Raw genomic sequence first — 288,358 nt, forward strand, 5'->3', positions numbered from 1 at the left:
TAGGCTGGTCTCGAATCTTCTCACTCATTGCTTGGACCAGCTGGCACCCCTTGGGTGTACCCCCAGCAATCCTCCTGCCTCAGCCTGCCGAAGTGCTGGGATTACAGGCATGAGCCACCACGCCTGGCCTTGAATGTATTGAACTTATTCTTCCATGTATCCCCGGCATGCACCCACTTTCTGTGAATGGGAGAGTTGTCTGGCCATGGCTCACTGGCCTGTGGGTTAGCAGGACCCATTTGGCTGCTTCTCAGAGGCTCATCCAACCAGAGTTGCATCTTCATTCAGGGAAGATGACCTTCTCCAAAAGGGCCCCTCTCCAGACCCTACAATCACAGGTATGCCTCTGTGTGGAAACCACATAAATGCACTCATCTTTCCTCCACAAAACTGAAATTCCTGACACCCTCCACTCCCCACCAACTGGGCAGGGTGGTTTTGTTTTTTTCCAAGAAGCAAATATTCTAGAAGTCAGAGAGAGTGGGGCCCGGAGTCAGGCAGCCTGGACTCTCATCTCAGATCTGCTTGTGAAGGAATGTCTGTGGGCAGGTTGTTCAGCCTCCCCAAGCATCAGCGGCCTCCCATGTAAAGCAAAGGATAATAATAGCCCCTATTTCAGCAGGTTGCCATGAGAATAAAATGAGGTAATACAGGGAGGCAGGTATCCCAATACTCAGCATATAGTAAGTGCTCACTAAATCCTACCTACCATCGTTGTAATGACTGTGGTTATTATGACAGTCTCCAGGCAGCCCTAAAGTGGCCATAGGTCCGAGAGCCCCACAGGGCACCTCCTGGTTGATTCCCCAAATCCACTTCTCCATCACCCTCACTGACCTTCTTCCACTGTGAGGCCTCCTGCCTCCCACAAGACCTGCCTGCTGTCTCACCTCTTCGTAGCTCACCTCTCTTCTCTACCCCAAAGCTGGCTTTGAGGGATGCTGGCTGCACAGTCCTTGCCACAGTATGCACAAGATAACATGGGGCCTGGCACGAAAGAACCTGAGTTAGAGTCCTTGCTCGGCTGCTGCCTGTAAGGAGGCATGGCTGTATCCTTCAAGTAAATCGGGATGGACCGGAGACGGGTACCAAGTCTGAGACCCCACCAACGAAGATGGTCTCACCCATCGGGCAGGGCCCAGGGCCTAAGGTGTGTGACCATGACTCCTTGCTGCAGATGGAAGTAGCAGCTAGTGTCCAGCAGGCAGAAGGATGTGTCCTGGGACCGGGGAGTGGAACCGGGCACAGGCAGGCAGCCTCTGTCCATCTCCAGGACCAGGTTCAAGGGACACACAATGGGAGCAGGACCTCAGATTGAGAGAACTGAGGCTGGAGCCCAGACATACAACCTGGGTGGGAAGAGTTTCTGTGATGTCTTGTTTTTGTGGAAAAGTCTTGGACGCACACACTGGTAGCTGAAGGTTCACCATCTGCGGAATCCACATGGGGATAGTCTATGAGCACAGGTGATGATGAGCCCAATGCTGGGATTTGCTGTAGCGACCCACCCGGGCCCTGAGCCCTGGGTCAGCCTGGAGGGGCTGAATCCCTCCCTGCTAAAGCCGCTGTGTGGGGAGGGGCTGTTGTGTTCCTGGGGCTTCCTGCCTGAAGATGGGTGTGGGCCAGTCGGAACAGAGCCTGCAGCTGGCTCCGCACTCCCAGAGCCAAGAGGCGGGCATGGGAAATAGGCTCACAGAATACTCACTGTATACTAAGAGATATTTGTCTCCTGAGCCCACTTTTACTCTTCTAGAAGGCGGGAATGGCGATGATTTCCAATATATAAGTTCATAGGCATGTTACGAAGTGAATACAAGGAGTGGTTTGCAAACAGCTAAACTAATGTTCTTATAGTGTTATTAATTATCCCTAGGGTAAGTACACAAACCCTTTTCATGTTAAGGATTTTACAAGAATCACTACAATCTAAAGATAATACAACAAATTGGGAAAGTGGCAAAGGTTTCTGAAATCAGAAAAGGCTTCCGAGCAAGAACAGCATTGATTATTACTCCAGCCATGGTGGGGATGAGTGCCTGCATGGGGGAAAAGGGGGCAGAATTATTTTGGCTCTAAATTGGCAACAAAACAGGGCTTTTAGTTCTTCTGAACCAGATGATTGCTGGCCCCAGGGCTTGGCTACTGTTCAGGGATGGGGTCTCAGCAGTGGTCAGTCAGAACCACAGCCTGAGACCTCCCTGTCCTGAGCCAACCCTAGGACGTCTGGGGAAGGCCTTCGGCCAACATGGGCAAGGTCAATGGTGGAGCAAGGGAGCTGGGCTCGACACCACCCTTGGGGTTAAATGAGCTGAGGCAGGGAAAACAGCATCAAGCCAGCACTTCTCATACGTTGAAGAGATTTTTGTGATGTTGCAGTTATTTTCATATCTCCCCATGCCTTTCACCCTCTCAACAAGTCTGCCTAATTATTATCCTTTTTATTATTATTATTATTATTATTATTATTATTTGCAACAGTTTCACTCTGTCGCCCAGGCTGGAATGCAGTGGTACGATCTTGGCTTACTGCAACCTCCACCTCCCGGGTTCAAGCAATTCTCACACCTCAGCCTCCTGAGTAGCTGGGATTATAGGCATCCACCACCATGGCTGGCTAATTTTTGTATTTTTAGTAGAGATGGGGTTTCGCCATGTTGGCCAGGCTGCTCTCAAACTCCTGATCAGGTGATTCGCCTGCCTTGGCCTCCCAAAGTGCTGGGATTCCAGGCGTAAGCCACCGTGCCCAGCCCTATTATCTCATTTTTAACTGAGGAGACAAATAAGACTCAGACAGAGTGATTGGCCTAAGAGCACACAGCAAGCTAATGGCCAAGTTGGGATGAGAACCTCTCCCCGTGGTGTTTGGAAGGACAGAGTCCCGGGACCAGGGCAGGAACAGACCTGGGCTGCAGTTAGGAACTCAATGGAGTTCAATGGACCAGGGCCTGGCAGGTCCGCACCCAAAGGCAAATGGAAAATGTCTTACTGGATTAATACAGCATCTGGTGGTGGCAGGTGGGAGATATGTCCTTTCTTTTTTATAGTTTTCTGTATTGATCTGGAACTTTGTATAAGCAAGCTTTCCATTTACAATCAGACAAAATAATCAGATTACACTCCAGGGGTCAAGGGGCTGGAGATCCCACCCACACGTGGCCAAGGTAGGGCCCTTCACCCACAAGCAGCTGCCCTTGTGGGCAGGTCTCCGGTCTCACCATACCAGAGCCCCCTGGAACGCTCTTTTCCTGAGATGACTTCCAACCTCCAGTTCTCTCAGCTCAATCTCCCTCTTGGCAGTCATGGCTGCCCTCCCTCATTCCTCGAGGGTTTTCCAGCAATCCTTTGCACACAGTTCCTTGGCAGAAGATTGGGAGATCACATGGCTGAGTGACGGTGTTTTCTGACTCATGGAATGGAAAGAAACACTACACACAAAAGCAGCACACAGGGCCTCTGTTGCGAGCTGGGCTAACTACTCAGTGTGGGGGAAGTGATTCATCCGAGACTGCCTGGCGAATGCACATGCTCTCAGGGCAAGGGCAGCGCAGCACTGGGCTTCTCAGGCCAGGCCCCTCCCAGGCAGACCAATGAGCCCAGCAGCACTGCCCGTAAGGGTCCGGGGCTGCCATGAGCTGACCGAGAGGTATCTGAGGAGGTTGCAGACAGTGGCTGGAGATGGGAGGTGAAAAAGTTAGAAGATCCAGGTTGGCAAAATTTAAGGAAGAAAGTAGTCAGAGAGGTGTGAGCAGAATAGGTTCAAACTCTCCTGCAGACCAGGACACAGGCTCTGACTTCTCCACACCACACCCCAGGCCCACCAGGTACAGCAAACACATGCTCGCCTTCGTTGGAAAGTTTCTAATAAAACATTGATTTATGTATTATTATTTTATTTATGTATTTATTTGAGACGGAGTCTCACTCTGTCACTAGGCTGGAGTGCAGTGGTATGATTTTGGCTCACTGCCACCTCTGTCTCCCAGGTTCAAGCGATTCCCCTGCCTCAGCCTCCCGAGTAGCTGGGACTACAGGCATGCACCATCACACCCGGCTAATTTTTTTGTGTGTTTTAGTAGAGACGGGATTTCACCATGTTGGCCGGGATGGTCTGGATCTCCTGACTTCGTCATCCACCCGCGTTGGCCTCCCAAAGCGCTGGGATTACAGGCATGAGCCACCACATCCAGCCCATTGATTTATTTTTAATACAAAGGCCAGGCACTATCTAAGTCCTTGACTTGTGCTATCCCACTTGATCATCCTAACATCCCCATGAGAACATCAGTGAACCCATTTTGCAGATGAGAAAATTCTATCCAAAAACACAAAATAACTTGCCCAAGGTCACATAGCTACTAAAGAAAATCCTAACCCAAATCATCCGGCTCCAGAGTCTGTACTTTAAACAGAATGCCTCTCCACAATGCCACCTAGAGGGCTCCTACTGTGGGCCAGACACTGTCCTTCACATACCTTACTGATTTCATCCTCACAGAGACAATGCAATCAAAGTATTATTGCCCCATTTTATTTTTTATTATTATTTTATTTTAATTTTTGTTTGTTTATTTGTTTTTGAGTCAGAGTCTCACTCTGTCACCCAGGCTGGAGTGCAATGGTGCCATCTCAGTTCTCTGCAACCTCTACCTCCCTGGTTCAAGAGATTCTCCTGCCTCAGCCTCCTGAGTAGCTGGGACTATAGGTGCCCACCACCACACCCGACTAATTTTTTTGCATTTTTTAGTAGAGACAGGGTTTCACCATGTTGGCCAGGCTGGTCTCAAACTCCTGACCTCAGGTGATTCACTTGCCTCAGCCTCCCAAAGTGTTGGGATTACAGGTATGAGCCACCATGCCCGGCCATCCCATTTTAAAGATAAGAAAACTGAAATTCAGGCTGGGCGCAGTGGCTTATGCCTGTAATCCCAGCACTTTGGGAGGCCAAGGCAGGTGGATCACCTGAGGTTAGGAGTTCAAGACCAGCCTGACCAACGTGGCGAAACACCATCTCTACTAAAAATACAAAAATTATCTGGGCCTAGAGGCACACGCCTCCAGTAATCCTAGCTACTTGGGAGGCTGAGGTAGAAAAATCACTTGAACCTGGGAGGTGGAGGTTGCAGTGAGCCGACATCGTGCCACTGCACTCCAGCCTGGGCAACAGAGTGAGACTCAAGAAAGAAAAGAAAAGAAAAGGAAAAGGAAAAGGAAAAGAGAAAAGAAAAGGAGAAAACTGAAGTTCCAAGAGGTTAGGCATGTTGCGCAAAGCCAAAGCCACACAGCTAGTAAGTGGTGATGGGGAGACTCACCCAACTCAGGTAAAGTCCGTGATCTTCACCACAGCATCTGTGTTCTTGTCACTTTCTGGGACGGTGCTTCTCTCTTCTGAGTCCTCCACCCCCTCAACTGTGGTTTGGATTGGTTGGAGTTCGACTGAGTAGTAATGGCCACTTGGTTGGTTTCCATGGCCTGGCATGTGCTATAGCTGTAGGAGAGGGTTGCCTGTATCCGTGAGAACAAGGAATCAGGAGAGAACTCAGCCACTGCCACACCCCAGTCCTTTAGGAGGCAGTCAGGCTGCTGACAAAGGGACCTCACGCTCCTCCCACGCATTGCCTGGACCAGCTGGCAGCCCACGGGGGTGGCTTCAGGCAGCCTCCCCAGCAAGGAGGAGAGGGATGGAGGGCTGGCTGGAGGAGCACATGGGGAGCACTCCTCAAACACTTCCTAGAGGTCATGGAGCCAGTGCCAGAACCAGTTCTTATTAACCCAGAAGAAGAGACTTCTGGCAGGGGAGAGATGCCTCGGGACAGCATGGTGGTCTTTCAAGTCACTTTCTGCTGCACAGTCCTCACTCCAGCTTTCTCACCAATCCTCCGCCTACACCAAAAGATCATCTCTGGGTTCAGGTCACCCACCCAACTCCACTGATGGATTTAGGCTCATTTAATTCAAACTCGACTCCATTTCAGCCAGAACCAGGCATCTCCAGAAAGGTAACTTTGCAGCAAACAAAAATGTATGAAACCAAATAATGCAACCCACAGGAAGAGAGCTGGCTTGAGATTACCTGCTGCTTGGGTTATCTCAGTCACTGATGCCCACATTGGTGGAAAATTAACCCCTGAGTATGTGATTTGGACTGTCACCTGGCAATGCATGTTAACAGGCACGCCTACAGGTAGAATGACACTTCAGCACAAGTCCTTGGCTTTCCCAAGTTAGGACTTCTTTTACTGGGCCTGGTTTCAGAAGGGGCCAGAAGCTGTTGTTGAGCAGGGAGGAGAACTTTCATTTTCTTTGTACATTTGTTGTTTGCATTTTTTTCCCCTGCCAGCACGTATGACTTGTATAATGCAAAGATATTTTAAAGACGCCTGACAGAGACAGCAGCTCTGGGTGCGTGTGTGGCCTGCAGCTCGCTGATCTCCAAACCCCTGTCGGCAAGGCTGTCAGGCCTTCTGTAGGGAGGATGGGGGAAAAAGTAGCCTAAGAAGGAACTGCACATACGCAACTCCCTCCTGAGACCTGCAAACCCGTTCTTTTGCATTCCTTTGCAGGTCACCCTAATTGCTACATCCAGCTCCTGATCTGCCATCTGCTTCTTTTCCATCTCTTGTGGGGCATTTCCCAGCCCACCACTAATGTGAGCTCCTCCTGAGTCAAAGGTTCCCCTCTTGCAGGCCTCCTGCTCAGCTGACATCCTGGACCAGGCAGGCCACCCTCATTCCACTTCCCCTGGGAAGACACCTGGGTCTGGCGCCTGCCCTGGATTAGGGCTGGTAAATTAGTTCATCCAGGACTAGAAGAACGGAAACAAACAGACTCATGTCTTGGGGCTGACTCTGAAAGGTCCAACGTTATGCCCAACAGAAAAGCTCACCTTCCTCCAAAGTTCCTGGAGCCATCTCAGGACACCCAGGGCAGCCTATTCCATTCCTGACAAAACCCTAGACGCCCACACACTGCCCAGGTTGGTGGGTCTGGCCATGCTACTGTTTGGATGTGGGTTGTCCCCACCAAAACCCATGTTGAAATTTGATCACCAGTGTGGTGGTGTAGTAGGAGGTATTTCTGTCACGGGGCAGATCCTTTGTGAATAGATTCATTGGTGCATTTTGGCTCTCAAGAGAATAGATTAGTTCCTGAAAGCAGGGTTGCTAAAAAGAGTCTTGCTTCCTCAGTTTCTCTCTCTTGCTTCCTCTCACTCCATGTGATCTCTGTACACACACTCACTCCCCTTTCTTTTCCCCATGAGTTGAAGCAGCCTGAGTCTTTCACCAATGCAGCTGCCCAATCTTGAGTCTTCCAGCCACCAGAATTGTGAGCCAAATAAGCCTCTTCCAAATAAGTCTCTGTTTTGTTTGTTTGTTTGTTTATTTGTTTTGGAGACAGAGTCTCACTCTGTTGCCCAGGCTGGAATGCAATGGTGCAATCTCAGTTCACTGCAACTTCGCTTCCCAGGTTCAAGCGATTCTCCTGCCTCAGCCTCCCAAGTAACTGGGACTACAGGCACGTGCCACCATGTCCGGCTGATTTTTTGTATTTTAGTAGAGACGGGGTTTCACCGTGTTGCCCAGGCTGGTCACAAACTCCTGAGCTCAGGCAATCTGCCCACCTTCGTCTCCCAAAGTGCTGGGATTACAGGCATGAGCCACCGCGCTCAGCCTCTTTTTTTTTTTTTATAAATTGCCCAGCCTCAGGAGTTCTGTTATAGCAATACAAAACGGACCAAGACAGGCCAGGACCTCCCAAGCGAACCCTGCCCATGACTAAGTTGTAACTCTCCCATTCTTCTCAAGCTCAGCCCAGAAGCACCAGGCCAAGGACTGCCCCAAATACCCCAGGAGAGCCCTGGCCCTCCTCCTCAGCTGGGGACTGTGACAAGAGCCACAGCAGCACCTTGCATGTCAACAGCATTCAACAGCTTTCAGAGCACACTGGCAGCTTCAGAGTATATAACCCAGTGAGGAAGGAGAAGCAGGGGTGTCACCCCCATCTACACAGTGAGTAAACTGGGCCCCGTGGCTGGTGAGTGGGAGCTAGACTCGAGCCCGTGACTTTGGACTCCTAGGTGAAGGCTCTTTCCTTCAGAAAGTGGCACTTCCTGGTGTATGTCATGCATCTGGGATCCCCAGCCCCTGGGTCTGAGGCCAGGGAAGCGCCAGGGTCCCAATTCTCCACACTTTTCTGGTGTGGCCCCTGTGAGCACTTGCAGCCTTGAGCTAGCCCTGAGCACTGCCTTCTCTAACTAGCGACAAGCAGAGGCTCAAGGCGGGATTCCTGCAGAGACATGGCCACTGGTGTCCCAGCTTCCAGAAGGCGAGCATGGGCTCCTCCCTCCAACCCTCCAGCCCCTGGTTGACAGCTATGAATATGGCAGGAATAGAAGAAGGCTGTAGGTTTAGGATAGAGTGAAAGTTTTCTAAGCTTTGAGGCCACAGAAGTACATTTTTCCAGTTCAACTAAGCACAACAGCCTAAATAAAATTGGAGGAGCTGCTTGACTGATGTAGATTTGGGGCTGGGCCCTGCCTCCCACACCCCAACAAGGCACCCCCTCACTCCCCAGGCCCTGCAGTCACCTGCAAGGAATCCCTAGACCACGTCATTGCATAGTTTGAAAACCATCCCAAAGTCCTCCTGGCCGAGAGCTCCCTGCCTTGGGGGAGCCGTGTTTTGTTTAGGTTCAGCAGCTCCTCTCTGCCAATCAGAGTCCTTGAAACCCCATTTGGGGTGACCTCCTTGGGCAAGCCAGGCCGCAGTGGGAGAATGACAGAAAGTCAGGGGGTGCAGAGAGGGGTAGCTCGCTAATTGTTCTCTCCCATAAATCCTGCCTGAGGCCCAAGGTGTCCCTTCAGCCATGACTTCAGGACAGTCAGTCAGGACCATAGATCAAAGGTCCAGAGGGAGGAAAAGAAATGATGCTTGCCCCTAGGAAGCTCCGATGATGATGGAGAGTATGCACAGGCACAGGCACGCACGCACACACACACCAGTTCAAACAAGAAATCCCACAGAAGCAAGCCCAGAACCCAGAACCCGCAGGGCAACAAGCCTCCGAGTGGGCTGCTGACGCAAAGGCAGGGGCTGAGCCGGGTGAGGCAATTGGAGAAAAGTCTTCAAGGAAGAAGCATAAGGTAAGAAAAAAAAAAATGCCTGAGGCCGCCCCAGCTACCAGGAAGGCAGGTGCTACACATGGCCGGGGCCAGAGCATGCCAGGCAGAGCGTGCCCTGTGCCGGAAGTGAGGTGGAGCACTTTCCGGGAGGTGTCCAAGATGATCCCGGTTGGGATGTGTGAGGGGCAGCAGTGGGAGACAGGGCAACTAGGCAGAAGGGACCACAAGCCAAGGCATTTATCTGGGGGAGAAATCCACTTGCACCCAGCCCCTGGTATGTAGCAAATGTAAATGAAATGATGTTTGAATGGGGGAAAGCAGAGAGGGAGGGAGGGAGTGGATCCTTTAGCCAGATAATCCTTGTCCTTGAGGGAGGGAAGGAGGAAATTAAACCATTATCAATGAGGATTTATTTTTTGCTGAATGACTTTACTGAATAAGCTGTTTGGAGCTTGTAAAGATTAAACCCTTTAAAAGAGACAGAAGGGAGAATTCTAGAGAGAGAGTTCAGGGAGTTTCCGTTTTGGTGTCAGTTCCCTGCAGCTTCTGAGTAAACACCTCACCCTCCCCAGAGGATAACCATAACCCAGTGACAAGGGCTTCCCAGATGAGCCACCCCTTTCCTCCCACACAGGTAGCTGGGGGCCCAGGAAACTGGAAAGGTAATCTGACAGGAATCTGAGCTTCCTAAGAGGACAGGCCGCAGATGTCTCCAGAGGCACTGACTGTCAGAGCTGGCATGCATAGAGCAGCTCAGAATCCCCTTTCCCCAGCTCAGCTCTGGGGCCTTCTTACCCTCACACCTCCTTCCTCCCCTCACACCTCCTTCCTCCGCAGGGCTGGGAAGGCCCTGGTCCTCCTGGGAGCCAGTCCTCAGCACTGCCTGGCCGGGACCCATGACCTCCTTTGAGCTTCCTGGAGAAAGAATGTTCCCTATGAACTCTACTTTCAGAACAGGCTGGATCAGGTAGAGGATGAGGAATGAAGTCAAACTTGGGGTGTTCCTAAGGGCAAGAAGGCTGCACTGTGCCTTACAGAGAGCGTCCGTGGGTTAGGTAAGCTTCGATCAGGCATGAGTTACAACCCAACGTTCATGAGCCAACAATAGAGAGTAAATGAGGTGTCTTTACATGGAAACACACAAAGCAAGGTTAGGTATTGATGAGTAGTCAGTATCTTCTGGGCCCCAAACCACAGGCTGTGCCTCATGCTCCTTCTGAGCCACTCTCCATCCTCACTGCAGCTGGACCTGTGGGGACAGGGCAAACAAGAGTGTCTGAGGCAGGCGCAGGGTGTTCAGCCACCTGTCAGCTCTGGGTGGGAGAGGGCATCCCGACGATAGTGTCCAGCTCCAGTGGCAAGAGTTAGCAAGGCCGTGAAGAGTTTGGCCTCAGCTTCAGGTCTTGTGTGGATCCAGATTTGCAACCTGGGAAACTCCTACAGAGCTGCCCTGAGGCTGGGGCTCCTCTGCCCGTGCCATGACTTTAGACGATGTGCACGGCCAAGTAGGGCAGCAGGTGGAGAGAGGCTTGTGGCTGCAGAAACCTTCCTTTCTTCGGCCCCTCCTCACATACTCCTATCCACTCCCCACCGCCCTGCCCCAGATGCCTGTAACCCCTCCCCACTGAAACCCTGACTTTGGCTTCCACCCCATCTTCCACTGCCTGTCCAGTACTCCTGCCCTCACCTTTCCCTAGAGATTCCTGGAGGAACCCCTCAGTCCCAGGACCGCAGGAGAAGTAGAGGGCGCCCCTCCTTCTCACAGCCTGAGCCTGAGCCCTGCGGGGGAGGCTTGCTGGGGTGGCTTCAGGTGTCGTGGGTCCCACAATGCCTCACTGACACGTGAACCAGGTATGACTGGGCCTCTGTGACCCAAGCTGAGGACTAACCCACCACTCATAACACGGTTTCTATGGGAAAACCAAGCTCTGAATTTTGAATCATCAACCCACTGAGTGTGGAAGTCCAAGATCTATGGTGATTTGCGTGCTGATGCAAGGGCAGAAGTCACAGCCCAGAGCCCGCAGCGGCTGCACCACTGGGTCCCCAGTCCTCGATGGCACCAGCCAACCTGCTCTCTCAACCCTCCACAGCAGCTCAGGCCCCGACTCCACGGCTCCCCTGCACCATCCTCATGCCCGGTGAACTCCTGCTGCCAGTTGCTGTGAGACCCAGCACACCGCTGGGCCAACAGCTTGCAAAATGCGGCCCATGCTCACCATTCATTGATTCTATACATACAAATTCACCTACTTGCAAAATTGTATCTGTGACCCCAAAATCAATACTGGCTGCACTTTCGGGGTCATTCTCAGAAACACACAGAGTGGGGAAGAATGAGGGCTGCTCAACACGCACATTCCCAGTGGGGATGGAACAAGGCCCACTCAGCCTAGTGGCTTCAGCTCCCACAATGCAAACAAGTGTCTTTTTTGCAGGCTATTTGGTACCACATTTTTCATGTTTTTGTGCTTTGTGTTGGTGATTTCACTGTTTAAAATGTCCCCTAAACATATTCAAAGCAACCTGGATGAGACTGGAGACTATTATTCTAAGTGAAGTAGCTCAGGAATGGAAAACCAAACATTGTATGTTCTCACTCATAAGTGGGAGCTAAGCTATGAGGATGCAAAGGCATAAGAATGACACAATGGACTTTGGGGACTCAGGGGGAAAGGGCAGGAAGGGAATGAGGGATAAAAGACTACAAATTGGGTTCAGTGTACCCTTCCCAGGTGATGAGTGCACCAAAATCTCACAAATCACCACTAAAGAATTTACTCATGTAATCAAATGCCACCTGTTCCCCAATAACCTATGAAAAAAAAATTTTAATGTCCGCCAAGCAGAGTGCTGGTGTTTGTTCTTAAGCACAAAAAGGCTGTGATGTCCCTTACAGAGAAAACACGTGTATCAGACAAGCTTCTTTCAGACACAAGTTATGGTGCTGTTGGCCATGAGTTCAGTGTCAATGAATCAACAGTAGAGAGTAAAGAAGGTGTCCTTAGTAGAAACATACATAAAACAAGGCTATGTATTGGTTGTAACCAGAGGCAGGCAGGAATCTAACCCTGTGTTTCCCCTAGGAGCAAAGGTTCAGTATCTGCTCATTTAATGTTCACAGAGACTTCATAAAACATAACTACCATGAAGAATAAGAATTGACTTTACAGATACCTGTGCACCTGAGCCCACCTGGATTTAGTGAGTGAGAATTCCCTGGGCTTAGGCCCTGGCACTTGAGTTTTTCAAAGTTTCACAGGCAATTCTGATGCTGGGCCTACATGGGAACCACCACAGTCCAATGTCAGAACAGCCTGCGGGTCCCTGGACAGAGCCAGGTGACAATCTCAAAGCATAGCTTTTGGCCAAAACCGTGAGGTGGGGAGTAACACAATGTTGTGTGGTGAGCATAGGGCTGACTCAGTGTGAGGGATCTGGAGACTCTGAGTGACCTCAGGCAAGTCATCCAACATTCAGTCATCCAACACTCAGTTTCCCCATCCACAACATGAGGATAACAACACCTGTGCACAGTGGGGTGTTTGCGTAGGGTAGATTCAAACACGTCTTATGGGCTGGGACCCCAGGAGTACACTGGTGTGAGAGACTAAGGATGAGAAATAACTCATCCCAAGAGAAAGACCAGAGGTCTTGGTCCAAGAGTGATGAGCACCTCGCCGGGGAGGTCCAAGAGGAGGGACAACTTGGAGGACCACTTGGTGCTGGTCACTCAGGTCAGCCTCTAGCCTGATCCTTGAAGCCTTGAGCCTAAGGAGTCTACAGGGAAGGCTGCTCGCTCAAGAATCTTGGTGAGACCCAGGAAGCACACGGCCATGCAGCGTCAGAACTGACATGTGGCCGAGGGCAGGTGCACGCGTCTCCCCTCCAAGGAGAGTGCCATGCACCACAGCAGTCTGGGACACTCTGTGGGGGAGGAAATCTTCACAGGCAGCATCCCTCCCTCCCCCTGTGATGTGGCACCTTCTCGAGCTTTGGAGGCACTGAGGGCAGCTGCGGCAGATCACCCCAGATGGCTGGAGTTGAGCAGGTGAGGAGTGAGCTCAGCTGGGATGCTTGCTGGAACAAGCCCAAAAGGGAGACCTGGAGACCCTGCTGAGAGACTGGGACAAGTGCAAAGCCTGAGAAAGGCTGTAGTTCCTGTTTATGCGACCGGTTTCTACCCCAGACATGTATGGCTGGGGAGTGGGGGTCAGAATCAGCCACCTGTCAGCTCTAAGTGGCTCATTTCCACCTGATGCCTTTAATAACTGCACTGATCGCTATTGAAGAGTTTTAAAATGGTGCAGAGAGGGCCACACATCGGGGCATTTTGTATCAGTCCTTTCGGACACACCCCTGGCAGAAAAGGCAGAATTGACAGCAGGCTCCGAACTCCCACTGGTGGGCCTGGGTCCCACTGCCTCCCTCTACAAACCAGAACCAGGTGGGACCTATGGGTCTGCAAAGCACTGACAAATTCCCCCAGTGAGGCAGAAGAGGTGTGCCCAGGGCGTCACGGTTCTCTCAGAAGCCTGATCTGTGCTGTATGCCAGCCATTGTTTACCCTCCTAGCCTGCCTTTCTGTCAATACTTATATTTTGCACAATGCTTCTTTGTTTGCTTTGGGTTGAGAAACTGTATTTTTTTTTTCTTATTCACAATAGCCAAGATAGGGAAACAACCCAAATGTCCATCAACAGATGAATAGATAAAGAAAATGTGACAAATACATACAATGGAATATTATTCAGCCTTAAAAAAGAAGGAAATCCTGCCAATTGCAACAGCATGAGGAACCAAGAGGGTATTATACTAAGTGAAAAAAGCCAGACACGGAACGACAAATACTGCATGATTCCACTTAAATGGGTATCTAAAATAGTCAGACTCATAGAAGCAGAGAATAGAAGGGCAGTTTCCAGGGGTTGGGGGAAGGGGAAATGGAGAAATGTTGCTCAATGGGTATAAAGTTTAGTTATACGAGATGAGTAAGTTCTAGAGGTCTGCTGTACAACATGGGGCCTGTAGTTAACGATACAGAATTGCACCCTTTAAAATATGTTAAGAGGATAGATCTCATGTTTAATGTTCCTACTACCAAAAACAAACAAACCAAAATACAAAAGAACACAAGAAAATTTTTGGAGGTGGTTTTTAGTAACTAAATTTTGGTGATGCTATCACAGGTGTATGCATATGTCCAAACTCATCAAGATGTACTCTTTATATGTATGCGATTTTTTGTGTGTCTATTATACTTCACTAAAGCTTTAAAAATGATCAAAACAAAACGAAACTGTGTTCCCGCACACACACACACCACCCCCATACAAACACGGAAGAGTAGGCAAAAAGACAATCTATAATGGCAGGGAACTGCTCTGATCCTACCTGGTGGACCACCTGCTTTGTGGAAGTTTTCACATCTAGTGTTCGTTATTCTTTCTTCTGAGACTGTCCTCCTGGCCCCTACCCTCCTCCTCCTCAGCTGCGCCCCCATCAGCCAGAGCTACTCAATCAGTCCTCAAGGGCCATACATGTGTGCAGGGCTCCCAGCACTTCCTGCCACATAGCAGGTCCTCTGTGGATGTTGGGTTCCTTGTTCTTTCTTTTCTTTTCTTTCTTGGGTTCACCTTGCAAAGGGAAACCAGTCAAAGACTCCGTCAAGTTACTTCAGGGAAAAGAGATTTTCTCCGTGAGAAAGACACTAATGGGGAAGGAAACAGAAACCCACTCTATCCGAGGCAGCCACCAACGGCCCCAAGGTCTCCCACTCAAGTTTCTCTCCTTCCTCAGCCCAGCTTCTCCATCAGTTCTGCTCACACTTGAGGAGGCGCATGGAGAAGGCCATGGCCTCTCCTCCTGGGAGTATTTTGAGGCCAGGCCAGGTCACAGGTAAGGTGCAGATCAGCAGGGAGGCAGAGTGGGAGTCGTGTGCTAAGATGACTGGAACTGAGATGGCACCTGTCCTTTACCCTGAGATGTGGAGGCCCGCACATGGAAGAGCTGAGAACAGAATTACTCGCCTCTCCAAGGATAAGCCAGCCCTTCTTTATCAGAGTAGAGCAGTTACGAACCACCGAGGGGTTACACAACTGCTTTTGATCTCCCCAGGGCTCATAAGGGCACAAAAGGCCCCCATAGTCCAGGAAATTCATGTTAGGGGTTGGGATCCCTTAACACTAATGTCAGAGAATGCTAAGAAGGTATCATGGAGGAAGCACTACCACCCCAAGGGCGAGGCAGCAAAGGGGTGCATTTGCAATGATTAAAACTTAGAGACAGGAGCATCTTGTGGGGCTGGAACCAGACATCTGGTGAGGAAGGGGGTGCCTGCCGGCTGGTGCTGGCCTCTGAGTTTGGGTTGATGAAGTTAGTTCTACAAGTGTTAGAAAGATTGTAAACTGAATCTAGCTGCTGCTATGGTAAGGAACTGCTGCTGCCAGGGTGAAGAAGTACTACCGAAGCCGCTTACAAGAACAGAAGCAAACAAGAAATAGAAGGCTTCCCTCCAGCCTCCCAGTACCCCTTCTAGCGCCCCCTCCTGGCTGAATCCGATAGGAAGCTGCCGCCAAAGCCAAAAGTGGTTTGCCAAGTCCCGGCCCTCCAACAGAGAAGAGAAGAAAGACTAGTGTGACCAGGAGCTGAAGCCTGAGCCTGCTCCCATGCACGTGTGTGTGTGCGCACACATGCCTGTGCTCACAGGTATACACCTACACCTGGATCACAAGCGCCCTCCCCACAGATTTCATTGTGGGTCCTATGCCTTGGGTGTCACACGAAGTCAGCAAACCTCAAGGCCCTGACTGCAGAGACTTTACTGATTCTCAAACTCCAGACTCAAACATCACCCATCATCGCCCCACCCCCAAACAGCCACCAGTTTGAGTCCTTTCTGTAAAAAGGAAGCTCAGAGTTCTCCATCTCTAGAGAGATACCTGGGCTCTCAGGGAGAAAATGTCAACAGCAACCACCCCATGCCCAGGAGGGGACTCCAGCAGAGGCCCGGGGAAAAGCAAGCTCTGCACCAAACCGCCCAACACGTAGTGAACACAACAGAGCTCATTTACCAACAAGAGGCACACACTAAAAACATTCTTCTGGTCTCTGTTTAATCCCAGCTCATTCTGTCTTATTAGGTCCCTCTGCTGTCCTGTTGTTTTCCACCACTGTGCATTTCTGTGTCTTTCAGAGCATGTGTCACAGTGTGCGTTTTTTTTCATCATGCGCTGACTGCCTATCTCCTCCTCTATATTGCGAACTCACAAGAGTGGGGCCATGCCAGCTTCTTCCACCTTTATAGACTCAAGGCCTGGCACATCATAAGACTCAAGTGTTTGTCAAGTGAATCTATTAAAAAATAGAAAATGGCTCTAGAGGCATTGAGATCAATGGACAGGTGATGGATCTGTAGATAGGGGTGTATGTGACATAACGAACTCTGAGGAATGTTGTGGAAGGCAATTGCTCTCCTGTCCTACAAACCATCTCCAGATCAAGAGGACAGCAGGCAGGATGACTGCTCTGCCATCATGGTGTTTCTGCTGTGCTGTAGCCCTGTTCAGCCCTGTACACTCGTGGAGATTAGGGCCTGAACCCAGGCTTCTCAACTCATCCCAACTCCACCTCTGCTTCTTGGAAGGCATGGGGCTCATTGAGTGTTAGAGCTGGTGGGACCCCATAGATTACAAAAGTGGCGCCACATCACCATCACCCGGGGAACATTTAAAGACATCAGTGTCTGGACATTACCACTAGTTTCCAATTCTTTGAGGTCCACAGTACAGTGTAGCATAGTGGATGCCCAGAAACATGAACTCAAGTCCTAACTCTGCCACACACTGTATGATCTTGGCCAAGTTACTTGACTTCTCTCTACCTTGATTTCTGTAAAGTGGAGATGACAGCAGTATCAATCTCATAGGCTTGTTGTGAGGATCAAAGTCAACAATGTATGTGAAGCTCTTGGTGCAATGTCTGGCTCAGAGTAAATACTGAATAAATGTAGCTATTATTGAAATTATTATCTCACAGCTACTTAGCGGCTGGCGTGGGACGAGCCTCCTGATCCTGGATCCAGTGTTCTTTCCGACACGTCACTCTGAATGTGCACACAGCCTGAGGTCAGACTCGGCAAGGCAAACATATAGTTGCTATCCCTGGAATCCTTTAATTAAACCATATGGAATAGAGAACTGCCCCTGAGAACCAAGAGCAGATCTGACCCCGGGAAGCAGAGAGCTGGAGAACACAGGAGTTTGGCAGTGCAGCTTTCAGGTCCTTTGGGAAGCCATTTGGCTGCCTGTGTTAGCATTTCATTATGGAAATACTGGGAACCAAAAATAGAAGTTCTTGAGGGAGCTTAATCCTCTGGGCTTTACAAAACAGCTGCTGGAGAGTTCCAGGAATTGACCACCAGGGGGCACTGTCGTCCCATGCAGGCAGCTGCTGGTGGGTCGGACCAGGACAGAAGTTTCCGAGAAAAACCCAACACCCTTCCGCAAGCTCCTACCCCAGCCTGCCTTGCTCAGGACTCTGTGGCTGGGATCCCTGTAGATCTCCACAGCTCCTGGTCCTAGAGAAACCACTTTGCAACTCAGCCCACTGCTCTCCTCTTTGGGGACCCTTAAGAGCAGAGCAAGTTCCTACATTTACTTAATCCTTCCTCCCCCCTCACCCCAAAACCAGGACCTAGGGCAGTGCTGGACATATAATAAGCAAGAAATAATGCGTCTTCTTTGTTGATTAATGGATATGTGAAATCAGGTGTGATTGATAAATTATGGGACATATCAAATAACAAAATTTCAATAAATTGAGCTGTAAAGGTCTAGTTTGCCTTTATTAGCAATTCATGAACTGGGCAGCATCCAATCTACAAAATAAAAAGGAACTCCCATGAACTGAGCTAAGGGCTGAGCTTTACAGGCAGAAAAGACTGAAGAAAGTCAAAACAAGGAATAAGATGCAGTTTGGCCGCTTCAAAGTTACTTTCCTTATTGAGGATCTGGTTAGCTTAATGGGATATGACTATCAACTCTCTCCTGATTTCTCAGAAGCTCAGATCTTACAAGTAAACAGCTTCGTTTTTGGTTTCGTGGTGTGGAACCTTAGCATGAGTGACTCCATTTTGAATGGGTCTGTTGGAGCCTAATGCAAGAGGTCAATCCAAATAATGACCTCCCATACATTTTATTTAACAGAAGGAAACTGCTTGATCTTTGAAGGAATGGCAGAGAGAATGCAGTGGTATGAATCAGACAGAGGTTATGAATGACAGTTAAGGGGAGGGTCATGGATAAATGGGAAAGGGGAAGAAGTGAGAGGGCTCAGGTAGGAAGGCAACAGATGTATTTCAGGGATCCTGAGTAGTAAGAGATTCCTCAATGTGGAGGCCAAATCCAGAAATATGGGGGAGATTAGACAAAGGAGTCCCAGCCACAACTCGCATGGCCTCCAGGTGGGCATCACCAGCCACCACAGCCACTATTACCTCTCATATCTTTGGGGTGGCTTGCAGCTGCCACCAGCAGGTTCTGAGCTCCCACAGATGGGCCTGGGTCCCACGACCTCTCTCTGGGTGATGCCATGGGGCTTAGTACCCTGAGCCTGTATCACACATCCTTAGTCCAAGAGAACCTCTCTCAAATGACAGCAGATCTTGTTCACCACAGAATTCTGTGAAGACTGGAGCACAAGAAATACTTGTTAAAGGATTAAATTATGTGTTTAAAAAAAAACAACAACAACAAGGCCAGGCACAGTGGCACATGCCTATAATCCCAGCACTTTGGCAGGCTGAGGCAGGAGGATTACTTGAGGCCAGGAGTTCAAGACCACCCTGGCCAACATAGTGAAACCCTGTCTTTACTAAAAATACAAAAATTAGCCGGGTGCGGTGGCAGATGCCTGTAATCCCAGCAACTTGGGAGGCTGAGGTAGTAGAATTGCTGGAACCCAGGAGGCGGAGGTTGCAGATTGTGCCATTGCACTCTAGCCTGGGAAACAGAGAGACAGACAGACACACACACACACACACACATATATACACACACACAGAAGTAGAGTCTCTCTCCACAGGACCTCCAGGTACCTTCCCTTGCTATGATTTTAGAATATCTGCCACCAGCTCAGCATGCCACATCCTAATTCCAATGGCCCTGGGGTGGGGCTCCCTGGAACTCTCGATCTTCAGGCGCAACATGGCAGAATGGAAAGTGCCCAGGCTGGAAGGAAGATTTGCCTTGGAATCTCAGCTCCAGCTCCTCTCCTCTCAGTTGTCAGAGGTGTAGTTTCCATTGCAAGTTACTTATGCTTCCTAAGACCCAAGCAAATGTTAGTACCTCCTTGAAGAGAATCAAATTAAGCCGCAAACATGGCATGCCAGCACCTGGCTCATGCTAGCCCAGTGCCACCATTGCAATGACCATCAGCACCGACTTAGATGAAAGGGAGGGGTCGGGGCAGTGAGGCAGGAAGTAGGCTTCAGTTGGGAGAGGCAAGGACAGGGTAGAGGTAACCACAGCCAAGGGGAGGCAGCGAAACTCAATATTCCAGGAGGTTGGGGGATGGCAGGGGAGCAAAAACCTTGCTCATGCACAGGGAAAAGACAGCAGTAGCCTGGCTGATCAGGCTACTCTGAAATAGCTGCACCCACCAGCCACCCACTGGAGACCTGAGGCTTCTGCTCCCTGACACCTCAGGGTCACACTCACTCCAGGTTCTGCCTCCAGCCCCGCTTAGTGTCTCAGCTGCTGGATTTTCCCTCAGGATCTCCTAGAGCCTGGCTTCCTGTGGACAGTTTGCAGCCAGCTTGGCAATGCTTTCCAAGCACCCTCCCAGCCTGTGCTCCCAACTCTCACCCCACAGTTTTAGCATGCAGAAGCCCCACGCCCTCTAATAATCCCAGAGAGGAGGTGGTGGTGACAATATCCGAGCCTTGGGCAGCACCTAGAGTCAACCTTGGTGGAGGGGTAAACTTGCAAGAGCCAGGCCACGAGCCCGGCTGGAGGGCAGGGAAGCTGAAGACCTGGGCAGAGACCAAACTGTCACGAAGGGGCTTGGTCAGCCCAGCACAAGGGGTCCACACAGGCACACATGATATTAGACCCTGGCAGCAAGGCTGAGTCTCCCGCTGGCAGCTTCTGAAGCCCTCTGACTACCCAGATAAGGTACTGGACACGGCAGGGCAGCCAGAAGAGGCCCTTGGTGACCCTACAGAGAGGGCACAGGGGCAGCAGCCCAAGAACTGATGGGGCAGATGGTCTGGCTGATGGAGCAGCTCCTCCAGTCCGTTATTTCCCTTTGGGCTTCAGAGCAGGTGGTCTCCAGGAAGCCATGAGACTAGGCGAGGCAGCTCAGAGGGCACGCTGGCCAGCCAAGATTCGGTGAGTGAGCAGTGAGGGCGGGGTTTGTTTTCCTCCCAGCCTCGAGGCTTTCCTGGACCGCCCACCGTGGTTACCATTTGCTGTGGTGGTTGCCAGGGGAACCACTTACTATTTTTATATATTCCCCAGATGATGAGGCTGCAGAAATGTTCAGGCAAAGTTGGTCCAGGAGTAATCCTGGAAGCGATGCCCAAGCAGGCTCTGCTGGAAACTTGGCTGGAGAGTGGGAAGCCACTCTGATGTTTCAGGAATCAGATGTGCATCCCTGAGTAAGGGGTGAAGGAGGGTTGCAAGGAAGGCATGTGCCCTGGATGAGGGAGCACCAATCCATTGACTCATTCATTCATTCACCACTTGTCCATTTGCCCATCCATTCACTTTATCTCACATCAAAGGTGCTGGGCTTGTGCTACATGATATAGCAGTGAATAGGGCAAGTGTGTCCTAGCCTGGTGGGGAGGAAAACACAAAGTAAATACAATTACAGTTCACTGGGATCTGATACCAAAGGGGCATGTCAGGTACTGTGTGCCCACCTTGGCAGAGAGGGGTCTGAGAAAGCTTCCTCAAGGAAGTAATATCTAAGCCAAGATAGGGTTTTACATGCAATGAGAGCAAGTAGAAAGAACATTCCAGGCAGAGGAACAACAGCATGTGCAAAGGCCCAGGGGAGACTGTGAATACAGCACGTTCTGGAACAAAAGCCACTTAACTTCTGGAGTCAGGGCTAGGGCCCAACCCAGTGGGAGGAGCAAAGCTGTAGAGACCCAAACCATCAGTGGGTTGGGGGTGAGACAAACTGCATCACAGTGGTACCCCCAGGCACACCTGCTATTCGGCCTCTGGCAGCAAGACTGCAGTCCCGGCAAGGCCCCTGGGGGAGAGGAGCAGGCTTCCCCGTTGCCCTTGGGACTCTGGGAGAATCTATAGGGCATCAGGGAAGCCTGAGACTCTGAAGCTATACAAGGGAGGAGCTGGGTTAATGCTCTCAATTCTGGGCTGGGCGGGATGTGTCCAGGCATGAGGAAGAGAGGGGGCACTGTAGCTGCTTATCCGGACTTCTTCCAAACTCCAGCCTGTTGTCAAGACCCTGGACACGTGCCTAAATGCTTTCTGCTCACTTACGTCCCTGCCTCTGCTGGGAAGTCCAAGATGCTCATTATTGTAGGAGGTGGGAGGTGGGATGGAGTAGAAGAGGAAGAAACAGAGAGAGGCTGATCCCGCAGGTGTCAGCAGCCTGCTGGGCATGTTACACACACAACTGCATCAAATTCTAGCACCAGCAAGGGAAATGAATATTTTAGCCTCATTGTAAAGATTGGGAAACTGAGGCTTAGAGAAGCTAAATTACTTCACCATGATCATACAGGTACTAAGTGATGAAACCAGGATTCAAACGTAGATCAGTCTGACTCTAAAACCTGTCTCTGTCCACAAGGCAAATGTGATTTACTGCATGCACACCTGCTACTTGACCTCAGCACTGCAGATTCAAAGATTAGATACAGTCTCTTTTGTGAGAATCAAAGAGATAACATGGGAAGTAACCATGGTGGATTGTATTTTCCCAAAATGGCCCCCCGCCCCCTGACCTTAGGTGGGACTTTGTGCTTTCCTGCCTTGGTGAATAGAAATGTTGCTGCCTGACTGCAGAGGCTGAGGAGGGACAGTCCTGCCGCCATGCTGTGAGAAGTTACCCATGGAGAGGAGTAGAACTTCCGGCAGCCAGCATCACTCACCAGAAATGTGTGAACCCTCATCATTCCATCTGACACCTGCCACAGACATCAGGGGCAGAAAGGCTATGCCCACTGCACCCTCTCAGTCTCCGGCACACAAAATCTCTGAGCATCATGAGTGGCTCCATCCTGAGTGATGTCATCATAGTGATGCCACTGAGTTCTGGGGCAAATGGTTACACAGCTGGAATGAGAACTTTGTAAGCTGTAAAGTGCTATACACGTGTAAAACGTTATTAGTAAACCTGAGTTTGGCACAACAGGATTGTATCAGTATCTGAGGAAGTAATCTTGTGTCTCAGGCTGAGTTCTTCCCAAAAGCAGAAACTGCAACAAAGGTTTGTGTGCAGGAACACACATTTAGGAAGTGATCCATGGGCTCAGGCATAGGGGACTGGGAAGAATGAAACTGGGAAGGAGGCTCAGCCAGTCCAAGGCTGTGTTGTTGAGCTGACACCACTGTGGGCAGCTGAGGCTCAATATCACTGGAGGCCTTCTGAGGAACCTGTAGAATGAGCCTCAGGGCTATGGGGAGACTGTGTCTACCCATCCGCTATCAGCTGTAGGTTGTCCCCAGAGGATGTTAATTCCTTGCACCTGCCGGTTTGCAGCTGTCCCAGAACAGCTTGAGCAGCTCTGCCTGGCAGGGAAGCCCAGGGAAGAAAGCTAAATCAGGCACTGAGAGATTACAGCTGGACTGACAGGCTGTGAAATGGAGCATAAAAGATGACCAACACAATGTGGCATTAAATAATTCTTCAGGCAATGATTGCATTTGATGTCCTGGACAGAGGCTCACAGGGATAACTTCTGCCTGGTCGGTACTTTGCCTACTGGCCTGCTCAGGCCTCTCTGGTCAAGCCTGTGCAATTCCAGGCCTGCCTGAGCAAGGCCCTAGTGTGGCCCTAGTGTGCTGGAAGCCACCATCCATCAGAAGGGCCAGCTGCCTTCTCTGGGCCCTGTGGGTGATCTCTGGTCATCACAGTGATCCGGGGGAGGGCCTGGAGTCAGGGCATTCGCTGCCTCTCAGGGGCCAGGCTCCAGCCACAGATTTCCAGCTTCGGCCCCTCACAGCAGCATCTCGGGAGGCTGGCAGTGCCCAGTGGACCATGCTTTTTGGAGATTGGGGCTTGAAAAGCAGCCTTCTGAAGGAAGTCAATGTAGAGGATGAGTTTGCTTTGTTCAGACCCTTGGGTAGTGGTGGTGAGGAAACCCCCTGGAGCAGGTACCTAAAGTAGGGGGTGAGCATCTTGGGTCCAGGATAGGGCTGAGGCCTGGGCCAGACCTTAGATCAGGCAGACTCTGCACAGCCTCCACCTCTAGGGACCCGGTCTGCCGGTTAGACCCCTCTGCCCTGCTCTTCTTTGGGATAGTCAACTCCATCACTCACCCTCTGGGGCATTTAATTCTTAGCAGTCTTTGTTTGTTTGTTTGAGACACAGTCTCATTCTGTTGCCTAGGCTGGAGCGCAGTGGTACAATCTCAGTTCACTGCAACCTCCGGCTCCCGGGTTCAGGTGATTCTCATGCCTCAGTCTCCCAAGTAGCTGGGATTACAGGCACGTGCCACCATGGCTGGCTAATTTTTTGTTGTTGTTTTGTTTTTTGTTTTTGAGAAGGAGTCTCGCTCTGTGGCCCAGGCTGGAGTGCAGTGGTGTGATCTCGGCTCACTGCAAGCTCCGCCTTCCAGGTTCACACCATTCTCCTGCCTCAGCCTCCCAAGTAGCTGGGACTACAGGCACCCACCACCACACCCAGCTAATTTTTTGTATTTTTAGTAGAGATGGGGTTTCACTGTGTTAGCCAGGATGGTCTCGATCTCCTGACCTCGTGATCCACCCGCCTCGGCCTCCCAAAGTGCTGGGATTATAGGTGTGAGCCACCACGCCCGGCCTAATTTTGCATTTTTTAGTAGAGACAGGGTTTTGCCATGTTGGCTAGGCTGGTCTCGAACTCCTGACTTCAGGTGATCTGCCTGCCTCGGCCTCCCAAAGTGCTGGAATTACAGGTGTGAGCCACTGCGCCTGGCCCTTAGCAGTCTTATTTCAATAGTTTGAAATACAGAAACGGGCTCCACACAGCAAAACCTTGTTTCCTTTCTTCCTGTTACATGGCATGGGGACTGGCCCCCAGTCATCTGCAAGGGGGAAGGCTCTGTGCCCCAGGCCCCGGGAGCTCAGAGAGGGAAGGGTGCTTGGATCAGCATTCTGGGTTCAAGGAAACACGTTTCTTCTGAGAGGTCAGGGAGGGGTTATATCTCAGCAGAAGGAATTTAAATGTAGAGAACTTCACAAATTACACCAATATCAACAACACTCCAATGCACCGAGCACCTACTGCAGACAAGGCATTGAGCTTCCAGTTGGAGATGCTAAATTGGAACTTGTCAGGACTGGCTAAGAACCTAGCCCCCTGCGCTCTCCCGATGTGCTCCCTCCTTCTTCATCCCAGGGTGGCACGTGGTCGCCCTGGAGCCCCCCAGCTGGGAGGAGGCTTTGACTCTGCTGCTGGTGCCGGTCAGTCCTCAGGTTTGCCCAGGACAGAGTGGTTTTGTTTTCCGGGATGCAGGACTTTCTGTGCTAAAACCAGGAAATTCCCATGCAAATCAGAAAGTTTGGTCACTGTAGGAGAGTGTGCTGGGCCTGCAAGATGCCCCTGTTTGAAGGAGACAGGCTCACAAACAGGTAATCACAGCAAAGCAGGTGAGTGTAGGCTAAGGGGATCACACAGGAGGGGGAAGGCTTCCTGGTACACGTGCACCTAGGCTGAGTCTTAAAAGGAGGGTATGAGCCTTCAGAGAAAAGAAACCATTATAGACATAGGAGCAGAAGGTGCATGAGGCAGAGACTTCAGGCCTCCCAGGATCTGTGCGAGACTTTCTTTAGGTCCTGCAGACCTCAATGATGCAGATTCTAAGGTTGATCTGTGCCCCCTCCCCTGGGGTTGCACCCACCCTTTCTGGAGCCCACACAGGCTGCTGATTTCTTGCACATGGTCCTGGCTGGCTGGCAGCCTTTGATGCGCACTCGGGGAACTGGGCAGGGTTATCCTGGGAAAGGTGGTGAGCCTGAGACCATGAGGGAAAACTGCCTTCATGGGGGCAGAGTTCGGGAGTGGGCCAAACAGTGGTGTTGGAAAATTCCCAGAGCCTGAATTTGGAGACCTTGACCCACTGCAGAAATCTGTGTCTAAGGAGTGGAATTCTACCCACCGTCCCGCCCCCATATTACACGGTGATGTAGGGAGTGGTGGGCACGCAAGTAAAAGAAGTCATCTCTTGACTGTTCCCAAGGACTTGTACACTATTTGTATTTATTTGTACATCCTGTTTTGGGGCCAAATGTCCTGATAGAGACAACTTTAGCTTCTAGAATTCTAGGCCAAAAAGTCTTATCTGATAAGATCCAGGCACGTTACTCTTGGATGGCCATCAAGCTCCCACCTTCTTGAGTGCGACCCAGAGGTTTACCATTGGACTTCCCAGCCCTGAAACACGTTAAAGGTCAAACCTTGTCCTCAAAGTCTCTGAGTTCTCCTTGTGATGATTGATAAGGCAATAAGGTGGTGTCTCAAAGTGTGCCTGGGCCCGTTTGTATCGCAACTTCCTGAGCGGCTCACTACAAGCACTATTCCAGGCCATGTTCTAGAAATACTGAATCGTAAGCGCTGGGGGTGGGGCCCAGGAATCAACATTTTGTACAATCACCTTAACAGATTATTCTGCTTAATGTGAAAATTCTCTCTTGGGGGCAGTTGCTATTTATTTTAACAAAATACAAGTTTTATGTCAAGGAAATTCATCTCCACTGTAAAATGTCCAGGATCCATCTAACACAGCATTTCCCAGCCTCAGTATGAATGAAATTTCGAACCAGATAATGCTTTGTCAGGTGCATTACAGAATGTTGACCAGCATCCCTGGCCTTGAGATGCCAGTAGCATCCTGCCGTCATGACAACCAAAAATTAAAAAAAAAAAAAAAAGGTTGCCAGACATCACCCAATGTCCCCAGAGGGAAAAATCCGCCCCCTCTAACTAAAGGGGCTTCCTCCTAAAATCTGACGTCAGTCCAGCGTAAAGAATATGCCTCCCCATTCTTGGAATGACCTCTACCAGGCTCTGCCCACACTGACCCCAGTCCTCTTCACCAGTCTCCAGCTGCACATGCGCTGAAGCCAGTTCCCACCCTCACTCCAGCCGGGTTTCCTGCCTCCCTTCCCATCGCCCACCCTCCCACCTCACCACTCTCCTTTCCTGCCCCATCGCCAAAATGCCCCACCATCCAGCCTCGTAGGACTATGGAAGAACAACACAGCCCACCCACTTACGTGGGGTGCTGACGGGGCTCCAAGGAAATGGCCTCTGGGGAAGAATTCTCCTTTTGTAAAAATGGGATGTTTATTTTTGTTTTGATTATGAAGTGAACATGGTCACAGTTGAAAATCTGGCAAGTTCAGAAAAGTATAAAGGTCGCTCAAAATCCCACTGCCCAGCCAGCTGACACTGACGTCTAGGAGGTGTCCCACTTTGGCTCTTATTGACTCCTGGTGTGTGGACAGGGGTCCCCAGGTAGACAGAACCCCTGACCAAGGACAACAGGAGGCATTTGCTCTTCCAGGGTAAGCATCTGTTTTATTCGGATCTGTGTGGCTCAGGGGCTCCAGGCAGCCCGTTTTGCAGGAGATTCAGCACCTAGTGTCTTCCTGCCTCATTCTTCCAAGAACCTGCTCCTGCAGGTGGAACATCAGAACTCATCCTTGATGTCGAAATGGGGCTGGTCTTCAGGCTTGAAGTCCAGGTTAGGGCTGCCATCCTCATTGAGAATTCTCCGGGCTGTGTAGCCAACGATGGGGTATTTGGCTTTGTACACTTTGGTGAAGACCTCATCCAGGGCCTCTAGTTCCTTGGCCGTGAGACCCGTCTTGGGGAGAAAAGCACAAGACAGACAGGAGATGGGGTAAGTGGATGGTGTGGGGCACTGGCCTTTCTCCATCCCTGCCTTGCCTCCCACATCCCTAATGCAAGAGAAAAGATATCTCAACAAACCAAATAATGGGCAAATGGCTTAAGAGACACTGCTGTGTGGGGCGGGTGCGAGGGTATAACATACGGGGAGCAATGCTTCATCACACTTTGCAGTTTGACTGATGCAAGGATGCAAGATTCCAGAGAGCACCATGACCATGCTGGGGTGGGGCAGGACGTGCCCTGCTGCATCTGCATCCCCTTCCCCCACTTAATCCTCCCTCTCTCTACACTCCTCCCATTATACATTTGGCACCTTCCCCTTTCTTAAGTTCTTCATTCATTTTTGTAATATTGTTACATCCATTTTGTTATAAGTTTGGCTCATCTCAATTTATCTCAATGTCAGTTTGATGTTGAGCACTGCTGGGGGAAATTCCAGCCTTACTGTTGGGATTATTTAGACCTTGAATAGGTTTTAAAAAAAAATTTTTTTTTTTTCTTTGAGATGAAGTCTCACTCTGTTGCCCAGCCTGGAGCACAGTGGCACGATCTCAACTCACTGCAAACTCTGCCTCCTGGATTCGAGCAATTCTCCTGCCTCAGCCTCCCAAGTAGCTGGGATTACAGGCATGCGCCACCACACTCAGCTAATTTTTGTATTTTTAGTAGAGACGGGGTTTCTCCATGTTGGCCTAGCTGGTCTCAAACTCCTGACCTCAGGTGATCCACCCACCTCGGCCTTCCAAAGTGCTGGGATTACAGGCATGATCCACCACTCCCGGCCTAAAAAACGTTTTAATGTTACCTTCTCCTTCGCAGAAATATGAGCATAGAGGGAGACCTTTCTTCCCAATCTAGTTCATCCACAAAGCTACCAAGTATGGCCTGGGGAATGGGTCTCAGAGACTAACAGCAAGACCGTAAGGGGCTGAGGGGACGGGGTGGCAGGTACAGATCATAAGGAGCATTAGGTTGCCAAAGCAGGTTGGGGCCAAATTGTGATGATCACTGAGTTGAATCACAAGTTTGTAAGAGTTTGGACTTAACTCTAGGCAACAGACAGCCACGGAAGGTTTCTGAGTCAAGGTGACATGGCAGGATAATCTATTTCAAGAAAATGCCTGGCCACCACACCAAGCGGACCACAGGGGTAAATAAGCCAGTTAGGAAGCCTTGCTTCTGCCCAGAGGTAAAAAAAAAAAAAAAAAGAAAGAAAGAAAGAAAAAAAGAAAAAGAGAAAAAGGCATGGACAAGGAGGTAGAGCATTTTAACAAAGGCTTATAATCTGGCTCACAGTGTCATGGGTGAGGTCTGCAGGATCCAAGGACATCTTGGCTACCCCTCTAGTGGAGTCTTTCCCGGTCAAGGCATTGTAAGGGGCTCCTCGTCCATAAAACTCTGTAGTGGGGAGGAAGGAAGAGACGTGAGTGTCGGTTTACATGCAGAGTAACCAGGAGCCTGCACGTGGGGGGGCTCCCAAGGCCCCCACCCAATCCTAAAAAAGGCTCCAGGCTCACGGAGAGGCCAAACAATGGCGACATAAAGTCCAGTAAGCCACCCCAGCCATCAGGTTGGATTCCATTCATTCTAAATGTGAAATAAGTCACACATGCAGGCTGAGCAGGGATTTTCAGAAAATACAAAATGAGAATAGTCCCCCTAAAATTTTTTTTTTGACAGGGTCTCACTCTTATCCAGGCTGGAGTACAGTGGCACGATCTTAGCTCACTGCAATCTCCACCTCCCAGGTTCAAGCGATTCTCCCACCTCAGCCTCCAGAGTAGCTGGGACTACAGGCATGCACCGCCATGCCCAGCTAATTTGTGTATTTTTTGAAGAGATGGGGTTTCACCATGTTGCCCAGACTAGTCTTGAACTCCTGAGCTCACATGATCCACCCACCTTGGTCTCCCAAAGCACTGGGATTACAAGCATGAGCCACTGTGCCCAGCTCCCCTCTCGCTCTTTTTTTTTTTTTTTAACCTAAGTGTTAATACTGAGAAGATAGTCTCTTAAAAATATAAGAGACGCAGGCTGGGCGTGGTGGCTCACACCTGTAATCCCAGCACTTTGAGAAGCCAAGATGGGCAGATCATTTGAGGTCAGGAGTTCAAAACCAGCCTGGCCAACATGGTGAAACCCCAGCTCTACTAAAAATACAAAAAATTAGCTGGGCATGGTGCTATACACCTGTAATCCCAATAACTCGACAGGCAGAGGCAGGAGAACTGCTTGAACCTGGCAGGTGGAGGAGGTCGCATCACTGCACTCTAACCTGGGCGACAGAACGAGACTCTGTCTCCAAAAAAAAAATTAAAGATGCAAACAAGAAAAATGTTCCTTCTTCTTAAATGTTGGTGGAAGCCAAATCTATTTCCATTCAGCAGTGTTTGTTATCAAATAATAGATGAACCAATATAAAACTACCTCCAAGATATAATTACACTATATCTGCCATATAGTTACACTAAATGGCACTAAAATGTTCTGTAATGTACTATAATGCCAACTCTTTACTAAAGAACACTTCTCTCATTGCTTCAACTAGGGTAAATCATCAAGTTTGAATTTAATTCTACAGGCAATGGAAAGCCATGGAAGGCTTTTGAGTAATATCATTATCAGGGGAAAAAACCCCTACTGAAGTAAAACACTGACAAAGATTAACTCAATCTGCTCATTTAAAATGGAAGGAAGGCCAGGCGTGGTGGCTCACGCCTGTAATACTAGCACTTCGGCAGGCCGAAGTGGGTGGATCACGAGGTCAGGAGTTCAAGATCAGCCTCGCCAAGATGGTGAAACCCCATCTCTACTAAAAATATTAAAAAATTAGCCGGGCCGGGCGCGGTGGCTCAAGCCTGTAATCCCAGCACTTAGGGAGGCCGAGACGGGCGGATCACGAGGTCAGGAGATCGAGACCATCCTGGCTAACACGGTGAAACCCCGTCTCTACTAAAAATACAAAAAACTAGCCGGGCGAGGTGGCGGGCGCCTGTAGTCCCAGCTACTCCGGAGGCTGAGGCAGGAGAATGGCGTGAACCTGGGAGGCGGAGCTTGCAGTGAGCTGAGATCCGGCCACTGCACTCCAGCCTGGGCTACAGAGCAAGACTCCGTCTCAAAAAAAAAAAAAAAAAAATTAGCCGGGGGGTGGTGGTGAGTGCCTGTAATCCCAGCTACTCAGAAGGCTGAGGCAGAGAATTGTTTGAACCCAAGAGGCGGAGTTTGCAGTGAGCCAAGATCGTGCCACCACACTCCAGCCTGGGTGACAGAGTGAAACTGCATCTCAAAATTAAATTAAATAATTAAAAATAAAAAAAATAAAATGGAATGAAACAGACTTACCTAATGTTCCCTCCCTTTCCTCACACCTCCAAGTGCTGCTCACTCTGGCTTCTGTGCTCCCTGGAAATGAAGATTCAAAATGCCACACCACTTACCCTTTCCGGAGGTGACATCAAACACCACTCCCTTCACTGCCAAGTAGATGGGCTGATCTTCCTAGAAAGCAGGGGAGAAGCTGTGAAGAGGAGGGGAAGAGCCGGCTCTTCCAGTGCAACGTAGTTAAATCTTCTCCCATCACAAGCTGAGCAAAGAGCAGTGGGTCAAGTCCCAGTGGCCTTCTGTTAAGCCTGGTCCTTGGCAAGCTTGCCACCTGCCTGGGCAGCGTCATGCCCATGCACAGAAATTTGGAAAAGTCATAAAGTCTCATGACAAGAATGTGGCAATCCTCTCCTTTATAAAGAAAATCAGAGGCCAGGCACAGTGACTCCCACCTGTAATCCCAGCACTGTGGGAGACCAAGGCGGATGGATCACCCGAGGTCAGGAGTTCAAGACCAGCCTGGCCAACATGGCAAAACCCTATCTCTACTAAAAATACAAAAATTAGCTGGGCATGGTGGCACATGCCTGTAATCCCAGCTGCTCAGGAGTCTGAGGCTGGAGAATTGCATGAACCCTGGAGCCAGAGGTCATAGTGAACCAAGATCATGCCACTGCACTCTAGCCTGGGCAACACAGTGAGACTCCGTCTCAAAAAAAAAAGAAAATCAGGAACTGAAGCAACTTCATGGAGATGAAAATTCAAAAGAATAGTAAATGATGAATTACTTATCAGTCTAAATTTCCTTTCCTCTTCATCAATAGTCATACATTGATGTAACTGATACGAGCAATCTATTTTATATTTTGCTTCTTATAGGTACTATTCCTTTATATAAACATTCCCACCAAAATGACTGTCACTTAAACAGCTCCATGGGGCCCCATCTTTTTTTTTTTGAGACAGAGTTTCGCTCTTATTGCCCAGGCTGGAGTGCAATGGCACGATGTCAGCTCACTGCAACCTCCGCCTTCAGGGTTCAAGAGATTCTCCTGACTCAGTCTCTTGAGTAGCTGGGATTACAGGTACCTGCCACCACACCCGGCTAATTTTTTGTCTTTTTAGTAGAGACAGGGTTTTACCATGTTGGCCAGGCTGCCCTCGAACTCCTGACCTCAGGTGATCCACCCACCTCGGCCTCCCAAAGTGCTGGGATTACAGGCATGAGCCACTGCACCCAGCAATCTCCTTTTTTTTTTTTTTTAGCAATAAAAGCTTTATCTCCTCCTTAAACTACTTACTTGAAGGTGTAAGTGCTAAGAGGAAGTCATATTAAAGGGGAAGAAAAGAATGTTTAGTGTTTTTGAGGCCTCAGAGTGACATAGATGCCTCACACACATGCCACACAGAGGAATGGCCTTATCAGTAAACAGAGCATGCTGTGGTGGTGAGTTCTGACCCGGTATAGATGGACATCCAAGGATAGCACAGTCCCCAGGGACAGACTCTCAGGCCCAGGAAATGGCAACTGAGAAGGTGGAGGGTGGGTGGAAGGCTTGGGAGTATAAATGCAGATGCAGGAATAGAAGTGACACAGAGACAGCCAGGCACGGTGGCTCCCAGCACTTTGGGAGGCTGAAGTGGGCAGATCACTTAAGGTTAGGAGTTTGAGACCAGCCTGGCCAACATGGTGAAAACCTGTCTCTACTAAAAATACAAAAATTAGCCGGGTGTGGTGGTGGGTGCCTGTAATCCCAGTTACTGGGGAGGCAGAATTGCTTGAACCCAGAAGGAGGTTGCAGTGAGCCAAGATCACACTACTGCACTCCAGCCTTGATGACAGAGCAAGACTCTGTCTCTAAACACACACACACACACACACACACACACACACACAAAACAAACAAAATCAGCCACTGCACTGCAGTCTGGGTGACAGAGTGAGACTTCGTCTCAAAAACTAAACGTAACTAAAATAACCTTGTGAGGCAGGTATTACTATACCCATTTTATAGGTGAAGAAACTGAGGCTTAGAGTTTACATAACCTATCAAAGGTTTCTCTGCTGGTAAATAAAAAGTCAGGATTCAGACTCACACCTGTCTGACTCTAAGCCTTTGCCCTTCCTCGGGCAATTTTTCCTTATTGAAAACTTGAATGCCAATCTCTGGCCTGCAATTTGTAGACAGTGAAACCCTGCTATCATAACAGGTGTGTGACAGGGCAAAAGCTAGCGGTGAACATGTGCAAGTGAGATCTCTACCTATCAGGGCAATTTTGACAAGAGCTGAAGAAAACAAGGTCCAAAGAAAGGCACTCTGGAACACACTACCTTTTTTTCCCTATTTTCATTTTTGTTCAACACACTCACTCTGTAACCTGTTATCTACACGAGAGGTCCTCAAAATCACCTCCTCTGTACAACCCTTACTAGAATTACTGGGAGAATGAAGTTTTAAAGAAGCACCAAGGAGATGCTGTCCAGATTTTTTTTCTTTTTTAAAATAGAGACAAGGTCTCACTATGCTGCCCAGGCTGGTCTCCAACTCCTGGGCTTCAGTGATCTTCCCAGCTCGGCCTCCCAAACGGCTGGTACTACAGATGTGAACCACCACACCCCGCCCAGATTTGTAGCAAGCATTCGAAGAGGACTAATATATACCAAAGATTTTTCTATTCCCGTATGTGAATGATTTAGGGAGCCATGCTATGGGATCACTCTGAGGCCCTACGATGCCTAAAAGGAAAGAACTGGCTCTTGGTGTGGTAGATCCAGAACACAGTGTGGTTCTGTGAAAGATACCAGCAGCTAGGACACCCATGCTTCACGGATTTCCCATCTGAAGCTGCCACTGGAGAACCACACAAACCCCTGCATGGGTGTCTGAGCTCTCTCACCTTGAACCACACAGCGGGATGTGTGACTGATAGAGGTGGGTCTGCCTTGGCTCTCATCCAAGAAAGAAGGTTTTATATACAGTAGAAACAAGTCACTCATTGCTAGATGTTTCAGAAAGACTTGTTACACAGTCTTGTTATACAATCCACAATCCCATAGCAGAAACTCTTCGGGATCAGATATGTTTTCAATATGAGAATCTGTCAGATTTTAGAAAGGTGTTATGGGGAACATACCACATATTAAGCAATACATCTAGGGAGGTACAAGGAAACACCCATAATCAAATATGTTAGTATTTCTCCAGTGAAACATGAACATTCACACTAAATGGGATAAAGACTAACGTAGACTCATAGCAGCTCCAACAAGGTTCTCTCACCAAGTGATTTCAGATCAAGTTGGGTTTTGCTGTCAAATGACTTGTGAAAAACAAAAATGTCTAGGTTTCAGAACTTATTAGATTTCTGTAGTGCATGAAAGGACTGCGGACCTGTTATAATGACTCTTGCTTGTATCTTTAAAAAGATAATAAAACTAATAGTAGCTAACATTTATTAAGGCTTACAGTGCTAAGCCCTATTCCAGGCCTATGCTAAGCCTGTGCACACCACCATCTCATTTAATGCGGCATTCACAAAACACCTGCTTAGAGGAGGAACTCTTTTATTTATTTATTTTTTTGGTAGAGGTGAGGTCTCGCTATGTTGCCCAGGCTGGTCTCAAACTCCTGGCCTCATGCAATCCTCCTGCCTTGACCTCCCTAAGTAAATGCTGGGATTACAGGTGTGAGTCACCACACTCAGCCAAGTAGGAACTCTTATTATAACCATTGTGATTATTTATTTTATGTGTCAATTTGCATAGGTTACTGTACCCAGTTATTCAATCAAATACTCACCTAGATATTACTGTGCAGGTATTTAGAAGTGTTGAACATCTACAATCAATTGGCTTTATATAAGGAGATTATCCAAGATGATCTGGGTGGTCCTAATCCCATAGTTGAAAGATCTTAACAAGGCTGGGTGCAGTGGCTCACCCCTGTAATCCCAGCACTTTGGGAGGCTGAGGTGGGTGGATCACAAGGTCAGTTCAAGACCAGCCTGGCCAAGATGGTGAAACCCTGTCTCTACTAAAAATACCAAAAAGTAGCCGGGCGTGGTGGTGGGCGCCTGTAATCCCAGCTACTCGGGACGCTGAGGCAGAGAAATGCCTGAACATGGGAGGTGGAGGTTGCAGTGAACTGAGATCACACCACTGCACTCCAGCCTGGGAGACAGAGCGAGATTCTGTCTCAAAAAAAAAAAACAAAAAAAAAAAAACAAAGACCTGTGGGCTACAGCATCTGCTCCTGCCTGAGGGCTTCCAGCCTGCCCCTTCTGATAGCCTGCCCTATATATTTCCAACTTGTCCAGCCAGCCCCCGCGATCGTGTAAACTAATCCTTATGATAAACCATTTCTCTATCTATATATAGTTGACCCTTGAACAACACAGGGTTTGAACTGCATGGGTCCACTTATATGTGGATTTTCTTCCACCTCTGCCACCCCTGAGATAGCAACACCAACCACTCCTCTTCCTTCTCAGGATGCAGACCTTTATAATGATCCACTTTCACTTAATAGTAAATATATTTTCTCTTCTTTATGATTTTCCTAAGAACATTTTCTTTTCTCTAGCTTAGATTACTGTAAGAATACAGTATATAATACATATACAAAATATGTGGTAATCGACTCTATTCTTGGGTCTTGTGGTCAACAGTAGGCTATTAGTAGTTAAGTTTTGAGCCAGGCATGGAGGCTCACCCCTGTATTCCCAGCACTTTGGGAAACTCAGGTGGAAGAGTTGCTTGAGCCCAGTAGTTCGACACCAGCCTGGGCAACACAGGAAGACCCCATCTCTACAGAAAATTAAAAAGATAGCTGGGTGTGGTGGTGCATACCTGTAATGCCAGTAACTGGGGAGGCTTAGGTAGGAGGACTGCTTGAGCCCAGGAGGAGGCTGTAGTGAGCTGTGTTCCTGCCACTGCACTCCAAGCTTAGCAACAGAGTGAGACCCTATCTCAAAACAAAAAAAAAAAGAAAAGAAAAAAGAAAAAAAATTGTAGTTTTGGGGGTAGTCAAAAGTTATACATGGCTGGGTGCACACCTGTAATACTAGCTACTTGGGAGGCTGCAGCAGGAGGATCGCTTGGGCCAAGAGTGCCAGGCTGTAGTGCACCATGACTGTGCCTGTGAAAAGCCACTCACTCCAGTCTGGGCAACATAGCAAGACCCTGCCTCCAAAAGAAAAAGTTATATGCAGATTTTTGACTGCATGGGTGTCGGTACCCCAAACTCCTGTATTGCTCAAGGATCATCTGTACAGATATAGATATCCAAATGGTTCTGTTCCCTAGTGAAACCTTGACTAATGCAGGTATCTTACAGATGAACAAAGTAGAGACTCAGAGAGGTTTAGTAATTTGCCCCAAATCACACAGCAGAACAGGGACTCAAAACCAGGTATGATCCAATGTATTATACAAATTGTGACACTTCTGAGTCAAAGGGGGTGTTATTAATACTTATCCCTGGATAACAGGCATAGACTAGAACAATCTAGGTCAAACAACAGCTCAGCATAGCTTGAACCCACTGCACTCAACTGCCTCTCTCGTCCCTACTCCCCTCCTCTCTCTGGCTCCTTCCTTCCACCTACAGATATCCTCAGGCTCCACTCCCAAAACAATTGTTTCCTAACCCTGTTTCCATCTCAAGGTCCTCTCTCTGTTTCCCTCAGTTAAATTTCAATCTATAACATCAACATCAAAAAACCAAGGGTCTTTTCTCAGTCCTCATCTTGCAGTTCTGGCACTCTTGCTGGAACCTCAGTGGTGAACTCTCTCTTTCCTTAGATTTTGTGCCAGCGGTCCCAAAGATCATCGGGTCAGTTGGAGAGTCCCTAGAAGGAAGATTCCAAGAACTCAGCATATAGTTCTACTCACAGCTGGCAAGGAAAAACACAGAGGTAGAATCTAGGGGAATCTATGTGTAGGTTTCCTATGCTCTCTCCCTCCCATGAGAAAGAGCACACTCTTCCCCCAGCAACAAAACTTGACAACGTGTGCCATTCTTCTGGCAGAACATTCTTCTGCTAGAGATGCCCATTAGACTCAGCACCCGAGGTTTTCAATGGGGGCTGGTCACATAGGGCATACTCTGCCTAGCATATACAGTGTTCAATACTAACCTCAATACTAACCTCACCATCTGTATATACAGCCTAGGCGAGTGAGCCCACCCTTATTGGGTGAGAAATCCAGACACCAGACAAGTCCTACCCTTGCAAGCAGGATTTTCTAAGGAGAGCAGGCCTGTCATGTTAACTTTTTTCTGCACAGATGCCTGGACTCCGAACCATCTGGTTCCCTCTGCTAACGGCAAAAAGGCATCCCTTAACATCCTCACATCCCAGCCATGTCTCCCAGTCCATATAAGGCCAATTAACTCAGGAATTAGGGATACCAGGCCAGAGGGTTTTGAAAAACATCAGGCCCCTTCCAGCTCTACCACTAACAGGTGGCAGGCCTCAGTTTCCTTATGTGTAAAAGCAGGAGATGGGTTCCTGCCAGCTCTGAAATGCTATGGTACTATGACCTCACCCCAATGCTGTTCCCCCGCTCCGCATTTAATATCAGCACCCCAGTGGTCCTTGTCATGAGCAGCATCTTGCTGTCACACGACACAGCCATCGCACCAGTCCCAACCAACCCAGGTGGACAGGTGGTTGTGAGTTTTCTGGACGCCTCTAGACTATCGATTGACGTGTGTGGGTGTCTGTGTGTGTGTGGGTGGGTGTGTGTGTGGCGGGGGGGGGGTCTCTAACCTCCAGTTCACCCTCTACACTCGCTTTCAGCTTTGGGTGAGCCCCAGGGGCACAGGCATAAAAGTGGGTTTGAGGAGTCCGATGCAGAGGAGGTCTGGGATACAGGAGCAGGAAAAGGAAGTGCAGGCAAAGACTGGCTTATCCCAGGACCTGTCCCAATTCCTGCCTAACCCAGGGAGCAGACTTTGCTTCCCTCCCTCCGTCCCCCGCCACTCCCCACTATGCATGGGCACAGTAAGCACCTCAGCTGATGCTAACATGAAAACCAGAAAGTTCTGAGGTCTGTACGCAGATCATCAACGAAAAGGCGGCTAGAGGGGGAATCTCCCGGGGACCGAGGGGGAAGCTCAGGGTGGGGTATGCGGGCAAAGCGGGGCGCTCCGACTGTTCAGGACTCGCCCTCAACCCTCAGCCATCCGTCCCGGCCTAGATATAGGAGGCCCAGCGGCCCGGGCAGAGCGCAGAGCCGGGGCTCCGGAAGGGGGCGCCCGCCGCGGGCCGCGCGTCCCCCATGCTTCCTGGGCCGCGGGCGCCTCCTGGGTCCCAGCTCGGCTCGCCGCAGACCGGATGCGACCCCGGGTCCCTCGGCCCGTGCCGCCCCGCCTACCTCCTCCCCGCCATAGCGGGCCAGCTCCTCCTCGGTAAAAAGCCGCACTGGGGGCCCCCGCTCGGCAGGGCGCGGAGTCTGCCCAGCCCGGGCTGTGGGCAGTCCCGGGGCCAGCGCTAGGACCAGGGCCAGCGCTGCCAGCGGCCGCAGCCGCCGCCCCGGCGCGGGGCCCGCCATGGTGAGCGCGCAGCGCTTGCCAAGGCCAGCCAGGGCGGCGGGGTCTCAGCACGCGCGCCCCGCGGCCGGGAGTCCCAGCACGCACGCCCAGCGGCCCAGAGTCCCGCCCCGCGCCCAGAGCCGGCCAGAGGGCGGGGAACCGAGAACCGACGCTCTCCGCGCGCCTCCTGCGCCTCGGGGTGGGGCTGGCAGGGCTATTCGGGCGGCGCAGCTGGAAACCTGGGAACTAGGATTGTAATCCTGAACTCCTAAATCCAAACTGCAGACTGGAAGTTACCAAAAAATGTCACAGTAGTTCCTTGATCAGATACAAAGATGACAGAGCCCGACATACCAGGACCTGGAAAGCTGTATTTCTAAAATAAGACCCCTGCTTTTATTTTTGGCTGACTTTTTTTCTTCCTACTTGTGTTTAAGTTTCTGGTTCCCAAGAAGATCTTTGCAAAGGGTAGGGTGCTGTCACCGATATGCCCTGAAATAATAAGAGCTAACATTTGTGCCAAACTTTGCTCATTACTTTATGCAACAAATATTTTTTGAGTACCTCCATGTACCAGGTCACTGGGGACTCATCGCTGAAGAAGACAGATCCATGCCCACGTGGAGCTTACATTGTGTGGGCAGATAGACAATAAGATTCTAAGTATTATGTTAGATGGTGGTGAATACTAGGGAGAAAAAGCAGGGCAAAGAGATAGGGAGCACTGGGATGGCCATTTTATTTTATTGTTATGTATTTATTTATTTTTGAGATGGAGTCTGTCACCTAGGCTGGAGTGCAGTGGCACCATCTTGACTCACTGCAACCTCCACCTCCTGGGTTCAAGTGATTCTCCTGCATCAGCCTCCAGAGTAGTTGGGATTACAGGCACCCACCACCATGCCCAGTTAATTTTTTTTTTTTTTAATTTTTAGTCAAGATAGGGTTTCACTATATGCTGGCCAGACTGGTCTTGAACTCCTGACCTCAAGTGAACCATCCACCTCATCTTCCCAAAGTGCTGGGATTACAGGCTTGAGCAACGGTGCCCACTTATGGGATGGGCATTTTAAGTAGGCAGGTTAGGGAAGGCCTCACTGAGAACATGGTATTTGCCTAAAAATCTACAGGAGATGAAGGAGGCGGTCTAGAGGGAAGAGCACTTTGGTCAAAGTAACAAGCTCATAAATGTGGAGGAATGAGGATACCTGGCTTGCTGGAGGATCAAGGGAAGGTAAGAGGGGTAGATGAAGTCAGGAAGGAAGTGGGTAAGGGAGTGGGGGTGGATCTTGGAGGCCTCACAGGTTATTTTCCAGACGGGCTTTTACTCTGAGTAAATGGAATAGAGGAATTAACAGAAAAGGGGTCTCATTCCAGACCCAAGAGCAGGTTCTTAGATGTCCGCAGCAAAGAATCAGGGCAAGTTGCAGAGTATAATAGTTAAAGTAGTTTATTAGAAACTATTCCGTTTCTAATAATAGTACTACTCCATTTCTGAATAGTATCCTTGCTTGCAAGTAGTACTAAGCAAGTACTGCTTATATAGGAGCACCCCGGCCTTCAATGTAATGCTTGCTTTTATAGGGCTACAACTAGTGTACTTTATTACAAAGGCCTATGATCAGCTTGTGACAGACTATTAGTATTGTTATTCTCTTGTGTAACTATTGATTTCAGGGAAAATTTATGGGTGTACTGTTATCTTTAGAGTGAAACTCATTTTTTTTTTTTTTTTTTGAGACAGAGTCTGGCTCTATCACCCAGGCTGGAGTGCAGTGACGCGATCTCCGCTCACTGCAAACTCCGCCGCCTCCCGGGTTCATGCCATTCTCCTGCCTCAGCCTCCCTAGAAGCTGGGACTACAGGTGCCCGCCACCATGCCTGGCTAATTTTTTTGTATTTTTAGTAGAGATGGGGTTTCATCGTATTTGCCAGAATGGTCTCGATCTCCCAACCTCGTGATCCGCCTGCCTCGGCCTCCCAAAGTGCTGGGATTACAGGCCTGAGCCACAGGCCCGGCCTAGAGTGAAACTCATTTTTAAACTAAGAATGCCTTTTTTCCATTATCTCATTTCCTCAACCATAAACATCTTGTGAAGAGTGGCTATCTTCCTGGGAAAGTCACCCAGCAGATCTGGCTTTATCTGACCTTTATTCAAGATGGAGTCACTCTGGTTAGGACACTTCTGACATAATTCCCTCCTCCTTTTTACAAGGAGACCCTTAATCCTAAGGGGCGTAGGAGGACAGAAATCCATCTTTAGTAACTTCTTCAAGCTGAACAGAAGTGATAATGAAAGGAATGAGGCACATCCCCCATATATCTCCCAACTTCCTGAGCTCAGCACAAACACATTCCTCCAGATTTCTTTCAAACTTCAGAAAAACATCACCTGGGAGATCTCCAATAAGGAATGCTAAATGTATAATGTTAACCAATTGTAATGCAGTAACCGAGAGAACTACCTTGTTCCCTGTAACTTTACATATCCTGTTTACATCGGGCTATAAAAAGCAAGCACTCGCATTGTTCAGGGCCCACTTGTATGCTGTAAAATGGAGGGACCAAGTTCGAACTTGTAGTAAAGATCCTTGCCCCTTGGCTTTGACTCTGGACTCTGGTGGTCTTCTTTGGGGAACAAACGGTCTGGGTATAACATCAATATTCCTGCCTAACCATTAGGATCCCTTTGCCTAAAGTAGAGAGCTAGCCAGTCAGAAAGCATCTGTATAGTGAGTACCAATCCTACATAATTCTAAGTCCTGGAAAAAGGTGAAATCTAGAAAATTAATGTGTTGAATTTAAAGAAGCATTGAGTAAGCATAACTTTTATTCCTACATAAAAAGTACAATGCAATATATTTCACAGCACAAAACAGAATGGATAGAATTATCCCAAGCATGCTAAACAAAAAAAGTTTCCCAAGGACTACGCAGCTGTTAGAACCAAGCTGATACAGGGTCAACTGACAGCGTGTCAATGGCAGAGATGTGGGTGTCTAAGTCTTTTGTGGCCTGAGTAATATTATGTGAATAGTCTGGAATATATACGTAGCATTCTGTTTTGATTATAGTACAAGTTCCCCCTTTGAGCTGCTGTTAACATGTCCAGAGCCATAGGTTCATAAGGCTATCTGTCTAATTTGAAATGTTTCTTCAGTCAAGAGGGTAAGGGCATGGGGTATATTATTGAAAACTGCAGCTGTGTTTAGCTACGACTTTGACTTGAAGCTCCGTGTCAATTGTGGCTGCCTGTGGGGAGAAGATAGTGTCAGGCCTCTGAGCCGAAGCTCAGCCATTGTAACCCCTGTGACCTGCACATATATGTCCAGATGGCCTTCAGGAGCCAAGAAGTCTGGAGTAGCCAAAAAAACACAAAAGAAGTTAAACAGCCAGCTCCTGCCTTAACTGATTGACCAATCTTACAACATTCCACAGTTGGGAACAAGCCCCCCAAAATCCGCCCATAAATTGGCCCCAAAACTGGCCATAAACAAAATATCTGCAGCACTATGACATGTCCATAATGGCCCTAATGCCCAAGCTGGAAGGTTGTGGGTTTACAGGAATGAGGGCAAGGAACACCTGGCCCGCCCAGGGTGGAAAACTGCTTAAAGGCATTCTTAAGCCACAAACAATAGCATGAGCAATGTGTGTCTGAAGGGTGTGTTCCTGCTGCAGTTAACTAGCCCAACCTATTCATTTAATTCGGCCCATCCCTTCGTTTCCCATAAGGAATGCTTTTAGTTATTTTGATATCTATAGAAACAATGCTAATGACTGGTTTGCTGTTAATAAATATGTGGGTAAATCTGTGTTCAGGGCTCTCAGCTCTGAAGGCTGTGAGACCCCTGATTTTCCACTTCACACCTCTATATTTCTGTGTGTGTGTCTTTAATTCCTCTAGCGCCGCTGGGTTAGGGTCTCCCCAACCGAGCTGGTCTCGGCAAGTGACGCCCAACGTGGGACCTTGAATCCAGGCCGAAGGGTCGCCGGAGCCACAGTTGGAACGGAAAACTAGCTGGAGGACACCCGAGTACTCTTAAAGTAATCCCCGTGGTGAGTAAGAAGGGGAGCTCAGAAGCATCAGGATAACAGTGGAACAGGTTTGGGTTCTGGTTCGTTTCACCTTTGAACTTTTTAACACTGATAATGAAGAGGAACAAGAGTATAGCAAAGTAGCAGAAGAGATTACAGAGCATGTTTGTTTACCAGCTGAAGCTAAAGTGGCAAAGGAAGGAGAGGTTCATCCCTACCCTTCTGCACTCCCTCATTATTATTTTGAAGAAAATGACCCCCCAGATCTTTTTTTCCCAGAGGACACAGGGCAAAAAGTAGTTGCCCTAGTGACTGTTTGAGCAGCACCTTGAGCAACTGCTCTTAGTTCTATTCAGGCAGCAATTCAGCAAGCTAGACAAGAGGGTGATTTAGAGGCCTGGCAGTTCCCTATTAGAATACAACCCCCAGATCAAGAGGGAAATATTATAGCTACATTTGAGCCTTTTCCTTTTAAATTACTCAAAGAATTAAAACAAGCAATAAATCAGTATGAACCAGGTTCTCCTTTCATAATGGGACTGTTAAAGGATGTTACTGTTTCCAGTCAGATGATTCCTACTGACTGGGATGCTCTTACTCGAGCTTATCTAACTCCTGCTCAGTTCTTACAGTTTAAAACTTGGTGGGCAGATGAAGCTTCCATTCAGGCTGCTTGCAATGCCCAGGACCAACCTCAAATTAATATAACTGCAGACCATCTTTTGGGGGTTGGTGGCTGGGCTGGTTTAGATGCACAACTGGTCATGCAGGATGATACCATAGAACAGCTTAGGGGGGTGTGCATTAGGGCTTGGGAAAAAATCACTTCAGGTGGAGAACAATACCCTTCCTTTAGTGCTATAAAAACAGGACCCAGAGAACCATACGTTGATTTTATAGCTCGGTTACAGGAGTCTCTTAAAAAGATGATTGCAGATTCAGCTGCTCAGGATACAGTGTTGCAGTTATTAGCTTTTGACAATGCTAATTCCGATTGCCAGGTTGCTCTGCAACCTATCAGAGGGAAAGCACATTTAGTTGATTATATCAAGGCCTGTGATGGTATTGGAGGTAATCTGCATAAAGCTACTTTGTTGGCACAGGCAATGGCAGGACTGACAGTGGGTAAAGGAAATACTCCGTTTCCTGGAGCTTGTTTTAACTGTGGGAAGCATGGTCATACTAAAAAAGAACATAGAAAAAAATTAGCAAGTCAGGCCACCAGATAGGGGAAAAAAGAAAACTGTTGAGCCTGAGATATGTCCAAAATGTAAAAAAGGAAAACACTGGGCTAGTCAATGTCACTCTAAGTTTGATAAAGATGGGAACCCGATTTTGGGAAATGCCATGAGGGGCCTGTCCCGGGCCCTGTTCTTAACCAAGGCATTTCCAGCTAAGGCCATTCCCTCACCCCTGTACAACGTCTGTCCTCTGCCACAGCCTGTAGTGCCACAGTAGATTTATGCTGCACAAAAGCTGTGAGCCTTCTGCCTGGGGAACCCCCGCAAAAGGTCCCAATAGGAGTCTGTGGACCCTTGCCAGCAGGGACAATAGGGTTACTTTTAGGAAGGTCTAGTGTAAGTTGAAAAGGCTTACAAATACATACAGGAGTCATTGATTCAGATTACAATGGGGAAATTCAAATTGTTATATCTACTTCTGTTCCCTGGAAAGCAGAGCCAGGAGAGCACATAGCACAGCTCCTGATTGTGCCATATGTGGGAATGGGAAGAAGTGAAATTAAATGAACAGGAGGATTTGGAAGCACAAATAAACAAGGCAAAGCAGCTTATTGGGTAAATCAAATTACTGATAAACATCCTACCTGTGAAATAACTATTCAAGAAAAGAAATTTTAAGGTTTGGTAGATATGGGAGCAGACATTTCAATAATTTATCTGCAGCACTGGCCGTTCACATGGCCAATTCAATCCGCTCAATTCAACATAGTTGGAGTTGCTAAAGCCACTGAAACATATCAGAGTAGTTACATTTTGCATTGTGAGGGGCCTGATGGACAACCTGGGACTATTCAACCAATTATAACTTCTGTACCTATACATTTATGAGGAAGAGATTTATTATAACAATGGGGAGCACAAGTTCCAATTCCAGAACAATTATATAGCCCTCAAAATCAACATAGAATACATGAAATGGGGCGTGTCCCAAGGACTAGAAAAAAATTTGCAAGGTTTGAAAGAACCGCTTCAAGTGGAAAAACAAAGTTCCCACCAAAGATTAGGAAATAATTTTTGATGGCAGCCACTGTTAAGCCTCCAGAACCTATTCCTTTAAAATGGTTAACAGATAAGCCAAGTTGGATAGAACAATGGCCGCTAAGTAAAGAAAAACTGGAGTCTTTAGAGAAATTAGTTGCTGAACAATTAGAAAATGGGCACATAGCTCCAACATTTTCTCCTTGGAATTCTCCAGTTTTTGTAATTAAGAAAAAAATCGGTAAATGCAGAATGTTAACTGACTTAACAGCCATCTATTCAATTATACAATCTATGGGAGCATTACAGCGAGGATTGCCTTCTCCTACTATAATTCCAAAAAAATGGCCTTTAATTGTCATAGATTTAAAAGACTGTTTCTTTACTATCCCTTTAGCTGAGCAAGACTGTGAACGGTTTGCATTTACAATTCCTGCTGTAAACAACCTGCAGCTGCTAAGCATTATCGTTGGAAAGTGTTGCCACAGGGCATGTCAAACAGCCCAACAATTTGCCAGAGGTTTGTAGGGCAAGCAGTTGAACCTACTCGTAAAAAATTTTCACAGTGTTACATTGTTCACTATATGGGTAATATACTTTGTGCTGCCCCCACTCGAGAAATATTATTCCAAAGTTATGATCACTTGCAAAATTTGATTTCTCATGCTGGTTTAATTATAGCTCCTGTCAAAATTCAGACTACTACTCCCTACTCCTACTTGGGGACCTTAGTAAATGACACTACCACCATGCCACAGAAAGTAGCCATATGTAGGGATAAATTAAAAACATTAAATGATTTTCAAAAATTACTGGGGATATTAATTGGATATGACCTGCTCTAGGCATTCTTACCTATGCCATGAGTAACCTGTTTTCTATCCTTAGAGGAAATCCTAGTCTCACTAGCCCTCGGAGATTAACAAAAGAGGCTGAGGCAGAGTTACAACTGATTGAAAAGCAAGTCCATAAAGCTCAGATAAATAGAATAGGTCCAGAGAAGACTCTAGATTTGCTAACTTTTTCAACTCAGCATTCACCTACTGGTGTTATTGTCCAAGAAAAGGGCTTAGTAGAGTGTCTTTTTCTTCCACATATTACTTCACAGACTCTAACTCCTTATTTAGATCAAATCGCTACTATGATAGGGATTGGGAGAGCTTGGATTGTTAAATTACATGAACATGATCCCGGAAAAATTATTGTCCCTCTCATGAGCGCACAAATACAGCAAGCATTTATAAATAGTCTTACTTGGCAAACCCATTTAGCTGACTTTGTGGGTATTCTCAATAATGGTTTTCCTAAAACGAAGCTATTTCAGTTTTTGAAATTAACTAATTGTATTCTCCCTAAAATAACTAAATTTAAACCAATTGAAGGTGCTGAGAATGTTTTTACAGATAAGTCTAGTAATGGTAAAGCTTCTTATTTTGGCTCAAAAAGTAAAGCTTTCCAGACATCCTATACTTCAGCTCAAAAAGCAGAGCTTGTAGCAGTGATTGAGGTATTGACTGCTTTTTATATGCCTATTAATGTGATTTCTGATTCTTCATACGTGGTTCATTCCACACAGTTAATTGAAAATGCTCAGTTATGATTTCATACAGAAGAACAATTGATGACAAAAACAAAAAAGGAGGAGAAATAGGGATTATAGGACAGCCCATACACAATTGAATCTAGCATTATTTGGTGACAAGATCCAATAACGAAAAGGTCCAATAATTAAAAAAAAAATCAAGAAATAGGTAAAATAATAACTTGGGGTAGAGGTTTTGCTTGTATTTTTCCAGGCCAAAATCGACAGCCGATTTGGATACCATCCAGACATCTAAAACCTTATTATGAGCAGATGCCGAGGAAGAGACTCTGGGAGCATCCCGAGGACCCCCCAGTTGCAGCCATGTTGAGACTAACACTGAGGGGGACCCCAACTGTCATGAGCAATACACGTCGAACACAGCCACCCACCTGGGACAGATCAAGAAGCTATCACAGATGGCAGAAGAAAACCTAAGGAAAGCCAGACAACCAGTCACAATGACCGTGAGCGTTCCTTCAATAAGGGCTGGTAATAATGCCTGGATGCAATCACTCTGACACAGTTACACATGCTTTCTGATCTCAGTATTTACCATAATAAATCTGCTCCTATAATTGAGGCATACTGCCCTTAAAAATCTGTTTTGTAAACAGGATTGGACCCAGTTGGAAAAAATGAACATACTTGTTTAGGAAGATTGCATCGCAGAACAGGCAGACTTGCTGCACAATGATTCCTATGGAATCATTGTTAATTTGTTCCCTAAGGGGATGTTTAGCTTGAATTGCACCTTTCAGTCTGCATGCCACGGTCACACTATGTTCAGATGATCTGAACAAAATGGTCAGATGGTAGAAATGATAAGAAGTACGGCAAAAGTTCCTATTATCTGGAACCATGGCGATATAGTGGTACCTCAACTTCAAATGATATGGCCCGCTCTAGGAGCTTAACATAAGGATTTGTGGAAACTATTAAATGCTCTTAGTAAGATCAAAATTTGGGAAAGAGTAAAAAAGCATCTAGAAGGACACTCTACAAACTTGTTTTTGGATATAGCAAAATTAAAAGAACAAATATTTAAAGCATCCCAGGCACACCTGACCTTAATGCCAGGAACTGGAGTACTTAAAGGAGCTGCAGACAAATTAGCAGCTAGTAACCCGTTAAAATGGATAAAAACACTTGGAAGCGCTGTGATTTCCATGATGATGGTGCTTTTAATCTGTGTTGTTTGTCTTTGTATAATCTGCAGATGTGGATAAAGTAGCTCACCATGACAAAGCTGCCCTTGCTTTTATCTCGTTGCAAATCAAAGAAGGGAGACATGTTGGGAGCAAGCCCCCCAAAACCCGGCCACAAACTGGCCCCAAAACTGGCCATAAACAAAATATCTGCAGCACTATGACATGTCCATAATGGCTCTAACGCCCAAGCTGGAAGGTTGTGGGTTTACAGGAATGAGGGCAAGGAACACCTGGCCCGCCCAGGGTGGAAAACTGCTTAAAGGCATTCTTAAGCCACAAACAATAGCATGAGCAATGTGTGTCTTAAGGGCATGTTCCTGCTGCAGTTAAGTAGCCCAACCTATTCATTTAATTCGGCCCATCCCTTCGTTTCCCATAAGGGATACTTTTAGTTAATTTAATATCTATAGAAACAATGCTAATGACTGGTTTGCTGTTAATAAATATGTGGGTAAATCTGTGTTCAGGGCTCTCAGCTCTGAAGGCTGTGAGACCCCTGATTTTCCACTTCACACCTCTATATTTCTGTGTGTGTGTCTTTAATTCCTCTAGCGCCGCTGGGTTAGGGTCTCCCCAGCCCAGCTCAGCATTCCACCATTATGACTTGTTCCTGCCCTGCCCCAGCTGATCAATCAACCTTGTGACATTCTTCTTCTGGACAATGAATCTTATGATCCCACCATGCACCTTGTGACCCCCTCCTCTGCTAACAATAGATAACCACTTCTAACTGTAACATTCCACTGCCTACCTCAGTCCTATAAAGCTGCCCCTCTCCTATCTCCCTTCGCTGACTCTCTTTTCAAATTCAGCCCACTTGTACCCAAGTGAATAAACAGCCTTGTGGCTCACACAAAGCCTGTTTAGGTGGTCTTCTATACGGACACACATGACAGATAGCCAATGGGTAAAACAACCAAGAAGTCTGCTTTTGTCACTTATGATTAGCTCTTACAGTTTCCCAGTTAGATGGGAGAGATTATAATCTAGTGAGGATACATCCTGGGAGATGAGGATGACCCTATGTACATCTTCCAGTTCAATTATAAGGCATGTATGGCCAGCCATGTGACCCACATGCCCATAACCAACCCCAAGGAGAAATATAAGCATCTAGCCATAAAGACTCATCTTGCCATCCCATCCACTTTTGGCTAGTTACAAGAAGTGTGCAATTATAGTGTTGGGGTAGTAACCATTCCATATTACAGGTTTCAGTGTGGTGATTACTGCTATTGTCTTTCAAAGCATAGGGGCACTCTGCCTAATACCTGAACTTATACAGCTGTCATTCATTCATCATGTACAGTATAACCTAAAGTCAGAGTGGAGTTTAATTTTCTGATCAAACTAAAAAGAGGCTTCTTTTGTTGGAACCTAGTTTTTAGATTCCTTCCTGGGCAGGGGTCGTCGCGAGAGACCACTCGACACGGAAGTCACAGCGGAGAGATTTATTGCTAGCGCGCTAGGGTCCTATGTCCGAAGTTGGCCACAGGACCCCGAATGCCTAGTACAGACAGTTTATAAAGGCAAAAACCACAGAAACTCACAAAGCTTGAGGCGCAAGATGATTGGAGCAGGTTATGGCCTGAGCAGGGTGTCTTACTCTGATTAGTTGGTTTGAACCTGGTTTGAACCCGCGCGGGGTATTTCCCGGACTTGTCCTTCTGTTTGAGTTCCAGGAATTTGGGTGGGTGTTTTAGATAGCCACACGGACATCGGGCGGGTGCTTTAGATGGCCACCTGGTCATTGGGCGGGTGCTTTAGATGGCCACCTGGTCATTGGGCGGGTGCTTTTAGATGGCCACCTGGTGTGGCTTTTCTAAACTTCTAAGTTTCTAAGTCTCTAAGTCTCTAAGCTTCTAAGTCTATAAGTTTCTAAGTCTAAAAGTCTAAAGGTTTCTAAGTTTCTAAGTCTATAGGTCTCTAAGTTTCTAAAGGTTTCTAAGTTTTTAAGTCTATAAGTTTCTAAGTTTTTGTGGCCTATTTTCACTTTGTTTCACGGTGGGAAGGGAAAGGGCTGGGTCCTGTTTTTCAGTAGAAGGGAAAAAGGGTTGTCCATTTACCCCAATCATAATAATTTCCCCATATGCTCATAGTGGCTGGCAGGATGTGCCAGGGTAGCCTGAGGTGGAGGAGGCATTAATTCTGTGCATACCCAGCAATCAGTTTTGTTGTGTAGGGAGGCTAAAGTTTGTGCCCATTTGGCAAAGAGATTGCTTCTTAGCTGGTTCCAATACGTGTGCAGAATTAAGATGTTAATCCACATCTTTAAGTTATTCATCCTTCTTGTTTCTCCTGAGCAGGCACCAGAGATCAGTGGCTGGTACACAGGAATAAGTGAGATCAGTCTCTTATGTTCCGGCAGCCTGTGGGACTTCATAAGAAATGGGTTAAATTCGAGATGAATGAACCCAGCTGCTTATTCCTTGAAGTTTAATTGCAGTTGGGGTACTAAGGAGTACTTGGTAGGGTATTTTGTACAAGTACTTTGGGGAAAGTTGATCTAATGGAGACCCTTCCTTCCAAGTTTTTAATAGAACCCAGTTTCCTGGCTGAATTATAACATGATCTTCTTTCTTAGTTGGGGGAGAAAGTCTCTGATTTCCATATTCAAGAGCTTTTTGCAACTGACCTAAGTTAATAACATAGTTCTGTAATTTGAAAGTATCTATATCGACTGGGTGCAGTGGCTCATTCCTGTAATCCCAGCACTTTGGGAGGCTGAAGGGGGCGGATCATGAGGTCAGCAGTTCAAGACCAGCGTGGCCAACATGGTGAAACCCCATCTCTACTAAAAATACAAAAATTAGCCAGTCATGGTGGTGGACCCCTGTAATCCCAGCTATTCCAGAGGTGAGGCAGGAGAATTGCTTGAACTCGGGAGGCAGAGGTTGCAGTGAGCCGAGACCGCGCCATTGCACTCCAGCCTGGGCAACAGAGTGAGACTCCATCTCAAAAAAAAAAAAAAAAAAAAAAAAAGTATCTATATCTACTAGGAAATCTGCAGTTAAGAAAGGACTTCCATACATTTTTTCAAAAGAGCTGAGCTACAAGTTTCCCTTAGGGGCAGCCAAAACTAACAACAAGGCCACGGGCAATAGAGACAAATAGGTTTCTGATGTTTCCTGGCATAACTTGGCAAGAGTTCTCTTTGAAGTTTGATTGGCCCTTTCTACTTTTCCTGCAAACTGGCTTCCATGCTGAATAAAGGTGATACTGAATTCCTAGAGCCAATGATATATTTTGGGTTCTTGTTGCTGTGAAAAATGGGCCATTGTCACTCTGTAAGTTTTTAGGCAGCCCAAACCTAGGGATTATTTCCTTTAATAAAAATTTAGAAATGTCAGTTGCCTTTTCAGACCAAGTAGGAAAACCTTCAATCCAACAAGTAAAGGTTTCAATGAATACTAATAAATATTTTAATCCTTCCCATGGGGGTATTTGAGTGTAGTCTATTTGCCAGTCTTCACCTGGGTATGTCCCCCTGTGCTGAACAGGCTTTGCTAAAGGAGGAGGTAAAGGTTGATTATTTGGGTTATTTTGGACACATAGTTCATAGGCCCAAGTCCCTTGTTTTACTGTTTTAAGAAGGTCTTTTCCTATAAAAAGACAAGACATCAATTGAAATAGGGAATATCTTCCCAAATGAGTAGAGTCATGCACATGTTTAACCACTTTGCATTGATCAGCCTTTGTACATATAGCCTGTCATTTTCATTAATTAGCCATCTGAAAGGGTTTCAAGTTAATCCATGGGTTTTAGCTCATTCCTGTTCTCCTTTAGTATACTCTGGCTTTATCATCACCAGGGCAGGGGGTACCAACATGCCCACAAAGTTGATTGGCTCCCTTAATGCAGCTGCCTTGGGTATAGCACCTGCAAAAGAATTTCCTTTTATTATAGTGGAGTCTCCTTTCTGATGCTCCCTGCAGTGACTCACAGCAACTTCCTTTGACAGCAGGACAGAATCTAGTAGATTTAAAATTTCCAAGTGGTATTTTTATATGGGAACCCTTAGCAGCAGTTAGGAATCTCCGTTCCTTCCAAATGATAACATGAGCGTGAAGACCAGAAAGGCATACTTGGAGTCAGTGTAAATGTTCATTCTGAAATCATTTCCCAATTGAAGGGCTATGGTAGGAGCCACTAACTGCTTCTTTTTTTTTTTTTTTTTTTTAGAGATGGGGTCTCACTCTGTCACCCAGGCTGGAGTACAATGGTGCAAACTTGGCTCACTGCAACCTCTGTCTCCTGGGTTCAAATGATTCTCCTTCCTCAACCTCCCGAGTAGCTGGGATTACAGGTGCCCACCACCATGCCAAGCTAATTTTTGTATCTTTAGTAGAGACTGGGTTTCATCATGTTGGCCAGGCTGGTTTCAAACTCCTGACCTCAGGTGATTCACTGACCTCGGCCTCCCAAAGTGCTAGGATTACAGGTGTGAGCCACCACACCCAGCCAATTAACTCCTTTTTGAGCTGAGCTGGAAGCTGTTAGAGCCTGGGCTTTGTTTACCTCATGCTGACTGGCAACAACCTACCTGGCTCTTCAGTTTCCCTGATACATAAAACTGCTCCCATTTGTAAACCATTCTATTCAGGATTACCTAGTGGCTCATCTTTTAAGTCTGCCCAGCTGGAATAAATTTGTTCCATAACTTGCATGCAAGAATGATCTAGAGGGTCCATAGCCTCAGGCAGATAAGTAGCCAGGTTTAAGGTTTGGCATCCTTTAAGAGTAATAACAGGAGTGTCTAAACAATAAAGCCTGATACTTTAATAAGCATATCTTGGTTATCTATAGGTATCCTTTGGCTTCTAGAAACTCTTATACTTGGTGTGGTGTCAAAACTTCCAGATCTTGCCATAAAGTTAGCTTCATCTACCAGAAAAGCAGTTGCTGCAACTGCTCTGAGACATCTGGGCCATCCTGAAGCCACATGGTATAATTGCTTAGAAAAGTATGCCACCAGTTAAGGGATATCTCCTAGTTTCTGGACAAGAATGCATAGGGTTGTTTATTGTTTTTCAGCCACTTAAAGGAAGACTGGTTTGTCAAGACTGGGGATTCCTAAGGCTGGAGATGTACTCTTAGAGAGTATTAAAAGCATGTTTATAATTGTTACCCCATTCAGAAGGATCTGAGTCTGCTCCTCATAGAGCCTCATCTAAAGGCTTGGCCATATGCCCAAATCCGGATACCCGTAAATGGCAGAATCCTGCCATCCCTAGGAAAGCCCGTAATTGTTTTCTAGTTTGGTGTTCTGGAACACCCAAAATAGCTTCTTTTTGTACCAGGGCTATTGCCCTGGTGCCAGGAGTTAAGACATATCCCTAATACTTAACTTTTTGAGTTGAAATCTGGGCCTTGGCTGGGCATAATAGCTCACACCTGTAATCTCAACATTCTGGGAGGCTGAGGTGGATCACTTGATTGAGCTCAGGAGTTCAAGACCAGCTTGGGCAACATGGCAAAAGTGTCTCTAAAAAAATTTAAAAAAAAAATTATCTGGGTGTAGTGTGTGCATCTGTGGTCCCAGCTACTCGGGAGGCTGAGGTGGGAGGACTGCTTGACCCCAGGAGATGGAGGTTGCAGTGAGCTGAGGTCACACCACTGCACTCCAGCCTGGGTGACAGAGCCAAACCCTGTCTCAAAAAAAGTAAAAAAAAAAAAAAGAAATCTGGACCTTGTACAGCAAGAGTCTATATACCCATTAGTTCTCAGAAAATTTAACAATGTAATGGTGTTATTGTCTGAGTCCCTTTTGGTTGGGCTAGCAATAAGCAGATCATTAAGTACTGAATAATGGTGCCCTTATCCAATCACAACATTTTAAATTCTTTTAGCCAGTGCATTTCCAAATAAATGAGAGGTATCTCCAAACCCCTAGGGAAGAACTGTCCAAGTTAATTGAGAAACTAAATGACTATGTGGGCCAGTCCATTCAAAAGCAAAGATGGATTACAAGTCAGGGTGCACCAAAATACAGAAAAAGGCTTCCTTAGGATCTAAGATTGTAAACAAATCAGCATCCCCAGGGACCTGGGATAACAGCCTATAAAGATTGCATACTATAGGTTGTATGAGAACAACAACCTCATTGACAACAAGGAGGTCTTGAACAAATCTATAGTCTCCACTTATCTTTTTAACTAACAAGATTGGAGTATTACAGGGAGACTCAGAGTCTCAGCAAACCAAATTACAGAAACGTATTTATTAGTGGCTGGATTCCTCTTTATGCCTCTGGTCTCAGAGGGTATTGTCTTTTCCCGGGAATATGAGACACCAGGTTTAAGTTAAATACAAACTGGAGGGGTATTTAATGCCCTCCCCAGAAGTTAAATGTCCCAAACCATAGGATCTATTTGGGAGGTTACTACAACATGCAAGCTAGCTGAATCTCTATTAATTTTTCTCCATTGTTGTGGAGAGAAGTAAAAGCAATTCCTCATCCACCTTGTAATTTCTGAAAGAGACTACAGTTTGAAGCTGAGTTAATAAATTTCTTCCCAACAGAGAGGCAGGGTATTCAGGCATTAAAAGAAAAGCATACGAAGTTGTGAGCCAAGATTGTGCCACTGCACTTCAGCCTGGTGACAGAGTGAGACTCCATCTCAAAAAAAAAAAAAAAAAAAGACAAGAAAAGCATATGAAAAAAATAGTCCCTGAAGAGCAGCTTAGAGGATGCTAAAACAGCACCTATGAGCTTGTCCATTTATCCCTGTGACCATACAGTCTCGGGATGATAAAACCTCCTCATAATGCGTCAAAACAGAGCAAGCAGCCCCTGTATAGAAAAGGAAATTAATATTCTTACCTGCCGCTTCAAGGGTTACCCCAGGATCCTCCAGATATATGGTTTTGTTGCCCAATGAGAGCTGTAGTGGAAGGTCTTGAGCCCCGTCACTCTTGGTCTTCAGCACCTAAACCAAGGATGTCTGAGCAAACCCAAGAGTGAGTGGTGCGCATTCGCTCTTCCCAATGGCCAGTTTTCTTACAGCAAGCACATTAATTTATATTCAAGTTGTGGTGATCTGGAAGCCCAGATTGGGGCTTTCTGCCTTCCAGCTTCCCTTGCCAAGGCTGAGAAGTGTAAGGGCAACCCCCATGTGGGTGGCAAACTGAAGGCCACAGCTAAGAGCTGTCCCTTTTGAGAAACTGTCTTAAGTTTTTCTCCTTTCTCTGTGTTGTCCTTGTTATTAAAAACCATAAATGCCATGTCCCAAAACTGGTTCATAGTAGTCTGGGTACCCAAGGTTGCTTTTTGCAGTTTCCAGTGGATATCAAGAGCAGACTGAATTATAAAATGTACCCCCAATCAGGTTTGCCCTTTTGAAGTGGGATGAGTATATTTCCTAATTACCTCAATTGTCCCTGAAACAAAGCCAGATTCTCATCGTTACCTTGGGTAACTTCCTTCACGTTATCATAATTAACAGGTTTTTTTCATACATGTGTTTATCCCTTCTAATAAACAAGTGATCATGTGATCTCTCCTCTCTGTCTTCACTATTCCTTTGATCATTCCATCCTGGATTTTGATCAGAAACTGCAATACCCCAGGCCCTGTAGATAGTACGATTAGAATTGTGGGATAGCATTTCATTTGTGTGTGTCCTAGCTATTCCCAAAATCCATTGCTTTTCTTCCACTGTACAGCAGGTGAATAACAAAATATGCAAATCCTGCCAGGCTAAATTATGTCAGAGTTAGTTTCTCAAATTCATCTATAAATTTTCCTGGGTCTTCAGAGAAACAACCAAATTTTTCTTTGCATAATGCCAAATCAGACATAGAAAAAGGGACACATACCCTTATAGTGCCCTATTCCCATTTGCCACTTTTCTAAGCAAAGATTTTCCTTTGAAAGTTGCTAAGAGGCTCCACTATGGGCAGTACTGGTGGGGCTGGGTTCCTCAGGGAGTAACGGGTACACAATAGGACTGAGCCTCTCAGAAGGAGGTAGATGTAAAATAGGGCTAGAGGGTAAGGAGGAGGAGATGAAGAGGCCTCAATAGAACTACTAGAAGGGCTAGAAGGGACAGGGGCAGATACACCTGAAGCATTGGAACTGACCGAGGCTTACACTGAAAGATCACCTAGAATATCTAATTATTTTTCCTCTTTTATTTTCATTAAACATGCACATACTTGTTGTAAAGTTTTAGCCTAAGCAATAAAAATGCTTGAACGTATGGTATTTCACTCCATTTTCCCCCCTGCTTGCAAAACAAATCAAGTTGAAGTATACTATTAAAGGCTGTAGTTCCATTAGGTGGCTATTTTTCTTGACTTTCCAAATAACATTATTATTATTTGGAATAATAACATTATTATTTGGCCCTATTAGGGCCAAACAATATTACATAAAAATAAAAATTTCTTTTTCTTAAGCCCACCTAATTTAAAATGGTCCCAGTGCTCTAATATGTTACCCTAGTGGCGAACTTTTTAGGATTCAGGCTGTGTTACCCATGAGGGGAGCAGGTAAAGGCGGAAGTAGAGATCATCATGAATGAGATTGTACTGCCACTGGCCGAGCTCCGCTAAAAAGGATGAAAGAGCTTTCAGAGCCAAATGAGCAAGGGAAAATGATCCTGTGGTCACTTTCTCTTTTTTTTTAATGAAAATAGAGACAAGGTGTTGCTGTGTAGCCCAGGCTGCTCTTGAACTCCTGAGCTCAAATGATCCTCCTGCTTTGGCCTCCTAAAGTGCTAGGATTACAGGTGTGAGTCACTACACCCAGCCCCTGTGGTCACTTTAATTCAGCTATTCATATTACCCAAATAATGAGTTGAGCCATTTGCACTAGAGAGACCACAATAGGGGACTTGACAAAAGAAATGTCTCACTAAGCAAGGGAAATGACACAGACCCAGAAAGGAATGTCCAGGCTCAGGACAGTGATGGCAAACAGGAGGAGACTTACATGGTCTTGCTGTCTGTAACCAAGAAGTAAAAGTCATCTGATTAATGAGCAGATGAAGAGGAACTGCTAAAACCGAATCTCCAAGTCCCTATCCTAGAGCTGTTTGTCTACAGGGGACTGGCATAACTGCTGCCTGGCTCAGTCATATTACCCTGGAATTTTTCATTTAAAATGTGTAAGTACTGGCTGGGTGCGGTGGCTCATGCCTGTAATCCCAGCACTTTGGGAGGCCGAGGTGGGTGGATCACTTGAGGTCAGGAGTTCAAGACCAGCCTGACCAACATGCCAAAACCCTGTCTCTACTAAAAATACAAAAATTAACCAGGCATGGTGGCACACACCTATAGTCTCAGCTACTCGGGAGGCTGAGGCATGAGAATCGCTTGAACCTGGGGGACGGAGGTTGCAGTAAGCTGAGATCACACCACTGCACTCTAGTCTGGGCGACAGAGCAAGACTTTGTCTCAAAAAAAAAAAAAAAAAAAAAAATTGGAAGTACCAAGTTTCAATTAATCTTTTGAGAGAAGGGGAGGCAATAAATAATCCATGTAAATGGGCTACATATAGGGAAAGTAAATCTTGCAGAACTGTTCATCCCCAATGTATCTTAACAGTATGCCGGAGCAGACAGGCAAAGAGCCGAAAATCCGAAGGCAAATGAGGAAAGTAAAAGTAAAAAAAATATCACGACTGGTCAAGTGAGGCCTCTGAAAAGCAGCAGTAAAACACAGCAGTAAAGCATAGACAGCAAGCAGGAAACTGGCAGGTAGCAGCCTTTAATAAGCAGCCACGTGTTTGCAAGGAGGGCTAATCTAAAGGGAGTAATGGTTAATATCCCGTCACGCTGAATCCATATCCAGCTATGAGGATGTGGAGGGCCTCCAACCCTTCCTAGTTGGACCTGTAACTCAGTTTTAGACAGGTGCCCCTGTCCTTTACCAGTATAAAAACATATTCCGGCCGGGCGTGGTGGCTCACACCTGTAATCCCAGCACTTTGGGAGGCTGAGGTGGGCGGATCACAAGGTCAGGAGATTGAGACCTTCCTGGCTAACACGGTGAAACCCCGACTCTACTAAAAATACAAAAAAAATTAGCCGGGCGTCGTGGTGGGCGTCTGTAGTCCCAGCTACCCGGGAGGCTGAGGCAGGAGAATGGCCTGAACCCGGGAGGCAGAGCTTGCAGTGAGCCAAGATCTCGCCACTGCACTCCAGCCTGGGTGACAGAGCAAGACTCAGTCTCAAAAAAAAAAAAAAAATATATATATATATATATATGTGTGTATATATATTCCATCAATCACCCAAAGTTGGCCAATTGGTGCTGCACAGCATATTTCCTCTGGGTTGGTGGGGGTGTCTCACCTCATTAAGGTTCCGGTGGAGATGCAATGGGAAAAATGTTACCAGAAAAGGGGTCTCATCCAAGACCCCGAGAGCAGGTTCTTGGCTCTTGCAGGGAAATAATTCAGGGCAAGTCACAGAGTATAGTAAAGTTTAAATAGTTTATTAGAAACCACTCTATTACAGAGTAGGGCATGCTCAGAAAGCAAGAGGGGGAACGCCTGTACCTTAATGTAATGCTAGCTTATATAGGATATGAGGGCTAAGAATAGTGTACTTTATTATAGAGTCCTATGACCAGCTTGTGACAGGATATTAGTATTCATATTCTCTTGTGTAACTATTGATTTCATCGAGAATTTATGAGTGTACTGTTAATAGTATCATTAGAGTAAAACCCATTTTTAAACTAAGAATGCCTTTTTCTGTTAACTTGTTTCCTCAACCTTAGACATCTTTAACTTCCTGAGAAAGTCACTCAGCAGTTTTTGTTTTCTTTTTTGTTTTTCTTTTCTGGCCTTTATTCAAGATGGAGTCATTCTGGTTAGGACACCTGTGACAGAATAAGTTTAGATGTTAATGGAACAACTCTGGCTGAAGCTGCGAGGCTACTGCAATAATCCAGGTGGGAGATGATGGCTGCTTGGACCAGGGTGGTGCCTGGGGAGGTGGTGAGAAGTGGTTGATTGTGGATATGTTCTGAAGATGTGGCTGATAGAATTTGCTGACAGATGAGACTTGGGATGTGAGAAACAGAGAGGAGTCAAAGGTAAGTTCAAGGTTGTTGGCTTGAGTAACTAGAAAGATAGAATTGCCATTTATTGACATAGGAGCAGATTTTGGAGGAGAAGATCAAGATCAATCTGGGGCTTGTTCAGTTTGTGATGTGTGTTAGACATCTAACTGAACATATCAAATTGGCAATTAAATATACAAGTCTAGAATGAGGGGAGACTTCTGGGCTGGAGATAGAAATTTTGGAATTCACTGGCATAGATGTGGTATGTAAAGCCACGGGAATGGATGAGATCGCCAAGGGAAGTGCATGTGGACGGAGGGGACTGAGCTCCTAACATTTGGTGGTTGGTAGAACTGGCAAAGGAGACCAGAGAAGGGCTCACTATGTGCCAGGTACAGGTTTCAGCACTTCAATGTTTATAAGCTCATTTAATCCTCACTTTAACTCTGGGACATAACCATTACTATGTCAGGGGACTTCAAGTACCTCGCCTAGCTCTCACAGTAGGTAACAGAGCCAAGTCAAGCACAGGCCATGTGTCCTACACCCTGCCCTAATCATCAGGCTATCCTTCCTCCCAGCAACTATACCAAAGGTTTATATTTTTACTTATTTAACAAGATGGGCTTCTAGTGCAGAGTAACTTAAACAGGATCTATGTCCATTAACTTTATCTCAATTTTCGCATTAGTAACATGCCAGCCTGCCTCTTTCATAGGACTGTGTTAAAACTAACAATGGTAGTGGACTTGTGAAGCTCAAAGTGCAGTACCTACATTACACTGTGTCACAAGATCTCTGGGATGGAGGAGGCCTTTGAAAACCCCCGAATAGAATATCATCCCCTTCCTGATGCATGTCACGATAACATCCCTATCATACCTTGTGCTGCTTCTCTGCTTGGGCCCTTTCTCTTTCCACAGTTCTGTTTGTAAGGAACATCTTTAAGCCAAAAGACCCTTCTAATTTCTACTGCTCCCATATAGCTCCCCACTTCCTGAGATGCTGAGGATGTCTATACATGAATAACATGCTCATCTGCCCTTGGATTTCTCCAGGCACCACTCTGATTGTCGTTTTCTACTTGAACCGAGACATATTTTTCCAAAGCACTTGGAATCAGTTAGTCACCGGCAAGAAAAATGGAAAGTATTCTTTTTAAAAATATTTTATTTTATTTTAAGTTCCGGGATACATGTGCAGAATGTTCAGGTTTGTTACATAGGTAAACGTGTGCCATGGTGGTTTGCTGCATCAACCCATCACCTAGGTATTAAGCCCCGCATGCATTAGCTATTTATCCTGATGCTCTCCCTCACAAAATAGAAACTATTCTGAACAGAACAGAATGGCTGAATACAGGGAGCCAGTTACACAGGTGATGAAAGAAGTTGAGACAATAACCCTGAGGCAACCCAGAGAGTATCAACAGCAGTAGTCACCATTCCAGCCAATGGAAGGGTAACAGTGGCGTTTATTTATTTTTATTTATTTATCTTTCTTGAGATGGCGTTTTGCTCTTATTACCCAGGCTGGAGTGCAGTGGCGTGATCTCGGCTCACTGCAACCTCCGCCTCCCAGGTTCAAATGAGTCTCCTGCCTCAGCCTCCCAAGTAGCTGGGATTACAGGCATGCGCCACCACGCCCAGCTAATCTTTGTATTTTTAGTAGAGACAGGGTTTCTCCATGTTGGTCAGGCTGGCTTCAAACTCCCGACCTCAGGTGATCCGCCCACCTCAGCCTCCCAAAGTGCTGGGATTACAGGCATGAGCTACCACGCTGGGCAACAGTGGTGTTTATTAGAGTCTACGGGCCTGGGTTAACCTGGCTGAAGCTAGGACCACAAAAAGCCTTTGTATCAGAGGCTGGAGCCATGGAAGGGAAACTGCAAGAGGCAGAGAACAGGGAAAGAAAAGCCCCAGCTTCTCCCTTGCCCTGACTCCTGAAAGTGCCTCCTGCTAAGGTACAGATGTAAATGATTGCCAGCCATTATTCTAGAGGTCACAAGACATTGCAACTTCCCCAATTACTCCTGCAGATAACATCACTATTGTAGAAACTCAGTTTGGCTTTTTGAAATGTCTTTTCAGGTTTTTTGCATGTCTGACACTGATGGCTCCACCTGGACCCACCAGTCACTCCTGTGGCCCCACCCAGCAGTGAGTAAGCTCACTGGAAGACCATTTCCCACACCCCTATGATTGCGACCCCAGCCAATCAGTAGCAAGCACCCGTGGCCTAGCCACCCGTACCCCATCCCACAAACTACCTTTGAAAACCCCTGGCCCCCAAATGCTCGAGGAGATTGATTTGTGTAATAACTCTGTCTCCCTGTGGCCTCAGTCAAACTCTTTCTTTACTGCAATGCCATAGTCTCAGTGAATTGATATTGTCTATACAGCAGGCAGGAAGAACCCATCAGGTGGTTACACTACATGACCCCAGTTGTCCTCTCCACTGACACTGCCTTCTGCTTGTGCTTCAGCCTAGAGCCTGTGTGTCGTACCTGTGCCTTCTGCCTGTACCCACACAGACTATCATGTGCTGGTCCCTTCTTGTCATTCAGGTCTCAACTCAAAAGTAACTGCCATCAGGAGGCCTCTCTTGACATCCCCCAGATATATTAGCATCCTACCACCCTGGCCCATGCCTTCTATCTTTTTATAAGGACGAGTCATATTGGATTGAGAGATCACCTTACTCCAATATGACCTCCTCCTAATTACATCTGCAATGACCCTATTTCCATCTAAGGTCACATTCTGAGATACTGAGGTCTAGGTCTTCAACATATTTTGGGGAGACACAAGTCAATTATAACAGGAATCTTTAGGGTATAGATGATAATTCAAGCCATGAGGCTAGAGGTGACCACTTCACTAGCCCCTACGGAGTTCACAGAAAGGAGATGGAAAACTAGCTTTGGGGCTGGGCATGGTGGCTCTCGCCTATAACTCCCCCAGCACTTTGGGAGGCTGAGGCAGACAGATCACTTGAGGTCAGGAGTCCGAGACCAGCCTGGCCAACATGATGAAACCCTGTCTGTACTAAAAATACAAAAATTAGCCAGGTGTGGTGGCAGGTACCTGTAATCCCAGCAATTTGGAAGGCTGAGGCAGGAGAATCACTTGAGCCCAGGAGGCAGAGGTTGCAGTGAGCCAAGATCGCCACACTGCACTCCACCCTGGGTGACAGAGCGAGACCCCATCTAAAAAAAATCAAAACAACAACAACAATAACAAACTTAGCTTTGGGAAAGGCCACCCTATAGAGTTGAGATGAGGAGAAGCCAGCAGAGAGGCTGAGAAGGAGCAGTAACTGTAACTGTAATAGGCCTGTTGCCTGATGTGTGCAGCAAGTCAATATGCCAAGACAGGGGGTTGCAGTAGAAAAAGAGGCTTACTAATAGGGCCTCCAATCAAGGAGATGGAGGGAAACCTCAAATCCTCTCTCAAGGAGTTTGGGGCTTTTCTAAGGGTTTTTAAGGAGTAGGCTGAAGTATGGAGACTGCTGATTGGTCAAAGAGAGCAGGACGAAATCATGGGACAGAGAAAGAAGCAGCTGTATTCTCATGCTGATTCCATTCCTCTGTTGGTGTCTTCAAACTGGTTGGTGTCAGCTGTTTCACTGGAATTTGTGATCTGAAAAACATCTTAAGCAATTTTTTTTTTTTTTTTTTTTTTTTTTTGAGACAGAATTTTGCTCTCGTCGCCCAGGCTGGAGTGCAATGGCATGATCTTGGCTCACTGCAACCTCCGCCTCCCAGGTTCAAGCGATTTTCCTGCCTCAGCCTCCTGAGTAGGGAGGCTAGGGAGGCTGGGATTATAGGTGCCTGCCACCATGCCTGGCTATTTTTGTATTTTTCGTAGAGATGAAGTTTTACCATGTTGGCCAGGTTGGTCTTGAACTCCTGACCTCAGGCAATCTGCTCGCCTCGGCCTCCCAAAGTGTTGGGATTACAGGCATAAGCCACTGTGTCCAGCCTTAAACAATTCTTAAACAAAAGCCTTATGATTCTAACGTCAGAAATCCTATCTATAGGAACAGTGGAGATGCAAATGGTCAGTATCTAGTGCCACATGACTTTTGGTTACAAGGAAGTGGGTCAAAATACAGCCTGATTAATGCTTAATTATAACTCTATTTCTCTGCAGAATTCATGTTAACCCTGTGAGGAGGGCTTCAAAGTGAGGTAGGAGCAGGCTGGGAGTGTGTGGTGTCCTGGAAGCCAGGGAGGAACATGTATCAAGGAGGAGGGAGGATTAACCAAGTCCACTGTGGCTGATAAATCAAGAAAGAGAATGGGAAAATGGCCATCTGATGTGACAACACTGAGGTCACTTGTGACCTTGACAAGCACTGTTCCAGTGGAGTGGAGGGGAGTAAAGCCTGACTGGTGTGTGCTCATGAAGGAATGGGAGAGAGGACCTGGGGGAAGCAATGACAGAACACTATTTACATTTTTATGGTCTGTCTCTTCACACTTGCGTGAAAGAGCCACAAAAGCCAGGACCCAAGGGTATCTTATCCATTTCTGTATCCCAGTGCCCAGCACATTGTATTTGTTTTTTTTTGTTTTGTTTTGTTTTTTTTTTTTGAGTGGAGTCTCACTCTGAGGCCCAGGCTGGAGTGCAGTGGCCAGATCTCAGCTCACTGCAAGCTCCGCCAACCGGGTTCACGCCATTCTCCTGCCTCAGCCTCCCGAGTAGCTGGGACTACAGGCGCCCGCCACCTCGCCCGGCTAGTTTTTTGTATTTTTTAGTAGAGACGGGGTTTCACCGTGTCAGCCAGGATGGTCTCGATCTCCTGACCTCGTGATCCACCCGTCTCGGCCTCCCAAAGTGCTGGGATTACAGGCTTGAGCCACCGCGCCCGGCCACATTGTATTTGTTAAGCCATATTTTATAGTTTATTAACCAGTATCTCCTTCAAATGTGGGAGCCCATAATCTTTCGATTTGGTCACACCAACAAAGACTAGAGAGGAATGATAGGGTTGGAATAGAATTCTCTGGTTCTTTCCAGCCCTAATATTCTATGATTGTGTGAACTTGTTCTATCAAGTACCATTGTAATTAATAGAGTAAGCAATTTAATTAGCGGTCTGCTGTTGTTAATTTGTTTGGTAAGCAACTGTTAAATGAAATGACTGGAATCAGTGTTCCATTCATAAATTTAACAAACGTTTGTCCAGTGCCTACAATGTGTTAGGCACTGTATATATTGTCCCATATAACAGATGTAAGAGCAGAAGGCCTGGGATGGGGTGAGTGGTCAGGAGAGGTGATGGGGACCTCCCACTGCTAATTCTGCAGGAGGTCCAGCGTTCTTTGATGTGGCTGGTGCTAGTCTGCTTATCACTGAGGAGAGAAGAGGCTCCCAGTGGCCTGAGTGGAGGGGTTACCAAGCTGCAGCTGCAAGGGACACAGAGCAGCATTCACCAAGGCACAACAAGCAGCCTCTATCTGCTTCAGGACTGAGGAGCTGAGGGCCCCCACACAACAGCTGTTTCAGGCAGTGGGAGGAGAGGAAGATGTGGTCTTCAGGTCCACCCTGCCACAGGACCAACACCAGATTTTATGCAACATCTAGGGCTTGAGGCTTCTTCTGTGGCTGAACAGCGTGTTTGGGCTTTCTCTGCACGATCCTTTCTTTCTGCTTTCATAGGCCTTGTCAGGCAGGGCAGGGTTTAGCAGTTGCATTCTAAGGCGAGGAGAGGAGGGCTCAGAGCATTGCAAGACTTAAGAGGGTCGGAGCCAGGACAAGAACCTAGGGGTACTCCTGGCCCTGGAATAACGGAGAGAACATGGGCTCCGCAGTCTACCCCTGGATGAAATACTCTTCATTTGATTACCGCTCCACCAGCATCCTTTCTGAAACAAAGTACCTCAGTTTCCTCATTTGTAAAATAGGGAGAAAAATGTCCTCCTTACAGGGTTCCTTGCAGAATCAAGGGCATAATGTGAGTGAGAGCGCTTTGTAACTAACAGACAAAGTGCTCTCCAGACATTTGTTACGGTTTTAAACCGCCAGGCAAAGCTTCCTCTTGCAGTTACAGATTAGGGGCTCCTACTCATCTGACTTTGTTCCACTTTCCACTCCTCTTCTCCGTCCCTCCCCTTCCAACAAAGAGAGGAAGTGAGAGACGCAGAGGCACGCGTCTGAGGACCAGTTTAGCTGGCCCCAGGGTCACATGCAAGATTTGCCGCCCCACGGGGTGAGAGCCGGTGTGAGGGACGCCCCCGTCCAGAACTACATTTCCCATCAACCCTTTCGCGGCTCCCGGGCGGCAGCGACCAGGCGCATGCGCCGAGTACTGCCACGCCTGGTCTCTGGGACACCCCTCCGGACCGGTTTCGCCTAGCTGTGCCGGTAGGTCCAGGTGCAGCGGCCGCAGTGCTGCCTCCCGGCGCCGCGGGCTGTGGCGGTCTCAGGTGTGCCGAAGCTCTGGTCTGTGCCATGATCCGGCAGGAGCACTCCACATCCTACCAGGAGGTACGAGGTTGTGAGAGACGGAAGGGAAGTTTGAGGCGGAGGAGCAGGGTCCCGGGGGTCTGGGCGGATGCGGGCCGGGGTTGTCGGGGCTGCGCGGCAGAGGGCTCTTCCGAGGGACGGGCGGGTGCGTCGAGGGAGGGCTCCGGTGGTGCAGAGGAGCGGCCCAGGGGCAGGAAGGAAGCGGGGCGGCGGAGCGGGCGCCCAGCCTCCTCCATATGCTGCGGGTCTCATGGCCGAAGTCTAGAGTCGAGTCCCCGGCGCCGCGACCTGTAACCAGCAGGTGAATGATTGAAGCTACCTGAGGCCCAGCCTTCCGCGCTCCGGGGCGGAGCGGCAGCCCCGTGGCCCCGAGAAACCCGGCGTTCTTTGCAACAAGTGGAGCGCCCGCGTCCTCCTCCCAGCGAGAGCTGATGCGCGGTCGGCATCGTCGGCATCCTCCCCCTCCAAACCTAAGGCCTCGCGGTCCCCGCAGCTGGTGACAGGATTGATTACCTGTTTTTTGGTGACCGCCTAACTTTGAAAAAGTGCCTTCATGGACTTTGCTGGTTCTCGCTCTTCTTCTCTCTCCCTCCAGCCTCACCTCCTCCCACGACTTTATCACTTTCCAGTTCTTTGTCTCTACCCTGTCCTGCGCTGCAGGCTGTGCGTCCAGCGCTTCCTCCAGGCAAGCCCTGCCTCCTGACTTCTCCAGCTGTGTTAGCGAAACTGCTCTCCTCCTCCTCCTCCACTTCTCGGGCCCCGAACCTTGGTCATCTTTGGGACCCGTCCTCTTCTGTGCCCCTCCACCGTGCCCCCTCAGTGGCCAAGGTCAGGCAGTTCCAGATCGGTCCTCCTCCAGTTTGTGTCCTTGTGTTTGCTGTAACCTCTGAGTGTGATACTGTGTTACCATCGCTCCCTTCAGTCTCTTATACTCTCCAGATTTACCTTGAGGCCCTGCCTTGACCTCGGAGCATTCCTTTTTTCTCAGACCTGACGCTGCCCTTCGTCTGCCCAGAAGAGTCCAGACTTCTCGGCAAGCTCCCAAAGCTCTGTACAGCACAGCAGCCATGTCTCCCATTACCTTTGCCACCTCCTTACCCACCTAGGGTCTGGCCACAGTGGAAACTCAGTTTTAAAATGTGCTTCTGCCTCTGTGCATGCACTCACTCCATTTCTTCGTCAACCCTCCGCCAAGCTCCATTCGGTAAAATGCCCCCAGAAGTCAAGGGCTACCGCAAGTTCCATGTGCTTCATAGGGGTCCACTTTCCAGACCCGTCTGGCATTTCTGTCTGTCCTTCTCATACGAACCTGCTGCCTTCAGTCTTAGTCAATAGTTACTGCTGTACATGTCTCCCTTTGTAAAAGACTGTGATTCACAGAAGGGCTCTGTGCACTATATAAAGCAGGTGACTTAGCCCTACAGTGGAGGGAGAAGCCAAGTTGAAGGTAGATAAGATCTACCTAAGGCTTGCCATTTTTTAGTGTAGGATCTTGGCTGGAACCTGGCCTTGGACAAATTTCTATATTTCTCCTCCCATCCCCTTTATTCCATCTGTTTTCTTTGTCTGAAAGGAGTCTGAGGGATTTTAACCAGTGCTGTGGATTCCATGGCCCCTAGATTCTGTACCCTGAACAGCGGGGGAATCCTGGGGAAAGAGATGTGTCTGAAAGTTTTTAGGTTTATAGGGTGTGGAGCACAGTGGATAAATTAGGGGTTTCAAGTCACAAAGCCCATGTTCGTGTCCTGGCTGTGCCTCTTGCCATTTGTGTGACTTTTATTGAGTCACATAATTTTCTGAGCCTCAGTTTCTTTGTCTGAAAGATGAAGATAATAAAAGTCTCTACCTCCCGGGGTTGTTTGGGGATTAGATAAGTTGGTGTGGAAAGTGCTTGGCTCAGTGTCTGGCAGATAGTGACCCCACAGTGAATGATAGCTCTTGTTAACAGGGTGTGGGCAGCTCCCGCGTCTAGGGTGCTTTGGGGGTCCTGGCTTAGCAGGAACATGTGCCTCACTATCCACACATAGCCGGCCTAGCAGGGCTTATAAAATGTTTATTAAAATATAGTCACTTATCCCGCTTGGATGGCCAAGGCCCAGGGTAGACACAGTTTCTCTTTGGAGGCATTTTCAAGGTGGAAGGCACTGGAAGGGTGCCCTCCCCTTGCCTTCTTCAGAGGCCTGTTCTGTGGTGCCTGTCTCTCCCTTCTTCAGAGAAAGGGGCCACCCAGAGAATGGCCGGCATCTTTCTTGCCTGAACCGTTCTGTGAGTGTACCTAGCTCTGAGTAGGTTTATTTGCTGAGACGGGATTTTTCCCTAGGGAGGGTGGGATATACTGAGAATTTGGCCAGGGGCAGATAAGGATGCAGGCTCATTATGGCTGTGGCTAGTCAAGAAGGGAACTCAGTGGGAGTGTGTTAGCACCTGGGTCAGGGTCGACCTGGGTGAGGCTTGGATCAGGGAACTTTGAGACTTCCCAGGACTAACATCCTCCTCTCCCTTTGGCCAGTGAGACCTCTGGGACCTCTTTATCTGTGCTCCCACTAGTGGCTTATATCTCTTGGTGCCTTCACCAGCCTCCCTGTCCTTTCCCACTGGTTGCTTTTCTTTCTTTTTTTTGAGATGGAGTTTCACTCTTGTCACCCAGGCCGGAGTGCAATGGCGTAATCTTGGCTCACTGCAACCTCCGCCTCCTAGGTTCAAGAGATTCTCCTGCTTCAGCCTCCCAAGTAGCTGGGACTACAGGTGTGTGCTATCATGCCCAGCTAATTTTTATATTTTTAGTAGAGATGGGGTTTCACCATGTTGACCAGGCTGGTCTCGAACTCTTGACCTAGGCGATCTGCCCACTTTGGCCTCCCAAAGTGCTGGAATTACAGGCATGAGCCACCGTGTCAGGCCCCGCACCCGGCCTTTTCTTTTGTGCTTGGAGTGCTTTAAACTGGAGATTTTGCCTGATTCTAAGGGGCAGGAATGGAGTCGTGGAGAGGGAGATAGAAGAATCGATGCATAAGAGCTGTTTTTCACTTGTCTCTTGGAGGTGAGTTTTTAATGAAAATGTCTTGAAACCTTAAACACTGATGCGGTGAACCTGAGAAAATGCTTGGGAAAACTGTCCCCGCTCCCTCCCAATTTAGGGATGGCTTCTCTTCTAAGCTCTGGTCTTGACCTCTCTTGCCCTCCTCCTTAATCCTTCAGAGACTTGTTGATTATCATGGTATCCTTTCCATCCTTCTACCCTTCTCAGTGGTATAATTGTCCCCATTTGACAGGTGAGACCACTGATGAAGTGAGGTTGAGATTGCTGGCTACCAGGCTGCTGATTGTAATTAGCACCTGTCCCTGTGATGGAGTGCCTGCCTGCCCTTCCTGCTGTGTGTTGCCATTTGCAGCCCAAGTCGGTGGACTTCAGCCAGAGTGCCACAGAGAGCTCTGACACCACCTTCACTGTTCCCTCTTTTCTCTCAGCAGACTCTAAGCCGCATTTCCTCTTCCTTTGGGAAGTGGTTAAGACCGTGGGCTTTGGAACTAGACCAACTTGGATTTGACTCCTAGCTGTGTCTTTCCCTGGCTTTATGGCCATGGGAAATATTGTGAGTTGAATTGTGCTTCCTTAAATAAGATATGTTGAAGTCCTGACCCCAGATACCTCAGATTGTGACCTTGTTTGGAAATGAGGTCATTGCAGGTGTAATTAGTGAAGATGAGGTCATACAGGAGTAGGGTGGGCTCCTAATCCAACATGGCTGGTGTCCTTAAAGACGATGACCATGTGAAGACACAGAGAGAGCACACTTTGTAAAGATGGCAACGGAGAGTGGAGACTGGATGCCTCCACATGCCAACGAACTCCAAGGATTGCTGGCTGTCACCAGAAGCCAGGAGAGAGGCATGGAACAGATTCCCTCACCACTCGCAGAAGGAGCCAACCCTGCCGACACCTTGATTTCAGACTTCTAGCCTCCAGAACTGTGAGAGAAGACATGTCTGCTGTTTTCAGCTGTTTGGTTTGTGGTACTTGGCTACGGTAGTCCTAGGAACATAGAGGGCAGAAAGTTTCTTGAGCTTTCTGAGCTTCAGTGTCCTCATCTGTAAAATTGCTGTAACGCATTCTACATCATGTGGCTTTTGGTGACGATAAGTGAGAAGCAACTTCTGCTTTCTTATTCTAGTCTAGAAAAGCAAGGCTGACATAGCTGACCCGTCTTTTCTCTCTTTGCTTCTCCCTTTAGCTGAGTGAGGAGTTGGACCAGGTGGTTGAGAACTCAGAGCTGGCAGACGAGCAGGACAAGGAGACGGTCAAAGTCCAAGGTCCAGGTGTCTTACCAGGTGAGTGGGTTTGGTGCTTTGCTGTGCTGTTGCTGTAGCCTGATTCCCCAGTCCAGGCACCTTGCCAACTGTGGGAGAGAAGGACCCCCCTTCCCTGCACCCTGGTGTCAGGTCTCAAGTATTGCCCTAGTTTTAAAGCCATACATATTTAACCAGCCTTGGAACAGAGGATATGTCTAGGCTGGTATCTGCTCTTAACTCCAATTTGAGCCACTTCCTGAGGCCAGGTCATTGCGTACAATGGCAAATGCTTTGGATCGCTGCTCTTCTGTTCCTCTTTCCCTGGAAGCTGCTAGCAGGTGAGCCTCTAATATCCAGGTCAAAGAAGATCTAATAGGCACCCCCTTTCAAATACAAGGCCTATCCAGTAATGCTGCTCAGTTGGGTAAGCAGGGTCCCATCAGTCAGTTGGCATCTTATGGAGCCCTATGGCAATGTTTGACACTGCTGACTACTTCTTCCTCCCAGATACACGCGACTGCCTTAGCTTCTGTGATGCAGCACTTCTCAGGCCACTCCTTCCAGGCTCCATTGCGGTCACTCTCCAGCTCTTGGGCATGAAATGTTGGTTGCAGGCCCCTTTTTCTCACTCTCATACGCAGTTCCACCCAGGCCTGCTCCCCTGCTTTAGCTACTGCTTGCTCACACACGACTCCCATATTTACATCTCCAGCCCAGAGATTACCTACAAACTCCAAATTTATATATCTTGTATTTCCAACTGCCCATGTGATAGTTCTGCTTGGATCTCCCAAAGTTTCCCTCAACTCCACATGTCCAAAATTGACTTCATGATCTTCTCAGTCCCAGCTTGGTCCTCTTCCAGTATTTCCTGTTTGCAGGAATGGTACTACCACTTACGCAGCTGAACTTCAGAGCAGTTCTCCATTCCTTCCTTCCCCTCATCCCCTTTTTCTCTGGCCCTCAGCCATGCTGATCTTTTTTTATTTTAGGCCTCATTCCCTCTCACCATAGGGCCTTTTTGTTGTTTTATTTCTCTGCCTGGAATTCACTTTCCTTCATCACATTGTTACTGCCTAATCATTCTTCAGCTTTCAGCTCACTTATTTTTTTCTACAGCGCCTTCTCTAACTTTCTGGCTAGATTACCTTCCACCCTCCAGCACTGTCTCATAGTCCATGCGCCTCTCCTTTCCAGCTATTGCTGTTGGAATGGTGTGTTTCTTTGTCTGGCTAATGTCTGTCTGTTCTACTACAGCAGTCCCCAACTGTTTGGCACCAGGGACCGGTCTGTGGAAGACAATTTTTCCACAGATGGAGGTTGGGGGATGGCTTCAGGATGAAACTGTTCCTCAGATTATCAGGCATAGTTAGATTTTCATAAGGAGTGTACAACCTAGATCCCTTGTATGTGCAATTCACAACAGGGTTTGCACTCCTATGAGAATCTAATGCTGCAGCTGATCTGACAGGAGGTGGAGCTCAGGCGGTAATCCTCACTCACTGCTCACCTCCTACGGTATTGGCCCAGTTCCTAACAGGCCATAGACCCATATTGATCTGTGGCCTAGGATTTCACTAGAATGAAACTCCCTGAGGGCAGAGACCAGTCTGTTTTGCTCACCACCCTAGCCTTGACCACACCATAAAAATTTGTTGAGTGAATGAATGAAGCCCCAGCCTGACTTCAGCTTCTTGGGTGGATCCCATCTGTTTGTGGGAGAGGGGAACAAGACAGGAACTAATGTGATTCTGCCTGCTCCTTAGAGAAGACTGCATGGAAGGGACTGGGCACGGTGGCTCATGCCTGTAATCCCAGCACTTTGCGAGGCTGAGGCAGGTGGATCACCTGAAGTCAGGAGTTCGAGACCAGCCTGGCCAACATGGTGAAACCCTCTCTCTACTAAAAAATACAAAAATTAGCCAGGTGTGGTGGCACGTGCCTGTAATCTCAGCTACTTGGGAGGCTGAGGCAGGAGAATCACTTGAATCCAGGAGGCAGAGGTTGCAGTGAGATGAGATCATGCCACTGTACTCTAGCCTGGGTGACAAGAGTGAGACTCTGCCCAAAAAAAAAAAAAAAAAAAAAAAAAGACTGCCTGGAAGGAAGGAGGCTGAAATGGCAGCTAACATTTCCTGACTGCTTCCCCTGTGCCAGGATCTGTCCTACCCCATTTGCCCCATTTAATTCTCACATAAACCCTGTGAGGTGGTTATCCTCCTTTTACACATGAGGCCCCCAACCTCAGGGAGGTTGAGTAAAGCATGGGGAGGTCATATAGCTGGTAAACACAGACTGAATCAAACTCTGCCCGACCCAGTGGTGTTTTCTTTTTTTTTGATACGGAGTCTCACTCTGTCACCCAGGCTGGAGTGCAGTGGCGCAATCTCGGCTCACTGCGACCTCTGCTTCCCAGGTTCAAGTGATTCTCCTGCCTCAGCCTCCCGAGTAGCTGGGATTGCAGACGTGTGCCATCACACCCGGCTACTTTTTTATTTTTAGTAGAGATGGGGTTTCACCATGTTGGCCAGGCTGGTCTCAAACTCCTTACCTCAGGTGATCTGCCCACCTCGGCCTCCCGAAGTGCTGGGATTACAGGCGTGAGCCGCTGCGCCTGGCCTACATCAGTGGCTTATAAAAACTATTTTAAGTAGTGGTAATCCCAAAACTTTGGGAGGCCAAGATGGGAGGATCTCTTGAGGCCAGGAGTTTGAGACTAGCCTTAGCAACAAAATGAGATCCTGCCTCTACCAAAGAGACAAAAACCGAAAACACTCAAACAAAACAATATTTTAAGCATTCTTTTATTAAAGCCCAATATGTAAAAGATAGTGGCGTGGCTAACCCTGCCTCTGACATGAGGCATTGCCTCTAAAGCCCTAAGGCTCCTAGGAGAACAACTTGAAAGACCTGTATATTAGTTTTCCATTGTTTCTATAACAAATTACCACAAACATAGTGGCTTAAAAAAGCACAAATTTACTATCTTAACAGTTCTGGAGGTCAGGAGTCCAAAATGGATCTCACTGGGCTAAAATTAAGCTGTCTTGGCAGGCCTGAATTCCTTTCCAGGGGCTTGAGGAGAGAACCTGGTCTTTGCCTTTTCTAGCTTCTGGAGGCCTCCTGCATTCCTTGGCTTGTGGCCCCTTCCTGCAGCTTCAAAACCAGCAGTGGCTGGTTGAATCTTTCTCACATCACTTCACTCTGACACTGACCTTCCTGCCTCCCTTTCCCATGTTTAAAGGGCCTTTGTGATCACATCGGACCCACCCAGGTAACCCAGGATAATCTCCCTGCTTTAAAGTCAGCTGATTAACAACCTTAGTCCCATTTTCTGCCTTAATTCCCCTTTTCCATGCAACTTGACATATTTACAGGTTCTAAGGATTAACACTTGGACATCTTTGGGAGCCTTTATTCTGCCTACCACACCATGCACTACCCTGTTGCCCCCAACCAGAAGTGCATAGATGGAGGTAGGAGGAAGAAGAGGAAGGGGACCAGACTTGGAAAGATGAGGCTCGCTTTGTGTTTCCTTTCATAGAGAAGTGCCCAGGTAAATCAGGAGGTGGCCCTAATGACCTTGGACCTTAGCAGCCTCTCTTTTGCCTCAGATTCCTGAGGCTGCAAAGCTGGGGGTCAATCAGAATAGGAAGCCAGGCCTCAGGCAGAGCAAATTTTGGGAATCATTTTCATGATTATTATTAAGTAAGTCTGTTATGTTGACCTGTGACTAGCAATCTTGGATATTACAACTGTAAATGTTTGGGAAGTTCAACTGGCAAGAGCATTCCCACTTGCTTTGGGGGAACCAGATGAGCTAGGCTCATCTCCTTTCTAAATCACAGAAGATCCAGATCTCAGGAGTCTTATTTGTCTGGGTCGGTAGTGAGTTGGCTCAAATTTGATGGACTGATACAAAAGTCTCAGAGCTCATTTCTTGCCTCTGAGTCTTTTTTTTTTTTTTTTTTTTTTTTTTTTTTTTGAGACAGTCTTGCTGTGTCAACCAGGCTGCAATGCAGTGGCATGATCTTGGCTCACTGCACCCACCACCTCCTGAGTTCAAGCATTCCTCATGCCTCAGCCTCTCGAGTAGCTGGATTATAGGCACTTGCAATCATTTCTGGATAATTTTTGTATTTTTAATAGAAACGGGGTTTTGCCATATTGGCCAGGCTGGTCTCGAACTCCTGACCTCAAGTGATCCGCCCTCCTCAGCTTCCCAAAGTGCTGGGATTACAGGCGTGAGCCACCGTGCTCGGCCCCTTTGAGTCTTCTAATAATAATAATAATAATAATAATAATGATGGTAACGATGATAGTGGTTGCCATTTTGGGAGTGCTTTCATGTACTAGGCCTGTGTAGGGCTTTTTTTTTGAGATGCTACCTTGCTTTGTGGGCTGGGCTACCGTGCAGTGGTGTGATCATGGCTCATTTCAGCCTCCCAAGTAGTTGGGACTATAGGTTGTGCCACCATACCTGGCTAATTTTTAAATTTTTTTTTTAGAGACAGGGTCATTCAGTGTTGCCCAGGCTGGTCTCAAACTCCTGGGCTCAAGTGATCCTTCTACCTTGACCTCGCAAAGTGCTGAAATCACAGGTGTGAGCCACCGCTTCGAGCCCGTAGGACTTTTTATATACACTTTATCCTGTAATCTTCATGGCCACTCTGTGAGGTGAATGGTTAGTCCTAGTTTATAGATGAGGAACCCAAAGCACAGACGTTAAGGAACATGCTCAAAGCTCATAAGTGGCAGGGCTCAAATCTGCACTCAGGGCTACCTCCGAAGGTGTCTTGACTCTGGCTCAGTTGTTCCTAGAGGACAGCTTTCCTGCTCCAAATTCTCCCCTCCCTGTAGCAGATCACTTCAGGACTGCTTCACTTGTTATGCCAAGTGCTAACACCACAAAGAGGGTGAGTAAGTTCCTCCAGGAGCTCAGACATATAGAGACACAAGGCCGGTTACCAAAGGAAGAACTTGTCCCTCCTTCTGAGCCTTCCTTGACTTCCCTGATGAGGTCCCTTTCTCCCTGTGATATGCTTTCCTTTGTAACAGTTAACACAGTTGATAGGTCACATTTATTGAGTTTAATTATTCAGTTGTTATCCACCCCTTGGCAGTGCCCCACAAGTTCTGTGAGGCACACAGATTTTGTCTTCTCCTCCTTTACTGTTACTGCAGTGCCTAGTGTGGAGTGTAGTGGTAGTGTGGAAGTATGACTCCGTAGAACTCAGACTTCTATGGAGTATGAGTACTGTAGGTACTCAGTGCTTATTTGTCCTATGGGGGAGAGCAGTGGGGATTTAGAGCAGGACAGCATCTCATCTAGGAGCAAGTGAGCCAACTGGAATGAATGAATGAGGGCCAAAGAAATGGTAGAGTCAGATGCTTCAGAATGAATGAAGTGGCCTGGCCCTGTGGCTCACACCTGAAGGGGCTCACGCTGTGGCTCATCCTAGCATTTTGGGAGGCCAAAGCGAGCGGAACACCTGAGATCAGGAGTTCGAGACTGGCCTGGCCAATGTGGCGAAACCACGTCTCTACTAAAAATATCAAAACTAGCTGGGCATGGTGGCGGATGCCTGTAATCCCAACTACTTGGGAGGCTGAGGCAGAAGAATTGCTTGAAGCCAGGAAGGTGGAGGTTGCAGTGAGCCGAGATTGTGCCATTGCACTCCAGCCTGGGTGATAGAGCAAGACTCCATCTCAAAAAAAAAAAAAAAATACAAAAATTAGCCAGGAATGGTGCACGCCTGTAGTCCCAGCTACTTGGGGGGGAAAAAAAAAAAATGAAGGAAGACTGGCTGGTTTGTGAAGGTGGGATTACTCTGAAGGAAAGGTAACACGTAGGTGAAAAAGAAGAGACTGGCTAGGGAAGGGAGATTACATGAGCAACTGTATAGAGATGGGAATAAAATAGGACATGTTGGAGATCATGAATAGCATGGTGTGGTTGGGGCAGAGGGCTGGTGAGCGAAGTAGAGGGAGGTGAGGTAGGAAAGAGACTTGGTCAGATTGTGGAGGGGTCTGAGTGTCAGGGTCTGTACATTATCTAGTAGGGAGCAGGGAGTATTTAAAAGGATTGGAACAGGACAGTAAGAGGAGTAAAGTGGGGATTCAGGAGATGAATGTGGCTGGATTAAGGCAAAGGGAGACAACCATGCTGCGGCAAAGGCTGATGTGAGAGGCTGCTTTGCTGTAGCGGAGGGGGAGAAGGAAGAATCAAAGAGCATTCTTAATTTTGAAGCCAGGCGGATGGGAGAGTGATACTGCATAGAGATGAAGCCTAGAGAGGCAAATGGCTCAGAAAAGAAGATGGCCAGGTGTGGTGGCACGCCTGTAATCCTAGCACTTTGGGAGGCTGAGACGGGTGAATCATTTGAGGCCAGGAGTTCAAGACCAGCCTGGGCAATATGGCAAAACCCTGTCTCTACAAAAAACACAAAAATTAGCTGGGCATGATGGCATGTACCTATAATCCCAGCTAACTGGGAGGCTGAGGTGGGAGAATCGCTTGAGCCCAGGAGGCAGAGGTTGCAATGAGCTGAGATTGCACTGCTGCACATCAGCCTGGGCAACAGAGTGAGATCCTGTCTCAAAAAAAAAGCCTGTCTGTTGTTGGCATACAGTCAGTTGAAGTCCAGATGGCCCAGAGGCAATGACAGATGCAGGATGGACAGGAGAAAAGGGAGGGCTGGAGTTGTGCGACCTGGAGAAATCCCATGGGGGCAAGGTCACAGGAACAGATGGAAAATGAGCAGGGGGGCTATGAAGACTGAGCCTCACAAACATCCCCATTTGGGGGACAAAAGAGGAGCTAGGGCTGGAAAAGGAATTGAATGGAGGGCCTGGAGGTAGGAGCTACAAGAAAGGAGGACAGTGCAGCAGAGGTTCAAGTTAAGCACCCAAACATGCGGGGTTGTAAATCAGTTTTATTCTCTGGAATACATAATTCCATACCATAATGCACTAAAAGCTTTAGTCTATTCATTTCCTGTCTATCAAGTGAATCAGAACCAATTAGTATTCTGTTCAAAGGGAGAAACGACATCAGACATGCTAATAGAATAAGCACTTTCTTACCTCAGAGATGTAATCAAACTGAGGAAAACCCTTGGTTAATTAGTCATTACAATCAGTTCTCCATGGAAACAACTGTATATAATGGGATAGACAAAAAATTCATACATTGGACCTTATCAAAATGAAAACCTTAGCTGGGCATGGTGGATCACACCTGCAATTCCAGCACTTTGGGAGGTCAAGGCGGGTGGATCACCAGAGGTCAGGATTTTGAGACCAGCCTGACCAACATAGTGAAACTCTGCCTCTGCTAAAAATACAAAGTCAGCCAGGTGTGGTGGCCCATGCCCGTAATTCCAGCTACTCAGAAGGCTGAGGCAGGAGAATTGCTTGAATCTAGGAGGCAGAGGTTCTAGTGAGCCGAGATTGTACTGTTGCACTCCAGCCTGGGTGACAGAGTGAGACTCCATTCCCCTCCCCCACAAAAGAAGACCTTTTGTGTATCAAAGGACACTATCAAGAAAGTGAAAAGACAACCCACAGAATGGGAAAAAGTATTTGCAAATCGTATATCTGATAAGGGACTGATATTTAGAACATATAAAGAACGCCTACAATTCAACAATAGAGACAAATAAAACTCAGTTTAAAAACGGGCAAAGAATCTGAATAGACATTTCTCTGGAGAAGATATACAAATGACTGAGAAGGACATGAAATAATGCCAACATCATTAGTCATCAGGGAAATGCAGCTCTAAATCACGATGAGATACCACTTCACACCCACTAGGATGGTTATAATTTTTAAAAATGGATAATAAGTTTTGGCAAGGATGTAGAGAGATTGGAACCCCCATACGTTGCTGGTGGGAATATAAAGTGGTGCAGCTGCTATGGAAAATAGTCTGGCAGTTCCTCAAAAGGTTAACTACAGAGTTACCATATGGGCCAGCAATTCCACTCCTAGGTGTATATTCATGAGAAATGAAAACTTACGTCCACATGAAAACTTAAATCTCCCAAAAACGTGGACCTGAATGTTCATAGAAGCTTTATTTGTAATAGCCAAAAAGTGAAATATGCCAAATGACTATCAGCTGATGAATAGATAAGTAAAATGGTACATTCACACAATAGAATATTATTTGGCAATAAAAGAATGAGGAACTGGCTGGGCTCGGTGGCTCACACCTGTAATCCCAGCACTTTGGGAGGCCAAGGCGGGTGGATCACTTGAGGTCAGGAGTTCAAGACCAGCCTGGCCAACATGGTGAAACCCCGTCTCTATCAAAAATATGAAAAATTAGCCAGATGTGGTGGTGCATACCTGTAATCCCAGTTACTCAGGAGGCTGAGGCAGGAGAATCACTGGAACCCGGAAGGTAGAGGTTGCAGTGAGCCAAGATGGTGCCACTGCACTCCAGTCTGAGTGACAGAGGGAGACTCCATCTCAAAAAAAAAAAAAAAAAAAAAAAAGAATGAGGAACTGATGCATGCTGTAACTTGGATGAATTATTTTTTTGAGACAAGATTCTTTGTTGCCGAGGCTGGAGGGCAGTGGTGCCATCTCGGCTCATTGCAACCTCCGCCTCCTGGGTTCAAGTGATTCTCCGGCCTCAGCCTCCCAAATGGCTGGGATTACAGGCATGTGCTACTATGACCAGCTAATTTTTGTATTTTTAGTAGAGACGGGTTTTGCCATGTTGGCCAGACTGGTCTTGAACTCCTGACCTCAGATGATCCTCCCACCTCAGCTTCTCAAAGTGTTGGGATTACAGGCGTGAGCCACCACGCCTGCCTATATCTTGAAAACATTATATTAAGTGAGAGAAGTCAGACATAGCCACATATATGATGCCCTTTATGTGAAATGTCCAGAACAGGCAAATCCATAGGGACAGAAATTAAATTAGTGGTTGCCAGAAAAGGGGAAGTAACCACTCTCAGGTATGGAGTTTCTTTTTGGGTAATTAAAATTTTCTGCATATAGTAGTGGTGGTTATACATCTTGTGAATATACTAAAAACTGCTGAATATATTTACTTTAAAAGGGTAAATTGTATGGTATGTAAATTATATCTAAAAAAGAAAGAAAATTGATTACACTAAACAACAGAAAAAAAAGGTAGGCAGAAAATTCAGAATGCCTCTTAGCTCAGTGCTCCCTGCAAGGTGGAGTTTCACAGGATTACAGCAGACAGCCAAGCCCCTTTCCTCTGAATAGAGGTTCCATGATATTTTCAAGAACTGAATTGCCCATCACAGATCCCCTTAGTGGATAAACTTGCATTCTGGGACAAGTTGGGGTTTTTGAAGGAATTCTGTCATGGGTTTTACAAAGCATATAAACTACCTTTCCCTGGAACATCTTGTGCATTATTTTTGTCTTCCTACTACCCTGAGTTTGCATTCATTTAAAGAATGTGTACTTTTAAAGCACATTCATCCAGTTTGCCACAAAAAGCCAGTGTTCAGTTTTCTCACTACAGAGTGCGTGGGACATTTTATCAAATAACCAGCACCTTTTTTTTTTTATGATAAAGTATAATGGTGTCTAGTTTTAGAATTGGAGTGTTACTTATAGCAAGTGTGGAGGATAAGTAAATAGTTTTACAGTTTTTATTTAGATCACACTCCTATTTGTGGATCAAGAAGAGGCCTGTAAAGAAGCTAAACTTGGCTTCTGTGAGTAAAACAGAAGAGAAGACTTTTGGTCAATGTTCCCATGAGAGTAATTTGTTCCAAGTACCTCTACCAGATGAATTGCAGTGATGCAATTGGCATGTGACCTTTTTGTTTTATTCCTATTTTTAGAATTTTCAAGGACATGTAGGGAGAACTTCATCTCTTTCCCTAACCAAGGCCATCATGAAGGCAAAACATTTCAAATCATGTTTATCTGGCTTAATGCAGAGTGGGTACACCTGTCCACAAATACCGGTTATTGTTCCTTTTTATTATATTGTTCAGTCTGGATGTAGTATAGAGTTTGTCTTAGAAGTTTTCCGGGCCAGGCGCCGTGACTCACCCCTGTAATCCCAGCACTTTGGGAGGCTGAGGCAGGCAGATCACCTGAGGTCAGGAGTTCGAGACCAGCCTGGCTAACATGGTGAAACCCTGTTTCTACTAAAAATACAAAAAATTAGTTGGATGTGGTGGCGCATACCTGTAATCCCAGCTACTCGGGAGGTTGAGGCAGGAGAATCGCTGGAACCCAGGAGGCGGAGGTTGCAGTGAGCCGAGATTGCACCATTGCATTTCAGCTTGGGCAACAAGAGTGAAACTCCATCTCAAACAAAACAAAACAAAACAAAAAAAAAGCAAAAAAAAAGTTTTCCAGGTCAGGTACAGTGGCTCATGCCTGTAATCCTGGCATTTTAAGAGGCTGAGGTGGGTAAATTGCTTGAGTCCAGGAGTTCTAGACCAGCCTGGGTGACATGATGAAACCCCATCTCTACAATAAATACAAAAATTAGCTGAGTATGGTGGCACGTACCTGTAGTCCCAGCGACTCAGGAGGCTGAGATGGGAGGATTGATTGAGCCTGGGAGGTGGAGGTTGCAGTGAACCAAAATCATGCCATTGTACTCCAGCCTGAGTGACAGAGCCAGACCCCACTTGAGTCCAGGAGTTCAAGGCTGCAGTGAGCTATGATCATACCAGTGCACTCCAGCCTGAGTGACAGAGTGAGACCCTGTCTCTTAAAAAAAAAGAGAAAAAGTATTTCAGACTTCTCTACTTGTTACGAAGTTATATTATTTCAATTACATCTTTTATTATTGATGACTGTAATTTTAAATATTATTGCTCACAGTTGTGTAGGGAAAGAGCATTGGGCTAGGAGCCAGGACTCTAAGACTCTCTCATTCTGATTGTGCCAGTTACTGGCTGTGGGATCTGGATTGTTGTACCAAGAGTAGAGTTGGGCCAGATGGCCTTTTAGGTCCCTATCAACTCTTAAAAATTAGATTCAGATGTTATGCAACAAATCAGTCACTTCAGAGTTCCTTCAGTTTTATCTTGTGATCTTTTCAAACCCCATTAGAATGTAGTCGGCTGGTACTCATTGCCACTGCAGTTATGAGCAGCTCATGACAGTGGATATATTTTCACCCACCAGGTTTTGAAGGATACCCATGGTCCCATTTGGACCATGGGAGTTGGTTCTACCTTCCAAGCTAAATAGCTATGGGTAGGTTCCTGTGCATAGATCCTGTGGCCCTGCAGCCCAGCTACAGCTGACTGCTCAGGGGTCAGCACCCAACAAAGGGAGGCCATCTATAGGCTGGGCATGAAGGAGGTCAGTGTCTTGTGAGGTATCTGGTGGAACACCCTATACAGGATACTCTCTGGGGGAGAATTTGAATGCAAGACTCATGGAGGACTTAGTAAAGTGGAGCAGGGTCATGAGAGAAACATGTAAAGAAGGCAGAGAGCAAAGGCATGAAAGAGCAGAAATTGACACAGTGTCTATTAGCAATAGGTAGAGGCAAAAGTGTAATCAAACACAAAAGAAGCTGAGATGAGAAAGAATTGCTTTAATTCCTTTTGGACAACTAGAGCTGCTGTGGACCTTGGTGGCTTAGCTCTCAGCTATCCATTGGGTTTCCTGGGCTCTCACTTATCCTTGTACCTGTAGAGTAAAAGTCCACTGCCCACAGTAACTTATTCCTTAAAACCTAAAGGGGCCTCACAGACAGTTCTGGAAATTGGCATTCCTGTGTAAAGTAAAAACTTTCTAAAGTATTTTGCCAAAAAACAGCAAGGAACATTCATTGGTTTATAGTTTCACGTGCTTGATTGCACTAATGTTCTCTGACGGATTGAGTTAGCATGGCAAGACTTAGTTCATCTATTATTTGGGTTATTTATTCATTTGACAAACATGGAAACATTACATGCCTGCTATGTGAAAGACACTACATTCTGCCCTGCCTCCGTTTTATTTTCAGCGTATATCTTTTCAGATTTATTTTTCAAAAGAGATTATAGTTCTATGATCTTTATTTTTGCTATTTTCATAATTGAGCACTTCATTGTTTGAAGGGTAGTGGGTACATTCTCTTTCTTTGGTACCAATAATTGTTACCATTGAGCAGGCACTATGTAATGCATTTTGCAACATTCTCTCATTTACTTCTCTCAAAAATCCTGTAAAATGGAAATGATAAAAATGTAAGGCTTTAAGAGCACTGAGTAACTTGTCTAGGATCATGGAGTAGTTAGTAGCAAAGCTGCAGCTGGAGCTCAAAACTCTGACTCTAAAGCTCATGCTCTTAACCACTGCACAGTATATCTGCTCTTTCAGTCAGAAAATAAATGAATAATGGAAACCAAATTATTTCTTCCTTAAAATTCTCCTTGTGGTTTAGGTGCAGAACTAACATGACCTCCTCCACAGAGTCTTTGCTGATAACTGCCCCTCTCCCTGTGCTTCCCATTCTTCCTCCAGTTGAAGGAAACCTAATGTTTTATACCATTACATCTTTCTGAATTCTGTAGCACTTGGATCAGAGACCATCAGTCCTTCATTTGGTATCTCCCTGAAGCACCTAGTACAAAATCTTGCATGTAGAGTTGGTGCTTGATCTTGTATAAGTAAAGAATGAATTATTTCCTTGTCTTTACCAATCCAGGAGACTTGGATGGTTCTGTGCTGCGCCTGCTTTTGTGCTTTAAATAAAGTAAAATGAAATAATTATGAGCAGATACTCTTTTGTGTCTTTGTATTTGAAATCTGCTATCAAAGCATATGGTTGGGTTTTGTTGTTAATCCAGACTGACAGTCTCTGCTTTTTAATTGGATGGTTTAGTCCATTTACATTTGATGTAATTATTGATATGGCTGGATTTGACTACCATTTTGCTGTTTTCTGTTTGTCTTGCTGGGTTTTTTTGTTTGTTTCTCTGTTTTTTCTTTATTGCAAGTTATAAACCTTACAATATTGTTGAGTAGTTTCTGCTATAGGCAGTCTTAACCTTTTTTAAAGTAGCTTTTTGTTTTACTCACTTATTTAACATTTTCCTGCTCTTTACATCTGAGAGTTACCATCTAAGTGTCAATTTCTTTTAGCTTTCAGAATTATTGTTAGCATGCATTGTAGTGCAGGTCTGCTAGTGATGCATTCTCTCAGCCATTGTGTTTCAAAATATCTTTATTTCATCTTCATTTTTGAAGTTTTGCTGGTTAGAGAATTATACTGGTAGACGAAAAACTTTTTTTCTTTCAGCATTTGAAGATGTTCTGTTGTCTTCTGGCCTCCATTATTTCTGTTCAGAAATTGGTTGTCGTTAGTATCAGTGCACTATATGTAATATATATCTATGTATAGATATATAGATATATATTTTTTCCCTTACTGCCTTCAAGATTTTTCTCTTTTCTTTACATTAGCAGTTTGACTATGATTTGCCTCAGCAATTTTTTTTTTTATTATTTTTTTAAATTATCCTGGTTGGCATTTATTGAGCTTCTTGGATCTGTAAGTTGATGTCTTTTTACGGTTTTGGGCCATTGTTTTTTTCAGAATTTTTTTTTTTTTAGATAGAGTTTTGCTCTTGTTTCCCAGGCTGGAGTGCAATGGTGTGATCTCAACTCACTGCAACCTCCGCCTCCCACGTTCAAGCGATTCTCCTGCCTCAGCCTCCCAAGTAGCTGGGATTACAGGTGCATGCCACCATGCCCAGCTAATTTTTATATTTTTAGTAGAGACAGGGTTTCACCACGTTGACCAGGATGGTTTCGATCTCTTGACCTTGTGATCCACCTGCCTCAGCCTCCCACAGTGCTGGGATTACAGGGGTGAGCCACCGTGCCTGGCCTCAGATATTTTTTGTGACCTATTTTCTGTCTCCAGTTACATGTCATTACACTGCCAGATACTGTAACAGTTATCCAGGCTCCATTTGTTTTTTTTTTTTTTCCCTTCAATATTTTCTTCAGATTGGATAGTTTCTGTTGATTTAACTTCAAGTTCGCTGACTCTTTTTCTGTCATCTTTTGCTATTAAAATATACAGTGAACTTTTTACTTTATTTCTTGTCAGATCTGGAATTTCCATCTGGTTTTTAAATTTAATGAAACATTTTTACAGTGGTTAGATACACATAATGTAAAACTCATCATCTTACCCATTAAAATGTATATAGCTCAGTGATATTAAGCACATTCATATTGCTGTGCAACCATCACCACCATACATCTCCACAATGCTTTTTCATCCTGCAAAACTGAAATTCTATGTATTTGGCTGTTGTTATTAGTTTCTGTTTCTCTATTGATCTTGTCTTTATTCCTTATTCAGATATTTTCCTTTAAGTGCCATAAAGTTCCTCTCTGCTAAATTGCAACACTGGGTCATCTTGGTGTTGGTTTCTATAGATTGCTTTTTTCTTGAGTACAGGTCACATTTTCTTGTATCTTAGAATGTCTAGTGATTTTTGATTGAACACTGGACATTATGAATGATGTAGAGATTCTGGATTCTGTTATGATCTTCAGAAGGGTATTTTTTTTTCTTGGCATATAGTTAGTATGGCAAGATTTAAGCTCAGCTCTAAACTCCTATCTCCACTGCATTAGCCGTAGTTGAAATCTCCATGCAGTTCTTTCAATTTCCAGTTGTTACTTTTTGCTGGCCCCCTTGGGTTCTCCAGCCAAGGATCTGAACATATATTTAGTTGCCGATTTGGGAGTTTCACCCCCTACGTGGCTCCCTCCCTTTCAAGGTTTAGTCTGAACGTTCTGGCTGCCCTTCCAGCCCTGAACTTTGTCCCTGTCACTCTGAACCATGCCTTATAGGGATTGGCATGTATTCTTAGGCAAAAAGCTACAGATGTATAAATCTCACCAAGTAGAGTTGTTCTTTTTCAAGGGTAGCCTCTCTTTCAATTTCTGCCTGCTTTTGATCATTCTCCTAGTGCCTTCAAATAATTTAAAATATGTTGTCCAAAGTTTATAATTGTTTTCTGTGGAAGGGTGATGTGACACTGCTACTCTGTCACTGTTGGAAGCCAGATGCCAAGCAGATACCTTTTGGGGCCTATGTTCAGACGCTTCCCTTGTTCTCAGCCTTGTGCAAACCTGGGCTGTGGAGGAAATAGGGCTTCTTCTCAGGGAGCTCCATTTTCAGCTGAGGAGCAGAGAGGGCACGGGGAACCCTGTGGGAGTATCTTAGTCAGCTCGGACTGCTGTAACAAAATGCCACAGATGAGTGGCATAAACAATAGAAATTTATTTCTCACAGTTCTGGAAGCGAGAAGTCCAATATCAAGGTGCCAGCAGGGTTGATTTCTGGTGAGGCCTCTCTCTTTGGCTTGCAGACAGCTGCCTTCTCATTGTGTCCTCATATGAACTTTTTTCCTGTGTGCTTGTGCTCCTAGTGTCTCCTCCTCTTATAAGGATTCTGGTCCTATTGGATCAGGCCTCATCCTTATGGCCACATTTAACCTTAATTATATCCATGAAGGCCCTGTCTCTAAGTATAGTCACACTGAGGGTTAGGGCTTCAACCTGAATTTGAGGGTATACAGTTTTGCCCATAACAGAGATTAATCTAGCTTCTAGTCTCAGGATTTTGTGAGGGAGGTAGGGGAGACAGAGTTGTGTTGTACCAATGGCATCAGGACGTGTTTAATCAGTCACCATGTAAATGCAGAATGTTCCAGGCATAGCATGAAGGGCTAAGGATTCAGTTATGGATAAGACTGGCCCCATCCCTGCCCTCATGAAACTCACAGCCTAGGGGGAGAAAAGATGTATAGACATGACATTGCAGAGTGATGAAGTAGGGGACATTCAGGAAGAGGTGCCCAAATAAAGGTTAGGGGTCAGGAGAGGCTTTTTCAAGAAAATGTCTTTCTTTCTTTCTTTTTTTTTTTTTTTTTGAGACAGAGTTTCACTCTTGTTGCCCAGGCTAGAGTGCAATGGCACGATCTTGGCTCACTGCAACCTCCGCCTCCTGGGTTCAAGCGATTCTACTACCTCAGCCTCTTGAGTAGCTGGGATTACAGGCATGTGCCACCATGCTCAGCTAATTTTGTATTTTTAGTAGAGACGGGGTTTCACCGTGTTGGTCAGGTTGGTCTCGAACTCCTGACCTCAGGTGATCCACCCGCCTCGGCCTCCAAAGTGTTGGGATTACAGGCGTGAGCCATTGCGCCTGGCCTATCAAATGTCTTTCTAAATTAAAATGCTTCTGTGGAAGGATAGCATGACCAAGCTACTCTGTCACTGTTGGAAGCCAGATGCCAAGCAAAAAGCTTTCGGGGCTTAGGATGAGTGAGGTGTCAGCTGTGGAAGAAAAGAAAATCAAGCAGAGGGAATGGTAAATGTGAGAGGCTCCCGGGTTGAGCAGGGCATGCCAGAAGAACAGAAAGTCGATGAGGAGAGGTGGAGCTGGAGCTGGGAGAATTGGGGAAGTGGAGTGGTGAGGGATAAGGCCAGAGAGGTAGGCTGTTGGATTGTAACTGCCTATCTCTCTAGAGAGTAAACTCCTTTTTTCTGTTCTGTTTGTTTTTTGCTTGTTCTTTTAAAATTTTTATTATTTTTTTATCTTTTATCTTTTTTCTTTTGAGAGTAAACTCCTTAAAGACAATGAATAAGTCTCCTTCAGCTTGGTGTCCTCTGCCTGGCAGAGAAGCTGTGTAGTAAATGTTTACAGGTGCCCTTTGTTAGGATTTGTGGGGTGAGGTGGAAAGGTTGGGCGTGCAGGTGACCTCACCTCCTTGGTGAGGTAGGCAAGGGCCTGGAGGTTGCTGACCATCTCTGGCTGTACCTTGTCCCTGTGTCCTGGGTCACGTGGTGTTTTGTTGTTGTCAGGCCTGGACAGCGAGTCTGCCTCCAGCAGCATCCGCTTCAGCAAGGCCTGCCTGAAGAACGTCTTCTCGGTCCTGCTCATCTTCATCTACCTGCTGCTCATGGCTGTGGCCGTCTTCCTGGTCTACCAGACCATCACAGACTTTCGTGAGAAACTCAAGCACCCTGTCATGTCTGTGTCTTACAAGGAAGTGGATCGCTATGATGCCCCAGGTAGAGCCTGCCCCTGGGCCAGGCATCCGGGCCCCAGATCTAGGGTGTCGGCTGGCAGATACTCCCTGAGCTGCCATTGTATTTGTGGCACTATGGGCAGGGCAGAGGAGTCCAACCAAGCATAGTCTAGGTATAGCGTCTACACCCAAAGAGCTGCTGTTGGGAGTGTGGTACGTGCTGAGGAGAGAAATGAACAGAGCCTAGAGTAGCTATTGCAGGCTACTAGAGGGGTCAGGGAAAGCTTGGCAGAGAGGTAGGATTTGAGCTGGGCCTTGAAAAGCACATAGATGGGAAGAGAGTGTCTTTGGGATGGGGATCAGCAGAGCGAGGGGGTGTCTAGGGAGGCAGAGGGCTTCTCTGGAGAGGATGAGACTAACTTGGCTGGGGCCAGAGGGCAGGGATGAGGAGAAGCAGGAATCAAGGCTGGACTGTGGGGTGGGGAGGGTGATAGGGGAGGTGAGACCATTCAAGGTAGACAGGAACCCTGCCTGGAGAGGGACTCCCAGGCCACACTGGGTATACCTGTCCCACTGGGGTGTCTGGTCCCTGAGTGGGAGTCTGCTCTGCTACAGAGCAGGCTGTCTGCTCTGGGCTACAGGCTGGCACTGGATGCTCTGGGGGCTGTAGAGTAAATGAGGAGACATGAGCTGTGTGACTTTGGCCCTGTCTACCCAGTGTGTGCCACCTGCTCTGTCCACAGATGCCCCTGAGTGACCTGCGGGAGGGCCTGCTCACATGACAGAGTCAGAGTCCAGGTGCCCTCTCTCTGGGGCTTCCTGCCAGCCTCCAGCAGAGTCAGTTGTGCTGGTCATGGCTCCTCTGCCCATCTCTTCCTGTCTTGTGTTTGTCCCTCTTCTCTGTGTGTCTGCTTGAGTCTTCTTTATCTGTAGGTTTTACTTTCTCTGTCTGGTCTCTTAGTCTCTCTGAAGTCTGTCTCTGATACCGTGTGCTGCCGTCTTAGCATTGCCGCCCTTGAGGCTGGACAGCTACTGTCCGTAGAGGTGCCTGGGCTGGGAAGAGGGAGGGACTCTTGGGATGTGACTCGCACACTTGGGGCTCCCAGTCTAAGAGACAAAATGAGTTCCGAGGAATTCCACAGCTTAGAGCCTCCCAGCGATTCTGCAGGTGGGTGTTGGCCCAGAGGGATGGCACAGCGGAGCTGAGTCAAGAGACACTCCCTCGGAGGGTGTGGAGTGCGGCTCTGAGGGGGACCGGGTTTTGATGTGGGCATCAGGGTATTTGTGGCACTATGGGCAGGGCAGAGGAGTCCAACCAAGCATAGTCTAGGTATAGCGTCTACACCCAAAGAGCTGCTGTTGGGAGTGTGGTACGTGCTGAGGAGAGAAATGAACAGAGCCTAGAGTAGCTATTGCAGGCTACTAGAGGGGTCAGGGAAAGCTTGGCAGAGAGGTAGGATTTGAGCTGGGCCTTGAAAAGCACATAGATGGGAAGAGAGTGTCTTTGGGATGGGGATCAGCAGAGGAGGGGGGTGTCTAGGGAGGCAGAGGGCTTCTCTGGAGAGGATGAGACTAACTTGGCTGGGGCCAGAGGGCAGGGATGAGGAGAAGCAGGAGTCAATCCTGGCTGGATCCCAGGTTGGCCAGGGGCTTACTGAGGAGGGGCTTGTGCCCTCTGCTAGAGCGGGGCTTTCTGATGCCAGGGGATGTGGCTCCTTACCCTCTGAAACCCTTTTCTTCTCCCTTCCTTGTAGTCATCCAGGGAGTCCAGAGCATAGGTTGTTGGTAGATGTGAGATGATTTCAGGGATGTGGTCAGGACTGTGATTTCTGACACTTGCTTTTCCTGTTTGTGCCCCCAGGTATTGCCCTGTATCCCGGTCAGGCCCAGTTGCTCAGCTGTAAGCACCATTATGAGGTCATTCCTCCTCTGACAAGCCCTGGCCAGCCGGGGTGACATGAATTGCACCACCCAGAGGATCAACTACACGGACCCCTTCTCCAATCAGACTGTGGTAATTCCTGTCTGCCTGAGCTGGGTCTGGGCAGCTGCTCCGTTAGCCCCGCACCCCTTCTCCCACTCACTCAGTGTGGGGCCTTGGTCCCCAAGTAGACATGCGGCTGTGCCACGTGGACACTTGGCTGTGGTTGGCTCGTTTGCATTCAGGGAGGACAGTGAGGCCTCCAGCCTTTGCTGAGTAATGCTCAGGGATTCCTGACAGTGCGGTGAGACCCTGTCCCCGATGGAAGAATGACAGGGCTAAAGGGTGGGGCTGGTGGGATATAGCAAAGTGGGTCCCATACCTGACCGCTTGACAGAATTGCCAGAATACTTTTTGAAAATACAAATTTCCAGGTTCCATGTGAAGCCAACTGAATTATAATTCCTTAGGTGAGGCCTGGGAATCCGTAGTTTGAAATAAATATGCCAGCATAAAGGAGTGCCAGTATGGGGACAACAACTCCTGGGCCCTGGGCTGGCCGTGTTGTCATGTGCAACAGCACGGCTGGGAAGGATGACTAAGGGATGGGATTCGGAGTGCCCTGGAGGAATGGCACCGCACAGGGTTTCAAAGGCAGGGTAGGCGTTTTGTATTGATTTACATCTCATCTCCTTGCTTCAGAAAGGATTGAAAGGGGCTACAATTAAGTTTTCCAGATGAAATTGGGAAGGAAAGGTTTTCTAGGCAGAGGAAATTGCATCATGACCTAAAGGGAAGAGACGACATGTTGTACTTGTGCCTCTGGGCACAATTGCAGTTGGTGGGGAGATGTTTCATAGGGTCAGGAGCCCTGGAAGACTGATGGCTGATGAAGCTGTGGACAGAGTAATGGCCAGATGAGAAAAGAACATGTATCGTGCTGTAGCGCCACACTTGCTCCCTTGGGTAACAGGGAACTGTTAGTGGGTTTTAAGATGAAAGAATCGCACTAATATTTTTTTGTTAGTACGTGTGCGCTAGTCCCCCTCCTAAAATTCTGCCGAAATGATTCTGTAAGGAACGAGATAAAACAGACTAGAACATCAATAATAGCTTTGCACATAAAGAAAGGGTATCACCAGTGGACCAGACATTTTGAGGAACTGGTATAAAGTATAAAAAACAGCTTGGGCCAGATTGGTGGAGCAAACAAAATAGAGAAAAACCCCTAACCCAAAACAGATGCAGGAGAGACCTGCTGGAGAGGTACAAGCTTTCCTGCCAAACCCCCAGCTTGGAATCAGCACTGTTAGAAAGCAGGGTAGTCATCACTGGACTGCCTGTTGGCTGGGCCAGACACACCCTATACCCTCCCCAGGTATGCAGAGCCGCTGGGGATGGTTGCTTCTGGGTAAAAGACCCTGGAACCATTCTCTACAGAAGCTAAGGGAAGATTCTTTGCTTAGGCATAGGAAACAGCAGACTTCTACAATGGAAAAGGAGAAAGAACTAACGGAAATGACTCTTTCCAGAGTAAAACACACTGGCATACTCAGTGTGCTTCCACAGAGCATACTTAGCTTTCCCATGCAAGGGAGAGGCCTATTAGAGAAACAGAAGTTTACTACTTTGGAAGAAATCAAAACCCAGACCTATACTAGTCAACCTAATCCTTCATTCATAAATAAGAATGGAGAATTAATGGTCACTAGACATTTGCATGAAACCAATGACAGAAAAAGACCAAGATGAACAAATAGAATGGACTCTAGAATAGGGAAATGGAAGCTAATTAAAACAAAAAGGAAAACAACTTTTAAACAATTCCAATGTGGAGTTATATGTATAATAGAAGCTCTCTGTCTGGATTCCCAACTCCCTTCATCCCTCTGTAAAACACGCTAATGAACACTCGTGGCTGCTTCCGGCCCACCAAGTGCCTGTTCTCTGGATGCCCTCTTCTCCTCCCCCAGTTGAAGGGTACGCTTACGAGGAGTTAGTGAGGGTCAATTCCAAACCCGTGTAGGCCAGTTGCACTTGTTACAATAGTTGCATGATTTGACTAAATAGTGTAAAAACCCTTGAAATAAGGGCACAAAGAGAGAGTTGTTTTTATGGAAATGAAGTTGAATACAGCTACTAGCCCCCGGCTCTGAGTGATGGTTCGTCTCCTCCATCAATTCCTTGAAGTCCACAAGCTATAAACAGAGAAGTTATCTCCTCCCTATCCACCAAGTTTCCTACCCAAACCAGCATATAGCAGTGGAGGAAGAACACGATGAGAGCAGTAGAGCTCCCGTTTGTAAAAGGACGAAGGGGAAGGGCCCGCAGCTCTGCTCTGCAGCAGTGCTGGAACCCTGCGGGGTGGGACCGGTGAGATGCCTTCTTGGCGTGAAGTAAGCTCCTTGGTTTGAACCTGTTGCTGCCCTCAGAAAGAGACTCCTATGTGCTCTGGCCTTGTCCCTGGAACTTCTGCCTTGGTGGTAATGCTCTGTGGCCATATCTGAAGTGGATATTAGAAAATACGCCCTCCCTGGTGGCTGCACAGCTTGTGCCACTCACTTCCTGATTGTGTGAGCGGCTTTAGGGCTAAACAATCACAAACTGGGAGGGTGGCTTCTTACCCGCCTCCTCCTCCCATTGCCTTTGTTTGCAGTGAGATTTCAGAAACATGTAGGCTTCTGGCTGTTCGCATCTAATCAAGTCCATGTGAAAGTGACCCTAGTTGAGGGTCTCATCCTGTTATATTTGTAAAATCTTCGGAATTTTGTGATTTTCTGGTGCTTTCTTTCATTCTCTCAATTTAATGGTAGTTATTTTTTACCAAATGCTCTGTCCGGCACAATAAGGTTTGCCACCTTTCCAGCCTGCAGGATCCTTATCTATTTCCTTACTGCCCGCCATTTTCCCACCGCCCAAATGTTTGGCTGATGCCTCATTTTTAGATTTTTTTGTAACCATGAAACATTCCAGTGTCAGTTAACAAATTGTGTATTAGTCAGAGTATAAGCTAAGCTACCGAATAAAAACAAAACCTGCAAATACGGTGGCTGAGATGAGGGAGAAGTCTCCTCCTCTCTTTGAGAACAGTCCTGGCATGCAGGCTGTGTGGCATAGTGGCCAGTGCTGCCTCATAGGATGGTCCAGCCATGACTTTTGTCTTGTCACTGTGCTGTCCCCTGGGCATTGTTCTGGTCCATGTGGGCAGTGTGTGTGTGTGTGTGTGTGTGTGCGCGCGCGCGCACATGCCCAAGCCTGGGAAGGTGAGAAGTGGAGGGCAAGCAGTTCCCTTTTTAGGAAATGGCATGGAGTTGAATGAGTCCCCTTTTCTTCCACACGTTAGGAACTTCATCACATGGCTACATTTGAGGGCAGAGATGAGGCTCCAGCAGGGGGAGTGGATTCTGCTGAAACCTGTGTTGGGAAAGCCGTTCTAGTACTAAAGGAAGAAATGGATAATAGAAACCAGGGACAGTGCTCTCTGTTGCATACTGAAAACGAAATGGCACAGAAAGGTTGAAAAATAAGTAAGATGGACAAAGCTGTCTTTGGAAAATGCAACGAAGACCAGAAGTGGCAATATTAATAGTCAGTGTGGAATTCCATATAAGTTGATGTAAAAGACATTTTTTTCTAAAGTTAATCTACAAATTCAGTTTCCATCACAGTTAAAAGTCCCAATGGATATTTTTTGTGGAACTAAGCAAGCTAGTTTTAAAGCTTACTTAGGGGAACACGTGTTCAAAAATAACCAAGACAAGTTTGGGGATGGGGAAGACTAGTGGGGAGGGCACCGGCCCAGATCTGGGAACAGGGGAAAACCACAGGAATCAAAGCAGCATAGTACTGGACAGAGACAGACAAATGTGTGGGCTCTGTTAGGGCCGGGAGCAGACACAGATGTTGGTTCTATATTGAATTTAGTATAGGATAAAGCAGGGAGGGGAAGAGGCTTTAAAACCTGTCTCTATGCGTTGTTTGGGAAGTAGAAGTTAGAGCCCTATTTCACACTATATGCAGAGCTTAAAGCCAGATATATAAAGTATATAAATGTAAAAAAGGTTAAAAAATGCTATAAAGAAATAGAGGAGAATATTGATATAATTTTGGCTTTCCTCAGCAAGCAAAACCCAAAGCCATAAAGAAAAGGTTTCTTTATGGTTTATAGGTTTGTAAGTTTCCCTATAGTGCCTTCCCTACCAGTCTTCCCCATCCCCAAACTTGTCTTGGTTATTTTTGAACATGTGTTCTTCTAAGTATGCTTTAAAACTAGCTTGCTTAGTTCCACAAAAAAAATTCATTGGGACTTATAACTGTGATGGAAACTGAATTTATAGATTAACTTTAGAAAAAAAGGTTCATAGGTTTCACTACATTAAATTTAAAGTTTCCATAGGACAAGTGACATTGGAAACAAAGTTAAAAGAAAAATGACAGACTGGAAGAAAAGATTGGCACACGTAACAGATGAAAGTGAACATCTTTGCTAAATTAAGGGCTTCCGTAACTCAACCAATGAGAAAAGTGGACAGAGAATGAGCTGCATTCAGCTCTGGTCAGGCATTGTGTGGGGGAAGCTCCCCAGGAATGAGCATGAGTCCCAGCCCGGGCCTGTTCTCGCCTGAACAGGAGGGTCTGGCTAGTGGTCCCTTTGGAGACCACTGGGCGAGGAGCTATGGGTTTTCCAGTCAGTGCTTCTGCCCTCAGACCCAGAGGCCTCTGTGTGCTCTCCCAGGACTGAGACTCTGTCCTTTGTCTCTCTGCAGAAATCTGCCCTGATTGTCCAGGGGCCCCGGGAAGTGAAAAAGCGGGAGCTGGTCTTCCTCCAGTTCCGCCTGAACAAGAGTAGTGAGGACTTCAGCGCCATTGATTACCTCCTCTTCTCTTCTTTCCAGGAGTTCCTGCAAAGGTGGCCTTTTAGAGTTCACAGTGGGCTTACTGTCTACTTTTTATCTCATTCCAGCCATGTACATCCCTGGGCTAGAGATGGAGGGCTGAGGGCAGGGAAGGGAAGGGACATTCCCAGATGACCCATTGGCCCAGGAAGGGACCTCATGAGCTCAGCCGATCCACTCAACATCTTATCACAAAGTTAAGCGAAGCTGGTGTGGAGGAGCACGCTGGCTGTCCCTGCACATAGTGCTGACTGGTTCTGGAGAGATCATTTGGTCTCGCCATTGCCTGGGGCTGCTGAGGAGTAGGGGAAGTTACCTTTGATTTGTAAGTCCTCTTGAGGGCAAGTTCTTATGTGTTTCTTTGGTTCCACTCCCCACCCCTCCAGTGTGCACAGGACCCACGTCTTGCCCCTAGGGCTCAGTGTGTGTTTGCCTGAAATACAGTTGGCCCTTGAACAACTTGGGGTTTGGGGTGACCAAACTTAACCACTCCTGCCTGTGCAGCCAAAAATTTGTGGATAACTTTTGACTCCCCCAAAACTTAACTACTAACAGCCCACTATTGACAGAAGCCTTACCAATAACATAAACCACACATATTTTGTGGTTATATGTATCATAGACTATATTCTTATAAAGTAAACTAGAGAAAAGAAAATGTTATTAAGAAAATCATGGCCAGGTGTGGTGGCTCACACCTGTAATCCTAGCACTTTGGGAGGCCGAGGTGGGCGGATCACAGGGTCAGGAGATCGAGACCATCCTGGCTAACATGGTGAAACCCCATCTCTACTAAAAATACAAAAAATTAGCTGGGTGTGGTAGCATGCACCCATAGTCCCAGCTACTCAGGAGGCTGAGGCAGGAGAATCGATTGAACCCAGGAGGCAGAGGTTGCAGTGAGCCTAGATTGCGCCACTGCACTCCAGCCTGGGCAACAGAGTGAGACTCCATCTCAAAAAAATAAATAAATAAATAAATAAATAAAAATAAGGAAGAGAAAATATACTTACTATTCATTAAGTGGAAGTGATCATTGTAAAGGCCTTAATCCTCGTCGCCTTCATGTTGAGTGGGCTGAGGAGGACGGGAGTTGGTCTTGCTGTTTCAGGAGTGGCGGAGGCGGAAGAAAATACATGTGTGAATGGACCCGCCCAGCTCAAACCTGTGTTGTTTAAGGGTCTACTGCATCTCTAGTATGATGATGGAAGCTCCGCCACCTCTCTTAGTCTTTGATTTACAGTAATGAATGTCCCCTGACCATCAGAAAGTTCCTGTCTGCTCCACACACACTGCTTTGGGGTCACACCGTGGAGCCTAGAGGGCAGGAGAATTTTCTTCATGTGCCTGAGCTGAGAGAGACTCAGTTCCTGGTCCTGCTGAGCACAGAGGCTCCATTCAGAGCAAGCGGGGAGGCAGCTACCAAGGCAGGGAGGCTGCTCCCCAGCTGGACATGCAGCGAGCTGCCTCCATTCCACACCACTACTGCTTTGTTCTTCCACCCCAGAGCCTCTGCCTTAGCATTTTTCCCCCTTTCTGCCACCTAGAATTCCTCCCTTCCCTGCTTCAAGCTGGCCATCTTGCCTTCCTCCTGGAAGACTTTCCCCGGGATCCCGCCCCCACTCCACACTCCTTTTGTGAGCTTCCTCAGGACGCTGCTGCAGTTTTTACTTGTTTTTATGTTCGCTTTGATTTTGCTGCATCTGCACTGTCTTGGGGCTGATGCTGTAGGTGTCCCACCTGCCTGAGAGCTCCCCAAGGAACCCTCTTCCCCTCTTTGGGCTTTCCAGAGGGAGCTGACAGGCCAGTGAGGGCTTCCTCAGGCTCTGCTCAAGTCCAGAGTTCTCTGAGGAGCCGTGAGCGCCATGTTCTGAGGAGCTTCTGCCAACTTCATTGCCGACAGCTTTGGTAGCAGTAGATAGGAATGATGGGAGGAGGGAGGAGGATTTCTCCCATTGGGAGCTTCAGGGATCATGTTCCTGCCTTGAGGCCAGTGACAACTCCCCCCCTCCATTTGGAAACCAAACGGAGAGAAAACTGGGATGGGCCTTGCTTTTGCTGGTGACTGACAGCCCTGCTGAGGCAACCACAGTTTGGAGAGGAGGCAGGGAGTGGGCAGCATCCTGGTTGTGCCAGCAAGGAAACCAGCTTGCAGTGGGGGCTTCGACTCCTGCTGCCAGACCCGGATTGACGTGAATCTTCCTTCTCCTTCCTTCCTCCAAGCCCAAACAGGGTAGGCTTCATGCAGGCCTGTGAGAGTGCCTATTCCAGCTGGAAGTTCTCTGGGGGCTTCCGCACCTGGGTCAAGATGTCACTGGTGAAGACCAAGGAGGAGGATGGGCGGGAAGCAGTGGAGTTCCGGCAGGAGGTAGGTGGCTCTGGGTTTGCTCGAAACTGCTGGTGACTTTTCCACATTCAAGTCTGAGGTGGAGGGAAGCTTTGCAGAGAAGGGTCCTTTGAGCAGGGCCTTAAGGGTGAGTAGGCCTTGGTCAGGATGAGAAGGGACCCCCATGGAGGGCTTCATACGCTGTGCCAGAGAGTCTGTGTGTGCTTCTGCAGACAGCGCACATACCGGCCAGTCCTCACAGAATGCATGTGTGGGGCAGAGATCACTGCGGCTTGCAGAGAGGTCAGTAACTCATCCAGTCGTGTCTGATGTCCTGTATCTAGCAGCACTGTGAGGGGCTGGCAGTGGCATAGCAGATTGATTATTTGCAGGGAAGAGAGACTAGACACAGTAGTCCCAAGTGTGCATGTTGATCCTTTTCCTAAGGTCCTCTTCAGCTCTCATGGGTGTCACAGCAAGAGATGCCAGCTGTATCTCCTGGCTGCTAGGCCAGTGGACTGAAAGCTTTTTGATCAGATTTCCCATTAGTAAAGACTTTTTGAGCATATACTCCATATACATACAACTTTGCAGGTGATATAACATACTATTATTGTCCTAATGTTATATACATTTTAAACATTCAAAAACAGAAATGTTAAAAGGATGAGATAAAAATAAATACTAACAAAGCTAGTCTTTTCCTCCTGTATCCCAGTGGCTCATGATGCTCATTTGGAGCAGAAGGACACACTCCAGCCAACTAGGCTGTCACTGGCCAGAAGTCAGGCAGGAGGGGACTGTCTTGGATTAGTGGTAAACAGGGTCCTTTCATGAGCCCTAGCTCCTCAAACTAGTCCAGGCTGGATACTTGGAAGAGGCTCAAAGCCAGTTTTTTTTCGAGGAAGCAAGGCTATTTTTCCTGCCTTGGGAAGTGACAATCCCTCCCGGTGATTGGACCTTACAGTATTCCTGTTTTGTAAGATAACTGTCATCTCCCAGATTTTTACATCCAAATTTGCTCCAAGAAATTCAAGTCCTTTCTTATTTGGCCCCACAACAGTTCTGAGGAAGGAGACTGTGTTCACTTACCTAAGTTCAACCCCACCTACCCTGGCTCTTCTGGTAGCTCCCACTGTGATCCAAAACCAAAGGGTGAAAACCCCAGTGAACCTTTACATTTAAGAAATTTTAGTGTCTTTTATTACTCTCTAAATTGGAAGTCTTTTGTTGGTGTTATGAGCTCCTTTGAACACAACTAACTAATGTGTTTTAAAATCACATTTTAGAGTTTAGAATGCTCTCACATAGGCATGCCCCGTACTGTAGTGACGTAGGCATTTTGTTCACCTTTGCGGGTGGCAAAGCTGAGGCTCAGCTTCGATATGGATCCGAGCCTCTGGGTGGAGCTGGTTTCTGCCTTTGCTACCTGTCTGCTCTCCATTACGCCACACAGCCTCTTTAGTAATTGACTACCAGATCTCACCAAGCACATCTACTGAGTATTTACAGGGAATGCTTAGCTGTGTGGATCTCTGCAGCTGTGCTTTGTCCCTGTAAACTTGAAGGGTTGAAACAAGGGTTGTAAGTTCAGACAAATACTTGGTCTGAAAACCAAGTATTTTGAAATTTGGGATTTTTATTGCTTTTAATTGTGAGTCTTACATGGTAGTTTGAATATGGTTTATTTTATTTTTTTTTTTTGGAGACAGAGTCTTGCTCTGTCCCCCAGGCTGGAGTGCAGTGGCCCGATTTTGGCTTACTGCAACCTCTGCCTCCCAGGTTCAAGCGATTCTCCTGTCTCAGCCTCCTGAGTAGCTGGGATTACAGGCGCCCACCACTACGCCCGGCTAATTTTTGTATTTTCAGTAGAGACGGGGCTTAACCATGTTGGCCAGGCTGGTCTCAAACTTCTGACCTCAGGTGATCTGCCCAGCTCAGCCTCCCAAAGTGCTGGGATTACAGACATGAGCCAACATGCCTGGCCTGAATATGGTTTAATTGTGAGTACAGACACCTAGTGACAAATTTCAGTGATAATCCCAAACACCTATTGTACATCACAGATCCCATTTCCCCAGAGAACTGTGGAAACCAAGGTAAAGTCTTGGCTCTGCTACCAGTGTCAGGATCTTGTATATATGAGATTTTTGCCACTCTGTCTCCAAAAGATAGTGTGAGGAGAACCACAGTCTATGATCCCCTGCCTACTCTCTCTCCTTTCCCTGGACACAGGCAAGGGAAGGGCACACAGAGGTGGTAACACTGCTTTCTCTCCTCCATATCTAGACAAGTGTGGTTAACTACATTGACCAGAGGCCAGCTGCTGAAAAAAGTGCTCAGTTGTTTTTTGTGGTCTTTGAATGGAAAGATCCTTTCATCCAGAAAGTCCAAGATGTGAGTATTATTTAAGATTATGATAGCAAAACTCCTGCCCTGAAGCATTTTGGCTCATTCTTGTAGACTGATAAGTCTACCTACCTGTCCTCATCTTTTTTCATAGCACAAATGGCTTGTAATTTATATGTATGGCATCAGTGTTACGTATTCTTTGTGTTTGGTCTTGTCTTCATCACTAGACTTTCTCTGTAAAGGAGGGGGACTTTAATTTTGCTCATCATAGTTTATCTGGGATATAGTGGAGTGCTTAGCGCAGAGTAGCTGCTTAGTAGTAATGTTCATTGAATAAATTGAGTAGAAAGCATTAAGCTGCTACTATACAGGTTACTGCAGTTGCAAGTTATTCTTTTTCTTAATGGTTCTCTGTAGGATAAATACTACTTGTAAGAACAGAATGGTACAAATAATTAACAAAGCATTAATTAATGCCATATTTTTAAAAAATTGATAAATGTACATATTTATGTGGTACATGTAATATTTTGATAGATGCATACAAAGTCTAATGATCAAAAATCAGGGTAGTTGGGTTACCCATCTTCTCAAACATTTTTAATTTCCTTGCATTGGGAACATTCTTCTAGCTATTTTGAAATATGTAATACATTCTTGTTAACTATAATTGCTCTACTGTACTGTCATGTCGTCTGTCTTACTGTATTTTTGTACCTATTAACCAATTGCTCTTCATCTCTGCTTCCCCCAACCCCTCCCAGCCTCTGGTAACCACCATTTTACTCACTACCTCCATGGGACTCACTTTTTTTAGCTCCCACATGAGTGAGAACGTGTGATATTTGTTTTTCTGTGCCTGGCTTATTTCACGTAACATAATGTTCTCCAGTTTCGTTCGTGTTGCTGCAAATGACAGGATTTCATTATTTAATGACTGAAGAATATTCCATTGTGTATATATACCACATTTTCCTTATCCATTCATCCTAAGTGTTGATGGACACTTGAGTTGATTCCATATCTTGGCTGTTGCGAATAGTGCTACAGTAAACATGGGAGTGTGGACATCTCTTTGATACACTGATTTTCTTTCTTTCTTTTTTTCTTTTCTTTTTTGATTTCCTTTCTTTTGGATATGCACCCAGCAATGAGATTGCTGGATCATATGGTAGTTCTAGTTTTAGCTTTTTAAGGAACCTCCATACTGTTTTTTCATAGTGACTTTAATAATGTAAATTATTACATTAGTCATAATGTAAATTATTACATTAGTCATAATGTAAATTATTACATTAGTCATAATGTAAATTATTACATTCCTACCAACAGTATACAAGCATTCCCCTTTTTCCACATCTTCACCATCATCTGTTACTTACTGTCTTTTTGATAGTGGTCATTTTAACTGAGGGGAGGTGATATAACCTTATTTTGGATTTGGTTTGCATTTCCCTGATTGATTAGTGTTGTTGAGCGTATTTTCATATGCCTTTTGGCCATTTGAATGTCATCTTTTGGGATAAATGGCTATTCAGATCTCTTGCCCATTTTAAAATTGGATTATTTGGCTTTTTTTTGCTGTTGAGTTGTTTGAGTTCCTTATATATTCTGGTTACTAATCCCTTGTTGGATGCATAGTTTGCAAATAATTTCTCTCATTCTGTAGGTTGTCTCTTAACTTTGTTGATTGTTTCCTTTGTTGTACAGAAGCTTTTTAGCTTAATGTAATCCCATTTTTCTGTTTTTGCCGTTGTTGCCTGTGCTTTTGAGGTCTTACCAGAAACATCTTTGTCCAGACCAATGTCCTAAAGTATTATTCCAGTGTTTTCTTCTAGTTTTAGAATTTCAAGTCTTAGATTTGAGTCTTTAATCCATTTTGAGTGGATTTTTTTATATAGTAAAAAATAGGGTCTAATTTCATTCTTCTGCATGTGGATATCCAATTTTCCCAGCACCATTTATTGAAGAGACTGTCCTTTCCCAATTGTATTTTCTTGGTGCCTTTGTCAAAAATGAGTTGGCTGCATATACATGGATTTATTTCTAGATTCTGTGTTCTGTTCCATTGGTCTTATGTGTCTGTTTTTATGCCAATACCATGCTGCCTTGTTTACTATAACTTTGTAGTGTATTTTGAAGTCATGTAGTGTGATGCCTTCAGCTTTGTTCTTTTTGCCCAGGATTGATTTAGCTATCCAGCATTTTTTGTAGTTCCATACAAAATTTAGGATTTTTTTTCTACTTCTGTAAAGAATGTCATTGGTATTTTATAGGAATTGCATTCAATCTGTAGATTGCTTTGGGTAGTGTGGACATTATACTAGTTCTTCCAATCCATGAACATAGGATATTTTTCCATTTTTTGTGTCCTGTTCAATTTTTTCGTCCCTGTTTTACAGTTTTCATTATAGAGATTTTTTACTTCTTTGGTTAAATTTATTCCTAGGTATTTTATATTTTTATAGCTATTGTAAATGGGATTGCTCTATTTTTTATTTTATTCTTGCATTGCTATAAGTCTTTTAGATTGTTTGCTGTTAGCGTATAGAAATATTCCTGATTTGGGTGTCTTGATTTTGTATCCTGTGACTTTACTGAATTTATCAGTTCTGCCAGTTTTTTGGTGGAGTGTTTAGGTTTTTCAAAGTATAAGATCATGTCATCCGCAAACAAAGACAGTTTGACTTCTTTTCAATTCGGATGCCCTTTATTTCTTTCTCTTGTCTAATTGCTCTGGCTAGGACTTCCAGTATTATGTTGAACAAAAATAATGAAAGTAGGCATCCTTGTCTTGTTCCAGATCTTAGAAGAAAGACTTTCAATTTTTCCCCATATGATGTTAGCTTTGGGTTTGTCATGTATGGTCTTTATTGTTTTTTTTTTTTTTTTTTTTTTTTTTTTGAGACGGAGTCTCGCTCTGTCGCCCAGGCTGGAGTGTAATGGCATGATCTCAGCTCACTACAACCCCTGCCTCCCAGGTTCAAATGATTCTTGTGCTTCAGCCTCCTGAGTAGCTGGGATTACAGGTGCACATCACCATGCCCAGCTAATTTTTGTATTTTTAGTGGAGGTGAGGTTTCGCCATGTCAGACAGGCTGGTCTCAAACTCCTGACCTCAAGTGATCTGCCTGCCTCGGCCTCCCAAAGTGCTGGGATTACAGGAGTGAGCCACCGTATCTGGCACATTGAGAGTTTTTATCATGACAGTATGTTGAATTTTATTAAATGCGTTTTTACCATCTATTGAAATGATTACATGATTTTTGTTCTTGATTCTGTTAATGTGATGTGTTACATTTATTGATTTGCATATGTTGAATCATCCTTGCATCTCTGGGATGAATCCCACTTGATCATAGTGAATGATCTTTTTAATGTATTATTGAATTTGGTTGACTGATATTTTGTTGAGGACTTTTGCATCTGTGTTCATCAGGGTATTGGCCTGTGGTTTTCATTTTTTGTTGTGTCTTTGTATCAGGGTAATGCTGGCCTTGCAGAATGAGTTTGGAAATATTCTTCAATTTTTTGGAATAGTTTGAGTAGAATTGCTATTAATTTTTTTTTAATGTTAGATAGAATTTAGCAATGAAGCCATCAGGTGCTGGGCTTTTCTTTTGTCACTGCCTCTATCTTGTTACTCATATTGGTCTATTCAGGTTTTCTGTTTCTTCATGGTTCAATCTTGGTAGACTCTGTATCCAGGAATTTTTCCACTTCTTTTAGGTTTTCCTTTATTGGCATACAGTTTTTCATTAAGTCTCTAATGATCCTTTGTATTACTGTGGCATCAATTGTAATGTCTTTTATTTTGGTCTGATTTTATTTATTTGGGTCTTCATTCTATTTTTCTTAGTCTAGCTGAAGGTTTATTGATTTTGCTTAACTTTTCAAACAACTAACGTTTCTTTTTTTTTCCTAAAACGGCGTCTTGTTCTGTCACCAGGCTGGAGTGCAGTAGCGCAATCTTGGCTCACTGCAACCTCTGCCTCCTGGTTTAAACGATTCTCCTGCCTCAGCCACCCAAGTAGCTGGGATTACAGGCACCCGCCACCATACCCGGCCAATTTTTGTATTTTTAGTAGAGACAGGGTTTCACCATTTTGGCCAGGATGGTCTTGATCTCTTGACTTGTGATCTGCCCGCCTTGGCCTCCCAACGTGTTGGGATTACAGGTGTGAGCCCCTGCGCCTGGCGTCAAACAGCTAACTTTTCATTTAAGTTTCAATTTCATTTATTTCTGCTCTGATCATTATTATTCTGGTAAATTTGGGTTTGGTTTCTTCTTTTCTAGTTCTTTGAAGTGATCATTAGCTTATTTGAAATCTCTACTTTTTTTGATGTAGGCATTTATTATAAACTTCCCTCTTAGTACTGCTTTTGCTGTATCTCATAGGCTTTGGTATATTGTTTCCATTTTCATTTGTTCAATAAATTTTAAAATTTCTTTCTTAATTTCTTCATTGACCTTTGGTCACTACGGAGCATCATGTTTAATTTCCATGTATTTGTACAGTTTCCAAAATTCCTCATTATTGATTTCTGGTTTTATTCTATTGTGGTCAGACAAGATACTTAATATGATTTTGATTTTTCTGAATTAGTTGAGACTTGTTTTGTGGCCCAACATATGGTCTCCCCTGGAGAATGTTCCACGTGCTGATGAGAAAAATGTGTATGCTGTAGCAGTTGGAGTTTTGAGATGGAATCTTGCTCTGTTGCCCGGGCTGGAGTGCAATGGCGCAAACTCGGCTCACTGGAAGCTCTGCCTCCCGGGTTCACGACATTCTCCTGCTTCAGCCTCCCGAGTAGCTGGGACTACAGGCACCTGCCATCATGCCTGGCTAAATTTTTTTTGTATTTTTTAGTGGAGACAGGGTTTCACCGTGTTAACCAGGGTGGTCTCAATCTCCTGACTTCACGATCCGCCTGCCTTAGTCTCCCAAAGTGCTGGGATTACAGGCGTGAGCCACCGCTTCTGGCCAGATGAAATGTTTTGTAAAGGTCAGTTGGGTCCATTTGGTCTGGAGTATAGTTTAAATGCAATGTTTGTTGATTTTCTGTCTAGATAATCTGTCCCACTGTTGTGAGTGGGACGTTGATGTCCCCTACTATTATTGCAGTCTGTCTCTCTCTTTAGATCTATTAATATTTGCTTTATATATTTGCTTTCTCTGATGATATCGGATGCATACATATTTACAGTTGTTATATCTTCTTGTTGAATTGACTCCCTCATCATTACATAATGATCTTTGTCTCTTTTTCCAGTTTTTGACTTGAAGTCTATTTTATCTGCTATAGGTATAGTTAAACCTGTTTTTTAATTTACATTTGTGTGGGATGTCTTTTTCTATCCCTTCATTTCTTTTTTTTTTTTCTGAGATGGAATCTTGCTCTCTCACCGAGGCTGGAGCACAGTGGCATGATCTTGGCTCACTGCAACCTCCACCTCCCAGGTTCAAGTGATTCTGCTGCCTCAGGCTCCCGAGTAGCTGGAATTACAGGCATGCGCCACCACACCTTGCTCATTTTTGTATTTTTAGTAGAGACAGGGTTTTGCCATGTTGACCAGGCTGGTCTCAAACTCCTGCCCTCAAACAGTCTGCCCACCTTGGCCTCCCAAAGTGCTGGGATTGTAGGCATAAGCCATTGCGCCTGGCCTATCTCTTCACTTTCAGTCTGTGTGTCTTTCTAGGTGAACTATATGCTGTATGACAGCATACAGTTGAGTCTTGTTTTTTAATAAATTCAGCAATTATGTCTTAAGAATTTGGTCCATTTACATTCAATATTATTACTGATAGAGAAGGACTTACTACGGCTATTTTGTTTTTTGGTTTTGTAACTTCATTCTTTCTTCTCACTGTCTTTGTGGATAAATGATTATCTCTTTAAATTCCTTACTTTTTATTTTTATTATGTCCATTATAGGTTTTGGCTTTGTGGTTACCATAGGGCTTGTAAAAAACATCTTGCAGTTAAAACAAGTTATTTTAAACTGCGGACAACTTAACTTTGATCACAAAGAAACAAAAAACATTTACAACTATACTTCAACTCCATACTTCTCACATTTTGACTTGTTATATCTATTTATATATTATTATATCTATTTATATTTTTGTATTGCCTCTTTTTTTTTTTTGAGACGGAGGCTTACCCTGTTGCCCAAGCTGGAGTGCAGTGGCCCATCTCAGTTCACTGCAAGCTCCGCCTCCTGGGTTCACGCCATTCTCCTGCCTCAGCCTCCCGAGTGGCTGGGACTACAGGTGCCTGCCACCATGCCCAGCTAATTTTTTGTATTTTTAGTAGAGACAGCGTTTCACCGTTAGCCAGGATGGTCTCGATTTCCTGACCTTGTGATCTGCCCACCTCGGCCTCCCAAAGTGCTGGGATTACAGGCGTGAGGCACTGTGCACGACCTGTATTGCCTGTCTCTTAATAAATTGTTGTAGTTTTTTTTTTTTTTTTTTGAGACGGAGTCTCGCTCTGTCGCCCAGGCTGGAGTGCAGTGGCCGGATCTCAGCTCACTGCAAGCTCCGCCTCCCAGGTTCACGCCATTCTCCTGCCTCAGCCTCCCGAGTAGCTGGGACTATAGGCGCCTGCCACCTCGCCCGGCTAGTTTTTTGTATTTTTTAGTAGAGACGGGGTTTCACCGTGTTAGCTAGGATGGTCTCGATCTCCTGACCTCGTGATCTGCCCGTCTCGGCCTCCCAAAGTGCTGGGATTACAGGCGTGAGCCACCGCGCCCGGCCAAATTGTTGTAGTTCTTATTTTTGATCCATCTTTTAGTCTTCATACTAAAGATATGAATGGTTTACACACCACAGTTACAGTATTACAGGATTCTGAATTTGTCTGTGTACTTATTTTACCAGTGAGTTTTATACCTTCAGATGATTTCTTATTGCATGTTAGTGTCCTTTTATTTCAGATTAAAGAACTGCCTTTAGATTTTCTCATAAGAGAGTTCTAGTGGTGATGAATTTCCTCAGATTTTGTCTGGGAAAGTATTTCTACTTCATGTTTGAAGGGTTCAGTAGCTTTGCTGGGTACAATATTTTTGGTTGGCAGTTATCTTTCTTCCCCCTTCAGCACTTTGAATATGTTGTCCCACTTCCTCCTGACATGTAGTTTCCACAAAGAAGTCTGCTGCCAGATATATCAGAGCTCCTTTATCTTGTCTGCTGCTTTTTTCTTACTGCTTTTAGGATTCTCTCTTTGCTTTGACCTTTGAGAGTTTATTATATATTTTAGTGTGGTAGTCTTGCTTGGGTTGAATCTACTTAGTATTCTTTGACCTTCTTGTACCTGGATATTCATATCTTTCTCTAGGTTTGGAAAGTTCTCTGCTATTATTTCTTTGAATAAACTTTCTACCTCTGTCTTTTTCTCTATCCCTCTTTTAAGGCTATTGATTCTTTTTTTTTTTTTTTTTTTTTTTGAGATGGAGTGTCACTCTGTTGCCCAGGCTGGAGTGCAGTGGTGCGATCTTGGCTCATTGCAGGCTCTGCCTCCCGGGTTCACGCCATTCTCCTGCCTCAGCCTCCTGAGTAGCTGGGACTACAGGCACCTGCCACCACACCCGGCTAATTTTTTGTATTTTTAGTAGAGACGGGGTTTCACCGTGTTAGTCAGGATGGTCTCAATCTCCTGACCTTGTGATCCACCCACCTCAGCCTCCCAAAGTGCTGGGATTACAGGCGTGAGCCACTGCACCCGGCTAAGGCTATTGACTCTTGATTTAGCCCTTTTGAGGGTATTTTCTAGACCTTATGAGTGTTCATTCCTTTTTTTTTTTAAATTTGTGTATTTTCAAATAACTTGTGTTTAAGCTAATTCTTCTGCTTGATCAGTTCTGTGTTTGAGGCACTCTGATGCATTTTTCAGTTTGTTAATTGTACTTTTCAGCTCTAGGATTTCTATTTGAATTTTTTAAAATGATTTTAATCTCTTGAATTTCTCTGGTAAATTTCTGAATTGAGTCTTTGTGTTTCATTGAAGTTCCTGGAGTTTCCTCAGAACAGCTATTTTGAATTCCCTGAGTGGTCACGCACCTCTGTCTCTCCTGGATTGGTCACTGGCATCTTATTTATTTAGTCTGTTTGATGAGGTTGTATTTCTCTGAATTTTTCTGGTGCTTGTGGATGTCTGTCTATGGGCATTGAAGACTTAGGTGTTTATTTCAGTCTTCACAGTCTGCCCTTGTTTATACCCATCTATCTTCAGGGGATTTTCTACAAATTGAAAGGTGACTGATGGAGTTCCCTAAGCATGTAGTCACTACAGCTGTTTCAGCACTAGAGGGCAGTCTAAGCCAAGTTACACTGTGACTATTTTGTAGACTTCTAGATGTCCAGCCCTCATGTACTTGGGAAGGATCAGAGAGAATGCCCTGGGGGTTCCCAGGCCAAGTCCCTTGCTTACTTTGATCTCTTTCCCTCAAGGGGAAGGAGTCTCTGCTCTGAGCTGCCTGGAGTTGGGGAGGGTAAGGCAGGTACTTCCATGGCTGTCACAGCTGGCACCACTTTGGGTCCCTCCTAGACCAATGCAATACTGGGATTTGCCTAAGGCCACTTTAGTCAGCCAGTGGTGAAGCTGGCTGGGGTTTAGATCCATCCTGCTAGGGTGGCAGATTGCCTTTTGGCCAGGGTGGGTTTAGAAGTGCCATTTGGGAGCAATGGCCTATAATTAGGGGATTCAGGATTCTTTCTGGTGCTGTGTTTTACTGTGGCAGGACTGGTACTAGATTCCAAGGCAAAGTCCCTCATACTGTTCCCTCTCCTTTGCCCAAGCAGGAGTGTTCCACCATGTTGCACTGCCTGGAGTTGAGGCAGCTGGTGTCATGCTGGATCACACCCCAAACCCACAGACTCCCAGCCCAGTGCAGTACCAGGGCTGTGGTTACTACGGCCTGGCTGCCACTGAAATTATTTGGGGCCCAAGGCCACTTTAGTTTATTGTAAAGTGGGCCCAGACTTGGTTTCCTCCCACCGGGGTGGCAGATGCCCCTCTGATCTGGGGTGGGCCTAATACTCTTTTCACGGGCTCTAGCCTGGAATCAGGGCCTCAGAATTCTGTCTCGTGCTCTGTTCCCCTGTGAAGTTCCAATGCAAAGTTTCAGACTCGCCTCCCTCTCCCAAGCTCACAGATTCTCTCTGCTGCACTGCCTAAGGGTGGATAGGCAATGTGAGACCCTCCTTTCTACTCTCTTCAGTGTGTCTTTTCCTGTTATTATACTAAACCAGATACTGGGATATCTCACCTGATTTTTTGGCTCTTGTGTAGATACTTTTTTACATGGATAGCTCAGTTTGGTGTTGCTGCAGAGGACTATTGCTGGAGGGTTCTCTTTAGCCATCTGGCTCCACCTCCTCTAATGTCAAATTCTGACTCATGATCTTGGAAGGGGAGGAATAATTGGACAGCTTTGCTAAAGGAACATTTAAGACACACCGTCCACCAGAGCCAGGCCCAAATCTAGTATTAATTGGCATTCAGGTCATCACAATATGTCCTGATGTGATCGTGGTTTACAGGAAAGTTTCATAGCTGAGACCCAAACGTGTAAGCTTCCAACCCCAGGTGGGGATTCTGTGATATGGATGTGCTTGCTCTGCTATCACCCACTACCACTATTCATTATGGACTGGCAAGGCTTTGTATGAAGAGGGATGTGCAGAGGCTTATTACATCAAGACAGGGGAGAAGGGCTTGCAGCTTGTTGGGTAAATGTGTGATAAAACATTTTTTAACCTACTATATTCAGTATGAGGTACCTATTACGGGCCAAGTGGAGCCCAGTACCCAAGGCCTGCTGTACTCAGCTTCACAACAGTCTTATATAAACAGTGGTGGTATCACCATTTTCACATGTGAACACTGAAGTGCATACTAAGGTCACCCTGCTAAATTGAGCTTGGAAGTATTTTATTTGGGAGGCTGAGGCACGCAGATCACAAGGTCAAGAGATCGAGACCATCCTGGCCAACATGGTGAAACCCTGTCTCTACTAAAAATACAAAAAATTTGTTGGCCGTGGTGGCACGTGCCTGTAGTCCCAGTTACTCGGGAGGCCGAGGCAGGAGAAGTGCTTGAACCTGGGAAGCGGGGTTTGCAGTGAGCTGAGATCGTGCCACTGCACTCCAGCCTGGGCGACAAGAGCGAAACTCCATCTCAAGAAAAAAAAAAAAGAATCAAGACTGAAGCAAACCAGTAATCCTATGTTTGTTTCTGTTTGCTTCACAGATAATCACTGCCAATCCTTGGAACACAATTGCTCTTCTCTGTGGCGCCTTCTTGGCATTATTTAAAGCAGCAGAGTTTGCCAAACTGAGTATAAAATGGATGATCAAAATTAGAAAGAGATACCTTAAAAGAAGAGGTCAGGCAACGAGCCACATAAGCTGAAGTCACCTCGCGTTGTTTATAGAACTGTCCACATCAATGGGAGTTGTCATCACTTCCACTTTGTAAACTGAGCTATCAACAATCCTGTACTCACTTGAAGAAACGGGGCCTTGCTGAGAGGAACAGCATGTCAAACTGGAACTTCTAACCTCGCCCCAAAAGAGGCCGTGTAGAGCCTAATAGAAGAGAGCTAATAGATAACCTACACGTTATTTAAATATTTAAATTATTAATAAACTTTCTAAAGAGCTGGCCAATGACTTTTGAATAGGGTTTGTAGAAGATGCCTTTCTTCCTGTTTGGTTCATTGTATTGTATTAGGTTAAGCTCTACTACGGTAATGAAGGCTCTACTTTTCACTTTTTAAAAGTAGACAAAAGAGTGATTTTCTTTTTCCAAAAATCCTATCAAGACGTGCAGGTCATGCTTTGGAGCCTATGCACTGTACACACAGGCAAAACCCTATGACTTTGGCGTCATCTGCCGTTGATGTCCAGCCTCTGACATGCTCTTTGATTTGTTAAATGTTAAATGAGACTTTAAAGCTACTAGAAACTAGTAATTAAGTTTCTTAATGGGCTGACTAGCGACCTACTTGTCTGGCTAGAATGTTTGTTGATGTATGAGTTTAGATTAACAAAAGCACTAAGGACAGATGTACATACTAGGTGCCTACTCAGTGTATTTTGATGATTTCATTAACAGGTAAATAAAAGGTTAATACAAAAGGAATGAGTGTGACAGTATGCATATCTGCTCAATCATCGGGCACAATTATTTTCATTTGGTGACTTCCAAAGACAAAAAGGTAGCATGAGTCTGGACTCCCAAGATGGATGGATCTGACTCCCAAGGTATGTTCTAAGTGCTTCCAGGGAAGGGTTTGTTAGGCATGGTGACTGATGGCAGGTGTCCAGGAAGAGTGACCTGATGCCCCCGAGTAAGCTGCGTTAACTCTTTACTGCGTCCACAAAACTACCCATCACCTGAGGAAGGGGCACATGCAGTATGACTCTCAAAAAGCTTTTAGCCTAGCCTTTGACAGAGATGAGTATGCCTTAAAAAAAAAAAATCTATTTTTCACATTAAGGTTCTAAAAATTGTTTCCAGAGTTTTAAATTATCTCTGTGCCTGTTGCTTCATAGAGGACTTGGTAGCATTTTTTTAATTTTGTAATCTGGCTTCTGATAATCCAAAGGGAATAACTCAAATGTATGAACAGGCATTTTAAATGGGAAGAAACTGTTTTTTGATTGAATGATTAAAAGTGAACTGTATAAAGAAATATTCCCTGCCACTTTTCTGCTCCACAGAAGCATGAGAATTCAAGTTTTAGCCTAGGTCTCTTTATAAAATCTTATTTTATTGCAGGGCAAATGCAAAGCCAGGCATAAAAGCTTACATTAACAGTACTGATAAAAAGGGGGGGGTATGTTTTTTAAAAGCATGTCTAATAATCTGTCACTTTTATTTATTTTTCTTTTTTTTCTTTGGAGACAGAGTCTCACTCTGTTGCCTAGGCTGGAGTGCAGTGGTGCTATCTCGGCTCATTGTAACCTCTGCCTCCCAGGTTCAAGTGATTCTCCTGCCTCAGCCTCCCGAGTAGCTGGGTTTACAGGCATGTGCCACCTCGCCTGGCTAATTTTTGTATTTTTAGTAGAGACAGGGTTTCACCATATTGGCCAAGCTGGTCTCAAACTCCTGAGCTCAAGCAATCCACCCGCCTCAGCCTGCCAAAGTGCTGTGATTACAGGCGTGAGCCACTGTGCCCGGCCAGTCACTTTAATATTACTTAAATATCTAATAAAATTTGTTTCAGTGAACATACTATATTCTCTATATTGTAGAAAGTTGAGGTCGGGCATGGTGGCTTATGCCTGTAATCCCACCACTTTGGGAGGCTGAGGCAGGTGGATCACCTGAGGTCAGGAGTTCGAGATCAGCCTGACTAACATGATGAAACATCATCTCTACTAAAAATGCAAAAATTAGCCGGGTGTGGTGGTGCGTGCCTATCCCAGCTACTTGGGAGGCTGAGGCAGGAGAATCACTTGAACCAAGGAGACCATGCCACTGCACCCCAGTCTGGGCAACAGAGCAACACTCCATCTCAAAAAAAAACCCAAAAAATAATAGTCGAGAGACATTAAATGTGCTTTCATGTAAGCACATAATTAGGAAGTCAACAATTTTACCTTTTCAGAGAGAAAAACCTTTATTAGCTGTAACCTGTCAAAATCTACTCTGGTTGCTCTTCAGTGAAAGAAATATACCTTCTACAGAATAAGACATTTAGACATAACCTTCACTTTCTGGAAAGGCAGGTGCTTGCCTTTTCCTTCTGTTTTGTGTAGGATCATCATTTTTAACTGTGCTGTCTCCCACCTGTCAGCAATACTGGCTGACCCTGGGTGAGTGTAGAGAATCTGGAAGGAACACCTTAACCTGATGGCCATGACAAGATGACTCTGCAATACCTACTACTTGAGAAAAATAAAATATGAGCTATTGTTGTAAAAGGAAGAATTCTGGTGTTCTTCCTTTTGGTACAGTGCTTTCATGATGACCTGGGAGTAGTGTACACACCCTGTACTAGAGTTTTTAATATTAAAGCAGAAGTAAACATCAGTAGTGGATAACACTTCATTACAATAATGTCTGATTTCTTTTTTTTATGAGACAGAATCTTGCTCTGTCACTCAGGCTGGAGTGCAGTGGTGCCATCTTGGGTCATTGCAGGCTCAAGCGATTCTCCTGCCTCAGCCTCCCGAGTAGCTGGGATTACAGGCGCCCGCCAGCATGCATGGATAATTTTTATATTTTTAGTAGAGACAGAGTTTCACCATGTTGGCCAGGCTGGTCTTGAACTCCTGACCTCAGGCCCAGGTGATCAGCCCGCCTCGGCCTCCCGAAGTGCTAGGATTACAGGCGCGAGCCACTGCGCCCAGCCAATAATATCTGATTTCTAACTGTGCCACAGGCTCCCTGCTCTTCACTAAAAGTGCTATTTATTATGGATTATGAAAAACTAGCTTCAAAGTAAATTAAACCTATCCTGTTAACATACAAGGACATGAAAGATGATGGAAGGATATCCTAGAACTTAGAATTTTATGCAAATGTTCTGTAAAACATATTTTGGTAAAGGGCTAGAAGACTCAACCTTGGCACACAATCTTCCTATTTTTAAATTAGACTTCGTCCCACAATTTGTCTTAAAAGTTTCTATAAATATACATATGTATGTAAAAAGGGGGGCAGGCTTCTCCTGTATGCCTAAGCTTAGAGCTAAAAGAAGCAAAGATGACATAAGGCAAAATACAAACATAGACTTTATTAAATGCTGCTCAATCCCCCAATGAAGATCTTTCATTACAAAACAGTTTTCCACACAACTGCAAGTTAAGAGATTGGAATGGTACTCTGATAACAAAAGATGTGAGAAATACTTGACCAAGTAAAAACATACAAGACCTCTATATAGTCAACCTTTTCAGAGCTCTACAGAGGAAGCCTACTGCATTTCCTTTAAATAAAGCCAGGCAGTGACAACTAGTGCTCTGTATCACCACACTGTGGGACTCAAAGCCTCCATCCCTGGGTCAGGAGGGACTAGGTGAAGGGCTGGTCCTGAGGACTGGAAAGGCCCTGCCTTCAGCCTTTGAGAGGAAGAGGAGGAATGAATTGAGAGGCAAGCTGGGTAATTCACCTGAGCTGCCTCTACCCATCTGTTACCACTCTGGGGAATTGCAGAGGAAGGGGGATATTCATGAGGAACAATCTGAAGAATTTTGGTTTACTTTCCCAGCTTTTATTTATATTTTGTGCTTTAAAAAGCCTGGAGATTTAAGGTTTTGCCTAAATTCCAGAGTACAGTAATATATTTATTGAGGGAGGGGTTAGGGCAGGTAATTCCCCCCATCATATTTCTGGGTGAGACAAAGAGAAGGGTAAGGATGATACCTTAGTTTTATTTTAGGAAGTATTCTTTTTCCTAGGATGTAACTAAGGTTTGCAGCAGTGTGAAAAGCACATTATAAAAGGGAAAAATATACAGAGCAGACTACCATATCTATGTGCAACACAATCAAAGAAGAATTCAAGTCATAATTCTTACCACTCCCATAATTATCTCACTCATATCATAGATGATAAAATTCATTCATTTCTGTGAAACTTCAGAAGTGACACAATAAATCCAATGATTAGACAAAGGTTACAATATACTGTGGCCATGATACAGCACAGGGCTACGTTTAGTCCATATATTTTTCCATTTACAGTTGCCAGAAAAAATTGGCCTTTTAATTATATTATACTGATGAGGTTTGTTTTGTAATTTTTACATATTTCAAAAAAGCATACAAAACTGTGCCTATCCGGCAGAGGTGGGAGGCTTTTTTTTATTCGGCACTTGTATTGCTGAGAATACTGTGCATGTTGTAAGCACTATTCTGTTTTTCTAGAGCTTTCTTTAGCTTTAGCTCCTCTAATTTTTTCCATAATTCTTCACGTTCCAATTCCTTCTTTTTCTCTCTGTAGATAAACCAAAAGTTTTGTAATCAGAAATTATTTCAGAACCCAAAGAGAGGTGCTGTTTGACAGCTTACTGGAGAACATATTACTCACCCACATTTCACTTAAATCTGTCTGCTAAAGCTTTGGAGTCCACTTACCTGGAGCACCTAATTTCTTCTTGTCACTCTCCTAAATGTACTGAGTCTGCATCTTCTGTACCAGCTAGACATTACTACTTGCTTTCTGTCCCCTACACATTATCACTACAACACTGTGCTTTATAGTCAACAAGGTACTTACACGTTAATTTTCTCATGTTAACATCTTGCAGTTGTAGTAGTCCAATCACTATTACAAAGGCTGAAGGGGCTGGCCGCTAGGTCAGTAGGAAGCACTTCCTTCACACCAGGCAGAAGCCACATCATTTTTGCCACTAACAGCCACATCTCTAGCCACTAACCAGTTTGTATCTTACTATGTCCTATCTTTTACATGTCAAATGAAAATTTTAGTTTCAGTAATCTCTCTATAAAACAAAATGAAAGTCAAAATATTTCATACGTCGTTTCAACTACTTAATTTCAGTTCTAAGGAAAACATTTCCGAATAACTTGGACCAGTCTATTCTGAAAGGCTACATGAACATGTAAAACATAGGCTTATAATTCTGCAGTTATGAGTTAAAAGGACAAATCCTTTTAAAGGATTTGCTGATTTATGCAGATAAGAAAAACTGATTATATTCTTAGTCATGTGAAATATGTATTTTTCAAATACAAGTTTCCTATGATCCTAGTCATCTTATTTTTCTTCCCATTGCTTCCTGAGGCTCAAAACATGTACTTAATTTCTATTCCTGCCTGAATGCTGCTATTTAAAGCAAATAATGCATAGAGTTAGTTATTAATGGGCTAGATGGCTTTGAAGAAAGGCTATCCATTTTCTACTTTAAGATAACCATAACTAGGAATTTGTCAAAATAGATGAGCTTTTCTAAACAGAATAGGTAATATGCTTACTAGAAGTAAATGGTAACTATTATCCTCAAATGATGGGTGGGCTCAGGTACACTGGTTACTAACCACTTAAGTTTAAGAAAGCACTTCTTGAGTTTGAAATAAACATATGAGAAGAAAGTAATTTTTGAAAGATTATCTTATAGTAATTTATGAAATTCTCAAAAAGAAGTAATCACTAAGCCATGTTCCTAAAGGCTGATATATGCTAACATTTATACTCTAAAATATGTATTATTGCAAGGAACAATATATTAATAGTACCCTAAGCCATATCATTATGTGAATTCCCTCTTCCCAAAGGAGAACTATGCTGACATTAAAATACCACCTTCTGATAATCCATAGCCTAAGAATTACCTACTGCTAACAAAGAACACTTGAAAAGTAAAGCTCACTCTGGAAGCCCACGTGGACAAAAAGGATTTCCGTAAATGCATGGATTAAAAAATCAAATTGTACAAATTGATATTTAAAATTCAGCATAAATTATATTTCATATGCAGATGCTAACAGACTGAGGAAATCTAAGGCTCAGAATGAGATAAACAGGATTTATGATCCACATTAAAATCATAATCTAACCATTAGAGGAAGTAAATTATGTAACTACCCTCAAAAATAGATGTTCCTGCTTTTTCTGCTTTAACAAATTTATAAAAATACTGGGGCTAGTTTATCTGGAAATGACTTATGTGTTAAGAGACTTTCACACTGTAATTTTTACTATAAGGTAATTAACTTCTTAAATATCAAAATCTGAACTGAGAGCAGATACCTTCCTGAACTGAATCACATTCAACTAACATAAAATGTAGAGAAATTTTGTAATTCAAAATATCAAATACCTCTGTCTTTCAGCTTTGTATGAGCTAGTAAGGTCATCGAAAAGCTTGCCATTCATTTCCATTAGGGTTTTCAGCACATTGTATACCAGTGCTACAATGGTCCTGAAATGAAAATGAGCCAGTCCTGAGTTATGATACTGCTAACAGAGAGGAAATGTTAACACTATGGTCTCTAAAATGGTTTAAAGGTTGGCTGATTCATTTAATCCATTTTAGAGATGATAAAACTGAGGCTCAAGAGGTTTGTAATATGCTCAAGGTCATACAGCAAGTGGTGGTAGAGAGAGTCTAAGAAAAATCTTTTCCACTTTATCATGCTTAAACTGTAGTTAAAAATGTTCACTATAGTTATCTTCATTTCTGCTTTACAGTCTCATGTCTGAAATCCTGAGTAACATTAAAAGATGAAAAAGATCCAATTACCAAAACTTATAAGAAAAGTAGAAAGCCAGATAAGGATGTTAAAGAAGTTAGAATATATTACCCTTAGCACTTCAGCTTTCCCCTAGGACAGTGCCATTTATAGAGGTGAGACTATACACTGGGAGCAGACCAACACAACTCTGCATTAACGAAGTAGTTTGTGCATCCTCTGCAAATGTTCAGTCGGTCTCTCCAACAGGGTTTCACCACACTCTGGTGCAGAATGGTATACCAGATAGTCCACCCTCCAGGGAGATTTGCAATTTTAAATTGATATGAAGGCTGGGCACAGTGGTTCATGCCTATAATCTCAGCACTTTGGGAGGCCAAGGTGAGATGATCACTTGAGATCATGAGTTTCAGTCCAGCCTGGGCAATATACTAAGACCTCAAGTGTCCAAAAAAATAAAAATAAAAATTGGCTGGGTATGGTGGTGTACACCTGTGGTCCTAGCTACTCAGGAGGCTGAGGCAGGAGGATTGCGTGAACCCAGGAGTTTGAGGCTATGGTGAGCTATGATCGCACCATTGCACTCCGGCCTGGGCAACAGAGCAAGACTGTCTCTAAAAAAAGTTAAAATATAAATTGACATTAAGACCACATATTGAAGAACATACACACACATTCATAACTTGATAAAGGTATATGTATATAAAATACAAAACAGAATACAACTGATGTTAACCTTGGAGTAACTTCCAAATCTGTAATAGGTTTCAGGTATGAGTTAGGAAATCAATGACAAAAAGGTTTAAAAAAAAAGAAGAAAGAAAAATAAAAATATGACCTATATAAAAGATACTTACGGATTCCAGTGTTCTTTGGAAATTTTGTACAAACTGGCAAACATAATTGGCAGAATTTTATCAATGTTCTCCTCAATCAAACTAAGAATATATTCATTATTCCAGAAGTACAATGCCCTTTCTGCAACCTAAAAAAAGACATTTAGAGAAATGTCAAAACTAAAATAGGAAAGAAATACTAGTGTAAAGTAAGGGCTTCACTGAAAACATCATACCTGAAAATGAGAACTGGATACACACTTGGATATCTGCTTGAAAAGTGGCTCTTCAATTTTTTTGAACTGTGTTGGTTCAATGACATCTAAGATTTCTTCAATTTCTCCTAAAAACATCACCTAGGTTAAAAAAATTTTATTTTAAGAAACATGATAAATTATGTGAAACTAATATAGAAACCATACAAATGAGAAGGTTAATCTGCACAGTATACAATGGGCAAAAAAAATGTCTGGGTGGCACAGAGTTTATTATAGCACAGGTCTTCTACCAAGTCTGTGTACATCTCCCGCTCGTTAGCAACAGCAATACAGCCAGCCCAAAGCAGCATAGCCCTGGGATTGACAAGTTCTAGTAAAATGCACTACATTTAGTGAACAAAACCCACCTCTTTCTGACTGCAGGTTTTTGGCCAAAATTTCAGCAGTCCTCTGATCACCTGCGAAAAAGAAAAAGTTTAGCATGAATTTAACAATGAAGCTAGTTAATCCCAGGGTATTTTCCATAGCTATGATTATATCAACACTCATTCTGAAGTAAATCAATATTGCTTAATATGTAAGTGTATAAGCAGACTTTCTGCTCAGCTTTAGAATTTTATTAATTCAACAAATATTTACTGAGTGCCTACTATGTGCCAGATACTGTTCTAGATGCTAGGGACACACTGATGTATAAGATAGATGAGGTCTCTGGTTTTCATAGAGCTTACATTCTAATGGAGCAAGACCAATGCAGGTGATCAATTAAACACATAAAACAATTTAATAGTATGTGCTGCTACTTTTTTTTTTTTTTTTTTGAGACAGAGTCTCGCTCTGTCACCCAGGCTGGAGTGCAGTGGCCAGATCTCAGCTCACTGCAAGCTCCGCCTCCCGGGTTTATGCCATTCTCCTGCCTCAGCCTCCCGAGTAGCTGAGACTACAGGCGCCCGCCACGTCGCCCGGCTAGTTTTTTTGTATTTTTTAGTAGAGACGGGGTTTCACCGTGTTAGCCAGGATGGTCTCAATCTCCTGACCTCGTGATCCACCCGTCTCGGCCTCCCAAAGTGCTGGGATTACAGGCTTGAGCCACCGCCCCCGGCCAGTATGTGCTACTTCTAAGAAAATAAAGGAAAATACAAGTTGGTGGGGTAAGAGAGGGAGGTTATTTTAGGGAGAAACCTTAAGGAACAGATGATTCCTGTTATTTAAACCAGTATGAAGCACAAAAAGCCGGACAGCTTCCCAGTCTATTTCATGGCTAGTACAATCTTTATAACCAGAATACAATGAAACAAAAGAGACTATTTTTATTTATTTATTATTTATTTTGAGATGGAGTCTCACTCTGTCGCCCAGGCTGGAGCGCAGTGGTGTGATCTTGGCTCACTGCAACCTCGGCCTCCTGGGTTCAAGCAATTCTCTGCCTCAGCTTCTCGAGTAGCTGGCATTATAGGCGCTGCCACCACGCCTGGCTAATTTTTGTATTTTTAGTAAAGACAGGTTTCAACATCTTGGCCAGGCTGGTCTTAAACTCCTGACCTTGTGATATACCAGCCTTGGCCTCCCAAAGTGGAGACTATTTATTTAAATAAACATAGTTGAAAACATTTGCATTAAACTGAATCACAATAGAAGAATGCTATATGCCTAATTATAACTTATTCCAGAAATGCCAGGATGGTTCGATTCATAGGTTAAAGGGGGAAATAAAAAACAGATCATTTTAAAAGATTTTCAAGTCATTTGACATTTTTAATTGACTATATATTCTGATAAAAAAAATTAGTAAGCTAGAACTAAATGAATTTATCAGAAACCACCAGTAATCATTCTACACAATGATTTATTAGAGACAGGCTGTAAAACCATCTAGGCCTGGTGGTTTTGTGGAAGTAGATCTTTGACAGCTTTTTAGGTTACTTTATAGTCTGTCTGGTCCAGTAATGTGGAACACTAATTCAAATTAAAATTGAGAAGAATATTGTTTTGGAGATAGTCCAGTAAGATAACAATGTGATGAATAATGTTGGAAAGGAATACCAGAATTACAATTACTTGTGTAAATATATATTTATATATCCCCTAAAACTTTAAAAAAAAAAACAAAAAACCTGCAAGTTACTAGAGTAGGAAAATTCAGTATGTGGCCACATTAAAAAATATGTATATAAAAATCAATACCTTTATAAAACATCAGTAAAAATCAGATGAATAATAAAAAAGGTACTTTTCATAAGAACTGTAATGTGCATAAAGAATAAATTTGCAAGAAATATTTAAGACATATGGAGAAAAGTATAAAACTTTACTGAAGATCATAGAAGATTACAAATACAGTTATATGTCATTTAATGATGGGGATACGTTCTAAGAAATGTGTCGTTAGGCAATTTCATCATTTAAACATCATAGTGTGTACTTACACCTAGATGGTATGGCCTACTACACACCTAGACTGTATGGTGTAGCCTTTTGCTCCTAGACTACAAACCTGTACAGGATGTTCTTGTACTGAATAGTAGGCACTGTAGGCAGTTGTAACAACAGTATTTGTGTATCTAAACACAAAAGGTACAGTAAAAATATAGCATTATAATCTTATGGGATCACCATTTTTCTTTCTCTTTCTTTTGGAATCACCATTTCTCTCTCTCTCTCTCTCAACATTTCTCTCTCTTTTTGATGAGGCCTCACTCTGTTGCCTAGACTGCAGTGCAGTGACATGATCAGAGCTCACTGTAACCTTGAACTCCTAGGCTTAAGTGATCCTCCTGCCTCAGCCTCCCAAGTAGCTGGGACTGCGGGTGTATGCCACTGCACCTGGCTAATTTTAATTTTTTCCTTTTTGTAGAGACGAGGTCTTGCTCTGTTGCCCAGGCGGTCTTAGAGTCCTGGCTTCAACCAATCCTCCTACCTTGGCCTCCCGAAGTGCTGGGATTACAGGCATGAGCAACCATGCCCAGTTCCATTTTACTTTTTTAAGAGACAGTCCAGTCTTGCACTGTCGGCCAGGCTGGAGTGCACTGGTATGATCACAGTTCACTGCAACCCCCTAGGCTCAAGAGATCCCTCTACCTCAGCCTCCCAAGTAGCTGGGAATACATTCCTGAGCCACCACACCTGTCTCGGACTGCCATTTTATATGTAGCCTGTTATTAAACCAAACATCATTATGCAGCACATGACTGTAAATAAGTGAGGTGGTTCAATATTGTGCAGATATTATTTTTCCTGTACTTGATTTATAAGTAAATTTAATATAATTTCAATCAAATGCCAATTGAATTATTTTTTGGAACTAGAAACATTTATTCTAAAATCCATAAATATAAGCAAATGACAACAATTGTTTTTTTGGTGGAGGGAGTTAATAGAACAGAACCTATATTATGGATATCAGCAACTAAAACAAGATGATATTGGCAAATAAATGGAAAGATATATATGAGTATCTAGACATACTCATGTATATATGAGTTTTAATATATGGCAAAGGTGGCCTTTCAGTTCCATGGGAAACAGTGGTGGTCCTGGGACAGGTAGCTCACTATTTAGAAAGGAAAAATGTAACAGGCTCCTTTGTTTGGCAGCCTTTTATGATGACCTCATGAGCTTGTTTCCTGTTCTCACACCCTTGTGTAATCCCCTCTCCTTAAGTGTGAGCTGTCTAGTGTGACTTGCTTCTAACCAACAGAATGTCACTTCATGAGTAAGTTACAAAAGATTGTGACTTCTGTCTTACTAGTAGACTCTTGCTGTCTTGGCTTTGATGAAGTAAGGTGCCATGCTGGAGAAACCTAAGTGACAAGGATCTGAGGGCGGGCTCTAGCCAACAGCCAGCCAGGATCTGAGGCTCTCAGTCCAACATAACATGACAAACTGAATTCTGCCAACATACATGTGAACTTAGAAGCAGATCCTTCCCCATCTGACACTTTATATGAGACCCAATTTCTGGCCAACACTCCAACTGAAGCTTTGTAAGAGACCCTGAAGCAGAGAGCCCACCTAAGCCATGACCAGATTCTTGATTCACAGCAACTAAGGCAACAAATGCTTGTTATTTTTCCTCCCAATGGAACTACATTTTCCCAAAATGTTGCAGATCAGTTACAGCAAACAGAACTGTGACCATCACGGAAAACTGTCACTCTTGGCTTCTTTTTGACCACAGCAGCTACATGGAAGCAGCTGCAGCTTTGATAAAGGCCATAAATGCTTGCTATTTTAAGCCAATAAATTTTGTGATCATTTGATATGCGTAACTGAAAATGAATGCAGGCCAGGCATGGTGGTTCAGGCCTGTAATCCCAGCATCGATCCTGAGATCGATACCAGCCTGGGCAGCATGGTGAAACCCCATCTCATCTCTACCAAAAATACAAAAAAAAATAGCTGGGCATGGTAGTGCATGCCTCTAGTCCCAGCTACTTGGGAGGCTAAGGCAGGAGGCTCACCTGAGCCTGGGAGGTCAGGGCTGCTGTGAGTCACAATCATACTACTGTACTCCATCCTGGGTGATGCAGTGAGCTCCTGTCTCAAAAAAAAAAAAAAACCAACCCAAAACACAAACAAAAAACCCAAATGCAGTTCCTTACCCTCATCATACACAAATTTCAATGTTGGATAGTACTGAATAATGAACAGTGGGTTGACTAGTGGCCCCCAAAAAGATGTCAATGTGGGCCAGGTACAGTGGCTTACAACTATAATCCTAGCACTCTGGAAGGCTGAGGCAGGCAAACTGCCTGATTTCAGGAGTTCGAGACCAGCCTGGGCAACATGACAAAACCCCGTCTCTACTAAAAATACAAAAAAAAAATAAAAACAACTAGCCAGGCATGGTATTGCGCGCCTGTTATCCCAGCTACTCGGGAGGCTGAGGCATGAGACTGCTTGAATCTGGGAGGTGGAGGTTGCAGTGAGCTGAGATCGTGCCACTGACTGCACTCCAGCCTGGGCAACAGAGTGAGTCTCTGTCTCAAAAAAAAAAAAAGAAAAGAAAAAGATAAAAAAATTATTTTCGGGCTCAAGTTAGATTTTCTTGGAATAAGAAAGGTGTTTTGTTTTGCTTGTTTTATAAAAATGCAGCTTTGCATGGAAGGAAAGGTTTACACTGCCAAAAAAATGAAAGTTTTGAAAGTCATGCCGACTCTTCATTTTTTTCCTCTTTACATGGAAACTTAGCTGTAATGAATATTTAGTTAATTCTTTCACCCTGTACTTTTTTTTTTTTTTTTTTTTTTGAGATGGAGTCTCACTCTGTTGCCCAGGCTGGAGTGTAGTGCTGTGATCTCCACTCAGTGCAACCTCCGCCTTCTGGGTTCAAGCCATTCTCCTGCCTCAAGCAATTCTGCCTCAGTCTCCCAAGTAGCTGGGATTACAGGTGCCCGCCACCACGCCCGGCTAATTTTTGTATTTTCAGTAGGGACGGAGTTTCATCATGTTGGCCAGGCTGGTCTTGAACTCCTGATCTCAGGTGATCCGCCTGCCTCAGCCTCCCAAAGTGCTGGGATTACAGGCTTGAGTAATAAATGAACAAAAGCTCTGAGCTAGTTATAACTTGTAGAAAGCTTTGATAGGAATGCTTGCTTTCCAGAAAATTAGTATTAAGGCTCAAACCCAAGTAATATGGCACTGGAATGGCCTATGTTAGAAACTGCAAGATCTCTGAATCGAGAGATCTTTATGAGTTGGAAAATATTTTCCTTTCTTAACCTGGGTATTTATCTTACTCTCTCTCCTCATCCTGCTCCTATTTTCATTAACCCAGCTCAGCCAAGCCAGATAAAAGCTGAGTAACTGGCCATCATCCCTTGCCCTAATCGTCAAGTGCTTTTGTTGTGTTTTGTTTTTTGGTGCAATCTTGGCTCACTGCAACCTCCGCCTCCAGGGTTCAAGTGATTCCTGTGCCTCAGCCTCCCTAGTAGCTGGGATTACAGGCACACACCACCATGCCCCGCTAATATTTTTTTTTAAGTAGAAATGGGGTTTCACCATGTTGGTCAGGCTGATTTTGAACCCTTGACCTCAGGTGATCCGCCTGCCTCAGCCTCCCAAAGTGCTGGGATTACAGGCATGAACCACTGTGCCCAGCCTCTATCTTCCATTCTTTAAAAATAAATCACCTGTCTTACTTGTCCACCCCAAATTAATTAAAATTTTATTTGTATACTATTTACCAAGCATGAACCATGACTTTTCAATATGTGTTATTATGGGTTTTCTTTTTCTCAATTCTAATGGGAGTTATCATGGATTTGTATTAAGGTTTTACTTTTTTCTTTTTTTTTTTTTAAGACAGTCTCACTCTGATGCCCAGGCTGGAGCACACTGGTATGAGCTCAGATCACTGCAACCTACGCCTCCTGGATTCAAGCAATTCTTGTGCCCTCACTATCTGAGTAGCTGGGACTGTAGGCCCGTGCCACCATGCCCAGCTAATTTTTGTATTTTAACTAGAGACAAGGTTTCACCATGTTGACCAGGCTGGTCTCAAACTCCTGGCCTCAAGTTATCTGCCTGCCTCAGCCTTCCAAAGTGCTGGGATTACAGTTGTGAGCCACCGCACACCCAGCCAAGTTTTAATCAACTTCAGAGGTTTATGTGGTTTCATTTGTAAATATATGGTTTCTAATTCTCCTGAATTGTCTTTAAAAACTGTTTACAGCTAGCTGGGCGTGGTGGCTCACGCCTGTAATCCCAGCACTTTGGGAGGCCGAGGTGGGCGGATCACGAGGTCAGGAGATGGAGACCATCCTGGCTAACACAGTGAAACCCCGTCTCTACTAAAAATACAAAAAATTAGCTGGGTGTGGTGGCGGGTGCCTGTAGTCCCAGCTACTTGGGAGGCTGAGGCAGGAGAATGGAGTGAACCCAGGAGGTGGAGCTTGCAGTGAGCCGAGATCGCACCACTGCACTCCAGCCTAAGTGACAGAGCGAGACTCCGTCTAAAAAAAAAAAAAAAAAAAAAAAAAAACTGTTTACAGCGGTTTCTAAAAAACACTGTAAATCTAGAAGTAAAAAAAACTAAAAAAATTAAGGAGTGGAAAAATGTCTTTTGTTCCATTACACAAAGTTCAAGTGAAAGGGAGAATACTAAATATATAATTTTTTCAAGCATCCCTAGGGATAGCCTGAGAAGGCTCATAATATAGTAAAAATACATATATATTTTAGTTTTAATCCTTCAAACCCTTTGCTATTTACTAAATATTCATTAGGCTGCTGCTAGGTGATTGTGGCTTTTGCCATTACTTTTAAATCTTTTAAAAGCACCAACCTAATACTAGGTAAATATTTAGATTTAACATGCCTAGAAAGCATTCTCTCAAAATATTTATACTTCACCAAGGTTAAAAAGGTTTCTATGCTTTTATACTTTTCTGTTTCCCCCTACTTCATCTTTTGTTTTTCTTGAATCCTCAGTAAATTTTCATAACTAATTATGTTTTCACTCTCTCCTGAATTTTCATTCTAGAGGCAAATAACAGTAGAATTAAAAGACTAAGTTGCCTTGCTGGTTCATAAACAACTTTTATTCCAAGATTACATCTTAAATCACCAAAAGCAAGGAAATGTTTTCTATCCCTATCAAGTGGTTTATCGTTAATGAGTGGCAAAAATTCTATTATTAAAAACAAAACAAAATTCAAGGGAGTAGTAGTTTTGGGACCCTCGAAGTATGCTTTAATTTCAGAAGGTGAATGAAGATTTAAAAGATTATTGGTGAAGACAGTATGCATATAAAATTTCACTGTGGTCATCTGATCCTATCATTGTACATCTTAACTACTACATATTAATAGTAGTCTATATTTTGGTTATTCAAGACATATAACCATGAGAACTCTCCCCTCCTAACCCCTTCTTTGAATGCAGACTAATCTCACATTTCTTCTTCTAAATGATTTTAGCTTAAGGTACATTATTTTACTTAATAACTATAAAGGCTATAAAAAGAAAGCTACAGTGAAATGCTATTAATGCAGACCAAAAACATGAAAATACATAGAACACTTACTGGCTCTGTTAGTGTTGTATCTTTCTCCAGGAACTGTACGACACAATATGCTAGCTAAAAGGTAAGGGACAGTTTATAAATATTACTGAGTGAGATAACATTTAATAATGTAGGATTTTTTTATATTTAGCCAATATTTTTTAGACTACCTCATTTTGATAAACTATTTTGATATATAAAAATACACTCACAATTGTGAATGAAATTGTGAAATACCTCAGTCATGAAACTATACTCACAATTGTGTAACTTTTTAGCCTTGAAAGTAACTTCAAGTTTAAAAAAGATTTTTTGTAGTAATTTCTGACTATAAAGTTAACTGAAGACTAGAGCTAACAATTTAGTTTTTCAGCATGTTTCTACATATACACCTATGCTGATATATTATTCTCTAAATATTAATAGAAGAGACCAAAATCTCTCTAACTAGGTCTAGGTTATTGCAGCTGGAAGAAACATTCTGTAGATATGTGGGATTTATTGGAAGTCACATATTAGGTCAAGGCCTAGACTAAAATATGAGGAAAGTGTATCTTACACTTAAAGTGTAAGTGTAGACATAGAAATTAAATAATTGGTCTTAACAACTAAATATTTTAAAATGATAACAAAAATTTGCTTTGGGTAATTTTGTAAGCAAATTGCTTATACTTAAAACTGTCATCTCAATATTTCTCAATTTCTCTGCCTTTATATTTGCCTTTGAAATAGTATTCATTTCATTTGAAATTTTTCTGAAACTTACCTGAGCATGAAACAAAGCTAATCCTTTTGCAGTATGCATAGGAATAAGAACCTTCATTAGAAATTGTTTATGTTCTGCTTTCAGTGGCAATGCAAAGCCATTGATAATACTGGAGGGAAAAAAAGGCAGGGGAAGGGTTAAGTAGTTACTACTTTGTTTCTAAAAGCTGTCATATCCATGAGTACATAAGGAACAGTGCTCTGTTTCAATCCTGGTGTTGTATGACCGTTCATCTTCAAACTACTTTAGGAAGACTATTACTATGAAGTCTGTTCCTCTAAGTCATTTGATGATTCCAAAAGAAAATTAGGACTGTCAGTTAATTCCCAAGTAATTTCTATCTTTATTTTCTATCAAACCTGTCACTTTATGCCTTGTTGCCTTTATTTTTCCCCCCCAAGGCCCCAGGAGAGTCAGTATCATAATATTGTTAGAACGTTCAATATTTTCTGAAGTAAATGGGTAGTTTTTCTTACTTTGTTGGATAATCTGAAATTAAGAAGTAGTTCTCTCCACAATCATTTTCTACTATTAATAAAGGAAACTAAAATCATTCTCTAAATAGTAACAGAAGGGTCTAAAATTCTCTTAATACTAATATGTAGTGAATAAAGAAGGCAAAGTGTTATGGCAAAAGGTAATAAGAATTCAGTTGAGGCTGGGCGTGGTGGCTCACGCCTGTAATCCCAGCACTGTGGGAGGCTGAGGTGGGTGGACTGCCTGAGGTCAGGAGTTCAAGACCAGCCTGGCCAACATGGTGAAACTCCATCTCTACTAAAAATAAAAATACAAAAATTAGCTGGGCGTGGTGGCAGGCACATGTAATCCCGGCTACTCAGGAGGCTGAGGCTGGAGAATTGCTTGAACCCAGGAGGCAGAGGTTGCAGTGAGCCGAGATCGTGCTATTGCACTCCAGCCTGGGCAACAAGAGTGAAACTCCAACTCAAAAAAAAAAAAAAAAAAAAAAACTTCAGTTGAGAAACTATGGGCTCTACATTTAAACTCTAAAATATGACATAATTTCTCCAACCCCAGCTAAGATTTTAATACATAAAACATTCAAAGTTACTTCTTAGAACAAAAAAACCTGACCTACCTTCCTAATATTTCAAGAAGTTCAGCAACACCATTGAAATGTTCTGTTTCATATATAAACCTGAATTTAAAATAAAGACAGATGTAATCAAAATCAAACTTCAGAAAACTAAGAGAAACAGGCAGGAGGGTGAAGAAATCAATCCAAAGGACAGCTATTAGAAACACACAAGCATGTTTTGGGTCTTATAAGCTCTTTTGCCCCAAACCAATTAATTCATATCAGTCTTACAAAAGAAGATCTGTTTCCTAATGAACTACATATGCCTTTGCCAAAACTTGCCGTATGTGAAGATAACAGATTGTCATTTCACCTGGAATATTCAACTTAATTTATAAGAAAGGTAAGTTTTCTCAAAGAAATACTTTTTAAAATAAGAAACCTCTAATTATAGGGAAATCCAAGAGAAAAAGGCCCATATGTAATAAAGCCATTTTTAATCAGAATTTCTTTAAACCTCTATATAGGCTGCATAGCTTTCCAAGATTAGGGTTGCCTTTAAAGCAGGGAGACATAAATAGAATAGGGTAGATATTTGAAATGGGCTTAGGAAGTAATGACAGAGAACTGGAGAAGGATACTCACTCTAGAGAAGGCAGGTATTACTCATCTCTAATTGTTGCAATGTGGGAATAGTAACCAAATTTTGCCAGATCTTCAATTAATTAAAACAAACCAAACCTTAAAGGTGGGTGTTGTTATGAAATCTCCTGATCTGAAGCAACTACTTAACAGATTAATATTTATAAAGTACACTTGGCTCTCTGTATCCACAGGTTCCATATCCGTGCATTCAATCAACTACAGATCAAAAATATTTTTTAAAAATAAATACAAATTTAAAATATAGAATAACATATATTTGCATAGCATTCACACTGTATTATTATAAGTAATCGAGAGATAAAGTATACAGGAGGATGTGTGGACGTTATATGCAAATACTATGCCATTTTATATAAGGGACTTTGGATTTTAGTATTAGCAGGGGCCTTGGAATCAGTCCCTCACAGATACTGAGGGATGACTACAAGCAAATGATAGGCCCCACATAAGAGGATTGCTTGAGTTCAGGAGTTCAAGACTCCTGGGCAACATAGTATACAGACCTTGTCTCTACTAAAAGTCAAAAAAATTAGCCAGGCGTGGTGGTGCACACCTGTCGTCCCACTACTTGGCAGGCTGAGAGAGGAAGATTGCTTGAGTCTGGGAGATGGGGGCTACAATGAGCTATGTTCTCACCACTGCACTCCAGCCTGGATGATAGAGTAAGACCCTGTCTCAAAAAACAAAGACAACTTGAATACAAGAAGATATGTAGGAGGAAGAAGTGCAATATACAATAAATGATTAATTTACCTGAGGAAAATGTTGTTAATTTGTTTTCTGATGAATGCTCTTAATCCAAGAAATTTCCCATAAATTCGGTGCAGAACAGTCTTCAGGAAGTCACGTTCTCTGGGATCTTCACTATCAAAGAGCTCCAGGAGCTTTAAAAGAAATCTGAGAAATTACTTTTAAAAAATAATTGAGCTAAAGCTTTATTCTAATTTTGATTTGAAAGATTATCCATGACATCTTCTAAAAATTTTTTAGAGTTCTGCCTTACCACACTGACTTTATTCTTGCTAAGTAATGAAGTTGAGGAAAAGCTTAGGGAATATTTCTTCTCACTTATTTCACTTCAAAATATGACATTTACAATAAATATAAATATTTCAAAAAGTGGATTTTTCTTTACCTTCCCACTGATTTTAAAATTCCATCCTACTCTTGAATACTAAACAGGCTCACAATTTTGGAGTGTTAAAATTTGGGATTTTTAATACTTTTTGAAAGTCAAAACTACATGGAAAATCTTTTAAGTTTTTAGATTGCAAGTCATCAAATAGTTTAAAAAAATCCATGTGTAAATGTATATTTCTAGTTTAATAGAAAGATGTACACATACTAAGACTACTTTTTGTGAATTTACAATAAATTCAAGATAGTTACCATGCCAACAGTTGAAAAATTAACGTTCAGTTATTAGGATAAAATATTGGCAGATACATACTAATAGAATAGAAATCAGATATAAAATAACACTAGAATAAAAGATGAGGCCAATTTTTTTTTTTTTTAAAAGACAGAGTTTTGCTCTGTAGTCCAGACTGGAGGGTAGTGATGCAATCACAACTCACTGCAGCCTCGACCTCCTGGAGTCAAGAGATCCTCCTGCCTCAGTCTCCCAACTAGCTGGGACTACAGACGCATGCCACCACGCCCAGCTAATTTATATATTTTGGTAGAGATGGGGTTTCACCATGACTCCTAAGTTCAAGCAATCCGCCCTCCTCAGCATCCCAAAGTGCCAGGATTATAGGCGTGAGCCACTATGACCAGTCTATAGCTTTTTCATCTTAGCAAATAGCTAAAAAATTTTAAACCAGTTCCACAATCAGCACTCTCCTATACCTCAACTGGCCCAATCAGCGCACTCCTATATTCTGCACAACTTTTCAGCAAAACCTGAGAGAAGAGACTTTAGAAAAAGTTAAAGTCAAAATCTCAGATTTCCATTTACAATGGTAAAGAAACTTAATTTCTTCTGTCAAAAAAACCAATATTATATTTTAAACATTGGATTTTCTTAGAAAAATATAAAATACTCTCTTTAGAGTACAAGTATCTGTAAAACTGTCAAGGAATTTTATGTTCTGAACTTTCGTGTTTATAATTACAATAAAGATAGCAAGCTCTAAACCTCATCAGAAGTTCTTATTCCATTTTGTTTTGAATTATATATAATTGCTAACACATGCATCTGAACCACAGTGGATGACTTAAGTCATATTTATATCTCCCAAAACAACTGACATACTTATAGTTTCCATTCTTTGTTTGCTAGGCTGTTGAGGCCCTCATGAGACTCCAGCAAAAAATATCTATGGAATATGAGAATTTTTGTTACTACACCTAATAAGTTCAGATCAAACTATTCTAATTAAAAATGGCAGCCGGGCAAAGTGGCTCTCAACTGTAATCCCAGCACTTTGAGAGGCCAAGGCGGGCAGATCACTTGAGGTCAGGTATTTGATACTGGCCTGACCAACATAGTGAAACCCTGTCTCTACTAAAAGTACACACAAAAATTAGCCAGGCATGTCGGCACACCTGCAGTCCCAGCTACTTGGGAGGCTCAGTCAGGAGAATCGCTTGAACCTGGGAGGCAGAGGTTGCAGTGAGCCAAGATCCAGCCACTGCACTCCAGCCTGGGCAACAAGAGAGAAACAGCCATATAAACTGCTAAAAGCAATTACTGGGCCCTAGCTTCTCAGATAATTCAAACATTTAAATTAGAAGGTAGAAATAGATCCTGCTCCATCAGTTTTCTTCTTGCTGCCCTCACACCACAAAATAATACAGCAGCCTAAACACCTCAAGCTCTAGATTAACAAAGCACTAAGGCAACTGTTCCCCTCAACCTGTTATTGTATTAAATACAATTTCATATGGCATTACTAGACCTCCCTACTGTATCCCACACAAGAGCTGCACAAGGAAATAAACAGGCGTTCATTTACAATTACCAAAATAACATAACTTCATTTAATCTAATTTTTAGTCATGATTAAAATGTATATGTTACTGTTAATACACATCTAATATTTCTTTATAGTTTATGAAGAACTACTTCAATGGTTCAAGGAAATATTTTAGGCTGACAATGTTCTTCATTTATCAATCTTTCACAGCAACTGCTCAGAATACTTTATATGAGGTCAAGGGTAGTTACGAATGACCAAAAATGAGCTCTAAACATACCAAACTCACATTCGTAGAATCTTTATCATAGGGCACATACAAAGTAGTCTGAAGGATAGGAAAGGTCCTTGCAATGATTTTAATTCTGGCCTCAGCATCAAATTCCTAAAGAGGTCTGCATACTCAGGCCTAGAAAGGCTTAGTCTACTTCACAATTTTCTTTGGGGCCGGCCAATTCCATATAGTTAAAAAGGGGCCTTTAGGCCAGTGCAGTGCCTCACACCTGTAATCCCAGCACTTTAGGAGGCTGAGGCGGGAGGATCCCTTGAGGCCAGGAGTTCAAGACCAGCCTGGCCAACATGGTGAAACCCCATCTCTACTAGAAATAGAAAAAAAAAAAAAAATCAGCAGGGCATGGTGGTGCGTGCCTGTAGTCCCAGCTACTTGGGAGGCTAAGGCAGGAGAATTGCTTGAACCTGGGAGGTGGAGGATGAAGTGAGCTGAGGTTGCACCACTGCGCTCCAGTCTGGGCAACAGAGCAAGACTCCCTCTCAAAAAAAAAAAAAAAAAAAAGAGGCCTTTAAATTTTTGAAAAGGTTTTGAAAATAAAAATATATTCTTAGAAATTGTGAATATGTAGGTTCTAAAAATAACAGCTAATAACCAGTTTATATAAAGAAAGAAGGCATCACAATTAACTTTACCTCCTTATATTCTTAATGATTCCATTTTATTTGTGGTTTAGAAATTGGGTGGTGGGATGCTTAGGTGCAAAAAGGAAAGAAAAAGGAAAAGGTAATTGATACTTAATGACAGGAAAGGAGCCTAAAGCCCAAATTCCTCACAATGATTCTATTTCTTTTTTCCCCTGTCATTTCAAAGTCCCAATGCTTAAAATATATGTCAAGTTCAAAGACTTACAAATGTAAAACAAAAGATTTCCCTTGGATTGAATGGTCATACCAAATTTTCTTAGATACTGCAGAAAGGCTTGTTTTTCTGGTATTTATAAAATAGCTATGATACTTTAGGATTAAACAGGATAATCTGATTGACTTCATTAGACGCTTACCCTTGATAAAAATACTCATATTCTCAGAGCTACTTCACTTTTATTCTAATTGTTTGGCAGTAATATTAAGTGCTGTCAAATTAAAATAAACCATTAAAGTTTTGAAAGACTACTCTATTTTAATCATAAGTTAATAAATCATTGCTAAGATGAATATAAGAGAATCTAAGACAAAAGAGTTCCTTACCTGTTGTACGAATTTCTGATCAATGTATCGCTTTGCAATGCTAGGCTGGAAATCAGGGCTCTCCAAAAATCTCAAGAAGAATTCATATACCAACTATGAGAGAAAGTCAAATAAAAGCTAAGATGATGGCTATAAAATACTACCCTAAATTATCACTTCATATTAAAAACACACCTGTTCTTACCAACTTAGTAGGGAGATTTCAGATCTCACAATGAGATCTGAAAATGTAATGAGTTGATAAAAAATTTTTTTTTTAAAAATTCATGCCTGTACCCCTAACATACTTTAGGAAGCGGAGGTGGGAGAATCACTTGAGCCCAGGAGTCTGAGACCACCCTGGACAACATGGTGAGACCTCTGTCTATACAAATAATCAAAAAATTAGCCAGGCATGGTGGCGTGTGTCTATTGTCCCAGCTACTGGGAGGCTGAGGTAGGAAGATCCCTTGAGTCTGGAGGTCAAGGCTGCAGTGAGCCGCGATTGTGCTGTGTCACTGCACTCCAGCCTGGGCAACAAAGTGAGACTCTGTCTCAAAAATAAATAAATAAATAAACAAATAAACCCAGAAACTATATATTCACAATTTGGTTTCCTAACATGATAAACTTTGAGATTTATTTATTGCTTTACATAACTTGATGCAAAACGTTAAATTACAGGAGCTAGAAAAGAAGGACAATGCCTATAAAATTAAATATTTCTTAATGAAATATATTCCTATTTTGTAATCCATACTCACTAGGAACAGGCTCCTTCCCAGTGGGCTACTACCTACCTCAATTTAATCACTACAGAGTCTCTTAAATGCAGAGTCAACAACCCCCAGATAAGACAGGCAGTTTAGCCAGGCGCGGTGGCTCACACCTGTAATCCCAGCACTTTGGGAGGCCGAGGTGGGCAGATCACGAGGTCAGGAGATCGAGACCATCCTGGCTAACACGGTGAAACCCTGTCTCCACTAAAAATACAAAAAATTAGCCAGGCATCGTGGTGCGCGCCTGTAGTCCCAGCTACTTGGAGGCTGAGGCAGGAGAATGGTGTGAACCCAGGAGGTGGAGCTTGCAGTGAGCCGAGATCGCGCCACTGCACTCCAGCCTGGGCGACAAAGTGAGACTCCATCTCAAAAAAAAAAAAAAAAAAAAAAAAGACAGGCACTGTATTATTAATTTTTAAAAAGAAAGGAAAAGAAAAACTTCTGGTCTTTCATAAGTACAGGGCTAGGGAAGAAATGTCTGTGTACCAACCACAGCAAATAAACTAGAAGTCACAGCAGGCCTTCTATAAAAGTGCCAAGCAACCTACAAGTAATAGGAAATGTGCATTTGCTACCACAAATCAGAATTAAATATTTGGTTGAGCTTGTCACTATCACACCTGCTTTCAAGGAGAAAGGCAAATATGACTAAAGTTTTTTTAATTGTAACCTAATAGCTATAAAAAGGCAGAAACTTAGACCAAAATGTATCTTATTAGCTATTAAACAAGACTATATCAATTTAACACCCTAAAAATTAAAAAGGAGGATTCTGTCCCAAAGCAAAAACAGTCATTCAATAAACATTTAGGTAGCCAGTTAGATTAGATGCAGAAGGAAGAAAAGGGAAAAGAAAGATTGCTACGCTAAATTAATAGACGTTATAGCAAACAAAAGCACTACCAGATCTAGGCCTTATCATTCACCAAGTAACAACACATTTTTATTACAGTGAGTTCAGTAACATTCTATGGCTAACAATGGTTTGTGGATCTGAGCAAATACAGTTTTGCCTGATGTATCTCTGCCCAACTGTGGAAAAGGAGTGATGCTTATCTGGTCTAATGTTACCTAATATTTTGTGTTTATTATAAATTAAGGATATAACAAGAAATAAAACTTGATAGCAATTTAAGTTTTTACTCATAGACAATTTTCTAATCAAACAACAATAAAGATAACAGATAATTTTGCTTTGGGGTATACACATGCAAAAAGACACACAAAACTGATCACGGAGTGCTCTGAAAAGTCGGCACAGTCTCATGGACTGCTGTGTAGTTTCATTAATGGCACAACTTACTCACTCAATGCCTATTTTCATGTCCAGTACTGGGCTACGTATAGTATGAACAGACATTAGGGATAGTATGGCTTAAAAAGCCCATTCACTACACAATAATTATATTATGTGGCACAGACTATAAGTGCAGGAGCTATTTAGAAAAGGGCGTATCACTGTGGAAAAGGTAGGAAAAGCTTTAAGGAGGATATGCAACTTGAGCCCTGTATTTGTTTCGATTCTGGATCCTCAGGAAGAGGATGGCTTTTATTTTATAGAAAGGTAGCAGTATGTCTTGATTTAAAAATATATATATTTATTTATTTATTTTTAGAGACAGAGTTTCACCATGTTGCCCAGGCTGGTCTCGAACTCCCGGGCTCAAGCTATCCACCTGCCTCAGCATCCTAACGTGCTGGGAATTCAGGTGTAAGCCACCATGCCGGGAATTTTTTTTGTTTTTTGTTTTTTTTGTCTTTTTAAGCAGCATGTCTTGAGATGAAGAGAGTGCAGAGTACAGGTTGATGGTATGGAATTATAGACTCCAAATCTTTATGCAAATCCCTGGAGATTCCATCATAAGGTGGGATCAGGTTAAACATGAGCCAAATGTAGCAAGTATTAGCCTATCTACTCTCCCTTCTTAAGATCTTCATCAGAAATATAGGGCCTAAGGCTTAATAGTTTTCAGAGTAATAGCCTGTCCTATGGGAGACTTTTATGACATCAAACAACAAATCAAACTGAATTCTCTAAACCATATATATAAATTGAAACCTGTGCCATTCACGAATACCACATATAATTTCTTTCACAGTTTTCATCTACATTATTTACCTGACACAGTGAACATTAGGTGATCAGTCAAAATTAGCAGCAAAATGCTGTTATGCTGCCAACTTAGCACCACTAAAGAGATGATGACAAAAAGTTACTTAAATACATATTGAGGGCCGGGTGCAGTGGCTCACGCCTGTAATCCCAGCACTTTGGGAGCCCGAGGCGGGTGGATCACCTGAGGTCAGGAGTCTGAGACTAGCCTGACCAACATGGAGAAACCCCATCTCTACTAAAAATACAAAATTAGCCAGACATGGTGGCGCATGCCTGTAATCCCAGCTACCCGGGAGGCTGAGGCAGGAGAATCGCTTGAACCTGAGAGGCAGAGGTTGCAGTGAGCCGAGATCACTCCATTGCACTCTAGCCTGGGCAACAAGAGCAAAACTCTATCTCAAAAAAAAAAAAAAAAAAATTATTGAATAGTTATCCCAAATAGAGGTAGAAGAAACACTAGTGATCTACAGAGCTGGAAATCTTCAAAATGGAATAATCGAGATTATGCTTCTATAAAATTTATAAAATTTATCCTGTCCCAGTGTCACTCTCTATATACCCCATCCTACATTTTTAAAAATGTATCACAACCTAACATAGAATGTATGCCAATTATTTTATTATTATTTTGTTATTCTCTGCTAGGATGTAAGGGATTTTGCTTAGATCAGTACTTTACCTTCAATGTTTACAAAAATGCTTGATGCACAATAGATGCTTACTGAATGAATGGAAATCACATTTGTTAAGAGGTTGTGTTTCTATGTAGTCACTGAAGTTTTTCTATGGTCTTATTTTCTTTTTTCTTTTTTTTTTTGGAGACACAGTCTTGCTCTGTCGCCCAGGCTGGAGTGCAATGGCGCAATGTTGGCTCACTGCAACCTCCACCTCCTGGGTTCAAGCCATTCTCCTGCCTCAGCCTCCTGAGTAGCTGGGATTAGAAGCGTGCACCACCACGCCTGGCTAATTTTTGTATTTTTAGTAGAGACGGGGTTTCACCATGTTGTTCAAGCTGGTCTTGAACTCCTGACCTCATGATCCACCTGCCTCAGCCTCCCAAAGTGCTGGGATTACAGGTGTGAGCCACTGCGCCCAGCCTTCTATGGTCTTCTATACAAATAACTTGCTCCAAGAATCTAAGAAACAATGTTGCAAAGAAAAACACACACTTCACCAATGAATTCAGTTCACTAATAAAAAGGACAAACTTCACTTATGTTCAATGTATGGCTAGTCCTTCTACTTCTGTACACCAAAAATACCCTAAAAAATGAAAGATAACTAAAAAGTATAGGGAATTGAGGAGTGTAATCTTACCCTCCTACTCAGTTCTGACCATGTCTTTCCTAAAGGAGTTAAAATAAAACATAAAATTCTGGTTTTCACCATTAAAAAGACTTGGGAGAAGTTCCAACAGAAAACAGCATGGATGATTAAAGTATCTGAAAAATAAGACCTATACAGAAAGCGAAAGGAATAGAAATGTTTGGTTCAGAGAGGCAAAGACTGAGAAGCAAACTTTAATGATCTACAAGTACCTAAGAGGCTGCTTTCAAGTAATACAGGTGACCAATGTTTTCCAACCTCTATTAAGAGGAAACTAACGTAAATAAGGTTTTTAACTGATTTAATATATAAAAGAATTCATATAAAAATTAATGCATATTCAACTATATATTACATATTAAGCACCCAAAAAGAACATTGCCTGAGATAAGGTAAACATTAACAAAATCTTAGTTTTTTAAGAATCTGTTTTTCTCTTTAATCCTTGTGAAAACAATAGATTCTGCATAAACCTTGAATAGTTTAAATATAGTCAGCCTAGGTTTTTTTCCTCTGCTCTTTCATTCATAAGAACTAAAAAGATAATAACTATTCACAATTAAAAAGGCCAAAGCAATAAAAGTATTTCTTAACCTTATATAAAAGATATTCCTTTTTATTTTTGTGCCTATAAAGTTAGTGCATTAGGCTATGATTCCTATCATTTTGGATTCTTAGCCCGTGAAAATATTTAAAATATAGTATATGGCCAAGAGTTATTTGAATGTAAAGGTATACACTGTAAAACATGTATGTTGCCAGTTTAAATTTCTAATTATATTGCCCAAACAGAAAAGCTCTCTAATCCCTAAAACACAAGTTATTCCTAAAAAGATCTATGTTCTAGGCACTGTCCTACACAATTAAATCTTAATTATCTCTGCCACTAAAGTAATTAATAAAAGAAAGTGAAAATACACAATCTGCCTGTATTCCAGGCTAGTACAGCAGCCAAGTGTCCTAATTATCTAAAAGTGCAGAAAATTAATATATTGTTAGTCCTCAATAGAAAGCAATAATACTTAGGAAAGAAATGAGAAAATAATTTAAAACTGTTGTACATTAATAGTTACCATATGATACTACACTTAATAAATTAGAAGATATAACCTATCCCCTAATACTGAAATGACCTTCCTTGTGTTCCTTTATCTCTTTTTATTCCATTATTCCATTGCTCATTAGTATTTCCATTACAGTGTAAGAATAAGTAAAAAGAGATAAACTTTTATTAGCACATGTTTAGAAAATTCATGAAAAGGGTGGGGAAAACAAAGGCTTGAAAGGTTTTGAGATTACTTGTAATTACTCTCCCTCATTAACAACTAATGTTTATTTTCCACCATAACAAATTAATTTCTAGTATCTAGGATCTCATAAGCTAAATGTAAAATGTAAACTGTTAGTACAAAACAAAAGAATTCCAGGTGAATTAAGCACACATTATAACAGCAGAAGAAACTTTCATTGAGCAAATTTCTTCAGTGCTACAATTCCCTATAATCTGTCAGAGTAGCTTTAATATTCCATCTAAAAAAACTTAAGATGATTAATAATGTAGCTACATGTACTGACAAATCCTATAAATCAGGTCACTTCAGTATCTACCAGTTTCTGATGTCCTTAGACCATTTAATTGCCAAATTTAAAAACTGTATGCCAAATTTTGGTTTCTAGAAATTTTGGTTTTTGGAAGGATTTTTTAACTATAAACATATATATCTGGGGCAGAGCCTTTTAATCAAGGCACCATAGATGAATGAGAATTTCTTGTATCTCTGGGAATTTGTCTTGAGAGAGAACTACTTCTCAAAAATCATATTTTTGGATGGACACAGTGGCTCATGTCTGTAATCCCAGCACTTTGGGAGGCTGAGGTGGATGGATCACTTGAAGTCCGAGTTTGAGACATGCCTGGCCAACATCTTTACTAAAAATACAAAAATTAGCTGGGCATGGTGGCAAGCACCTGTAGTCCCAGCTACTCAAGAGGCTGAGGCAGGAGAATCATTTGAACTTGGGAGGTGGTGGTTGCAGTGAGCCAAGATCACGCCACTGCACTCCAACCTAGGCAACAGAGTGAGACTCCATCTCAAAAATAAATACATAAATAAAAAATAAAAAATCATATTTTGAAAGCAACTTAGCACCTCCTAAAATGTTAAGAACCACTGGTTTCAGGGAATTTAAATAAAACCTCAAATCATACCAGTTAAAAATGGAAAGCATATTGTCTACTTGGCTCAATTTCCACTGTTACTTTCCATGAGCATATAAACATATCCTAATGAAAACACTTTCTTTAATTTTAAAAATTCAAAGACCAAGGGGTCTCTTTCAGACCATTCAACTACATCTGATTAAAAAAACAGCTAATGAGAATTTTTCATTATCAGCTTATCAACTTATCAGCTAATGAGAATTTGTAAAACCTTTGCATTTCAAATATAGCATTATTAATTTTATACCAACTATGGAACAAAATTTCATATAAACTTGTGTACAGTTCTATTAAAAAATAATTTACCACTTTGGATTTTCTAGTTCTGTAAACTCTAATGTGCTGACAGATCTTAAAACTGTTATCAGTTTTCACTAATCCTAGGACTCCTCTCCATCTTATTTGGATGTATAAGTGCTACACAGAATGAATACATTAATAAATAATGAGGCAGAATACTGCATAAAGTATCCCAAATGATATAAAATATAATTTTCTTTCTCTCATCTTTTTTTTTTTTTTTTTGAGACGGAGTTTCTTTCTTGTTGTCCAGACTGGAGTGCAATGGCGCTATCTCGGCTCACCACAACCTCTGCCTCCTGGGTTCAAGCGATTCTCCTGCCTCAGCTTCCTGAGTAGCTGGGATTACAGGCATGTGCCACCATGCCCAACTAATTTTGTGTTTTTAGTAGAGATGGGTTTCTCCATGTTAGGCTGGTCTCGAACTCCTGACCTAAGGTGATCCGCCCAGCTTGGCCTCCTAAAGTGCTGGGATTACAGGCGTGAGCCACCACGCCCAGCCTCTCTCATCTTTTTATAATAACAGAAAATGTAAAGGTCACTACAAAATATAAGTACTTGCAAAATTAAAAAAAAAAATCAGCAAATTAATTGGCATTAATACCTAGAATCCATATATAAATGAAGAAAATTGAACAGAGCCCCAGAGACCTGTGGGACACCAGCAATTATAGCAACATACACATAAATGGGAGTCCCAGAAGATGAGAGAAAAAGGACAGGAAAAATATTTGAATAATGACCAAAAATAACTCAAAGATTATGAAACATTAGTTTACATAATGAATTCTAATTGTAACTCAATAAACAACAAGTAGAATAAAGTCAAGAAGATCCACACCTAGATACATCATAATCAAATTGACAAAACTTAAAAGAGATAACGTTTATAGCAGCAAGAGAAAAATGACTTTTCACATACATAATGAAATCCTCAGAAAGATTAATGGCTAACCTGTCATCAGAAAACCATGGACGTAAGAAGACAAATGGGATGACATGTTGAAAGAAAAAGACTGTTAGCCAAGAATTCTATATCCAGCAAAACTCTCCTTCAAAAATGAAGAGGAAATTAAGACATTCCTAGATAAACACTAAAAGAATTTGTCATTAGCCAACCTGCCCTACAAGAAATACTAAAGAAATTCCTTCAGGTGGGAAGCTGAGGTGGGCAGATCACAAGGTCAGGAGACAGAGACCATCCTGGCTAACATGGTGAAACCCCATCTCTACAAAAAATACAAAAAATTAGCCAGGTGTGGTGACAGGCACCTGTAGTCCCAGCTACTCAGGAGGCTAAGGCAGGAGAATGGTGTGAACCCAGGAGGTAGAGCTTGCAGTGAGCCTAGATCACACCACTGCACTCCAGCCTGGGCAACAAAGCGAGACTCCATCTCAAAAAAAAAAATTCCTTCAGGCTTTTCAAGAAATAAAAGGACGCCATACAGTGTCTCAAATCCACAAAGAGAAATAAAGAGCACATGTAAAGATAAATACACAAGTAAATATAAAAGACAGTATAAATGTATTTTTAACTCTTACTTTCCTCCTTTACAAGGCCAACTGCATAAAGCAATTACTGCAAAACTGTGTTGGTGGGCACATGATGTGTAGAGGTGTAATTTGTATGACAATACCACAAAAAAGTGGGGAGTGAATAGATGTATACTGTGCCGAAGTTTTGTATGCTATTGAAATTAGGTTAGTATTAAACCAAACTAGATTGTCTCAGAATGCTAACTGTAATCCCCAGGATAGAGAGAGAGAGAGAGAGAGAAAGAAAGAAAGAGAGAGAGGAAGAAAGAGAGAGAGAGAGAAACAGAGAGAGAGAGAAGGAAGGAAAGGAAAGGAAAAGGAAAAGGAAAGGAAGTAAAAAAAAAAGTTAAATATAGTTAAAGAAACAAAGGAATGAAAATGGCACCCTAGAAAACACCTATTTAACACAAAAAAAGTAGTGGAAAAGTGGAGGAATAAAAAAGACATAAGTCACAGAAAACAAATGGCAAAATGGCAGTTGTAAAGCCCACCTTACCAGTAATTACATTAAATATAAATGGTCAAACACTCTAATCAAAAAGGCAGAGACTGTAGAAATTATTTTCAAAACATGATCCAACTGCATGCTGTTTACAAGAGACACACTTTACATTCAAATAGATTAAAAATAAAAGGATGGAAAAGATATATCATACCAAGAGTAACCAAAAGACAGCTGGAGTGGCTACACTAGTATCAGACAAAATTAACACAGAAATTGTGACTAGAGACAAAGGACCTTTTCAGGGCCATCTATAAAGAATATATAACAGTTATAAACTTATATACACTTATCAACAGGGTCCTAAAATATATGAAGTAAGAACTTACAGAAATGAAGAGAGAAACAGACAATTCAATAATAGAGATTTCAGTCCCCCTTTAAAATAACAGAACAGACAGAAGATTAACAAGGAAATAGAAAACTTAAACAGCACCATAAACCAACCAGACCTAACAGACTTCTACAGAACACTGTACTTAACAGTAACAGAACACACATTCTTCTTAAGCACACATAAAACATTCTCCAGGACAGACTGTATATTAAGCCACTGTATAAGTCTCAGTAAGTTTAAAAGGACTGAAATCATACAAAACATATTCTCCATTCTGCAATTATAGAGGCAGTAAAAAAGAAAAACTTTAAGAAAAAAAGTATATTCTCTAAACATACCGAAATAAAATTAGAAATTAATAACAAGGAAATCTGGGAAAGTCACAAATAGGTAGAAATTAACACATTCCTAAATAACTAATGGATCAAAAGAAAAATCACTTAGGAAATTAGAAAATATTTTGAGCCAGGTGTGGTGGTGCACACCTGTAATCCCAGCACTTTGGGAACCAACTGGGTGGGCTGCTTGAGCTCAGGTGTTCGAGACCAGCCTGGGCAACATGGTGAAATCCCATCTCTACTAAAAATACAAAAATTAGTGGGTGTCGTGGCACACATCTGTAGTTGTAGCTACTTAGGAGGCTGAGGTGGGAGGATGGCTTGCACCCAGGAGGCAGAGGTTGCAGTGAGCTAAGATCACGCCACTTCACTCCACTCCAGCCTGGGTGACAGAACCAAATGCCATCTCAAAAAAAAAAGAAGAAAAAGAAAGGAAAACATAATGTATCAAAATTTATTGGTTCAAGCAAAAACTTATACATAGAACTGTTCATAACAGCTCTATTCACAATAGCCAAATGATGGAAATAATTTAAATGTCCATCAACTGGTAAGTGGATAAACAAATGTGGTATATCCATACAATGGAATAATTCATCCATAAAAAGGAATGAAGTATTGACACAGACAACATTTATGATCCTTGAAAACATTATGCTAACTGAAACAACCCAGAAACAAAAGCCCACATATTTCATAATTTCATTTATATGCAGATACCAGAATAGGCAAATCCAGAGACAGAAAGCAGATTGGTAGTTATTAGGGGCTGTAAAGAGAGGGGAACGGGGTGTGAGTGCTAAATGCCAATGGGGATTCCATTTGGAGTGATCGAAAAGTTATAGAATTAAAGACTGGTGATGGGTTGTACAGCATGGCGAATGTACTTTGTGCCACTGAATTGTACACTTTAAAATGGTTTAAATGGTAAATATATATTAAGTGTATTTTATTACAATGAAAAAACATTGAAAAACAGTATTTGCATGAAAGAAAATAATGTTAAGAAAACCATAAAAGTTAAATATTGTACACACTCAGAATCTAAATGAGAAAACCATGATTTCTGCAGAATAGCATAAATATAAAAACTGTCAATATGTAATTATGTTCCATACCTGTATGTGAGGCCAAGAGGCCTCAAGCGTGGGTTCATCCTCTTCTGGATCAAAATCTGGATTATCACTTGGAGGAAGTGTACGGAAGATGTTAGCACTGATCTGTAAAGAAAAAATAATTTTATGTTCTTTGTTGTATGTGTAAATGAATTCGACAATTCAAAATGAAATATTTTAAAGATCACTTTAAGAAAAAAGTTATAGCTGTAAGCTTAGTTCAAAATCTATAAACCTCTCCAAGATACAAAGAAGGCAGGTGTTTGTTTCTCTCTTTTCTCTTATCTAATAACTTTGACTTCCTCAGACCTAAGCTCCTGAAGATTACAGATAGCCTCTGGATTAATCTTCTTTAAATTATAAATTGTTCTTTCCGAATTTTACTCAAAAAGAAAGAGGGGGCCAGGCGAAGTGGTTCACACCTGTAATCTCAGCACTTTGGGAGGCCGAGGGGGCAGATTGTCTGAGGTTAGGAGTTCAAGACCAGCCTGGGCAACATGGTGAAACCCCATCTCTACAAAAACATAAAAATTAGCCAGGCATCATGGTGCATACTTGTGGTCCCAACTACTGGGGAGACTGAGGCAGGAGAATTGCTTGAGCCCAGAAGGCGGAGGTTGCAGTGAGCCAAGATCATACCACTGCACTCCAGCCTGGGTGACAGAGCCAGACCCTGTCTCCAAAAAAAAAAAAAAAATAAAGACAGAAGGAAAAGGGAGAATATAGAGGAAGGGAGTAAAGGGAATTCGAGGGAAAAAGTTATTAATTCTACTTATCTTTAATTTGATTCATTTCATCTTTCTACAATTCCTCCCATATTCCAACCTGGCCATATTCTATACTTGCCTTATAACTCAGAGTTTGGTAAAATATCTCCATTCTTATACATACCACACTAAGGGAAACGTGGGCGAGGGTAGAATACCTTCACTATTATTATAAATGTGTTTATAATACTTCTTGATGATTTAATTTACTGTATTTCATCTACTTTGGGACTTTTAAAAAACATATTAACCACCTTGAAATCAGGATGTTCTTCATTTTAGATCCAGTGAAATACAGTATTTATAATTTCATGCTTTGCATTATCTTAGTACTAAGGTAATATATATCCTTTTTCTCTAGCAAAGGATAGACTGTGGTCTCAATCTACAATTTTTTAAAGAATAATGAACAGACTGATAGACCAAGTAGTTTAATAAATATTTAAGGCCCAACTACTAAGGGGCTGATCATTTTGAGATAAACTATTCCAGAGGTAGAGGATAAGACAAGAAATTGCAAGCAAATTCCCAACTATTCTTATGAAGTTGCATCTCTGGTACACAAATTACTGCTAATAGTCAATTACTATAATCATAAGACTTAATAAGAATAACCTAAAATTTCATCAGCCAGAACTCAAAGCCAGTACTTGAGGGCAAAGCGAATAAACAGTTTGATGGACATCAATTTCACAAAGAGTAGCAGCAAGCCTTCGATAAAATTTGAAAACAAATATATCTCACAAGAGTATAGAATTTGTCCTTGAGATCACACTTATTATTGTCAGTAGTAAAAGAAAAAGTTAACCTTGTAGCTAGTAATAAAATTAACTGTATATAACAAATATTCAGAAGAGCTTCAAGAGTCTAAATGGGTAAGATGACTCAAGTATTACTTAGATATTAAATTAAGTACTCATACATTTTTAAGAAACCAACAATATATACCTACTATGTGCATACAGAAATCAAAATAAATTTAAGAAAGCAACAACAAACACACACCTTTTTACTTGGGCAAAGAAATTAAATCCCATAATTTATTAGTATATAGCATATTTGACTCAAATATTTGAGACTTTCAATATCTGTCAACAATTTTAGAGATTAATTCCTGACTCTAAAAATTCCTGAATATAAGCCATTTGAAATCAGTAACAGTAGGAAATACTGCTTTTTCTCCCTGAACTTTTTAAATGATTAAAAAACAAAAAAAAAAAACTTGAAGAAGTCCACCAGTAATTAATATTTATGTTCTCAAATTATCACTTCCTTTTATTGTCTGTGGGAGTTTAAGCCAATTTTATTTTGATTAATGTTCTCTCTATAGCCAATCTTTAAATTTTTTTGAGGCTGGACATGGTGGCCCATGCATGTAAACCCAGCACTCTGGGAGGCCGAGACAGGAGGACTGCTTGAGGTCAGGAGTTTCAGACCAGCCTGGGCAATAAGCAAGGCTCCACCTCTTAAAAAAACAAAAATGAAAAAATTAATCAGGCATGGTGGTGCATGCTTGTAGTTCTACCTACTCAGGAGGCTTAGGCAGGAGGATAGCTTGTGCCCAGGAGGCCAAGGCTGCGGTGAGCTATGATTACGCCACCGCACTCCAGCCTGGGAAAAGAGACAGACTCTCTCTTATTTTTTTTTTCTTTTTTTTGAGACAGGGTCTCATTCTGTCGCCCAGCCTGGAGTGCAGTTGCACAATCTTGGCTCACTGCAATCTCCGCCTCCCAGGTTCTTCAAGCAATTTTCTGGCCTTAACCTCCCAAGCAGTTGGATTACAGGCATCCACCACCACGCCTGGCTAATTTTTGTATTTTTAGCAGAGACGGGGTTTCACCATGTTGGCCAGACTGTTCTTAAACTCCTGACCTCAGGTGATCCACCCACCTTGGCCTCCCAAAGTGCTGGGGTTACAGGCGTGAGCCACTGTGCCCAGCCAACTCTGTCTCAAAAAAAAAAAAAAAAAAAAAAAAAAAAAAATTGAAGGCTTTTATTCTCTTTAAAGAAAAAAAAAAAAAAAAACTCAACAATCGAAATTTCCTAATTCCTTTTGAGAGGTCTTCTACTACAGAGTGATGAAAGAAAACCCAACTACTGTATTAGGGCCAAACTTATCTTTCCTACTACACATTTGGTTCTTCCCTGAGAACATATATTAGGCAAGGGGAAAGAAATGAAGGCAACTGTAGGTTATATTTATATTTGCTTTTAGCTTCAATACCCTGATATAAGTTTAAATTATATACTCAGTGACAATCTAATTAGTCCAACTGGATTTATTTATTTATTTTGAGACAAGGTGTTGCTCTGTCAAACCAGGCTGAAATGCAGTGGTGATCGTGGCTCACTTCAGTCTTGAACTCCTGGGCTCAAGCGATCCTCTCACCTCAGCCTCCTGAGTAGCTGGGCCTAAAGGCTCATGCCACCATGCCTGGCTAATTTTTTTATTTTTATTTTTAGTACTTTTTGTAGAGATGGGTCCTTGCTATGCTGCCCAGGCTGGTCTTGAACTCTTGGTGTCAAGTGTTTCTCCCACCTCAGCCTCCCAAAGTGCTGGGTTTACAAGCATAAGCGAGCCACTGCACTGGACTAAATGTTTATATTTTGTTAGTATACAATAAAATACAAAAAAAAAAAAAAATTCACAAATACTAAACAAAATCCTACTGTTTGATAGAAAATAAGGTTGAATTACTAATAAACAGCAAGAATCCTAAACGATCTTACTTCAATAAAGTTGGCTGTAGTTTTTTTTCACATCAGATATTCCATTTATTTGTATTAACTTCTTAAAGATCCTGACTTTCAATTAAAGTGTTATACCTGACTCCCTTACCCGCTACTTAAATGTGGAGATCCCTAGTCTTTCATCGGTCTTCCTTTTCCCCTTTAAAAGTTCTCAGTAATGGCCAGGTACGGTGGCTCACACCTAAAATCCCAGCATTTTCGGAGGCCGAGGCGAGTGGATCACGATGTCAGGAGTTCAAGACCAGCCTGGCCAAGATGGTGAAACCCCATCTCTACTGAAAATACAAAAATTGGCCAGGCATGGTGGTGGTGGGCACCTGTAATCCCAGCTACTCAGGAGGCTGAGGCAGAGAATTGCTTGAACCCGGGTGGCAGAGGTTGCAGAGAGCCGAGACTGCACCACTGCACTCCAGCCTGGGCTACAGAGTGAGACTCCGTCTCAATAAATAAATAAATAAATAAATAAAAATAAAAGTTCTCAGTAACTATTCACCTCCATGACATTAATTACCTATCGATCTGTATAATCCCAGGCCTAAATCCTTCTCTTAAGCTCTAGATCTGCACTATCCAATATGGGAGCCACCAGCCACTGTGACTCTCTCAATTCCCAAACTTGTATATGCAATGATGGTATCATTGGAATGGATGGGATAATCTTTCAAATGAACTATTTTTTAAAATTTGGGGGATGTATTGTACATTTATTTAAAATCAGTCTCATCAATCCATTATTATACCTCAGATCTTAAATTTACATACATCTGAGGAACATAAGTCTAGAGGCTTACCATTTTTACTATATCAGAATACGCTGATTCAACAATTACACCACGATTAGTTGAAACATACTCAACCAGTTCATTCAGTGTTGCTCTTTTAATTTCTTTGCTCTTCAAGTCTGAAACAGAGTCCATGAAATCAAACAGTATACAACACTGCTGCAACTTCTGACAGAAAAGATCTTGTTGTTCATTTGAAGTGGCATCTATAAACAAAAATAAAGAAAAACTTAGAAATAACCTACTCAGAAGTTACTTTTATATATTTATTAATTTTGTAGAAGCTATTCACATATGTAAAACTTCTTCCAAAAATCTAGTGAGAAATGCGCCCATCTAACCCCATTATTCAGGGATTCATACTGGACTCTTCTCTCTCTCTCATTACTCACAATCAATCATTAAAAAAATTGTTTTAAAGAAATGTGGTCTTGCTACGTTGCCCAAGATAGACTCAAACTCCTGGGCTCATGAGATCCTCCTGCCTCAGCCTCCAGAGTAGTGGAGATTATGTGCCACCATGCCCAACTAATCATTAAATGTTATTGATTCAACGTCTTTAACATATTTGAAATCTATCCTTGTCACTCCCTTTGTCATTTCAGACTCTCACCATGCCTCATCTGGACTACAGCAATGATATTCTAATTGCTCCTCTTATCCCATAATCATTACCACTCCTGACATACCCTCCAAACTACTTCAAAATGAGAGTCGGTGTGCTCAAGTTCCATGTTTTTCAATGATACTCCAATAATTAAATAATAAAGTTCAAACTCCTCTGGGTTGTATACAAAGTGCAGCTGTCTACTGTCAAGAGTCATCTCTTAACCTTTCCAACATGCCTTTTCATTTTCGTTAAACCATACTCTATGCAGTTCCCCGAAGGTTACACAATGTTTCCTCTGTCTGGAATGCCCTTCTTCCCACATTCCCACCCCGGGAACACTACCTACTTATAAAGTTTCAGCATAAGTCCCTTCTTTTTTTTTTAATTTTTATTTTTTTGAAACAAAGTCTTGCTCTGTCGCCCAGGCTGGAGTAGTTTTCAGAAGCTTTCCTTATGGTACTGAAGCTAAATTGGTTGGTTTATCCACTTTTACCCAAATATGTTTTAGATGCATATCCCTATTATAGTATTTACTGTGCTTTACAGCAATTATATTTTACATATTCAGCACCCCTCGACTAAAAGCAGGAACCAACAGCCAGGCACAGTGGCTCACACCTATGTAATCCCAGCACTTTGGGAGGCCAAGGCAGACAGATCACTTGAAGTCAGGAGTTCGAGACCAGCCTTGCCAATATGGCAAAACACTGTCTTTACTAAAAATACAAAAATTATAAGGGCGTGGTGGCGCGTGCCTGTAATCCCAGCTACTCCAGAGGCTGAGGTAAGAGAATCACTTGAACCCGGGAGGCTGGGGTTGCAGCGAGCCGAGATCGCACCACTGCATTCCAGTCTGGGCAACAGAGACGACGTCTCAATCAATGCAGAAACCAAGTTTTATTTATCTAATTATTTCTGTCTTTCTATCTCTCTACTTCTCTTTCTCTTTCTAGTATCTAATACAATACCTGGCATATAATAGGTACTCAAAAAATGGGCCGGTGTGGTGGCTCATGCCTGTAATCCCAGCACTTTGGAAGGCTGAGGCAGGCAGATGACTTGAGGTCTGTAGTTCAAGACAAGCCTGGGCAAATGGTGAAACCCCATCTCTACTAAAAATACAAAAATTAGCCGAATGTGGTGGGGGGCACCTGTAATCCCAACTACTGGGAAGGCAGAAGCAGGACAATCACTGGAACGCAGGAGGTGGGGGTTGCAGTAAGCCAAGATAGTGCCACTGCACTCCAGCCTGTGCCACAGAGTGAGACTCAAGTCTCGATTTAAAAAAGCTTATTGTTTTATATTCTACTTATTACAAAAATACGGACACATCATATCGATTTGATTCTAACAAATGTTAAATCCTTTTGTATCTAACCTTCAAAACCATAAAACTTCAATTCTGAACTTCCATATCTATAAACAAGGACTTCAATTAGCTCAATCACTTAAGATTATTGAACTTCTGAGAGTAAAATTTAAAAATTCAACTCTGATATTTAGCTCATAATATACAAAACTATTCTTCCATTCAAAACCAGTACATACTTTATATAAAGATACAGGCAGAAATCTTCGTAAAGATGATAACCTAATCAAGAATGCCTATGCTTTGTAATTAACTCCAGGGCAGGAAGTTAAAAGGTAAAATTACCTTTCAATTATATTCAAGTTGCTGTCCTTAAAAATGCTGATGCAGATAAGGTACTGCTGAACCATAGTAGGTCAGGTATTCTAAGCATGTTCACACAAAGTCACAAGACATAAGGCACATTCTTTTCATTGGTCAATTATTATTAAATAATTTTACAATAAAACAAATGTGGATATATTATAAAGAACAGCAAAAGTCACATGATTTTTGAAGTAAAAATATGAAGACTTGAATTTGCTGCAGTTCATTTGTGGCTATGCCAGTAAAATAAGATAGCTCCACACTCACAAAGAACTTATATTAACACTTCCTGTTCCAAAATCAATAATGACTCTCTGCTTTATGAAGGCTAAAGTCTATAATCCTAAGATTGGCATTCAGAGTCCACGTAATATTGACATATATGACATTTTTCACTACCAATTTGGTAAAGTTTTTGATTCAGGGTCACTTTTTTTTTTTTTTTTTTTGAGACGGAGTCTCACTTTGTTGCCCAGGCTAGAGTGTGGTGGTGTGATCTTGGCTCACTGCAACTCCCGCCTCCTCCCAGGTTCATTTAATTCTCCTGCCTAAGCCTCCCAAGTAGCTGGGATTACAGGCCTGCACCACCACACCCAGCTAATTTTTGTATTTTCTTTTAGTAGTGATGAAGTTTCACCATGTTGGCCAGCCTGGTCTCAAACTCCTGACCTCAAATGATCTGCGTGCCTCGGCCTCCCAAAGTGCTGGGATTACAGGTGTGAGCCACCACATCCTGATTCAGGATCACCTTTTATGAAACTGTTCTTAAGTGGGAATATTTTGATTTTTGATTAAAAAATATTTGATTTAAAAAAATTAAATTTGCAGCTATTTTTAATACTAACTAATATGTCAAACAGTTGTCTTTATCCCAGAATTAAAATTCATTCTATTGGGGGGTGAGAATGAAGCATGAGCCAACATACATGCTACATATAACCAGCAATCTTATGTTTACTACCTTTTTTTATCCCAAAATGGCCATTAGTCATTCTAAGCAGAATCTGCTGCTTCTCTGTAAAATCAGTTGTTTCTTGAATGGCCCTTTTCTTAAATCTTCTGGGGCTTTTTACCCTTAAAGTTAAAATGGTTATGTGCATTTAATTTCCATTAATAAATGATGTCTCCTAATACTTAATTTATTTCAACTAACAAAAAGATGTCTGCTTGATATTAACACTTAGTTTGAAAACTAGAGATGGACACCTCTGCTTATGTATGTACTACACACTGAATGAGATACATGTTGACTATGTGGGCTGTAAGAATCCTTCTCGATCCATAGTGTACAGGAAATCCCTATAGTTTTCTCAGTTATTCAGTAGTATCTTTATAGTTATCTATTTTCAAAGATATCTATATCCTTAATATATGGCTTTATTTTATAATATATATCTTTATAATTAATATAAATTCCATAATGATGACTTGGTGAAATAGCTGCCATACCTTGAGAGGCTGCATTCTAACAGAGTTTTAAGATATATTTTAACTCTTTTTCCCTAACGCTAATAGTAATACAAACTCACACAAGATCCCACTTCAATTATGTGAATACCTTATATAGCCAGTCCTCTTCTCTCCTTCCTCCCACTACCACCTCCTCAATGTGAAACCAGCTCTCTTAATCTCTAAAGGCCGTGTGTTTGTTCAAAGTCTTTTCCCTACCTGAAATACTTCACTAGATTTCCTCCCCTATCTTTCCATATCCTACTTGCCCTTTAAGAACAAACTTAAATCTCACATTCTCCACAAAATTTCCCTTAGGTAGGTCAAGATATAATGATCTCTCCCACCTCTCATGATCTATAGTGTTCACAACCTCAATTACGTATTTGAGTACCCATTATCTTTAGGCCTATATTCAACAGATGTTTCTTTCATCAACCACCAAAAGATTTCAGGCTCCTCAAGGGGAAGGATTATTCACTGAGCAGGGTTTCCTTTTTATTTCTTTTTTATCTAGGATAGGGTATATAAGGAGTTAATAAATACTTACTTGATGCTTCAAAAAACTCCTCTGAATTTAAAGAATAAAGATACTGCACTGAAAAACAGTCTACTGAACAAGGAGAAGTTCAAAATTGGTGCTGGCTATTAACAGTGACATAAATAATGAATTACTACAACATGCCTATGTTTAAGAATAATGCCGCGTGCGGTCGTGCCTGTAATCCCAGCACTTTGGGAGGCCTAGGCGGGCAGATCACAAGGTCAGAAGATCAAGACCATCTTGGCTAACATGGGGAAACCCCGTCTCTACTAAAAATACAAAATATTAGCCAGGCGTGGTGTTGGGTGCCTGTAATCCCAGCTACCCGGGAGGCTGAGGCAGGAGAATGGCATGAACCTGGGACGCAGAGCTTGCAGTGAGCCAAGATTGCACCACTGCACTCCAGCCTGGGTAACAAAGCGAGACTGTTTAAAAAAAAAAAAAAAAAAGAATCATAATGACCATTTTTATGAACAATCTACCTTGATGGTAGAATTAAATGGATTGAGGTAACAATCATGAACATAAGTGCATATATTTCAAGGTGAAATACAAATGGAAAGTCTGTTTTTCTAACACTACAGGCTAAGTAGCCTGTGGCTAGCATAAAAAAAGACACAAAATAACTTTCAGGATTGGAAAATACAGTCATGCGCCGCATAACAAAGTTTTGTCAACAACAGACTGCATATGTAATGGTGGTCCCATATAAACCGTATTTTTACTGTACTTTTTCTTGTTTAGATACACATATACTTACTTTTCAAATTGCCTACAGTATTCAAACAGTAACATGCTGTGCAGGTTTGTACACAGCCTAGATGTGTAGTAAGCTATACCATTTAAGATTGTGGAAGTATACTCTATGATGTTTGCACAATGACAAAACTGTCTAATAATGAATTTCTCAGTACATAGCCCCATCATTAAGCACAATCACAGTAGGTTTAAGAACATGTTACCCTTTTTTTTTTTTTTGAGACGGAGTCTCGTTCTGTCACCCAGGTTGGAGTGCAGTGGTACAATATCTGCTCACTGCAACCTCAGCCTCCCAGGTTCAAGAGATTCTCCTGCCTCAGCCTCCCAAGTAGCTGGGATTACAGGCGCTCACCACCACGCCCGGCTAATTTTTGTATTTTTAGTAGAGATGGCATTTCACCATGTTGGTCAGGCTGGTCACCATCTCCTGACCTTGTGATCCACCCGCCTCAGCCTCCCAAAGTGCTGGGATTACAGGGGAGAGCAACCATGCCCAGCCCCATGTTACACATTTTTTAAAAAAGACTTTTTCTGGGCACCTAACTCTTGGGTCTCCTCCTCCAGAAAGAAATTAATGTTTTTCCATAGCTTATCCATTCAGTAATCCATTTCTTAGCCTGAAGATGCATTTAAATTTGTTTTTGTTTTTTCTCCCCCAGAACTATATCCCAGCATTACATAATGCTTGGGTGGGATAGGTCACATCTGAATTCTCCCAAACATCAGAAGTATTTAGAAACAGTTAATGTTACAACTCCACTGGCTCTGGGTTAAAACAGAAGTTTCCAATTCTTGATTATTTTTAGGTATTACGATATAGAAATATATTTTCCTACTAAACCCTTCCCATTAAGTACATAACGTCTATTGAGCAGTCTGCTGTGCTCCATATTAAAATACAGTACTACTGCTAACGTTAGTACTTCATTCCAAAGACAATTCTAAGTGTTTTATATGCACTAATTTCACTCTCACAACAATCTTTTGAAGCAAATTCTGAAAGAGATGATTTCCTGCCTTCAAAAGACTAGAAGCAAGTTGAGAAGGGAAGATACAGAACACAGAAAATAATGCTATCAGGCAAAACGGAACAGGTACTACCACAGTATATATTTACCACATCTATACTGACTACTCTCCACACAATCTGGAATCAAAAAGAATTCAAGAGTGCTTACAAGATTAAATATAAACAGAAAAATTTAAAATGAAATCAGAGGGCCGGGAGCAGTGGCTCATGCCTGTAATCCCAGCACTTTGGGAGGCTGAGGTGGGTGGATCACGAGGTCAGGAGATCGAGACCATCCTGGCTAACACGGTGAAACCCCGTCTCTATCAAAAATAAAAAAAATTAGCCGGGCGTGGTGGCGGGAGCCTGTAGTCCCAGCTACTCAGAAGGCTGAGGCAGGAGAATGGTGTGAACCCGGGAGGTGGAGCTTGCAGTGAGTCCAGATCCTGCCACTGCACTCCAGCCTGGGCAACACAGCAAGACTCCATCTCAAAAAAATAAAAATAAATAAAATAAATTTAAAAAATGAAATCACAATTAATTAAATGCAAGAAAGCTTTACAAGATATTTGACTGCTATATTTAAGGGCTTTTGTTTTTACTAAGTTTCTTGGCAGCTAAGGTAAAACAGTTGTGAAGAGTAGCCATACTGTAAACGGTTAAATGAGAGAAGAGAAGCTGCTGTTATGTACTGCTGGTTGGCCTACTTGTAGGTTCAAGACATGCAACATTTTTATATAGGTCAAAAACATTTTTATGGTAGTTATCCTGTAAGAAAAGATAGTAATCATAGTTTTCATTATTTAAAAAATTATGAAATATTTTGCATTTGTAGATGCTTAATATGTCCCAACTCTGGTACATTTGTGAAACAGTAACGCTGAATTTTCTCATAAGAAAAAAGAGCAGAAAATATAAATAGGTTGAAAAAAGATCAGCCTATCTTCTTGCTATATTTCATAAACGTGAGTAACAATCTATAAGAAAAAGAACACATAGGCCAGGCATGGTGGCTCACGCCTGTAATCCTAGCACTTTGGGAGGCTGAGACGGGCGGATCACCTGAGGTCGGGAGTTTGAGACCAGCCTGGCCAATATGGTGAAACCCCACCTCTACTAAAAATACAAAATGTTAGCCGGGCGTGGTGGTGCACATCTGTGATCCCAGCTACTTGGGAGACTGAAGCAGGAGAATCGCTTGAACCCAGGAGGCAGAGGTTGCAGTGAGCTGAGATCACACCATTGCATTCCGGCCTAGGCAACAAGAGCAAAACTCCGTCTTAAAAAAAAAGGAAAAGAAAAAGAACATATAATAAGTCTGTTAAATGTAAAAAGCACAGACGATATTTGCACTGGCCACTTTATTCCTCAGCTTCTCCGTTTTAAGAATTCTTGCAAATGAAGTCTGTCATAATGATGTTTCAGTCTGGCAATTGGGCTGATGTTGATTATCCATTTGCCATTCTCACTATGGATGATAACGTCCATTCTGATTCCTACGGTGACAGTTTGCTCACCTGGCATTCTCCCTGCAAGAGATGCTGATATTTTCTATCAGAATTTCACTTAAAGGTTTAAAAATGAAAACGTCTTTAGAAACCAACAAGTTCACAGGAAAAATTCACACCACCTTACAGCACTGCATCATCAGCAACTAGAGTTGTGGCTGACAAGGTAACTTTTGGATCATGCCCTGAGTACTACAACACAGTAGTTTGCTCAGTCACTCTGAATTTAATTATTATAAGAGGTCCAAGTTTTGTTGGGACAATTTTAATCAGGTTTTCTTGAACCGATGACATATATCTGTTTCAAATGGATGCTGATTTCTTCCAAAATGTATAAACAAATGAGTAAATAAGGGATGCGTATTTAAGGTCCTAGTGACCTCTATTTAAATGAAGAGAATGTCCTACATGTAAACTTATAAGTATACAGTTGATCTGCATTATCCATGGGGACAAGTTCCTGGACTCCCCTGGATACCAAAATCTGAGGATGCTCAAGTCCCTCATGTAAAATGGTCTAGTATTTCCATCAACCTATGCATAGCCTCCTGTATACTTTAAATCATGTCTATATTACTTACACCTAACACAATGTAAATGCTATGTAAACAGTTGTTATACTATATTATTTAAGGAATAATGAGCTGAAAAAAAGTCTGTACATATTCTGTATAGACTCTTCCTCCCTCCCCTGGAGTATTTTTTATCCAAGGTTGGTTGAATCCACAGATGTGGAACCCACAGATGTGGAACTCACAGATATGGAGGGCCAACTGTATTTTGATCTTCCCAAGTATTTACCAAGGAACAATTCAGACTACTATCTACTATCATGGTATATCATATTTAACCATTTCCAATGCCTTAAGTCTTTGTGTTGCCTCAAGGAATTTGACTACGCACTTACTTAATATATGTAATAACCTGCAGCATCAATTTGTGGTCATCTCTTCAGCATCAGAGTTAGGATTTATTAAAAGCATTCTTCCAAAAATAAAAAATAAAATTTAAAAACAGCATTCTTCTAGAAAATATCACTAAATCCACAATATAAAGAGCTCTGCATGAATATTATGAAAGGTACAACAAACTGCACAATCTAGGAATTATTTTAAAAAAACAGATATGCCTTCCTTTGCTAAATACATAATTAATTTAAATTTGGCTAAAAGAAGTGTTTTTAAAGCACATTTTAAACTGTATTTCAATTTATTATGACTGCCACTTGATCTCACTAAAGATAATTCTCAACACTGTAAAAATCCCTGCATGGCCTCAAGCCAAGGGTGACTCAAGATAACTCTAGGGAAGGGCAGAATTTCACCTTTGGAGGATTATTAACACACCTTTTAAAACTCACAAAAGCCCTGCTAGGTTTTTCCTAAATTCTTACTTTTTTTCAATACTCAACTTGAAAATATATCTGGCTCACACTTTTTTTTTTTTTTTTTTTTTTGAGACTGAGTCTCAGCTCACTGCAACCTCTGCCTCCCATGTTCAAGTGATTCTCCTGCCTCAGCCTCCCAAGTACCTGGGACTACAGGTGCCCACTACCACGCTCAGCTAATTTTTGTATTTTTAGTAGAGATGAGGTTTCACCATCTTGGTCAGACTGGTCTCAAACTCCTGACCTTGTGATTCGCCCGCCTTGGCCTCCTAAAATGCTGGGAATATAGGCATGAGCCACTGAACCTGGCCCTGGCTCACATTTTTAAGAAATACTGCTCTAGTATACTGTTTTTCAAAGTGTAGGTTGCACACCATTGGTGGGCAGTAAGATCAAGTTAGTAGGTCACAACCAGAGTTTTAAAAACAAAAATCAGAGTGCATTGCACATAAGGATATTATGTCATGGAAGTATGTAAGTTGTGAAGTAAAATGTATTTCTCACTATAGTTTACAGTCAAAAAGAGTTTGAAAACCATTGCTTTACAATATGTGAAGTACTTCAGGTTCCCACACTACACAGCATGCCCAAGATCATAAAGCAAATTTGTACTGAAGCTAGGACTTAAACCACCTAGAATGTAAGGTGAATAAGTATGAGAATACTGTTTTTGAAATATCAAATGTTTCTTTAAAAGCTGTATTCTAAATCATTACCCATTAGAGATTCACAGTACATATCAGTTAAAAATGGCAATTTTGTTTATTTTCTCTCCTTCCCTCTAAAAGTAGACCCCCCCCACCAAAAAAAAAAAAAAAAAAAAAAAGATAAAAACCCACAATAACAGAGAACAGAAGAATAGGCCCTTAGGCAAGAGACTTCAACAAATTTCAGGGAAAACTCAAAGTAGGTGGAGAAGTGGTAACTGGCAAAACTAAGAGGAAGTCACGTCCTAGAATAAAAAGAAGGGGGAATACAGACAAGGGTCCTACAGAACTTCAGATTAGTGGGAATACAGACAAGGGTCCTACAGAACTTCAGATTAGTTCAAGATTAAGAAATATCTAGTGAAACAGAGGAAAGGATTAAGACATGAACTAAAATGGGGGATTAAATAAAAGTCTGGATTTGCTGAAGAGTCTACCATCCCATTCCAAAAGACAGTCAAGCATTCATGCTTCAGGCAAGAAAATTAGAAGGTTCTTCCCTACAGAAACTGAATAGTGCCAGAGGAGGATTCCTACATTCCAACATTTAACTAGTTCCCCAACCAATTACTCTAAACAAAACCAGATAATCAATAAACCCCAACCAACTCTTACAGTAATTTTTTGTTTATCCATACATATTAATGGAAAATAAAAGATCACCAGACATTCAAGGAAAAACTACAACATGACATAAAACCAAATACAGAGAAAAACATGATCCCAAAGGGATAATTCAGCACATCACTGAAAATTCAGATGCCCAGGAGAGAAGAATAAAAGCTTTCAGATTAAAAAAAAAAAAAAAAAAAAAAGGTCATCCACAAAGGAATCAGAGGTTAAGTATCCATGGAATTTCTTATCAGCAAAAAGTCATGCCAGAAGATAATGGGGCTATCCTATTAGAATTCTAATGCTAGTCTAGAACTCTATAACTAGTCAACTATCAATTAAGTACAGAGGTTCAGGAAGGGCATTTTTAGACATGTTCTGGATTAGGCTTTGGCTTAAGGAAATGTTATGGCTGTTTGATCTTCTATTCAGACCACTCAAACTTTCTCCAAATCAGCAATAAGGCTGTTCTGCTTTCCTATCATGCATGTGGTCACTGGAGTAGCATTTTTAATGTCCTCCAAGAGTTTTTCCTTTGCATTCACAACTTAGCTATTTGGTACAAGAAGCCTAGCTTTTGGCCAATCACAGCTTTCAACATGCCTTCCTCACTAAGCTTAATCATTTCTAGTTTCTGATTTAAAGTGAGGTGTGAGACTCTCCTTTCACTTCAACACTTAGCAGCCATTGCAGAGGTATTTCACTGGGAATAGGGAGGCCCAAGGAGAGGAAGAGAGACCGGGAAATGGCCGATTGGTGGAGCCGTCAGAACACAAACAATACCTACTGATTAAGTTTGACATCTTATATGGGTATGGTTCATGATGCCCCAAAACAATTACAATAGTAACATTAAAGATCACTAATCGGAGACGACCATAATAGATAGAATAATGCAAAAGTTTGTAATATTGCGAGAATCTCCAAAACGTGACACAGACACACAAAGTTAGCACATGCTATTGGAAAAATGGGACCAACAGACTTGCTCAATGCAGGTTTGCAAAAAACCTTCCATTGTTTTAAAAACATAAAACCCACAATATCTGGGAAATGCAATAAAGTGAAGCACAATACAATGAGATGTACTTGTATGTAAACTTCATATTTACATAAAAGGAAAATATCACAGAAATAATCTATATAGTTGAGTACATAGCCTGGCTTATTTCAATGACTCATTCAATATTAGCAAACTTTGTGAGGATTTTCTGAAGTAAATTAGAATCTTTAGGAAAATGCTGCAAAGAAGTTTTACATTATGTTCTTGAATGTCAATTTATGAAACCTACTTAGGAAGACTGTACAATTAAATTAAGAGGTCTTCAAGACAAGTTTGGGTGTTTTAACTGTGTAACATATATCTGACTACAGAAATGTCACGCAAAATGAAACCTCATTCTCAACCACGCAGGGATGTTAGTATACCCTCAAAAGAGAGTAAGTCCAGTTTCCCAAGGAGCTTAGTGTTCATGATGAATTTTCAATGTCTGAGTCTATTCCTCTGCCTTACAAACTCAGCTGTTTTTTAAAATCATACATAACACAAATTCCCCAAGCTCATAAAACAGTAATAAATACCAATTTATTAATCCAGGATGAGAAACTATTCCCCATATACTATATTAGAATATTCTGATTATGTGTTCCCATAGGAAACTTATAAAACAAGTCAAATCATAAGCATAATGATGCCTGGGGTATTCATTTTCTATTCTTAGTAACAAATTATCCCAAAACTCTGCAGCTTAAAACAATTAATGGGCTAAGTGTGGTGGCTTATGCCTGTAATTCCAACACTTTGGGAGGCTGAGGCAGGAGAACTGCTTGAGCCCAGGAGCTGAAGACCAACTTGGGCAACATAGCGAGAACTTGTCTCTACAAAAAATTTAAAGTTTAGCCAGACTTGGCTGGGCACAGTGGCTCATGCCTGTAATCTCAGCACTTTGGGAGGCTGAGGCGGGCAGATCACTTCAAGTCAGGAGTTGAGACCAACCTGGCCAATATGGTGAAACCCCATCTCTACTAAAATACAAAAAAAAATTAGCCAGGCATGGTGGCATGTGCCTGTAGTCCCAGCTACTCAGGAGGCTGAGGCAGGATAATAGCTTGAACCCAGGAAGCGGAGGTTGCAGTGAGCAGAGACTGAGCCACTGCACTTCAGCCTGGGCATCGCAGCGAGACTCCATCTCAAAAAAAAAAAAAAAAAAAATTAGGCTTGGTGGCACACACCTGTAGTTCCAGCTACTTTGGAGGCTGAAGTGGGAGGATCACTTGAGGCCAGAGGGTTGAAGCTGCAGTAAGCTGTGATCACACACTCTAGCCTGGGCAACAAAGCAAGAACCCATCTTAATTTAAAACAAAACAAAACAAAACAAAACTCTACCTTTCTCAATTTGTGTCAGGGATTCAGAAAGGACAGAACAAGGATACCTTATCTCTGCTCCATGATGTCTAAGGCCTCAGCTAAAGGACTAGAAAGCTAGAGGATGGAATTCTGAGAAGGCTAAATCACTCATATGTCTGGTAGTTGATGGCTTTTGACTGACAGACTAGCTGGGGCTAGTACCAGAACCTCCAACATATAACTTCTCCATGCGGTCTGAGCTCCCTTCTAATATGGTGACTGTGTTCCAAGGGCAATGAATCTGAGAAGTCTAATGAAAAACAAGCAAGGCTCTTATGAATATAATTATAAAACATTCTTGAAATGTATTAAAGAGATAAATAAATGGAGACATACTATATTCATGGGTGAGAAGAATCAATGTTTTCCCCCAATGAATCTATACAAGGAACACAATTCAGATTAAATTCTCAATAGGGTATTTTGGTGGAACCATTAGAGTTGTTCTTAAAAATGCGCCTGGAAAAATAAAGTGAAAAAGAATAGCCAAGATGATTTTTAAGAAGATGAAGAAGGGAAGAGTCATCTTACCACATTTAGTAATTAAAACCACATGGTATTGTGCAGGAATTTACAGACCACTGAGGAAAAAAAAATAAGGCACTTAGAAACATGCCAGCGTACACATACAAAAGGTTGGTAGTATATAATAGGGTTGGTGTTAAAAAAAAAAAAAAAAAGTCAGTAGGAAATATTTAAAATTCAATAAATTATTCCAACTACTCATATGAAAAAAATTAAAATTAGACCCTTCACACACAAAAATTAGTCCCAAGAGAACTAAAAAATTAAATGTGGACAAGAAATTGGTATACAGAGTGTACAAAAGAACACCTACAAATTAAGAAAAAAAACAAAATCTATAGGAAAAAAGGTCACATGAAACATAAATGACTGATAAGCATATGAAAAGATATTCAACCACACTGGTAACCAAAAAAATGTAAGTATGTATGAACAGTATACATGAATTTATACATGAAATGTCATACATCACTTTATACCTATTGGGTAAGAATGACAAAAAGTGTGGGCAAGACTTCTTCCAGAAGACTAACCTTCCCACTGTAAACTACTAAAAACTGAACAAAATATATAAAACAATAGTTTTCAGATGCTGGAAACAGGCAGTACAGGACTGTGATCCCTGTGGGAAGGAAAACAAAGCCCCACAATCACACCAGCTTCCTACCTGCTAGGGCTCTCCAGAAGAGAGAAGGCACAGGGAAAAAAAATCCCTAAAAGAACAAGCAGATTTAATGAGCAAAATAAAGACTACAGATAGGGCTACTGAGGTGGCTAGGATTTGCATAGAAAAGTACTAAAGAGAAGGCAACTATACAGAGAAGGAACTTTCTATTTTCTCTGTTTATGTTGAAGTGATACTTTTTATTTTATTCTATTTATGTAACAAAACTTTTTTTAATGTAAAACCAGCCTTGCATTCCTAGCATAAATCCCACATGATCAAAATATTGCATTCTATTTATATATTTCAAATTCAATTTGTTAATATTTTGTATACAACTTTATTGTTCAAGTTGGGTGTGGTGGCTCACGCCTATAATCCCAGCACTTTGGGAGACAGAGGCGGGTAGATCACAAGGTCGGGAGATCGAGACCATCCTGGCTAACACAGTGAAACCCCGTCTCTACTAAAAATACAAAAAAATTAGCCAGGCGTGGTGGCGGGCACCTGTACTCCCAGCCACTCGGGAGGCTGAGGCAGGAGAATGGCGTGAACCTGGGTGGCGGAACCTTCAGTGAGCCGAGATCACGCCACTGCACTCCAGCCTGAGGGACAGAGAGAGACTCCATCTCAAAAAAACAAAACAAAACAAAACAAAAGACAAAAAAAACTATGTTCATAAAGGATGTTGGTCTATAATTTTCTTGTAATTTCCCTCTTGGGGTTTTAAATTAGCAATCAGTCAAATAGGTATACAACTATTCAGATTTTTGTTTCTTCTTGTGTCAGTTTCAGAAAGCTGTTTATTTCAAGGAATTTTCCCATTTCCTCTTAGGTTTTCAGATTTATTCGCATGATTATGTACCTGAAAGCTATGAAGTCCTAAATAAGGCGAAGGTACTAATTATTACTACAAAAAAAAAGCTAACATTGTAGTCCAGAGGGACATCAACTTCTGACAAGACAAGGTGAGAAGTTCCACAGACCTACTCACCAGGGAAACTGATAGAAGTTATGTTTAAAACAGCCATTTTTATAGCCTCTGAAATGGTCCTAAGGGCAAACAGCAAAAAAACATTTATTCAGGAATATCTATGAAAATTCGGTTAGAATAGCAAGAGCTAGTGGTACAGTCATGCATCACTTAAAACGACAGAAATACATTCTGAGAATGCATCCTCAGGCGGTTTCATCATTGTGTGAACATCACAGAATGTATTACACAAACTTAGATGGCACAGCCTACTACACGCCTAGGTTATATGGTAGAACCTACGACTCCTAGGCTACAAACCTGTAAGCATGCTACTATACTAAATACTATAGGCAATTTGTAAGTGTATCCAATACAGAAAGGTATGATAAAAAATATGGTATAAAAGATTTAAAAATGGCACTTAACATGAATAGAGCTTACAAGACTGGAAGGTGCTCTGGAGGAGTAAGTGGTAAGTGAATGTGAAGGCCTAGGACATTATTGTACACTACCACAGACTCTATAAACTGTATACTTAGGCTACCCTGAATTTATTTAAAACATTTTCTTTCTCCAATAATAACCTTAGCTTACTGTAACTTTTTTACTTTATATAAACTTTAAAATTTTAGCTTTTTTACTCTTTTGCAATAACATAGCTTAAAACACACACTGTACAGCTGTATGAATATATTTTTTCTATCAGTAGTCTATAAGCTTTTTTCTATTTTTCAGACTTTTTAACTTTTCAAACTTTTTTGTTAAAAACTAAGACACAAACACATATTGGCTTAGGCCTACAGACAGTCAGGATCATCCACATCACTGTCTCATCTCCATATCTTCTAGAAAACCTCCTGAAGGGCCTGCCTGAGGCTGTTTTACAGCTAACTTTTTTTTTACTAACTTTTTTTTTTAATAAGTAGAAGGAGTACACTCTAAAATAATGATAAAAAATAGTATAATAAATACATAAGCCAGCAACATTTATTATCAAGTATTATGTATTGTACATAATTGTATATGTATATATACTTTTATATGATAGTGCAGTTGGTTTTTTTAGACTGGCATCACCATAAACACGTGAGTCACACCTTGTTCTATGAGCTAAAGCTACATCACTAGGGGATAGGAATTTTTCAGCTCCATTGTAATATTATGGGACCACCATCCTATATACCACATCATGGACCAAAACATAGTTATGCAGCACATGACTATATTTTAACCAAGACTGCTCCTTCCCCCTTGGCTCTGCTATGTAGAAAGGCAGCCGAGAACACAGGGATCCTCCTCTACTTCTAGCTCCCAGACATCTTTAGGTAAGGAGTAGGACATATCAGCATTTCTCATCCTTTCCACAGCTACTTATTGTTGCTAAGGATAAGTTCTAGACAAGTGCATCTGAAAGGCAGGCCTCCTTTCTTCTGCCCAACCTCCACATATGGGGCAGAGGCTCTACCTTTTATGCAGCACTGCTAAAAAATACTGGGGCCTCAATTACCTTTGCTCTGGCCTATAAAGTGGTGATTCCACACTGGAAGAGGCAAGCCAAAAAGACCTCAGGCTACTTCCCCCACTTTCCCCAACTGCTCCTAAAGCAGGGTTTCAGAGAGAAGCATACTATTGTCCCCACCCCTAACTCAGAGCCCAGACTCTAGAGATTTTGCCTGGGGGGAGAAGTAGGCCATAAAACAGTTAGCATCTTTTCTCAGAACAACTGACTTCTTTACAACAGGGCATTAAATAAAAAGTTCAAGCCTAAGGGTACTCTTAAAAACAGTGGAGGTTTTGGTGAAAGATAATGGTGAGATTTGTAAATTCAATGAGGATACAGACTAAACTGTAGGCTATTTTTCAGGAGAGACCAAAAAAAAAAAAAAAAAAAAAAAAAAAAACCCAGCAGTGTGGATGTTAGAACAAATATCACCACACACTGACCTTGGGAACTATTCCTTCAAAGGAGCCTGGATTTGATTGGATTAGTCCATAGAACAATGTGTGCCCCAAAGCATTATTGAAAACAATTGAGAATCAGCTAAAAATCAATGGAACTTAACAGCTGGCAGTATGGTCAGGAAAAGACAAAGAGAACCCTGCCAAAACCACTGTCATCCCAAGGTGCCTGGGCATATCCAAAGCTGTACCTCTCTGAGGAACAAGATCAGAGGCTTTACAACGTATGGGGGAAAACTACACCCAGTCACTAAACAAATAAACAAGTGACAATAACAAGGTTGATACCCAGACTTGCTACCATATATTATTTAAAACAGCCGAGTCCAACCCTTAGGATGCGAGGACCTTTTTGCTTATCTGTGGTGGTGGGTATCACAAAAATTATGCACGGACTGTTTTTTTTCTTTTAGCTGGTCAGCTATTGTTAGTGTTAGTGTATTTTATGTGTGGCCCAAGACAATTCTTCTCCCAATGTGGCCCAGGGAAGCCAAAAGGTTGGATACCTGTTATTTTAAATGTCCAGTTAATAACAAAATGGACAAAAAAACAGGAAAAGTATAACCCGTGTGCCAGAAAAAAAGAAGGCTGTAGAACCTGCCTGTGAGAGTGACCATATGTTGGATTTAACAGAATATATGACTTTAAAGTAGTCATTATAAATATGTTCAAAGAACTAAACTATGATTAAACAGTAAAGAAAGGTACGGTGACAATGTCACATCAAATAGAGCATATCATAAAGAGATAGAATTTACAAAAAAAAAAAAAAAAAAAAGGAATCAAATGCAAATCCTGGAGTTGAAAAACATAACAGCAAAATAAACTAAAGGGACCCATGAGGAGATGCGAACTGGCATTAGAAAGAATTGGGGAACCTGAAAATACATCAATAGAAATTATGCAATCTGAAGAACAGAAAGAAAAAAGAATGAAGAAAAATGAACAGATTCAGAGACCTGTAGGACACCATTAAGTGTAACAACATACAGCCGGGTGTGGTGGCTCACGCCTGTAATTCCAGCACTTTGGGAGGCCAAGGCGGGAGGATCACCTGAAGTCGGGAGTTTGAGACCAGCCTGGCCAGCATGGCAAAACCCCATCTCTACTAAAAGTACAAAACTTAGCCAGGCATGGTGGCAGGTGCCTGTAGTCCCAACTACTCAGGAGGGTGAGGCAGGAGAATCACTTGAATCTGGGAGGCAGAGGTTGCAGTGAGCCAAGATCATGCCACTGTACTCCAGCCTGGGCAACAGAGCAAGACTCCATCTCAAAAAAAAAAAAAAAAAAAAAAAAGGTACCAACATAATGTATTGAATAACACAAACCTAACACAAGAAACTCCAAGAAGGATAAACTCAACAAGATCCACAAATAAACACCACGGTAAAAATGATGAAAGTCAAAGACAAGGAGAAAACCTTGAAAGCAGCAAGAGAAAAACAACTAGTTACTTTCAAGGGCTAAGATTAACAACTAACTTCTTAGCAAAAACAACTGAGGCCAGAAAACAGTGGAATAACATATTCAAAATGCTCAAAGAAAAAAAAAAACTGTTACCAAAAATCCTGTATCCAATAAAACAATCTTTCAAAACCGAAGGCTTGGGAGCTGAGGCAGGTGGACTGCTTGAGCTCAGGAGCTCAAGATCAGCCTGAGCAACAGTTGAGACCCTGTCTCTACAAAAAATACAAAAATTAGCCAGGTGTGGTGGCAGATATTCTGAGGCAAGAAGATAACTTCTTAGAGGCTGAGGCAAGAACATAACTTGAGCTCGAGAGGTAGAGGTTGCAGTGAGCCAAGATTGCACCACTGCACTCCAGCCTGGGCACTAGAGTGAGACCTTATCTCGAAAAGTATTTAAATCTTTAAAAAATGAAGGCAAAGGCCGGGCACAGTGGCTCACGCCTGTAATCCCAGCACTTTGGGAGGCTGAGACGGGCGGATCACGAGGTCAGGAGATCGAGACCATCCTGGCTAACACGGTGAAACCCCGTCTCTATTAAAAAGTACAAAAAACTAGCTGGGCGTGGTGGCGGGCACCTGTAGTCCCAGCTACTCAGGAGGCTGAGGCAGGAGAACGGTGTGAACCCGGGAGGCGGAGCTTGCAGTGTGCCGAGACTGCGCCACTGTGCTCCAGCCTGGGCGACAGAGAGAGGCTCAATCTCAAAAAAAAAAAAAAAAATGAAGGCAAAATGAAGACATTCCTAAATAAATAAAAACGGAGAATGTTTTGCTAGCTGGTCTACCTTATAAGAAACACTAAAGGATTTCCTTCAGACTCAAAGCATATGACCACCAATGATAGTTTGAAATCTATATTTAAAAACATAGAGCACGAGTAAAGGTAATTATGTAATTATAAAGTACATTATAAATGCCTAGTTTTCTTTCTTCTCTTACCTGATTTTAACAGCCATTACATAAAATAGTATTATATAATGTATCGTTGGACGGTTAATATATAGAAATATAATGTATTTGCTAATAACAGCACAAAGGAGGAGGTGGGAGGGAAGTTGTGCTACATTAAAGAAATATCTACTGGCCGGGCGCGGTGGCTCACGCCTGTAATCCCAGCACTTTGGGAGGCCGAGGCGGGTGGATCACGAGGTCAGAAGATCGAGAGCATCCTGGCTAACATGGTAAAACCCCATCTCTACTAAAAATACAAAAAATTAGCTGAGCGTGGTGGCGGGCACCTGTATTCCCAGCTACTCCAGAGGCTGAGGCAGGAGAATGGCCTGAACCCGGGAGGCGGAGCTGGCAATGAGCCGAGATCGCACCACTGCACTCTAGCCTGAGCAACAGAGCGAGACTCCGTCTCAAAAAGAAAAAAAAAGAAGAAATAACTACTGATGGTAAAGTAATAATTATAACAATATATGCTCGGGGTTGTAACATTAATAGATATTATGTAACACTAATATCACAAAAAAGGAGGAAAGGAAATAGAGGTATATAGGAATAATGATTCTACATCTCACTGGAACAAAGCCTGTATAAATTTGAAGCTGATTCTAACAAGTTAAGATGTATATAATAAACCTAAGGGCAACCACTAAAAAAAAAAAAAAAAAAACTCTCAAAAATATGTAGTGAAAAATAATCATTACACAAGTTTAAATGCTGCATTAGAAAACATTCACTTAATACTAAGGAAAACAGAAAAAGAATACAATAAAATAGAAAAAAAATACAGAACAAAAAAAGACATGAGATACAGAGAAAACGAAAAGTAAAATGGCAGACATAAATCCAACTATATGAACAACTACATTAAGTGTAAATGGATTAACCGGAGGGGCGCGGTGACTCACACCTGTAATCCCAGCACTTTGGGAGGCCCAGGCAGGTGGATCACGAGGTCAGGAGTTCAAGACCAGCCTGGCCAAGATGGCGAAATCCCGTTTCCACTAAAAACTACAAAAAAAATGAGCCAGGCATGGTGGCAGGTACCTGTAAGCCCAGCTACTCGGGAGGCTGAAGCAGGAGAACCGCTTGAACCCTGGCGGCAGAGGTTGCAGTAAGCAGAGATTGTGCCACTGCACTCCATCCTGGGAGACAGAGCAAGACTCCATTTCAAACAATAAATAAATAAATAAATGTAAATGGATTAACCAAGCCCATCAAAAGGTAGAGACTGTCAAACTGAATTTTTTAAAAATGATCTAAGTCTCCAGAAGATACAATTTAAATTTAAAAATACAAGTAGATTGAAAATAAAAAGATGAAAAATAATATATCATGCAAACAACCACAAGAAAGCTGGAATGGCTATACCAATATTAGATAAAATAGACTTTAAAAAATAGGTAAGTGTTTGACATATACAGACAAAACAGACTTTAAAAACTTTTGTTTCTTGTATCTTACACAGACATGGATATATATCAAACTATACATATTTTTAGAGTCTGTTTTGTTTGATATTAGTGTGGGATATGATGAGGTTTCTCTTCAAATAATCCGATTAATCTTTTATTCTTTAATTCATAGTTACCTCCCGCTCAATTTTTCTCCTTTTTTCTTCTTTTCCCTTCTTGCCTTTGTTAAATGCCCAGGCCCTCCACACTACAAAGAGTTATCAGTACCAGCTCACATTCCTTTCCTTATTTGGAAGGACTAACTTTCTGGCTCATTACAGACACCCCTTCCCCTGTTCCCTCTACTTTCCTTTACGTGCCCACCCTATCTAAAAAAAAATAAAACGTTTAGCCAACCAGGATTAGTTTAGATTGTACGACCCAACCCCGGCCAATGGGGAAAGGGTACACGGGCAGGACTTGCGTCAGGAATAAAGGCTCTTTGTTGCCCCTTTGTTCAGGTGTGCTCTCATGATAACTGGCCAGGGAGCCACTCCTCTGCACATAAGTAAAATTGCTTTGCTAAGAATCCTTTGTTCAAGTATTCAATTTCCTTAGGATTTTGAGCATTATTCCTAACATTAGTATAGCCACTTCAGTTTTCTTGTGGTTGTTTGAATATATATTATTTTTCATCCTTATATCTTACTTAGATATAAATATCATTATATAAATATACTCTTTATCTCATATCTAAAAAGCATCATTTTGTAATGATGGAAGGGTCAGTCTCTCAGGAAGAGGGTAACAATTATAAACATATTTGCACCTACTAACACAGTACCAAAATATATGAAGAAAGACTGACAGAAACAAAGAGAGAAACAGAAAATTCAAAAGCAGTAATAGTTGAAGCCTTCAACACCTCCTTTCAATAATGGATAGAACAATTAGGCGGAAGATCAATGAAGAGACAGAAAACTTTGAACATACCTAAATTAACTACACCTAACAGGTGTCTATGGAACACTATAGAATTTATACTCACTATATAACACTCCACCCAACAACAGGAGAATATATATTCTCAAGCGCATATGGTACATTCCCCAGGACAGACCAGACCACATACCAGATAGTAAAACCTCAAAAATTTCAAAAGAACAGAAATAAAAATTATGTTCTCTGACCACAAAGGAATAAAGCTAGAAATTAGTAACATTAAAAAATTGGGGGCCGGGCATGGTGGCTCACACCTGTAATCCCAGCACTCAGGGAGGCAGGGGCAGGTGGCTCATGAGGTCAGGAGATTGAGACCAGCCTGGCCAACATGGTGAAACCCCATCTCTACTAAAATTACAAAAATTAGCCGGTGGCATGTGCCTGCAGTCCCAGCTACTCAGGAGGCTGAGGCAGGAGAATCGCTTGAACCTGGGAGGTAGAGGTTGCAGTGAGCCGAGATCATGCCACTGCACTCCAGCCTGGGCAACAGAGACTCCGTCTCACAAAAAAAAAAAAAAAAAAAAAAAACCTGGGGCCGGGCTTGGTAGCATGAACCTATAGGCTCAGTTACTTGAGAGAATGAGGCAATGAGGATCCCTTTGAGGCCAGGAGTCAAGAGGCCACAGCGTACTATTATAGCATCTGTGAACAGTCACTGCACTCAAGCCTGGGCAACATAGTGAGACCCCATCTCTCTCTTTTTTTTTTTTGAGACAGAGTTTTGCTCTTGTTGTGCTGGCTGGAGTGTAATGGCGTGATCTCGGCTCATCTCAACCTCCACCTCCCGGGTTCAAGAGATTCTCCTGCCTCAGCCTCAAAGTAGCTGGGATTACAGGCATGTGCCACCACCCCAGCTAATTTTGTATTTTTAGTAGAGACAGGGCTTCTCCATGTTGGTCAGGCTGGTCTTGAACTTCCGACTTCAGGTGATCCGCCTGCCTTGGCCTCCTGAAGTGCTGGGATTACAGACGTGAGCCACCGCACCCGGTTGACCCCTTCTCTTAAAAAAGAGAGGTTAAAACATTTTTGGGAAATTCAAAAATATTTGGAAATTCAATGATTCTTAAACAACTAATGGGTCAAAGAAGAAACCTAAAAGAAAATAAAAAATACATTAAGACAAATGAAAATGAAGACATAACAACCAAAATTTAAGGGTGTTTAGAAAGATATAGCTGCAATGTCTATATAAGAAAGAACAAAAGATCTTAAATCGGAAACCTAACCTTTGCAATTATAAGTAACCCAATAACAGCCGAAACAATCCTGAAAAAGAAAAACAAAGTAGGAAGATTCACGCTATCACATTTCAAAACTTACTACATAAAACAAGTAGTCAAGACAGTGTGGTACTGACACAAGAACAGACATATAGATCAATGGGACAGAATTGAGAATCCAGAAATAAAACCATCTGCTAATTTTCAACAAAAAGGCCAAGACCATCTAATGGGGAAAGAAGTATTTTCAACAAGTGGTGCAGAGATAAATGTGATAACTACATGCAAAAGAATGAATTTGAATCCTTACGTCTTACCCTATATAAAAATTAACTCAAAATGGCCAAAGACCTAAATGTAAAGGTTAAAATTATAAAATTCTTAGAAGAAAACATAGGGGTAAATCTTCATAACCTCATATTTGGGAAAGGATCCTTAGAAAATGACTCCAAAAGCATGAGTAACAAGAAAAAAGAGAATTTAGACTTAATCAAAATGTAAAACATTTGTGCTTCAAAGGATACCACCATGAAAGTGAAAAGACACAAGGGACTTATATCAGGATATATAAAGAATTTTTACAACTCGATAAAAAGACAAATTACAATTCAAAAGTGGGCAAAGGATCTAAAGAGCCATTTCCCCAAGGAAGATATACAAATGGCCAATAAGCATGTTCAAAGACACTTGACATCATTAGTAATTAGGGAAATGTAAATCATAACCACGAGGAGATACTACTTCACATTCATTAGGATGGCTATAATCAGAAAGTCAAAATAAGAAGTACTGGTAAGGATGTGGAGCAATGAGAACCCTCATATACCACAAGTGGGAGTGTAAAATAGTGCAGCCACTATGGAAAAAACTGTGGCAATTTCTCAAGTGACTAAGCCCAGAATTACCTTATGACCAAGCAGTTTCACTCCCACATGTATACCCAAGAGAAATGAAAACATATGTCCACACAAAAACTTGTATACAAATGTTCATAGCAGCATTATTCACAACCAAACAGTAGAAAGAACTGAAATGTCTATCAACTGAGGAATGGATAAATAAAACATGGTATAACCATACGATAGAATATTATTCAGCCATAAAAAGGAATGAAGTCCTAACACATGCTACAACATGAATAAATCCTTGAAAACATTATGCAAAGTGAATGAAAGAAGTCTATTATGAAAGGCCACATATTATAATACCCCATTCACATGAGATGTCCAGAATAGGGAAATCTAGAGACGGAAAGTAAATTAACAGTTGCTCAGGGAATCCCGAAAGGAAGAAGGGGTGATAGTTAAAGGGCATGAGATTTCTTTTTGAGATGATGAAACTATTCTAAAATTGACTGTGGTGGTAGCTGCACATGTCTGTGAATATACTAAAAGCCATGGAATTGTATACTTTAAATGGGGAATTACATGGTATATGAATTATATCTCAATAGAGCTGTTTTAAAAATTTAGTCCAGTTCTGGTCTCTAAAATACTTTCATATCAAATATCCAAAACATTGCTGAGAGACAGTAAAAGTTTAAAGATCAATTGCAGCAATGCCACTGACCAATAATCACATAAACTTCATTCCACCACCAATGTCTATACAACACATACATAGAATCCACTAGTTTTGTCTTTATGCTGCCTATAACTTATAATACTAAATTAGATTAATAAAAATTTTCAAGGAACATGTAAATGAAATCCCAAAACCAACACATAAAATGAAAAAGAGGTAGTAATAATAACTTATTAAGATGACCACAGAGGGCTGGTTTTAAGAACAGTTAACCGAATTTTTTTAAATACCATACAGCAAGATAATTTGTAGTTTTCCCCCTGTAATGCGGTTTTGCTTGTACTGTTTCAAATGCATCTTTCCAGAAAACCTAATCTCTATTCATTTCTCTCAAGATTTCAAATACCAAGTAGAACATTGAAATTTTAATACATTCATTATCAGAAAGCCTTCCTTTTCTTGCCCATCTTCATTAAGTCAGTGATAAAATAAACTTCTGAGGTGACAACCAAGTTATTTCAAGTTGTCCATTGTTAATTCTCTACATTTAATGATAAATAATTTGAAGTAGCAGGTATCGTTTGTAACAAATAATAATTTTATAGCTATAATTTTCCTTAGAGGAAAACATCCCTAATTACTGCTGCTAACATACTTGAAATCTAAAGTAAGATCTCATATAGGATTCATGCTACAAATTATAGAACAAGCACTGTATCATAGCAACCCAGCAATACCACTACAGTGACACGCTGAGGATGCAATCCAAGATTCTAATTTAAGAAACTGGCACAGAATATAGGACATGTAGCTTTTTTTGGCAATACCCCTAGAACATTAATAACTAAAAATCTAAAATCAGCTTTTATTTGAAACTTTAGAGAGCAGGCTATTATAAAGTAACAATGGAAACGTTTATTAACAAATGATTCACAGCACTGTGACTAAATATGACTTATTAAGGTTCTGTGATTTCATTAAAATTGAAAATGGTGGGAAAAAAATTGTAGACATCACATTTTAGGAATTTTGAACACATACGCACTACCAGTTTGATAATGTTCTAATATATAAATGTATGCATTATTTTAAGAAAACCCCTACAATACTAAAACTTTCAAGAACATAAATATTTCCATGCTTTAATCAATTACCATTCAAATGTAAGTATATCCGCAACTACTGCTATTTTTTATTTCAAAAAATTAACTGGGCTGGGCATGGTGGATCACGCCTGTAATTCCAGCACTTTGCGGGGTCAACGTGGGCAGATCACTTGAGGTCAGGATTTCGAGACCAGACTGGCCCACATGGCGAAACCCTGTCTCTACTAAAAATACAAAAATCAGCCAGGCGTGATGGCTCGCACCTGTAATCCCAGCTTCTCAGAAGGCTGAGGTAGGAGAATTGCTTGAACCCAGGAGGCAGAAGTTGCAGTGAGAAGATTGCACCACTGCAATCTAGCTTGGGTGACAGAGCGAGACCCTGTCTCAAACAAACAAACAAAAACAAACAAGGTGTTCAATTCTCTAGAGCAGAACCTAAGCTCTACAGATGTACCACTTCCTTCTACCATCAGCATAGATGGGCTTTGGGGTGGTGGGGAAATGCAAGAACCCTGAAAATTACCTAAAGTATTATATACATATTTTAAAACGGCACATTCTTTAAATTGGATTTTCCAAGAGATTCACACATAATCTCCATGAAATTAAATACTAGTACTCGTAGAAATTATTTCCTTTCCTTTAAACATAAGAAACTTATAACCAAGGTTTCAAATGAGCTGGTTCAGTATTTCCAGAAATAAAAACTTTATTCACAAACAATTCTAAATTGATTCTAATATTTTTCATTCAGAAATTTGCTATTTGTAATATTCTATTAACAGAAAATAATAGGCTATCGAAAAATATACACAGTATGATCCCACTCATGGGTAAATATGAGAAGATGCTCAAAAATTTAAGAGAGATTTCCTCTGGGTGGGAATTTTTACTTTCTACCATTGTAAGATTCTCCTTTGAGTTGTTTTAACAGTGAGTCTATAAGTTTTTACAAAAATAATACATAATGGGGTAGTTTAAAATATGACACTTCCCATTACATATTCTTTAAATGAGTTTATTTTAGAAAACCATGAAAACTGAGATTCGCTTATGACTCACAGCAAGTATTGTATTATAACCTAAAATAGTCATTTCTGTTCTATAGAAGTTACTTCTCTAGATCTTAAACAAATTAGTTCTTAAAAATATACAGAGAGTATCCAGGTGATCCAAATTAAAAATAGATTATCAAAACAGATGAAGTACCAAAACCAATGACTAGATACATAGCAGCTAGGTGAAGGCTGAGTTATTTTTACCTTTCCTACATGAATAATCAAAATTTCTTATGGGCCGGGTGCAGCGGCTCACACCTGTAATCCCTGCACTTTAGGAGGCAGAGGCAGGTGGATCACTTGAGGTCAGGGGTTCGAGACCAGCATGGCCAACATGGCAAAACCCTGTATCTACTAAAATACAAAAATTAGCCAGTTGTGGTGGCAGGAGCCTGTAATCCCAGCTACTCAGGAGGCTGAGGCAGAAGAACTGCTTGAACCCAGGATGTGGAGGTTGCAGTGAGTGGAGATCAAACCACTGCACTCCAGCCTGGGGGACAGAGCAAGACCCTGTCTCGAAAAAAAAGAAAAAAAAAAAAGTCTTATGAAGGCAATATGACTGTGGGAAATAAATGCATCTTAAAAGCACTTCATTGTTATATTTGCTACTTTATGTTCACTATGGATTCAAAATTAGGTTGGTTCATTCACTGGAAGCACAAATGCATTTGGAAAACTATTTGAGGAGATGATATCTAACTTTAATTTCAGCTTGTCTGGAAGTTTTAGTGGAAGAATAAAATCAGTCAAGTGGTAGATTAACCCAATTGACTTTTATTTCCAAGTCTCTGTTATCTTTACCTAACTTTTTTCCTCTCTCAAATTGAGAAGAAATGATCAGAAAGATAGTACTATGCTAATGTGGAAGAGTATTTTAAAAAGTTTTCAAAAACTTTCTGTAAAAGGGGACCAGAATATGCCGAACATTTCCAAAAGAGGCAAAAATAAGTAGATTCTAATCAGTTCTTGATAATCTACAATAATTTCTTCAAGTTAATTACAGATCATTATAACTTTGAGTGGTGACTCCAAAATCTAACTGCGACACAAATATGCTGAATGATTAACAATTCACTTCATATTATTTCTCAGTACTCATTCATAAAACAAATGCTCTCATATTTTTTTGAGAAAAACTTTAGGTTACCTAAAAAGGAGAGAGAGGACAGTGCTAAAAAGAAGACCTCAAAGAAGATCAATGAAGCATTTTTATATCAGAAGAATTTAACAAACAAAAATCCCTTGCTTTAACGGGTCTTAGAAAAATCTACATTCAATACTAGCTTACTTGCCCAGCACCTATAGTCTAAAGGTCTAAAGACTATAGTCTATAGACTTAGTCTTAGTCTTTAGTTAGACTAAAGACTATAGTCTAAAGACTTACTCATTCAGCTTTTACAATTTCTACTCACCTTACGCAAATCTCATCTCAAGTTATCAGAAAGAAACGTACTGGCTGGGTGCCGTGGCTCACATCTGTAACCCAGGACTTTGGGAGGCCAGGGTGGGTGGATCACGAGGTCAGGAGTTTACGACCAGGCTGGCCAACATAGTGAAACCCTGTCTCTACTAAAAATACCAAAAAATATTAGGGAGGCGTGGTGGCAGGTGCCTGTAATCCCAGCTACTCGGGAGGCTGAGGCAGGAGAATCACTTGAACCCGGGAGGCGGAGGTTGCAGTGAGCAGAGATTGTGCCACTACACTCCAGCCTGGGCGACAGAGTGAGACACGGTCTCACAAAAAAATATATATATATATTTCTCTTGATAAGGTTCTCAATTATAAATATTTATCAGTTGCCCTCTAAGGAAATAAGGTACTAAACTTTGCTTCAGTCCAGGCAACAAACATCTTCCATTTAACAGAGGAATCAGCAACCAACTGAGAAGAGCAAGTCATACATGACCGGCACAAGAATGTAACCTACCTAGGTTTTGGTGTTTTCATCTATAAAATACTAACCAGTTTAGTGTTGCAGGTAAACGTTACTCAGTTATAAATCATCCTAAAATTGTAAATTATTTTATGATATAAAATGATGTTTTTCTTTCAATCAATTTAACAGCTTTTGCTTCATTCTTTCATTCAATAAATAGAAAACAGCACTGACTATCTAAATGCTGTGTAGGAAGATATGGTTCTTGGGTCTCAAAGCACTTATAGTCTAAACACAAAAAGCAGGCACTTTAAGTAATTCATGCAACTTGTCCCAGCAAGATTTTGTGATCTTCTTCATGCACATAACAATAACATCTTCTCATGCAGTGTACACAGAAGACGTTCTATTGAGTAGGGAATAGATAATCCCAATTTGGCCAGGAGACTATGTGGCCAGCAACCCCAACTATCAGTGCCTTCTTATAAGCAAATCTGAAAGTCTTGGCAGGCATTAAAGAATACAGTTAAAGAATATATATAGAGAAACATTAACTATATTCTTTATATTATTTATATATAAATATATAAATAATATATTTATATATTTATATATATATGTTTAGAAGTCATAGAAATTACCAAATGGGCACTCTTTGATTCACATATGCAGTGGTCTATTTTATATTTACAACTGGGTTTCTAAATGGCATCTCAATTTTAAAATTTCCAAAATACAACTCTGGATTTTCCCTCTATACCTGGTTCCCCCTCCAGTGTACTCCTTTCTCGCTGGTGGGACACATTCCTATCTACCCAGGTGTCCAAGCTAAAGCATCTGAGAGAGTCATCCTTGACTCCTACACCTCTGCCTTTCCATCTCCTCCCAAACAATTCATTAACAAGGTCCTATCTAAGATATATCTCAAATGCATCTTTCTGTCTCTATCTTGGGCTACTACCCTAGCCCAAGTCACGTAATGTCTTACCCGGCTTATTAATCTTGTAACTTGTCCTCCTAAAAATCTTGTTCTGCTACAATGCATTCTCTACCCAGTAGAGATAGTAATTTTTAACTGCCAAACTTTCTGAAAGAGTTGTCCATACTTACTCATTCAGCTTTTACAAGTTCCACTCACTATCCACCTTACACAAATCTCATTTCACGTTATCAGTCCTCCAAACGCCTCTCATGTCACCAATGTTGCCTAAAGACTAACAAACCCATGGAAACTTTTCAGTTCTCATTGGGCTTGTCCACAGTTATCCACTGTTACTACTTTCCCCATCCATCCTCCAGTTTGTAAAGACTCTCTTCCCCTGACAGCCTCGTCTCCACTCTCTCCTGTTTTCTGTGGCCTCCACTCCAGCTGTCTCTCTTGGCTCTTGGTTGTACCTTTTCCCCTTACCCATTATCTCAGTGTTGGTATTCCTTGGCATCTTCTCATTCTATCCATTTTCAGTGGGCAGTCATTTCTACTTCAAGTGCTTCAAATGCCACGTATAAGCCAAAGACTCTCAAATTACCTCTAGCACATTGCTTCATATCCAAATAATCCACCTTCCTACTAGGCAGCTTCACTTCAATTTCCCATGGACACTCGACCTGTCCAAAAAATAACCATTATCTTCTCCTCCCAAATCGAATGTCTCCCTTTTTCCCTTTCAACTGCTATCATACATCCAGTTGCCCAAGTTAGAAATGTATCATCGTTGATTGTTCCCTCTCACCAGATTTTGCCTGTGATACCACCCCATCTCCACTTGGACAAGCACCTTTATCTCTTGTCTGGATTACCGTGTCAGTATCCTCACTAGTGTTACTCACTCTCATTTCCCAATACACTCTTCATGGTACTGTAAGGTATAAATGCAATAAAGTGCCTACATCCATTCTTCAACATAGCAACAAGACTATGCACTAGACCCTAAATGTTGTTCCACTTCTCTAGTCATATAGAATGTATCACATAGAGATATAGAATGTAACCTATATTCTAGATCACAGCTATGTAAACCGCTGGTAATTCCCAAAATATACTATGCTGAATTACCTCTGGGTCTTCATAGATTGTCTTTTGGGTGGACCTCTTAGCCCATCTATCTTGGCTTAACACCTTCTGGCCTTTTAGATGGCAGTTTACCTGTCACTTTCTCCAGGAAACTTGCCCTGATCTCTTCCCTCCCACACCAAAACAGGACTGAGTCCTTCACCTACTCCCTTAACATTTTAGAGCTTATTCTTATCATGACACTTATCATATTACTTGAAACTGCCTGCTTACAAGTCTGTATTCACCACCAACTATAAACTCCTAAAGACGTTAAATTTGAAAAGAAAAAGCATTCATAATTTTATTCACTTTACTAAGCTTTAATCTCTGCAGTGGTTCACCAAAATTTTATGCACTATGGAAAACCAAAGAAAGGAAAAGATTTCAGTACTAGATTTTTGAAAATAAAGTGTGTGTCTAATTTCACAGCAAACAAAATCTTTTGCCTCTGGCCAATTTAAAGAAAAATGGTAGGGCAACTTTGTTGTTGTTGTCGTTTGTTTTAATAAAATCAGAAACATATTCCTACAGAAGTTATGTCTTATTTTACTTTTAACTTCAATAGATATTTTTCTTTAGAAAAGCCTGTCTGAAAAGTTGTTTTAAAAATCTACTCAGTTTTGCTAATCAAAATTCAGGAGTTATAACAAAAACTGTCTCACCTTTTTCACTTTTATCAATTTAGAGGCAGGGGATTAACAATGAGTTCAAACAATCATTGACTTATGGTAATAGCTATAATTATGGAATATCCTTGATACAATGTGAAATGAAGGCAAAACCAATTAGACAAAATATACAATTTTTTAAAATCTGCGTTCTGCTGAAAAAATACACAATTTTAGATTTGATACTTTCCTCCCTACCTTAAAGAAAACTTCTCTGATGAAATGGCAAGATATTTATTAGAATAACAAGAGTGAAATCAATCCCCAACGGAGGCTAAACCAGAATGACTTCTGAGATCCCATTCAGCACTGGAAAGCTCAACTAGATATAACACACAGTCAGGTTATAGTAGCTGCAATTAGCATCACCATTCCAGTAGGAGGAGTGTGTTTCCAAGAAATCCCTTGTCTTCAGTATCCAAGTTAGACTACCCTCACCAAAAAAAAAAATCCCAATATGTTTCTTCAGGAAACCCAATCAAAATTACGGGATTTCTAAAATTCTTCATTACTCACTTAAAAGGCCTACATAAATAAAATCCTTCAGGTAACAGTTCAAAAAGACAGATATAAAAACGAGGCTTGAAACTGCTTATTAGTCAACATCTTGCTCAGAGAAGTATAGTTTATTTTGCATAATCCCAGTCTGTCATGTACAACTCTTTCAGCAAAGCATTTAGATTCCTTGTTACATAATAATACACTAAAAGTAATTATATATTTCAAATCTGTTCCTTTTACCTCCCTTCAAGGACATCCTTATAAAAAAAGATTGCATCTCAAACTTAGAAATTACTGCAAACAAATTGTTTCAGTTATTTTATATACACATGTCCACCTCTAGGAGTCAACCCAGTATTACTTTTCCTCACACATTTTATACAGTAACTTTCATAGCAACAAATCACTCAATAATGTTACATGCCACTCATACTGTTCATTGGCAAAATACAAATAATCTTTTGTTTTAAACCTACATTTACTATTTACTGCCAAGATATTAAGGACCCAGAATTCATTTACTTTAAATCAAGCTTGTCCAACCCACCTTATTTTGTTGTTGTTGTTCTGTTTCATTTTGTTTTAGGCTTTTAGCATCCTGAAGACATAGTTTTTAGTTTCTGTCTCTAGTGATAAGCAGAAAAGAGGGATGAGGAAGGGGCTTTACTGGCACAACCAAAAACAGAAACTAAGAACCCATGACTGTATTCTCTCCCTTGGATACCCCTGTTTTAAATAATCCTGAATCAGTTTTAGGCATAAATATATTAAAACCAAAAAACTGGGTGAGGCAGTGATTCACACCTGTAATCCCAGCTTTTGGGAAGCCAAAGACGAAGGATCACATGAAGTCAGGAGTTCAAGACCAGTTAGGGTAACATAGCGAGAACCTGTCTGTACAAGAATAAAAATAAAAAACAGCTGGGTGTGGCAGCACACACCTGTAGTCCTAGCTACTTGGGAGAATTGCTTGATCCCAGAAGTTTGAGGCTGCAGTGAGTTATAATTGTGCCACTATACTCCAGCCTGGGTGATAGAGCAAGACCCTGTTTCAAGAAAATACAGAAAACCAAAAACAAAACAGAAGAGAATCAATCTCTGGTAGACAGCACCAAACATCACTAAAAACAGCACAATCAACAAAGGAGAAGGGGTGACTAGAAGAAAACCAACAGATAATTTCTTCATCAAAACCGTGATTCTGTCTCTATGACCACATTGTGCACAAAATACTGTATTTGGTACCTTAACAGGATTTGAAAAAACAGATAATAACTTCTGCTTTCATGGAAAAATTCACCATCTCATTCTGGAGAGAGAGCATCACAACACAACAGCTGAACACCCACCCAAACAACAAATCAACTAACACAAGTATCATTCAAACTGGTTATCAGAAAAGACAAAGACAAAATAGGAATATGGAATATAAGCAGCCCTGAGTTCTCACTGCCCTACCTTCGATAAAAAGCTGTGGTCAAGATTAAGTTAGAAGATAGACACGAAAACACTCTGGAGAAAAACATTTCTTGATGTGAAATAAAAATAAGGCATGACCAAAATGAAGTAAAGTTGAAGAATAGTTCCTTTGTTCAATATCTTGTATTTAACACATACAACAGTAGTATCAGGCCTAGATCTTCAAGAAACAGAACAGTGTTGTGAGCATACAGAGGAAACTAGTTTTACATCCCAAAGGGGTTGAAATCATTACTTATTATCCTGAACGATGGGATTAAAATTAAGCAAACCTGTGTCATATGTTCTCGGTTTTATTGCCAGCTCCAAAAATCACAGAGAAAAGAAAACTGACCACCTTACATCAAATAATAGTTGGGCTTTAATTTTGGTAATGACAACAAAACAGAATCATCCCATCATACCTAAAACTCCAGAATCTAATGGCACTATCTCCCCTTCAGGAAAGTACTTAAAAAGCCATAGGGGGCAGCAAAGTTAAGAGAGTGAAATGTAAATAGCAGGAGGTGAAGCCAGGGCAGGAAATGTTAATAGGCTGGGTAATGAACCATGAGTATCAGAGAGAAAAGGACAAAGTCTCAATTAATGAATTAAATCAATAGAAAGACAATGCTAACCCAGTGATTCTCAATCCTGGCTGCACGTCAGAATCACCCTGGGAACTTTAAATACTGTAAGTGGATTTTACCTTAGGCCAATTAATTTACAGTCTCTTGGGGATGTGCCCAGGTATTGATTTTTTGTTTTGTTTTGTTTTAAACTCTCCAGGTATAGGCCAGGTGCAGTGGTTCACGCCTGTAATCCCAGCACTTTGGGAGGCCAAGGCAGGCAGAACACCTGGTGTCAGGAGTTTGAAACCAGCCTGATCAGCCATGGCGAAACCCCCATCTCTACTAAAAATACAAAAAGTAGCTGGGCATGGTGGTGCATGCAAGAGAATCGCTTGAACCTGGGAGGCAGAAGTGGCAGTGAGCTGAGAGATCGTGCCACTGCACTCCAGCCTGGGGACAGAGCGAGAACTCAGTCTGAAAGAAAAATTAAAAAATAAAAAAAAAAAACCTCTCCAGGTATAGCCAGTATTGGGAACCACAGTGCTAAACACATAAAAACAAACTAGTCTTTATCTCCAGCTTTTTACAAAAAGCTAACTTTTAAAAATGAAGCACAAAAATCTAAATGTGTTATTTTTGTTAGTAAACCTGTCTTTGAAATCCAAAGCAGCAGTAACTACTTAAAGAGTAATTCATCTTTGTAATTTTATCAAGAGAAAAATGTTATTCTTGCAGGTGAAAATGGCTAAACTGAAGCTAAAAGGAATGAGTCATCACTCATACAGGAAGACAACTGAAATCTACTGTTTACATGACAGTAACATACTACAATGGTTACATTATTTTGCCAAATACATTTTATTGGATTAGCACTTTATTCAGTTAGACACTTCATAAAATAATCCATAATTAACAATTAGATAAGATAATAAAATGGAGGGAAGGAAGAGATGATCCTAAACAGGAATTCTAAAGATGTTAAAATAGGTTTAAATAGGAAAGTTTTTCCTGTATGTGACGACTAGCAGTGAACACTTTATTTAGCAATTTCTCTTAAATATATCCTAAAAATGTTTTAAGTTTTTTAAAAATAAATCTTCCAGAAGAGATATCTCAGAAAATAGTTCTAAAATGACTAAAATGTTATTTCCCTTTGTAAACAATTTTCTTAGCATCTTCAGATGAATTTGAACTCTCCTCTAATGGTATCCCAATTGTGTTTAGATGGAATGATAGTAACTTTGAGAAGATCTATAAACCTTAAAAGTTGAGTGAGTAGTACTATTTTCTCTCCACGAAAAGGTTTAGCTATAGAACTTAAGATAATGTCAGTGTTCTTGTTCCACAATTACCTTAGATCACCTACTCTAGAAAACACACACATTTTACCCCCTAAAGGTAAGGAAGCACTGCAATCAACACCACTATTACTGGCCTCAATACCTCCAGTGGGACCCAGTTGTTAAGAAAGAACCAACAAAGAATCTGAGTGCTACTGGGGAAAGTTTTATCTCTTCTGAAGGGGATTTCAATCTCAAAGCCAGTTTCAGCTTGATCTTGCTATTTATTTCCTGGCTGTCTCCTATGAGGACTGCATATCTATACAATTCTACTGGTTAGTCTGATTTCTTCGCCTGGTAAAAAAATCTTACCACAACTTTTAATATTTTAAAGAGTCTGACTTAATCCTATTTCCATTTCTACACTCATGCTGAAAGATGTTACAGCTGCACTTCACATAAATCATATCTGAAAACTGATTATAAATAAAATCACACTTTAAATACACTAGGAAAGTTTACCATTTAAGTAAGTAATCCTATTAATAATCCTTCATTTAAAGATATTTTTAATCTGGATTTTCAAATATTTAAGAGAATGAGAACTAACATTCTTTGCCTATTTTTAGGTACTTAAATTATTTCCCTTAATCCCCACAGGCCTGGGGAGATTGAAGGTATTATCCCCATTTTACAGATAAGGAAAATGACTTAGAAAGATTAAAAATTTACCTTTGACCCAGGACTAACCCCAAAGACCCAACTCTATCACACTGCTTCAAATTTACGTAAAACAGTTAACAGCACAAATACTGAAATCGTTTAACCTAGGTCCCAGTGTCAGTTGCAACATCATCCAGATAAGTAATCACAGGCCAGAAAACTTCTTTTTTGGCCTCACCTTTCTCATCAATAAAACGGGACTACTGATCTTGCAAAAAGTTCAGGGATGACCCAACGAATAGGATGTTTGTAAAAATACATTGAGCCACGGATTATCAAATAACAGTATTACCCTTACTAGGTGTGAAAAAGCCAGAGATACACAGGTATTAAGGGTTACACATCTTTGGATTGTTTCACTTGGTATGAACAATACTGTTCTATAATTTAAGAAAATGTTTAAGGTAAAATAATTTTAAAATGCTAAAATGTTATATGAATGTAAGGCATCAATATAAATGTAAGGCATCAACTACTTTACCAAACCAGTCCTTCCAGAATCTTAAACAAAATAGGTTACACAGACTGAAAAGCCTTTTAACAAGGCTTGTTTATTAAATACTTTCAATTATAGAACAATTTATTCTGAACATTTTTGCCATTAAAATCCTACAACCCACTTACTAAATGATTTTGCACAAATACTTCTTACAGGTGAAAAGGTTGGATTATTTTGTTAATCCTTACTATGCTTTGAGGAAAACTAGTTGGCACTTTTCCAGTTCAAATGCATGCGGTCAAAGTGTAACACAAGCAGGCTGGTATAAACACTTAAAAGATCTTGGAGTCCATGGATATCTGAATCACTCCACAGTAAGATGGTATTTCAGAGGAGGAAGAAAATTCTCTTTCATACACATACTAAAGGGCTTTCCACTGTTTTTGTGAAGGCCACAAATGGAAAAAACTACCACTCGCAGAAAAAACACAACACTGTGGTATCAAGTACACTGCCAAAGTTCCAAGTGAAGCAATTGAATGATTTTTTTTTTTCTTTTTTAATCACTTTCAAGCATTTTGGCTTCTGGAGTAAAAGAAGTTGTTCCTATTAGTTTGTAATCCAAGTAAGGGTCTTATTTCCTCAATTAAATTTGCATAAATTTATCCTGAATACATAATTTTCCTTATGATGAATACTGTATTTTCACGCAAATATCTACAATTAAAGTTCCAATTTACTTTTTTCTTTACTAGTGACCAAATACTATATGGCACCTTCAACCTGTTGAACCCTACATCACATAACTTAGATGATTACTGACTCTATCCATATTTTTGCCAGGTTTTTAAAAGCAAAATGTGGCCAGGCACGTTGGCTCACGCCTGTAATCCCAACACTTTGGAAGGCCGAGGTGGCCTGATCACCTGAGGTCAGGAGTTGGAGACCAGCCTGACCAACAAGGTGAAACCCCATCTCTACTAAGGGCCGTGGTGGCACATGCCTGTAATCCCAGCTAGTTGGGATTAGTTGGGAGGCTGAGGCAGGAGAATTGTTTGAATCCGGGAGGCGCAGGTTGCAATGAGCCGAGATCGTGCCATTGCACTCCAGCCCAGGCAACAAGAGTGAAACTCCGTCTCAAAAAAATTAAATTAAATTAAATTAAACAAAATTGAAAAAAAAAGCAAAACGTATCAAAGCTGCATCTCCTGGCCTGAAAACAACCAAATGTTTAATATTCAATTATTTTCATTAAAGTATACTATTAAGAAGTACAATACTAAGAAACTAGAATCTTACTAAAAAGCAAATTAAATAACTATGAAATAACCCTAGCACGAAACCTTCAAACTACATAGTTTGACAATTTAATGAGGAAAAAAAATCAGTAGTGTAAAAAAACTGATATTTTAAATAAGTGTAAAATTTAAAATCTATGAATAGCAAAGACGATATTCTTTTATAGCTATGACATCATTCAAGAATTAAAGTCTTGGCAATGCCTGTCATTACAGTCTACCATTTTGCTATGTAAATTTTAACAATTTTTGTATGCTAAAGAGCAATCAAATGATAAATTCGATAACACAGACTAATCATATCTCTAAACCTCTTTTCAAAAGCCAGTGTGATTCTAACGGTGAGATGTCATGATGTAGAAGCACTCCAAGAGTCAGGGCAAGGTAGGGTCTCAGTAGGGTTCTGGAGCTGTTGTAGGTCAACTGTGATTTGATCTGGGTTTTCTTTAGATTCCTTGCCAAACTAAGGCTGGATTCACAGGCCCAAAGACAAATGAGAACCAGACTGGCCTTGAAGGAGATGCTGCAGCTTTTTCAAATGAATTGAAAAATCTGAACATCTGATGATATGGATCTCCGTCAGGTTGCAAATTTTATTTAAAAATGTAGGAGCATTATCATCTTGTTCCATCATTTCTATCTCATAAAATGCAAGGACATTAATTAAACATACTGAGTAATACACAAAGAATAAACTAGAACACCAGGAAATAACATCGAAAATCCTCTAAACCTAGTGGGAAAAGTGAGCCAAAAAGAGTGCCAAGTTCTCCTGCAAGGCATTAGGCACGGATACCAATTTGAATTCCTGTACAAACCTACAAAGTCCCTGGAATCACTGCCTGGCAAACTAAGTTCCCATTCGATTGCAAAGCAACACTACCTACTTCTTTATATTTCCAAATAGACCGTGTGTATCATCTCAGACAACAGAATATTTTAAATATTTCTGTTCTTTGAGCTACAGGATACCATTTAAACCTAACGATCCAGTGAATAAGATACTACACTGGTTAAATTTTTAGGCTTTTTCTTTATAAATACATCCAAAGGCCAGCTAACTCTTAGCCGATGTTTGCAATCGGATTCCTGGTCTGATGACTCTTAGGGGCAATCAATGGGAAGTGGAGTTGAGAAGAGGGTGGGTGCACACGGCTTTATAACTGTAAAAGTAAAGGACTAGCTAAAAGTGGCCGAACAGAGGAGCTGACACTCGGGAAACTGAAGGTCGGGGAAGGTTCGTGTGGCTGTTAAAGCAAGACCGGGAAAGGGCAAACCTGGAAAAAGAGTGAAGGGCTCTACCTCGCGGGACGCAAAATAGGAAGTGCAGGTTAAGCAAGCGCGCAGGTGGGGAGGAGTGTTGGCCTCCCCTAGGATGGAAAGAGTTCAGGTGAGAATTAGAAGGAAAGAGCCAAGACTTCACAGAAAACCCGTTTGAATAAGGAGGAGGTGGTGAGGGGACGCCAAGGCATCGTGGGGAACTCGGCTCACACACTAGGAGTCCCAGCTGAGAGAAGCCCAGAAGGAAATGGCTCTGCTTGCGCAGAGGCAAGCGTTGCCAGCCCCTGCGCTCGCTCCCGGGGCTGCGCCCTCGGAGGTTACCTTTGAGCTGGGGTAGCGGGTGCAGCTCTGCCTGGCTGCCCTGGCTGCGAAACTGCGACGAGCCCTGGGAGCGCTTCTGCCTCTGCGCCTTGCGGACTGATTTCCGGGTGAAGCCGTCCACTTTCTCCGAGGCCGAGATGGCGGCGCTGGCAGCCCCCGCCGGCGGCGACGACGACGACATCTCCGCGGCCCTGGCGCTTGGCAGCTCCGGCTGCTGCTTGCAAGGCACGGGCAGCGGCGGAGACTGCAGGAGGAGGCGGGGGAGAGGCGCGGGGTGCTCGCGCCCCTGCGCCCCGGCCCCACGGCCCTCCGGCCCCGGGACGCCGCCGAGCTTCTCCTCGCCGCCCGCCAACGCCTCACGGCCACATCTCAGCGCCGGAGGTTCCTGGTCCCCGGCGCGCGGCGAGCTCCCGGGGCTGACGGAGGGAAGGGCGGGGGCGGAGGGGGGTGAAGAAGTTGTTGACTCCGGGCGCGCAGGGCGGGTGGAAGAGAGCCCGAAGTTTAGACAACTGAGGCGAGGGCACGGGGGTGCGGGCGCCAAGCGCGCCTCTCGTTGCTTCTGCCCCGGTCGCCAGCCAGCCGGTCGGCCAGCACCTCAGTGGCCGCTGCCGGCGTAGCCCGCCCTGCCTGGAGCCTCCTCCCGGGGCGCTGCCATCGCGGGTCCCCTCGGAGCCACTGCCGCTGTGCCCACTCTTCCCGGTCAGCGCCGGCCCCTCATCGCCCGGGGCGCTGCCCCGTAGCCCCGGCCCTGTGCGTGCACACACTCCTCCTTGCCGCGCTGGGCGGCCCAAACCCCCTCCCCCACGCGCCCGTCGGCCGCCCACGGAGAACCCCCGGCGAGCGACCGCTACAACTTGAGAAGGTGGTTGGTACAGGCGAGCGGGGAGTGTGTGCGCGTGTGCGCGCGCTAGGGCGCGCGGCCCGGGGAGGGGCCTCGAGAGGGGTGGGGAGGGAGGAGTTTGACTGACAACTTCCGTGGGGTCCCGCCCGCCTCTCGGTGCAGCGGCGGGGGAGGGGGCGGGAAAGCATGCCAGTCTTGTTAGCCAATCGCACGGCTAAGCGGCAGCGACGGCGTGAGGTGCGGCCTCTTGAGGCAGAGGAGTGGGGCGGGCTGTGTGACGGGCTTCGGCCACAGCCAATCGTAAGTGAAGAAGGCGAGCGGGGTGCCCCTGCGTCACAACAAATGTGGCAAATCTCTTGGGAGGGAGGGGAAGCGCCCCTCCGCCAGCTGGCACTTTTGCGCTCATGCGCGACTGCTCCAGACTGTCATTGCTCTCCGGGCCATCTGCTAGAAGACCGGGAAATTTGAGAGGGTGCGTTCAGAGAGCAAAATAGAGCGCCCCTTCCCTTCGCTCTCCTCTCTGCTGGCCAGTGAGGAACTGAAGCGATTGGTGGGGCGTCGGAGGGCTGGGGCGCGAAAGAGCGCCAGGTGTTATGCCACTGAAAGGGGGCGCAGCAAAGGTCGGGTGGCGAGCAAGCAGCGTGATTGATGGGCGAGGGAGCCCCGGGGGAGGCGAGGAGGTGAGCTCGTCCAATCGTTGCGAGGTACTGGACACCTGGGCGGGTCTTGGCGCCTCACCGGCCCCCAACCGCGTAATTGGTAGTTGCGGAATAAATTTGTAGTTCTTCGGAGGTTCGGACTCTGCAACTCCAGAGAGCTACTCTCGTGTGGGGTTTGGGCAGTATAGCATCTACTGCTTCAAAGAGTTCTGCAAGTCTACGCCCTCTAAAAAGAGAGTTCTCATTCCCAATTTAGTATCCTGCTAATTTTCACCCCTCCTTGAGCCAAAGGCCCTCAACTACTCCAACGAGAAGAGTACAAATCCATTGGTCAGTGGTGTGTAGATATGGAAGCTTGCCATGTACTCTTATTGGATTCTCTTTCTTGGAGATTCCGTCTAGATTTTGAATTTCTTAAGGATAAGGACTGGTCATCTTAGTTTTTTTGTGCAGTGCTTTCCATACAGCGGCCGTTAATAATTATTAATCTGAACAGTCTGCCTCCGTTTGTGGCAATAGACCCAAATCTGTAATCCCCTCCCTGGAACTCCAGACCTTTTCCTTTCAACATAATAAAAGTAGTTGTCGTATATTTAAACGAAGCCACCTGATGCATATGTAGAGAATATTTCAAATTTGGTAGGAAGTTGAATTCTAGACCTAGAACCAAACATACTATCCTCAAAACGTTTCCTCCTTCAGATTTGCTGGGTGGTGAAATTGTACATAATCTTCCCAGTCAAGGAGGTTCAAACCTCAGCAGCGTTTCTGACACTTTTCGCTTTCTCACATAGTCAAGCTCCAGATCATGTTAAATCTACTTTCACAATTGGCCTTTCTCCCAGTGTGTACAAAGACCACCAAACGTAGTTCAGGGCTTTCAAACTCACTGCCACATCAATCTTTTAAGATCACTTTTATCTTACCTGCGTGTTTGAAGAACCACCCGATACCTGCAGAATAGAGTCCAAACCCAAGGCTCTCTGCAATCTGACTCCTGTCTTTCCAAGTGTAAATTCCTACGTGTGCCCACACAAACTCTTTTTAGTTCAGGCACATCGTTCCACATACTGATCCCCTAAAAGAAGTTATGCATCCTCAACACTTAGTCTTTGCTGTTCCAACATCTTGAAATAATCCACTCTTTTTTTCTTTTTCTTTTTTGAGACGGAGTCAGCTCTGTCACCCAGGCTGCAGTGCAATGGTGGCACGATCTCGGCTCACTGCAAGCTGCGCCTCCTGGGTTCAAGCGATTCTCCTGCCTCAGCCTCCAGAGAAGCTGGGATTACAGGCATTGCCACCACACCCGGCTAATTTTTTGTATTTTTAGTAGCGACAGGGTTTCACCATGTTGGCCAGGCTTGTCTCGAACTCCTGACCTCGTGATTCGCCCACCTCCGCCTCCCAAAGCGCTGGGATTACAGGCGTGAGCCACCGCGCCCGGTGCACTTTTTTTTTTTTCATCTTTTTGAAATTTCTTTTCTTCAAACCCCCTATTTTTTACGAAGCATGACAATCCAGCCAGAAGTGATGCCTCCCTTCTTTGTATTTGTATTGCATTTAGTGTCCACACCGCTCACAGCTAAAATCACATACTGTCTGACATGGCAGACAGTATCCCTTTCTCCCCTGAAAGTTTGTCAACACCAAGAGAGCAAGAACTCAGTTATTTTACACCTCTGTTTCCCCCAGTGAACAGAGGATAACAATCACATTTTTAGTTCTCAGCAGCAGAATTTCTGAAAGTGTGGTTACTGGATCACCTGCATCAGCATCCTCTGGGGGGTGCTTATTGAAAATGCAGATTCCTGGACCTCCCCCCGGCTCCCCCCCACCACACAGAATTATAACCTATGGGAAAAGCACTGAGAAGTCTATTTTTAATAACTTCCCTAGGTTATTCTTATGTACACAAAAGTTTGGAACTACTATTCTCTAGTCATCTGGAAGTTATTAAAAATAGATTGTAAATGTCTATAAGTCAGGAGTAGTATTATTTATAATAATTTACATAAAATAAGAAAGCGAGACAAATAGTAGAAAGAAAATCAGTACAGGCCGGGCGCGGTGGCTCATGCCTGTAATCTCAGCACTTTGGGAGGCCAAGGGGGGCGGATCAGGAGGTCAGGAGATTGAGACCAACCTGGCCAACATGGGGAAACCCCGTTTCTACTAAAAAAATAAAATAGCCGGGCGTGGTGGTACAAGCCTGTAGTCCCAGCTACTCAGGAGGCTGAGGCAGAAGAATCGCTTGAACCCGGGAGGCAGAGGTTGCAGTGAGCCAAGATTGCGCCACTGCACTCCAGCCTGGGCGACAGAGTGAGACTCGGTCTCAAAAAAAAAAAAAAAAAGGAAAGAAAGAAAAGAAAAAATTAATACAATAAAGCAAATTCTGTAAGTCAATACAATAAATCATATTCCATGTTCATACTGGAATATGATATATAATAGATACTGGTTAGAATAGATAGAAAATACTGGAAGCAAGTTTTTGGGAGTCTTGGAACCAGCAAAAACCATCTGGACTTTGTCTGAAACAGCCTCTTGGGGAATAATTTTGAGCATAATTTTAAAGATCATGTCAAAACCTGAAAAGAGAGGATGGCATTCCAGATCAAGTCACTATGCATTTTCCAGGGGGAAGAACAATAGCCCAAGAATCAAAATGCCTGACTCTGTGTTACTTATCAATAGAATGACCCTGGCCAGTGACTTTTTCCACATGTGTACATCAGAACAACAACAAAAAAACGACAACCTGCTTCACAGGGCTGGCATGAGTTTTAAATATGACCCGAGAAAAAACACTCGGGGAAATAAAAATTATGCAGATGAAAATGTTATGCATACATGTATATCAAACATTTATTTTCCGACCACTATTTTGAGTAAATAAGGTATCTGAGTCCTAGACAGAGATTTGGTCACTAAGAATCATCTAATAGAAAACTGCAATGACAGTACTAATATGTATGTGCCCCTGAAGCAGAAAAGTGTCTTTGATTCCGTGTCATAGAATTTCTGATCCTTCCCATATGTGAAGCTCCTTGGTCAAGAGCAATTTAGAGGCCAGGACTGCATCACTAACAAATTCCTTGGATGGTTTGTGCTCACATTACTTCACTTCCTTAGTTTATAAACATATATACACTTACTGACCTTATTCTTTTGTTGAGAAAAATGATGCAAGAAACAGTAATATCCACAACATCAAAATAATGGTTGTGTAATGGTTTTAAAGAGCACATCCTGTACAGAGAGTGTTCTTTTCAAATCACTGTGAAATTCTCTAAAGCATATCCAAGCAAAATTTCGACTGTCAACATTCTCTTTCCTTAAGAGTCATGATTCCCAAACTGCTCCAATAGAACACCAGACCAAGGTGCCAGATCTACAGAATCAAAGAGTAGTAGTATTTTCCAAATTTACACAAAATTTCTCACATGGCCAGGCAGAGTGGCTCACACCTGTGATCTCAGCACTTTGGGAGGCCAAGATGGGAGGATCACTTGAGCCAGGAATTCAAGACCGGCCTGGGCAACATGGCAAAACCCCATCTCTACTAAAAATACAGAAAATTAGCTGGGCGTGGTGGTGTGCACTTGTAGTCCCAGTGACTCAGGAGGCTGAGGTGGGAGAATCACCTGATCCCGGGAAGTTGAGGCTGCAGTGAGCACTGATGGTGCCACTGCACTCTAGCCTGGTCAAAACAGTGAGACTTTATCTCAAAAAAAAATTATCTCATATCTCTTTAAAATGTTTGTGTCTTACTACCACTTTACTAGAATCAAAATCAAGATACTATCTGACTTATAAAAATACACTAATTTTTAGTGCCTCATTTCTCTTTATTTAAATACATTCACATTATTTAAAATTCAAAAGGAGTAAAAGGGCAACAGGAAACATCTCACTCCCACCCATGCTTCCCAATATCTAATTCCCCACTTTGGGGACAACCACTGCTATCAGTTTCTTATATATGTTTCCAGAGATATAATGTGTTTAATTGCTTAAGGCTGAGCAAATTCACACTTCAAGAAGCTGCAGGAGAGAGCACCAAATCCTAACTGCTATTCCAGCAGGGAAATTAATATTGTTAAAATGTTCATACTATCCAAAGCAATACATAGATTTAACCCAATCCCTATCAAAATTCCAATGGCATTCTTCACAGAAATAGAAAAAGCAATAAAATTCATTTGCAACCACAAAAATTCCCAAATAGCCAAAGCAATACTGAAAAAGGAAAAGTTAGAGGTATCATACTTCCTGATTTAAAAGTATATTACAAAGCTATAGTAATCAAAACAGAATAGTTCTGGCATAAAAACAGACACATAAACCAGTGGAACAGAATAGAGAGCCCAGAAATAAATTCAACTGTATATGATAGTCTCTTTCATAAAGGTGGTAGGAAAACCATACATCCACATGCAAAACAATGAAATTGGACCTTTATACCATACACTAAAATCATCTCAAAATCAACACAGGGAAAATGCTCCTTGACATTGGCCTTGGCAATGATTTTTTAAAAAAATTTTAGCAAAAACTCGGTACAAAAGCAAAAATAAATAAATGGGACACATCAAACCAAAAAGCTGCACGGCAAAGGAACAATCAACAAAATGAAAAGGTAACCTATGGAATGGAAAAAAAAATTTGCAAACCACATATCTGATAAGGGGTTAGTATCCAAAATGTATAAAGGACTCTTACAACTCAATAGCAGGAAAACAACCTGACTGAAGGCTGGGCACGGCAGCTCACATCTGTAATCCCAGCACTTTGGGAGACCGAGGCAAGCAGATCACTTGAGGCCAGGAGTTTGAGACCAGCCTGGTCAACATGGCAAAACCCTGTCTCTACTAAATATGCAAAAGTTAATCAGTTTTGGTGGTGCACACCTGTAGTCCCAGCTACTTGGGAGGCTGAGACACGAGAATCACTTGAACCCAGGAGGCAGAGGTTGCAGTGAGCCAAGAGAGTGCCACTGCACTCCAGCCTGGGTGACAGAGGGAGACTCTGTCTCAAAAATAAATAAATAAAAATGGACAAAAGACCTGAACAGACATTTCTCTAAAGAAGACATAAAAATGGTCAACAGGTGCCAGGCATGGTGGCTCGTGCCTGTAATCCCAGTACTTTGGGAGGCTGAGGTGGGTGGATCACCTGAGTTCAGGAGTTTGAGACCAGCCTGGCCAACATGGTGAAACCCCGTCTCTACTAAAAAAAAATACAAAAAATTAGCCAGGCATTATCGTGGGTCCCTGTAATCCCAGTAACTTGGGAGGCTGAGGCAGGAGAATCCCTTGAACCCAGGAGACGGAGGTTACATGAGCCGAGATTGCACCATTGCACTCCAGCCTAAGAAACAAGAGTGAAACTGCCTCAAAAAAAAAAAAAAAAAAAAAAAAAAAAAGGTCAACAGGTATATGAAAAGGTACTCGACATCACTATCATCAGGGAAATGCAAATTAAAACCACTAAAGATATCAGTTCACATCCATAAGGATAGCTATTACCAAAAAGACAATAGGCAACAAATGTTGGCAAGGGTATAGAGAAAAGGGAACCCTAGTACACAATTGGTGGGAATGTAGAGTAGAATCATTATAAAAACCGCATGGAGTTCCTGAAGAAATTCAAAATAGAATTACCTTATGACCCAGCAATCCTTCTAGTAGATGTATGTCTAGAGGATATGAAATACCACTTGGTAAAGATATGTGCATTCCCAATGTTAAGTGCAGCATTATTCACAATAGGCAATACATGGAAACAACCTAAATGTCCATCAATGGACAAGCATACAAAGAAAATGGTATGTACGTGTGTGTATAATGGGATATTATTTATATATATAATATATATACACACATGCATTATATGCATTACACAGACACATTTTATATATGTTTATATATATATATATATATATATATAAAATGGAATATTATTCAGCCCTCTAACAGGAGATCCTGCCATTTGCCACAACATGGATGGACCTAGAGGATGTTATGCTAAATGAAATAAGCCAGACACAGAAAAATATTGCATGATCTCAATTATATGTAGATTAAAAAAAAGAGTTCAAATACACAGAGAATGAAACAGTGGGATGCAGTGAGGAAGAGGAAATGGGGAGATGTAGGTCAAATGATGCAAAATAGCATATATGTAAGATGAATAAGTTTAGAGATCTAATGTAGAAGGAAAGTTAATAAAAACTATTATATTTGGGGTTTTTTGTTAAATAAGTAGATCATAGCTGCTCTTGTCACAAAAGGGTATCTATGTAAGAGGGTAGGTCTATTAATCTGCTTCACTAGAGTAACCATTTTACTCTCTATTTTTCTAGATTTTTTTTTTTAAAGAATTATAATTCCATATTGTCTATCTGGCCATTTTACAAGCACAAGAATATATTGATATGATTAGAAGTCGTGGTTTTCAATTGCTGCCATTTTTGCTTTTTAACTTTAAACTTACTTTAGTTAAGCGTATTATGATTCACTTCATTTGTTGTGGGCTACTGTACAGGCTATTGTGTTGGTCAGCCAGGAGCTTAGACTAGGCCAGTGGCAGTAGAGATGGCTAGACTGGAGATTTATTTTGGACGAGGAGTATATAGGATTTGCAGATGGACTGAATGTGGGCTGTCGATATAGCAGAGGTATTATTAATCACCCAAAGCCTGCTCCTGTAGTTACACTTTCTGATGATCACGGAATCATCTTTCCATAACTATGAAATCTTTTGCCCCATCTAAATGGGCTGTAGTCATAAATGTTCAATAGCCCCTGGTCTACCCAGTTCCTTACCTGTATAGATGAGGAACCAGGACATAGTTTGAAGGGGCTCAACTCATGCCAATATACCCTTGCCCTTGCAGAGTGGGACAAAAGAACCTTATGTTAGCAAACTCTCCACACTTTAATTCAACCCTGCAAGCATTTTCCAAGTGCCTTCTGTTTGTCAGGCAATATGCCAGTCACTAGGAATGAAGAGGTAGATAAGGATGGGCCTTAAAATCAATCTAGTGAGGAGGGACAACATAAACAAATGAACAAACAATTATCAGAAATATTTTTTGTGGTGTGGTGGCAAAACAGTGGAATAAAGGATCTAATTTGTTTTGGGAAGAAAGAGGAAATTTAGCAGAAAAAGTAATGTTTGAAGTCAGTCTTGAGACAAAACAAAGGCCAGGCTTAGTGGCCCATACCTGTAATCCCAGCAGTTTGGGAGGCCGAGGCATGCGGATCACCTGAGGTCTGGAGTTTGAGACCAGCCTGACCAACATGGTGAAACCCATCTCTACTAAAAATATAAAAATTATCCAGGTGTGGTGGCATGTGCCTGTAATCCCAGTTACTCGGGAGGCTGAGACAGGAGAATCGCTTGAACCTGGGAGGCAGAGGCTGCAGTGAGCTGAGATCACACTATTGCACTCCAGCCTGGGGACCAAGAGCAAAACTCCGTCTCAAAAAAAAAAGAAAAGAAAAGAAGCAAAACAAAATTTTCATATGGAGAAGACCAAAAAAAGAAGAAAAATGCCTGCCATTCAAGAAATTAGCTTACCACATTTCTCCGTCACTATGAAGATTTCTGTATCTCAATGAATTTACTTATTCCACACAACTATTAAAAAAAGTAAAATTTCATTGCAAGAAGAGAATATATTATGCCACACCTTGTGTTGGAATTTGACCTGGAAGTGGATGGGCAAAGAAAAAGTAGAGATTAACTTCAACACGTAACTGTCCTCTGGGTATATCATAAAGAGCAGTGATTGCAAAAGTGCTATATGGTTCCTTCATGTTCCTCTAATATGCATGTTTTATGTAAATCTATAAGTGGTCTTCTGCTTTCATCCATCTGAAGGCAGCATCTAGTAGGTTTTGAGGCGGTCCCTGTCTTAAAATACCAACTGCTGAATGTCAGCAATGTATTCTTTCTCATTGGCTTACTATTTTGGATCAAATTACTTTGAAAATCCTACAAACTCACTATTGTCTTCTATGTAAGGTGTTGTCTACAGTTTGATAAAATAATATGGTAGTACTAAGAGTTTTCAGGAATTATTAAATTGGAAATTAATGTTTTCAGACCCTATGCTTTGACTTCTATAGCAAACAATATGGCTTTTTCAAAAATTTGTATGTCTGTAGGTAAGTGTAAATATAATCTTGGCCAGGTGCAGTGTCTCACGCCTGTGATCCCAGCACTTTGGGAGGCCAAGGTGGGTGGATCACCTGAGATCGGGAGTTTGAGACCAGCCTGGGCAAGATAGTGAAACCCCACCTCTACTAAAAATACCAAATTTAGCTGGGCGTGGTGGCGGGTGTCTGTAGTCCCAGCTACTTGGGAGGCTGAGGCAGGAGAATCACTTGAACCCGGGAGGCGGAGGGTTGCAGTAAGCTGAGATTGCACCACTGTACTCCAGCCTGGGGGACAGAGCGAGACTCTATCTCAAAATAAAATAAACTAAATACATGTATAATCTCTACCATAAATTTAACACCTATATGCTATATGCTAGGCACCATTCATATAAAGAATCTGGCAGAAAGAGATCAAATGAGATCCCCACTTAAAGTTTCTCTCATCTATGTGACACTCCTCTTTCTTCCCTTAGGAGTTTGGTCTTGGTGACTTCTGCCATGTTCAGGAGCAATTTTTTGTATTCTAGCATCTCTGGAGTTCTCCATTCTTATAAACATCAGTAGAAATTCAAGGCTATCTTTATTCACTCTGTACAAAGACATTTACAAAAAAATGAAATTAGAATGGATTAGCATAAGATCATTATTCTTACCTAGCACTTTAAAAATTTTGTGTTTATGGAACTTTGGAGCCTACTACCTAGAAGGAAAATAAGATTATCAAGAGATGTAATGGTGCTTAATGTTTTCTTTTCATTCCATCAAAAAGCATTAATTAACCTCCTATAATATGCCTGGCCTCTTCCAGGTGCTTGGAGTATAGTGGTGAATGAGATGAAGTCAGCCTGCATGGAGCTTGGCTCCAATGATGAAAGCGCACATCAATTAAAGTTCAGATGTGGAAACAAAGCAGGGAATATGTACCAGAGGAAACACCATGTGACTACACACACAGACCTTCAAAGCTGCTCAGGAGAACCTCTAGCGTGGCCAACTCATCCTGGTTTGCTAGAGACTTTTCCAGTTCTAGTACTGAAAATCCCATGTCCCAGGAACTCCCTCAGTTTTGGGCAAACGAGGATGATTAGTCACTCTATGAACTAAACATGCAGCAACACATTTATTCAAGGCCCACTATGAGGAAGGCCCATGGCTAAACACTGTGGCCTCCACCCTAAGAGAGCACAAGCTCTAGGGGAAGAGATGGGATGAGGCATGCATTCACAAAAAGATAACTTCTCATTCAGAACACCATTTGATGACAGCCAAGATAGAACATTTGGAAGGAGGTCATAGGTGGTATTTGTGCTCAGGTGGAGAAGACGGAATTCAAGCTGGACCTGGAGGTTCAGGCATAATTACATAAATAGAGAAAAGGATAAGAGAGAAGGGAAAGCACTATCCAACTGCTTACTGCATGCCTCTTAAACTCGAAGTTTTCAAATTACTATGTTGACCACCTCCTCCCCTCTCTGTTTCATTATATCGCTGTCCACCAGTCAACAAAGGGAGAAATGACATGGAGGTGTGGAAGTGGAAAGAACAAGTATGTAGATGGGAGGTTAAAAGATGTATTGACTGGAGAAGATGGTTTTTGGAGGTAATAGTGGGAGGGAAAGCTGGAAAAGGTACAATTACGTACTTATTCAACAAATGTTCAGTGTTTATTATTGGCTGTTTTCTGGTCTAGGTTCTGGGAATAGAAAGGAAAAAAAAAAATACAATTCTTTCCTTCAGAGAGTTTGGAGAGGGAAAAAAAAAGCCCTCCAAACCCCAAACCCACCGCAGATAGTATCATAAATGCTGTGATAGAGATAAGCACAGAGGAGGAGTACAGAATCTCTGGCGTGGAGAGCAAGAAAGGCTTTCTAGAGGAAGATGCTCTAGATCTGAGAATTGAAAAACCAGAAGGAGTTAGTCAGGAAGACCAAAAAAAGAGGAAATCATTCCAAGCAGTGGGAATATAACTTCTAAGGTGCAGAACCCTGAGCGAAGGGGCTGCATCTGGAAACCAAAGGAATTTGGTATAAGCTTTCTTCAGTGGGCAGAAGTTGTGTCTATTGAGGAGGGCAGAGTGGGTCATGAAGGGCTTTGTGTGCAGTTATTGGGCTTTATCCTCAAGTCAGTGGGGAGACACTGAAGGATTTTAATAAGCAGGAGAGTGGCATGATCAGATTTGCATTCTAGAAAAATTACACTGTTGGCAGTGTGGAGGATGAACTGATTACAGAGGGCAAGGCCAGAGAAAGGGAGACCTGTGGGCCAGAAGACAAATAGTAAGAGTCTGTGTCAGGCATCTGAGATGGAATGGCAAGATCAGACTCAGGAGATATTGTAAATAAATAAAACGACTTAGTGACTTATTGGGCATGGATAAGGGTATGAGACACAGAAGAGCAAAGGATGATTCCCAGGTATCCAGACTGAGTGACTGGTGGGCAGCAATGCCATGTAGTGAGACAGGGAAGGGAGGAAAAGGTGGCCATAATAAGTTGGACACTTTGAGAATAAGCAGTTGGATAGTACAGGCTTGCAGGAAAGGGATCTGTACTGAAGGTAGAGATCTGGTAGTCATCAGTATACAGATAGGAGATGGAACTCTAAGAATACCCTTGTTCTTCTGGGTGGAGTGTATAGAATAAGGAAAGAGGGTGAGAAAACCCCTGGGGTACCCTTACTTGAGGACGCTGCAGAGAAAGAAGATGGTATCAGATTATGGAGTGTCATCAAGTTTGGGTCTGATCCTGAAGTCAGTCGGGAGATGCTGGAGACTATTTGAATAGAAAGTGTCATGTTGAAGTAGTGTTTTAAGATCACCAGGTGAAGGCAATAGAAGCCAAAGAGATTGGCTGGAGATGATTACAGGTGTCCAGGCAGCCAGAGCTTGAATGAGTGGTGCTAAACAGTGTGTGTCAGTGGCACCCATGGAGTTTTCCAAGCTATAACTTCCTGGCTCCCCAGTGGACATGAGAATCTTGGGGTAGAAGAGGCAAAACGTGTAGTTTGAAAAAAATCCCAAGTGATACTCCAGTCCCCTCCCACTATCCTATCCTCCATTCCTTGGTAATGAGTGGCTTGAACTGAAAATGGCCTTGGGAATAGATGTGAGAGATACTACAAAAGAATACTACACTAGAGGCCGGGCGCGGTGGCTCAAGCCTGTAATCCCAGCACTTTGGGAGGCCGAGACGGACGGATCACGAGGTCAGGAGATCGAGACCATCCTGGCTAATATGGTGAAACCCCGTCTCTACTAAAAAATACAAAAAACTAGCAGGGCGAGGTGGCGGGCGCCTGTAGTCCCAGCTACTCGGGAGGCTGAGGCAGGAGAATGGCGTAAACCTGGGAGGCGGAGCTTGCAGTGAGCTGAGATCCGGCCACTGCACTCCAGTCTGGGCGACAAAGCGAGACTCCGTCTCAAAAAAAAAAAAAAAAAAAAAAAAAAAAAAAAAAAAAAAAAAAGAATACTACACTAGAAAGATTTGACTAAAGGTGGAGGAGGGAGGTGGCAGGTCAAAGAGGAGAATTACAAACGATGCCAAGGTTTTGAATTGGGTGACCGAATAAACTGGGGGCCTTTAACAAAAGTCCAGTAGCTGATCCAGTTTTCTTTTGTGGGAGGAGGTAGAGAGGGGTGTCAGAGGAAGGAAGGGAAAGAGAAGCAAACATGAGTCTGAGGTTAGAAATGTTGAGTTAAAAGAGCTTTTTAAGGTCGTTGAAGCTGAAGAGCTGGATCTTTATTTTTAAAAAGAGGTGATGACATGTTGTGTATTAATTTGGAGAAAGAAGACGACTAGAATGGCTGACAGCCTGGCATAGGCCAAGGCAAAGAAGGAAATTACACAAACAACACAAGCCTCTTTTTCCTCTTTAAGGAAAAAAAAATCATGACAGAAACAAATGGTCAAAAGATGGCCTGTCATGTGCCTCTGCGTTCTCCAGTGCCAAACGGTCAGTAGAACTGCACGAGAGAGGACCAGACCCAGGGCATCCCTTTATATCTGCTGTGGCTGTGGGCCAAAGATCAGGAGCAATGCAGCCCTCACTCTGGGCACACCATGTGCACACACACAGACACAGACACACTCACCCTGTGTTCTAAATTCTTAACCACCTTCTAAGCAAAACTATACCTAGATCTTTTTATGATGCCTTTATAGAGGAAGAAAAAAAATCAATTTACCAACTGAGTACCTCCTCCTAGTTTCAAGCAAGATCTGTGCAAAGTCTTCCAGCTTTCCCAGCTTCTTGATTAGTTAAGGCCTCTTCTTACACTCAGCAGATAAGTCCAACTCCCTCACACTGAATTACAGTGATTGTTTCTCAGCTTACTTTGGGTCAAGCATATGGGCTAGGACTGGAGAATGACCTTAGCCTTTCAGACTGAAAGATGCAATTTCAATCCTTATACACATTGGGCACGTTTCAGTGCGAATTATTTGCATATTGGCCTTAAGAGAGAAAGTACCACATCAATTCAATGATTTAATACAGCACTATATCGTTCTGAGTGCTAGGGAAGCAAAGTTGAGGAGGACAGAGCTTGTGCTCTCTTGGAGTTTACAGTTTCATGATGAAGAAAAGTCAAGCACACAGAGAATCACTGTATAATTCAAGAAGAGAAGAGATGTACCAACAAAATGCAATTAGGGCTAAAGGAGGAAAAATAATATTATGATTGAGGAATGAAGAACAAGGGACAGGGAGGAGCTGGAAATTTAAAATTGACTTTGAAAAGTGCACAGAATTTCAGTGGGTAGCTAGGTAGAGGAAAGGAGAAGAACAGGTAAGGGAAACAGCATGAGCAAGGTCACGAGAGAGGAATATGTGTGGCATATTTGGAGAAAAGCAAATAGTTTGGTTTGGCGGGGGTATAGGAAAAAAAGTAGGAGATAAAGCTAGGAACATACGTCGGGGACCTACTGCTGAGGACTTCAAATGCCAGGGTGAGGAGTTTGTACTTAATTCTTCAAGTAGTGGGAAGCTATTGAAGACTTTGGGGGCAGGACAGCAGTTGATTAGACTTGGATCTAAGAGGTTTAATCCCATATCTGTTAACTGGGAGGAAAAGAGGGGAGAAGCTACAGACAGGAAAAAATTTTAGACATGTGTTTAACATGTCTATGCACTCACTGAATAAAGATGCTCATTAACACTTGGAATGAGGGTCTGAGATTCAGGAGAAAGGTATGGTTAAGGTCTTTGTAGCCTTAGTTTCTTTACTCTGAGGATTGTTTTGGGAATCAGAAGATAATGCTTTGAAAAACACATATAACAGTTCCTGACTCATAATGGGCACGTGAGACAGATGTGATGGTACTTGTGGCAGTGGTAGCATCGGTAGTAGTTGCACAGTTAGTCCTTCCTTGTAACCCTTTTGTTCTTCCCAGAATTCTGCCATGAGTTCAGGAAACAAAACCAAATGGCAAACTCTTGCTGTAGCCAGAATTGCTCTTCTCCTAAGATGACCACGGCTGTATATTAATTGAGTCAAGCAGTTGTACTGGCTCCTTTTCCGCCACCCCGCCACCTCCCAAGATAACTACTCTACTGGGAAAACACTTAGCCCCTGGCAAATAGAGTCCTGTTGAGTGTCTCTGGTTTGTCTGTTGCATTCAGACACAGAAGCTCAGAAAAGCTATAACCCTGGATGGAAGAATGAGTGGAGCTAAAAACATGTAAAATGCTTTTTATTGTTTAGGGATTTATAGCTCATATAAATATATGCATACACACAATTATATATATATGTATATATTTCTAAACATTCCTGTATATATAATGGGAATTGAAAACACCAAATTGAGAAAACTGGTTACTTCCTAGAAGGCAGGCAGGAAGGAAAATATAAATGAGAGGGATAACTGAGGGCTTCAGCTATATCTGAATGCTTTATATTTTTTTCAGCTAGGTGTTGGATTGATGTGTGTTTATTATATTATTCTCTATAGTTTGTATGTAAGAAATGATGTGTATATATAATATATATATTTTTAATTTTGGAATGAGGAAAGCAGGGTGTCTACATTTTAGAAATGATGAGCTTGAGCTGATATTTGGGCACTTACAAAAGGGGTAATTGAATATGGAGAGAATCCTTTTCCGCACGCATTTGATCCAGCCAGCAGATGACTGCCAAGCCTCATGCACCACAGTAGGAATCCCCAAAAGGAGCTGAATAATGGAAAGCCTCAAGCCCTACCCCTAGAGGTTACCCACCACAGGAAAAGTGACACTGAAGTAGCACCAGCAGAGGAAAAGCTAGAGGAACAGATGGTTGCTATAACAAAACAAGGGAAATGTAATTCCTTAGATGCTTGAGGGGAAAAAGCATAGACTAGGAAGTAATTTGTCAGTAGCAGCAGGGAAGAAAGAAGGAGAAGATACTTGGACTTCTCTGGAAAATACTTGTATTGACTTATCAAGAACAATTCTAGCAGTGCAAAAAGCGATTGCTGTGAAAAAACTTCTACTTCCAGACATGAAAAGTAACTGGAATTTGACTTGCCCTCTCACTGGCAACAACTAGAAAATTGGCCATAATATACGAAACAGTTGTTTTCATTGTACAATACACAGTGAGGAATTGTGATCCCTGAGAAAAGAGAAAGAAATGAAAAGATCCCTACAGTATTCCTGGCTTTCTGCCTGGAGGCACTTTCCAGACCACAAAGAAGGGGACCCAAGTAGACATGACAATCCTGCTATGATGAGGACAAAAAAGATCAGAGTTTGAGGAGACTGAGGAGGCTGGAATTTGTGAGGCAGAGTACCAGAGAAGACAGAGGTATGCAGAGAAAGAGCTCCAGAAATCTTGAGCCCCCTTGAGTCCATGCAACTCCATGACACTGGGCAAAAATAAATAAATAAATAAATTCTTAGGGAGCTGTAAGCTAAACAATTTCCTGAGCTCCCACTGGGCTGGGAAACATTCCAGTTCCAACCAGGGAGAATGGAAAGACCTTGTTGAACCTTTGTGGCATTCAGAAAAGACCCCAGAAGGGCTTCATGTATATGCAGTAGGGCTAAACTAGCCCTAAAGTAAAGGCTACTCTAGACCTTCCCTAACCAATCTTAAAAGCAAGCATCAAAAAAGATCAAACTGATCTGCTAGTTTTGACCAGATGCCAAGCCATATAGAAATCCAATATCCAGCATCCAATAAAAAATTACTAGATATCCAAAGAGAAGGAAAATGTGGTTCATAAACAAGAGAAAAAAAAATCAGTCAACAGAAACAGACCCAGAAATAATAGAAGAATATGCGATTGGGTAACAAGAGCTATAAAAAAGCTATTGTCAATATGTTTAAGAATTTAAGGGAAAACATAAAAATGTTGAGCAAGACAAACTATAAAAAAGAATACAATGGAATTTCTAGAGCTGAAAAGTACAATGTCTGAAATAAAGTATTCATTGAATGGGCTTAACAGCAGCTTAAATAATGAAGGAGAAAAGATCAGTGGACTTGAACATATAGCAATAGTAACTATCCACATGGCAGAGAGGACGAAAACGAGAAGAAGAAGAAAAAAAAGACAGGTTGGGCACATTGGCCCATGCCTGTAATCCCAGCACTTTGGGAGGCCAAGGCGGGAGGATCACTTGAGGCCAGGAGTTTGAGACCAGCCTGGCCAACATGGCGAAACCCTGTCTCTACTAAAAATACAAAAAAATTGGCTGGGTGTGGTGGCATGCACCTGTAGTCCCAGCTACTTGGGAGGCTGAGGCATGAAAATCACTTGAACCTGAGAGGTGGAGGTTGCAGTGAGCCGGAGGTTGCAGTGAGCCAAGATTGCACCACTGCACTCCAGCCTGGGGGACAGAGTGAGATAGCCCATTCGATGATTTTTAAATTTCAGATATTGTACTTTTCAGCTCTAGAAATTCCACTGTATTCTTTTTTATAGTTTCAATTTTGCTCCTCAACATTTATGTTTTCCCTTAAATTCTTAAACATATTGACAATAGTTTTTTTAAGGCTGGGCGTGGTGGCTCACGCCTGTAATCCCAATACTTTGGGAGGCCGAGGCAGGTGGATCACGAGGTCAGGAGATCCAGACCATCCTGGCCAACATGGTGAAATCCCGTCTCTACTAAAAATACAAAAAATTAGCTGGGCGTGGTGGCAGGCACCTGTAGTCCCAGCTACTTGGGAGGCTGAGGCAGGAAAATGGCGTGAACCTGGGAGGTGGAGCTTGCAGTGAGCCGAGATCGCGCCACTGCACTCCAGCCTGGGTGACAGAGCAACACTCTAGAGGAAAAAAAAAAAAAAAAAAAAAAAAAAAAAGTTTTTTTATAGTTCTTGTTAGCCAATCGCATATTCTCCCATCAAAAAAAAAAAAAAAAAAAGACAAATAGAACCTCAGTGACCCATGAAAAAATGTCAAATGTTCTAAAATAGTGTAACTAAAATCCTAAAAGAGGGCTGAGAGAACACAAATACTATTTGAAGAAATAATGGCAGAACATTTTTCAAATTTGATGAAAACTATAAACTCATACATTCAAGAAATCCAACAAACCCCAAGTAGAATAAAAATCAATTTAGGTAGAGGAGGCATTCTGAGTATTTTTAATAATGGAGTGATTTTCTGAATGGACTGGACCTAATGGCACTAGTCCAGGGAGGAGAGGGGAAGTTTTGCAAGATGTAGGGAACTGTACAACTTTTGAAAAAGTGGAAACCCACCTACAAGGCACAAACACTAAAAGATAATAAAAGAGAAGAGATGGACCATCTGGAGGAACCAAATACTTCGAAGGTGCAGACAAACTGCAGAGTAAGGAGAGAAAGTCATGGGAATAAAAGAATAGAGTGGCATCTCCAGCTTTCAGCCTTTCCTTGTTCCCATACCTCATTTTTGGACAACAGTCATCTCAGAACTGAACTTGAAGCTGCATTCTTTTCTGCTTTTTCTTGCTTTTATTGAGCCTAGGTCTTTGTGAGTCTTTGGACCACAACAATTAGAAGTGGTTTATGCTTCACTTGTCTCCTTTCACTTCTAAGTAGACCCATGCCTCTCCATTCAGCCTCTTACTTGCCTGGAGTCTTGGTGGGATCTCTTGACCCAGTTTATAGACCTTGAACCTGGTAGGCCACAAGGATATCTCCTAGCAGCCAGAACGCCTTGTTTGAGAGGCAATGAGGGGTTGAGGAAGGGATACTGACTTAGAATCAGGATTTGAATGATAGCTCCTCAGCTTCTGCCGCTAAGAGACATTCTAGAGCTGTGTTGTCAAATATATATTAGCCACTAGACAAATGTAGCTACTGAGCATTTGAAATGTGACTGTTGTGACTGAGGAATTGAATTTTATATTTAATTTTAATTTAATTTTAATCAAAAACCGGAGACACTGAAAATCATTTTTCCATTAAACACAATGTGGAAAATACTGTTATATTGTAACAATAATATAAATAATTAATATAAACAATAATATAAATAATATATAACAACAATATAATTAAAATGCTTATTTTAATTTTAATTATATAATAAACTAAGTTTTTAGTTTAAAAAATGAGTATGGAAAACTTTCAATATTTAAAATGAAGACATTCTACTGATACAGAATTGAATAGGGATTCAGCAGCTAGTAGGTACTATGACTGGGCTGTGCACAGTGGCTCACGCTTGTAATCCCAGCACTTTGGGAGGCTGAGGCTGGCGGATTCCCTGAGGTCAGGAGTTCAAGACCAGCCTGGCCAAAATGGTGAAACCCCGTCTCTACTAAAAATATAAAAATTAGCCAGACATAGTGGTGTGTACCTGTAATCCCAGCTACTCAGGAGGCTGAGACAGGAGAATCCATTGAACCCAGAAGGTGGAGGTTGCAGTGAGCCGAGATTATGCCGCTGCATTCCAGCCTGGGTGACAGGGCAAGACTCTGTCTCAAAAAGAAGAAAAAGAAAAGAGACTGGCTGGGTGCAGTGGCTCATGCCTATAACACCAACATTTTGGGAGGCTGAGACAGGAGTTTGAAACCAGCCTGGGCAACATAATGAAACCCCGTATCTACAAAAAAAAAATACAAAAAATTAGCCAGGCATGGTGATGCACACTTGTAGTCCCAGTTATTTGGGAGGCAGAGGTGGGAGGATCCCTGGAGCCTAGGAAGTTGAGGATGCAGTGAATCATGATTGGGGCACTACAATCCAGCCTGGGTGACACAGCAAGACACTGTCTCAACAAAAAAGAGACTGGAAGAAGTCAAGTCACAAATTTACGAAGCGAACAGCAATTGCAATTTGCTGCAGCAGAGCAAAATTTAAAAGCTATTTATTTTATTAAAAAAGATAAAGATAAAGTAAACAGGCCGGGTGCGGTGGCTCACGCCTGTACTCTCAGCACTTTGGGAGGCCGAGGCAGGTGGATCACTTCAGGAAAGGAGTTCAAGACCAGCCTGGCCAACATGGTGAAACCCCATCTCTACTAAAAATACAAAAATTAGCCAGTCATGGAGCACACGCCTGTAATCCCAGCTACTTGGGAGGCTGAGGCAGGATAATTGCTTGAACCCAGGAGGTAGAGGTTGCAGTGAGCCAAGATGGCACCACTGCAATCCAGCCTGGGCGACAGAGCAAGACTCCATCTCAAAAAAAACAGTAAAACAATAGTACAAGACATTTTCAGCAAATATATAGTGAACTTGATAAGACATTTGCTCTCAACAGTTAAAAGAGAATCAATATTGGTTGCCTGAAATTAGAATTATATGCCCAACAAATATTTTAAACAATTTTTCGCGGGATCTGAGCATATAATGTTGGCCTACTATAAGATGACTTAGATTCTTACACAAAAAAGAAAGTCATTTTTAGATAGAGAGGTAATAAAAGAAATTATTTTAGTCATGGATATATTAGTGGAAGAGTGTAAGAAAAAATGTAAAATACATTTTACAAGAAGTTAAAGCATGGTATAGCCATTATGGAAAACAGCACAGAGGTTCCTAAAACAATTGAAAAACAGAACTATCATATGATCAAGCAACCCCATTTCTGGGTATATATTCAAGGGAAATGAAATCAGTATCTGAAAGAGATATCTGCACTTCATTCACTGCAGCATTATTTACAACTTAAGTGCCCATTGATAGAGGCATTGATAAAGAAAATATGATACACACACACAGGAATATTATTTAGCCTAAAACATAAAAGAAAATCCTGCCATTTGTGACAACATAGATGAACCTGGAGGACATTATGCTAAGTGAAAAAAGCTAGACACAGAAAGGCAAATAATGTGTGACCTCACTTATGTGAAATCTAAAAAAGTCAAACATAAAAATAGTGAGTTGGCCAGGCATAGCGGCTCACGCCTCTAATCCCAGCACTTTGGGAGGCTGAGGCTGGTGGATCACCTGAGGCCAGGAGTTCGAGGCCAGCCCTGGCTAACATGGTGAAACCCTGTCTCTACTAAAAATACAAAAATTAGCTGGGTGTGGTGGTGTGCACCTGTAGTACCAGCTATTCAAGAGGCTGAGGCAGGAGAATCGCTGGAACCTGGGAGGCGGAGGTTGCATCGAGCCGAGATTGCGCCACTGCCCTCCAGCCTGGGCAACACAGCGAGACTGTCTAAAAAAATAATACTAATAGGCCAGGTGTGGTGGCTCACGCCTGTAATCCTAGCACTTTGGGAGTCCGAGGCGGGTGGATCACAAGGTCAGGAGTTTGAGACAAGCCTGGCCAACGTGGTGAAACCCTGTCTCTACTAAAAAATACAAAAATTAGCTGGGTGTGGTGGTATGTGCCTGTAGTCCCAGCTACTCGGGAGGCTGAGGCAGAAGAATCGCTCGAACCTGGGAGGCAGAGGTTGCAGTGAGCCGAGACTGTGCCACTGCACTCCAGCCTGGGTGACAGAGTGAGATTGCATCTCAAAAATAAATAAATAAAATAATAATAATTAAAAATAAATAAAATAAAAACAGTGAATTGAATGGTTGTTACCAGGGATGGAGGGTGAGGGAAATAGGGAGATACTGGTCAAAGGGTACAAACTTTCCTTATAAGATAAATAAGTTCTGAAGATCTAATGTATAGCATGATGACTATAGTTAATAATAATGTAGTGTATACTTAAAATTTGCTAACAGAGTATATCTTAAGTGTTCACACACACAAAAAAAGTTGTTATGTGAGGTGCTAGTATATTAGCTTGATTGTGGTAGTTATTTCACAATATATATGTATATCAAATCATTGCATCGTGTATCTTAAATATATACGATTTTTGCCAATTATACCTCAATAAAACTGGGAGGAGGGGGATGAAAGCCCTTCAATTAACCTGCCAAACAATTGCCTATTGAATACAAAATTTTTCTAACAATATCAAAGTTCAATTGATTTAAGTTTTGGAAAATTACAAGGACTTTCTTCTACTTTGAGAAGTTATATAAGAGGCACTGCCCAATTAATACTTTGAATGTGTTTTGTCTTAAAAGGACTTTCAAACTTATAAAAAACAAGTATTATTATTTTGCAGCCTTTTTAGTGAACTGACTGGTGTAGATGTTTTTGAGTTTTTTATTCCTGTCAAAGAAAACAGTCAGCTAGATAAAACACAGATTCTATCACAAAGAAGGGTGCTCTAGCTATGTTAAGTCAAAAGTCTAGATTTATTATCATTTTAAAGCAAGAAACTTATATTTCTTCTATGACTTTGTTGCTCTTATACATACTGAAGATATTTATGTTCAGTTTTCTGAACAGTGTCATGATACAGTTGTTAAATATATGTGCAAATGCTATGAATCATCAGCTTGTGGAACTGTAGAAATACATGAAAGAAAATAAATGTAATGATCTTGTGCTCTTTTCCAATGCCCATTGGTTGACTAGTGGAGGGATCTTTACAAAGGTTTAATGTACTGTTAATTCTCATTTAAAATTTTCTTGAAACAAAAGGAATACTCTCCAAATATTTAATAATAAAAGACCAAAAACAGCAGTGTGATTTTGTTTTCTCATTGATATCACACAGCATATGAATGAGCTAAATTTGAAGCTTCAAGGAAAGGAAAAGTCTTATCTGTGACCTAGCTAGACAAGTACAAAAATCTATGTTTAAACTGAAATTTTTCATAATACAAATCAATAACAATCTTATACATTCTTCTAACAAATTAACTTGCAAATTTTCATTATAATAAAGAGCATTATGCAAATTTGTTGCAAAATTAAGAAGATATGAATATATTATAATAATTGATGAATGTATCATTTATTTTCAACTTACGTAATACCCCTTTGAATTCAACTTTAATAATACTGAGTTGACACAAGAGTTACTGAATTAAATAGACATAATTTGAAACTGATAATAGTTTGCTTCAAAGTCAAGTTAATTCTTCTAAAAATAAAGAAACCAGATTTGACAATATGGATGCAAATGTTAAAATTATTTTTGGTACTCAACTTAGTTATTGGAAAACTTTTAAGTATGTTTGGAATAACTTGGGTATGTGAATCTATTTTTTCAACTATAAAGTGTGTGAAATATACAGATCAAATATTTCTGATGTAAATTTAGCATTTGAATTGAAATATGCTGTAAGTTTAAAAATACTCAATTCAGAGATTTCACATTAAAAATAATATAACATATATTTAATAATTTTTAATACAGATTACATGTTGAAATAATATTTTGGTTGGGCATGGTAGTCCAAGCTACTCGGGAGGCTGAGGTGGGAGGATCTCTTGAGCCCAGGAGTTTGAGGCTGCAGTAAGCTATGATTGCACCATTGCACTTCAGCCTGGGTGACAGAGCAAGACTGTCTCTAAAAACATAAAACATAAAAATGAATTTTAAAATACTTTGGAGATATTTGGTTAAATAAAATACATTATTAAAATTGATTTTACTTGTTTCTTTTTATTTTTTAATGTGGCTACTAGAACATTTAAAATTATGTATATGCCTCACATTTGTGGCTCACAGTACATTTCTATTAGCAGCTTTGCTTTAGAGGCTTCTGAGGCTGGGCTCTGAAACTAGACTGCCTGAATTCAAATGTCTAGTTTCTGACATTCCTTAGTTGTATACCTCAGGCAGGTGTTTTATCTCCACACTTCAGTTTTTCCCATCTAAAAATGGGGTTAACAAGAGTTTTTACTTCATAGAGTTGTTATAAGAATACTTAAATAGTGTCTGGCATATAGTAATTACCATGTGTAATTGCTATTATTATTATTAACTATGTGATCTTGAGAAGTTCCTTAACCATTAATTTACTCATATGTAAAATGGTGATAACATTTACCTCACAAGACTACTTCTTGAATTAAGTGAGATATGATATATATGAGATTGCTTGGCAGGAGGTAGGTGACCACAACATTGCTGAAACTTCCAGATCTTTGATGGTATTCAGAAGGTTCTGGAATCTGGCTCATCTTGCCACTCTTAAATTCAATTGTGTTTGTGTGTTTGTGTGTGTGTATGTGTGTGTGAGAAAAGTTGTAAATTATAATGTGCTCTTTAGTTGTTAAACATTATTTTTATTATCCCCTACCATAAAACTCTCTCTCCAAGTATATGTTCCCTAAACTTGCCTTACTAGCCTTCCTAGTCACACTCGTTTACCAGCTAGACTGAAAATTTGCTTTTCCATGAGGCCCTCACTGTGAATTCCAGCCCCAGTATAATCTCCTAACCCTCTAAATTCCTGAAACATTTCCCACCCATTGTATATTGTTGTCAGTTAATCCTATACTACTTTGTATTATTGTTTAATATTTTCATATGTATGTCTCCCTGGTCAGGCTACAGTGACTGTTTTATAACTTGTGAATTTCCCAACAGCACATGATCATTGCTCAAAAAAATATTTGGCCACCAAGTGGGAACATTTGGAAAAGTTAGAAGGAAAAAAGGAGTTTTGACCCTGGTTATACTCTGCAAAGGACAAAAAGTGTCACGGGATAGAGGGAGTTCTATGCAAAAGTTTGAGATAAACTTGAAAGGGCTGAATACAGTTGATATGGAAAAAGAAGGGCGGAGGTGGTGGTTAAGGACAGAGCAGACATTAGGAGCAAAGTGGACACCTGCCTTGCAGGACAGTCCTAGAACTCAAAGCAGAGCTCCGTCTTTCCCATGGTTCCCCCAACAGCTATTTCCAGCCACACCCAATTTTAGAAGGTGCCACAAGACCTCATCCAATCAATTATCTTGCCAATCTCAGGCAACTTATTCTGAAAGTTGCCTTCCTCTTGCCCTGGGAGCTTTCCCCACACTCAGGCATTTAAAATGTTTTGAAATTCTTTCTTCTGCATGAAGGTTTTGCTGACTGCCTGACAGTGAATGAAAGCAGGTGCCCTACTCTACTGCCTTCTGAACTCATAAATCCCTCCTGGTACTCTATCAGGAGAAAATACCCTACCACCTGAGTCACTGCAGAATCTACCATCTCTAAACACAGTGCCTACTCCATAACATGATGAATTGATGTCACCAAGTTGATGCTTGTTTGGGCCACAGTGAAGGAAAACACAGCTAACATGGAGAAAAAGAAACTGCTGTTCAACCGTGACTCATGGGCTTACCTCACAACACAAGGTTCAGGTTTGTTTTGCATTTTTGTGGCTCCAAGGCGATAGTGAATTGGCAAGGAGAAAGGGAGACAGCATGGTGGAAGTCAGGAGAGGTGTGATTCAGTTCTTGTCACCAACTGCAGTATGAATTGGGCTGGGTATGAACTCATTTGAGTTTCAAAAATACAGAGTGCCTTACCGCCTCAAAATTTTATTATTCAAAGTTAGTCTGTTCCCACTAGGCATGCTGCCCCAAAGACAATCACACCTGAAAGGGTCTGACACGATCCCTGGGAAAGGATCACTAATTTCTGGGGAAGTAGGACATGCCAAGTCTGGTTACCTTGGCCACCTGGCTCAAGAATGTGGAACTAACAGAGACCCAGCATACATGACTAGGGACCCAGCTGGCTTGATCTTTCACGCTGCTCTTTTTTTTTTTTTTTTTTTTTTTTTAAATCCAACCAGGTTCAGCCAGACTCTTCCTCTCTCCTTCAAACTTTATTCCCAGCCCCAGGTCAAAATCTGATGACATAATTAGGCACTCAGTAAGTGTTCTTCGATGCTGATTTTTAATGAACTTGGACAATGCTGCTTCCTGTTTTGAAAGAGACAAACACATTTGAAAAGCTAGCCTGTGCCCCCAGTACCCACAGCATCTTGGAAATCAAATGGGCATTTTAATCACTTTAGAGGCAAAACAATCAGATATAAATAGGTTAAAGTTCTTACAACTTTAAGAGGGCGGCTGTTGAAAAATTTGGTAGCAGGATACTATTGTGAAGCCAAAACTAGTACTGGCTGATCTATCTATCTATCTATCTATCTATCTATCTATCTATCTATCTATCTATCCATCCATCCATCCATCCTACCTAGTCACAGATTGTTCTGGGCTAATAACAAGATTATGAGGCCTGGCGAGGTAGCTCATGCCTGTAATTCCAGCACTTTGGGAGGTCAAGGCAGGAGGATTGCTTGAGCCCAGGAGTTTAAAATCAGCCTGGGCAATATGGTGAGAACCCATCTCTACAAAGAATGAAAATATTAGCTGGGTGTGGTGGTACATGCCTATAGTCCTGGGTACTCAGGAGGCTGGGGTGGGAGGATCACTTGAGCCCAGGAGGTCAAGGTTGCAGTGAGCTGTGATTATGCCACTGCACTGCAGCCTGGGTGACAGAGCAAGACCTTGTCTCAAAAAAAAAAAAAAAAAAATTATGACTATGCTGACTGTAGTCTACCATTTTCCTGAGATTTTGGAATGGCAGATAAAAGATATTTGTAAGACTTTGGATGGCATCTTCCTAACAAATCACTTCTCGGTCTCCTGGGTCACTTTAGAGGGCACTTTGGAGTTAATTCTAGGCCGTTTTAAGTGCCACACCAGGCCTGGTGATGTTCCTTAGTGGAAGTAGAATTAGGCTGACTTTCCCAGTATTTTTGGTATGTGTTCAATAGTACAAGAGGCATGAGGAAAAGGAAATGTTGGAGGTAGTAGGCTTACTGGGAGAAAGGGTAGACATTGAGAAGGGGTGTGGTAGTTATTTGCCATAAAAGCTGTTTTATCTTCTCACCCTATATCCATGACTACAACTCAGGATTAAATGCTAACACTATTATTTCCCTGCTTAAAACCTTTCATCTGAACAATGCTTCCCACTGCATCCTTGGTCTGACATTCAAATTCAAATTGGGTTCTGCCTGTATCTTCAAATTCATTTCTCAACACTCCCTGTCACTAAACATTACTTACAGTTCCCAGTGAGATGGGAACTCTCTTTTATGCCTTTCAGATTGAGCTCTAAGGTTGCCTTTTTCCCACCTTCTTTACCATCTATTTTCTATGTGTTCTTTAAGATAACTCAGGTGCCACCATCTGTGACACCCTCCTGAGCTCAGTCTCCCTCCTCTGTTACCTCTGAGCACCGCAGGCAGATCTCTATCATAGTCACAGGATACTGTAATCATCTCTTTGCTTTTTTGTCCTCAACTAGACTGGATCATAGACTCTTTGAAGGTGAAACTATTAAGCATCATTATATTTCTGTGACTTGTACAATGCCAATCACTTGTAGAAACTCAATAAATGTTGATGAATTAATTAATTTGGTATAGATTGGGGGGTAGAACCATCCCAACCAACTGGTGTTGCACAATGCTATAGACTAGAGCTGGCCTCATCTCCAGTTCTCTCCTGGGCACAGGCCTGGAGCTCCACTGGCACCCTAGGAGCTGGGTCCTGTGTCTACATACAGACTCACATTATTCTCTCCATCTAGACTTGGAATCTCCAACTCCAAGCTCCATGCTCTCCCTCTTTCCTCTTTTGGAAATTTGTTTCTTTTTCTTTTTTTTCTTTTCTTTTCTTTTCTTTTTTTTCTTTTTTCTTTTTGAGATGGAGTTTCGCTCTTGTTGCCTAGGATGCAGTGCAATGGCGCGATCTTGGCTCACCGCAACCTCTGCCTCCCGAGTTCAAGCGATTCTCCTGCCTCAGCCACCCGAATAGCTGGGATTACAGGCATGTGCCACCATGCCTGGCTAATTTTGTATTTTTGGTAGAGATGGGGTTTCTCCATGTTGGTCAGGCTGGTCTCGAACTCCCGACTTCAGTTGATCCACCCGCCTCAGCCTCCCAAAGTGCTGGGATTACAGGTGTGAGCCACCACGCCTGGCCAGAAATTTGTTTCTTGTTTAAATCCACTTGGTTCTTTTCCCTTTGTCTCTCTGCCCTCCCACCATTATGTACACAATGTTTTGATTGCATGTTTTTGTCTGTTTTTGCATGCATGCATGTGTGCCCTGTCTCCTCCAAAGTTCAGGCCAAAGTTCACAGACGGCCATGGCTCTCCACCAAGCCCACTGCAGTGCTGTGTGCACAGTGGAGGTTGCCTCCTTCACTGGCCCAGAGCCTGTTTGGGATCATTCACAATCCCTACAGTCTGTAGCCATCTCTACAAGAGGCCAGTTTGTATAGCTTTTCCTCATAGTATTCATTTCCGCTGTATTCTGTGTCCTGTACTGGATCTGTGCTGAGTTACTGAACATAAAGATTTCACTTCTGTCTCGGAGACATCTGATGAGAAGGTGGTGTGTCGTGACCTCAAACAGCTCAGAACAATTAAACAAAACGTGATATCTCAACTGGATTGGAACACTTCTACCATTTCCCAGGAATACCTTCTGGGAGAGAAGGAGTAAATTTGGAGCTGGGCCTTTCAGGGATTGGGATTCACTGAGATACCAGGTCTCTTCTATTGCAAATAGAAAGCAGTTTTCATATAAGGGTTGTAACTCTTGCCCATCCGTCTGCAGAGCACATGCTTTTATGGGTTATTTATTTAAAAAAAAAAAATTAAAGAGTTGTGTTAAACCTCTTTTTTCTTTTCTTTTTTTTTTTTTTTTTTTTTTGAGAAAGGGTCTTGTTCTGTCACCCAGGCTGCAGTGCAGTGGCACAATCTTGGCTCACTGCAGCCTTGACCTCCTAGGCGCAAGTGATCTTCCCACCTCGGTCTCCTGAGTAGCTGGGACTATAGGTGCACACCACCATGCCCAGCTAATTTTTAAAAAATATTTTTTGTAGAGATGGAGTCCCACTATGTTGCCCAGGCTGGTCTCAAACTCCTGGGCTCATGCATTCCCCCTGTCTCAGCCTCCCAGAGTGCTGGGATTACAGACATGAGCCATCACGCCCAGCCTAAACCATTTTTGTTCTCATCCAATGGTCTGAAGTTGAGAACCATTGGTCAAAGTTAGGGGTGCTGCCTGTGACACTGGAGTGGATGGAAGTACACTGGCCCACAAAGGAATCAGATTCGTGACCTTGGCCCTATTACCACTAAACCAACTAGGATGCTGGCCCAGAGGCCTGGCAAAGATGGAGCTTGGCCACAACTCCCTTGAGGAACAGCAGGCTACTCTGCAGATGACCAGTTCCAGATCCCCATGGTTTCCGGGCAGTTTTACCCCAGGTCCCTGTTGACCAGCTTCCCCTCACCCCAAATGGCTTTCTGTTTGAAATGGTCTTCCTACTTCATCAGGTGGGAATAAGTCAAGATAAATGGCACTCAAGTGTATGTCAAGATGGTTAGAGGAGGGACTGGGAACTAGGTACATCTGAATCTGCACCCCAGTGCTGCCGCTTGGTGCTACCTGGTCTTGGGCAAGTTGCTTCACCTCTCTAAACCTTATTTCCTCATGTGTAAAAAGGGGATTGTGATAGCTGCTACTTCATGTGTTTGCTGGGTGATTAAATGAGAAAAGGCATGTAATGTGTGGAGCACTATGCTTGGAAGACAGTAGGTACTCACTTGGTGGTAGCTCTTCTTCATACATTCATAATATTGTGAATAGTGATAAGAAGAAGCCATATTGAAAGTGATTACAACAAGATAGGGCCACGTTGGCCATGCTCTCAGGACACAACCCCAGTCACTCCTGCCTGCTTCCTACAAGGTGACCCAGTTAGACAGTGGCAGCTTTGTTGGGGGCTGCTGAGTGAGGTGAAAATCCTGGCCTGCATCAGGCTGCCTGGGCATGACCCCTACACCAGCAGCCATGGGAGGGGAGCAGAAGGGGCAGGGGAGAAAGAGGGTGCTAGTGGGAAGGCTGGGACTTTGAGGAGGAAGTGGGTTTGTGGTAGGGAGAGGGTGGGGTAAAGAAGAGGGATGGGCAGAGCTTGAGAGATTTTTAGCAGGAAGGAAGGCGGTTGAGCAAAAAAAAAAAAAAAAAAAAAAAAAAAAAAAAAATCCACTTGTGTCTTATTGGCCTCTTGCTGTCATTTGCTGAAAATGAGGACTCAGATAAACCAACACAAATCTTCTTAGGTATCACAAAACTCAGGCCTTTCTCTTTTTGTGTCTTTTGTGGGGCATAAGAGAGGTGTGGTCTTATCATTGTCCTATATGCAGCTCCAAAAAAGAAAAAATGGGCTGTGTTTTTCAGATGCTCAGACCATCAGACCAAGATCTAACATGCTTTTTTCAGCCCAAAAGTCTTGTTGCACAACCTGGTGGTATTTCCACAGGCAATTGAAGTAACTCTGCTCTTGAAATCCTGCCCCATGTGACTTTTTCTTGTTTGTTAGCCCAGTAACTAAATAGTCATGACAGGAAAAGAATACCCCTGTTCTGTGAGGCAGGGACCTGGGAGGTCAGCAGCACCCCGTGGACATCTCCAGGGAGGGCACATTATATCCTGTGTACTTGGGACGGGGAAACAGAGCTGCTCCCGACTCTTGGGGGCCTAGCTTAATGCTCCGTGTCGTTCTTCAGCCACACAGTTATCTAACCGAGAGGCAGCTGGGTGTAGACAGAATGACTCTAGAGCCATGCCCCATGGAACACTGGGCAGGTTCTCCTATCACAACAGGAAGCAAAGTCACAGGAGAGCAGGATGTCAAAAGTGAGGTTTCTTCAGCACCTGTGGAGACACCAAGTTGCCTCCTCACCCTCCCCCATAGTTTCGTCTTTGCTAGACCACTCACTTTCCCAGATTCATTTTCAGACCTTCATCCTCAAACTTCAATCAGGTTTTTATGGGGAAGGGGCCGGGGTGAATGATTTCACCCCAGTGGATCTATTTGATTCCTCATCTCCTCATCTCACCCCTGAAATGGCCTATTGTTTGGAACAGTCTATTGTTTGAAATATCTCAGCTTGGCTGCTCTGTTTTCACCTCATTTTGCACGTTCAAAATCAACCCCTAATCCTCATCTCCCAAATCATCTGAGTTTCCTTATTTCCATTAAACAGGACTGCCATTTATCCTGTTGTTCAAGTACTACTTTGCCTCACCCATACTAGCTTCATAAATGGTCACCAGCAGATTCTGCTGATTCTTGATTCATCTGAAATGTCCCTTGTCACTGTCACTCCTATACAATGCAAGCTTTTATCACTTCCTCATGCCTGGACCTGGGTAACAGCCCTTTACCAGACCTCTCGGACTCATGCCAGCATTATCCACATTAATCTGCCTGGAACACAGATTGCATCACTCTCTTTGCACAGAAGCGTCATCACTGACTACAGTACAAGGTCCAGCTGGGCGCCCAGCCTGGCATTCCCTACATTCTTCTGCAGTCTGGCCACCAACTTCCCCAGGCAATCTCCCACCTCCCCAAAAGATACCCACACTCCTGCCATGCTGTTTTAATACCACGCCCTACCTAGTATGGGAGATGCTAACACACAGGAAGGGAGAGAGGGAGGGAGGGAGGAAGGGAGGAAGGAAATGCACAGCTCCATCTCTCCCGCAAATCTTTCTGCAGTGGCTGTAGTCCTTGCTACTACCCCTTGTCTGAACTCCACAATTAGTGTCTATGCCATTCATTAAAAAACCGACAAGCTACAGGTGATGTGCAGGTGTGTTTAAAAAAAAATTAAAAACAAACAAGCAAACCACTTTTATTATAAAAATTTCCAGACTGACATAAAAACCCGTATGACCCCATCGACCAGTTTTAATAGCTGTCAAGTTTGCCATATGTATTTAATCTATCCTCCCTTTACCTCCCCACCTTTTTGCTTTTTGGCTGAAGCTTTTTTTTTTTTCTTTTCTTTTTTTTGAGACAGAGTCTCACTCTGTACCCCAGGCTGGAGTGCAGTGGCACGATCTTGGCTCACTGCAACCTCTGCCTCCTGGGTCCCAGTTCAAGCAATTCTCCTGCCTCAGCCTCCCGAGTAGCTGGGATTACAAGAACACGCCACCTTGCCCAGCTGATTTTTGTATTTTTAGTAGAGATGAGGTTTCACCATGTTGGCCAGGCTGGTCTTGAACTTGCCTGACCTTGAGATCCACCCGCCATGGCCTCCCAAAGTACTGGGATTACAGGCGTGAGCCACTGCGCCCAGCCTGCTGAAGCATTTTAAAGCAAATTATAGGCATTATGTCAACTTACTCCCAAATACTTTAGCATGCATCTTAGAAAGGGTATTTTCTTCTATCACCACAATGCCAAAATTGGATAATACCTTCTTATCTACAGTCTATATTGAAGTTTCCCAAAGTGTTCTTTTTAAAAGTTCATTTTCAGAACCCGGTGCAGTGGCTCACACCTGTAATCCCAGCACTTTGGGAAGCCAAGGCAGGCAGATCACCTGAGGTCAGGAGTTCCAGACCAGCCTGGCCAACGTGGCAAAACCCTGTCTCTACTAAAAATACAAAAATTATTCAGGCATGGTGGTGGGCGCCTGTAATCCTGGGCACGGTGACTCACACCTACAATCCCAGCACTTTGGGAGGATTGTACTTGGTTATGTCGTTGAAGTCTCTTTTAAATCCCTTTTTTTTTTTAGTTGATTTCGTTCTATCACCCAGGCTGGAGTGCAGTGGCACAATCACTGCTCACTGCAACCTGAACCTCCCAGGCTCAAGCGATCCTCCCACCTCAGCCTCCTGAGTAGTTGGACTACAGACATGCACCACCATGCCTGGCTAATTTTTGTATTTTTTGTAGATACCGGTTTGTTGTTGTTGTTGAGACAGAGTCTCATTCTGCCACCTGGCTGTGGTGCAGTGGCATGATCTCGGCTCACTGCAGCCTCCGCCCCCCAGGCTCAAGCGATTCTCCTGCCTCAGCCTCCAGAGTAGCTGGGATTACAGGTGTACACCACCTAGCCCAGCTAATTTTTATATTTTTAGTAGAAACGGGGTTTTACTATGTTGGCCAGACTGGTCTTGAACTTCTGACCTCAAGTGATCCACCTGCCTCGGCCTCCCAAAGTGCTTGGATTACAGGCCTGAGCCAACATGTCTGGCCCAGGATTTTGCTATGTTGCCCAGGCTGGTCTCTAAGTCTTGTCCTCAAGCAGTCCTCCCGCCTCGGTCTCCCAAAGTGCTGGGATTACAGGTGTGAACCACCATGCCCAGCCCTTTAACTCCTTTTAAGCTACAATAGTCTCTCGTCTACTTTTTCCCTCAAGTTAATTGTCCTGTAGAATGTCCCGCATTCTGGATCTGCCCTTTGGTATCATTTATAGCCTACTTATTACAATCCTAACACCTTGTCTTGATCTTTCTTTCTTTTTTTTTTTTTTTTTTTTGAGACAGAGTCTTATTCTGTTACCCAGGCTGAAGTACAGTGGCAGGATCTCGGCTCACTGCAACCTCCACCTCCCAGGTTCCTGCCTCAGCCTCCTGAGTACCTGGGATTACAGGTGTGTGCCACCATGCCCAGCTAATTTTTGTATTTTTAGTAGAGGCAGGGTTTCACAATGTTGGCCAGGCTGGTCTCGAACTCCTGACTTCAGGTGATCCGCCCACCTTAGCCTCCCAAAGTATTGGGATTACAGGCATGAGCTACTGCGCCCGGCCTTGATCTATCTTTGATCTAACTTTTGTATCTGTAATTATAGACTCCCAAAGAAAAAGTCTCGTGTGTGAGTATGTGCAAATGAATGCATACGTGTGTACAAAGAGTTTTCCACATACTACATCCTCAATAAACACCCACTGAACAACATTTATTAAGTCTACTACCTGAAGAATTGTGTACTAGGGAGAAATATAGAGAAAAAAGGAGACAGATTCCTAACCTTGGTGTTTCTAGTCCTGTTTATACAGGACAGTGGTCCTCAAACTGAAGAAGGCTTATTACAAACACAGACTGCTGGGTCCTACCCCCAGAGCTCCTGATTCAGCAGGCCTGGGATGAGTCCTGAGAATCTGCGTTTCTAATAAGTTCCCAGATGTGCTGCTGGCCTAGAGGTCAATCTTTGAGAACCGTTAATATCAGACATGAGCTTCAAAAAGTCTCCCACAGCCCCTGGTGCCCAGGCCACTTGTACAGTGCTGATTCCCTAGGCTGTCACTTCTGAGGTCTCTCTGAACTCAGTGAGTGACCTGATTGTCCAAACTTTCTGGTAAGAAGGAGCTACTGTGAAGATATGTCCTCCTGGTGGAGAGGGGTAAGACGATGGTGCTGATAGTAGGGTAGAAAAGTGGCTTCCTGATACAGATGAAAAGAGTCAGCTACGTTTTTTGAGTCCCAAAAAGTCTGAAAGGCATGATGGGCAGCAAAAGCCTTTCCCAGGCCAGATCCTGATAGCTCTGAGCAAGGGTTTCAGGGCATAAAGGGTATGCCTGCTCCTTTGCCTCCTACAGTAATTCATGCCATCCCTCCACAGGACTACTGCAGGGCAAGATGTGACTCAGGCTTTTTGCCACTGCTTCTGCTCCAGTATCTGCCATCCAGATACGGAACAAAAAGATGTCCTTTAGAAGCAGTGGGCAAAATGAAAAAAACTTTAAAGTCTTTTAAGAGCATCCTATTAAATTGAATCAAAGTGACTAAGTAAAAAAATGTTGTTATTTTGCTCAATGCTCCCAACTAGACTTTTTTTCTATCTCAGGCTTATTTCTTTTCCTGTAGACAATAGCTGTTTCTTAGTTTTCCTCATAATTCCTGTTATTCTTTCTATCCCCTACCTTATTACTGGGGGGCAGATTCCTTTTCCTTTCATCCATCCCTTATATTTGGACATTTCCCACGTTCTAAACTCAACCTTCATCTATTCTCACTAATAGACTCTCTTTGAGAAACATTATCTACTTTTTTGTTTTTGTGTTTTTTGTTTTTTGTTGAGATGGAGTTTCTCTTCTGTTGCCCAGGCTGGAGTGCAATTGTATAATCTTGGCTCACCACAACCTCTGCCTCCCAGGTTCAAGTGATTCTTCTGTCTCAGCCTCCCTAGTAGCTGGGATTACAGGCATGCACCACCACGCCCAGCTAATTTTGTATTTTTAGTAGAGATGGGGTTTCTCCATGTTGGTCAAGCTGGTCTTGAACTCCTGACCTCAGGTGATCCCCTCGGCCTCCCAAAGTGCTGGGATTACAGGCTTGAGCCACCTCACCCAGTCCATTATCTACTTTTATAGCTTCAACTTTGCACTCATATGTTCATGGCTCCCCAAAAAAATATCTCCAGCCCAGAACTCTCTCTTGAGCTCAGACCAAGATGATCTCTTGAGATCAACTTCCTGCTGGATGTCTCCACCCGATGACCCACAGGTACCTCCAACTCAGTACATCTAATCCAACTTATTTTCTCCATCCCAGTGCTTACTTCTTATCCCCTTGCTTTATATCCTATCCCTGTTCCTCCAAACTCAGTGATGGCATCAACATTTCTCGAGTTGTTCAAGCTTGAAATCATGGAGTTCTCTTTTCCTCACCTACCCTCTACCTAATTGTTCATCAAGACCCCTCTTTTCACTCTTGAAATATCTGGATAATTCATAATCTTCTTGCAATCTCCCCTGCCTCTGACTTAGTTCCAATCCTTATCATCTCTTTCCTGAGTAACTGCAGTGTAATAATGATAGCTGCTATATATTGAGTGCTTACTCTGTGTCAGAAACAGTGCTCAAATCCTTATATACCAACTACATCTGTTTTCTGCTGCTATAAAAGGATACCACAGACTGGGTAGTTAATAAAGAACAGAAATTTATTTGGTTCATGGTTCTGGAGGCTGGGAAGAGCAAAAGCACGGCACCAGCATCCAGCAAGGGCTTTGTGTTGCATTATCCCATGGCAGTAGGGCAAGAGAGTCTGTGAGACAAAGAGAAAGATGGGGACTGAATTTATCCTTTTATAAGGAGCCTATTCCCGTGATAAATAGCCCACTCCCATGATAACAGCATTAATCTATTTACAAAGGTGGAGCCATCACTTAATCACCTCTTAAAGGTTCTATCTCTACGAGACCATCCTGAGCAACGTAGCAAGACCCTGTTTCTACAAAAAAAAAAAGAAAAAAGAAAAAGTGAAAAAAAAAGTGAAAATTAGCTAGGTATAGTGATGTGCATCTGTGGTCCCAGTCTCAGTTGGGAGGCTGAGATGGGAGAGTTGCTTGAACCTCGGAGGTCAAGGCTGCAATGAGCCGTGATTACACCATTGCACTCCAGCCTGGTCAAGAGAGTTAGACCCCATCTCAAATAAATAAAAACTAAAGGTTTTACCTCTTAACCTGTTTAATTGCAATTAAACAGATATTTTTGCCAATGGCAATTAAATTTCAACATGAGTTTTCAAGGGGATATTCAAACCATACATATACCTTATATTTTTCCTTTTTGTTTGACTGTTTTACAATAAATATTATACCATAATTACTAATCAATGGGGTAACCCCATTTTCTAGGTGAGAAAACCGAAGGCTTAAAAATACTAAGTAACTGACTGGGCGCAGTGGCTCATGCCTATAATCCCAGCACTTTCAGAGGCCAAGGTGGGCGGATCACCTGAGGTCAGGAGTTCAAGACCAGCCTGGCCAACATGATGAAACACCGTCTCAACTTAAAAAATACAAAAATTAGCTGGACGTGGTGGTGCACACCTGTAATCCCAGCTACTTAGGAGGCTGAGGCAGGAGAATCGCTTGAACCCAGGAGGCAGAGGTTGCAATGAGCTGAGATCACGCCATTGCACTCTAGCCTGGGGGACAAGAGCGAGACTTCGTCTGAAAACAAACAAACAACAACAAAAAAACAACTAAGCATGCCTAAGATCTCCTGCTTTCTGGTAAGTTGTGGAGACAAGAGCTTGTGTTTTTAAGCTCTGCCATGTAGTGATGTGGTCCCGACCTTGGTGGCACTCTAGAATCCCCTGGGAAGCTTTTAAAGACTACCATTTTCCCAGCCTCAACCCAGACTAACTGAATCAAAATCTCTGAGGGTTTGGCCCGCACTTGGGTATTTCTTTAAAACCTCTTTAGGTGATTGTCATGGGCAGTCAATACTGAGAACCCTTGTATGACTCTTTGTGTGCAGAACCACTTTCTCTACTCCAATCCCACTCCACTCTGAATCTTCCTCCAGACTGCTGTCTAATTGTTCTTTTAAAGCACCGCTATGATGATGCAACTGTCCTGCTCAAGCACCTCCAGTGGTTCCCTTCTGCCTGTATGATAGGGACAAACATCCTCAGTGGAGCAGCCAGACCCTTCTCAGTTTACATGCCCATCTGTGAGCCACTCTTCCCTTACTCTTTTTTTTTTTTTTTTTTTTTTTTTTTTTTTGAGACAGAGTCTCACTGTCGCCCAGGCTGGAGTGCAGTAGTGCAATCTCGGCTCACTGCAACTTCCACCTCCCAGGTTCAAGCGATTCTTCTGCCTCAGCCTCCCGAGTAGCTGGGCTTACTGGTGCCCACCACCACACCTGGCTAATTTTTTGTATTTTTAGTAGAGATGGGGTTTCACCACGTTGGCCAGGCTGGTCTCAAACTCCTGACCTCAGGTGATCCACCCGCCTCGGCCTCCCAAAGTGCTGGGATTACAGGTGTGAGCCAAAGACTTTCCCTTACTCTTTACCTGCATCTATACCACACACTTGAGATTTTCAATACCCTTGTACATGTTATTTGCTCAGCCTAAAGTGGCCTTTTCCCCTTCCTTCCCATCCCACCCAACCTTAACTCCCTGACAAACAGCTCCTCCTTTTCCTTTGAGACACAGTTACAATGTTATCTCTACAATTTCCCCAGGTAGTATTAATGGATTCTCTTTTGTTCTCTTTGTAATTTGCCTAATTGCTCTGAATTGCAATCATGTACTTACACATTTGTCTCCTTCAAAAGACCAGCCTCAAGAAGATCTGTGTCTTGCTCATATTTTTACCCCCATGGCCTAGTCCATGTCAGGCACTCAGTAAATGATGAAAGAATGATCCTTGCCCAGCTGTGCTGCCTACTGTCACCTGGTTCTATCAAGCAGTGGTCAAGAACAGAGTCCCCAGAGTAAGATGAGTCCAAATCCCAGTTCTGTTCCCTTACTAACTGTGTGGCCACCCACTTGAGACTAACCTTATCTACTCCTCTCTGGCTTAGTCTTCTCATCTGTAAAATGGGAATAGTGATAGTACCTACCTCATAAAGTGGCCATGAGAATTAAGTGAGGTTAATCTATATCAAGGGACAAGGGACCAGCACAATACTTAACACACAGCAAGCACTCACTCTCCATTGTTATTATTATTAGCTTAGAAAACAGCCTTCTAATATATTGATACCACTTATGGAAAATTACATCTGTGTGTATGTGTGTGTGTGTAGAAATACATGGGAAAATGTCCACTAAAGTGATACTTTATGGTTTTTTAACTTATATTTTTCTTTACTGTTTGACTGTTTCACAATAAATATCAATTTTTATATATACACTTAGCCACTTTAACTCCCAGAATACACCCATACATACACACAAACACTCCAACCCATAATATGCATATACAAACTGCACCAACACACAGACACAACCACATATACTCCCTCAGGAGGCAGAAACTCTGAATTCAGATGTGACCCAAGCTCAGGGACATTGAAAACATGCCTACATAGTGGGAATGTTTAGACTTTAGGCAATCTCTGGCTCACAGCCAGTAGCGGAGCAGGCACTCCACCAGCTCTGGAATAAGAAAGTGGCATTCCTATCCATCCAAGCCTTCAAGTAAACACCCAACCTGGATGTCTGGAGACAGACCCCCTTATGAAATGCAGGTCATGGAAGAGAGACCCATCTAGGCTGATTTCTCTCGCTGGGTGGAAGTGTGGAGGTGAGCAGTGGAGGGCTGGACCCACCGCACAACACACAGAAGAATGCTGGGAAGTTAACTATCTTTCAGACCGTGCTGTTCAGCGGAAAAGGAACTGTCTAACTACTGTCAGAAAATGATTTACTTTTAATCCCAAAAGCTTAGGAAATGCTAAAAGAACTGGATGGATGGAGCAACATCCTACATTTTAATTAGAACTTCCTTTTTCTTTCACTGAGAAAGAAAACTTGTGATGACTTTTGAACTGGCTTTAGTGCTTAGACTGCAATTTCACTATAGTTTTACATCAAATGTATTATCATAATTAGCCTACTCCATGTTAGAATGTATTGTGACCAAGAAATATCAGATGCCACAATGACTTCCAGAAATCAAACCTGCTTCTCTGTTGCCTCAGAAATGAGGCAAATCTTTGGACCCATGTACCAACCCTGACATTTAGAGAAGAATCTGGGGAGATCCGTAGCAAACAGAACAGAACCCTATCCAAGGTTGAAGACTCTCATAGGTGAGCACCGGTGCCAGGCCCCTGTTATACACCCAGTTTGGAGTCAGGTAGGGAGAGTACAGCATCAGGAAGAACTTATAGCTCCCCGACTTAAGGCAGCAAAGAAAGGGGGAATCCCTTTGCTTAAAAAGACATGGTCTCAGGTTGGGTGTGGTGGCTCATGCCTGTAATCCCAGCACTTTGGGAGGCTGAGTCGGGTGGATCACTTGAGGCAAGGAATTCGAGACCAGCCTGGCCAACATGGTGAAACCCTGTTTCTACTAAAAATGCAAAAAAATTAGTCAGGAGTGTGCCTATAGTTCCAACTACTTGAAGAGGCTGAGACAGGAAAATTGCTTGAACTCAAGAGGCGGAGGTTGCAGTGGGCCAAGATCTCGCCACTGCACTCCACTGAAACAATTAGAAGAACGTATCTAGCATTCTTTCTTGGTGTGTGGAGATCCTGTGTCGAAGTTTGCAGAAATATGTAACTGACCAGGACTACCATGTACAGACACAGAGGTTGTACAGTATGTGATCTATACAACCCACCTTCCACACTTAGAATGTGTGCTGCACAACTTAGCACTGAATTATATACTGTCTCCTGTAACACAGATGATCCTAATCATCACCAGGCAAATGAGAAACAATTCAGGCAATAAATGAAGAGAAAGTAGCATTAATAATAAATATTTTACTAACTTGCAACTTCCTCATGTGAATCGAGACCTCAGCTTTTCTTCTGCCACCTCAAATTTCCCAGTTCTTTCTTTTCTAAAATTGAGGTTTATGTATGTAATTACACATCATAAAATGTACCATTTTAAGGTGTACAATTCAGTGGCTTTTAGTATTTCACAACTCTCTGCAACCATCACCACTATCTAGTTCCAAAATATTTTCATCACTGAAAAAGACACCCCTACCCATGAAATAGTCACTTCCCATTAATTCCCATCTCCTCCCAACCCCTGGCAACCATTAATTTGCTTTCTGTCTCCATGGCTTTGTCTGTTCTGGACATTTCATATAAATGGAACCAAACAATATATGGCCTTTTATGACTGGCTTCTTACCTTAACATGCTGTCAAGGTGCATCTATGTGGTTGTATGTATCGGTGCTTCATTCATTCTTCCAGTTATTTCTAGGCATCCCAGATGATGGTTCTCATGCACTCAGGCCTAAGTCTGCTCATGCACATCTGCCCCCCAGAAACCACCTGGAAGAAAGGCCTCAAAGCTGCTCCCTCTGCCCTGAGGATGACATCCCAGAGGATGTCATTTTCCCACATGGGTTTCATCTCCTGGTATTCTTCAAACTGCAAACCCTGAGGTGTCAAATGATATTCAGTTCCCATCAGTCCTCTGCTCTCTGCACTAGAGATATATTCTATGCAGATGTGGGGACACTGTCTCTCCCTGCTTGAGTGCTGCCCTCAAGAATGGCATCAGGCCATTCTTGCATTGCTAAAAAAAAAAAAAAAAAAAAAAAAAAAAAAAAAACCTGAGGCTGGGTAATTTATAAAGAAAAGAATTTTGATTGGCTCACACTTCTGCAGACAGTACAAGGAGCATGGTGCTGCCATCTGCTTCTGGTGAGGGCCGCAGGAGATTTACAATTATGGTGGAAGGCAGAGCGGGTGCAGGTGCCTCACATGGCGAGAGCAGGAGCAAGAGAGAGAGCCAGGGGAGGTGCCACATACTTTTAAACAACCAAATCTCGTGAGAACTCTCTATCACTAGGACAGCACCAAGCCATGAGGGATTCTCCCCGATGACCCAAAGACCTCCCACCAGGTCCCACCTCCAACAATGGGAATTACATCTCAACATAAAATTTGGAAGGGACATCCAAACTATATCACCTGGGTCCTTAGGAAGGCACCATCTTCAGCTTTTAATTATGTCTCCTTCTGGTGTCTGAAGACAGGTCTGCACTTCCATTCCCCCATCTTTCTCACTCACTCTAATCCTAGAGACTTGGGTTGGGAGGGAGCCCAAGACAAAACAAACTCCCTGTCTTCAGCTAGGTTCCCTCAGAAGCACATCTTAAGACAAGAATTGGTGTGGAGGTGATTTTTTTAGGATGTGTTCCCAGGAAAAACCAGTAGGGGTATGGGAAAGTGGAATGAGGAATATGTGGAATCCAGAAAAGGATGTGGAATCCAGAAAAGGATACGGAATCAAGTGAAATCCCACAGAGGGTAACTTGAGCTCAGTCCCACAGGGCAGTGACAGTGTAAGTGAGACCTCAGAGTGGGGTGTTTACTCACTGCACCTGTCAGTCAGTGGGTAAGGGCTTCTCTCTGGATGTGTAAAATCCAGACCCTTCAGCTCTCTGTGCCTTCATGCAAAGGGGATCCTGGCAGCCTGAGATCAGCCTTTTGACATAGAGATGCAGGTGCTGGCTGGGAGAAGTGAAAGCACACATTTCTGCTATGCTGATTCTCGAGGTTTCTTTTTCCAACAAATGTATCAGAACCTCCTACATCACAGTGCTGAGCACTTAGTATTTGTAATAGACGGACAGAGAGAAAGAGAGAGAAGGAAAGAGAGAGAAGCTCCACTAGAGGCCTAAAAGTAACTTTTTACAGTCATAATTTTCTTTTGAATCATTTGAAAAAAATAAGAGCACATTATATACATCTCTGGCTAACTCTTCCACTTACTGTACATACTTTGGCATGTGCAAAAGAAAATGAAACCAGTAGCTGCTATATGGTTGACGTAAAGAAAGGAAACACAGGCCAGGTGCATTGGCTCAGGCCTGTAATCCCAGCACTTTGGGAGGCCGAGGTGGGTGGATCACCTGAGGTCAGGAGCTCAAGACCAGCTTGGCCAACATGGTGAAACCCCATCTCTACTAAAACTACAAAAATTAGCCATGTGTGGTGGCACACACCTGTAATCCCAGCTATTTGGGAGGGTGAAACAGGAGAACTGCTTGAACCTGGGAGGTGGAGGTTGCAGTGAGCCAAGATTGCACCACTGCACTCCACTCCAGCCTGGGTGACAAGAGCAAAACTTCATTTCAAAAAGAAAAAAAAAGGAAACACAGACACTCAGGGAAATCTGCTTCATGAAGTTCCAGGTGACAAAGTTGATTGTTTCACTTTGTTAGTGTCCAGTGTTTGATAAGCCAGGGATGCATGATAATGTTGTACTTCTCACCCTGGGTGTTGGAGGAGGCTCCCTCTCTGGTGTCTGGAATGAATCTTATTTTCTTTCTTCTTCTTCTTCTTCTTCTTCTTCTCCTTCTCCTTCTCCTTCTCCTTCTCCTTCTCCTTCTCCTTCTCCTTCTTCTTAATGGAGTCTCACTCTGTCACCCAGGCTGGAGTGCAGTGGCATGATCTTGGCTCACTGCAACCTCTGCCTCCCAGGTTCAAGAGATTCTCCTGCTTCAGGAGAACCCAGGGAGCAGAGAACATAGCTCTGTAATTAACTTGGGAATGCTGCCAAACTTCTTTGTTTTTCTCTTTCCTCAGTTGCTTTGCCTCCCTCCCAAGGTTGATGTAAAGATGATATCAACGGATATAAAAAGACTTTAAGAAACAAGGTATAATGTATTATTTTAAATAGTTTTTGGATTTTTACAAAGAAATATCAGGTAATGGAGAGGAAAACATTCAAAGAATGAGACTGAGAAGGTTCCCTTGAGTCCTCAATGAAGTCTCAGTCTCAGTGGGAATTCACCATGACCCCAGATCTGGCCTGTGACTGTACATTCATTAACCCCACCATTAACAGCTACTTTGGACCTTCCAGGCAACAGCTGGACTAATCAATAAAGGTCCATGAAGGGTCCGTGGCAGAACTAAGGTCAGGAGAGAAGGCAAAAGGGGAATATAAGATAGAGTGGGGGGGGGGGGGGGGGGGAACAGAGGAAAACGGACGAGAGAGAGAGAGAGAAGGCAGCGGTCTGGGTGAGGTCTAGGGGAGGTAAATGCATTGAGAAGTAAGGAGTAAAGAACAAAGAAGAAACAGAGGTGACCATGCTGGACAAGGACAGACACCATTAGTAGCTCTTCCTGTGACATTCACAACCTGGGCTTCTATAGTAGAGGCCACATCAGTCACATATTCTTCACAGCCCTGTTCCCAACTCTCAACATGCCTTTCTAAATTATTTAAGGAGAAAAGAGTTGGGGAGGGTCTCCAAGAAAATCTGACCTTGACCCCCACAGCTCTCCAGCAGGTTTGGGCAGAAGGTGGCCAGGAGAGCCCAGAAGCAGAGCCTTGATCCGGCTGGTAAACAGAGGGCCCTCAGTGAGCATGCCAGCCTGTAAATTGTCCTTTTGTTTTGCAGGCTTTACCGAACACGGTTTTATTTCATGTGACTGTGCTATTTCAGGAGGAGTAAATATTGCCGGCGGTCTGTTTAAAAAGACCAATGACCTGAAATGTTGTGGGGTTTTTTTGTCTTTTCTTTTCCATTTGAATTATCTCCAACAGGCAGGCTTGCCCAAGGATTGTGCAGTTTTAACTCGCTGGCTTTTGGTTGTAACTTTCCCTTTTTGTCTCGTGATATGCTGGACTGGCAAACATGAGAGCAAAAGATATGAAGATAAAGAGGCGAAGAGCTGACCTAGGCTCCAGGAAAGAAGTGGGAGATGTCCAGGGTGTAACCCGGAAGAGGGTAGGGAGCCATAGGCTCTCTGCTGCCTTCACTGTTTCCGGAGCTGGTGTTTGACCTATAATTATAGTCTCTTTCCTCTGATTTCCTCTGTGAAAATAGCAACATTCAGACTAAGCGCAGAGTAGAAAAAACGCACTGCATAAAGGATCAAGGATTTATAAATACGGTCAAAATTACAGGATTGTTACCCCCGTGGTTTAGTTTTCTGAGAGAAGGTTGGGAAGAGACAGCACAGTTCTTCAAACTTGACTCAGGTCCTAAAATACCTAGGTTTGCCTCTTTGGGGGCCAAGTCAGGGAGAGGTTCACTGCAATTATTTTTTCACTGGATGTCAAAACATTGTAAAAATGGATGTCCCTGGCCAGGCACAGCCCACTCGCAGGATTTTTATTTTCACTTCTTAAGAATTCTCACTCATCATCTAATTGTTCTGCCTCCTCATCAAACTTATTATCTCTAAGGAGTAGCTAGGGGTGAAGGATATCCTGGTCTTAGCCCACTACCTCCCAATCTTCTAAGACCTGCTTTTCCCCTAGACAGTGTGTTCATGTTGGAAACATCATGTTCTTAGATGACCCAGAACCTGGTCACAGCTGGAACACACATTGGCCCTCCCATTGGGATTTCTTAACTTAGAACAAGTGAAAGATCAGCTAAGTTCATCTCCGATGATAGAAACTGTCCTATGGAAATATGGCCATGGAAATGGAGACAGCCTGTCTGCAGTAAAAGAGAAATGAAGCAACCACGAGTGAGAAAGAGATGCACAGTAGAGACAAAGGCCGGCACAGTGAAGTCCCTGGTGCTTGTGGTTCCTGAGGCCCAGCTCCATGTTTTCCTGACCTTTTCTTAGTTTGGATACTCAACCTTTCTATGGACTCCATAAGCTAATACATTCCCTCTTTTACTAAATTAGTTCGAGGGGAATTTCTGATGTGTGTAGCCAAAAGTCTTAACTGATGCAATACAGTTAATGCCAAGGATTCTCCGGGAGAGTTGACAAAGTCATATGATCAGTGCAGCATCTCAAAACTGGTTTCACAAAAGGGTTAAGAGCGATGTTTATGGTATGCCGGCTTTGAACAACTATCACTACTCTACTTTTCAGTAAGATAAATGTTTGGAAGAGGAATGAAAATATTCCAAGCAGCATTTATGACCCAACAGCTGAAGAAGAGGAGGCGACATGGAAAAACCCTTGTGGCCTGGCCTCTGCCTTCATGTGGAATCACATATATGATTTCTAGGTAGGAGACTTCTAGCAGGGACTGCAAGAATTATTTTCCCAGCACCCATCACAATGTCGTAACTCTCAACATTGGATCTGCAATCAGTTAAAACCCATGTTTTCCTCTCAGAAGAATAGTGACTGAAGCAGAGTAACTGGTTAGCATGACAACCTTTTCTACTCTTAGAGTTGGTACCTCCACGTGAAATGATTCCAAGCCTCTCTATGTGTCAATGAGGCAAATATAACAGCTTGTCATGATGGTGTAGAAAGTGCCCTGGACTGGGCCGGGTGTGGTGGCTCACGCCTGCAATCCCAGCATTTTGGGAGGCCAAGGCGGACGGATCACCTGAGGTCAGGAGTTCGAGACCGTCCTGGCTAACATGGTGAAACCCCGTCTCTACTAAAAATATAAAAAATGAGCCAGGCGTGGTGTTACATGCCTGTAGTCCCAGGAGAATCACTTGAACCTAGGAGGCAGAGGTTGCAGTGAGCCGAGATCATGCCACTGCACTCCAGCCTGGGTGACAGAGCGAGAGTCCGTATCGAAACACACACACACACACACACACACACACACTCTCACACACACACAAGGAAAGAAAAGAAAAAGAAAAGGAAAGAAAATGCCCTGGACTGTGTCCTGGGACCTGGATTCCTACCATAGTTTTGCTACCAAGCATTTATAGAACTAGCTAAGCCTCTTGGTCCAGTTTCCTCATCTGCTAAATAAGGAATTGGGCCAAATGATCCCTAAAATCTCTTCCAGCTCTCATATGCCATGGCTCTAAGGTAAATTACTAGCCTAGAATCATTCTCCAGAATGAATACTATTTGCTTTCCACCAAAAACAAGGGGAAAAAGGGGAGAAAGAACAAGAAATTCAGATATTTTGTTTTCTCGTATTTAAGGTGAGATGATTCTTTTTATAAAATTAAGATTATTTCTAATATCATTAGATCTTTTAAAAATAACAGGTTTATTACATAAGAAATGTATATTTACTATAGAAAAATATAAATACACATAAGCAAAAAGAACTTAAATAACCTAAAATCCTTCCTATCAGAGACAACCTCTATTAATATGTTGATATATAAATGAAAATGTTTTTCTATACACACATATACATTTTTCCTTCTGAAAATAGGATCAGACCATTCTGTTTTTCAAGTTGATCCTGACATTTAGCAACATACTGAAAAAACATCTTTCTATGTTAGTAAGTATACTTACATAGCGTTGATTTTAATAGTTATATGGTAATCTGTTGTTTAGGTATATCACCTATGGCTGGATAGTTACATTTATTTTTCACTATTAACAATCTTATAAATATACTATGTGCAAACATGTATGTTTTTTAAGGCTTCTGAGTGCACAGCCAGCAGCAATTCAGCATAAGTAGGGAGGAGGAGCTGTCACATCCTTCTTTGTAGATCCATGCACTAGGCAATCTCTTCCTAACAATCAGATGGTTGCAGGGAACCATTTGATTTCCCTATGCCACGTGACTCCCACCATCCTGGTCACAACTGATTGGATTGGCATCCTTTTCTCCCCTAAAAGCAACCATCTGGGAGTAGCCCAATGCCTATGAGGGGGCAGGAGACCCCTTCCCTGAGAGGGATTCCTACCCTGGGTGGACAAGCTGAGCAGATTCTCCCTCAAGTCACTGAATACAACACACACAAGAGGCCTTTAGTCAGCAAGGGCAGGAGCAGGCAATAGTGGATTCCCCACAACCTCAGAGAGGAAGGAATTCTTTCCAGTGTGATTCTCAGAGCCACCCTCCCTGGCTCCAGCTAGTTTAACCTGGAGGGTGAAGGGATGGCCTCCAGAGCCAGAGAACCCAGCTTTGGATCCTGGTTCCATCACCTCTTACCTAGAGGGTCTCTGGCTAGTCCCTTTGCCTCTCTGATCCTGAGTTTCCTCTTCCGAAAACGAGGAGATCAACACCTACTACAAAAGGTCACTGTGAAAACTAAACAAAATAATGTATTAAAAAGGCTTTAGAAGAATGCCTGGTATAGAATAGGTAGTATTATGCCTCTGCCAGGAAGGTGTGTTTTACCTAGAACCACAGGAGTTTAAAGAGTGCTATAGGGCACTGATACCTGCAAGGACAAACTGGTGACTTCAGATACCCTGCTATTATTAGTTTACTTTTTAAGTGATTCAATTTCCTACACCAGCTTGGCAAACTCCTTGAGGGCATGGGCTCTGTCTTCTGTTCCATTCTACCCTCCACTGCGCCTTCGAAGGGTATAAGCTCCCAATCTGTGATTGATTCTGCTGATTGGTGAGAGTGTCTTTTCCTTTTTGAGCCAGCACAGCCAGTTTGAACCAGCATAGTGGGCAGCTGGCCCGGCAGCCTAGCTGTCCTCCCTCCATGACAGCCTTCCAGAAGTAACTCTCCCTGGAAGGCAGGCAGAACACAGCGGCCCTCAGCAGCAAGCGGAAGCTTTGTGTTCAAAGCAGAGCCAGCCAAATTCTTGGGACTGGAAGTTGTCACCTATTTCAGTTTGCAGGCTTCAAAAAACATCCCCATTGAAGCTAACCCAGAACCTCCTATAGCATGTGCCAGGGTTGACAAAATGTAGAGGTGCAAGTCTGTTTTAGGGACTCCTCCCTTCAGGAAGGCTTGCTTCCTGAGAAAGCCTGAAAGTCACATGCCCTGGCTTCCCTCTCTGGTATGTCCTGAGGCTAGAACCCCAGACAAATAAAGGGAATGAAATCATGAAGTCAGTGAAAGTTGTGGGTACTTCTCACCCCTTCTGCCCCCTCTGAACTTGCCTGCTGGCCTACCTAGGCCACCAAGCATGGGCCTTGAAGGCCTAATTGCCCAGCAGCTACCAAGACCCAGCTTCACACAAGCTGGAGAGAGGCTCAGCTAAACAGGACAACTAGAGAGGAAGGAGATCCTGAGTAGCAGCAGCAAGTTTTGGAGCTAAAGGTGTCAGAGCACAGGGATTCAAACTTTTTTTTTTTTTAAACATTCGTCTGTGCTGGGTATTAGACTGGGTGTGTGGTGTAATAATATGAAAAGCTAAAACATAGTACACACCATCTGCCAATTACTATGCCAAGCATTTTACACATATTAACTCATTTAATCATTATCAAAAACCATTGAAGTAGGTAGTATTATTATTATGTCTATTTTACAGATAAAGAAACTGAGGCACAGTAATTTGTTTAAGGTCTCACAGCTACTAAATGGCACACCTGGACATGCACATAATTCTACTGTTATGGTTTGAAACTGTCCCCTTTGAAACCCCCCCTGTTGAAACTCACTCCCCAATGAAACAGTATCAGGAGGTGGGGCCTTTACGAGATGCTTGAGTCATGAGGGTTCTGCCCTCATGATTGGATTGACTAGTCCATTCCTGGGTTAATGGATAATAGGTTATCATTGTGTGAGTGGGTTAGTTATCACAAGAGTGTGTCTGTTATAACCAAGTTGGTTCTCTCTCATGAGCCCCCTCACCACATGATGTCCCAAGCTACCTTGGAACTCTGCAGAGAGTCCCCACAACAAGAAGGTCCTGACTAGATGGAATCCTTTGTCCCTGGACTTCTCAGCCTCTAGAACTGTAAGAAATAAATTCCTTTAAAAAAAAAAAAAAAGTACCTAGTCTCAGATATTTAGTTATAGCGACAGAAAGTGGACTAAGATATCTACTGGAAAGCTTTTCAATTAAAGTCTAAATATGATCATCTGCACATCTATACCTTTAATTCTCATAGTAAGTCTATAAGCTAGGTTAATGTGGTCTCATTTTACAGATGAGAAAACTGATGGTCAGAGAGGTTAAATATGTTCAAGTTCCATAAGCAACAAGTGGTGAATATCATGCCAGGCCTGTGTGGCTCCACCACACCCTGACACAAAGAGAACACCTTGCAAAAGAACAGGAAAACGCTTAGTGGGCTTAGGAAAGGAGGCCACTGCAAAACCACAAAAATTGGGAATATGCTACCCTGCTGGAGGTAGCACCCAGGCACAGCAAAGGGTGGAGGCTCCGGAACCAATCTGATTACTTGCCCCATTGCAACTTTCAAATCACACCAATTAGCCATATTGGTGAACTGATTTAAATCTGATAGTGGCAGGTTTCTAAATGCCTTTTAGAAAGGTGAACCTGGCAATGCTTAAAAACTGGCTCTAAATGCAGCCATATCTCAAATAGAAAAATCTCCAAGCTTTATACTTTCTGCTCACTTTCTAAGCCACCTAATTTTTGTTTTTTCTTTTCTTCTCTCCTTCCCAGTTAGGATAATTAAGATCTTAGAATCATAGACCTGGAAGGAAGTTTAGAGATGTCTTAGTACCCCTCTGCTTGCTTTAAGGCTACTTACAGCAACAGTTACCTCCCTCTGTATGTTTAAACCTTTTCTCCCTGCCAGAAGAAGGTTTGCCCTTGTGAATGGGGTTGAGTGATCAGCTAGTGGCAGAGCTATTTTAAGGCACCTGCCTGGAATCCCACAATGAAGGCTGCTGCAGAAGCCACCTCCTTAAAGATGGGTTTGTCTACCGACCCCCTACTACCACCACCACCCGCCCAGCTCCTCACTGGGGAAGGCCAGAGGGTCTACTCTGCCTTTTCCAAACCTAAAGGAGCTCTTGGAAGGGTCATCAGGAATACAGAAAGAAATAGGATCTATTAAGGAACTAACATGTAAATAATGACAGATAAGATTGTGTTAACAGACTCTTGTAAGAAGTTTTATATGAGCACCCAAACCAAAAACTACCAGTGCCTTCAGGGATCCAGAAACTTCACCAAGGAGGATGCCCAGGAAAGGAACGTGGCCCAGGGAAGCTGCAGGCCTGGGAGGCTACATGGTTTCTCCACTGAAGGCAGGCAGCGCTGGTTTTGCAACCTGACTTTCCCCTTGCTAGCGTGGGACTACAACCAGTGACACACCTTGGCATTCCCAGCCTTTATTTTCATTGTGCAGCTGTCTGATTGGGTGGGTCCCTACACTAAAATGGAAAAGATAACGACTACAAAATTGAATTACACCATAGACAGATTCTTTATCACCACCATCAAGCACTCACCGATTACCCAGCTCCTTTTAGATTGAGTGAGTTTGACCAATGGAGTGGAGGCATATACTAAGTTCAGCATCTCTGGTTCCCTCCCCACTGTGGCTAAGTTCCCAGCCATGGTACTGTTGAGGCCCTAAGTTCCCAGGGTGAAGATCTGACTGTGGCACCAACAGGCACATCAGGATAACAATAATCTTAGTCCCACACCAGTTGTTTCTCAACAGAAGCTAACAACTTACATTGATTAAATGTCTGCTAAGCATCAGGCACTCTGAGGAGTGCTATACATACATTGTATATATACAATGAATCAGGTACATTATTATGCCTATTTTTTTTTTTTTTGAGACAGAATTTTGCTCTTGTTGCCCAGGCTGGCATACAATGGCTCGACCTCGGCTCACTGCAACTTCTGCCTCCCGGGTTCAAGCGATTCTCCTGCCTCAGACCCCCAAGTAGCTGGGATTACAGGTGTATGCCACCACATCTGGCTAATTTTTGTATTTTTTGTAGAGACAGGGTTTCACCCTGTTGGCCAGGCTAATCTTGAACTCCTGAGTTCAGGTGATCCACCTGCCTCAGCCTCCCAAAGTGCTGAGATTACAGGCGTGAGCCACCACACCTGGCCTATTATGCCTGTTTCACAGATGAGGAAATTTAAGGTCAATTATTAGGTCACTTGCTTAAGGTTCCCTCACTGAACTGTGAACTCCAGGAGACTAAGGACTGCTTTATTTCTGATGCCTCCCTCACACCCAGAATGGTGCTAGACACAGGGAAGATATTCAATAAAAAAATTGCTAAATGATGAATGAACAAGTACTAAATGCTGAAGTAAAGAGGAAGGTGTTCTCCAGAAAGAGAATGAGAAATATAAATGACCAAGCAGAGAGGAAGATATTCTCTAGGCTAACTAGAAGAACTGTAATTACAGCTCTTTTAACCTTCCCTTTCTCCGTGTAGGTTTCCCATTGAGTGTTTTCAATGGGAAATGTCTAACTGCGCTGTGGGTGTACACCACGGCCGGTTGCTATTTTTGGAACACTTGTGAATCCTGGGCCCAGAGTCATGACCAATACTGGTGAGTCATACTCCCCATACAGAGCTCCCTACACACTGGCTGTCAGAAAAAAAAAAAAAAAAAAAAAAAAAGCAAAACAGAAGTTGCCATCTCGTCCTCTGCTCTAGCTGTCTCATTTTACCTTCTGAAATGATGGAGGAAGTTCTGCTGAGGATGGGGTCAGGGTAACAGCAGACTTCTGAATAACCCTGCACCCCCAGAAACCTGCAAAGGACACAGGCCCTCTTGGTGGTCTCCTCCTGGATGCCTTGCTTTCTTCTGGAAGAACCCTCCCTTCCACCCCGGATATCACTGTGAACCTGTAAGTGGCAGTACCTTCTTTCTGATAGGCAATGTCTACTGTGCCATCCTAGGCAGGTATAATACATAAAATAACCTGTCACTTGGGACCATTAGCCTCTTTAACAAAGGACAAATTTCATTCCACACTGGAGAGAAAGTGTCCTAGAGAGAGGAAACATGTTGACTTAAAGTCACACAAAGGTGCAAAGACCTGACGGTAGTCCTTTTTGGGGCAGAAAAAAAGCAGAGAGTTCAGGAGGATAGAACTCTCGATCACAGACTTGGGTACTTCGGATCCAACCTGTGGACTCTCGTTCAGGTTGGGGGTTATTAATTTTTTTTTTTTTGAGACGGAGTCTCACTGCGTCCCCCAGGCTGGAGTGCAGTGGCGTGATCTCGGCTCACTGCAACCTCTGCCTCCCGGGTTCACACCATTCTCCTGCCTCAGCCTCCCAAGTAGCTGAGACTACAGGCGCCTGCCACCACGCCTAGCTAATTTTTTTGTATTTTTTAGTAGAGACGGGGTTTCACCATGTTAACCAGGATGATCTCGATCTCCTGACCTCGTGATCTGCCTGCCTCGGTCTCCCAAAGTCTTGGGATTACAGGTGTGAGCCACCGCGCCAGGCCCAGTTGGGGGTTATTCAGACTCCTTTGCTTAGCTATGGTAGATGGCTAAGTCTTTGCTTCCAAGTTCTCTTGACCATGAGACATGTAGAGAGCCAGGGAGGAAAGAGAAAACCCAAACCAGGTCACTGTTACCTGTGAATAACACCTTGATCGAGTTCTGAGAAGAGGAGTTATGATACTAAAGGTTAAGTATCTTCACTTAACCTTTCACTTTCACAAAATCACTTCTCTTCAGATTTTGACTTTCATAACTCTGCCATCCCTTTACTGTAGAGAACTGAGAAAGAATAGTGTTTGGGCATGTGAGGAGATTCCAGCTGCATAAGCAGATCGTGAATGTTCCCAGTGCCAAGTCCTCAGCAAAGAGTGCCCCAGGAGTTTCATTCCTACTGACCAACCTGGGTAACGCAGGCATAAGAACAGAGAGAGAAGCGGTGCTTTTAAAAATAGATCTGACTTAGTAGTCTTTAAATAACTAAAGATTATGATATGGGAGAGGGCTACTTTGCATCTCCATCTCTGCTGAGAGGAGAACTTGACAGAGTGGGCATGAAACTAAAGGGATTTGGGCTTGCTAAGTATAATGACTTCTAAAAGGTAAGAAAGCTGCTGAAGAAGAGTATTTGCTTCTCTGTAGCAGGATGGACTCTTACTTGACTGTGATGGTCACTGAAATGTAGCCTACCTTGACATAGAGTAAATTCTTGCTCTTCAAAGTGTGGTCCCCAGATTAGCAGCAGCAGCATCACCTGGGAACTTGTTAAAGATGCTGAGGCCCCACCCTGACCTCCTGAATAAGAATCTCCTCTCAGCTGGGAGCAGTGGCTCACACCTGTAATCCCAGCACTTTAGGAGGCTGAGTTGGGCAGATCACGAGGTCAGGAGATTGAGACTATCCTGGCTAACATGGTGAAACTCTGTCTCTACTAAAAAATACAAAAAAATTAGCCAGACTTGGTGGCGGGCGCCTGTAGTCCCAGCTACTTGGGAGGCTGAGGCAGGAGAATGGCGTGAACCCAGGAGGTGGAGCTTGCAGTGAGCCGAGATCGCGTCACTGCACTCCAGCCTGGGCGACAGAGCGAGACTCCGTCTCAAAAAAAAAAAAAAAAAAAAATCTCCTCTCTAACAAAGTTCCCAGGTAAAATGCCTGAACCTTATGAACTGAGAAGCACTGGGCTAAATGATCTTTGCAGATTCCTCCTGTGATGGTTAATATTGAGTTTCAACTTGATTGGATTGAAGGATGCAAAGTGTTGTTCCTGGGTGTGTCTGTGAGTGTGTTGCCAAATGAGATTAACATTTGAGTCAGTGGACTGGGAAAGTCAGACCTATCCTCAATCTGGGTGGGCACAGTCTAATCAGCTGCCAGTGTGGCCCGATTAAAAGCAGGCAGAAGAATGTGAAAAGACTAGACTGGTTTAGCCTCCCAGCCTACATCTTCCTCCTGTGTTGGTTGCTTCCTGCCGTCGAATATCAGACTCCAAGTTCTTCAGCTTTGGGGCTCGAACTGGCTTCCTTGCTCCTATTATGGGACTCATCTTGTGACTATGTGAGTCAATCCTCTTAATAAACTACCCTTTATATATAAATCCATCCTATTAGTTCTGTCCCTCTAGAGAACCCTGACTAATACACCTCCCATTTGAGGATTTCATGAGCTGCCACTAGTTGAGAAATGGTGCAGCCCCTCTGGGGAGGGATGCCTGGCTGCTAAGGAAGTGGGAGGCACACTGGTATTCTCCTCCCAAGCCACAGCTCTCCACATGCCTGTTGTACAGGGGAGAAAGTACACCTTCCTCCTCGGCCTCAAGGGTACCATAGCTTCGGGTCTTCTGAACACATGAGACCCCCTGTAGCAAATACCTGGGAGCCCAGACAGCTTGTAGAGATGATCTGTGCCTCCCTCAGACCCACGGAAGACTCCCAGAGCAAGGAGGGAGGTAGGCAGTCCAGTGGTCTCTGCAGATCCCAGCTCTCTTCTCACTTGTAAAAGCTATCTTCTTGCCTCCCTGGGGGCCACAGGTGACAGGGAGTGCCCAATTTCTCATCTATTGAAGAATCATAAACCAACTAATATATTTTTTCCAGAAGGTTTTTAAAAAGTCATTTTTATGTAAATTGTTCATAAATACCAATGAGAAAAAGAACACCCAAAACTAATATAGAGAGTGAAGGGTCTCAAGACACAGTCAACAACCCTTTTGACTAAGAGGATCTAGTTCACAGACACACACACAGAGAGTGTGATCACCCTGCTGCTGATATTAACTACTGCCTTAGTCAGCTCAGGCTGCTGTAACACAATACCATAGACTGGGTGGCTCAAACAACAGATACCAATTTTCTTACAGTTCTGGAGGTGTCTTATAGTCCAAGATCAAAGTACCAGCAGATGTGATTCTTGGTGAGGGCTCTCTTCCTGGCTTGCAGATGGTTGCCTTCTTGCTATGTCCTCACATGGACTTTCCTCGCTGTATACCCATGGAGAGAGAGAAAGAAAGAAATCTCTAGTCTGTCTCTCTTCCTGTTCTTATAAGGGCACTAATCCAATCATGGGGCTCTGCTCTCAGGACCTCATCTATTAATAGTACCACCAGGTTGGGGACTAGGTCTTGAACTTACGAATTTTGGAGGGACACAAACATTCATTCCATAACAACTACCAAAGTAGTAGACTTCAGAACAATTATTTTCTAATCCATATTTTTCCCCTTAAATATATATGTTTTTGGCTAATACTGAGTGTCCTAAGACTACATGTTAGAGAAATAGAAAATTTTAGATTATCCATCTTCATAATAATTAGTAGTGCTGTAGAAATGCAGTTTGTCAGTCTCTAGGGTCTCTCTATTCTACCGTTTCAGGTAGGCTGTGGTCCTATGGTCAAGTCAAAGAGAAGCTGCACTGAGAATTTATTCACAGTAAGAACAGAAGTTGAGATCAGGGGCTCTAGAGCTAGAATGATCTGGGTTCAAATGTGATTCTATGACTCCCTACCTGTGACCTTTCTAAACTTTGATTTCCCCATCTATAAAATGGAGGGAATGATAATATTGTGTATCATTGTATATCACTATGTAGTTGTGAGGGTTAAGTAATACATGAAAAGCCCTGCCACAGGGTAGAGACTAAATACACAGTGGCTATTACCATTGTTGCAGTTGGTATCATCGGATGTGATACTTATGTTTTTCTAGCTCATATGTGCTTTTCTACTATCACGCCAAGATCTCCAAAGAGCAGGGATTAAGCTTCCCTCAACAGAATTCTTCTCGTCTTCTTGAGGTTATAAAAGGTCTCCTGCTTCAAGTAACTCAGGGAGCTGCCAATGTAAGGCTCTGCCCTTGTGGGGCATAAGAACTGTTGTGGTCACTTGCCTGTCTACTGGCCCAAAAACTCCTCCAGCGTCCTGGGCATCCAGTAAACTTTGCAGCACAAGTTAGGCCTTCTTTTTAGGAAGCCAAGAGTCCTCCTCCACCTCCCCAAGCCTCTTTGCCCCACTCTAGTGAGCAGTGATCTTCACTCACACCTTGACTACCCACTGTCCATTTCCCCTTACATTACTCTTCACCCCTGAGCACATATATGCCATGTACTGGCCTTCAAGAGTGATCTTTCATTTCGGCTTTCATTTCTTCCAGGATTCCCCAGGATCAACCATCTGAGCAGATACCTTAGAATGTCCCCAGATTTCAGAGGTAAGTCACTAGTACTTTCCCAGAGTAGTAGACATCATTTCTGCCCTGCCCCTGTGGTCCTAACCATATCCAGTGACATCAAAATCTGGTGTCAAATCTCATGGAAGACTCACACTCCCAAGGCCCTTCATCCTATTATACTGGATCCCTTTATCCAGTGCTCATAAACCACGTGAATGGCCTGGCCTGCTTGATAAAGGCCTTGAGCCCAGCTCCTCTTTCAGCCACTCCCAATCAATCTGCCAATCATCTCTTCCAGGAAGCTTCCTGCCTTCTCTTCCAAGCCAAGCTGGATTAGGGACCCCTACATTGAGCTCACCCTGTACTTATCTCTGTTGTTAACCACTGTATTGGAATGATCTGTGTCTCCATCTGCCTCCCACACTAAACTGAGTTCCAGGAGGTCTGGGGCCATGTGTTATTCATCTCTGTATCTGTGGCATTTAGACTGTGCCTAATATATAGTAAGCATGAAGTACATGTTGAAAGAAATAAATAAAGGTGGGAGGAGGAAGGGAGGAGGGAAAAAGAACGATAGAAAGCAAGGAAGAAAAAAAGAAGTGGCCGGGCGCGGTGGCTTACGCCTGTAATCCCAGCACTTTAGGAGGCCAAGACAGACGGATCACAAGGTCAGGAGATCAAGACCATCCTGGCTAACGCAGTGAAACCCCATCTCTACTAAAAATACAAAAAAATAGCCGGGCATAGTGGCGGGCGCCTGTAGTCCCAGCCAGTCGGGAGGCTGAGGCAGGAGAATGGCGTGAACCTGGAAGGTGGAGCTTGCAGTGAGCCGAGATTGCACCACCACACTCCAGCCTGGGCGACACAGCAAGACTCCGTCTCAAAAAAAAAAAAAAAAAAAAGAAGAAGAAGAAGAAGAAGAAAAAGAAAAAGAAGAAAGGAAAAAGGAGGAAGGAAGAATAAGGAAAGAATCAAAGTCATAGGAAGAAGGAAATAATGAGAATAGGCTGGATCGAATTCTGTAGAATAATTCCCAATGGCCTTGAACAGTGAAGCTAAAGCCCATCCTCCTCTATATTTAATCTTCCAACATCTCCTCTCTGTTATTAATATAAAAACAGAATAAGTTTATATGGGCCCATTAAAATCATTGGCCAAATAATCATGATGGTACCTGGAGCCCTAGGTCATCAGAAACCCCTATAAAGTCCTATGTACTGACAGCAGGACATAAAACTATCATCAAACACAAACACTGAACTTTTTCCTGGTCACAAATACATGCTCCACTCAGCGGCCAAGGTCAGTCACTTCTTGTGTACATGAACCCTCCCCGGTCCGCCCCTGCTGACAAATATTTCCACACACATCCAAGGAGAATGGGAGAGGGACCAAAAAGCTCTTAGGAATTCAGTGGCATAATCACCTTACAGGTGTCACCACAAATGGAGAGGGGCAGGAACCCAGAAAGGCAAAAGGCAAAACAGAACAGCTGGATAATCAAGAAAATATCCACATGTGTACACACACACACCTACTCAACAGTTTAACTTCCCTAATAATGTTTTGCTCCGATTAATAATTAAATGGCCTGTGTATTTTGAATAGACGCCAACTACTTCTCAGCACGGAGAAGTGGTAGAGTGGTAGGACAGCCTGGAATGAAAATGAGCCAGTCCACCACATAGATAATCAAGAGCTTCTTGCATTCATTCCCTATATCTGCTCAAAATTTTTAACTCAAATTTTGTTTAAGTCAAAATTTTAGAGATTAGAGATGAGATGTGGAGAAAGTTCACTTTACCAACTTTGGTCTATTCCAGCCAATTCAGTCATTGTTCTCTCCACACAGAATAGAAGCAATAGTTTGACCCTTAAACCTGAGCTGAACTCTGTTGGTTGTGTTTGGAGCACAGCTCCCCTTGGCTTTGTAGGCTAACCCCCATGTGTCCACTCTCTCCCTTCAGCAGATGCTCCCTTATGGATACCACTCCATCCCTCTGAACACAGTATATATTCCTCATGATTCATTGTGGTCAGGAATTTAATTACTGATCATAAATTATGTGGGAATTACCTTCCAAGGAATTGGGAAAATGAGTGTGATTGTAGGAAAAGATAATCTATTATAGATTACTTTTAAAATAATGTCAAATGTTAATCTTGCATATGGGAATAGAGGAAAAGACTAAGTTAAAGTTAGCAGAAGGTCTGAGGGATCCCAACTAGTGCTCAGGTAAGGAGGGTGGGAAAGAGGGAAAGGAGAATGTGAAGGAAGAAGGCCTATTTGGACAAAAGGCACATCCCACATGGAATCGTCTTCCCCAAATCAAAGTAGGGTGGGTGCTTCCCAGGAGGGCACAGTGTGACTCTCCAAGCACCCACTGGGCATGGAAGAAGGTGCCTGCCAGTGCCTGCCTCTTTCCCATTCTCCTTTTTCTTCCTTCTTCCCCTCGCCTCCTTTCCTTCCATCCACTTTCTTTTTCTTTTTGAGATGGAGTCTTGCTCTGTCACCCAGGCTGGAGTGCAGTGGCACAATCTTGGCTCACTGCAAGCTCTGCCTCCCATGTTCAAGCGATTCTCCTGCCTCAGCCTCCCGAGTAGCTGGGATCACAGGTGCATGCTACCATACCCGGCTAATTTTTGTATTTTTAGTAGAGATCACCATGTTGGTCAGGCTGGTCTTGAACTCCTGACCTTGTGATCAGCCTGCCTTGGCCTCCCAAAGTGCTGGGATTACAGGCATGAGCCACCGCGCCCGGCCCCTTCCATCCACTTTTATTGACCACCTGTGTGTTAGGTGCTGTGAAGGTGGTGGGAATATAAAAATAACAGAAGAGTCTCTAATGTCCAGTCATTAAGCAGTAAAGCTAGTAACCAACAAGTTCAGCAAAGCAAACTATGCAACCATATCACAGAGCCTGTGTTAATAAATGTGGCAGGGCCCAGTGTGCCTCAGTGGAGGCAGCAGCCATTTCCACCTGGCAGCCAATAGCTGATTTCAGTAACAATGTTGTTCTCAAAATTTCCCCACACCTACTGCTCTAGAATAAAATAAAATAGAGACATCACAACCAAATGCAAAGTAAGAATTTTGATTGGATCTTGTTTGAAAAAAAACATCCAAAGTCCATTGACTTTGGAGACTCACAAGGGGGAGGATGAGAGAGGGGTATGGGATAAAAACTACATATTGGGTACAATGTACACTACTTGAGTGATGGGTGTAAGAAAATCTCAGACGTCACCACTATACAATTCATCCACGTAGCCCAAAACCATTTGTACCCCAAAAGCTACTGAAATTTTCAAACACACACACACACACACACACACACACACATATCTGTTAGAAGACATATTGGGAAACATTTTGGAAAATTTTATATGATTTGGGAATTGGGAACCAGGGGATATTAGGTACTTATCATTAATTTTCTTAAGTGTAATAAAGGTTACTGTGAGTACATCAAAGGATGTTCTTATTTTCAAGAGATGTGTGTCGAAGTATTTAGGGATGATGTCTGTATCTTACATTGAAATAGTTTAGTAAAAAACATATATTTGGTAACATGTATATAACTGTAGAATCTAGATCAGGGATTTCAGTGTCAACTGTACTATTATTTCAACTTTTCTATACATTTGAAATTTTTTATAATAAAAAATTTGAGGCCGGGCACAGTGGCTCACACCTGTAATCCCAGCACTTTGGGAGGCCGAGGCAGGCATATCATGAGGTCAGGAGATCAAGACCATCCTGGCTAATATAGTGAAACCCCGTCTCTACTAAAAATACAAAAAATTAGCCGGGCGTGGTGGCAGGCGCCTGTAGTCCCAGCTACTCCGGAGGCTGAGGCAGGAGAATGGTGGGAACCCAGGAGGCAGAGCTTGCAGTGAACCGAGATGGCACCACTGCACTCCAGCCTGGGCGACAGAGCGAGACTCTGTCTCAAAAAAAAAAAGAAAAAAAAGTCTGAATAAAAAATTATCTCCACTTGCTAGCCTGTTGTAATAAGGCCTTTAGCAGAATAAAGTCTTCTGTGTGTCAATTAGCTAATAAATAATCATAACTAACATTTGTCATGTGCCAGGCAATGCTGAGAGCTAGCGTGCAATAACTGCAGTATGAGCTTTCCTTTACAGAGAGGGAAACCGAGGCTTGGCAAGGGTAAGTTCTTATCCCAAGACACACAGATAGTAACTGTCAGGGCCAGATCCCAGCCTGGCTTTGGTCTGGTTCTAAACTACCCACTCTTAACTGCCAGCTTCTACTGACAACCTTCTAGAAAAAACACTGACATGCAATGTCTGGGTGAAGTAATGGTAACAGGAATCATTGCCATGAAGGGCAGTCTGTCAACTTGTGCGTGCAAACAACCATTCTAAGAGCCTTTCTTGCTTTGATAGGGAGAAAAAAGGCTTCGGGTGCTGCCAGAAGAGAAGAGGCCATCAGTGAGTGAGGAAAGAGCATGGAAAGAGGAAGTGGGGAAGGGAAACGGCCTCACCTTATGGACCTGCAGCTCTGTGGGGCAAATTAAAGCTGTAAAGCAGGTATTTTTGACTGGAGCAGCAGACAAATGTTTCTGTTTAGTAGAAAAGTTACTGCAATCAATGCTGTTCCACATCACTAATGAAGGCTGAAAAAAGTCACAGCTGAAAGGTATAATGGTGCTTTCTTCCAGAGGGCTGCTTAAGCAAGGTCTTATTGTGCCTGAAGTCTGTATTGCTTACTGGCCATACAGGACGTGCAATGCGATTTAAGAGAGTGGTGCTGGACTGCACTGAGCTAGCTATACCCTCTTACTCAGTCCCCTGTAGAACAGGGCCAGAGAGAGTGGAGGGCAGGGTGTGCCCAGCCAATTGGCCTCTATAGGAATTTCAACCATGACCTCGACCTTATTTGCCCTCTGCTCCAGTCTCTTGACTAACCAGCCTGTGCACGGCAGAGCCTGAGTTCCACAGCCAGCCTGGCAGGGCCACCATGTAACAGTCCGGGGTCAAGTTGCATTTTGCTCTTGGTGTATAAAATGCAAGAACTGGAGAAATCATGTAAAAAGTCAGGAGGAGGTAAGCATTCCAAGCACCAGCCTCCCCGGAATTCGGCATTAGAACAAAAGCCACTTCCTTCAGTGCCCTTTTCTTACAGAGTAGTTTTTCCTGTGAGGAGAGATTTACCTCATAACACCTCGGTTAGTGGGATGTTCTGAGTTGTCGGGATAAACCATCGAGGCAGTGGGGTGAAGGGTCCTGTTATGCAGAATGTGGGGACTGCCCCTGAGATGTTTTTGTTTTTAAAACAAACACAATTGTGCCAGCTGATCTCAGAACATGTTTCTAGAAAATTCGTAGCCTGTGACATTACAGACCTTCCTTTCAGCCTCGGACCAGCAGCAACACACTCTGAAGTAGGTTTCAGAAGACAAAAAGCTGAAATCAACTCATGCTTCCTGCTACACAGAATCCACTGAGAGGAAAAGGAAATTTTACCCAAACTTCAGAAAGCTACAGAAATGACACCCATTTTCACAATCCCAGAAGGAAAGTTGCACCTGAGGGGAATAAAAACAGAGCAAGGGAAGAGTATTTGTTAAAATAAATGGCTTTCACAGGGCATTTTCTCTAAAAGTCTCCCTCGCCTCAAAGAGTACTCCTGTCTGCAGTCCCTCTTGCACGTCACACAGCTGTGGGCTTCCTGGCAGCTGCTGCCATCTCCTTGCCTAAAGCCTCAGTGCCCCCACCCCCAGCCAACCCACCCGCCCCACAACTGATTTCCCTTTCTCTGGCTTCTTGGAGCAATAAGACCCCCTTCTCCCAGTGAGGCATCTTTCTGAAAGGTAAGCATGAACCCACTCCTCTCCTGCTCAAAAATAGTGGCTGGCTTTCGATCTTCCAAAAGATAGAAATGCACACTTTGTTCTGGTGTGGCGGTTCATGGTTTCATGCCTGTAATCCCAGCACTTTGGGAGGCCAAGGCAGGCAGATCACCTGAAGTCAGGAGTTGAAGACCAGCCTGACCAACATGGTGAAACCCTGTCCCTACTAAAAGTACAAAAATTAGCCAGGCATAGTGGCGTACATCTGTAATCCCAGCTACTTGGGAGGCTGAGGCAGGAGAATTGCTTGGACCTGGGTGGCAGAGATGCAGTGAGCTGAGAACATGCCATTGCACTCCACTCCAGCCTGGGTGACAGAGCAAGACTCTGTCTCAAAAAAAGAAAGAAAGGAAGGAAGGAAGGAAGGAAGGAAGGAAGGAAGGAAGGAAGGAAGGAAGGAAGGAAGGAAGGAAGGGAAAAGAAAAAGAAATGCATACTTTATTTGGTACCCGGGCCCTCATGACCTTTCTCCTGCCCACTTTTCCCAGACTGTCTGCTACCGCATGGTATGTACAGCCTTTCTCCCAGTCACTCCTCTGAATGCTTGCCTGTCTTTCCCGTGTGGCATCTGCCTGTGCCTTTGCACTCACTGTCCGCATGTCTAAAATGCTCTTCCTCCAAACCCACAGAGAAAACGTAACCCAAATGCCACCTCCTCGGTGAAGCCCCTCTGGAAGTTTCTTTCTCTCTCTGTCTGTCTCTCTCTCTCCACATATACCCTGCTAACCTTCCCAGCCACACAGGTATCACTCCTCCTTTCAGGACTCTGCTCTGTTCTCTGTTCACAGATCTGCCACCCACACTAGTCTGTGAGCACTCCTCTGGGGACAGAGCCCATGAAGTGCTCATCCTTGTGTTCCCAGTTCTTAGCCCAGTGCCTGGCACCTAGTAGGTGCTTCATAATCTAAGTCCCCCAACCAGCAAGGCCAAATTCTGCTATTTCCAAGTCATCCTCAACACTCCATAGGAAAGAGTTCTGCTACCACAGAACAATGTATTCTATATTGCCTATAAATTATTACATTTCTCTCTTCCTGGAAAGACACACACACACACACACACACACACACACACACACACACACATATGTATATGTAGATATATAGGCGCCTGGCCTATACAACCTAAATCTTATAGCAACTCTTGGCTTCTGTGTGAGGGACAAATGGAGTCAGTCTTTAGGCTAACATTTTTTCTACAAACTAAGATTTTAAAACAATTGATGTTGATATCTTAAAGGGTCAGTCAACAAATTAATCAACATTATCTCCTAAACAACAGCCAAGGGCAATGGAAGGGTGGGAGAGAATAAAAAATGTGACTTCCCTAAAGCATATTATAGTTTAGCAGGACATTTTTAAAATTCAATAATTTAAAAATTTTTTTAGAGACAGGGTTTTGTTCTGTCACCCAGGCTGGAGTGCAGTGGCACCATCACGGTTCACTACAGCCTCAAGCTCCTGGACGCAACACAATCCTCCCACCTTAGCCTCCCACCTTAGCCTCCCAAGTATCTGAGACTACAGGTGCACTGCTACTGCACCCAGCTAATTTTTAAGAATTTTTTTGTAGAGGCAGGTGTCACTATGTTACCCAAGTGGGTCTCGAACTCCTGGGCTTAAGTGGTCCTCCTGCCTTGGCCTCCCAAAGTGTTACGAATACAGGCGAGAGCCACTGTGCCCTGCCTGCATCCTAGAATATACTATATATATACACATACACACACACACACACACACACACATTGCACTCCAGCCCAGGTGACAGTGTGAGACTCCATCTCAAACAACAAAAAAAAAAAGATTTAGGTTGTATATTCAGAAGTTGCAGGAATGCAGTGGCCTAATAGGATAAAAAGTCCTGGCACTCCTTCCCCATTGTCTGTCCTCTTGTTCGTCCTCTTCTCAGGCTGGGCTGTGCTCTCCCTTCCCAGGGCCAAAGGATTCAGAGGCAACCCAAGATTTACACATCGAATTCCTTGCCAGTTTTCTTGCCATCACCCTTGTGGGGTCTGGCTGTCTGCTGTTGCAGCAATTGATTGATTGATTGATTGATTGATTGATTTTTGAGACAGAGTCTCGCTCTGTCACCCAGGCTGGAGTGCAATGGCGTGATCTTGTCTCACTGCACCCTCTGCCTCCCAGCTTCAAGCAATTCTCCTGCCTCAGCCTCCTGAGTAGCTGGGATTACAGGGGCCCGCCACCACTCCCAGCTAATTTTTCTATTTTTAGTAGAGACGGGGTTTCACCATGTTGACCAGCCCGTTGCAGTAATATTAATACTTCATCAACAGGACCTGCCACTCTCTAACCTGCCATAGTTCAGTGGCTGTAAGGAGAAAATTAATATACATTGCTTCTTCCAAAGTGACCCTGGAGAAACTTCTTTCCCCCCAGTTGTCACTACTTCAGAAATTCTAAAATGAGATTGGGGAAGATGAAGGATATGTGAAAAATTCTCCCTTGGCTTCCACCTGCCACTTGTTATCACCAGCTATCTGAAGTGTCCAGTTGCCTGGAGGCCTTCAGCTGGGATAATGGTAATCTTTTTTTTTTTCTTTTTCTTTTTCTTTTTTTCTTTTCTTTTCTTTTTTCTTTTGAGACAGAATCTCGCTCTGTCGCCCAGGTTGGAGTGCAGTGGCGTGGTCTCGGCTCACTGCAACCTCCACCTCCCAGGTTCAAGCGATTCTCCTGCCTCAACCTCCTGAGTAGCTGGGATCACAGGTGCATGCTACCACACCCAGCTAATTTTTGCATTTTTAGTAGAGAGAGGGTTTCACCATGTTGGTCAGGCTGGTCTCGAACTCCTGACCTTGTGATCTGCCTGCCTTGGCCTCCCAAAGTGCTGGGATTGCAGGCATGAGCCACCACGCCCGGCCTGGGATGGTGGTATTCTATTCAGTGTCTCTAGGCTGCCAAGCAGAGCAGTTTCAGAATGGCCTCAGGGTTGATGTCAGCCAAAGGAAAGCAGCTGGTGTCTTTATCCATGACCCTCCTTCCATCTCCATGACCCTGCATTATCCTCCCATGGCCATCCTGCCACAAACTCCCCCTCAAAGGCCTTAGCAGAGGGCCAAGAATTTGTTAGTTGAGGGAAAAAAAAAAACTTGTTTCAATGTCAAACTGACATTCCTAAGGGCTCCTGCAGCCTCCCCTACCGGAATCCTTCAGATCCTGGGCTTGAGTGTTGGTGAGATGGGAATCTAATCTGTGCAGCTGTGCAGTCAAGGAGTGGCCAGGCGTTAAGGACATGAGGACAGGGTCAGAGACTAGTTACTGGAAAGATGGACACACACGGGCCCAGGCCAGCCTGAGAAGGCCATTAAAAGTCCTGGCATTGTGCCCCAGCCACCTTCCCCATTGTCTTTCTTAACAACGATATGATCGCTGTTAACCAATGGTGGCCCAAACCTAATTCAAGATCCTGAGAACCCCTTCAAAGAAGGGGAGGAGCCAAGCAGGTAACAGCATCTCAGGGGTTTCAACAGCAGGGATTAGAAGTCAGACTGGGAGTGTCTGAGTTTTGGGGCAGGAAATAAAATACTGAATCTTAGATGGGAAATGCTGAATTATTAGGCAGGTGTTTGGCCAAAGCAGAATATCATAAAGCAGACTGGGAACAAGGACTCAGGATACTGAAGTCAAACCATGCTTTCGAGCTGCAGAACTACCTTGTTAATGGGCTACAGGCTGAGAATATCTCCTTCCTCCTACCTGGAAGCAGGTCTGCTCCTAGACCTGGAGGCACAACTGACTTTGCAGGTGGAGCCCTCCCTATGCTAGAGGTCAGCACCTTAAGGATCAGAACCACGCCTGGCTCACTCTCCACTCAGTGAGTGCCTGATACATGGTAGGTACTTGATGAACACTTACTGAGTGAATGACCATTGTATATGTTTTTGGGAAGCTGGATCAGGATGTAGGCACAGCCTCTCTCCCCTAGAAAAGCAGAGTCTGTTCATCCAGAAAGTTTCACCATTACCAGATATCTGCCTGGACCTGTACAGCTCGAGCCGCTGGATTTATCCTGTTTTAACAAACGCATCGTGCTTGCCATGTGCAGCAAAAATATACCAATTTAATGTTCAACAATCCTTTGAGGTAGGTATTTTTATTTTATTTTATTTTTTTAAATTTTTTTTCCTGAGACAAATTTTCTCTCTGTTGCCCAGGCTGGAGTGCAGTGGCGAGATCTCTACTCCCTGCAAGCTCCGCCTCCCGGGTTTATGCCATTCTCCTGCCTCAGCCTCCCGAGTAGCTGGGACTACAGGTGCCCACCACCGTGCCCGGCTAATTTTTTGTAGTTTTAGTAGAGATGGGGTTTCACCGTGTTAGCCAGGATGGTCTTGATCTTCTGACCTCGTGATCTACCCACCTCAGCCTCCCAAAGTGCTGGGATTACGGGTGTGAGCCACCGCGCCCAGCCTGAGGTAGGTGTCTTTATTAACCCCGTTTAATAGATGAGAAAACAGGCACAGAGAGGACAAGTAACTGGCCAAGGTTACACAGTGATGGAGCCTGACTATGACCCCAGGCATTCTGGCTCTAGAGCCTATACTCACAGAGACAAGCATAAAGGCCAGAGGGTCCAAACCCACCACTATCCATGGTTTAGAATTGAATTATGCAACGTGGATCTCTATGACCCTCTAAAAGCCCTTCACCATCCCTAGACATCCTGACAAGTCTGAGATGCTGGCAGTGACTCCAAGATATGGAAACAATTCCCACTGCCTTTGCTTGCCTCTGAAATGCAAACAAGACACGCATTGGTAGAGCATGACCTTGTAGGGCAACTCCCTGGGGCCTCCTAGACTCGGCCACCCATTGCACAGGGCCAGTTTCACAAAGGCAGGCATGTAACCTGTGGAGTCACACAGGTCTCTGTGCTTTGAAGGGCCTTATGCTTGGTTTGATGCACTGCTATTGCCATCTTGAAATTCCCAATAATTTTTGAACAAGGGCTCTGAGATTTTTATCTTGTACTGGGCCCTGTAAATTAGGTCCTGCCTATGCTTGTATGTTGTCTCTTAGATTCATCCTGATTTCCTTTCTCTTGCCTTCCCTCTCTTGCCCACAGGAATCAGCCTCTTATAATCTCTGTAAATTCTTGACATTCTTAAGTGTTACGAGAGCATGCAGGTCAACTCCAGTTCTTAAGAGTCTCTTATTCTAATCTGTTTCTTCTGAAGCTGATTAGGATTTTTTTTTCATAACATCTTAGGCATCTGATACTGACTCCATCCCTCCCGTCCTCTCCCCATGTTGACTTCATTCCTCCTGCTTCTGATCTTTCAGCTCCCTGCCAATCCAGGAGCAAGATAAGGACTGTGAGGGCTGAGGCAGGCTGTTGGTAAAGGAAGCCCCAGCTGAAAGAGAACATCCACAGTCTAGATTAAAAGAGATTTAAAAGATATTAATGTGAGGATCTTGTTTAGATTCTGATTCAAAGAAACCAACTGCAAAAAGACATTTTTTTAGACAATCAAGAAATTTTGAATATGAACTGGGTGTTAAAGAATGTTGACAAATTATGCTTTATTTTGTTGGGTATGAAAAGGTGTTGTGGTTACATAAGATATGCGCTTATTTCCCTTAGATGTCTGTATTGAAGTACTTAGGAGTGCTATAACATGGTATCTAGGATTTGCTCTAAAATGCTTTAGGAGAAAAAAACTTAGGGTTGAGACGGAGAGACATGAAACAAATGTGATGAAGCATTGATGTTTTTTGAAGTTGGTGATGGACTTTCTTAAACTCTTTTCTTCATGTAGGTTTGGACGTTTTCATAATAGTTAAAAGCAAAAGAGCAGAGGAGTGACAGACAGAGCATCCAGACCACAATGTTTCCAGAAGAGTAGAAGCAGATGTTTACTGTTGTTCTGTTTCAGTGGCTCAGAGGAATCTCTCTGGTCTCTAAATGAGCCATTTTTTGCATGTGTGGATGACACAACTTTGCAGTTTCCTCTGAAACATAACCTTTTGGAGCTGTTTCAATAACAGTAGGACTGGCTCCACTGAACTATCTCCCCTTACTCTCCTGCCTACTTTCTCTTATGATAAACAGCTTATGAGGATATGAGTAGAATAGGAACTACAGATGAGCAAACTCATGACCTTAATATATTAGCCTCCCTACAAACTGCCTCTAAATCCTGCTCCTCCTCTAAATCCTTGCCTCTAAATCCCGCTCCTCCTCTGGACCTCACTCAAGTGCTACCCCCTATGACCACCTGATTTATCCTAATCCTTTCTTCCCAGTCTCCATGGCATTTGCAGCCCAGCATCTGGTATTTCACCCTCTATTTGGTTCTGAGTTGTTCTCAATCATTTTGTACGACCCAGTCTTCACTCCCCACCAGGCTGCAGTTTTCCATATCTGCTACTCCAACAGGTTTTTAAACAGGCCTATTCCATGCTGAGCACATTGCAGGCCATTCATTCATAGGCTCATCCATTTATTCCTCCAATTCTGAGCACTTACTCCATGCTAGACATTGTACTAGATGCTGGGAATTCAGCGGTAAACAAGATAGACCCAGTCTCTGCCCTGGAGCTCCTTTGGTTAAGGTTGAAAGGGAGACTGATATTAAACAAATAATTGTACAACAAAGTAATTCATGACAATGGTGGTACGTGCTGTAAACACAGCATCTGTAGTGCCCTGAGTGTGTAGAACAGGAGACCTGGCCTGGTCTGAAGAGTCAGGAAAGGCTCCCTAAGGAAGTGACTTTAGGAAGCGACTTAAAGGAAATATAATAATTAGCCTGGCACGGAGAGGGGAGGAGCATTCCAGGCAGAGCAAACAGCATGGGAAAGGCTCCCGGGGGAAGTAGCCTGGCATGCCAAAATAAGTTAAGTTTTACTGGCATGCAGAGACCATAGTTGAAAATGAGCATACTTTTTGAATTGAGATGAATGTTGAGATTTCTAAGCACGCTGGAAGCTGGATTCTTATTATCAGCTTATTATCAGCTACGTTAGGTTGTTACGGTAATACCCTCCAATTTATCTTGTCTCTGCATGCACGCTCCTTTGCAATGTGATTTTGCCCCTCTTCTCAAAAAGTAGTAGAGTCTGTTTTTCTACCTGCTGAATCTGGGCTTGGCTATATGACCTTCTTTGGCCAATGGGATGATAGCAAATGTCATGCAAGCAGAGGCTCTTGCTTGTGGGAACCCTTGTGGCACCATGTCAACAAGCTGTTCCTGGTAGTACTACTTGAAGACGAGAGGCGCTACACAGAAAGAAGCTCCAGCCATATCCACAGTCCTGGGATTCCACTGAGGCCAGACATATGAGCGAGGCCGTCCTAGACCATCCGGCCCCAACCAAACCAGTTCAGACCAGAAGAATCACCCAACTAGCCACAGAATCAAGTAGAATAAACATTTGTTATTGTTATAAACTGAATGCTCTAGGCTTCCCAAAATTCATGTATTGAAATCCTACCCCCTAATGTGACGATAGTAGGAGATGTGATATTTGGGAGGTTATTAGGATTAGATAAGGTCCTGAGGGTAGAGCCCTCATGAATGGGATTAGTGTCTCCGTAAAATATGTCCAAGGGAGTTCATTCCTCCCTTCTCCCAGGTGAGGACACAGCTAGAAGGCACCATCTATGAACCAGAAACCCCTCACCAGACATCAAATCTGCTGGTGCCTGATCATGCACTTCCTAGCTTCCAGAACTGTGAGAAATACATTGTTGTTTAAGCCACCCAGTTTATGATTTTTCATTATAGCAGCCCAAGCTGACTAAGACAGCCTTTTTTTTTTTTTTTTCCAGATGGAGTCTTGCTCTGTCACCCAGGCTGGAGTGCAGTGGCGTGATCTTGCTCTGCCTCCTGGGTTCACGCCATTCTCCTACCTCAGCCTCCCGAGTATCTGGGACTACAGGCATCCACCACCACGCCTGGCTAATTTTTTGTATTTTTTAGTAGAGAGAGGGTTTCACCATATTAACCAGGATGGTCTTGATCTCCTGACCTCATGATCCACCTGCCTCGGCCTCCCAAAGTGCTGGGATTACAGACATGAGCTACCATGCCCAGCCCATTTTAGAGACTTACATAAACAAACTGTGGTATAGTCATATGACAAAATACTATATTGCAATTAAATTGGATGAATTAGATATTTACATGTCAAATGGATATTCTCAAAAACATCAGGTGACTGTAGAAAATACATAAAACAAAATTATCTTCTGTATTTCTGTGTCTATCCAACTAGTCCAAGTAAAAAACATGGAGGCCAGGCGTGGTGGCTCACATCTGTAATCCCAGCATTTTGGGGGGCCGAGGTGGGTGGATCACAAGGTCAGGAGATCGAGACTATCCTGGCTAACATGGTGAAACCCCGTCTCTACTAAAAATACGAAAACAAAATTAGCCGGGCGTGGTGGCAGTCGCCTGTAGTCTCAGCTACTCAGGAGGCTGAGGCAGGAGAATGGCATGAACACAGGAAGGGGAGCTTGCAGTGCCACCGCTCTCTAGCCTAGGGAACATAGCGAGACTCCGTCTCAAAAAAAAAAAAAAAAAAAAAAATGCATGGAGCAAATGGAAACTCACCCAACTCACTGTATTAGTTTCCTATTGCTGCTGTAACAAATCAGCACAAATGTAATAGTGCGAAACAACACGGAAGTCTACAGTTGGTAAGCAGGGCTGTGTTCCTTCTGGAGGATCTAAAGGAGAATACTTGCCTTTTCCAACTTCTGGAGGCTGCCTGCATTTCTTCGCTTTTGGATGCATCTTACCAGCCTCTGCTTCATCATCACCAACCTCATGCAACACCATGACATCTCCTTCTCTGCGTCTGACTTCCTGCCTCCCTCCAATAAATGCCCTTGTGATTATATTGGGTCCAGCTGGCTAACCCAGAATAATCTCCCCCATCTCAAAATCCTTAATTTAATTACATCTGCAAAAATCTCTTTTGCCATGGCAACATATTTACAGGCTCCAGGGGTTGGTAAGTGAACATCTTTTGGGCGGGGGGAGTTGGGGGCAGGCATTCGTCAGTCATGATAGCGTTTAACTGAAGAGAGAAGGAGGAAAATAGGATTAGAGTGATGAACTAAGAGAACTTCATCTGCCAGGTTTTCTTTACTTTAAAAAAACTCATCGACTGGGTGCAGTAGCTCACACCTGTAATCCTAACACTTTGGGAGGCCGAGGTAGGTGGATCACCTGAGGTTGGGAGTTCGAGACCAGCCTGACCAACATCGTGAAACCCCGCCTCTGCTAAAAATACAAAATCAGCTGGGTGTGGCAGTGCATACCTGTAATCCCAGCCACTCGGGAGGCTGAGGCAGGAGAATCGCTTGAACCCGGGAGGTGGAGGTTGTGGTGAGCCGAGATCGTGCCATTGTACTCCAGCCTGGGCAACAAGAGCAAAACTCCATCTCAAACAAACAAACAAAACTTAGCCAGGTGTGGTGGTGTGGGCCTGTAATCCCAGCTGCTCAGGAGGCTGAGGCAGGAGAATCGCTTGTCCCCAGGAGGCAGAGGTTGCAGTGAGCCGAGATCACGCCATGGCACTCAAGCCTGGGCAACAAAGCAACACCCTGTCTCAAAAAATAATAATAAAAGTAAATAAAAACGTTATCTGAGACAAATATGTCAAATTGTCATTTTATGATTATGGGTGGTGTTAGAAACAAACTGCCCCCAAAAGTTTCTTGGTACTGCCGACACTCCCCCTCAAACCTCACCAAGCTGCCCACCCCTCCCCGTAATGCTCTGCAACTCTTCTCCTTCCCACAAGCCGCTTTACATTTCTAAGCCCTTATCTTGGTGCCTTGGTGAAGCCCGCAGACTTCACTTACCAGACCTTGCTGCGTCGTGGGAAGCATAAACAAACTAGCTACACCCTCCTGTAATAAATGTCACAAGGTGATATGTGGCAAAATTAACCATCAAACAACCCGGGGATGTGGCCACACCGAAGAACTCCCTCAAACTCCCCTCCCCAATAGAAACCCCTCATTCTGTAAGCTTGGGGCTGCCTCCTCTCTGACTGTTAAGCAGGCAGCCAGCAGGTTAATAAACTTCCTCGCCTAACATTGGGTCTCTCTTGTACTTTGTCTCGGCTAACCTTACAGGTGGTATGAGTTATATTATTCCCTGTACCATTCACTATCTTTTTTTCTTATTTATTTATTATTATTATTTTTTTTTTTTCAGAATTCCAAAGAAGATAGAAATGGGGTTAGGAAAGGAATTTTTGCCCTCCTGGTTCTTGTCATCCTTCTCCACTTCAAGGTATGTTGTGTTACTGTGTGAATCCACAAGGGAGGAATCAGACTTTCTTTTTGATAAAGGCAGAGCAAGACCTTTGTGTTTTAGATCTATAATGCCTTAGAGAGCAGCTAGGTCAATGGTTATCAAATTGCCCTGGGAAGCCCTACCTGGGGCCATACTTCAAGAGGCTGCTGTGGCCAAAGATAAGGATTTCAAAGATTCCTCCTGCTCTTCCTCCACTCCTTCCATGCTCACCTTCCTTCAATTAAAGCCCTTGCCTTGACCTGTTTTTATGTTGAAGTGCCACATAAGATGTCAGCATTTGAAATAATGTTCTGTTGTTTAACATGTAATAGCTCCCCACGTAAAAAGAGGAGAGGCAAGTCCTTTGAGCTAGATGCCTTGTAGGAAGAAGAGACTGTACTGAGTCAGGTGCCCCTGTGCGGCAGGGAAGGAGCTAAGTCATTGCCAAGGGGACAGAGCCCCTGTGAAGGAGGGTCATATACATAAACTATATACAATGTACATAGTTTAATATGCATTAAATATTAAACTATTTAATACATACATAGTTTAATATGTATGTATGTAATATACATGTACATACATACATACGTACATACACTCAAAACCACGAATCCATTCCAACCTTCACCATTATGAGCCTGAGGAGCCTGGATTGAGACGGATAAAGTGACTTGCCTCACGTTGAGTACATAAAAGGTGTTACTATCACTTAGTAAATCTCTTTTACTAAGTCAGAGGCCAGGGTCAGAGGCCAGGCTGTTGTAAACCCACAGAGGAAAGCCTTGCAATTTTCCAGTAACTGGAATTGTTTTATCTGAAAATATTTCCTGGAGTCATGGATTCCTAGGGCAGGGGTGTGGAACTGAGGAAGGAGGGGGTGTTTCTTGAGGAGGAAAGATCCTTTGTTCCTCCTCCTGCCTCAAGACGAATAAAGCAGCTGCTGAAAAGAGGGCTATCAGGAAGGAGAGGTTAAGTCATAAATCTTTACATTTTAAAAAATAGCTTTAGACACCAGGCATGGTGGCTCAGGCCTATAATCCCAGCACTTTGGGAAGCCGAGGTGGGCGGATCACCTGAGGTCAGGAATTCGAGACCAGCCTGGCCAGCATGGTGAAACCCCTCTCTACTAAAAATACAAAAAAATTAGCCAGGCGTGGTGGCGGGCGCCTGTAATCCCAGCTACTCGGGAGGCTGAGGCAGGAGAATTGTAGAGGTTGCAGTGAGCCAAGATCATGCTATTGAACTCCAGCCTGGGGAACAAGAGCGAGACTCAAAAAGAAAAAAAAATAAAATAGCTTTAGAAATTCTGATTCCTCAGAGCTCCAGTGGACAGAGAGATGTCTGCCCTTTGCCTCCTTTTGTTCTCCCTTGCTTTTGTGAGCATATATGTGTTTTCTCATTCTGTCTTTCTGAGTCTGCTTTTTGTCTGCCTGTCTTTTGTTTTTCTTTCATATTTATTATATTTCATTTGAAGTGAAAGGACAGGGCCGGGAGTCATGCCTCCCCAGGCGTGAGGCGTGTGTGGGCTGTATCCCAGAGGAGATTTTCTTTGCCAATTGTGGAATGAAGACTGTATCAAAGTTCAGAGGATCCGCCAACACAGAAGAGAGAAACACCAGATGCTTGGGGCCTCTAAGCAGAAGGAGCAACCCACCAATCCCAAGATACCTGCTTGGCAACGTAATGTGCTGTGCAATGTGTGGCAAGTTGTGAAGAGCCAGCATCTACTTCTGGAAGCTGTCCATCTGAAGTTTCTGAAAAAATTTTCATCGGCACCTGTCAGATGACTTGATTTCTGAGTGAAGAACTGCATGAAGATGTGCCTTCAAACCAGTCTTTTACATCACATTCAGGTGTCACTGAGAAAAGTGATGACTAACATTTCTTGGACATATACCTGCTGGGTATTAATCTTTATACTGGGCATTCGCAGATGGTAGTGGAACCTATGGGTGGCCTACTCAACTTCTGTTTCTCCATTCTTCCTTTTTAGCTAACAGAACCCCAATTTTGTGCATCTATTATTTCCTTTTGAAACCCAGAGAAAGCCCATTCCAATTCCAAAAGTAAGTATTGATTAGTCTAAGCCAGTCATGATATTTCCATCTCCCTTGCCAAGGACTTGTTGAGGAAAGGTCAAATAACAGAACACTGCCCAATGAAGCATGAAGGAAAGTTCTGGAAAAGAAAGGTTCTGTGAAAGAGACACAGAAAGAGATGACCTTTCTCTCTGGTTTTTTTTCTAGATGAGATTCCTGAAATTCCTACAGTTATCTTTTTATCAACCTAAGGATGAATGTAACACCTACAGGAGGGTGGAACCGAGTATTCTCCCCTGGAGCCTCAGATATCTCTGGACTTCCTAGCATGTCATATAATAATTTCTTATTGTGTTATATCATACTAAGTTGGGGGCTCTGTTACCTGCATCAGAAATCTTCCTCATAGCCATAGGTTGGTTCATTTAATCTTCACTGCTGTCCGTGTGGTATCTATCTCCATTTTATAGGTTAGAAAATGCATTTATCTTAATACAGCTAGTAAGCAGCAAAGCCCAAATTCAATCCAGTTCTGAGTTTTAAAAATCCCTAACATAGGCCGGGCGCGGTGGCTCAAGCCTGTAATCCCAGCACTTTGGGAGGCCGAGACGGGTGGATCACGAGGTCAGGAGATCGAGACCATCCTGGCTAACCCGGTGAAAGCCCGTCTCTACTAAAAAATACAAAAAACTAGCCGGGCGAGGTGGCGGGCGCCTGTAGTCCCAGCTACTCGGGAGGCTGAGGCAGGAGAATGGCGTAAACCCGGGAGGCGGAGCTTGCAGTGAGCTGAGATCCGGCCACTGCACTCCAGCCTGGGCAACAGAGCGAGACTCCGTCTCAAAAAAATAAAATAAAATAAAACAAAATAAAATAAATAAATAAAAATCCCTAACATGTGACTGGGTGCGGTGGCTCACACCTGTAATCCCAGCACTTTGGGAGGCTGAGGTGGGCAGATCACGAGGTCAGGAGTTTGAGATCAGCCTGGCCAACATGGTGAAACTCCATCTCTACTAAAAATACAAAAATTAGCTGGGCGTGGTGGCACGCGCCTGTAGTCCCAGCTACTTGGGAGGCTGAGGCGGAATAATCACTTGAACCCAGGAATCAGAGGTTGCAGTGAGCCGAGATAGCGCCACTGCATTCCAGCCTGGGCGAACGAGCAATACTCAGTCTCAAAAAAAAAAAAAAAAAAAAAGAAAAAAGAAAAGAAAAGAGAAGCCCTAACCTGTGTGTGTTAGTCCATTTTATGCTGCTATAACAGAATACCACAGGCTGAGTAATTTGTAATGAACAGAAATGTATTTGGCTCACAGTTCTAAAAGCTGGAAAGCCCAAGGTTCAGGGGCTGCATCTGGTGAGGGCCTCCTTGCTGCATCATAACACAGTAGAAGACGTCACATGAGAGTGAGCGCTCAGACTGGCAGCAGCGAGTCTTTTCACAGTCAGCATTAATCCATTCCTGACGGTGGAGCCCTCATGACCTAAACGCCTGCCATCAGGCTACACCTCCCAACACTGTTGCATTGGGAATTCAGTTTCCAGCATATGCTTTTTAGGGGACATATTCAAACCATAGCAATGTGCTCACTTTTTATCTGTAGGAGAGTCATGATTTTATCTTTTTTTTTTTTAAGTTGCTCTTTTTTTCCGATAAGAGTCTCACTCTGTCGCCCAGGCTAGAGTACGTGCAGTGGCATGATCTTGGCTCACTGCAACCTTTGCCTCCTGGGTTCAAGTGATTCTTCCGCCTCAGCCTCCTGAGCAGCTGGGAATACAGGTGCACGCCACCACGTCCAGCTAATTTTTGTATTTTTAGTAGAGATGGGGTTTCACCATATTGGCCAGCCTGGTGTTGAACTCTTGACCTCATGATCCACCTCCCAAAGTGCTGGGATTACAGGCATGGGCCACCGTGCCCAGCCAAGTTGTTTTTAAATAAGAAGTATAGGCCAGGCACCGTGGCTCATGCCTGTGATCCCAGCACTTTGAGAGGCCAAGGCAGGCGAATCAGCTGAGGTCAGGAGTTCAAGACCAGCCTGGCCAACATGGTGAAACCCTGTCTTTACTAAAAATACAAAATACAAAAAATAATTATCTGGGCGTGATAGCACACACCTGTAGTCCCAGCTACTAGGGAGGTGAGGCGGGTGGTGGATCACTTGAACCTAGGAGGTGGAGGTTGCAGTGAGCCGAGATCGCCCCACTGCACTCCATCCTGGGAGACAGAATGAGACCCTGTCTCAAAAAGAAGAAGAAGAAAGGAGGAGGAGGAGGAGGAGGAAGAGGAGGAGGAGGAGGAGGAGGAAATGGAATAAAGAGTGGAAAACCTCCTTCCTTCTCAACACTTGCATAGTTGCTAATGACGTGGTATTTCTGGAGGTCATGATGGGGAAAAATGGTGATCAGTAAGAGGTCATCCAGAGCTTATTTTGTCGTTTGGAGTATGCTGCTGCTTCTTCTGGGCACAGTCCATGGGCTGTCCTAGAGGCTGCTGTCAAGGTTGGCAGAATGCCCAGTTTTCTTTGGTGCAAGACTACCTAGGTTCAAATTATGGCTCCCCAGCTCCAGTCTGAGAGGCTTGGGGCAAGTTACTTAAACATTCTGTGTCCCAGTGCCCCCATCTGTAAAATGAGGATAACACCAGATCCTACCTGGTGGGATTCTTGTAAAGATTAAATGAGTAAATACATATATAAATCACTTGGAATAGTGCCTGGCCTATTTGTAAAAGCAAGTTTTAGCTGACACTATTATTTTTTTCCCCCTACAACACCTATTATTAATAGCATAGAAACTGATAATTGAAATCACACAGTCTCCATGATCCATATGTTGCTTCGACAGAGATCGTATTTAGTTAATTCTCTCCCAGAGTTGGTGGCCAGTACCATCGGGTGCAAATGAGGACAGCCCAAAGAAGGGAGCCATTCACAGACTGGCCTGGGGGTGTCCTGAAGCCAAATGAGGATGCCTTCCATGTTACTTCAAACTTAAAAAGATGAAAGACTTTGGGCTGTTTTCGCAACAGAAGCACCTATGACACGCCTGGGGTGGGTGCTGTCTATGAATGGCTCCCTTCTTTGAGCTGTCTTCACGCCACTCCTTTTACATCTTGATTATGTACTTCTTGAAACACCTCACACTGTGCCTAGGACATAGTAGGTGCCTAATACATTTGAGCTACAATACTATGAACTCACCAAAGAAATCACTTTATGAAAAATAATAGCTGTCATTCACATATTTCTTTACAGAGCATTTTCCAAAACCTTATTTCTTAAATTGTCACAGCTTCTTTGATTATAAGGCAAGAAGGGAAAAATCTTACTATATTTTCCAGGAAACAAATAAATAAACTGAAGTCCAGTGGGCTTGAGTAGATGGCCCAAGGTTCGTCCAGTTAGTGGAAGTTTGGTCTCCTGAATGCAGGTTTCAGGTTCCAAATCCCAGGTGTTTCCTATTGCCTGGGGGAAAAACTGGGAAACTGTTGATTCCTCTCCTCCCACCATCCCATTTGCCCTCTGTTCAGTCAAGCCAGATATGGACAGAGCCACCTTTTAGAGAAACCATAACAAAACCACTCTTCTTTAAGTGAGTCTCACTGCCAGTGCAATCATAAGCCACTCCACACAGTCAACAATCATGGAGGAGATGCCAGGAACTGTGCTAAGTACTGGGGATATAAAGAGGAATAGGTCAGGCCAGGAACTACATTCTAGCACACCTGAGAGACAGAGATGAGGCGTGTGCTCCCAGAGACAGGGTAGGAGGCAGCAATGGCCAGAATAAAGGCAAAATGTCAACAACAGCTCAGAAACAAGGAAAGTCATAATGTAAATAACAAGGAAACAACTGCAAAGAAAGCTGAACTTGATTTCCAAGCCTCCCTCCTCTGTCCCCATTCCCAGTATCCCCTGTTAGAATGTCTTATGGCTAAAAAGATCTTGTAGTTTGACCATATCCTGAGCTAGAAGCAGCAGGGGAGATTTCCTCTTGGAGGGCTTCCTCCTCACCTGGACAGATGGGGGACTACTGCAGGGTATTTGGGGGTGGAATATGGGAAACAGGGAGGACAGAATCACTGTGTCTGTCATCTCTGTAGACTAAGTCTCAGATCTCTTCTGGCTTGCCTGTGAATTATTGGTTTTGTATAATGTGTGTGAATCTGTTTGTGCATTTAATGCTGAGAATTAAATCGTTCCATTACAAGACTGTAAATCAAAGATTGAATGGAGGGAGATTCCAAAGTGATTCTTCCTCCTGATGGGGTGGGAGGGACCACCAGCACCACCACCACCACAAGGCCACCACTCACAGGACTCATCCACCTCTTCAAAAGGGTGCAGCCTACGTGGGAGATTTTTATTCTACTGGCATGAAGGGAATACTCCTTAGGTTAGTATGAAGGGTTCTAACTCCCAGAAATAGGAGGAGTTTATTCTGTAGTAAACAAGAAGCCAATGGACCCCTCCCTATGGCCTGTCTCTGTTCCAACCAGCTTCTCCACTACTGATATCTCTGAGCTGGCATCAATCCTCAGTGACCAGCTTACCAATGACCTGGCAGCTGTTCCTCCTGTAGAAAATTCAGTTCTATTCAGTGCCAGCTGGACAGCCCAGTTGCTCCCAAGGATGCTCCCAGAAGCTCTATTTCCCATGTTGTGAGAGACCTTGGTGTCAAACAAAGTGAGGGCTCCATCCTGATCACACTGGCTGACCACTGGGCACTGCTGGCCCTAAATTAATCCTTGCCACAAGCAAAAAGACAGCTATAATGATTTCCACCGCACAAATAGGGAAACTGAGGCTCAGAGAGATGAAGAGCCTTCCCCAAAGTCATATAACCAGCAAGGGACTGGGCCGAGTTTCATCACAGACCTGTCTGACACTGAAGCCCGTGCCTTTCCCACGACATCACTTGGCCTCTTGGTATTTTTGGCACCACATGGCTAAGGACTTAATATTCTGGTACACCAATGCCAGCCAAGGCAAGGGACAAATGTTGCTTGTTTGTAACCCTTCCCCCTCTTGGGAAAATAAGCCTGGGTCCTTGTATTTTAATGAACTCTCCTGGTGATTCAGTGGTTAAGGACCACTGAATTGGGCATTCATGCTATTGCACTGTAAGATTAGAGTGCTGACTCTTCAGGAACTTTGTATTCCTCATCTTGTTTAATCATCCTGAAAATCCTATTATGTAAAACTAGTTTTATATCCAATTTATTTATTTATTTATTTATTTATTTATTTATTTATTTTTTGAGATGGGGTCTCACTCTCTCACCAGGCTGGAGTGCAATGGCGTGATCTTGCCTTACTGTGACCTCTGCCTCCCGGGTTCAAGCGATTCTACTGCCTCAGCCTCCCAAGTAGCTGGGACTACAGGCGCATGACACCACGCCCAGCTAATTTTTTTTTTTTTTTTTTTTTTTTTTTTTTTTTAGTAGAAACAGGGTTTCACCATGTTGGCCAGGATGGTCTTGATCTCTTGACCTCGTGATCCGCCTGTCTCGGCCTCCCCAAGTGCTGGGATTACAGGCGTGAGCCACCATGCCTGGCTATATCCAGTTTTTAGATGAAGACTCTGAGGCAGAGAAATTTCAGTAAACTGTCCAAGGCGGCTCATCTGGAAAGTGGCAGGGCAGGGTGTCAAACACAGGGAATACAGCCCCACAGACTACAGGCTCAGCTGCTATTCCACCTGGCCTCCCCATTAGGCCTGCTTCATTTCAATGGGGTCTTCTGGAGAAAACGCCTTTCCTCTGGTGAAATGAATTACCTGGTGGGAATAACTCACTAATTACAGGACTGAGGTTGATAGGATATTTTGAGACAAACAAAATGTGTGATATTTCCCTCCTTTTCCATCCCAGATCAGATGCCACACTCAGCCAACTCCTATACAGAGAGCCAGCCCTGCTGATTTCTGGCATTCACCTCCTACTTCTTTGCTATCTGAGTCTCCCATTTTTCCATACAGTTTTGCTCCCAGGAGTCCACCAGAAATAGTGGATGGGTGAAAATGAATAGCAAAAAGAAAGATTAAGAAGCAACCAACTGTGTTGGGAAGGAGTGATACTGTTTTAGACGGAAATTTGCCTGGAAATAGACCATTCAGTCACATAGACAGTGATAAGTTGTATGTAACTGCCAAACAATCATGCACATTTTATGCAAAAGTTCATATGCCCTCTGTGATATTTGGAGATGGCATCAGAACTTCCTAATATAGCCCAGTGGTTAAGAAATAGGTATTGAGGCCAGGTGTGGTGGCTCACGCCTGTAATCCCAGCACTTCGGGAGGCCGAGGAGGGCGGATCACCTGAGGTCAGGAGTTCGAGACCAGCCTGGCCAATATGATGAAATCCCTGTCTCTACTAAAAATACAAAAATTACCCAGGCATGGTGGCAGGTGCCTGTAATCTCAGCTACTCAGGAGGCTGAGGCAGGAGAATTGCTGGAACCCAGGAAGCAGAGGTTGCGATGAGCCAAGATCGTACCATTGCTCTTGAGCCTGGGTGACAACAGCAAGACTCCGTCTCAAACAGAAAAAAAATAAATAAATAAATAAATAAATTGGTATTGAAGTCCATCAGACCTGAGTGTTGAGCACTAGCTTTGCTGATTACTAGCTATATGACCTCAGGCAAGTACATGACTTCTCTGCCTGGGTTTCCTCCTCTATAAAATGAGAATAGTATAGTACCTGCCTCACGGAGAGGCTGTGAGAACTAAGTGAGTAAAGCACCATAGACCCTCCTTCACAGGGACTTTGGAGGGAAATCATGACCCTAAGGAGAACCATTTCTCTTCTCTGCTTTCCTCTGTCCCCTTGGCAATGACTTATCTCCTTCCCTCTCACATAGGGGCACCTGACTCAGTACAGACTCTTCCTTCAAGGCATCTAGCTCAAAGGACTTGCCTCCCCTCCTTTTACGTGGGGAGCTATGTTCTTGGCTTTGAGACAGATTTCTTAAATTGTCTTCCACAGTTGCAAGTGACTCAACCGTTGCTTAGGGATTTAATTAACCAACAATAGAAGGCTTGAAAGAGGCAAGCCTCTGGGAACTTTGTCCCTTCCCTGGTTGGTTGGGAGTAGGGTGAGAATGAAACAAGGAACCTTCTAGAACCACACTATCCAATATGGTAGCCACTGGCCATATGTGTCTATCAAGCACCTGAAATGTGGCTGTCTGAATTAAGGTGTACTATAAGATACTCACCAGATTTGAAGAGTTCTATGAAAAAAGAATGTAAATATCCCATTAATAATTTTATATATTTATTACAAGTCAAAATGATATTTTTGATATATTGTTTTTATTTATTAAAACGTTTCTACTAAGTCATTTAAAATTATGTATGGAGCTGTTGAATGTCACTGTTCTACAGTGTTCATGATTTAATAATGAATTAACAACATATTAACACTTTTTGAAAGTGACTTTAACACAGATCTATGTCTTAGTTTTGTGCTGCTATAACAGAATATCTGAGACTGAGTAATTTATAAAGAGTAATTTATAAAGTAATTTATAAAGAATTTATAAAGAGGTTGGGAAGTCTAAGATCAAGGCACTGGCATCTGGTGAGGGCACTCCTGCTTCATCCTTTCAAGATGGAAGATGGAAGGGAAAAAAGTTGGGAGTGGGGGATGGGGAGAGAGGAAAGAGAAAGAAAGTGAGAGGAAGAATCTAATTCCATGAGCCCTTTTTATAACAGCATTAGTCCATTCAAAAGGGCTTGAAAGAGACAAGCCTCTGGGGCTAAACACAGCCCATTATGCCCCGCCTCCCAACACTGTTACATTGGGGATCAAGGCTCCAGCACATTAATTTCTGTGGCAAGTATTCTAACCATAGCAATCTACTTTTACCTTTATGAAGTAGCTATTGTTATAAACAATGTTCAGGTAAAGGCAGCAAAGCCACAACCTATTCAGTGTTTAGACAATCAGCAGGCTTGCTTGCTGGGACAGATCTGAGCTGAGAGATAACCAGATGGAAGAACACTGACTGAGAGAGCAAAGCATCCGGCTTCTCAGGCTTGCTGTACTACTAAATTGCTGTCTGACCTTGGGCAAATTACTGTCCCTCAGATTCTTTACTTAAAAAATGAAGAGATAGGCTGAATTGGAATTTAAGGGTAGGAAACTAGTAGCCTGCAGGCTAAATAAAGCCAGAGATTTGTCTGTGTGTTTTGGCCACCTTTATTTATTTATTTATTTATTTACATACTTTTAGGGAGGAGACAAGCACTCTCCTACAGACTGGGGTTCCTACCACTCCCCTCAGGTCCCACCTACAGTACCAACCTCAAAACCCTGGAGGCATTTGAGTTTGCAACCTTTGGCTGCCAATTTTAAACTCCAGGTGAATATGGAGCAATTGCTGACTTACTTCCACTTATGCTAATGCAGACCATTCAAAGACCTGTCCAGACAGAAAAGGGTCTTAGATGGTAGTTGCCAGTCTACTCCAGAACAAACTTCTATTTCTCTGTCTAATCCTCTTTTTATATGCCACCATCTTGAATTTCCAACAAAAGCAGCACCATATCCTCCTGTAGGACCAAGGAATATTAAACTCGAAGGAAACTTAAAAATAATCTATACAGGGCAAATCTTCCATTGTACAGATAAGGAAACCAAAAGAAACAGGGCGTATAGTGCTTTTATACTTGCATATGTCAGTGATTTTATCATCTTTTGGCAAATAAGATAAATAAGATAAAATACAATTATTTTATGCATATGCGCAATTCTTATACTTATCTGCAACTCCTTCATGTAAAATTTTTTTTACATCCAGGTAGAATTTTTCTTAATAAAAATTCAATGGGATGACTGGTTAGAAAAAAGAAATAGTAGTATAGAACTGCTTCTTTTTCTTTGTGATTAAGCTATATAAAACTCGCAGCAAAAAATAGGTAAATGTAACCCACGCAATGAAAGTAAATAGCAAAAGGATTGTAAAGCTCTGAAAGAAGTCTTTTTGCAGGGATAATAGCAATTTGGATGTAAGCTACTGCTTTTGCATATTAAACACAAGTCTTTGTCTCTGTCACCTCAGTAATGGGAGAAAGCAAAATCTGATTTGATGGGGGGAAAGGAAAGACCATAAATAAAGGGTGTGTTGTTTCCTGGGGGACAACCCTCCTAATGGCATTTTGCCCAGATGCCCTTTCTTCTTGGCTAAATCCCTTGGCCAGGATAAATTGAGTAATCAGATGAATGGTTGAGACCCCAGAAGCTCAAGAGAGACCAGAAAGTTGATCAATGCCTTCAGGGTCCAGACTTGAGCCAGTTCTGACTCTGTGGCCAGACTGGTCAGTGTTGCTGTTGAATAAACACAGTCATGGAAGCCCCACATGTGATCTCTTTCTGGAGAAACTCAAGGTCAGTGATGAAAGACAGTCGCCAGCAGGAGTTAGCTAGTCATGAGTATCCCAGAAGTGTTTGATGATGGGATCACTGCCGAAAACTATCCCCCACAATCTCTTGCCATGAGGAAAGTCTAACCTTGGATGCAAGGAGTAACTCCTTTTATTTTTCCCAGGCATACTGCACATCACAGTCATGACTTCTACACTCAGGAAGCCAGTGCCCCAAAAGGCAAAAAGACAGATCTGTTTCTTGTCACAGAAAGAAAGAAAGGTAAATGCTGGAGATTGCCCTGGAGACTTAAGGAGTGATGGCAAAATGGCAAAAAGCAATCCAACCAACTGAAGTTCAGGAGATGATGAAAATCAATAATAAAATAGCCTGGGAGATATAGGCTTTCCCAACATGCTGAGTTCATTTTTTCCTCTGCTTATATACAGTCTCTCTAGCAGTGGGACCTTAATTATCTCCATTTCTCCAACAATCTACCCATCTTTCAGGATCCATCGGGAATCCTACTTCTCCCACGAAGCTTCCTCTAACCTTCCAACTCACGGGATTTCTGCTTTTATTGTCTATATTGTTCACTTGCTGATATATTTAAATGTGGCCTCAAACTGCTTTTTAATATATTTATACATATGTACCTTACCTTCTCAACTAGACTGTAGGCGCTTCACAGGCAGAGCTGAGTCACAATGACTAGCTAGCTGAGCACAAGAACTTTCAAGAGGAACCTGGAATAGCAGGCTCTCTAGCAGCCACGGTCCCTAGGCTTTTCCATTTCCCCTTCCCTGCATGCCCTGGGCCTCTCTGCTTTCCTCCCAGCATGCCGTGGGCCCCTCTGCTTCCCTACCTAGCATGCCCTGGGCCTCTCTGCTTCCTTTCCCAGCATGCCCTGGGCCTCTCCATATTGGCAATTTCTTTTTGGTTCTTTCTTATCCAGAGAACAGCCTTTCTCTGTGCAACTTCTTTCCTCACTAGAAGGCAAACAGAACCAAAGAGAGATGTTTATCTTTTTATACGAAAGATAAGGTATCAGAGAAATAATGCATTGTCAACTATGTAGGGAGGTTTAGACAGCAATTATCATTATTCAGATTATTGGAATTTTCTTTTTTCTTTTTTTTTTTGAGACGGAGTCTCGCTCTGTCGCCCAGGCTGGAGTGCAGTGGCCGGATCGCAGCTCACTGCAAGCTCCGCCTCCCGGGTTCCCGCCATTCTCCTGCCTCAGCCTCCCGAGTAGCTGGGACTACAGGCGCCCGCCGCCTCGCCCGGCTAGTTTTTTGTATTTTTTAGTAGAGACGGGGTTTCACCGTGTTCGCCAGGATGGTCTCGATCTCCTGACCTCGTGATCCGCCCGTCTCGGCCTCCCAAAGTGCTGGGATTACAGGCTTGAGCCACCGCGCCCGGCCTGGAATTTTCTTAGAAAACTAAACCTTTTCCTGAACAGAGCTGAGTCATTAAAAAAAAAAAGAAAGAAAGAAAGAAAGAAAGAAAGAAAAACAACAAAACATTCCATAGCTTTCCTTTGGGTGTGGTTACCAGGCATCTGATAACTTATAAAAAAACAAAAAACAAAAAACGCTGGGCGCAGTGGCTCATGCCTGTAATCCCAGCACTTTGGGAGGCCAAGGCGGGTGGATCACCTGAGGTCATGAGTTCCAGACCAGCCTGACCAACATGGCAAAACCCTGTCTCTACTAAAAATACAAAGATTAGCTGGGTGTGGTGGCACGCACCTGTAATCCTGGCTACTCAGGAGGCTGAGGCAGGAGAATTGCTTGAACCCGGGAGGTGGAGGTTGTGGTGAGCCGAGATCGTGCCATTGCATTCCAGCCTGGGTGACAGAGCGAGACTCTGTCTCAAAAAAAAGAGAGAGAGAGAGAGAGAGAGAGAGAGATATGTACATGTGGTGTTTACATAGTCCACAAGTGAAATGCAGGTGGGCCCATAAAACAAGCATTAACAATAAAAATACAGCCTGTACTGAATTGTACACTTAAAAAATGGTTACAATAGTAAATTTATGGTATGTGTATTAGATGAGGAATAAAATGACCATTAAAATTAACGATGGAGTAAAGGTAGGCATTTGTTAGAAATTAAAATTGTACTTGGAACTCAAATGAAATTGAATATATAACTAAGTGCTGTATTTACTAGATGTCTGTTTTACATATTCTCTGCCTCTGAAAAAGAATATGAGGTGGCACTGAGAACAATATTATATAGTCGAATGTGTAACTTCATCTTTTTTCCTTAAGTCAAAATCAGAACGTGCGAAGTATTGCAGCCTGACTAATGAGTTAATGAACAAAGGAAGGAAATGGCCAACTCTGGCTGGGTGTCTTTGATGGGCACATCTGCAGAGAAAGTAAAACACTAGAGGCAGACCCTCCCTACTCAAACCCTTTTTAAAAACTTTCCCATTGTTTGTTGCAGCATTTCTCAGGCATATCTGACTTCACAACACTTTTTGTGTAAAAAGAAAAATTCTGGTAGAAGCTCATGAACTGCATCATAGCAATGATAATAGCTAGCATTCACTGACTGATATTTACATGCCAACACTGTTCTAAGCACTTTATATACATTGCTGCATTTAATCCTTAAGGCAATCTGCAAGGTGGGCATTATTAACATCTCTCATTTTATAGATGAGGAAATGGAAGCACAGACAGACACAAAGTAAATTGTTCAAAGTCACAAAACTAGTAAGGGGTTAAGGTAGGATTTGAATCAAGGTAGTTTGGCTCCAAAGCCTGGGGGTTTTCACTACTGTTATGGACTTAATGTTTGTTCCCAAATATAGCTTTTGTTCCCCAAATTTATATGTTGAAGCCTGAACTCCTATGTGATGTTATTTGGAGATGGGGCCTTTGGAAGGTAATTAGGGTTAGATGAGGTCATTAGGCTGGGGCCCTCATGATGAGATTAGTGCCCTTATAAGAAGAGACACCTAAGAGCTCTCCCCAAACCCTGCATGTGCACTTAAAGAAAAGGTCATGTGAGCACAGTGGGATGGTAGCCAAGAGAAGAGGACTCAGAATGAAACCTTCCTTGTCAGCACCTTCGTATCAGTCTTCCCAGGCTCCAGAACTATGAGAAATAAACTTCCGTTTAAGCCACCAGCCTATGGTATTTTGCTGTGACAGCCAAGTGAACTCAAATAACCACTATCCCACACCCTCCTTCTACCCATCATGGAATTTCAGGGAATGGGTGCGTAAATATTTAGTCTACAACAAATCCTGACTAGCGTAACAATACATGCTGAAATTGCACAACATAATGTGATTGACAAATACTACCCAGTCAGGTGATCAGGGAGAGATGATCACTGATTGGTAAGTGTTGCCCCCTCCCTTAAAGTTCCCACTATGCACAGGCATGGATACTTACTTCACTCACCACGCTTATGTGGACATACCATTTGTTTTTCTTTTTTTTTTTTTAGATGTAGTCTGGCTCTGTCACCCAGGCTGGAGTGCAATGGCGTGATCTCAGCTCACTGCAACCTCTGCCTTCCAGGTTCAAGTAATTCTCCTGCCTCAGCCTCCCAACTAGCTGGAATTACAGGCACCCACCATCAGGCCTGGCTAATTTTTGTATTTTTGTAGAGACGGGTTTTCACTATGTTGGCCAAGCTGGTCTTGAACTCCTGACCTCAGATGATCCTCCCTCCTCCACCTCCCAAAGTGCCAGGATTACAGGCATGAGCCACCACACCCAGCCGTGGACACACCATTTCTAAAGGCAAGTGGATACTGTAGGGTAAAAACCATTTACGTGTATGCAGTATCTTTTAAAATATATATATCATTTTTAAGAATAATTTTAGATTTACACAAAAATTACAGATAGTATAGAGAGTTCCCACATATCCACACGTAGTTTCTGCTATTAATGTGTTATATCAGTATCATACACTTGTTACAATTAATGACCCAACACTGATACATTGTTATTAACTAATGTCCATACTTGATTTGTATTTTCTTAGGTTTTACCTGATTTTTTTTTTTTTCGGTTGCAGGGCTTATCCAGGATGTCACAAGACATTAGTTGTTGTGTCTCCTTAGGCCCCCCTGCCCTTCTTTTTTTTTTTTTTTAAGATGGAGTTTTGCTCTTGTTGCCCAGGCTATGGGGCAATGGCGCAATCTCGGCTCACTACAACCTCTGCCTCCTGGGTTCAAGCAATTCTCTTGCCTCAGGCTCCCGAGTGGCTGGGATTACAGGCATGTGAGACCACACCCGGCTAATTTTGTATTTTTAGTAGAGACAGGGTTTCACCATATTGGTCAGGCTGGTCTCGAACTCCCGACCTCAGGTGATCTGCCTGCCTTGGCCTCTCAAAGTGCTGGTATTACAGGCATGAGCCACTGCCCCCGGCCCCCTTAGGCCCCTTTTAACCATGATGGTTTCTCAGACTTTATTTGTTTTTTGTTTGTTTGCTTTGTTTTGAGTTTTTTTTTTTTAGATAAGGTCTTGCTCTGTCTCCTAGTCTGGGGTACAGTGGTGCAGTCACAGCTTACTGCAGCCTCATCCTCCCAGGCTCAGGTGATCCTCCCACCTCAGCCTCCCAGCTAATTTTTTTTTTTTTAACTTTGTATGGGTTCACACTATATTTTTGATGACTTTGATTGACAGTTTTGAGGAGTACTGGTCAGGTATTTTGTAGAATATTTCTCCATTGGGATTCGTCTGATGTTTTCCTTTTTTCTTTTTCTTTTCTTTTCTTTTCTTTTCTTTTTTTTTTTTGAGATGGAGTTTTACTCTTGTTGCCCAGGCTGGAGTGCAATGGTGCGATCTTGGCTCACTGCAACCTCTACCTCCCAAGTTCAAGCAATTCTCCTGTCTCAGCCTCCCAAGTAGCTGGGATTACAGGCTTGTGCCACCACCCCCGGCTAATGTTTGTATTTTTAGTAGAGACAGGGTTTGACCGTGTTGGTCAGGCTGCTCTCTAACTCCTGACCTCGTGATCCACCTGCCTCAGCCTCCCAAAGTGCTGGGATTACAGGCGTGAGCCACAGCACCCAGCAAAATTAAATTTCCAAGTGAATTCCTCCCTAGCACTTCCGATAAATACTGTTGAAGGACAAGCTGAGGTCCCACTTGAAACTTTTATTCATCTGCTCACTCATTCATTCAGTATGTGAACTGCACCTTTGTGCCAGGCCAGCTGTTGCGTAAATACTTTATCTGCATCATTGTGTCATTAGATTTTTTTTTTTTTTTTTTTTGAGTCTCACTCTGTCGCCAGGCTGGAGTGCAATGGTATGATCTCGGCTCACTGCAACCTCTGCTTCCTGGATTCAAGTGATTCTCATGCCTCAGCCTCTCAAGCAGCTGGGATTACAGGTGCCTGCCACCACACCTGGCTAATTTTTTTGTATTTTCAGTAGACATGGGGTTTCACTATGTTGGCCAGGCTGGTCTCGAACTCCTGACCTCGTGATCTGCCCACTTCGGCCTTCCAAAATGCTGGGATTACAGGCGTAAGCCACCGCACCTGGCCTAATTTTTGTATTTTTAGTAGAGACAGGGTTTCACCATGTTGGCCAGGATGGTCCCCATCTTCTGACTTCATAATCCAGCTGCCTCGGCCTCCCAAAGTGCTGGGATTGCAGCATGAGCCACCGTGCCCAACCTTTTTTTTTTTTTTTTTTTTTTGAGACAGAATCTCCCTCTGTTGCCCAGGCTGGAGTGCAGTGAAACGATCTCAGCTCACTGCAACCTCCACCTCTCAGGTTCAAGCAATTCCCCTATCTCAGCCTCCTAAGTAACTAGGACTACAGGTGCCTGCCACCATGCCCGGCTAATTTTTGTATTTTTAGTAGAGACAGGGTTTTACCATATTGGTCAGGCTGGTCTCAAACTCTTAACCTCAGATAATCCACTCACTTCTGCCTCCCAAAGTGCTGAGATTACGGGTGTGAGCTACCAAGCCCAGCATAATTTTTGTATTTTTAGTAGAAGCAGGGTTTCACCATGTTGGCCAGGCTGGTCTCGAACTCCTGACCTCAGGTGATCCATCCACTTCAGCCTCCTAAAGTGCTGGGATTACAGGTGTGAGCCACTGTGCCCAGCCTGTCTGATGTTTTTCTTGTGTGACTGAGATCATGGGTTTTTTAACAGGAAGATCACAGAGATAAGGTGCTGTTTTCATCACATCATATCAAGGGTATATACTACCAACACAATTTATCACTGTTGATTTGGACCTTGATCACCTCCACTGTAAAGTTACTCCATCTCCTGCTTTTCATATTGCGTTCTTTGGAAGGAAGTCAGTACAGTTGACCCTACAACAATGCAGGTTGGGGCACCAGGCGTGGTGGCTCACATCTGTAGTCCCAGCACTTTGGGAGGCTGAGGCAGGCAGATCACCTGAGGTCGGGAGTTCGAGACCACCCTGACCAACATGGAGAAACCCCGTCTGTACTAAAAATACAAAATTAGCCTGGCATGGTGGCACATGCCTGTAATCCCAGCTACTCGGAAGGCTGAGGCAGGAGAATCACTTGAACCTGGGAGGCAGAGGTTGCGGTGAGCTGAGATCATGCCATTGTACTCCAGCCTGGGCAACAAGACAGAAACTCCATCTCAAAAAACAAAAACAAAAAAACAAAAAAACAATGCAGGTTGGAACTGCACAGGTCCACTTAAACCCAAATTTTTTAAAAATAAATACAGTCAGCCCTCTGTATCCGCAGGTTCCACATTCCCAACCAAATGTGGATGGAAAATACAGTATTGGAGAAATTTGAAACCAGCAGATAGGGAAGGCTGACTTTGTGTATGGCTGAGTTCTTCAGGGCCCACTTTGGGACTTGCGTATGTGTGGATTTTGATATCCGTGGGTATTTTAGGCCATTCTTGTGTTGCTATGAATAAATACTAGAGACTGGATAGTTTTTAAAGAAAAGAGGTTTAATGAGCTCACAGTTTTGCAGGTTGTACAGTCATGGCACTGACATTTCTCAGCTTCTGGAGAGGCCTTAGGGGGCTTTTACTCATGAGAGCCAAAGCAGAAGCAGGGGAATCCCATGGTAAAAGGAGGAGCAAGGGAGAGAAAGAGTTGGGGTGGGGTGGGGATGTGCCACACACTTTTAAATGGCTGAATCTCATGAGAACTCACTATCAAAAAGACCGCACACAACGACAGTACCAAGCCATGAGGGATCCACCCTCATGATCCAGACACCTCCCACCAAGCCCCCCTCCAGCATTGAGGGTTACAATTCAATATGAGATTTGGGCAGGAAAAAATATCCAAACCATATCATTCTGCCCCAACCTCTCCCAAGTGTCACGTCCTCACATTGCAAAATATAATCATGCCTTCTCAACAGTTCTCCCAAATCTTAACTCATTCCAGCATTAACTCAGAAGACCCAAGTAAGTTCAAAGTGTCATCTAGAGATGAGTTCCTTCCCTTATGAGCCTATAAAAATCAAAAAATTATTTACTCCCGTGATACAATGGGAGTATAGGCATTGGGTAAACATTCTTATTCCAAAAGGGAGAAATCAGCCAAAAGAAAGCGGCTACAGGCCCCTTTCAAACCCCAACAGTTCAAAACTCCACAGGGTAATCATTAAAAGTTAAAGCTCCAGAATAATCTCCTTTGAATCCATGTCCCACACCCAGGGCACAGTGGCGCAAGGGGTGGACTCTGAAGGCGTGGAGCAGCTCTGCCTCTGTGGCTTTATAGGGTTCAGCCCCCATGCCTGCTCCCATGGTTTGGAGTTGAATGTCTGCAGCTTTTCCAGGTGCGGGGTGAAAGTTGCCAGTGGATTTATCATTCTGGGGTCTTAAGGATGGTAGCTGCCTTCTCACAGCTCCACTAGCAGTGCCCAGTGCGAACTCTGCTGGGGGCCTCCAACCCCATATTTCCCCTCTGCACTGCCCTAGTAGAGGTTCTCTGTGAGGGCCCTGCCCCCATAGCAGGCTTCTGCCTTGACAGCCAGGCTTTTCCATATATTCTCTGAAATTTAGGGGGAGGTTGCCAAGAATCCACCACTCTTGCACTCTGCATCTGCAGGCTTAGCACTATATGGAAGCTCCCAATGTTTAGAGCTTGTATTCTCCAGAGCAGCGGCCCAAGCTATACCTGGGCTCCTTTGAGCCATGCAGGAGCTGGAGTGGCCAGGACGTGGGGAGTGGTGTCCCAAGACCACGCAGGGCAGCGGAGCCCTGGGCCCTGTCCATGAAACCATTCTTCCTTCCTAGGCCTCTGGACCTGTGATAGGAGGGGCTGCTACAGAGGTCTCTGAAATTCCTTCAAGGCCTTTTCCCTCATTGTTTTGGATATTATCAATTTGTTCCATTTTATTTATGCAAATATCTATAGCAAGTGGTTGCTCCATAGCCTGTTTGAAATCCTCTCCCAAAAAAGCTTTTTCTTTATCTGCTGCATAGCCAGGTTGCAAATTTTCCAAACTTTTGTGCTCTGCTTCCTTTTTAAATATAAGTTCCAAATTTAAGTCATTCCTTTGCTCCCACATCTGAGCATAGGTTGTTAGAAGAAGCCAGCTTATATCTCGAACACCTGGCTGCTTAGAAGTTTCTTCTATCAGGTATCCTAGGTCATCACCCTCAAGTTCAAACTTCCACAGATCTCTAGGGCAGGGATATGATACAGCAAATTCTTTACTAAAGCACAACAAGGGTGATCTTTGCTCCAGTTCCCAGTAAGTTCCTCATCTCCATCTGAGGCCTCATCAACCTGGCCTTCGTCCATACCACGCTCAGTATTTTGGTCACAACCATTTAACAAGTCTCTAAGAGGTTCCAAACTTTCCCTCATCTTCTTATCTTTTTCTGAGCCCTCTAATGTCTTGTATTCTCTGTCTGTTACTCAGTTCCAAAGCTGCTTCCACATTTTCCGGTATCTTTAAAGAAATGCCCCACTTCTGGTATCAGTTTTCTATATTACTCCATTCTTGCATTGCTATAAAGAAATACCTGAGACTGGGTGGGTACTTTATAAGAAAAGAAGTTTAATTGGCTCTTGGTTCTGTAAGCTGTATACGAAGCATAGCACCAGCATCTGCTTCTGGAGAGGCCTCAGGAAGCTTTTACTCATGGCAAAAAGTGAAGTAGGAGCAGGAACATCACATGGCCAGAGCAGGAGCAAAAGAGAGCGGGGGTGGGGAGAGGTGCCACACACTTTAAAATGACCAAATCTTGTGAGAACTCACTCACTATTGCAAAGATAGCACCAAGCCACAAGGGATCCACCCCATGACCCAAACACCTCCTCTAGGCCCCACCTCCAGCACTGGGGATTACAATTCAACATGAGATTTGGGCAGGGATAAATATCCAAACTGTATCAGAAGGATCCTGGGATAAGTCCCTCTCATACATCAGAGGATGGGATAACTGTATATACAGCCACACTTAAGAAGCGGGGATTTATGCTCCCCATCCTTTGGGGTGGAGTAACTAATATATGTTGTTTGAAATTCTGCATGGGAGATTTGTCTGTTATCCTCCGTTTACTTATTCACAAGATCTTTTGGTCTTAAGTAGATTTTATTATTTAGAGCAGTTTTAGATTCACAGTAAAACTGAGCAAAAAGTACAGCTAGCAAAAAAACCAAAAACCAAAAACAAACAAACAAAAAACAACCACAACAAACAACCCCCAACTAAAAGATGGGCAAGGGGTCTGAATAGACATTCCTCAAAAGAAGACATACAAATGGTCAGCAGGTTTACGAAAAGATGCTCAACATCACTATCAGAGAAATGTAAATCCAAACCACAATGAGTTATCACCTAATATCTGTTAGAATGGTTACTATAAAGAAGACAAAAGATAACAAGTGTTGGTAAGGATGTGGAGAAAAAGGAACCCTGGACACTGTTGGTGGGAATGAAAATTGGTATAGCCATTATGGAAAACAGTACGGAGGTTTCTCAAAAAAATTAAAAATAGAACTACCATATGATCCAGCAATCCAGTTTCTGGGTATATATCCAAAGGAAATGAAATCAGTGTCTCAAAAAGATATCTGCACTTTCATGTTCATTGCAGCCTTATTCACAATAGCTAAGATATGGAAACAGCCTAAAGTGTTTGTAGATGGATGACTGGAAAAGGAAAATGTGGGAGAGGGGTATGTGTGTGTATTCCATTGTGTGTATATACACAATGTATGCAATATAATGGAATATTTTTCAGCCTGCCATTTACCACAACATGGATAAACCTGAAGGACATGATGCTAAGTGAAAAAAGTTAGATACAGAAAGATAAATATTGCATGACTTCACTTATATATGGAACCTAACAAAGTTGAATGCATAAAGGCAGAGTAGAATGATAGTTGCTAGGGGCTGGAGGGGTTGGGGGAAGGGTGTTGGCCAAAGGCTATAAAGTTTCAGTTATGCAAGATGATATGTTTTAGAAATCTATTGCATAGCATGGTGACTATAGTTAAAAATACTGTATTGTATATTTGAAATTTGCTAAGAAAGTGCATCTTAAGTGGTTCTCACCACACAAAAGGTAACTATGTGAGATATGCATATGTTGATTAGCCTGATTGTGGTAGTCATTTCACAATGTATAGGTACCTCAAAACATCACATGGTACACAATAAATATATACAATTTTTGTCAAGTGTACTTCAGTTAAGCTGGAAAAAAAAATACACAGTTTTCATACACTTCTGTCCTCTCTCCAGCAACATACAGCATTCTCCACTGTCAACATCCCATTCCCAAGTAATATACTGACACTATACCACCACACTGACAACATCATCACCACCCAAAGTTCATAGTTGACATTTATTCTTGGTATTGTACACTCTATGGGTTTGGACAAATGTATAATGACATACATTCACCACTAAGGGATCATATAGAATAGTTTTACTGCCCTAAAAATCCTCTGTGCTCCACCTAAACATGACATGATCATTACCGCCCAAAGTTCATAGTTCATGTTTATTCTTGGTATTGTATACTCTATGGGTTTGGACAAATGTATAATCACATACACTCACCATTATGGGATCATATCGGATAGTTTTACTGCCCTAAAAATCCTCTGTGCTCCACCTAAAGATTGCTTTCTCTCCCTTCTCCCCTGACAATGACTGATGTTTTTAGAGCCTCCATAGTTTTGCCTTTTCCATCATGTCATATAGTTGGGATCATATGGTATATAACGTTTTAAGGTTGACTCTTTCACTTAGCAATATGCATTGAGGTTCTTTCATGTCTGTTCGTGGCTTGATAGCTCATTTCTTTTTATCACTGAATAATATTTCATTGTCTGGACATGCCACAGTTTATCCATTCACCTACTGAAGATGTCTTGATTACTTTCAAATTTGGGCAATTATGAATAAAACTGCTGTAGACATACTTGTGCAAATTTTTGTGTACACATAAGTTATCAGTTCATTTGGATACATACCAAGGGCTTTAGTTGCTGAACTGTATGTTAAAAGTACATTTAATGTTTAAGAAGCCTCCAAACTGTCTTCCAAAGTAGGTGTACCATTTTCCATTTCCACCCGTAGTGAATGCGATTTCCTATTACTCCACGTCCTTGCAAGCATTTGGTGTTGTCATTGTTTTGAATTTTGGCCATTCTAACATGTATATAGTGGTATCTCACTGTTGTCTGAATTTGCAATTCCCTAATGATGTATGATGTTGAATATCTTTTCATATCCTTATTTGCCATCTATATATCTTTTTTGATGAGGTGTCAGTTCGGGTCTTTTGCTCATTTTTAATTGAGTTGTCTTTTTATTGTTATTTTAAGAGTTATTTAACATTTTGGATAACAGTCCTTTATCAGATGTGTCTTTTCAAATATTTTATTCTAGTCAATGGCTTATATTCGCATTCTTTTGACAATGTCTTTTGCAGAGCAGAAATTTTTAATTTTATTGAAGTCTAGCTTATCAATTATTTCTTTCATGGGTTGTGCCTTTGGTATTATACCTAAAATGTCATCTAGATTTTTCTCTTATGTTATCTTCCAGGAGTTTTATAGTTTCAGGTTTTCAGGCACATACCACCATGCCTGGCTAATTTTTGTATTTTTAATAGAAACGGGGTTTCAACATGTTGGCCAGGCTGGTCTCGAACCCCTAACCTCAGGTGATCCACCCACCTTGGCCTCCCAGAGTGCTAGGATTACAGGCGTGAAACAACGCACCCAGCCAACAAATATACTTTTAGAATGACCTGGAAGAACAATTTCAAATGTAAATTCTTGAATTTCTTGGAGTCCTGCCCTGAAATGTGGTGGCACAGGACACAATAACTTCCTTCCTCCACTTCTCTTCCTGCTTCTGGCTCTAACGGACCTCATGTGCAAGCCTGTGGATACTCCAGAATGTGGTCCAACTTCTGTCCACATGTCCTGCCAACAGCTGCCCCGAGGCCACCTCTCAGGCCCAGAGATTTCATGGTGGCAATGAGGCCATCCCTAAGGGGATGGGCCACAAAAACTCTGGGGGCAGGGTCAGACAGGGCCAATTGTCCAGAGCATTCTGGTGTCCCAGCTACATGAAGCATGATCTAGAAGGGAAGGTGGGCGCTGGGTGGCCACGTCTCCTTGGCCAGGATCATGCATCCAGTGAGGAGAGACACAGCTGGAGGAAGCACAGTTCTCTGACTTTAATGCACATGTGAATCACCTGGGATCTTATTAAGTAGGTATGGGGTGGGGCCTGATAGTCTGTATTTCTCCCAAGCTTCCAGGTGCTGTCGATGCTGCTGGTACAAGGGCCATACTTTGAATAATTAAGGCCTGAAGCAGAGGCCCAAGGCGGGGGTCCTTTTTTACCTTGGCAGAGCAGTACCATTAGCAAAAAAGGATGTGTTTGATAATTTAATCACTCCCGTGGATAAATTACCAATAGAATTTAGTATGCACTTAAAGTTACACAAAAACAATATATGTGCAACACAAATTTGAATGTAGCACCAATGCCTACATGGAGAATTCTTTAGCACAACCAGGTGTCTCACAGTATTTGGCCCTATAAGTTATCATGTTCTTCCCCTTCTTGTACCCTCTGACCCCTTCCTGTATGTGGGTTCACACTGCATGACTCACTGACCAGGTACTTACATTTCTAGTAGTCTTCATTGTTCCTTCCGCAGATCCATACAAACCCATTTCTTATGCTTCTTTTTGTTGTTTTTTTTGTTTTTGTTTTTTTATCTTGAGACGGAGTCTCACTCTGTCACCTAGGCTGGCATGCAGTGGCATGATCTCAGCTCACTGGAACCTCCGCCTCCCAGGTTCAAGCAATTCTCCAGCCTCAGCCTCCAGAGTAGCTGGGATTACAGGTGTGCGCCACCATGCCCAGCTACTTTTTGTATTTTTCATACAGACAGAGTTCCACCATGTTGGCCAGGCTGGTCTCGAACTCCTGAGCTCAGATGATCCACCTGCCTCGGACTCCCAAAGTGCTGGGCTTACAGGCGTGAGCCACCGCGCCCGGCCGCATTTCTTATACTTATTCATCATTTACTATGCTCTTTTCTCTCATGTGCTTCACCGCACTCACAGTACGTTACTCCCGGCACTTTCTGTAACAGACTTGTTACTTTTCCAGGCCCTTTTGCCCTCAGCCCTCAAGCCCACTGGGCTCAGCTGGTGCTGGTGCTGCTTCTCCGGCAGCTGCTGCCTCCTGTCTCTGAGCTCCCTGATACTGGAAAGAACTCTCCCGAGGCTTCCTTCTGGCATGTGGAGGCATCTTCAGCTAATTCCATGTGGCAAGTGAATCTATTTATACCTTTTGGAAACCTCATCATTTGGGCAGGAAGTGACCAACTTCCTGGCAAAGAACTCCCAAGAACATCTTCCCAAAGGGAAAAGAGAGAAAACATATCTCTGACGTACATGTATGGTTTCCTCACTTTTAACTGGTCCTGCCCCAGCCCAGCGGTGCACCTCCAGACTGAAGAGCCTCTGCTAGGGACAGAAGCCCACCCTGGCTCAAGGACTTAGATGCAGCAGGTGTTTAGTCAGCCTCGATTGAATCTAGTTGAATTTCCTGCAGCTGGAAAACTGTTTCCTATTTACTTTCTGCTCCTGCCAGTCCTTTCACAGGGCACTGTCAAATATTGGTTAATGCATGAAGATCACCTTTTGAGGGCCAGGCGCAGTGGCTCATGCCTGTAATCTTAGCACTTTGGGAGGCTGAGGCAGGTGGATCACCTGAGGTCAGGAGTTTGAGACTAGCTAGGCCAACACGGTGAAACCCCATCTCCCCATCTCTACTAAAAATACAAAAATTAGCTGGGCATGATGGCGGCACACCTGTAATCCCAGCTACCTGGGAGGTTGAGGCTTGAGAATCACTTGAACCCAGGAGATGGAGGTTGCAGTGAGCCGAGATTGTGCCACTGCACTCCAGTCTGGGTGACAAGAGTGAGACTTTGTCTCAAAAAAAATAAAATCACTTTTTGCTACAACTGAGGATTCAGTGTATGTCAGAATGCTCCCTGCTGACTCAGAGGGCTCATGTAATGGGTACAGAGAGCGATGCAAACTTTCTTCTAGACAGGAGGGAATAATATGACATGGAGCTGGCACCCACCACCCCCACCCTAAACAAACTAACAAAAAACTCCTGCGTTGACTGGAACACATGAGAACTTTGTCTCTGGAGTATGTAAAAGATGACTTTAGGGGTCAATAAACAGGCTGTTTCTACATGGTGATGTATTGTAGAAGTACTGAAAACTACTGCTGCCTCTGTGAGTGCTATAAATGCTGTGAGAGCTTACACTTTGGTAATGACTGCTGGTGAAATTACTGCTTACTTTGGTATCGTTTTGAGTTTTACAATATATATATATTTTCAAATCTGCTACGCCATATTCTAATAGTCAAAGATGTGTCTCCAACTCAAAAAGGAAAAAAACCTGCACGTTGTGCACATGTACCCTAGAACATAAAGTATAATTAAAAAAAAAAAGAAAGAAAGAAAGAAAGAAAAAAAGAAAGAAAGAAAGAAAGAAAAGAACCACCGCACTACTACCTTACAGGACTGAGCAGGAGTAGCCCCAGGGGCAAAACTGGAACAGGAGAGTTGGTCTCCAGGGAATACTTCCTTCTTCCTGCTACCACCTTCTTGCCCACTGTTGCTGGCTTCATCTCAACAATGCAGAAAACTTACTGTTCAACTATTCTTTCTCCCAGGGTTAATGGTTTCAAGGTATAGTCCTGCTAACGTTAATGTGATTGGCCCTCCCTCACATTCCCTGTACATTTTCATGATGGCCCTCCGGTGCTTGTTGGGGTAGAAGACAGGTGAGGAAACCTTGGTGTGGGAAGTACTTCTGCACAGACAAGGTCTCGGGACCCTCCTATTCTATCCTGGCGTGGTGGTTTTTTTCTCTACGCAAGTGGTGCTTACTGCTGCTATTGGTCTGATGGACTCACCCATTGACTGAATTTCTGGGTGACAAATGAAGGTCCAAGGTTGATGTTTTATTTTATTTTGATACAGGGTCTCACTCTGTCACCCAGACTAGAGTGGCATAATCTCGGCTCACTGCAACCTCTGCCTCCTGGGCCCAAGCAATCCTCCTACCTCAGCCTCTCCAGTAGCTGGGACCACAGGTGTGTGCCACCATACCTTAATTTTTTTCTTTTCTTTTTTTTTTTTTTTTTTATAAAGACAAGGTCTCACTATGTTGAGACCTGGTCTCACTATGTTGAGGCTGGTCTCAAATTCCTGGGCTCAAGAGATCCTCTTGCCTCAGCCTCCTAAAGTGCTGAGATTACAGGTGTGAGACACTGTGCCTGGCCGTTTTCTTTATATTTACTCTGCTTGGAGATTATTGAGCTTCTTATATGTGTGAGTTTACAGTTTTCATCAATTTGGGGAAAATTTCAGCCATTATTTTTTCAAAAAAATTTTCTTATTCCCCTCTTCTGGGACTCAATTTCCATGTTATACTGCTTAATATTGTCTCTCAGGTAACTGAAGCTCACTCTCTTTACCTCTCTTTCTTTTTTTTTTTTTTGTTTCTTTAGTTTTTCTCTAGATAATTTCTATTGCTATGTTTTCAATTTATTGATCTTTTCTTTTGCATCGTGCAATTTGTTCTTAATCCCATGCAGTATATTTTCCATTTTGAATGTATTTTTCATCTCTAGGAGTTTCATTTGGATCTTTTTTGTATCTTCAGTTTATCCTTTCATTGTGTTCATGTTTTCTACTTTTTTAAATTTTCTTTCTTGAGACAGAGTCTCTCTCTGTCGCCCAGGCTGGAGTGAGTGGTGTTGTCTCAGCTTACTGCAACCTCTGCCTCCCAGGTTCAAGCAATTCTCGTGCCTCAGCCTCCTGAGTAGCTGGGATTACAGGTGCATGCCACCCTGCCCAGCTAATTTTTGTATTTTTAGTAGAGACAGGGCTTCACCATATTGGCCAGTCTGGTCCCAAACTCCTGACCTCAAGTGATCCACCTGCCTCTGCCTCCCAAAGTGCTGGGATTATAGGCGTGAGCCACCACACTTGGTTCATGTTTTCTATGTTCCTCAGCATGTGAAACATGTTTATAGTAGCTGTTTTTAATGTTCTTATCTGCTAATTTCATCATCTCTGCCACTTCTGGGTCTGTTTTCACTGACTGACTTTTCTCCTAGTTAAGGGTACTATTTTCCTATTGTGATGCATGCTTGGCAAGCTTTGACTGGTTGCTGGATATTGTGAATTTTACCTTGTTGGATACTAGATTTTGTTGTAATCCTTTAAATAATGCTCTATTTTGTTCAGTTAAGTTACTTAGATTTAATCTGATCCCTTCAAGGCTTGCTTTTAAGCTTTGTTAGGGTGGGTCCAGAGCAACAGGTAATGTAGGGCCATTTAGTCCCACCACCATGACCATACCCTTCTGTGGACTCTACTCAATGCTCTGTGTGTGATGAGGTCTTTCCACTCTGCCTAATGGGAACTGAATTCTGTGACCTTCCAGAATGTGGGGTGTTCTTGCTTTTTTTTTTTTTTTTTTTTTTTGGAGATGGAGTCACTCTGTCGCTCAGGCTGGAGTCAGTGGCACAATCTCGGCTCACTGCAACCTCCACCTCCCAGGTTCAAGTGATTCTCCTGCCTCAGCCTCCTGAGTAGCTGGGACTACAGGTGCGTGGCACCATGCCTGGCTAATTTTTATATTTTTAGTAGAGACGAGGGTTCACCACATTGGCCAGGCTGGTCTCGAACTCCTGACCTCATGATCCTCCCACTTTGCCTCTCAAAGTGCTGAGATTACAGGTGTGAGCCACCGCACCCAGCCCGGTGTTCTTGCTTTCTATTGCATGTATGTTTGTTTCACACAGTTTCATGTTGTTTTCTCTCCTACATGCACAGATCACTACCCAGTCAAATTATCAACCTGCAGATCTCTGGAGCTCTCTTGCAGGTCAGATTCCTCCTCTCTGATATTTTGCCTCTCAAATTCTCGCCATCTCAGCATCTCTAAACTTCAGTCTCTCAACTCAGTGAGACCACGAGGCTCTGCTTGGGTTCCTCTTCCCCACACTGCAACCGGGAAACTGCCTGTAACCAGTTAAACTGAAGCAATCATAGGACTGAACTTGGTTTCCCCCTCCCTTCTTTCAGGGACACAATCCTGTGCTCACTAACCAAATCCTGAAACCGTTGTGTCATATAGTTTGTTCAGATTTTTAGTAGTTTGAGGTAAGAAAGTAAATCCCTGGCTGGGTGCGGTGCCTCATGCCTGTAATCCCAACACTTTAGGAGGTCAAGGCGGGTGGATCACCTGAGGTTGGGAGTTCGAGACCAGCCTGGCCAACATGGTGAAACCTTGTCTCTACTGAAAATACAAAAAAATTAGCTGGGCATGGTGGCAAATGCCTGTAATCCCAGTTACTAGGGAGGCTGAGGCGGGAGAATTGCTTGAACCCAGGAGGCAGACCCAGGTGAGCCGAGATGGCACCATTTTACTCCAGCCTGGGCAACAAGAGTGAAACTCCATCTCAAAAAAAAAAAAAGGAAACCCATGGAATCTATTATTTCATCGTGGTAAGGAACAGAAGTTCTCTTAACACAGATCTAATTATATAATACATGACATTTTACATAATGATCTTTTCACTTAACAGTAGATTTTGGTCGTTTTTCCATTGTATTACACAATTGTAGTAGACATTATTTTAAACTATGTACTCATTCATTATCTTATTAAACAACTACCTACTTAGTGTCTTCTATGCTCCAGGCACTGGATAAAGCAGTAAAACAACAACAACAACAACAAACCCAAATAAAAGCAAAACAAAACAAAACAAAAACGCAGGTAAGGTCACACTGTCATGGAGCTTTTACTCTAGTATAAAAGTAGAAGTAGCTACTACTTCCTAGTAGCAGGAAGATGGGAAAAAGGTAAGTAAACAGATAAATGAGCAAACCTTACAGCGGTAAGTGCTATAAGATAGGGTGAGTGGGCTGGGCGCAGTGGCTCACGCCTGTAATCTCAGCACTTTGGGAGGCTGGGAGGGGGGTGGTGGATCACGAGGCCAGGAGTTCGAGATCAGCCTGACCAACATGGTGAAACCCTGTCTCTACTAAAAATACAAAAATTAGCTGGGCGTGGTGGTGCACACCTGTAAACCCAGCTACTTAGGAGACTGGGGCAGGAGAATTGCTTGAACCCAGGAGCCAGAGGTTACAGTGAGCCAAGATTGTGCCATTGCAATCCAGCCTGGGCGACAGAGCAAGATTCCGACAAAAAAAAAAAAAAAAAAAAAAAGAAAAAAGATAGGGTGAGTTTTAGAGGGTGACTAGGACAGTTATTTAAGATGAGTGTTAAAATCATTTCTTCTAGAGCACTCCTCCTCAAAGTCACCTGCACAATGATCCCTGCATTAGATTCTGCCTCTAGGGAACCTGACCTCAGACAGAATATGCACCTTCTGAAGATTCCTGATTTACTACATCCTTATTGCTTAAGAATTCTATTTTTAGAAATACTATGTGCACTGGAGATAATTTGAAATTTACTCAATCACAATGAAAAGTAGGAAGCAGTTGAAGGTGTGGGAGGTGGCAGATGGGTAATTGAAGGGTAACTAAAGATCCTGAGGTAAAGAACTAATTGCAGCTTGATATGGTCTGAATGTTTGTGTCCCCCAGAACATTCATATGGTGAAACCTAATCCCCAGTGTGATAGTATTAGGAGGTGGCGTCTTTGGGAGATGATTAGGTCATGATGGTAGAGACCTCACTGATGGGATAGGTGCCCTTAGAAGAGAGACCCTGAGAGATCCCTTGCCCCTCTGCCATGTAAGGATGGCCATCTATGAACCAGGAAGCAGGCCCTCACCAGACACTGATTCTCCCACATGTCATGATCCTGGACTTCCCATAACTGTGAGAAATAAATTTCTGTTGTTTATAAGCCACTCAGACTATGGCAGTTCATTATAACAGCCCAATGGACTAAGACACAGCTGATGGCTACATGTAGAATTAGAGTTCTCTTGGGTTTGAATGGGTTAGGAACAGAAGTCTGTGAAGACTTTGGAATAACCATACCTAACTTTAAACCAGAGTAGGCCATTTGGAATCATCCAGGTGAACACGTTGCTCCTTTTCCTCAGCAACTATTAGAGCCTGCAGGTTACCTCTCTGGTCCCAGAACACATATCCCATTTTCCTCTAAAGAAGTCTGCCATTTGATCCAGAGGCCCAGTGGTTTAAGATCTAAGGATAAAAAAAAAAAAAAAAACCAGAAACACGAAAGCCAAGGGTGTGAGCAATGGTGAAAAGAAAGAAGGGGGCAAACTGAGAAACAAGAATAAGGCTACAGACTAGAGAAGGAAAACTCAGGGTAACTTGGAACTTCAGTCACAATTCTTTCTTTCTTCTCTGTGGGAGAAGATAGTCAAGCAGGAAAGTTGACGATCAGTGGCAAACGCCCCACCACTACCCTTCCCCACTCCCTACCTCCCCCCTCTCCCCACCATCTACTCACTTTCTGAAGAGAGGAGCCTGGGCAGAGTGTTTGGAAGTGCTCTCTTATTGAGAGTCTGGGCAGATTCCAACCTGGCATTCAAGGTAGATGGCAATTCCACTGCCAAGCTTTCTGAAGAGGCCAATATCTGAAGAGGCTGCGATCTAGAATCATTAACAAATTCAACCAAATGTTAAGAAAATGAGAAAGGACTCCATGCAGGTAGGCAGTCGGTCTTCCTCTGGGTTCTTGTGCTATCTTCATCTTCGTCAGAATCAGAATAGTAATGATTAAGTACACACCTGAATATACCCCTTAGGCGCTGAGAACATACAGTCCTTCAAATGCTGCCCTCACCTTAGGGAGGGCATGCCCTTTGAGTTCCATTTTCAGGACTGTGATTGGGTTTTGCAGGGCCAGTCACGGGTTATGGTAATAACTAACAATTGAACAGGACATTACAACTTCCAAAATACTTTCACAAATATTATTTAGCTGCCACTATCTTAGTCCATTTGTGCTGATATAACAAAATACCAGAGGCTGGTTAGCTTATAAATAGCAGAAATGTATTTCTCACTGTTCTGAAGTCTGAGAAGTCCAAGATCAAGACACTGGCAGACTCAGTGTCTGGT

General features: G+C 43.0%; 3 protein-coding genes, 1 long non-coding RNA gene and 1 other non-coding gene across 5 annotated transcripts; 2 read left to right on the forward strand and 3 right to left on the reverse strand.

Annotated features, from left to right (window-relative positions):
• Positions 1-26,858: 26,858 nt before the first annotated feature.
• On the reverse strand, positions 26,859-38,192 carry NENF (neudesin neurotrophic factor). The gene is made up of 4 exons (XM_007988502.3): positions 37,917-38,192; positions 30,652-30,712; positions 28,509-28,612; positions 26,859-27,167 (listed from the first exon to the last, which is right to left on the reverse strand). The coding sequence occupies exons 1-4, from the start codon at positions 38,091-38,093 to the stop codon at positions 26,991-26,993; spliced, it is 519 nt and encodes a 172-aa protein (XP_007986693.3). The 5' UTR covers positions 38,094-38,192; the 3' UTR covers positions 26,859-26,990.
• Positions 38,193-64,480: 26,288 nt separating this feature from the next.
• On the forward strand, positions 64,481-108,561 carry PACC1 (proton activated chloride channel 1). The gene is given in 9 exon segments (XM_007988503.2): positions 64,481-64,635; positions 68,847-68,943; positions 85,753-85,962; positions 87,781-87,869; positions 87,871-87,933; positions 92,607-92,749; positions 94,959-95,103; positions 97,351-97,458; positions 107,668-108,561. Coding segments are annotated over 9 exon segments (1,053 nt in total). The 5' UTR covers positions 64,481-64,599; the 3' UTR covers positions 107,830-108,561.
• A 2,587-nt stretch (positions 108,562-111,148) lies between these two features.
• Positions 111,149-185,217, reverse strand: PPP2R5A (protein phosphatase 2 regulatory subunit B'alpha). The gene is made up of 13 exons (XM_007988506.3): positions 184,339-185,217; positions 145,370-145,566; positions 141,064-141,165; positions 130,512-130,604; positions 126,865-126,995; positions 125,506-125,565; positions 124,410-124,518; positions 123,665-123,718; positions 116,046-116,096; positions 115,657-115,776; positions 115,442-115,569; positions 114,212-114,313; positions 111,149-112,365 (listed from the first exon to the last, which is right to left on the reverse strand). The coding sequence occupies exons 1-13, from the start codon at positions 184,517-184,519 to the stop codon at positions 112,233-112,235; spliced, it is 1,461 nt and encodes a 486-aa protein (XP_007986697.1). The 5' UTR covers positions 184,520-185,217; the 3' UTR covers positions 111,149-112,232.
• Positions 119,721-119,855, reverse strand: LOC119619850 (small nucleolar RNA SNORA16B/SNORA16A family). The gene has a single exon (XR_005236295.1). It is a non-coding gene; the product is annotated as a small nucleolar RNA SNORA16B/SNORA16A family (small nucleolar RNA).
• Positions 185,218-235,669: 50,452 nt separating the features above from the next.
• LOC103230128 (uncharacterized) lies at positions 235,670-257,989 on the forward strand. Its single transcript, XR_005236072.2, has 4 exons — positions 235,670-235,903; positions 240,156-240,212; positions 256,238-256,315; positions 257,796-257,989. It is a non-coding gene; the product is annotated as an uncharacterized lncRNA (long non-coding RNA).
• The last annotated feature ends 30,369 nt before the right edge of the window (positions 257,990-288,358 follow it).

Source organism: Chlorocebus sabaeus, chromosome 25 (assembly GCF_047675955.1).
Source record: "Chlorocebus sabaeus isolate Y175 chromosome 25, mChlSab1.0.hap1, whole genome shotgun sequence".
NCBI lineage: Eukaryota > Metazoa > Chordata > Mammalia > Primates > Cercopithecidae > Chlorocebus > Chlorocebus sabaeus.

Coding starts and splice junctions, on each gene's coding strand:
- NENF (XM_007988502.3), bottom strand. CDS start 38,093: ATGGCGGGCCCCGCGCCGGGGCGGCGGCTGCGGCCGCTGGCAGCGCTG. Junction 30,713..37,916: donor CCCGCTATGGCGGGGAGGAG/GTAGGCGGGGCG, acceptor CCTGCTTTCTAG/GAAGATCAGCCCATCTACTT. Junction 28,613..30,651: donor TGATGTCACCTCCGGAAAGG/GTAAGTGGTGTG, acceptor TCCCCACTACAG/AGTTTTATGGACGAGGAGCC.
- PPP2R5A (XM_007988506.3), bottom strand. CDS start 184,519: ATGTCGTCGTCGTCGCCGCCGGCGGGGGCTGCCAGCGCCGCCATCTCG. Junction 124,519..125,505: donor CTTCTTGAAATATTAGGAAG/GTAGGTCAGGTT, acceptor TTTTCCCTCCAG/TATTATCAATGGCTTTGCAT. Junction 115,777..116,045: donor AAACCTGCAGTCAGAAAGAG/GTGGGTTTTGTT, acceptor TTTTTAACCTAG/GTGATGTTTTTAGGAGAAAT.